We start from the raw sequence: 210,706 nt of genomic DNA on the forward strand, positions 1-210,706 counted from the left end.
AAAAACAAGGACTGAACTTGGTGCTTGGGGTCAATGGGGTCATGGCTACAAATAATAACTTCCTGCATCCAGTGCATGGTTAGGGAAAGTGCTTGCCAACAGATTAATGGGCAATGACAATTGCTTTCATCTCCTCCCTCTGCAAACAGCAGCGCCACAGACACCTTGAACAAGGTTCTTCACTGTCTGCTTCTGAGGGAACTCATTGCCTGTCCAGTGGGGAATTGGTATCATCACATGTGGGATGCTTAAGACACCATTTATTTCCCTCAGAAACACTTATTAAACCAGAAACACTTACAGCTGACCTCTTTTTCCAGCCACAGGGCCCTTCTTATGCCTCGAGGTTTCTTTTCCGGGTCGCTACAGTCCTTTGTTATCTTTTTTTCAGTAATTTTGCATTTATTATCTCCCCCTCCTGGATGATTCTCATGAGATTGCCATAGGCTGATCTCCTCTCTGGAGGGAAACAGGAAAAGTCTGGCATTATATACCATCAGGAAATAATAATTAAATATTTTTCTCAAGGTAGTGTTTATGATGTGAGGAAATAACATATCTCCAGCATTCAAAGCACCTCTTACATTGGGAGAATATTGAACCTCCTCCTAGTGTGCCAGGGGCAATATGAGTGAACGCCATGGGGAATGTGACCATCACTAGCACAGGCTGTATAGTGAAAAGCAACACAATTTTCCATGTTTCATGGTAGGGGGATTGCTTAACCCTTTATGAGACAGATTGACTCAGTAAAAGAAGCCCTGGCCTTCAGTTTGCAAGACCTAAGTAAGGCAGTCAATGATAGGACATTTTGTTAAAGTTTTTATTGGGTGAGTATAAATTGCAATTACACGTTTTTCATTAATACCCTTATTTCTAATACCCCCCACCATTTCCCTCCCCCCTTTATCTAGGACTTCCAACAGTTTTCCAACCCTCTGTTAAATTCTATTACCTACTTCTCTATTCTTTTATTACATATCCTAATATATTATTATACTGGATAATATGTTAATAATTTCGATATACCTTAGCCTCAATGTAATAATAACAATTATAGTATATCTTTCTTCTTCTCTAGTAAAGATCTATATCTCTTCCAATCTACAAAATTAATAATTTTCTAACAACCATAATTTCCCCTTTACGTCCCACTTTTTCTCTAAATACTGTTTTAGTCTCCCCCAGTCATTAAAAAATTCTTCTGGATTCTGATCTCTCAACCTTCTCGTCATTTTGTCCATTTCTGCCATGTGCAGCAATTTTTGTATCCAATTTTCAATCGATGGTACTTCTTGTGTTTTCCACTTCTGTGCATATAAAATTCTTGCCGCTGTTGTCATATAAAATAGTAATGTTCTGTATTGCCTAGGGATTTCTTCCATGTTCAAGTTCAGCAGCAACAGTTCTGGGCTTTTTTATTGAAAATTGTAAAATTTCATTAATAACTTCTATATCTCCCCAGAACTGTTTAGCTACCTCACAGGTCCACCACATATGATACAATGATCCTTCATGGTTATTACACTTCCAACATTTATCTGACATTTTGGAATTCCCATATGCTATTTTCTTCGGCGTTAAGTACCACCTATATATCATCTTATATACATTCTCTCTAATATTGGTACATGTTGAAATCTTCAATGTATTTTTCCACAAGTATTCCCACGATTCCATCATTATATCTCTGTTGCAATTGATGGCCCACTTCACCATCTGAACTTTAACAATTTCATCTTCTGTATACCACTTTAGCAATATCTTATAAACTTTAGATATCATTTTCTTGCCTTCTTGAAGTATATTTTCTTCCAATTCTGAATTTTTCCATTTACGCCCCCATTTTAGACGGTCCGAGTCATATAAATCTTTAATCTGTCTGTATTGGAACCATCCATAGTGAGAAGATAGTTGTTCTTCTGTTTTAATCTTTGTCATATTTTGCTCCATTTTCAGTATCTCTTTATATGGCAAACACTGTTCTTTATTATATATAGTTCTCTGATCAATAACTTCAAATGGTACCACCCACATGGGGATACCCTCGCCCAAATACTTTTTATATTTTTTCCAGATTGTGAAGAGGCTTCGTCTGATGTAATGATGCAGAAACATAGAATCTGCTTTTAACTTGTCATGCCATAAATACGCATGCCAACCAAATAGTTTCTTGTATCCTTCAAGAGTTAGGAGCTTACAATTTTCCAACAACATCCAATCTCTTAACCACACCAAACATACTGCTTCATGGTATAATCTGATGTTTGGTAATTGCAGTCCTCCTCTATCTTTTGCATCACATAGAACTTTCATCTTCACTCGAGGTTTCTTGCCTGCCTATACAAAGTCCGAAATTTTCCTTTGCCATTTTTCAAATTGTTTATTATCTCTTATTATCGGTATTGTTTGCAACAAAAACATAATCCGTGGTAACACATTCATCTTGATTGCAGCTATTCTTCCCAGCCATGACAAATTTAATTTGTTCCATTTAATTAAGTCTCTGTCTATTTGCTGCCATAGCTTTTCATAGTTGTTCTTAAATAAATCAATATTTTTTGCGGTAAGTTCTATTCCTAGAAACTTTACTTTATGTGTTACTTCACAGTTGGTAATTTCCATTAATTCTTGTTGTCTTTGTTTCACCATGTTCTTGCATAGTATCTTTGATTTTCTTTTGTTAACAAAGAATCCGGCTAAATCACCGAATTCTTTTATCTTGTCCAACAATCTTGCCATATTTTGAATTGGGTCTTCTACAATAACCATTACATCATCTGCAAAAGCGCTAACTTTATAAGTAAATTTCTTGATTTTTATACCTTTTATGGCATCATCTTCTCGTATCTGCATCAATAGAATTTCCAGAATCATAATAAATAACAGTGGAGACATGGGCAGCCTTGTCTTGTACCTTTCCTTATTGCTAATTTTTTAGTTAGTTCATCATTTACTACAATTGCTGCACATTGGTCTTTATATATCGCTCTCACCGCTTGAATGAATTCTTTTCCCATCTGTAACTTTTCCATTGTGGCGAACATAAAATTCCAGTTTAAATTGTAGAAAGCCTTCTCTGCGTCAACAAAAAAGAAGCCAACTTCTTTCTCACAATGTCTATCATAATACTCTATTGCGTTTATTACAGTCCTTAAGTTATCCTTCATCTGTCTATTTGGCAAAAATCCTGCTTGCTCTTCTGCAATGAATTCAACCAGCCATTCTTTCAGCCTCTCCGCCAATATTTTCGCAAATATCTTATAATCATTATTTAACAACGAAATAGGTTGATAATTTTTGACATTACATAAATCCTGATCTTCTTTTGGAATCAATGATATATTTGCCTCATTCCAAGTTTCAGGAATTTTTTGCCCTTTTAAAATCTCATTCATCACTACTTTCAGGAAAGGCACCACTTCCTTTGCCATTGTTTTATAAAATTTTGCCGTTATTCCATCCGGACCTGGCGCCTTCCCTAATTTAGTCGAATGTATTGCCTCTTTTATCTCCATCTCTGTTACTTCAGCTTTCAATCTTTCCTTCCATTTCTCTGATAACTTGGGTAAATTAATTTTGCTCAAGTATTGGTCAATGATGTCTGAATTTACCTCTTTACTTTGATACAATTTAGCATAAAATTTATAAAATGCTCTGCTTATGGCTGGTTGGTCCATTATCATTTTTTCTTCTTCTTGAATTTTAGTTATCACCCTTTTTTCTCTTTTCTTTTTCAGTTGCCATGCTAAATACTTCCCGGGTTTGTTAGCGCCTTCAAATGTTTTTTGGTTTAGTTTCTTCAGTTCCCATTCCAGTTCTTTATTCTCCATTGCTTTTAGTTGCTCTTGCAAGATCTTTATCTCTTGATACAATTTCTTTTTCCCTGGTCTTTTTTCCAATTGTATCTCCTTGATTTTTATTTTTTCCTGAATTTCTTTCCTCTTTTCTTCTTTTTTTTTCTTGTCTCTTGCATTTAGATCCATTAGAACTCCTCTAATAACAGATTTATATGTATCCCACACTTTATATGTTGGAACAGTTTTGTTTAAATTATACTGTATAAAAAATCTGGTCTCTTTCTGTAACAGCTCTATATTACCATCTTGTTGCAGCAGGTCTTCATTTATTCTCCATCTTTGTTTTTTAATACGCTTTCCAAATTTCCACATAACTGGATTATGATCTGATCCTATTTTAATACAACAGAACCAGAGGCAGCTCCTTAGACACAATAAACGACAAACCAACAATAAGGAGACACAATGAAATATATAACAAAGTACAAATCAATTTAGTCATGTATACTATGTACAATAATAAAGTATGTTCATACAAAAATGACAGTATAATCAAACATTCTTAACAATGTGACTAATTGCTTCACAATAGACCATAAACCCTCAATGAGTTCCACCAGTGAACAACACTTGTAAATGATTTTTCATGCAGTACATTCCAGGTACATTCCCCTAGTTCACTGGAGTATCTAGCCACAGATGGCAAAGCATTGAGGGTCCCTAAGCAATTAGTCACATTGTTAAGAATGTTTGATTATACTGTCATTTTTGTATGAACATACTTTATTATTGTACATAGTATACACGACTAAATTGATTTGTACTTTGTTATATATTTCATTGTGGCTCCTTATTGTTGGTTTGTCGTTTACTGATCCTATTTTAGGCACTATTTCTACGTCCTTAGACCATATGGCCAAATCCTTAGAGGCCCAGATCATATCAATTCTTGACAACGATGAATGTCTCGCTGAATAATAGGTATATTGCTTAACTTTAGGGTTACTTCTTCTCCAAACATCTTCCAAATTTTCCTGGTTTTGTATTTCAAAAAAAGATTTTGGCAATAGTCCTCTTTTTTTTCTTAGTACCCTTCATTTTTTTATCATCCTGTATGTTCACCATTAAAATCACCTGCCAAGTTTATTTGTGAGTAAGTTACTCCGTCTAATTGTTTCTGTAACTCTTTGAAAAAATTGTCTTTAGCTCCATTTGGTGCATAAATTCCTATCATTAGTATTTTTTGGGAATTCCAAATAATTTCCACCGCAACATATCTAGCTTCTGAGTCACTAAATATCATTTTAGGTTGCAGCTCCTCCTTAACATACAAAACAACTCCCCTTTTTTTCTGTTTCGATGCAGCAACAAATTCTTTTCCAAATTTAATATTTTTTAAGTATATATATCTTGTTTCTTAACATGAGTCTCTTGTAAACAAATTATGTTGCAATGCTGCTTAGACAGCCAATGAAAAATAGTTTTGCGTTTAGAGGGTGAATTTAGTCCGTTTACATTCCAAGATATCACTTTGCACTCCATGATCAAATTCTAGGTCTTTTAGGTAAGTCTTTTTCATTGTCCAGCAGAAACATCTCCATCTCATGTTGCGATCTAATAGTTTTCCTGACTGTTTGAAATTCAAAACTCAGACCCTCTGGGATCTCCCATCTGTATCTTATATTTAATTCCTTCAAAATTTGCACCAATTCTCTATATTTCTTTCTCTCCAACAAAATTCTTCTGGGTAGCTCTTTCATTATTCTCACACTTTTTTGCCAATTACCAGTGGATTTTGGAATTGCCTGCTAACGATGTCTTCTTTCATTCTTCTTGTAGTAAACTGCACAATCATATCTCTTGGTAGATTCTTTTGGGCTGCGTACCTTGAATTTATTCTGTACGCCACATCCAAGTAACATGTATTCTCTTCCACCGTTCTATTCAAAAATCCCGCAAGTATTTCCGATATCTGTTCTTGGGCTGACTTCCCCTCCTCCTCCAGGACGCCTCGAAATCTAAGTTGTCTCTCTTTTTTTAAAAAAAAATTTTTATTGGTGAGTACATAAATTTTACATAAATTCCCCATATTACCTAAATTCTAACAACCCCCACCCTTTCCCCCCTCTCCTTATTGACTTCCAACAGCTTTCCAACCCTTACCCCATCTTATTGTTTAAGTTATTTTTAACTATATTCTTCTAAATCTTATATATATTGTATCCCTTATTCTAAGCATGTTCAAATTATTCTATATCTCAGATTCTCTAATATATCCATTCTATTCCTAACTGTTTAACCTATCTATTTTTAATACAATCTTCTTAATAATAGCGTTAGCTTAGATTAATTAATAACTAAATTTCCCCATTAATGGTAAAGTTACTTCTCTCTCCCCTTTATAAAATCACAAACTAATAATTCTCAAACTGCCGTAGTCCTCCTTTCACATCCCATTTTTTTTCTAAATATTGTTTCAGTTTCCCCCAGTCTGCAAAATATTCTCCTGGATCCAGATCTTTCAGTTTTCTTGTCATTTTGTCCATTTCTGCCATGTACAACAATTTGTAAATCCAATCTTCTATAGTTGGTATTTCTTGCACTTTCCATTTCTGCGCATACAAAAGTCTTGCTGCCGTAGTCATGTAAAATAGCAATGTTCTATACTGCATTGGAACATCTTCCATTCCCAAGTTCAGTAGCAGCAGTTCTGGGTTCTTATTTATTTGGGTTTGCAAAACCTCATTAATTATTTCTATTATATCTCCCCAATATTGCTTAGCTACCTCACAAGTCCACCACATATGATACAATGATCCTTCATGCTTTTTACATTTCCAGCATTTGTCTGACATATTTGTATTTCCAAGCTCAATCTTCTTAGGCATTAAATACCACCTATACATCATTTTGTATACATTCTCTTTAATATTGGGACAAGTTGAAATCTTCAAAGTGTTTTTCCACAAGTGTTCCCATGATTCCATCGTTATTTCTTTATGAAAGTTTATTGCCCATTTCACCATCTGGACTTTGACTGTCTCGTCTTCCGTATACCATTTTAAAAGTATTTTGTATATTTTAAAAATGTCTTTTTTACCTTCTTGTAAAATCACTTCTTCTAACTCCGAGTTTTTCAGTCTTATTCCTCCCTTTAAACAGTCCGAGTTGTAAAGATCCCTGATTTGCCTATATTGAAACCATCCATAGTGAGGAGATAACTCTTCTTGTGTCTTTATTTTTAATATGCTATGTTCCATCAACATTATCTCTTTATAAGTTAAACATTGTTGTTCATTATAGACAGCTCTCGGATCTATTACTTCATATGGTACCACCCATGAGGGGATGCCACTTTCCATGTAATTCTTATATTTCTTCCAGATTGTGAAAAGGCTTCTTCTAATATAGTGATGCAAAAACATAGAGTCCACTTTAACTTTATCATACCACAAATAGGCATGCCATCCAAACAATTTTTTGTGTCCCTCCAAGGCCAGCAGTTTACAGTCCTTTAGCGTTATCCAGTCTTTTAACCAAGTCAGACAAATTGCTTCGTAATATAATCTTATGTTTGGCAGTTGCAGTTCTTTCGAATCTTGTAATACTTTCATTTTCACCCGGGGTTTCCTGCCTGCCCACACGAAGTCTGAAATTTTTCTTTGCCATTTGTCAAATTGTTTGAAGTCTTGGATAATTGGAATAGTTTGCAGCAAAAACATCACACGTGGTAACACATTCATCTTCACTGCTGCTATTCTTCCCAACCATGACAAATTTAATTTATTCCATTTTATCAAATCTCTTTCTATTTGTTGCCACAGTTTCTCGTAATTATTTTTGAATAAATCTATGTTTTTCGCAGTCAGCTCAATTAATAAATATTTCACTTTGTTAGTTACCTCGCAGTCTGTTATCTCCATTAATTCTTGCTGTTTTTGCTTCGTCATATTCTTACACAATATCTTCGACTTCTTTTTGTTCAAATAAAATCCAGCCAAGTCTCCAAATTCCTTTATTTTATCTATTATTTTTGGCATGTTATATATTGGATCTTCCACTATCAACATTACATCATCCGCAAATGCTCTGACTTTGTAGGAAAATTCCTTTATTTTTATGCCACGAATTGTATCGTCCTCTCGTATTTGGATCAACAAAATTTCCAAGATCAAAATAAACAACAATGGAGACAATGGGCAACCTTGTCTTTTACCTTTGCTTATTTTCAATTTTTTAGTCAAATCATCATTAACTACAATCGCTGCATACTGGTCTTTATAAATTCCTTTAACTGCTTGTATGAACTTTTCTCCCATTTGCAGCTTTTCCATAGTTGCAAACATAAAGTCCCAGTTCAAATTGTCAAATGCTTTTTCCGCGTCCACAAAAAAGAAACCAACTTCCCTATCACAGTGCTTGTCGTAATATTCAATAGCGTTTATTACTGTCCTTAAATTATCCTTAATTTGTCTATTAGGTAGGAATCCAGCCTGTTCTTCTGCAATGAAATCCGACATCCATCCCTTTAACCTTTCCACCATAATTTTCGCAAATATTTTATAATCATTATTCAGCAACAAAATCGGCCGATAATTCTTAACATTAGTCAAATCTTGTCCATCTTTCGGAATCAGTGATATATTAGCTTCATTCCATGAGTCAGGAATCTTTTGGCCTTGCAAAATTCCATTCATTACCTCTCTTAGAAACGGTGTCAGGTCATTGTCCATCATTCTATAAAACTTTGCTGTTATTCCATCCGGTCCAGGCGCTTTCCCTAATTTTGTTGACTGTATGGCTTCTTTTATTTCTTCCTCTGTCACTTCCCTATTTAACTTCTCTTTCCATTTCTCTGAAATTGTTGGAAGCTTCATTTTCTCCAAATATTCCGCTATTGAATCTCTATTCACCTCCTTTTTTTGGTACAGTTTTGCATAAAATTTGAAAAAGGCTCTACTAATGGCAGATTGATCCATCAATATATTATCCTCTTCTCTAATCTTAGTTATGGTTTTCTTCTCCTTTTTTTTCTTTAACTGCCACGCTAAGTATTTCCCAGGTTTATTTGCACCCTCAAACGACTTCTGCTTCATTTTTTTAAAATTCCACTCCAATTCTTTGTTATTCATTGCCGTCAATTGTTCCTGCAGGATTTTCATATCCTGATATATTTTCTTTTTCCCTGGTCTTTTCTTAAGCTGTATCTCTTTGGCTTTAATTTTTTCCATAATTTCAAATCTCTTTTCATCCTTTCTCTTCCTATCTCTTGCATTCAGATCCATTAGTATTCCTCTAATCACAGCTTTATATGTGTCCCATACCTTATAAGTTGATACATCCTTATTCAAATTGTACTGTATAAAGAATTTGGTTTCTCTTCGTAACAACGCAATGATTTCTTCCGTCTGCAACAAGTCTTCATTTATCCTCCATCCTCTTCTTTTAGTATTTTTCCCGAATCTCCACATAATTGGATTATGATCTGAGCCTACCTTGGGCATTATCTCCACATCTCTAGTCCATACCACCAGTTCTTTGGAGGCCCAGATCATATCAATTCTTGATAGTGTGAAATGTCTTGCAGAGTAAAATGTATATTGTCTATTTTTAGGATTTTGTCTCCTCCATACATCTTCCAGACTTTCTTGTTCCTTGATCGCAAAAAACGATTTTGGCAAAAGTCCTCTTTTTTTCTGTGCACTTTTAGATTTCTTGTCTTCTTCCAAGTTTGTAACTCTATTGAAGTCACCTGCCAAAATTATTTGATCATAGGTCAGTTCATCTAACTGTTTCTGTAAATCCTTGAAAAAATTTTCTTTTGCCCCATTAGGCGCATAAATTCCAATCACCAAAGTCTTCTTTGAATTCCAAATTATTTCCACTGCTATATATCTGGCTTCTGTATCACTTAAAACTAATTTTGACTGCAGCTCTTCCTTAATATACAATACAACTCCTCTCTTCTTCTTTTTGGAAGCTGCTGCAAATTCATTTCCAAGTTTTGCAAGTTTCAAATATTTTACATCCTGCTTTTTGATATGTGTCTCTTGCAAACACACTATATTACATTTTTGTTTTAAAAGCAAGTGGAAAATAGTCTTACGTTTAAAAGGTGAATTTAGTCCATTTACATTCCAAGATAATTTTACACTCCATGATCAAATTTTAGCTCCTTTTGGTAAGTCTTTTTCATTGTCTTTAATAAACGTTTCCATCTCCTGGCCAGATCTAATGTTTCTCCTAGCTCCACCAAATTCGAAAGCCAGTCCTTCAGGTATTTCCCATCTGTATCTGATTTTCAAATCTTTTTCCTCTCCAACAACACCGATCTGGGCAGTTCTTTCATGATTCTCACCACTTTCCCATCGACTTCTAATGGATCCTGGAATTGTTTACTCACAATTGACTCTCTTGTATTCCTAGTTGTAAATTGCACAATCATATCTCTTGGTAACTTCTTTTGAGCTGCAAACTTTGAATTAATTCTGTAAGCCACGTCCAGAAGTGCTGCTATTTCCCCTTCTTCTTTACCCAGGTAACCCGCCAAGATTTCTGTAATCTGCTCTTGGGGTGATTTTTCCAAAATTTCCAGAATTCCATGAAATCTAAGTTGTTTTTCCATTTGTTTACATTCAGCTACGACCATTCTTCCCTTCACTCCTCTCATCTCCATTCTCTGCACATCTGCCAAGGTGTCAGCCGCATTTTCTACTGTGTTAACTCTCTGCTGTGTGACTTGCAAGTCTTTTTGAACTTGATCCATGTTCTTAACTAGTTCTGCCATCTCCGATTTAAGTGCCTCTTTAAAATCTTTCAAATTTTTCACCATCTCTTGCATCATATCTTTAAGTTCTTTATTTCCTTCCGAATCTTTTTTATCTAAATTTTCCAGCGCCGCTTGCCATTCCTTTTTCGACATTGTGGGGCTAGCTTTACTTCGCTCCCACGAGTCTGCTCTTTTCCTTAACTCCATGGCGCTACTTTATTATTTTCTTTTGTTTTTAAAACTCCAAATTTAGGTTTTTTTTTTAAAAGCTAATATTTACGCAATCCAAAATGTCGGGCGTCTTTTCTCTATGGTTTTATTTTGAGGCAACCGCCCTTACCCTTGTCAAAGATGGCCTACTTCCGTTTTCCTTGAAGTCGCAGCTTTGCCCTTCTTCAAAATGGCGATATTCCACTTCTGTTGTTTACAAGCCGCTTCTCGCCAATCTCTTTATGGTTCTGACGCACTTCCTGTTCCTCTCCGTTTCACAGCAGTTCTCGCGATGTTAAAACTTTCTCACAGTCCGCTATCTCTTCCTAGCCGCAGGTATGTAAACAATAATCGTTTTTCCACGCAAACTTCTCTTTAAAATGTCACTTTAGTAATTTATTTGCCGGAGTTTTCTCAATTATATATCAAGTCTCTCACAGTTTCCTAATTCTCTTTGTCACTTTGTTTCTTATTGTAATCTGTCCCGTATTGAGAGATAGCAATCTTTACCTTCTTAGATGTTTCTCTTGGGTTGTAGTCACTGCTTCGATTATCCAATCGATTCAGGTTCCCTTCTTGGCTTGCTGAAGCTTGGGCATGCAGGTCTTATGCCAAAAATTGACTCCAGAGCCGCTGCAGAGATCTTGGCTACTTTTCTTCGGGTGGGACCTCAAGGGCGGATGGGGGCTCGTTGCGTAGAACCCCCCTCACACCCGAGATCAACGCACCCTCGAGGTCTTGAGCATACTTGCCTGTTCTCCGCCTGAGAACAGGGGGCTATGGGCAGTTTGCGCCCCTCCAGCCCCTACAAACAGCGGCACGGACAGCTCAGCTCCCTGAGCTGCGTTAGACCTTCATGAATCCCAAACCGGAAGTCCATGAATCCCAAACCACAAGTCGAAATCTAAGTTGTCTCTCCATGTATTTACATTCCATCACCGCCACTCTTTCCTTTAAGACTGTGGTTTCTGTCTTAAATGAGGTGGTTAATTTATCTGTCTTATCTTCCACTTCATTAACTTTCTGCTGTGTCGTCTGTAGCTCCTTCTTGACCTCATCAATACTTTTAGTTAGCTCCGCCACTTCGGATTTAATTGTCTCTTTGAGATCTTTCACCATCTCTTGTATAACGTCCTTAATTTCCTTTTTGCCTTCCACCACTTTTTTGTCAAGGCTGTCAAGCGCCGACTGCCAATCTTTTTTTGACATCATGGGGCTCTCTTCCGCAACTCTGTGGCTTAGGTATTTTATTTCTAACGTTTAAACGCTTACTTTCCAAGTTTTCTTCACAATTTTACACTTTAACTGTTCAAAATGGTGGGCGTCTTTTCTCTATGGTTTTTAGTTCGTAATTTTGTCCTTACCCTTTTCAGAGATGGCACACTTCCGCTTGCGATGAGGCCGTGCCCTTACCCTCTTCCAAGATGGTGCACTTCCTTTTCCGCCTCGTCTTTCAGGGCCGCTTTAAGCCCACAGCTCTATCGTTTTTAACGCACTTCCTGCTTCCACTTCTCAACACAGCTATTCTCTCGCGATGTTTCTCGTTTCCCACAGTTCACTATCTCTTTAGACCGCAGGTATGTAAACAATAATCTTTTTCCCGATCTAGTTCTTTTATAAAAACATCTTTTCTGACACTTCTTTTGCCAGAATGCAGTTAATTAATCTTTAAAAACTTTCCGCTTTTGTTTTCCACTTAAATTTAACTCTTCTGCTCAATTTTTAATTTCATAAGAGAGATATCAATCTTTACCTTGCCAAGTCTTTTTATGGGTTGTAATCACTGTTTCGATTGTTCAAATTAGTCAAATTTAGTTGCCAAAGCTTGGGTACAGTGATCCTATGCCAAATCAATGACTCCAAAGCCGCTGCAGAGATTTCTGCCACCCTTCTTAGAGCGGGACCTCAAGGCTGGGAGGGAGTTTGTTGCATAGAACCCCCCCTCAGCTGAGATCTACGCACTCTCGGGGTCTCGAGTGTTCTAGCCTGCTCTCTGCCTGAGAGCAGGGGGCCGTGGGCGATCTTGCACCCCACCAGCCCAAACAAACAGCAGCTTGGACAGCTCAGCTCCCTGAGCTGCGTCAGACCACCATGATCCCAAACCGGAAGTCAATGATAGGACATTTTGGAGGTCATTAATTCATAGGGTTGTCGTAAGTCAGAAGCAATTTGATGGCACCTGATATACATAGAATACTGTTCCACTCAAACCTAACAACATCCTTTAGGCCTTTATATTTTTTTAATGGTAACATGGGGAGGGACCATATTTTACTGGTAAAGCATTTGCTTTGCATGAAGAAGATTCCAGTTTAAATCTTCAGCATCTCCCGTTAAAAGAATAAGGTAGTAGGTGATGTGAAGGGCCTCTGCCTGAGACCCTGGAAAGCTACTACCAGGCTGAGTAAGCAATGCTGAGTCCTTGAGGAACCAATGGGACCAATGAGGGACCTTGAGGGACCAATTATTTGACTCAGTATAAGGCAGCACATATATATGTGTTCAACATCAATACAGCTGTTGCCTTTGCCTGTGATAATCCTCTGCCATTTCATGGACATTTTTTCTTTCTTTCCTTTTTTGAATTGGCCTGTGGTGAGGGAAAGGTAAATTAAATTGGGCCACTACTTGCCAGATAATTGATTTCTTTTTTAATTCATGGGATTTCTGGAAATGAATTTCCATACATCTTGTCTGGTTTGGCCCACAGATGAAGGGATGATGTTTAGCACCACTGGACATTGTGGGAAACACGAGTAAAGAAACTTGGGGAAAGAAACTGGAGATTAGCATTGCTACTGCACAGGGCCCAGTCCCTTGTTGGGTCTTGTTATGCCAGGGAGTGCAAGGTTGCTGTTCCAGAGACTTTGCCAGGGAAGGGGCAGGTGGAAGGGCAAGGCCAGAAGTTACATTTGCTGACAGTAGTTCATTTGTTTTCTGTAGATGGGATTTCTCCATTTAGACATATTATCTGGTATTCAAATAATGTTTTTTTAAATAACTCCAGGTGGGTAATTGTGTTAATCTGCAGCAACAAAATATAACAGGAGCCCCATGACTTCTTAAAAACTAAAAAAAAATTTATTCAAGCATAGGTTTCCATGAGTCCAAGACCACTTCATTTAAGATGCATTTAAGTGTCTAATGAATATAATGTCAGATCAGTAGCATGTTGGACTGCAGTAGAAGTGCAAGATTTGGGTCCAGTGGCACCTTAAAGACCAAGTAGATCTCCAGGGTATGAGCTTTTCAGAGTCAGAGTCCTTTTATCAGATGTGTGTCTAATGAATGAACACTTCATGCATCCAAGGAAGTGAGCTCTGACTAACGAAAGCTTTTGCTGAAATAAATTTGTTCATCTTTAATGTGCCATGGGAGTCCTATTTTATACTGAATTTTGAAGGGGTTTCTTCCTTTTGACCAGACCCTTCTTCTATATCACAAACTGCTTTAGAATGTCCCATCCATTTCAAAGGGGCTTGTTATATATAGTGAGTGCAAGGTTGCTGTTCCAGAGACTAAATGGATAAAGCTCCCTTCAGTGTAGGAGATTAACTTGGGTGATTATTTGGATCCTGTCCATTATTAAGGAAAATAAATAATCCAAGAGGTAAATTGTTTGAGCTTAGCTGAGTCCTGCATCTCTTTAAAGGTGCTATAAAGTTCACCATCACTGAAGTTTCTCACTGTGAAGAAACCGATTTAAAACCCGATCAAGTGCATCTTGCTTTCTTGCCAAAAAACATGATCAAAGAGGTGAAAATTATCTCTACCCATGATGAAACACCATCCTGAGCAGCTTTAACTCAAGTTTGGGTAGAAGAGAAAGCACTTACAAGTAGAGAGGAAACACTGTTACATGAGCATTTTAAGTTAATAAGTGGACAACTTTCTGTGTTTGGAAGATGAACCCGGAAATGGCATACTGCTTTCATGAAAGTTATTGGGAATAGTAACGAAACCATGCCCTCTACTGGACGCAATTAAAATTCAACCATGCTTTCTGGGTACTGATCCTTGTGCTCATTTTAAAAATCAAGTTGTCAATATAATTGCTGAAAATTGGTATAGCTTTATGGAAGTCTCCAGTTCACTTTAGTCATGAACTTACATGTGACCTTAGCCCCTCAGCCTTTCATGAGCAACACGAAAACAATAAAACTCTTATTTTATAGAATTGTTGTACAGATTGCAACAAAATAATGTATGTGAAGCTCTTTCAACACCCAAGTGTTATATGAATATGATATACAAACAGGGGACAGAAATCCCCCCATGCTAACTTAGGGCCTATCTATGCAAATATTAACAAGTTTTAAATTCATTTCAGAGAACCATGGGAACTGTAGTTTTGAGCAGGTAACAAGACTCATAGTCGTCTTAAAACCACAATTCCCAGAATTCCTTTAAGCTTGTAGCAGTTAAGCAGATCTGAATCTTCTTAAACGTACAGTGTTAACATGCCTTCATACAGAGCTTGAAAGTATAACTGAATTTTGTGATCAGCTATGGAGTTTCCAGGAAGAACAGAGCTCCAATATCTAAATGCCAGCTAAAGAGCTCCAAAATAAGGCACATGTTGTACAACCCTGTGAAAGAGGGTAGACTGAGAATGTGTGACTGGCCCACATGACAGAATGAGGATTTGAACCTGGGTCCCCCAAATCCTAGTCTGACATTCTAACCACTACATCACAACTCTATCCTTGTAATGTTCATTATCCCTACAGTACTGTTACATTATACTGTTTTTTGCAAGTTATGATGAATCTCTTATTTCCCACAAAATAAAAAACAGATGGCAAACCTACTAACATCTCTTTTTTTAGAAATTAAGCATTGACTTTATATATGGTAGCTTTTTAAAATGTGTGAATATTTGAATGTGCTTAGCACAAAAGCTGGGCTTACATGGGATTTTAGAAAAGGGAATAGCTAATCATACCCTAAGGTTCCTATTGGGAGGCAGGTATCATTCCCATAAGGGATATGTACCTGGAAAAAATATATTTTCAGTTTATGGGAATGGGTTCCATATCAATATTCCAGAGCAGCTGGGTCCCCTTCATACCATTTCATATTTCTGATTCAGTTTTTCCCCCCAGAGTTCTGGATTTTTTCTTTTTTGGGGGGAGGGGTGTTTTAAAATTTTTATTTCTATATTCATTATAGGCTGACATAGCAACCTGACAGGTTGAAACATGGGGCTAGAGATTTAAAAATACACAAGACACACCACAGTTTCAGTTCAGTATAAACTCAAACTTTCCAGCACACTATCTAATAGTCTCTCTGGCATTCAGATAAGGAACTATGATATTTTTCACATTCCTTATGAGGAAACTCTTGGGAGGCTGGCGGCTGGAGTTTTCAAGCAAATGCCACCAAAATTGCAGTAAACTTAGCCCTGCCTTTCTACTAAAAACCTCCAAAGTTTCAAGATAGTGAGCTTTCAGGAGTCAGAGTTCCCTTCATATATTTCAGGTATCTGAAAAAGGAAGCTGTGTCTTTCTAAAGCTCATACCTTGAAAATCCTGAAAGTTTCAAGAGAATTGGATCAAGCATCCCTGCCCCGCTGTCCTACTTTTCTCAATTGTTTGCTATGGTGGGCGGGGGGGGGGGGGAGTCCATGCTTTCTATTGGCAAAGACACCAATAACCAAACACACAAAAGCAACTACTGGACAAAAGCCTCCAAATGCAAACAGAAACAACATCAAAACAGAGAATCTGAGCACAGCCATGTGCCAATGTGGCTAGTCCAATACAACCAGTGTCAAAGAATCCAAGCCAAACCAACCTGGCAAGCTGGAACCAAGGCAGCCAGCCAGACTTGACAAGATGCTCACTTGCACACACTATCGTCATTTTCCCCAAGGAAAGCCTCAGAATGCAAGGGGAGGGGTTTGGGGGCACGCACGTTCTCTTCTCTCTGTATTCTGCAGCCTATATTGTCACTTGCTTATAGAAAGAGCCTTGGGAGTGCAGCTGCCCTTCCTCACTGGCACACCACTGCCCTTCATCCTGTTCCTTCCTACCCCTGTAAAGAAGAAACACAACACCAATAAAGTGTGCATGAGTTTCATTTTAGGTGCTTCTATGGGTTCTGCTTGTTTTAATTCACATAATCATCTACTTTCCTAACATTTCTTGTTCCAATGATACATGTGGTAACATTTTTGACACCATACATATTTTCTGTGCAGAATTGTGCTAAGTGGTGCTGAGCCCTACCAACACTCTGCTCCCCGCTTCCCTGGTGCCACTCAGAGTGTAGAACACAATTTGGCATGTTGATTTTATGTGGCACATAGTTTTAGGAGGAGCATTTTTCCTTGAGTTCTCAACACAGAGTGAGAAGATGCAGGCACAAGGACATGCTAACTTCACTCACTGTTAAAGTCCAGGGATGGGTAGTAGAAGAGGAGCAAGTTGACCTTCAGGAAGGCCAATTGCTCAACCATCCAGGGGAGCCAGAGTGAGTGGCACGAGCTGACAATGTTGCCTGTAAGAGGAAAAAACACTCATTTTGCACAATCATTGAAGGGCACAAAAGCCTCTCAGCCACAGGAGAAAGGTCCAGCCGGACAGTCTCTTTCCTGGCCAGTTGCTCAGTGATGGCACATCACTCATAGGGCTCAGATAGGTAGTTCCTCATCATTGAGTCTACCAAAGCCTGGCTCATGTGTCTCACATTCCCACTGGTGCCAACTGCCTCCCTGATGGCCTTATCACTATCGCCAACCTGGGAGTGGCCATGCGGGGACCCTACCCATAAGGGTAGGGGGCGGGGGCGGGCAGCAATGCTGCATTTCCCCTCCATAGCTCTACTTGTCAAGACAGCTCCACTCTCCAGCAAATGAATTTGGCTGGCACATTGGGTGAGGCTGCCCTTGATATGCAGGTCACATATGGGCACCAACACGTGGGCCTTCTGCTTGTTGAGAGGTTCCAGGCAGGATGTGATGCCCCCTTGTAGCCTCTGTACTAGCCCATGCACTGCTGGAACGATGTCTGCACCTGAGGGTAGAGAGGCAGCCATCTTCCCCTGAATTGTTTGGATCAAGGAATTAAAAAGACCCAGGCTAATCACGTCAGATGAGAGTGCCTTGGTAAACTCCTTAAAGGACTTAAAGACTGCATAAAACAACCCAAGGGAAACTATTCTTTAAAAGAACCAGAAAGAGAACAAATCCCCCTTAAAAAACAGCCTCCCAGATAGGTTTGCCAACCTCCAGGTGGTGGCTGGAGGCCACAGAGATCAGTTCCCCTGGATTCTATGGCATTATTCCATGTTGAAGTCCCTCCCCCAAACCCCATCCTCTCTATGCTCCCCCCCCCAAAAAAAATCTAATGTAAAACTGGCACCCTATTCCTAGGCTCAAACAACAAAACCATAAAAACTTGATATAACATTTTAAACAAGATTTGTTTTAAAAAGGGCAAACCAGTCCTGACACTTAATAAGAAGAACATCTTTCCAGGCAGGCAGCAGCAGGCATGAGAATTAATCCAAGGTACAGATAGGCCAGCACTCAAAAAACCCTTGCCCTGAAATGGAGTTAAGTTGTAGCCAGGCCTGTTTTTTATCTTCTTTGTCCATGCTCAGAGAGCCATGAAAAACTCTGAGAGAATTGTCATGATAGGGCAGACAATTCTGGTGCTCTACCTAATGTCTGATCTCATTGCCTGGGAGAGCTGCGCCTCCCCTTCCCATTGTCCAGAAAACATGTTAAATGGAAAAAAATCAGGTCTGGAAGCTGTGGCAGAAAGGTTAAATTCTGCCTCTCCCAAGAACAATTAGCCAATGAGAGCTAACGGAATGCTGGAGCTGGTGGGCAGTCAAGATCAGTTAGGACAGTTAGAGAGGGAGAAGGGTTTGAGGTTACTGAAGGCAAGCAGTTGAGATAAAGCTGTTTTCTGACACCTGTTACAGTATATTGTCATGTAACGAACCACTGTTACGAGTGTGTGGGGTAACTTACGAGTTCACATCTTAATAACAATGTATCCAAGTGTTTGAATCACTCACTCCTGTGCTGTTCCTCTTGTAAATAAAAGTTATTGTATTGGCTGGAAGTTGTTGGCTGATGGGAAATAACACACACACACACACACACACACACACACACACACGTAAGTAATTCTGGTCATGACCAATGGGCTGAATTAAGTAAATGGTGGCAATGTATAAGAGGAATTTCTTCCTCTTATACTCAGTTTCCTAACTCCATCAGCCCTGTCCATTCAGCTGAGTGACAGGTAGTGAAGTGATGGAACTGGCTGAAGCGTTTGGTCGCTGCAAACAAGATGAAGGGGTGAGATGGGAATAGGTTAGAGAAGTGTGAGTTTACAGATTAATTGTTTGCCCTTGAAAAAGCACACATGTGTGAAACAGATGTGGTCAGGGCCGGCTCCAGCATTACCAGCACCTGAGGCAGCTTAATGGCTGCCTCTGTGCGCACGTGTGCTCAGTCTCCAGACTCCTGATCATTCTCATTGCTCTCTTCTACACCCTCTCAATTTTGTCCACATCCTTTTTGAAGCGAGGCCTCCAGAACTGCACACAATACTCCAGGTGCGGCCTGACCAAGGCAGTATAGAGAGGGACTATGACCTCCTGCGATTTCGATGCAATGGCCCTTTTGATACAACCCAAGACTGAGTTTGCCTTTTTTGCCACCGCATCACACTGACTGCTCATATTTAGTTTACAGTCCACTCTTACTCCAAGATCTCTTTTGCATACACTACTACCCAGAAGTGTATCCCCTATCCTGTATTTGTGCTTCACATTTTTGTCGCTCAGATGTAATACTGTGCACTTATCTATGTTGAATTATATCCTGTTCACAACCTCCCACTTCTCCAGAGTATTCAGGTCTTGTTGAATTTTAACTATCTTCTTGGGTGTTTGCCACTCCTCCCAATTTGGTATCATCAGAAAATTGAATGAGTAGCCAATTTACCCCTTCATCCAAATCATTGATAAAAATATTGAAAAGTACTTGGCCTAAAACCAAGCCCTGCAGCATCCCACTGGACACCTCCCTCCAATTTGATGAAACACCATTGACCACCACTCTTTGGGTGCACTCCTCTAACCAGTTCCCTATCCACCGAACTGTCCTATAGTCCAGTCCACAGTTTTCCAGTTTACCCATTAGAATGTCATGGGGAACCTTATCAAAAGTTTTACTGAAATCCAGGTAAATCACGTCGACAGAGTTCCCACGATCCAATAAGCTTGTCACTTGATCAAAGAAGAAAACCAGGTTGGTCTGACAAGATCTGTTGGGAACAAAACCATGTTGACTTCCCGGGATCACTAAGCAGTCCTTCAGATGCTTAGGGATCAATCCCTTTAAAATCTGCTCTAATATCTTCCCAGCAACAGAAGTCAGACTGACTGGCCTGTAGTTTCCTGGGTCATCCTTCTTCCCTTTCTTAAAGATTGAGATAACATTTGCTCTTCTCATATCTTGTGGCACATGCCCAGTCCTCCAGGAGGCCTTGAAGATGATGGACAGTGGCTCTGCAAGCTCTGCAATATTGACCAGATACCCAAATATACCTCAAAATACTTTATCAGTATTTTTTGGATATATATGCAGGCCACAAATATCCAAATGCACATCCCTAGTTTCCATACAATAGTACAAAATATTGCCAATAGGTTCAGGCCACCCAAGGGCTCTGTATCTTCATTACCAGCCCTCCCTTTTGCCTACCCACCTGCAAGTGCTTAGCGTCACTCAGTGAGCTTCACTGGCAGAATAGCGATTTGAACTTGGGTATCCCAGATCATAGCCCAACACTCTAACCACTACCCCACACTGGCTCTCTGATTCTTTAAGGTGATTGTTCTTCATCTTCACAAGAGCAAATACAGAGCAGAAAGCAAACTGTGGCTGCTAGGAGTGGGATCTTTTATTTGCAGAGACAGAGAAACAGTTTTGCTTCTAGGCTCAAGAAAGCGGCATTCAAAGTACAAACTGTGTTGCAAAAGAAGACCCAGGAGAGCAGAAACCTAAACAAAAAACGTCAAAAACTCCTCATACTGTTAACCTGCTGTGAGGCACTAAGGGGACTGAAAGCAGCAGAATACCAGGGCTGCACTTATCTGTAATTGTTGTTCATCGATGTCTTCTGTGGAGGTGCAGGCCAGCCAGCCATGGAGAGAACTTACTAGTTTCTAAAAGGCTCCTAGGGCACCCCTCCTCCCAGCATGAAAGACATGGTTTCCCGCCGAAACATTCAGGTGCCATAAGGGAGAGGTGCTTCCTTCCCTCAGTTCTTCTGAGGTACCTAAACATACAGGATCAATAAAAGAAAGCTCACTGTGGGGCAGGAGAGAATGTGTGCCTGAACAGAAGACATCAGTTGGCAATAGTTACAGGTAAGCGCAACCCTGTTTTCATCATCCATCTTCTGTGCTATACACATTGGGAGTATAGCAAGCTACTCACCCAGGAGGTGGGAGTGAGTCTCTTGTCAAATAGAGAATGAAGAACAGCCTGTCCTACTTACGTCTCTTGTCTTGCATTCACATCTACAGAGTACTGCTGGATGAAGGTGTCAGCAGGGGATCAAGTGGCAGCTGTGCCACGAGGCCATAGCTTGAGCAGAAGTGTCTGCAGTATGCTTTGCCACTGCCATCATCTGTTTGAATAACTTCAGAGCCTCCATTTAGAGAACTTGGCCAAAGAACGATGATCCTCAGGTAAGGATTCCATGTAGGTGGTCATCTTATCCCACAAGAAGAGGTTATAAGAACCCATAATCACCTGATAGTTGGTGATTCAAAAAATTAGAGCAGCAGAGGAGTAAAACTTGCAAACCAGAGAGTCCAACTTTCTATCCTCTCAGTCCTGGGGTGCAGAATATGCTCCAGATCTGTAGCAGGACAGGACCACTTCAGCAATCATAGAAGATGGGGGAGGGTGAGTGAAAAGACACAAGCACTTGCTTGACCGTGTAAGGATTTTCCACTTTCCATGAGGTGGCTGGAACCGAAGAAGGCTTATCCCACACTGCATTGGCCAAGTCAATGAAATCCTCCAGAATTGGGAAGGTGATAGCTGCAGGAGCATCAGAGTACAGAGGTTGTAGAATTATTCTCTTAGGCTTTCAGTTAGCAGAAGAGACATCCAAGAAAAGGGCCTTGGCCATTCTTCATATCTGTTCTGAGAATATCCTATAATCTTCTATGGGGGCGGGGAGGAAGAAGAAGAACCCTCCATGGTTTCATCTGGAAAGGGTTCAGAAGACATTTTGGAATCCTGGTCAGAGCTGGATGCTACCGCCTCCTCCTCCTCTTCTTCTTTTTAATTTTTGCAATATTTTGTTATTAGTTGCCAAGAGCTGGGGCAGGGGTGGGGGGTGGGGATTACATGCAGAAGGTTCCTTGTACAGTTTATGCCACACAGTTCATTTGTTCCTGGGCCACTGAAAAAAGACAGTAGCATTGAACTACCCTAAATGCTTCTTTTATTTTTAATTGTTGTCTTTCCCTGTCTGGGGAAGCCAGAGGGATGCAGCACAGATTGGGTTTGTAGGATGTTGGTGAGGTTCTGCTCCTTTCTATTTTCAATTGACTTTTTGTATCTGAGGGCCATCTCCACCCATCCATTAGAATAGTGAGGACTATGATGGCCTATACTGAGGGGTTTTCAGCAGACACTCCCATTTCATGGAAAGATCTCCCCAAAGTGGTGCAGAAAGAAACTGCTCTTCAGGGATTCTGGAAATTAGGTAAAACCAGGGCTCATTTCGAGGGGAAACGCGCAGGAATGCAGTTCCAGCAGTTCCCCAAAGAGATCACATGTCAGGTGGCCCCGCCCATCTGACTCTCGGCCATTTTGGGCCCATTTCAGCCTGGATTGGGGCTGAAAAGGCCCGGATTGGGCCTCTGACGGGTGGTAGATCACTCTCCCACTCAGCAGCGGCCCGATCCTGACCATTTTGGGCCCAATTTCGGCCCTGAATGGCCAGGATTGGGTCCAAAACAACCATGATAGGTGATGTCAGGTGGTGTGGCATATGCAAATCAGTTATGCTAATGACACACTTCCAGTGATGGCAAAGGGCGTGGTATATGCTAATGAGTTATGCTAATGAGTTCCTCCAGCTCCTTTTCTATGAAATGACCCCTGGGTAAAACCAAGCTGCTTAAAGATGCTCTTGGGCAGATCTTTTTCAGCTCCAGTGCCAGGGCTCCCTTTTTTGTCTTGGAGATGTCAGTGACTGAACTTCACAGCTGCATACAAAGCATGTGCTGTACCATGGAAGTACATGTAGGAAGCCAACGTGATGTGGCTGTTGGGGGCAATGGTAGAAACTGAACACTAGCTGAAGGCTGTGGATAAAGCTGCTCCTCTGGAGTTTATTCCAAGTTGCCAAGGACAATGTCCTCCTTCTTCTCTACCACTTGGTATACCTTCTTCACTCCCATGTGAAGAATTCTGCAAAAAGCAGGTCCATGGCTTCTGCTTCAGTGGAGACACTAAACCACTAGTGGGCACTCCTTTCTGCATATGATGTTTGGTGCTAGCGCAGTATGAGACCATTCCTGTTCCACTCTAGCTGATAAGACAGTGGACTGGGATTGGATCCTGACCTTTTTGCCTCACTAGAATGCTCCATCACGCACAGACCCATGATATCTCCTATTGCAGCAAACCACTCCCCGCACTTAATGAATGGAGATCCCTCCATTCATTTGTGTGCAGCGAACCCAGCACCACCACGGCGTAAAAACCTGGCAGGGTTATCGATTAAGTGGGGATTTGATGCCATCTCTTCTTCATCGAAGTCTGAATCAAGCGAGCATTCCTGCTGAACAGGGGGCATCAGAACCAAAGATAAAGTCAGAACGGAAAAGGCTGGAACCGACAAAGGCATTCCAGGAACTAATGTAGATTGCATGACTTCGAGCAATGACCTGCATGCAGCCAAAGCTGGTGGAATGGCTGGCAATGGAGTCCATGGAACCAACTGTGGAACTGAGGGAACAACCAGTGGGTGAAAGGAGTGAAGAGTGGAATTAGAAGCTGACTGAGATGGCAGAGTCAGCCAAATAATTGTGGGTTGTGAAGAGACTGTTGGAACTGAAGGTGCGAGTGGGAAGTGTTCCAGAACCAAGGCAACAACTGTTGGTTGATCCGGACCCAAACTCTCATCTGCTAAGTGGAACTCCTAAACGTGAGAAGGAGATGGGATACATGGTAGAATCAGGCCCACCTCTTCCTCTGCTCTGGCAGGTGTTGAGTGAGCTGACGACTTAGATGATTTTTGGTGCTATGTCAGAACTGAAGAAGACCTGTTCTGATCCAAAGAAGACCATTTATGCTTGGACTTAGATCTCAACTTCTTAGAAGGTGCTTCTGAAGATAGCAACAGAGCCAGCAAGGGAAACCAGTGGCCAGATGATTTGGAAGCCAGAACTGATGACATGGAACCAGGCCATTTAATTTGCTCCCTCAAAAAAGATAACTTCACTGCGGGGGTATTGAACCCTAACAAAGACCTTTCCCAGAAGGCTGCCTTCAGTATCGAAGCCTGATCACTGCAGGCCTTAGGAGTAAACAGCTGGCACTAATGGCAAGCACCCACATTATGAGACTCACTGAGACGAAGGAGGCACAGCTCATGTTGATTGGTCTGAGTCATCTTCGTGGAACAACAGGCACGTTTTTTAAACAAGTCTTCTGAGCCATCAAGAATTCTCCTTTGTACAGAAAAACAGACAAAGTACAGCAATCAAAGAAGAAAAAGCCAGTCTGAGGTAAGATGAATAGAAGCCAAATGCTAAAGGTGTTCTAACCGTGGCAAAAGGAGAACTGAGGGAAGGAGGCGCCTCTCCCTCACATCGCATGACTTTCAATGGGCAACCACATCTCTTCCTGCTGGGGGGGGGAGGGGAACCCTACAAGCTTTTTAGAAGCTTGAAGTTTCTCTCTGTGGCTAGCCTGAGCCTGCAGACTCCCAATGTGGGTGTGCACAGAAGAGTGATGATGAACCTGTAGTTCATGTTCCAATTTCTAAAGAAAAGTTTAAAAAGAGGAGCTGCAACAAAATCCAGGATATGTCATTTCGCTTGCTACTAGCTAAGACCAGAATGTCATTCCATTTTATCTTTTGTGAGCAATGGTTTCTGAACTGAATCATAATGTTAACTGAATCCCAAGGAAATATATTGGAAGCAAAACAAAATATAAGTAGTATATTGGGGCTGTCACCTTTCTGCTGGCAGGGCTCCCAGGCCTTGAAGAGATGCAGAACAGGCAAGAGTGTAATGGCTGCAGCTTTTTGCCAGGATAGAGAGGCAGTGATTTCTGCCAGTTGTGCAACTTTTAAAGGCAAAGTGGCACTGTCATGAACATATGGTTGCCCCCTCTGGGTTGGGAAAATTCTGGCAATTTTGAGGGTATAGCCTGGAGAGTGCAGGGAGAGATATCATGCCATAGAATCTTCCCTCCAAAGCTGCCAGAGGAACTGATCTCTGTTGTCAGGAGATCAGCTGTAATTCTGGGAGATCTCCAGCTACTACCTGGAGGCTGGCAATGCTAAATGGCAACCAGGATGCTCTTGACTGCAGACACATTTATTTAGTCATTTTTATTCCATTTTCTAAGTTCAAGGCAGTTTATAGAATAATCAAAACAAATAATAAAAGATGAACAACAAAACCCAATAACATAGACTCTTAATATACAATAAGAACAAAAGCATTAGCTCAGTAGAAATGAACACCTCAGCAAAAGACAATTTTAGAAATATTTTTTTCATTTCCTGCAAAACTGTAAAAGGGGAGTTTTCTTGACTTCTTCTGAAAGAGATTTCCAGAAGGTCAGAGCTGCAAGTGAAAAAGCTCTCATTGTGACCAGCTTCAACCGTACTTGACAAAGAGGAGGTACCACCAACAGTGCTTGTTAGCTGGGGCTTAATTGGCAAGCTGGCTCCTACGAGGACAGTGCACATACGTGGGTTTTTCTGCCCTTATTTAAAGTTAAATGCTGCAAAGTTTCCCTGCTGATTTAAGTTCTCTTATTTAAAATCAGCACATGTACTTTAGGATCAGTAAGTAAGGGAGTTTGCATAGTCAAGATTCAGGATACTTTCTAATCTTACAAATGCACACAGTTTATGGGGAACAAACAAACATGCAATTTGCCTGCATTTGGACATCATGAAAAATTGGAGTAACTGAAAGACTTCTAAAAGCAGGTAATCTTCAATTATGCTTTATGCACCAAGGAGGGAAGCAGCTCCTGACCACAACAAAAGCCCACATCTAAATGTGATGGTTAGCAGATGCAGCCATTTGTAATGGATTAAAGTAAAAATGACAAGGCCTAGGCCTTTATGCTTGTATTTAAGCACATAAAGTGTAGTTTTAAAAGCCAGAGCCATGGAGATTGCTCCTCAGAGGGTTTGATAATTTCATCTTTGCCTCCCTGAAGGCTGTCAATTTTACCTCTCCAGTCTAAAACTGTGTGGGATCCCAACCAGAGGCAGCTAGGAATGGAAATGGACTGGAACTGCCTTCCAGAGCATGGCTCCCACCTGGAGAGGTTATAATGGGCTGAAATTTCCCTTCTGGTATTTTACAGCCCCTTCACACTGCTCCAGTGTATAGCAAAGCCCTTTGCCCTGCTGCCAGCTCAGTCTTTTAAAATTACCCTTCCCAGCTAACACTGCATCGCTCGACACGTGTTCTTCAAGTGTCAGATGTCTCCTGTAGAGACACTGTAAGAATAATCTAGCTATCAGAAAAGCCAAGCCTCTGGCAGGACTCGAGTCTCTGAATGATGTTTTTCTTCACATTGTGTGTAAATATCACTATTGGCCTACATCTTCGAGTGACCTATTGATAGATCACCCAAAAATTATTATTATTTTTGAACTGAATAGAAAAATATCCTGTTGGAACCAGTTTCTTTGCTCCAGTGTACTGGACATAATTTTGGTAGTGGAGAGAGAAGAGTCGGGGTGGCAGGGCAAAATTACATACCATAGCTACTTAAGTTTGGCAGTAGAGGAATTATTGTGGAGAATAGTAAAGGTTGCACCAAAGCAGGAAGAGAGACACCCATTCCTGGAGGGACATACATCTGTATGTAAGATCTCACAAAGTTCCATACTTATTTAGATCCTAAAGTCATACAATTCCTGAAAACTCGGAGAAGCTTGGGGTATGCTTCGAAAAGATTCAGAGTATCGAAACTGTGCTGGTGCCTGTGTAAATTGGTTTCTTTACAAATATGCAGGACTAAACAACAGCCCTGGGCAGAAACAACCCCACAGCAAAATCAGTTCAAGCTCTCCCTAGCAGTTCTCAGAACAGGAAAATTCAAACTCTTTCTCGTACATGTCCTCTTTTAGCATCTCTTGTGTCAGGCCCTTCATTTCCATCCCTTGATGCATTTCTCCTTGGGAGAGGGAGGGACTGCAGCTAATTGCCCATTAATGTTCCTTTTAACCCCCTCAGCTAGCAGGAGAAAGAAAAGGAAATGTTTCTACTCTACATTATTACAATCCAAGTTAATAACAGAAATGATATGCTGAACAGTAAGCAATCTCTCTTTTTAAAAATTGAGTTTGACACATATGTAAGCCCATTACTGTAATATGGTTTATTTATGTCATTTAAAATCAGTTTCAACAATATTAAAAATTTAACTCAAGTGTATATGTTAGCTTATATTTTTCCTATAGGCAACTAAGAGCCCTTTAGGTTATTGGAACTTTGAGCTCCATAGTCTTCATATAAGTTTCATTTATTAACTGCTTTTACAGAAGTTACAGTTACCACCTTTTTTAAAAAGTGGTGTGCAATTTTGATCCTATGCATTTTACTTTTTGCCAAGTTGCTTTGTTAATTAGGAAGCCCCATCTCAAATGTTTGACATACATGGATCTTCCTGTAGTTTAAACTCTTGCACAATACATTTTTCTATCACTACATTTTATTTTGTTTCTTTCGGACCATCTCTCTACTTTGAGATGATACTGAATTTCAACTTATTTACCCAGCCAAAAGTGTGCAATGTTCTCCATTTTTTTTAATCCTCAAATGTAATACTTCAATTCACACAATTATTCTGAGTCATTAATTAAAATATTTAAAAATACTGATACTGATACTTAGAATGCCAGTGGATACTTTTGTCCAGTTTGAAGCCAGTTTAGTCTGAGGTTAGACTTATTGAAGTAGACTAAGATTACAATCCTATACATGCCTACTGGAAGAAAGTCATGCTGAAGGCTAACTAATAAGTAAATATGGATAGAATTGGTCTGCATGGAAATGAGCTGTGAACCAAGTGGCCCCAAGATCTGTCATGAATTCAGTAGATAGCCTTTGGCAAAAGATCATCTCTCATTCCTTCCCCACATCTGCAATATGGGAATGAAAGTACTGAGCTATAGGCTTTATATTAAAAGTAGGATTGCCAACTGCCTGGAGGGGAAAATCCTGTCCCTTTAATAGAGATGTTATTTAGCATGTGATGTTATTTACCTCCATTTCATGAAAAGCTTAAACTGCACATTTCCAAGCATTAGGGACAGGATGCTTTTCTCCTGGCCTGTTGGCAACCCTAAAAGTGGTATTATTTATTATCAAGAGCACTTTGTGCATGCCCCTGGAGGCAGGTATCCAGTATGGGAGAGAAGGGAACTGGTACATTTTCTGGAGGCCTGGAAATCCAGGAAGGCTGTGCTGAAATGGAAGCCCATTACTGTAATATTGTTTGTTTATTATGTCATTTAAAACCATAATTACAAAACAGACGTTTTTCTTTCCTGATTCATAAGATTGTATGGGAGGAATTGGAGCAAGTATGTTGTGGTGGGGATACAAATTGTAAGCCTGTAATGGACCCATTGCTGCTTGGGGTCTGCCTGCCAGCCACTGTTTCTGCCTGTCCCTACCCCAATCTCCCACACTTTTAAAGTGTGATCACACTTGCATAACAACACCAGGAAGCCACTAGTACTACTATGCAGAAGAATAGTGAATGTGAAAGCACAATACTACAAACAGTAGTGGGAAGAATAGCTGCTGTTCCCCAGGCATATCTCTGAAGACACAATGATTTTTTAAACAAATTGCATGCACTTCTATGCAAATTCCTTTTCTAATTCTAATGTCTTAAGTGGACTTTATATGGGCCAAAGTGAAAAGACGTCTACTAAACCATTCACCTGTTTAGATAAACTAGATTTGATATAATTAATTCTTAATAAAGGTATGTTTGCTGTTGCCCGTAGGTAATCCATTTCCTCTAGATGTTTATAAACTAATTGTTTTCTCATTGTGTCTATTGTCTTTCCAAATAGAAAAGACAAGCTAACCACTCTTCATTTCCCCAGATTTTTACTTTTCCAGAGCTTAGCATATTATTTATACTATCCGTTATCTTTTGGAATCATGCCAGCTTTCTTGTATATACGGTTATTGAGTTATTTGGACGTCCAGCTAATTTTCAAGAGTAAATGTCACCATCTCTGCTGATAAAGACAGTTAAAATTTATTTTTGAAAATATAGATCATGTCACAGGAAAAAATTATAATCAATATCACAAAATTATTTCTAGTATTTTAATATGCTCTTTGTTCTGACATTGTTGATGTTTTCTCTATTTATTTAATTAATTAATTCTATTTGTATTCCACCCTCCCCGCATTAGCAGGCTCTGGGCGGATTCCAATATACAAAATATAAAATACAAATACCTTTAAAACCAATAAAACATCTTAAATATTTAAAAAAGAACTTACACAACAAGCAATACAGCAGCAGATTTTAAAAGACATATGGCAGCAAATTCCACCAACAACCACCACCCAACCACCTCTAGAAATATATGGCAAAGGCTGGTGGTGAATACCCTTTGTAGGGGCACAGCTATCTCTAGGTGGTCAGCGGGGAGGCCCAGAGCGTCAACCATATGCCTGGCGGAACAGCTCCGTCTTACAGGCCTGGCGGAAGGATAGCAAATCCGGCCAGGCCCTGATCTCTTTATATAGAGCGTTCCACCAGGTTGGAGCCAGGACTGAAAAGGCCCTGGCTCTGGTCAACACTAAACGGGCCTCCTTGGGGCCAAGGACCAGTAGCAGCTGTTTATCGCTGGATCAGAGCGTCCTCTGGGGCTCATACAGGGAGAAACGGTCCTGTAGATACGCCGGTCCCAGTCTGCATAGGGCTTTATAGGTTAGTACCAAAACCTTGAATCTGATCCGGTACACCACCAGTAACCAATGCAGCTGGCACAATTCTGGTGTTATATGTGCAGTGCAAGGCACTCTGGTGATGACCTGCACCACTGCATTTTGGACCAGTTGTAACTGCCGGATCTGGTTCAGGGGAAGCCCTGCACAGAGCGCGTTAAAGTGGTCTAGCCTAGAGGTGACCATTGCCTGGACTACTGTAGTCGTGAGTCGAGAGACAGGGGGCGAGTTGCCTGATCTGTCGGAGATGGAAAAACGATGACCTGGCAACCACCATGATCTGGGCCTCCATTTTCAAGGAGGCATCCAGAATCACCCCCAGGCTCCTAACTCTTAGGGCCGGTGTAAGCACTGCTCCATCAAGTACAGGGAGCCTGAGTCCGGAATCCACGTTCCCGCGACTCAAGTACAGGATCTCTGTCTTTGAAGGGTTTAACTTCAGCCGACTCTGCCGCGGCCATCCAGCCACGGCTTCAAATGCATGCTCTTGTTGTCTGTGCCATCATTTGAATATAATGTAGGTCTAATGAGGCATTACACACAGAAGCATTACCCCACTTACATCTTTTGAAACAAGAAGAACCAAGGGTGTTTTGGAGAAGTGGGGAGAATATGTGTAAGCTCCTTTCTCCTGCTCACTCAAAAATGTGCCTTGGGGAAATTGTAGGTGAGAAAAGGATTAATCACTTCTTTCCTCTTGTCACTTCTCCAGTCTTAATCACCCCAGATGGTGCATGTTTTCTGTTGTGGGGCAAGTTTTTATTTTCCTCACCTGCACCACTAAACTTAAGTGTACAGCAACTGAGGACCAGATAGAATACATACTTCAAGTCAGGAAAGGTACTACCAAGTCTAAAGGTTGTCTGTTTGATTAATAATGCAAATCAAGCAAGCCTTAAAAGGCAAAATGGCTTCTTTTTAAAAGTAGAGCAGAAGGAGCATAGGTTCTAGCAAAACAAATGTAAATTGACAATAAGGCAAGCAAAAAAAAATGTAAGGAGCTGATGGCCACAAACATTGAGACAAACAATGAGCATTTCTTCAACCAGTTAGGGAGGTGGCTGGACTTTTGGAAGACAAAGGAATAAAAGGATTGCTTAAGGAAGATGGGAAGATGGTGGAGATATTGAATGAATTTTTTGCATCTGTTTTCATTGTGGAAAATGTGGGGCACATACCCATGCTGGAGCTGCTGTTTTGCGTGAGGGTTTCTGAAGATCTGGGTCACGTTAAGGTGGTGACCACTAGGCAATCTGAAAACTAATAAACTCTGCACCTCTAGATGTCATACATGCAAGGGTTCTTGAAGAACTCAAATGTGAAATTCTTGATCTACGAACTAGTTCATGTAAATTGTCGCTGAAATCTCCCTCTATGCCAGAAGTTTTGAAAATAGCAAATGTCACCCCAATTCTTTAAAAAGGATCTAGAAGGGATCCAGGAAATCACAGGCCAGTTAGCCTACCATCTGTTTCAGGTTAATTAGTAGAAACTGTTCTTAGAGATAGAATTATTAAGCACGTCGAGAAACAAAGTCTGCTGGAGGGGAATCAGCATGGCTTCTGCAAAGGGAAGTCCTGCCTCACCAACCTCTTCTTCCCTGAGCAGGTTAACAAATATGTAGATAAGGGCTATCCAGTATACTTCAAAGAAGCTTTGGACAAGGTACTTCACCAAAAATTCCTGAGTAAGCTTAGCAATCATGAGATAAGAGGATGGGTCTTCTTATGGATCAAAAGCAGAGAATAGGAATTAATGGATAGTTTTCACAGTGGAGGGAAGTAGGCAGTGGGGTCTCACTGTTATGCACAAACTTTGTGCTTCTGTGGTATCTTTCTCTCTCTTAGCCAATCACAATGACAAAAATTAGTCCCGGAGTCCTGTTGAATTGAAGCAAATGGATTGTTTAATTAAACAATGGATGAGCTCCCCTTTACACAAAAGTAAAGGGATTCCCTCGTGCTCAGTGCTCATCAAAGCTACAATAGAAGTGCAAAGCAATTAATACCCTCAGGTTAATTATAATAATATTACAATATTCTAATATTTGTTATCTTATTGGCTCATAGTCTTTGACACAGGTGTCTAGGGTCAGTCTGAGAGCCAAGCTACAAGTGACGCCTTACACAGGTTGGACACTTGTCAGCTTCCCTCAAGTTTTGATGGGAAATGTAGGCATCCTGGTTTTACAGCTTGGCTCTCCATTACAGCTGCAAGACCAGGATGCCTACATTTCCCATCAAAACTTGAGGGAAGCCGACAAGTGTCCAACCTGTGTCAGGCATCACTTGTAGCTTGGCTCTGATTGGAAGACGCAATTTCTGGGTCGGCTACCTACTTGGGGGAATTCCAAATTTTGCAGCCCCTTATCTTGTCCTTGCGCTTGTTCTCCTTGGAAGGACATCTTCCCCTTTTGCTACTGTTACCTTCAATGGCGCCATGGAGTCTCAATTTGGCAACCTTGGGGCCTTCAGATAACTGGGGTCCGTGGGCAGAAAGGAATGTTCCCCCACTTCTGCCCTTTCTCCCATTTTTGCAGCCTTGAGGGAGATAATGCCACAGGTGGCCGACCCAGCTTGCTGCATAATCAGTTTCTACAAAAGGCTCTCTTGTATTGAATCCTATTGGAATCCTATAGGTTAATATAACATATGTGTAATATTTCTACAAGTGCATCTCCTACAAGCAATATATTTAGTCCTCAGTTCTTACAGAGTTTCAGCTTACATTCTTCTTTGGTCTTCTTGTTTCAAGTGTCATATTCTTACAGGTTGCATTACAAATACTACATTGGCTCCTGAGCATAGAAAAAGTGCAAGGCGTGTAATACTGAAAGGCACAGAATACTGAAAGGCACAGAAGTGGTATATAAAAGCCCTTTCTTCAAATCCATATTCCTCATCACAAGAATTGGAAATGGAGCTAGTGCTTTAATTTGGACATAAATGATTTGGAACTGAGGGGTGAGTAGTGTAGTAGTCAGGTTTGCAGATTATACCAAATTATTCATGATGGTGAAAACCAAGGTGGATTGCGAAGAGCTACAGGACAATTTATCCAAACTGGGTGAGTGGCCAACAGTGTAGCAAATGAAGTTCAACATGGGTACGTGCAAGGTGATGCATACTGGAACAAAAAACATTTCTAATTTTAAATATAAGATAATGGGATCTGAACTGGCTGAGATTGAGATTGAAAGAGATTTTAGGGTTGTAGTATAAAGATTGATGAAAATGTCAACCGAGTGTGTGGCAGAAGTGAATAAGGCAAACTTTGTGCTAGGAATTATTAGGAAAGGGATTGAAAATAAAACAATCAATATTGTAACACCCTTGTATAAACGTACGACTTCATTTGGAATATTGTGTGCAGTTCTGGCTTCCATATCTTAAAAAAAGACATTGCAGAGTTGGAAAAAGTACAAAAGTGGGCAGCCAAGATTATTAGGGGGTTGGGGCACCTTTCCTATGAGGAAAAGCTGGCAAGCCTGGAACTTAAAATCTAGGAAAAAAGATGGGTTGGGGGAACATAATAGAGGTTCATAAAGTTGTGCATAGGGTAGATAGAGGGAGCTTTTTTCTCCCATCATGTAGGACTAGAACCTGGAGGCACTCAATGAAACTCTTGGGAAATAGGACAAAAGAAAGTACTATTTACTCAAAAAGTAATTAAACTGTGGAATTCTGCCAATGAAGGTAGTGATGACTGCAAGTATAGATTTAAAAAGGGGTAAGACAGATTCATGGTAAAGAGGTCCACTAGCCATGGTAACTGAAGGGAGCCTTGCTTCAGAGGCAGCAAACTTCTGAATAGCAGTGCAGGGGCAGGGGCCAGCAGCAGGGGAGGGCCTTGGACTCCACGCAATCTTGTTGACTCTTCCAAGACAACTGGGTGACCATGGTGTGAAACAGAACGCTGGACTAGACTGACTGGAGATCTCTTACAGCAGGCTATACTTATGCCCTTATTTCCACCCAACCTTTCACATTCTTCTGGCATTTTGGCCTGTGAACCAGATGCCAGACAGTTCCCAGTTGTCCAGGGATATCCTTGCTGCAATTTTTAATTTTTTTTAACCGTATTTATAGTCCACCTTTCTCACTGAGTCTCAAGGCAGATTGTACAGTGGAAGTCAATATGATCAATAGCTGGGACATTCAATCTATATATATAAAGACAAATGTCCTGGCAGACTCTCCAATGCCCAGCCCAAACCCCTGGACCTAGACGCGTGAAATTTGGGCAGGACGTTCCTTTTGTGATGTAGGGGCTCACTAAGAAGGGATTTTAAGAAATTCGCCCCCTAAGGGGGTAAAAAGGGGTAAAATATGTTTTCCCATAGGGATACAGCTTCCCTGTGTGGCTGGCAGGCTGTCCCCACCCCAACTGCCAACTCAGCCACTCTTCAAGCTTTCAGGCTAGAAATTTGGCCAGGTCTACATGGCCTGCATCAAGCTAGAAATTTGAAAACAAGCAGAAATCCAAAGAATGCTGAAACTAACATAAGCAAATTGACATGTCATATTACACATTGTGGAATTCTCCGGTAGTGGCAAACTTACAGCAACAGACAGTATGAAGTAGTATAGTCTACAGCCCCTGTCCATTTACCAAAGCATTTCTCTGATCGCAGACTTGTGTAAAAAATTTTTGCTTTGCTTCGGCACCAATTTAAGCATTCACACAATAAATCACATTGAAGAATTTTACACTAAAGCAGTTTAAAATCTTCACAAGGAGAGGCTGCATTCACAGAGGTCTCTTTAACAAGAGCAACTGTTTAAATTACTGTGCAAGATCCCACTCGGGCACTATTTTGTTAATGTTGATGTTTGTTCACAAGTAGTCAGAAACAACAGGAATTTTCTTTCTTGCCTTTTGTTCCTTCGTATTTTTAAATTTAAACTATGTTTCTGAAATCTTTTTTGAGGAGAGTCTGTTTCTGAATACACTTTAAAATATTATTATACACATATCCTGCTTTCCCTTTAGTAGGCATAAACACATTACTGAAAAATAGTTGGTGTTGGATTTTTAAATAACTTTATTAAATTTCATAGTGCATACGGTGAATTTATTTTATGTGCTCTTCATGTTGCCATATATTGTGTATTGCTCTTTTTTCACATATTCCATACTAATCCTGTTCACATTACAGTAAATTCACATACAATCTGCATATATGTGTGTACACCTGTTTGTAAGAAAGAGGCAACATGTGTTCACTCTACAAATTTAACAGGGGACCAGAATCTGAATTTTAAATCACACAATTGTATATGTGTTGAATGTAACATGAGAATTATTGAACATATGTATAAAGAAAAATCAAGTTACATTGTGCTTAGACTGTACATGCATTCACTGTAACTTGTGAACAATGTTATTGTGTTTCTCTGTTGCAATGGCCTATGGTCAGGGCAACTAATAGATAAATCTGAACTTGAGTTAAGGTCCTAAATGCTACAAGAAATAAGCATTCAAAGTTATGTGCTTTTCTACAACCATGTTCCTCCAGACAACGATTGCAGTTATTTCTGATGTCGCAGATCCTCTACATTTGTGTACACTTGTGACAATTCATGTCAGTGCGCCTGATTCAAACCCCGTTATATCATTAATCATTGCAGCTGCTCAATGAAGAGAAACCAGTGGCTTTAAAAAAAAACAGTTATCACCCACCACCATATTTTAAGTGAAATAATCACAGACTGAAGTATAATATGTGAACAAGAATTATGGGGCATAAATGCCAGTTTGTTTCAGGTTCTGTTGTTTGTCGTTTGAGAGAAATAGCGGAAAGCAAGAATATGTAAGGAACCACTTTAAGCTGGAGCACAAAACATGAATATGTTTGGTCAGTCTTTTAGCAATTATATGGCTCTGTGATGGTAGGGTTTAGGAAGAGGAAGAACCTCAGTGGGGTATAATGCTATTAGAGTCTGCCCTCCAGAGCAGGCATTTTCTTCAGAAGAACTCATCTCTGTAGTCTGGAGATCAGTTGTAATTCCTGGAAATCTCCAGGTTACACCTGGATGTTGGAAACCTTAGGTGTGATGAATGTCACAGATTTGAATATGTAATGGAATGGGGTTGACATGCTATTGAAGATGACATTTTCAGTAGCGTTTTTGTGACATCAGAAACTCTTGCGATTTTTCAGCTGATATAAAGGGGAAATTATCAGTGATTGGTTCTGTTGGGTTCTTCCTCTTTTTGTATCTGAAGACTCCATTTCCAAGGGGATGGAAGTGCCTAGCACATGCTAACTTTGTTAGTTGATAGGAGGGTGATCATATTTTGTCAGAGTCATGTTTAGTGCACTGAGTCCATAGATTACTTGCTGATGGTGGCCATGTGCTGGTGAGGAAGCGTGTTATTTGAAAAAAAATTGCATGTATTGGTTGGGATATGGATGTAATACACTGTTGTTTCACAGTTTACCTACAGGCATGGATGGCTCCTGAAAATAACTGATGATGTGTCACATAATTTAAAAGCAGCTCAAAATGTGAATGGTTGTTCACAAAAGATGCAATTGGCTCACACTACGTCATGAAATCAAATTTTTTTGTAGTGCCCTGATGACTTGGAAATCAGAGAGGCCTTGTAATAGTGATTTAATGGGCAAGCTACAGATAATGCTCAAAGGATGACAGCTGTCTCCTAGTATTACTTTTGTTCTCTGACCTTTTAATTGATGCTGCATATCCTATTCATTGTTGTTTATGATTGTATTTTACTCAAATCTGATAAAGTCTCAGCCACAGCACTATCTGTTGAATAGGAGGCTATCATTACCAATCTCTGTAAGTAATTTGTGACCTCCATACCTTTGAGATCAGCACATTAAGCTGCCCACTCAGGGATGATACCTATGTGATCTGCCCACATTTAAATATATACAGATCTTTTTCACCCACCTGTGACTATGAAAGAATTCACATACACTTCAGACTTTTAAGGTTCTGATTTATTCCAATACTCCTCTATGACAATGACAAGAGATATGAACATGCCAATGCAAAGACTTAAACCAGATGGCCCCATTTTACCAGGTCCTTGATCTCTGATCTGTCTGATAATACATGTTCCCATCTTCACAGCAATATCTTTTTCAAGGGTTGCTGCTTAGTTCAGCTACGAGAGATTGCACTTTTCTTTAATGTAACTCAGCAACTACTGTAACTGAAGTTATCAGTTTAGCGAATTTATGAAGGACTTATTATGGAGAAAAAAGGCAAGCATCTAGGCCTCCTCGTCTTGTGTCCTTTTGTAAAAATATTTAAAGAATAAGCACCTGAGAACATCTCATAGGTTCCTCGCTTTGTAAAGAAGAAATTTAAAACAGGTAGGATTTAATTTGAGCTAGGATTCACAAGTTCAGTTCTGAACCTGTTTTTGTTGTCAAGGCTGAAACTCTGAGCTCAAGAAGAGGGATAAATATTTTCATTAGCAGCAATGTCAGTGTAATGGTAAAAGTACCCTTAGTTTTCACCTTCAACCAATATTAAACTTAAACATATATGAAGCTTATTCACCACCTGCTGACCTTGTCTTTCTCTTCCTTCTTTCAATCTAGTACGTCCCCTGTGCCAAGCTTAGATTGTTAACACTTCAGGGCAAAGTCTGTTGTTGTTGTTGTTTTGCTGTTACTCTGTGAATTGTCATATGCTTTAGTTGTGATAGGTATGTTTAAACTGAAACCTCACAGCATCCATCTGGGCTATGGTAGATTGCCAACCAACTCAAAAGGGTAAGGGTGCTTATGCTCATAAGGAATCAGATTAAAACACATATCAGTTTGCAAAAATAAATTGTTTGCCAATTTGTACCAAAAAAGATACATTTTAAAAAATCCCAATCTTGTGATAAATACAGGCTGTATTGTTTGAAACCTATATAGCAATGGTTCTAAGGTATTTGTGTAAAAGCTGGTTAGCATTCTTTGGTAAGACAAATGCCAGTTAAAAGCAACCTGACCTGTGGTATAGTTTTCAGGTGGGGAGCCATATTAGCCTGTACTGGAAGAGCAAGATATGGGTCCAATAGCACCTTAAAGACCCTTAAAGGGGCAATTGAAGTCACAGTGAGTGGAACTACTCCAGAACAGTTACTGCAAATCATTACTTGAAGATAATGGGTTTGGTTGAATTGTTAGAATACTATGAGATGGATAAGCTTCGATGACTGCAAGGAGTCATCGAAGGGGATAAACCATTTTGAAATCCCCCCCTCAGTTCACAGAGGCTTGGCCAAGCTTACTTTTCCTCCTTAATTTAACTGACTAGTTGCTTATATTCCATACTAGCTGGAAGAGACTGAGTTCTCATCAGGCCATTTTGGGTTCCCCCCACACTTTCTGAATAATTTACAAAGCCAAACTTTTCTGCAAACTTGGGAAATCCCCCAAGATGTAGATACTTCTCAGCTATCTGTGGGTGGCTCTATTGCACTGCTTTCATGATTGGCATCCTAAGCCAAGCTACCCATTTAGTAGACGTAGTGACAAATAGGGAGCCTGCAAAGAATCATGGGAGCAGTGAACAATTTGGAAATCCTCCAAACTTGTCAAAATCTCCCCATCCAGAATTCAATTGATGCTCTGCTGCTGTCAACGTTCCATCCCTTCTGAAGCCTATTTAGTGCTCATCAGGCCTGCCCTCCCTTTTAGTTAACTTACAAAGTCAACATTTTCTGCATACCTCAGGAGTCCTCAAGGTGTGGGTAGCTCTGCTGTGCAACTTTCACCATCTGCACAAGAGCCAGCCTACTTAGTTTATAGTGTTGCTCTCAAGCATTGTAATTCACTCAACAGTGCAATCCTGTGCAGAGATACTCCAATCTAAGTGGATTTAGGTTGGAGTAACTCTACATGGGATAGCATTAGTAGAGCAATGGTTAATGATGGTTTTGGGGATGGAAGTGAAAGGTTATTTTGTAAGAATCTGACAGGGCCTAAAGATACGAGGAGCTATGCATCTTGTCCAGGTTAGGGGAGAGATAATATAGGGATGAAGTAGCTGCATGTTGATTACCCCGGGAAACTAAGGGTTAGAATGCCCAGGAATTAGGGAATAAGTGGCAGGCTGGTTGAAGAAAGGGAGGGGGTAAGTAGATATTAATTGAAAAGCAATAACCAGAAAGGAAGATGGATGTTGAAGGGAAAAGGGGTGAAGCAGGAAGACAGCAGGTCAAGGAAAGGAGAGGCCAATTAAAGGAAAGGTGATAGTTGTAAAAACAATTAGCACAGGGTTGAAGGGAAAATCAAATAGACCAGGAGGTCCAAGGAGGCTAGAGAAGATGCTGAATATTAAGCCACAGTAATATCCCCTTTGCACAAGAGGAAGAGAGGGAACATAATCCTGCGCTCATGAAAATTAAGTGCATAACTGGGTGTGGATCCCATACTGGGAAGAAGCCCTATCAAGCTCTCATTGCCAAAGGGGGCTGGGGAGGGCCTATTCATTTATTGGAAACCACAGGGTGATAGAGGACAACATGTTCCACTAGCTTGATCATACCCACTGATTAGCGATAACTATCCTCATCTTTTGTTACGTGTCTTGGCTAAGTACTGAACTGCTTAATAATTGAGTTGGACAGAGTGGGTCTGTTTTACAGCAAAGGTTCTCACAAATATGATATAGCCTAATGAGAGGGTGTGAACAGTCACTGAAGAGGTACAAATGTTTCTCCTTTTCATGCAACAGAGAAAGCACTGTAAGTATGCTAAATGTGATTATCATCATCATCCAATGTGTCATGAATTTTTCACACAAAATTCTCCTCCCCCCCCCCCAATTGTGTCAATTATCCCCCCAGGGGCCCATGAACCACATTTTCATTTTTTTGCAAAAAAAATTTCAGTGGGAGGGATTGTAAAAGCTATGCAGTTCCACTTTGTCCATTCCCACCACTTTGTCCAATCCCACCATCTTGAGATCAATTTGCACCCCCAGTCCAAGGGATTAATTTAGCCAAGCACATCATTATCCTGGTTCATGCCATGGGGGACTAATGCAGCTGTTTTCCTAATTTTGGGAAACTTGGTGGCTAAAATAATTGTCTCAGAGTTGGGCACAGCAGATTGCATCCCTGACTTTAACTTCACAGAGTAAGTGGTTTCAGTTTAAGTGACTTTGCCTAGGCTTGCTCAAGATTTCTGTGTAACAGAAAGTCTGCAGATGCAGTCAATGCTCGCTTCTCCAAACTAGTTTACCAGACCTTGCTATGTAATAGGTTGGCTAATCTACATGTACCCCCCCCCCCTCCACACACACACACCTTTGCCTGTCTGTCCTTGGATGGGGAGCCCAGGACTGTTTTCTATCTGGGAAACATTTAACGCATTAGAAATGCTACCCCAAACAAACGAGGATACTATAGCCCCTGGACGGCCTTGGGCCCCCGAGCCATTCCTCTCTGCCTTACTAGCTTTAGCATATGAATGCACACACGGAACGACGGAGGAGTTTTGCTGAAGCTGAGGACATTAAAAAAAAATAAACTGGCGATCCCGGTTCTCTGAGCAGGCTCCTTGCGATGGATCACTGGCGAGGATTTCAAGGTAGAAGGAACGAACCTATCAACCACACCCATCTTCAAGTCCCTCTGGAGGGGGGCTCGGCTGCTGCACGGACAGGTTGCCCCGGGAAGATTTAGCTTGGCTGGCGGCTCTAATGGCCGCTTTGCCTTGCAAGGCAGGTTGCCGGGGGAGGGGGCGGCGAGCAGAGGCTGCATTCTGTTAATAAGCGAAGCAAGAGCTGCAGCAGAAAGAGAAGGAAGCACCGCGCGGCAAAGGCCCGCCGCTCCTGGCCGATGTCAAGGCGCTGCTGAGGCTTCTACTGGGGAGTTCGAAATGGGGCGCAAGGGGAAGCCCGCGTAGTCGCTCGGGCTCCGTCGCTGGTCCCCCGAGAACTGGAGGCTCGGCTGCTGCGGCTAAGCAGTGGTTGCTTGGAGCCCAGTAAGGCTCTCGGCTGCCCCTGTCACACACAAGACGGCGAAGCGCCCAGGGCAGCGCTGCTCTAGGGAACTAAGAAAGGCAACGTCCGGACTGGCCCTAGAGACCAGATACGGAAAATGACTGGGGTCGAGTTGGAAGGTAGTCGGCCGGCCCCACTGCAGCTCCCGGCACAGTGAAGAGGGCGGGCAAATCCTAGCCTTTCGCTGGGACGAGAAAAGCGTCTCCTAATCTAGAAAGAAGCAGAAAAGCTCCAGCCGAGTAATAAGAGATTCTTTTTCAGCTCCGTTGCTAGCTAGTCATCGGCTAAGGATTGGATCCCTCCCGCCCGCCCCTCCTTTAGAGGCTGGGGAGCGGCCTGCTTTTCGTGTGCTTAAGCGCAAATCCGTCTGCCCAGTTGTGTCTGGTGCGCGCACTGTTCGGCCGTACCGCGCAAGAGGGCAGAATTGGGCTCCGTTGGGGAGCCCTTGGGGCCCCAGCGCAACCAGGTCTCCTCCAGCCATTTATCTGAGGGTGGTTCTGCTCCCCTCCCCTTCGTCGGCGCGGAAGGGTGAACGAAGGAGAGCGCGGACGAAGACTGTCTTGATTCGCCACCCCCATTGTTGGCTGGAGATTAGGGAGCAGGCTGACCTGCCTAGTCTCCTTCATTGTTTGGGCGGGAATATGGGGATGGCCTGGCTTCTTTCTGCTCCCAATTTAGTAGCGGCGAGAATCCCCAGCTTTCCTCTCCCCCTCTGAAGTGGGAGGAATTAGCGAGGCCGCCTGGACTCTTTGACCACCACCACCATGCATGAGGTGAAAATCAGCTCAAACCCAGAAACAGCACCACGAGCCCTGGAGAGAACCCCGAGGCGGCACTAAAGCCGGTTGGCTGGTGGTCACGGGGGTCTACGGGACTTCCCCTCCCCCGGGCTGGCAAGGAGAGCGGCGACTGCCCAGCGGGCGGGTGGGCGAGCTCAACAGGCACCATCTTGATTCGCTCCGGCTCTCAGTTGCAGCGCTTGGCTGGGGAACTGGCAAAGGCCTGGCCTCGCAGGCGGCGCCCTGCTGGGGTGGCTGGGTACGAGGTGACTGGTTTAGGTTGCGGGGAAGGACGGTGCTGGGCGCTGGTGGCGAGAAAGGCAGGGCTTGTCCAGCGCGGGTAGAGAAAAGAGCTGCGTCGCCATGTGCCGAAGGAAGGGAGGGAGGGGAGGCCGAGGCCAGGCCGAACTGCAAGCCGACACCACAGGGCGTGCAACTCATGGGAACGGGTTAAGGAGCTAGTCCAAGGAGCAAGAGGTGGGGCAGGGAGGGGCTGCAGCAGTGAGCGCTAGGGGGCAGCGTCAAGCGCAGGGGCCGTGTGCTGCCCAGCGGGAGTCCGTGTACGGGGACGAGCAGGAGCGCGCGCTGATTGGCCAGCGCAGCTTTTGCTGCTGCTGAACCCCAAGAGTCAGTAAGGGGGCGCGCAAGAGCGCGCACGGGGGACAGCAGCGTGGACGCGCCTACAGGAGCGGCGCGCGGGGACGCGCGAGCGGGGAAAGGAGCGAGCGGGCGAAAGAGGCTGGCTGGCAGGCAGCTGTGGTGGAGACGGAGCTGGTAGGGCCCGGGGGAGCCAAATCGGCTCTTCGCTTGGGCCCTGTGCGGTGTTTGGGGCGGGGGGAAGCCGGGCAAGGAAGAGGCAGGTAAATTGGAAAGTCTTTTCTTGTCCCCCAAAGGGGTTGGAACAGATCTTTCCGGTCAGATTGCAAGGACGCTGCAACGTAATCCTGGTGGGGCCTTTGGCAGTGGGACTGGGGGCATCCCCGCGAGCCGGTGTCGGGCCTAGCGCAGAAGCCGGGCGAATGAAGGAGTCAGTGTTGAGCAGCTGCAGCTTTCGGGGAGGGGGGAGGGCAGGAGGCAGCTGAAGGGGAGCGCGGCGAGGCCTGGCCTGGCCTGCTGCGCTCCCTGCAAGCAAGAGCAGGATGGATGCTGCGCTATTGTGAAGGCAGCGTCTTAGTCTGCGCCCGGGAGGTGCCGAGCAGGAGGCAACGTTGCCTAGAAAGGGGAGGGGGAAGGCATGCACCGGGCTTGCTGTAGGCTCGCTGCGGCCTCCGAGCCGGGAGCAGGAGGCGTCTGCTGGGCCTCTGCCGCCGCCGCCGCCGTAGAGGAGGAGGAGGAGCAGCAGCAGCAGTAGTGGCTGCCATTTTGGAGAACAAGGCCCCGGAGGGTTTGCCTGACCCCATTGTTACTGCTTGCTTCACAGGTTGATGCCCGCCGCACAGGATGGATCAAGCCTGCGAAGTGAGCAGGAGGAGCTGCCTGTCCCCTTTCGTCAGCTCCTTAGCGTTAGATGCACCGGAGAATGGGGACAGCCCTTATGGGGGGGAGGGCCAGAGCCGTAGCCCAGAGCCACCTAATGGGTGCACCATGCAGTTACCCGCAGCAGCGTCCAAGGGTGCTGCCTATGGCCAAGATCCTTCTTCCTGCTACATCCCACTGCGCAGACTGCAGGATTTGGCCTCCATGATCAATGCCGAATATCTCAATGGCTCAAAAGATGGCTCTGACTGTTTGCAGGACCTGGAAAGGAGCGACGCCTCCAGCCTGGAGCCCCCGGAGCTCTGCGGCTCTTCAGTGTTAACAGACCCAGAAGACTTGGACATCCAGCAGGACACTGCAAGGCTCCTGGATTTTGAGACGCTGTCTCCTTGTTTGGAGGAGGACAAGGATGTGGATTCTGAAACATCATTTCTAACGGCAGAAGAAAACCCAGAGGAAGGAATTAAGTTTGTTATGAAAAATACAACCACAGCTTCCTGTACTAAGGAAGCAGACTTTGGGAATGTGACAGAACTGATTCAAGAGAATCAGCAAAGCACCTCCATAGAAGTTAGGTATAATGAGGCTATTTGTGCCCTGTTATCACCCCCCATTCCTCTAGAGCAATTACAAAGTAATATTTGCAAAGTGTCTGGAGCAGGAAGTAGAACTGAGAAAGTAGATCTACCTCCAGTTTCTTATTTGCCTGGAGATACAAAGTTGAAACAAGAAAAAGAATTCAGCATTACAAAGGTATCTGAAAAAGAAGATCCAGGTCAGAGTCCCATCACTTTAGGAAACTTGATAGAAAGACTTGAAACGGCAATTACTACAAAACCTTCAACAGCAGGATTACCATCTGTAAGCAGCCTTGGGGTATCAGTTAAACACTCTGCAAATTTATTTATGGGGAAATAAGTTTACTGTAATGTTCCTTGGGTCTGTTACTGTTGCAGAGAAATATATGAGTGGGAGATGGATGGAGTTAACAGATTGTCAGGTTGCCATGTGTCCCTTTCAGTTGCAAAGTGAAGTGGATTTGACTTAAATAAGGTAATAGTATGAGAGCTTTAAAATAAATCTGTAGCCATTTTGCATAGTGTACAATCCAGGAAGGTGGCACAGTGGAGAGTTTTTAGTGTGTCTTACCAGAGCTGAACTTGATTTTTTACAGGAATCCATATTTCATTTTGCAGATTGTTAACAGTCATCTTGTCATAATTATGATTTGATAATTTTGTAAATGGCTTGAAAACATGCATTGCTCACAGTCCCGCTCCCTGTGCATACTAGTTAGCTTTCACTAGTAACTAAAATTAAAACTTGTGTTATTGCAGCAAAGTGGAGATCTGGAGATCTACTGTTCTAAGCCAGTTCTGAGTATGACTTTAAAAAATAGTTGTAGATTCTAGGTGTTTTTCATTTTGATTTACAAGGTTGGTAGGCTGCTTCTCACATAGTGTTTACTTGGATAGTGGAAAGTGTAGACAGTTACATGGGGAAATTATACAGTTTTCTTTTGCTACATCTACATACGGAAATTTACTTATAACTTCCCAGTGCTTTGACATTCAGTAAAACCCATGCATGAGCTACACAGGTGTACATGTTTATTCTTCCGCATCAAGGTATATGTTGTAAGTATCATGCTGTGTGAAATGGCCCTAATTAGAAAAGACATTTTTTAAAACTAATGAGAAGATTTCTCTGATAATTCAGTTCTTTTTTTTTTCCTTTAAGGAATGAAGCTGTGCATGCATTATGCTTTGCCTGCAGTATTAAACCATTGTAACACAATTTGTTTTGAATGGTGGAAACAGTTTAGTGATGCTTGTTAAATCAAAAGGTTTGTTTTGCAGGTATTATTTTTCCTAATAGTGCTTAAATTTATTTCTGTAGAGTTGGAAGTAGTCTGCTAAATTATTTTGTGTGATGACAAAATTGTTTTATATGGTACAACTGTTATTGGGCAGTTGTATTGGAATTCTCTTTATATTGGTTTTTCAGTTACTGTGCTAGGAGACTGCTCTTTATCCAAAATAATATTATTACCAAAGACCTGCAAAAAACAAAGAATAACTGATAGCTTAAAGACTATTTTTTTAACAAGGTGAGGCCAAAAAAATCAAGCAAAACCATTAGATAATAGCATGTGTGGCATGGTATTATGCAGAACCAGGGCTTTTTTTCTGGGAAAAGAGGTGGTGGAACTCAGTGGGTTGGCCTTGGAGAAAATGGTCACATGGCTGGTGGCCCCGCCCCCTGATCTCCAGTCAGAGGGGGGGTTAGATTGCCCTCCGCGCTGCTGAGCGGCGCAGAGGGCAATCTCAACCCCTCTGTCTGGAGATCAGGGGGGCGGGGCCACCAGCCATGTGACCATTTTCAAGAGGTTCCGGAACTCCATTTCCCTGCGTTCCCCCTGATAAAAAGCCCTGTGCAGAACTATACTCGTAATAGACTAATTTTAAGTGCCAATTAGGATTCAGTATTTGGTTCTCCTGGGCCTTTCTTTTATGCCCAGGGTAGTTGCTTGCTACTTTGGGGTCAGGAAAGAATTTTCCTCCAGGCCAGAAGGAGGGTTTTTGACTTCCTCTGCACATTGAGCAGACGTCACTGAGGGGGGCGGAATTAGTTGGGAATTTCCTGCATTTTGCATGGGGTTGGCCTAGATGACCCTTGGGTTCCTTCCAGCTCTGTGAAGGATTATTAGTATATTTTTGAGTTATAGTTGCAATAGACCATCAGTACAGTGGTATGTTGTTGTCTCATAATAATGGTCTTGCAGTTTTCTCTGATCAGGGGTTCTATCTAGGTTTCAGAATATAGCCAATGATTTCTGTTACGGCGATACATAGGCAAGAACAAATCTCTTGGACTTTAGAAGACTTCTGTTACTAACTGCCGTTGATTATTTTTTGCCATTTTGTGAAATAGAGCAGCAGCTGAATGGAACTATGCAGCTATGGCAGAGCTTTGAACTTATCAATAATGAAATTGAGAGGGTGCACTCCTAGAAGTATGTATCCAGATATTCAAAACATAAATATTGTATAACAGACATTACAGAAATTGAAAATGAAAAAACAATGTGACCCTATGCTTTACCTTCCATTCAATCTGATTATTGCAGTACTTTCATGAAGAAGATACATTTCCAAATAATTTCAGTATATTATCAATGTAGTTCACCTACGAACAACTTTTTTGAGTTCTTCGATCAAGTTCTTTTGATCAAGTAGAACTTGATTAACTCAAGTTCAGTTGATCAAGTAGAACTTGATATGGCTAAAAAAGTGACTATTTCTTGTGTTTTATTTACGTATGCCCCCCAAACATCCTGTTTTGTTAGATATGAAGTCTTGACTACAAGCTCATATGCATAGTCTTCATAAAGAAGAGATATTGAACATAAAGCAATCCTAAGCAGCCCTAGTCAGAATACAACTTAGGTCTATTCAATGGAGCTTACTCCTGGGAAACTCACACTCTGTAATCCACTTTGAGTCTTAGCAAGAGAAGTGGACTATAAATAATAGTGTTTTTAGGATGGCATTGAGAGTATTTTTATTAAGTTGTTCTTGTTATTGCCATGGTTTCCTCAATGCAGCAGGTCATTGCATTAACTTAAAAATTTAATGTGTCTTTTGGAGGTAATTGCCATGTTGATGAGGAATGAAAATATAGGGAGACTAGTTTGATAAAATGGTTTCAGGTGGGTAGCCATGTTAGTCAGCATTAGAAGAGCTAGATTGGGTCCAGTAGCAACTTAAGGATCAACTGGATTTCCAGGGTATGAGCTTTCGAGAGCCAGATAACTGATGAAGGGAGCTCTGATTCTTGAAAGCTCATACCCTATTGAAATCTAGTTGGTCTTTAAGGTGCTACTGGACCTGAATCTTGCTTTTCTATAAAATAGTTTTATTAGGAAGGAGGAAAAACCTGTTGGACACAATTAACTGGCCAAAGAAAATATGGTGGAATATTCTAGTTTTCAAATATGCAGGAGGACAGATTGAGTGGGAATGGCTGTTGATTCAGAAGCAGTAACGTGTGGATGAGAAGTACTAGGTTACAGTAAAGTAGATTTCACTTGAATATCAGGAAGCATTTCCAAACTATTAGGCAGTGAAACAAGTGACAAAAAGTCATATAGACTACTTCTTAAGACATTTTTACAAGGGGGTTAGATGTATGTATAATAGAAATGACTTGATTTGATTGTTTTATCCAGAAGCAAAATGCTGATTGGTTGCTGTTAGATATTGCATACTGCTAAAACTGATACTCTTATTTATCCCCTCTTCCCTTTGGATGCTTATTTAATGCAGTAGCATAATCACTCATTTACCTCCCATCTGGGGGGTGAGTGATTATGTTAAGGTGTATTTCTTGATGACCATTGCTTGCACATGCATTATTTGATTAAGAGGTTCTGTTTGGCATAGCCAGTATGTGTGTGATGAACATTTCAGGCAACTTTGTTGTATGATACTTGCAGTTAGCACATGGAAAAAGCAGAGAGCATGACTTTGATTTTGAGATGGAAAGTAGTTGTATTGTAAGGCCTTGCAGGACTGATACAATGTTATATTTCTTAACATACTCCAATGGCTATGTTAAAACAACCTTTAATGTACATTAACATAAAGATATGTCTGAATGTAGATGGAAGAATGGAGGAGCCATATTTCTGAGGTCAAGACAGCAAGGCCAAGAGACGAATGGAATGGAATATCCTATCTGTATACTGTTTTGATTTCCATAGTTTATATATTACTACCATTTGGTATAGTGAGGTTAGTGGGAGAAAAGGCCATTGATTTTGGAATAATGCACAGATCTGTAGTGGCCAGGATCTTTAGAGAGTGATGAAAAGTACTGCACATAAATACTTCTCCCATGGCAATTCTGCTATGCTTGTCTGGTTTCTTAGAGGTTTGTTAATATGTAATATATATAACATTCTTGATAGAAATAATTTTAATTGAGACATCATATGACTTCTCTGTTACATTCATTTTGTAGCAGAAAGGTTCTAATTAGGTATATTGTCGATACATTGTCGATACATTGTTCTAATTAGGGTTGCCACCTAAGGCTACAGGCTGCAATAATATGCAGAGGCTATTTAAATCCTCATTGATTTAAATGGGTTTAGGCAGTGTAACTAGGTAGGATTGCAGTTCTATGGAGTAGTGTTTCCCAACCAGGGTTCTGCAGGACATTATTGGGGGTTCTATGAGAAATCGTGAAATAAATAAATAAAACTTCTGAAGTACTATGAAAAATTCCATGTATCCCTTGAAATATCATGTTTATTAAGGTTATTAAGCTTATACACATGTGCAGATAAATTTTCTTGACAGTATTTTAGCAGTAATTGAATTGCATTCCCCACCATCAACTTTCTTTGGCCTATAAATGTTTTCATGGGTAGGGGTTCTTCCATGGAAAAAAGACTGAGAAACACTGGTTGATAAGATTGCAGTTCTATAGTTGGTAAGAGACAAAGATTTGAAGGCAAATCGTAATCAGTGGAAGGGTTTCTATAAGGGTACAATTTGTTTTTTGAGATTGTTTTGGTTCTAATGTAGTATTGCAATAGGGAATTTAAAAGATTACTTTTATTTCTAATAATGTGAGGAATAACTTTGTAACTGTATAAGTCATCTTGCATTTATTAATAAGGTTTTGTTAATAAGCAAATCAGTTGACTAATCAAAGTACAGAAGTTCAGTCAATGGACTGTGCAGGCTGAAACAGAGTTACTGACTTCAAGGGATTTAGTAGGGTATAATGTTGCTTAGGGGTGTGCTGCAAAGTTCTTTCAGGTGGCCCTAGTTCTGATTCTTCAGCATAGGGATCAGCAAGTGGTAACCCCAGAGCTAAATCCAGACCCATTTAGTTTTGGCATCTGTTGAAAAAGATTTACAGCGCAGTCCTAAAAAGAGTCACACCAAGAGTTACACCACTAAAAAGAGCTGAAATCAGTGGGCTTAGACTGGAATAACTCTGCTTAGGATTGCACTGTTAGTTAATTAAGCAGCCAAATATTTTTAAATCTTATTAGAACAGCAAAGGTATCAAGTTGATAGTTATGTTAATTACAAACAAGTGTTTCTATGAAACAATTAAATTAACTTTAAAAAATGACTTTGGGAATTATAATGTATATATCAACAATTTGTTAGAAGCCATTTTTAAAGAAAGAACACAAAACATAACTAAAGCAAAGCAATGACCATTAAACGTTTTAAAGGGTGCTTATAATAAGTAGGCAGCAAGTCAATTTTCAAGCACTCTCATTCTCTCCAAGGCACACAGCTAGATCCTGTGGAAGGGAAACTCACTAGTTCTTGTAGAAAGTGTGGAATTAAGGACAATCATAGACAGTGACCATTGCCACTGATGACTGCTTGCATTCATTGTTCCGTTTGGAGATGACTGCAGTTATAGCATGTGGTCAGGAAGATAAGATTTACTGTGCTGCTAGGTGCTTTTACGTAAGTTATTTCTTGGCTCCACTCTCAGCCAAAGGCCCTTGAGGGGGCTTACAAAAACAGTTAGTTTTTTCTTGATTGATTTAGGGCTGTCGCACAAGTAGCTTTCATTGTTGCCCTTGCTGACAAATGGTATTGTGATGAAATAATAGAAGTTAGATGCCATTTATACAGTGGCACTCTGGCTTTACGATATATTGGCCAATATTTGGTTACTGATAAATACTCAGTTGACAATGTTTGACCAGTCACTTTGCTGGTATGCCAACCCCTGCTATGATTTCCAACTGGGAGCAAGAAGGATGTATGGAAAGTGGCCATGGCCATGGCTGGGTCCCTTCTCTGTCAGCCTTCATTACCACTTCAAACTGGTCCTGCAATAAAACTGGTTCCTAAGATTTTAGGACACATTTCCTTGGAGATATTATTTGTAACCCTGGGGGTGTAGATAAGTACCATGTGAGACAGCAGTCTTATATAATTGTGAACTGACAAATAATAAGTGAACAAATCATGTAGCCCTGGCTAAGGAGGGTATTTTCAGGGAGGCATTTAAAAATTATTAGAATAAATAAAATGAAATAAATACTGAATTTTGACATGAAGACGGCAATCCCATAAGTATTGTGTGGTTTTTGGAGAGAGACTGCTTCTTGAAAAATAGAAACTCTCATACCTGATTGAGATGAATACCTCTAGGGATGATGTTTAAAAGCAAACTTTTTTCTTCATGAATGGCAATTATACAATACAAGCAATATAAGCAATCACATCTATCTTATACTTAGTTCCTGGTGGAGTAGTCACATTAGTATCCTGTTGCAATAGATTCTTATAGCATTACCATGTGTTGTTTAGTGTCTTTCAGGCTGTAGCTATCTGGTAGTTGTGCAGTTGTTTCAGATTGGTTCCAGAATGGCTGTAAATTTGCTTGGCGTAGAAAATAATTTGATTGATTTTAGCACCAGTGTGTTTAGATAGGGAAAAGAAACAGACAAAAATTCAGAGGGATAGTCTGTTACAGCAAACCAAAAAAAAGTCATAGCTCCTTAGACCAACAGATTTATTATGTACGCTTTCACTGGCTAGAGCCCACTTCATCAGATGTATGAAGTTTTCCTTTGTTGGCAATAGTTTAACAGTGTTGCACACCTCAGACAATACTTGAGGAAATGGCTGAAGTTATAATTTACAGAAGAGTGGTGTCACTCCTGTCAGCACCTGTCTTACTTTGGTCTTTTTAGATTGGGGTGGGATGCAGATGTTTCTGAAGAAGGGAGCTTTGACTCTTGAAAGTGATACCCTGAAAAACTTTTTGGTGTTTAAGGTGCCACTGGACTCAAATCCTGCTGTTCTACTGTAGACCAACATGGATACCTACCTGAAAATATTTTAAAAGAATAATAAATGTATCGACAAGTTCACATCTAAATTTAAGATTTCTTCATTTTAATGTTTTTAGAAGAAAAATAAGGCATTTTTTTCTGTTGTAAATTCTGAGCAAGTGTTTCTCAATCTATAGCTTGTGGCCCCAAAATTGGCTAATCAGAATGTTTTAAAGGGTCATCTACCAACTTGGCTGTATGTCCTGCTGGCTACATTTATGTTTAACAGGGGATTGATGTAGATTTAGAGTTCTTGTTTCTATCTCTTGTTTGTGTAGCAGTTTCAAAGGAAACAGTAGAGTGAAAGTATTGTTAAACGTATCATTTTAAAGGCTGTTGTTATACATATTATTTTAAAGGCTACTAAACGATGGAATGATAAACAAGTCAGCTTGTATTTTTAATATCATGGAATAAAGATGATTGATGTGATAATAGATTTGTCAAGGCTCTTCCTAAAAGGAGAAGCCAATTCTCTGGGCTGAATACTTCAGCTCTGCAGATGCAACATTTTGTCTTTGTTTTTTGAAGTCCAAAACCTTGAGGGTAATATCTCTTGTGGAATGATCCTATGCAGAGTTGCTTTGGTATAAGCCCTCTGAAAATGATAGGCTTAAACTGGAGTAACTCTGTATAGGATTGCATTGCCTGTTACTTGTGTTAATTTTAGCCATAGTTGTTACTTTTTAAAAAACACAAATTGCATACATTTTATCCAGAAGGCTGTCTAAATTGATAACTAATTGCAACAATAAACTATATTGGATGGGAGATCAGAATGTTTGAATTACTTTGCAGATACAAACATTTGAATGGAACTAAAAAGATTACTTGTTGAATTCCTCTTTCCCTTTATAAATTTAAATAATGCAGAAGAAATCTATGGGTTAAATGCAGCATGATATACAGTCTAACATTTAGGATCAGTTGAATACCATACCATGTTTGTTTTTATGAGAAAGGTGATGCTGGATGATGCTTGTCTGTTGGTATAGTGCAACCTTTTTTTCTATGGAGGAACCCCTAAATTAATTTTTCAAATCTTGAGAATCCCTTACTTATGGAAACATTTACTGGTCAGAAAATGTTGAAGGTGGGGAGCACAATTCAGTTATTGCTAAAATATCGTCAAGAAAAATGTATTTGTAAAGAGCTGCTACGAAAAAAAGTGAAGCATTTTTCCTGCCTTTCTTGTTTTATCTAACCTTTTTAAATATCAAAATATCATTTCAAAATAAAGTTTTTATCCAAAGCCAATATAAGGTTTACTTTTCAGTGTTATATTTGAGCTTGTTTACATTTGAACAAAGATTGAATTGTTAGCCAAATTTGGATATTTCAAATAGTAAGTTTGATCAAGGGCATTTAAAAGTTATTTAAAAGTTAACTGAATAGCATTTTAAGGATTAGTTGGGCCAATGAAAGGCTATGGCATGGGTCCTATTTAGCATGAGTTGAGTGGTTGTCAGTTTACAGATGTAAACTTCTGCCCTTCTCCTCTCCTGTTTCAGCCTGTCATTTCCCCTTAATTCATGTCTCCAGCAGTCATTGAACATAATTGAGATACAGGGAAATCTGCAGGATTTACTTGTATTTGCAGGGATTGATAAAAATTGCCCACCCCCTTTCTGCTGAAAGCATAGTTAGGATCCAGGCCTTTATGTCTCTTGTTTGGTTTCTAACAATTTTGTAAGATCAATACAGCAGTTAATAATTTTGATTTTTCCCTGATAGTGTATTGTTGATTAGTACTAATATTTGTAGGAGAAATGCAGATCCTTCTAGTATAGCAGGAAGTGGACAGAACAAAGACTTGAAAACACTTCTGAGTATTTACTTGGAAGCTTGAGGAAACATCTGCTGTACTTCCTATCTGTATTTGTAGAGTGTTGCATGAAAAGATGAACAGATTCTCTGCAGATCAAATCCAGGTTTCTGCTGGACAAAACTCAACCTAGATCAATATTTTTAATACAATACCACCTTGATCTGTACTATGTTAAGATGAGATGGAGTTTGATAGGTTCCAATACAAAGATCCTCTGTGCTGGTATAAGGTGACAATTTGTCCTGGGAACAAGTCCTTATGCTATTGGTGTGCCACTCACACTTCCCAAGCCAATTGCCTATTTAACTGGATAGCTATAGTTAACAGAAATGAACTATGTATTGGAGGTGTCTAGCTAGGCACAGCTGGATTGGCTAGCTGGGCACAGCTGGATGAGTTTTCCTGATTTTGCTGCTGATGGATATTTTAGTTGCAGTGCAACTTTGATTCTGCCACAACAGATTAAACAGCACCATAAGATTTGGCTGCTTAATTTGTATTTTGATGACATCTGAATTTGTATTTTGATGACATCTGAAACCAAGTTTTAAATTTCAACAGGTTTATTAAAAGTTTAAGTTGATTTGAGGAAAAGGGACTCTAAACCTGAGAGAGGCAATTAAAATTGTCGCAACTACATTGCATGTTTATAAATATAATATATGCATGTTTTATATGGATTACTCAGTGCAAGTAGAGCATCTCATATGAAGATAATAGTAAAAAAAATTAGTGAATATCAAATTCTGCATTTTGGAGCATATCTCTATTTTTCCATAATTTTAAATATTTTTGCCAAAGAAGATTAGATGTGTTTCAGGATTGAGAAACAGTAGTACATGACTGACAGACAAAATAATTCAGTGAGATTGCCCTGTTAAAAATATAGCAAGTATATGGTACTGGCTGCATAATTTTTAAGAAGCATAAAAATAAAGATACCAGATTTTGAAATACTTGGTATAATTTCATTAGTTTTCCAAATATATCAGCAATTTAAATTATATTTTTGTTTGTTGATGAATTAAGGGCAGTGATGGGTGGAAATTTTTCCAGAAATTTTTTTGATGTAATATTGTTGAAGGCTTTCACAGCGATGGTTGTTGTGGATTTTCTGGGCTGTATTGCCGTGGTCTTGGCATTGTAGTTCCTGATATTTCACCAGCAGCTGTGACTGGCATCTTCAGAGGCGTAGCACTGAAAGACAGAGATCTCTCAGTGTCCAAGACCACGGCAATACAGCTCAGAAAATCCACAACAACATTTTTGATGTAATGTTTTTCTGTTGAATTTTTTTGCCATGCCTGTGTTAATATAGTCTATTTATAGTTGTTAGGGTAGTTGTGCTGCAACTCAATTATGTTAGATGGGCTGAATATGGGATATGAAGCATGGACAAACCCCAGTGCTTGTACATGTGCCAGGGCTGTATGTGGTGCATTTGCCTAATTTTGTTAACACATTTAAATTATTTATTTAAATTTGAATCAGAATATTTTCCGGAAAAATTTCCCAGGAAGCCCACATCACTGGTAATGGGAAGGTATCCCTATGATTATCACTTTCTAGTTTTCTAAGTTTTGTGGCTGATTAGAATATATTTGCATGTAGCCCAGTCACTGCCATGCAGGACACAATACAGAATAAAATATCATCTGTGTTGTTTATTGAAATTCTGTACCAAGACAGTTAAAATATTTGGCATACTTCTTTTAAAGACAGTGCTGAACTCTGCATAACTTGTGCAAATGTACATACTTTCTTTTTAAAAAATCATTTGTTTATTTTGCATCTTCCTGGTTTTGTTAGTCCTGGCAAAGGACAAGGAGTTATTATATAGGGTGCTGTAACCCCAAACTCTGGAAATTATTTCAGCTGCTACATTAGCTTCTGAAACTGTACAGAAATGTCATGCATGAAAATCTAGAAAGTTGATTCTTTAAAATGGGAAGGTGAATTCTTCCTCTGAGGTGGAGGACATCTTTGGGTGTTTCCCACCATCCAGTCAGGGAGGCAGGAAGTAGAATTCTTCCTCTTTCCTTGGGCACATGGGACTACCCCTTTCCGGTTTTGTTCCTTCCTCGAGGAAGAGCAGTTATTCATCAGACTAGCTCTTCTGCTTCCTTTTCTAATTTCACACTTACAACCTCAGCTCTTCCTTTCAATCTCTCTCAATCTCTTTTTCAACCTTCCTTCCTCCAAACGTACCTCCCTTCCTTCTATACAGAAGAAGAAAGAAGAGGATGACAAGGGGAATTTCTATCAGAGGAGGAGGAGGAGGTCACAATCCCAGAACAGTCCAACAGGCTGTTCCATTCAGAGGATTACCAATATCTATTGTCAAAAACCTGGTCAGCTCTTGAGTTACAAGAGGTTTGCCCAGGGGAGGAGGAGAATCAAAAGAGAATGGGATCTAAAGCCAGACCCAAAGGAAACAGAGAGTTTTTTCCCAGATCAGAGGATAAGGCCAAATTTTTCCCCTTCCCTGAGTACTTTGAATGCCAATTAAGGGCAGAGTGGGCCATGCCAGTGGCATGCAAACAATTTCTTAACTCACATAAAAAACTATACACTCTGCCTAGCTCTGCAAATGAGTTATTGCAGGTACTGGCCATTGACACCCCATTGGCCGCCCTAGAATCCCAAGACTTACTCTCTGAAGATGGCAAGGGGAATATAAGAGAGAGCCTGGATAAAAAAGGTGAAATTGCCCTGAAAAGAGCCCACAAGGTGACGGCCATGGCAATCAAAGCATCAGCCATAGCATCAATCATATCCAGAGCTTCGATAATGTGGATCAGAAGACTAACAAAGCTCCTACTAGGAAACAACAGACGACTCCTGGAGGGGGCTAACAGAATTCTGAAGGCAAGGGCATTCACAGTGGATGCCACCCTAGATGCTCTAGCATTCTCATCCAGAGCCATGGCCTCTGCAGCAGTTGCCAGACGACAGCTGTGGCCCAGGGCTTGACTGGCAGACATGCAAGCCAAGACCTACTGATGTCTTACCCTCTCCAGAGTGACAAACTTTTTGGTGAGCCGCTAGAGAAAATACTAGTGGAGACCAAGGACAGGAAAAAAGCCCTTCCAAAGTCACTGAAGACAACAGAGAGACATACATTTGGATTCCAGTCTTTTCACTCACATCACACCCTACCAAGGGCCTGCCAAGACCAAAAGCACAACTGGACCTATTCAAGGAACCAGCCTTGCAGGGGATCCTTCTAGAACAGATTCCACAATCGCTAGATGAGCTGTAGTGAACCCGATAACAAGGGTCAGAAGCCTTAACTCACAGGACACTCTGGTAGGGGGAAGACTGCTTTTTTCAACAAGCCTGGTTTGACTCCAAGGCGGACGCCTTGACAAGAGAAGTAATATCCAAGGGTTCTTTGATAGAATTTGCCTCCTTTCTGTTAGAATGCTTCCTAATCTCACCCTTCAGAAAGGATTGACACAGTCTCTCAGTAACACGCCAAGCTGTCCACTACCTCTTAGACGTCAGAGCAGTGAATCCAGTACCAGCTCAAGAAAAGGGCAGAGGCATTTACTCAATTTTCTTCATGGTGCCCAGGAAGAATGGTGATTGGAGGTCCATACTGGATCTAAAATATGGAAACAGGCACATGAAACCTAGTCACTTTCTCATGGAGACACTCTGCTGCGTAAGGGAGGTGTTACGACAGGGAGAATTCCTCACATCCATCGACTTGACAGAAGAATACCTCCGTGTCCCAATCGCCCCAGTCCATCGAAAGTTCTTGAGATTCTGTGTGGACAATCAGCATCTTCAGGTCAGAGCAATGCCCTTCGGGCTATCCTCGGCACTGAGGGTATTCTCCAAGCTGTTAATAGTGGTGGTGGTCAAACTCAGAGAGAAGGGGTTACATCTCCATCCTATCTGGACGATGTATTAATACGATCAAGCTCGAGAGATTCATCCATCAAAGACACCGATTACACGATTCAGTTCCTCAGGAGTCACAGCTTTCTAGTATACCTAGCCAAGTGCTCCCTACACCCATCACAGTGTCTGAAACACCTAGGACTAATACTCAACACACAAGTGGGAAAGGTAGATTTACCCAGATAAAAGAAAAACAAAACCAAACATCTAGTTAAATCAGCGATTCAAAGCCCAAGTTCCCAACTCATGGAATTGACCAAACTATTGGGCCTGATGGTAGCTGACTCAGAGGCTATATACTGGGGACGATTCCATCTGCGAACCCTACAAGCCCTCCTGAGACCTCTGCAGCACCAGATTGCGCAGAAGAAGGCCACGAACATACAGGCCCCCCAGAAAGTCAAACAGAGCTTACAAGGGTGGACCCAAGACCAAAACCTGCAACAAAGAAGAGACGTCTCTACCTATCAGCATCCTAGAGATGAGGGCTATACACCTGGCACTCCTGCATTTCAGCAACCTAATACACCACCAACACGTACTAGTCCACACAGACAACATAGTGGCCAAAATGTATGTCAGCAAGCAGAGGGGCTCCAGGTCCTCTTGTCTGCAACAAGAAGCACAGAAGATCATCACATGGGCAGAGACCCATCTTCTGTCGATCCAAGCAGAACACATCCAGGGTACGATCAATACCCAGGCAGACTGGTTGAGCTGGGAGTCCTTCCACCCAGAAGAGGGGACACTCAACAGGGAGATATTCCAACAGATATCCACCCAATTCAGAACTCCATCATTGGATCTCTTTGCCTCACACAACATCCACAAAGTACTGAGGTTCTTCTCAAGGTATTTCCATCCGAAAGTGGAGGGCATGGATGCCCCAACTTCTCAGCGGCCCAGAGGTCTGCTATACGCATTTCCACCGTTACAAGTTATACCCAAACTGTTGAAGAAAGTAGTGGAACAAGAAGCGAATATAATTCTAGTAGCTCCATGGTGGCTGCAGAGACTCTGGTTTTCCAGAATACAACAGATGTCCAGGAGTCTGCCACTACAGCTACCTTAGCAACTGGACGTACTACACCAAGGACTTGTATGGCACCCAAATCTAGAGCGGCTGTCACTAACCGCATGGAGATTGAGCAGGAAGCCTTTCAAAAGACAGGATGCACACCAGAAATTATTGACACCCTTCTAGCCTCCAGGAAAAAGTCCACAATAAAGATATATAACTCATCCTGGAAGGCCTACATATGCTGGACCAGATGTAAGAATTTGGATCCTCTAAATCCTTCCATGCATACTATTCTAGGATTCTTACAGGAGGCCTTCACAGAGGCCTCAAACCAACAACCTTATGAAAACAGATTGTGGCACTGAATAAAGTAATCCAACCTAAGGATGGAATACCTCTATCAAACCATCCTCATGTAAAGAGATTCCTTCAAGGAGCAACCTTGACTAATCTACCTACGGTGCATCAGTTTCCGACATGGAGATTACACACGGTACTATCGGCCCTCACCAAAGAACCATTTGAGATGATAAGTCTATATTTTGTTGGTGTTTGTATGGCTTATGGCTTCGGCCAAATAGCAATAAAGAATTGAAATTGGAGATGATAATGGACATTTCATTGAGATGGCTTAGGTTAAAGACCATCTTCTTAACAGCCATAACATCAGCGCAACGACTATCAGAGCTAAGTGCATTATCTATCAGACCAGACCTCTGTACTGAAGACACCCAGCGTTTATGCCAAAAGCATACTCTAATTTTCACAGAGCTCAAGAAATCAACCTCCCATCCTTTTGCCCGAAGCCAAAGCATCTGAGGGGAAAAGAATGGCATAATTTGGATGTGAGGAGAGCCTTGATAGCATACCTAATTAGAGCAGAGCAGGTAAGACGCACGGACTCCTTATTCATCAACATAGCTCCCCCAAAGTGGGACAAAAGTGTCATCAGCTGCAATAGGGAACAGCATTAAAACAAGCATTAAAGAAGCCTACAGAACACAGACGCCTACAGAACACAGAAACTGGAGTCACAATACACTCAGTCAGGAGTGCAGCAACCAGTGCGGCCTTACAAAAGAATGCATCAGTAGGAGACAACTGCAAGATCCTCACTGTCAATGTTTATTAAACACTATCAACTACACACATACACTTCAGCAGATGCGGCATTCAGCAGGAGAGTATTACAACACGTGGTCCAAGATGAAGATCTCAACCCACCCAGAACATAAATGACGGCTTCGGGAGCACCCAAAGATGTCCTCCACCTCAGAGGGAGAATGGACCTTTGGACACTTAATGTGAAGGGGTCCTTCTCCTCTGAGGAATGGAGGACATCTTGCTCTCCCAGGATCTTCGTCCATGGAATGTCCTAACAAGGACCCTCGCAGTCTCCCTGTCTCTCCTGCCTTTCCTATTTATTCTGGTTTCCTTTCAGATCATTAGAACACTATACTTAGGACCAGCATACACTGCTGCATGGGGTCATCTGAACTGGAAAAGGGTGATCCCACGCACCCAAGGAAAGAGGAAGACTTCTACTTTCTGCCTCCCTGAATGGACGGTGGGAAACACCCAAAGATGTCCTCCATTCCTCAGAGGAAAGGACCCTTCATGGTAAGTGTCCAAAGGTCCATTCTGCACCCAATCCAGTCCCAAATTTAATTCAAATGTAATATTCCCAGTCCATATTGAATGCAATAAATTTTTAAAGATTTGCTATGAAAGCGGAAGTCAGAATGACGGAGCTTTCAGCATGCTCCCATGATTTGGGGTGGGGAAAACGCCAGCACATTTACATTCAAATCAGGCCATTCTGTGCTTTTTTTGGTACTCCCATGGATTTGCAGCAACATAAATTCTGCCAGTTTGGTGTAGTGGTTAAGAACAATGGGATTCTAATCTGGAGAACTGGTTTTGATTCTCCACTCCTCCATTTGAAACCAGTTGGGTGACCTTGGGTCAGTTACAGCTTCTAGGAGCTCTCTCAGCCCCACCCACCTCACAGGGTGATTGTTGTGGGGATAATAATAGCATACTTTGTAAACTGCTCTGAGTGGGTATTAAGTTGTCCTGAAGGACAGTATATAAATCGAATGTTGTTGTTATTGTTATTCTGAGGAAATACTGTACTTGCTGGTTTCTGTGACTGTTTGAACTTGTAACCTATCATGGGATGGATCCAATACTAAGAGTCTCTCTACATAAGACATCTGACACATGAAGAACACGCATTAGGAGATGCAATGTTATCTGGGAAGGGTAGTTTAAAAAGACAGAGCTGGTGGTAGGGCAAAGGCTTTGCTATATACTGGAGCTGTGTAAAGTGGTTTTGAAATATGAGAAGGAAAACTTCAGCCCATTGTAGCCTCTCCAGGTCCAAGCCCAGCTCTGGAAGGCAGCTTCAGCCCATTTCCATTCCTAGCTGTCCTCTGGGTGCAATCCCACACAGTTTTAGACCAGAGAGGTGAAATTGACAGAGCCTTCAGGGAGGGGAAGATGAAATTAATAAACCCTCTGAGGAAGATCTCTGCCAGCTCTGTCTTTTTAAACTGTGCCTCCTAGCTAACATTGCATTACCCTACACTTGATGAACACACGCTGAGGCATCTTGTGTATCTAAGTGATATTGTAATTTAAGGAGAAAACTTCTTGCTTCCAGAGAACATTAGGCTATAGTGAGGTGTGCTCTTTTGCTCCCTCTATTTATAAAAGGGCATTTCCTAACTCCTGTGTTGGTGCAATGAAGCTTTGTATGCATTTCAACAAGTTGCATTTCTATATTAACATCAACAATCTCATAACTACGTGAAAAATGTTAAGACTTGATTGTTAACTAATTGCATGTGATCATTCATTCTAAAAAGCAGTAAAAGGTACACTATTTCAAAGATTCTTTTCCTAATGATCAAGATTCTGTGTCTGGTGAACAAAATATTGTAACTGAACTTAAATATTGAGAATATTGCAGCTTGAAAGAATTGGGTTGTATACACCATTATGCTGGAAGCTTGGCTGTGTACTTTCCCAGTTCATTTCATGTAGAATTATCATGGCCAAAGAATGAAAAATTATTTTTCGGGTTGGTGAGTTAACCGAGTCTGATCTTAGCTGTTTTCCGGTTGAGTCTTACTTGCTAACTTTTCAAGTCAGGGATATACTGTTACAATAAATCTTAACAGCTGTGAGACAATTAATAATTTCTTCATGTTTTTGAAATTGAGACACTAGTGTCAGGGCTTGTTGCTGCCGCTGCTGGGCGGGGCGCCGGCTGGGCCTGCCCTGACGTCAGAGGGGCACCAGGGATGCTGCAGGACCCTGCTCTATGGAAGGAGGGGCGGTATACATCACCCAGACTCCCTCTCAGTCCACTCACTGGCCTGCTCAACCTGGCCTGCTCAACCTGACAATAATCTTTGTGTAGATACAAGTGTAATATTGTGAATGGATGCTGTCTTGATAACATTTCCCCACTCTTGGATCAGAGTGGTAGTCTCGAATTGTTAGCTGTGTTCCCAAAGAAATATTTACTTGTATGTTTATAAGCATACACTGTATGCTTATAATTGCGGACCACATGTAATATCCAGGTTAGCAAGATGTTGTCTGCTCTTCTCAGAATAAGAATAGAAGTGTACTTAGGTTGCTTTAGAGGACATTTTTCATTATTTCACTGCCACTGCCCCCAAAACCAAATATTAAGGAGCAACATAATTTGCACCTGGAGAAGTGTACAGGCAGTGTACATGGTTTTTCATTTCATATCTATTAATTCCCCCCCCCACCTTGTTGAGCTACTCAGATGTCAAGCAGAAATTTGCTTGTTGCTCCTTGTTTCCCTAATGCCAAAAGGGGCAACCATGAAATTAACTAGATATAACAAGCATGTAACTGTTTAAGAAGCTGTTTTTGCACTGTGAAGAGGTATAGTGCATCATATTTGAAAGACAAGATTTTTAGAATTCTGGTTTCCATGTAGTTTAACAATTCAATTGAGCCCTATCAAGTATACAGTACATCTCATTTACATCAGAGGGGTTCTTCTTAGGTACAGAAAATGCCAGCATTTTACACAGTAAAATGAGCCAGATATAGCAGTATTCTGTTAGAATCAGCAAAACACGCATGTTGATTTAGAATAACAGATATAAAATTGCAGACTGGTTTCAGAGTTCCTGTTAAAATAATATGTGCTGCTATCCAATCCATATTTCTGATTATATAACACTTTCGTTTGCTATATTTTACACTACTTGTTATCTGCTGGTCTTTGCTAATTTTTTTTAAATAGCTTAACTTGATTGTATTGCTGAATTCATATTCTTGCTGCAAGCTGCTTGGGACATAAATATAGGAAGAAAGAGCAAATAACATGTCAAATATTAAACCATATGAATACAGCAGACATCAAAAACAACTCCTCATGAACTGAATGAAATAGATTGATACAGGAAGCGTGGATAAATGAAAAGCTGCACTTTTCTGTATTTTGAAGTGGTGCAACTAGATTGATTTCCCTGAAGGAGTTGCTCATAGAAAAATACTATAACTGATTTAATATGAAAGATCTGTGAGCATGACAATAGATGCTTGGTATCAGTGCTTCTTGTGATCTACTCCAAATACTTTGGAAAATCTTTGATACTCATGGCTTTCCTTTGGAGCCCACTCTAGATTCTTGCTTGGCTTTTCAGTCACTTGCCCCATGGCTACTCTTTTGCCTTTAGACATCAGTGTTGTAGTTGCTGTCTCTCAACTGTAACTTTGACAGGCCTATCTTAAAGGTAGTTAGGATTGTTATGATTATTGAAATAATGTGAATTTAAATAATTTGTATGAAGCGCTTGAACACTTAAAATATTACATTGAACCTAGAGTAGCTCTGTATCCAGACTGTAGCATTGATTTGAAATGTTCTCATTGCCAGCAAAAAAGATGTGTGGGGCCACTTACAGTTAGTCTCAGAATTTGTAGGAAACTAGAGCTTTCATAATGAGCAAGGAAAGCTCATTATGAGGGAGTGAAAGGTGCAGAAATGATATTCCCTGTAGGCAGTACTACAAAGTGTTAATTTATGCAAACATTTGTTTTGCTGCTTTCAAAGTGTCCAGTGGAGCTGAAAACCAGTTTAAATTTGCATTATGAATAGTTAATAAATAAGTGAAATAAAGATAATTATTAATAGTCTTGTTATTTCAGAAGGAAGCTTTTGATTGATATCTGTCTGCCATGACTGTGTGCTTATGTTTTTTTTTAAATATAATAGTGGTGTGCGTGCATGTAATATATACAGAACAGTGAGAACTAGAAAATTAAATGGCATACAGTGTGTTGCAGGATGTAGGATTTTGGTGAAGTGTATTTTTGCTCATCTAATTTGAAGATAGTGGATTGTAAATGGAATAGGGAGTGAGTCTGGGTGGGCCATTCCTTACCACAAAACAGTTGGAATATGTTTAAGAGCATTTCTAAATGATACGTTTTTCATTCAGTAAAGTGCACAGGTGCTATGTGTCATCAGGTATGCAGGAGTCTTTATCCAAGTTAGTGCTGCTTTAAAAAAAAATTGTTCAGATAAAATAGTTAACAATACTTATAACCTAATATGTTAGTTAAGCATTAGCAGGAAAAGGCACAGTGCAGTCCTAAAGAGAGTTACAACCTTCTGAGCTCATTGACTTCAGTTGATTCAGAAAAGTGTAACAGTGTTTGGGACTGGAGCATTAATATTTAAGAAAAACTCATAACCTAACAGAATTTCTGTTGTCTGCTGCCTTTGAGTACTTTTGTTAACTTTCTTTCCCCCATTCTCCTTTACTTTATTATTATTATTTATTATATTTATATTCCGCCCTCCCCGCAAGCGGCCTTGCATATACCAATTTTGCCATCACAGTATAATTTCAGTTTATTCACCCATTCATTCATTATCAGGACCCTTTTGTTTCCAATGCAGGTATCTGCAATGAAATGCACTGTATAAGTGGTAAGTAAAATCTTTAATACCTTCAAAATAGTTAAAATATCCTGTGCGGTATTTTATTTCATTGCAGACACCTGGTTAGATCCAGTATAAAGATTGTGGATCTTCTCTGCTTCCCCCTTCCAACAGCAGCCTTCTTTGTCTTCTGTACAGCTAACAGAAAATGCAGGAAGGGAGATTCCCGCCCCCCCCCCCCTCGCAGTGCTGCTTTTGACTCATATGTGTGTTTGTTCATGTGAGTCCAGTGACTATGGGAACAAACTTCCTTGGGGTCAGACATGGCTGCTGGAGGTAAGGGAAAGTGAGGAAGAGCCATGAACATAAAGCCATCTGTGCTCATGGCCTTTACTATGTCTACTGGCAATAAGTTCCACAATTTAATTACTTGCTGAGTAAATACTCCCTTGTTCTGAATGTATTGCCCATCAATTTCATTGGGTGCTCCATAGTTCTAGTATTAGATGCTGCGAAAGGTGCTCAGTGCAGATGAAGTAGCCAAATCTCTCTCTGACTTTGTTACATTCATTCAATACTTTTTAGTAAGTGGACAACCTGCTATAAAATATTTGATTCTCATGGGTTGTAAGAATTTGCCTAATGTTCAGGTTGGGATGGGCTTTAAATATTAATCAGCTATATCTCTTGTAATATTGAGTTGGTTTAAAATGGTAACAATATTTTAAACATATTAAAATTTGAATTTTTATCCTGTTACCTCCTCCCTTCTGCAGCTTCAGTGCTCTTAAAAAGCCATTTCTGAGGGTGCGGGGAACCAACAGAAGATGGTTCAGTCTGGTACAGGGGTCTGTGACTGGGAGGAGTTGATGGAAATTGGGACACATCCCCCTTTCCCTTGCATGAGTAGAAGTGACTTCCATTCATGCTGTGGCATTGTTAGCTCTGAATCTATGATCATTACTTTGACAGAAGAGTTAGAAAAAAATAGACGTTTTCTAAAGATTTTTACTTCTCATGTTTTTATCCAGTGTTAACTTTGCAGATGCTTCCTAACTATAAGTATGTTTTCTACTCTCTTTTTCATTTTGAAACTTATAACTTCTCATTTCAGAAGGATTATAAATTGCAAGTGAACTAGATTTCAGAGACAGATGCAAGTTTAAAGACCTGGGTTGCTGCCAAAAAGTTGAAATACTGATGAGGGGAGGGTTTATTTTAATTTTTATTCATTTTTATTTACTTTATTTATAGTTCACCTTTCTCACTAAGACTCAGGAACAAGTGTAAATCAATGCAGTCTATAGGACAAGACATCTAATAAGCAATATAATAGGACTAAGATTACAGAAATCTGAAATAAAGCATAAAGTGTTAGATATGTTAAACAATGCAGGAGAGGTATAAAACAATGCAAGGAGAATACATACAGCAAACAGATAATATGTATTATATGCAGTGTTATGGTTCAGAGGGGAGTATTGCTGGAAGGTTGCCTCTAACATGCTAAAATTCTTCTCTTTAGTTGGAACTCGGTATAATTTCTTTGACACTTTCCTTCATTTGGTTATTAAGCTATGTATTGCAAGGTTTAATTTAACAAGGCTGTTTTGTAAAAGGCATGCCTTGATTGTGGTTTTCTGCACAGGTGGTCAAATCCTGTGAGGAGGCTTTTTCTTTAGAAAATATATATTTATTTACATCCCACTTTTTCTCCCCAGTGGAGATCCAAAGCAGCTTACATCATTCTCATCTCCACCATTTTAGCCTCACAACAAACCTGTCATGTAGGTTAGGCTGTGAGAATGTGACTGGTCGAAGGTCACCCAGCAAGCTTCCAGAGCAGAGTGGGAATTTGAACCTGGGCCTCCCAGATCTTAGTCTGACACTCTTAGCCTTCCAACTCAGACTTAGCACAGAAAAAAGTAATGGTGAAAACTCTGTAAGCTAACTTCTAGCAAACTATGTAGCACCCAGGCAATCTGGCAGGTAGGGAAGAGATTTTTTAAAAATATCCCAGAAACATGTATTGTGCTAAGGAAGCCAAAAAAATGTCTTTACAGAAAGGTTTATTATAGAAAAGAAGTGGAAATGGTGGGTGATTTCAAAAAGGGGTAGGAAAGGGACAAAATACAAAATAGAAAAGCACACTATCACACAGCACACAGTCTCTCAGATAAAAGCAATACAGTTGGTCTAACTCAACTATGTACATTTTACCTAGATTGTAGCAGGTTCCTCAGAGCATGCACAGAGTTCCTTGAAGTACCAAGATAGTGGAGGAGTACTTAACCCCTGGCCCACTGGTCTTAGGTTCTCCAGATGTTATTCTGTTCTAAAGGGGCCAGCTGCCCAGAGATCTGTGTGAAGCAGCTCAAAAAGGTTTTTTTTACACCTATGTAAAGTTAGGTTGCTTCAGACAGTTATGCCAAACTGCTTTATAATCTCAACATTGGCTTAAGCTTCTAAACATACAGTCAAACTATGTCTTAGAACTTTGTGTATGCTTTTGTTTTCTTACGCTAAGGCTTTTTGTTTTTCCAATGCTGTAGTATAAGTCTTTTAGCACTATAAGGGCAGGGAGGGTTCATTTCTGTTGACAATTGGTTAGACTACAGGACACAGGCAAATAGCTTAAAAGTACATAAACATCCTCAAAAATAAATGAGCATTCTAGTAATAATGACTTCCTCCCCAAAGGACCAAATAAGTGGACATGTCCAAAGCATATGTTGTCTTGTAAGTAGCAATACCAGCAATTGGACACTGTAATGAATCTTTAACTGAAAAGGCACTGTTGTGTCCAATATACCCTAAACGTAATTTTTTCCCTGAATAAGTCACAGCTTAAGCTCCATAGAAGGCTTAAAACCATGTTCCATTGCTTTGGCAGAATTGGACGAACTAGCTCATTATTCCATGTGAGAATGGGTCAAATTGATATTTTTGTGAAACTCTGGCATTCTTCTCTAAACTGCAGAAATTGCAGTACAGGATACATTTTAGTATAAGCAGACCCTAATGCATTCCAATTAAAGAGTGGCTCTAAACAGGCAGCCTCCAGGAAAGCCCAAAATGGATAATCCAACTGAGAGGAGCAATCCCAATAGTTTGTACAAGTTACCAGATATGCCTGATGATTGAGATCAGGAAAGCCAAATCCTCCTTCATTAATTGGAAGTTGCATCCTCTTTAGAGAAATCCAAGGCAGTAATGAACCCCACATAAATTTCCAAAACAAAGTATTAATTTTATGAATATATCTGGAAGATATATGATACACATGAAAAGGAATTGCATGCAAAACACATATAATTCAGGGTATATTATTTATTTTGAGTGTGTTTACCCCATAAAGACAAGTTTGGAGTTGCCCATCTCTCCAAATCCAAAATTTAGCATCATTATATACTTAATATCTTGAGGAATTAATATTCTACGATAAGTAATGACATCTGAGCACCCTAGAAAATGTCCTTCATCAAATACATTCCATGATACGGTGTCTCCCAGTGGCTTCAACTCGTGATTTTGTCCCATTAATTGAATAGCCAGACAAATCACCAAATTATTAATCAAGCTAATTAATACTGGAATGGACAACTGAGATTCTGAAATAAATAATAAAAGATCATCTGGCTATTAAATAATTTTAAATTCCAAGGAATAATGTACAAAGACATGAATAATATTTTCTCTAATAGCACAAGCTAGAGGTTCTAAACATAAGTAAAAAATAAGAGGAGAAAGAGGACAACCTTGTCTAGTACACATCACCAAAAAAAAAAAAAAAGCTCAGAAAAGATGTCATTGGTCTGTGCCCTAGCTCTGGAGGATGAATAAAGAATTCTAGTCAATTTCAGAAATTCATGAGGCAAGCCAAATCTGGTCAGTGTGGCAGAAATACATTTCCAGTATATTTTGTCAGAAACTTTTTCAGCATAGAGTGAAAGAATTTATATTTAATGCAGTCACATCAGCAACCAAGCTAAGATTATCAGAACCTTGCCTACATCATATAAATCCTACCTGATCTACATGCACAAAAGTTCTAATAACCTTTTGAAGCCTGTTAGCAAGAACGGCAGTTAAAAGCTTAGCATCCATATTCAACAAAGAAATTGGTTGAAAATTTGCACATTGAGAATGGTTTTTGCCAGGTTTTGGCACCTCAATAATATAAATATCCTGTAGCAATGTTGGCAATATACCAGTTTCAAAAATCCCATTGTACAATTGATATAACTTGGGACAATAGCATGACTCTAATAGTTTTCCATCTGCTTAATTTTTCTGTTTCTGTAGTGCTGATTAAAAAATGAAACGAGTGTTTCGTGTTTCGTCGCATTCCACGAATTATGAACTTTCACGAAATTGTCCCATTTTGTGAAACGATTCATTAGTTCTCCCTCTGAGGCGGAGAACATCTTGATGGGTGATTCCCACCCTCTAGTCAGGGAGGCAGGAACAAGTTTTCTACTTCCTGTCTTCCTAGTGCGAGCCACCCTTTCTTTCAGTTTCATTCCTTCACTCATTTTCTCTCCCCCCCCCCGTCACCAATGAAAGTAAAGGAGCAGAGCAGAATGAATGCAAGCAGCTTGCATTCCTTTGGAGCTCAGCACCACTCGCCTTGCACTCATTCATTTCCACACACCCCCGTCACCAATGAAAGTAAAGGAGCAGAGCAGAATGAATGCAAGCAGCTTGCGTTCCTTTGGAGCTCAGCACCACTCGCCTTGCACTCATTCATTTCCACACACCCCCGTCACCAATGAAAGTAAAGGAGCAGAGCAGAATGAATGCAAGCAGCTTGCGTTCCTTTGGAGCTCAGCACCACTCGCCTTGCACTCATTCATTTCCACACACCCCTGTCACCAATGAAAGTAAAGGAGCAGAGCAGAATGAATGCAAGCAGCTTGCGTTCCTTTGGAGCTCAGCACCACTCGCCTTGCACTCATTCATTTCCACACACCCCCGTCACCAATGAAAGTAAAGGAGCAGAGCAGAATGAATGCAAGCAGCTTGCGTTCCTTTGGAGCTCAGCACCACTCACTTTGCACTCATTCATTTCCACACACACACACCCCGTCACCAGTGAAAGTAAAGGAGCAGAGCAGAATGAATGCAAGCAGCTTGCATTCCTTTGGAGCTCAGCACCACTTGCCTTGCACTCATTCATTTTCTCTCCCCACCCCCCGTCATGAATGAAAGTAAAGGAGCAGAGCAGAATGAATGCAAGCAGCTTGCGTTCCTTTGGAGCTCAGCACCACTTGCCTTGCACTCATTCATTTTCTCTCCCCACCCCCCGTCACGAATGAAAGTAAAGGAGCAGAGCAGAATGAATGCAAGCAGCTTGCATTCCTTTGGAGCTCAGCACCACTCGCCTTGCACTCATTCACTCATTCACTCTCTCTCTCTCTCCCCCCACCCCCCCCCCACAAATGAAAGTAAAGGAGCTGAGCAGAATGAATGCAAGCAGCTTGTGTTCCTTTGGAGCTCAGCACCACTCGGCTTGCACTCATTCATTTTCTCTCCCCCCCCCCCCAGACACAAATGAAAGTAAAGGAGCAGAGCCGAAGGAATCCAAGCAGCTTACTGTTCCTTTGAAGCCCAGCACCACTCGGCTTGTGCTGGGAGGAAAAGGAATCACGTGGGCGGGGCCAAAACCCACGTGACCTCTCTTCAGCTCTACTGGAACGCCGTTCCTGTGCGTTCCGGCTCCAAATGAGCCCTGGGAAAAGGAATCACATGGGCGGGGCCAAAACCCACGCCTCCAAATGAGCCCTGGTTCGTGTGCCCACAGAGAGGGCTCTGCATGCCGGCTGTGGCATGCATGCCATAGGTTTGCCATCGCTGCTCTAGGCCTTCCACCCCCCCACCCCCCAAACTGTGGGAGAGACCATTTCTTACAAAGGGAATTCTAGCAGGCCCTCTGAGGCAGCTAGAAAGGAAACCTATACCAGAAAAAGAAAGGGAAATTGAAACTTATGCAGATAGTGAAGGGTTTTTTTTTTCTCCCTGTTGGTTCCATATATGCCTACACACCCTTTTTTTTCCTCCAGGGAATGGGGCCTGCTCTCCCCAGGGTTCTCAATCTCTTTTAATCAGCAGCACAGACTAACTTTATTCTGTAGAAACAAAGGAAAGAGCACAAGGCCTAGCAGACCTTCAGCCAGCTCATGTAGATATGAGTAAACTCTGGACTGGAGTGGAACTGCTCCAGTTTTTAGTTTCCTGGAACCAACATAAAACATGAAACAGACTCCACAGCCTTACAATTGCCTGTGCTGAGAGAGTTCTTGGTGCAATTGTGTTCATCCTATCTCTGGAATCTTTCCTGTATGACACCATTTTTAACAAGAAACAGTTTGGCATTATGGCTGGAGTGTTGGGCTGGGATCTAGCAGATCCAGATCCTCATGCCATTCTCCTTGGGATACCTGCCTGTGGCCTTGGGCCTGTTGCATTCTCTAGGCCTGGCTTACCTTTGGGTTTGTTGTGTGGCTAGAAAGATATGAAATGTTGTATACACCTTGGAGTCCCCACTGGGGCTGAAAGCTGCGGTTTAGATAAACACAACCATCTTTATACTCAGAAAGGTGCCCCGGGGCAAGAAGTCCTTGATGAACAAACTTTCATTGAATTGGCTACTGGCAGGGCCTCTGCTGTAACCCTTAGCAAATATATTCTTAGTTCCAGTGGTCATTATTGTTGTTGTTGAGGATCTACAGATTAAATTGCACCACATCTCTATTTCACTCTCTGTAGACAGCAAATGCTATAAACTGTTAGTCTATGTGAAAACCAAAATTCTCTGTTGCAATGCTTCCTTTAAGCTACCGATGAACAGGTCATTATGATGTCTCTGCCATCCCCATGAAGAGGGCATGAAATGTGTTTAACCTTATCCTAGGGCATAAAGGGTATGTACCAAAGTGCTTTGAATTGAGGCAATTGATCATCTCTAATAGCAGATTGCATCCTTGTAGGAAAAGATAAAAGCCCAGTGGTTCCCTAAGAACTAACCTTTATTTGCTATGTGTTTTTGTGAGTTCAGTTTACTTTTTCAGATTTCTCTGTGTTTCATAGTGACTGTTGCTGTGACTTTACAGAGACTCTGAATTCTTTGGTCCAAATAGACAGCACTCTTGTTCCAGATAAGTGCATCCCTCCTTTCTCATGCCTCCACTCCCCCAGGACAAGGGGAAAAGGAGTGCACACCATATTCTTCACAGCGCCAAAAAGATCAGAGGTTGGAGGGTGATACTAGACTTAAAATATTCAACAAGTTCATAAAACTTAACATCTCAGTTTGGAGACAATGAGATCCATCACAGAATCCTTACTAATGGAGGGCCTTACTAATGGAGGGCCTTACTAATGCAAGGCAGATCACCTGCCTTGCATACAGAAGGACCCAGGTTCAGACCCTGGAGTCAGTTGTTCATGGATCTCAGGGCCAACCTACACCAAAGGAGTACCTTATTGTACTAGATCTAATGGAAGCATATCTCCACATTCCGATCTTGTCCAGGCACCGAAGACTCCTCCATTTCTGCGCAACAGAGCTCCATCTACAGTTCAGAGTACTTCCATTTGGCCTCTCTAGGGCACTGAGAGTCTGCACAACGAATTTGATCAACCCAGTGTAAAGCTAAGGGAGGAAAAGCATTAATTTACACACTTGCCTGGATGATTTGCTGATCAGGTTAAGCTCTGCATGCCTACAAGCTTACAGTTCCTAATCAACTTACAGAGAAGTTCTTTATAATCCAAACAGTAACTAGAACATCTGGAAGCCCTATTAGAATAACATACAATTGTTTGTTCCTAATTGAAGGAGTGGCAAAGAAGAGAAAGATGTCACAAGGGACCATCAAGGCCAGGTATTTATTGATGACATTTGCAAAACTGATGGGTCTAATGATTTCAAATATCAGTGCCATCCAGTGAGGTCGACTATGTATAAGACCCTTACAGACTTCTGAGACCCTTCCAACTACAAATTATGAACAAGAAAGGTCTTTTCATTCAGTTCCCCCTCATAGTAAAAATAAAGAAAATAATAATAATAATTTAACAAAAAAGCCTTGTATGGTGGACAACTATGAGCAGCCTTCTGCAAGGAAAGCAACATTACATCCCAGTAATGGAACAGGTTCCACAGACACCAGTCTGTCCGGATGGGGACCTGCACTAGACGATCCACCAGTGCAAGATCGATAGTCCAGCAGTGAGAAGAGACCCTCTGTCAACCTACTGGAGCTTTGGGCAAATTATCTAGCTCTACTACACTTCAGACCACAAATACTAGACGAACATATTCTAGTCAGAACAGACAGCATGTCGACCAATTTCACCAGGTGCTTCCATCCTGAGGCCAAAGTAACCAATGCGTTGACATCACAGTGGCCAAGCATTCTGCTGTTTGCCTTCCAACCGCTCCGATTCTCCTGAAGCCAATCAGGAAGATAAGAGAACAAAAACAAACAAACAAAAGCAGAAATCATATTGATGGTTGTTGTGGGTTTTCCGGGCTGTATTGCCGTGGTCTTGGCATTGTAGTTCCTGACGTTTCGCCAGCAGCTGTGGCTGGCATCTTCAGAGGTGTAGCACCAAAAGACAGAGATCTCTCAGTGTCACAGTGTGGAAAAGATGTAGGTCATTTGTATCTACTCAGGAGGGGTGGGGTTGAGTTGAGTCATCCTGTAAGAGTTTCCCAGGGTGTGGAATGCTAATGGCGGGAGGCCTCACTGTATCCTGAGGAGGTTCTTTTGCATATGGATTGGTACTTGATGTGCTAATCTTCTCTGCAGGGCTATTGTCGGGGATAGAATGTTTTGTTAGCCTGGTGTTTTTCAGAACTGGAAACCATGCTCTGTTCATTCTTAAGGTTTCTTCTTTCCTGTTGAAGTTTTGCTTATGCTTGTGAATTTCAATGGCTTCCCTGTGCAGTCTGACAAAGTAGTTGGAAGTGTTGTCCAGTATTTTGGTGTCCTGGAATAAGATACTGTGCCCTGTTTTAGTTAGGCTATGTTGAGCCACTGCTGATTTTTCAGGTTGTCCAAGTCTGCAGTGTCTTTCATGTTCTTTTATTCTTGTCTGGATGGTACGCTTTGTGGTCCCGATGTAAACTTGTCCACAGCTGCAGGGTATACGGTATACTCCTGCAGAGGTGAGGGGGTCTCTACTGTCTTTTGCTGATCGTAGCATCTGTTGTATTTTTCGGGTGGGTCTGAATACTGCTTGAAGGTTATGCTTTTTCATAAGCTTTCCCATCTGATCAGTAATTCCTTTGATATATGGCAAAGGAATTACATATATCAAAGGAATTACTGATCAGATGGGAAAGCTTATGAAGAAGCATAACCTTCAAGCAGTATTCAGACCCACCCGAAAAATACAACAGATGCTACGATCAGCAAAAGACAGTAGAGATCCCCTCACCTCTGCAGGAGTATACCGTATACCCTGCAGCTGTGGACAAGTTTACATCGGGACCACAAAGCGTAGCATCCAGACAAGAATAAAAGAACATGAAAGACACTGCAGACTTGGACAACCTGAAAAATCAGCAGTGGCTGAACATAGCCTAACTCAAACAGGGCACAGTATCTTATTCCAGGACACCAAAATACTGGACAACACTTCCAACTACTTTGTCAGATTGCACAGGGAAGCCATTGAAATTCACAAGCATAAGCAAAACTTCAACAGGAAAGAAGAAACCTTAAGAATGAACAGAGCATGGTTTCCAGTTCTGAAAAACACCAGGCTAACAAAACATTCTATCCCCGACAATAGCCCTGCAGAGAAGATTAGCACATCAAGTACCAATCCATAAGCAAAAGAACCTCCTCAGGATACAGTGAAGCCTCCCACCATTAGCATTCCACACCCTGGGAAACTCTTACAGGATGACTCAACTCAACCCCACCCCTCCTGAGTAGATACAAATGACCTACATCTTTTCCACACTGTGACACTGAGAGATCTCTGTCTTTTGGTGCTACACCTCTGAAGATGCCAGCCACAGCTGCTGGCGAAACGTCAGGAACTACAATGCCAAGACCACGGCAATACAGCCCGGAAAACCCACAACAACCATCGTTCTCCGGCCGTGAAAGCCTTCGACAATACATAGAAATCATATTGGTAGCACCCTACTGCCCTCAGCTCCCACAGCTCTCTGCTCTTCAACAGCTGTCAACACTTCCACCACTGACTTCTCCAATATCTCTGGATATGCTCCAGCGATGCCAAGTTCTGCAATCAACACCTGGGATAACAACATTTAATTGCATGGAGAGTGAGCGAAACTCTCTCGGCTAGGTTATTCTCAAGAAGTAACCAACATGCAACTGGCCTCTAGGAGACAGTCCACTAACAGGATATATAATGCATCATAAAAAGCCTTCACAGGAGATGCAAAAGAAAAAGGGGTTAATGTCATGAAACCCAAAACCAGATCCATTCTATACTTCCTACGGATTGGTCATGCAAGCGGTCTCAGAGCCTCGATCTTAAGATGTCAGGTCACAGTCTTAACAACAGTACTGCCACGATACTATAGTCTGAGTCTGTCGAGACACCTCACGTATGTAGCTCCCTCTAGTGTGATACTCTGAAGGATCCGCCACAGGTTCACTAATTTCTGACTTGGAAAATGCATACAGTTCTGTATGCTGTTACCGGACACCCCTTTGAGAGCCTGTCAAGGAAATTCCTCTTATGTGCTTGTGAACTTTGTTCCTATCCGCAGTTACATCTGTAAGAAGGGTATTGGAACCGGATACCCTGTTAATTAGCTTGAGCTACGTATCTTACACAAGGACAAAGTGGTCCTGAGAACAGATCCTACCTTCATACCAAAAGTGATCTCTCCCACAGATCACTGGAATTATGTCTACTATCAGTTGACCAAATACTTTTCATCCCAAAGAAGAAATGTGGCATAATCTGGACATAAGACTTATTCTAAAAACATTTATTTATAGAACAGAGCAAATCTGGAAAACAGCTTCCTTATTTATCTCTATATCCTCACCAAATAAAGGAATGAGGATGTCTAAATCTGCCATTAGCAGTAACTTGAAGGCATGCATCATCGAAGCACACAAAATTCAAAAAGTAGACATACCAGCTAGATTTACTACTCACTCAATATAAAGTGCTGCACCAGTGCAGCATTTGCCAGACATGCTGCAGTTAAGAGATTTGCAAGGCAGCTACTTGGTCGTCTGCATCTACCTTCGTTAGACATTATAAGCTGAACACTTATGACTCAGCTGATGCAGCATTTGGCAGAAGGGTATTACAACATATTTTATGACTAGATGACAATGACCCACCCAGAAAATAGGGACACTGCTCTGGGAGGTCCCATCAAGATGTCCAGAAGGAGAATGGACCATTGGATACTCACCGTGAAGAGTCTTTCTCCTCTGAGGAAAGGAGGACATCTTGCTCCTCCTGAAGTCTTTTCAGTGTTTTCACTCTCTTCTGCCTGACAAATTTACTTCCTGTCCTGATGTTTCCCCTTAACGTGTTTGTTCTCACCTTTCTCCTTGTTATTCAATTCTATAGTGTTGTATTCCTAATTATGACGCTATAACTGCTTTCGGAGTTGCCAAAACTGAAAGAAAGGGTGACTCCCATTAGGAAGACAGGAAGTAGAAAACTTGTTCCTGCCTCCCTGACTAGAGGGTGGGGATCACCCATCAAGATGTTCTCCTTTCCTCACCTCCTTCACGGTGAGTATCCAATGGTCCGTTTTGTGATTTGTCAGAACCCAGGGCACTTCAGTGGCCCCCTTCATACCCAGAGATGCCAAACTCACAGGGAGACTTCACAGGCTCTCCTTCACCCACCCTCACCCAACAAGCCAGAAAGAACAAATGCTCTAAATAAGAATATAAGCAAAGAAAATTAAAGGAAAAAAAGGTAGGCCTCAGTCAACCTAGGCCCCAGAGCCAAGCAATGCCCTTAGACTGGGGCTGGGTGGGGTAGAGGAAAGAAGGCACCCTCACCCAACGACCTTCCCAGCAAGGCCAAGAGCTAAAAATAAGAAAGAGGCTTTTCAGTCTCTTAAAGCAGCAGCAAATCCAGCCAAAATCTCCTAATTCCACTCTCTCACTCCAAATCCCAGCAACAGATCCTACCTCTCCCTCTGTCTACTGGAACTGAAAAGCACGAGGCAGAGAGCTGTGCCTTATATAAGAAATGCTCACATAGAGCAGAACAGGAGGTCTCTGGTTGGCAGACAGACCTGCCTAACAGAGTTTGGAGGGATGAGATTGGTGTTTCCATGGCTTCAGAAGGCCCATCTCCTCAGTAGCCTAGGGCAGGGGTCCCCAACCTTTTGGGACATGGGGGTCACATTAGAGTGCCCAATGCCTAAAGAGGGCCACAGCTTAAATCAAAATGTAACAAAATCATTAATCTGCCTCAACAGTAAACATTCAGAGATCAATGAAGAAATGTTAACTTGAATGCAGTCCATTTGGGAACAATATTTTACTGTCGAATCCTTTTATCTAGCTACACATGCTTACCTAGGAGTCAGTGTAATTTTTGTGGCTGTTTTCTGATAGTCACGGCATTAATGTCCAAGTCAAGGTTTGTGGCAAGCACCCTTAAAATGTCATGTAAATGTTCATCTGTAAGTCTTGAGCTACACTTGGATTTCACAATTTTCATCTTGGAAAAAGTTTGTTCACAGATGTATGGGGTGCCAAAGAGAAACATGCCTTCAGCAAATATCTTTAGGTTGATAAATCTAATTGAACAGACTATTTTTTTTGTAACTTTTTCTGAGAAAGTTGGCAAATCAATTAGTTCCGTTTGAAAAAATTACTTGCATCTTCTGGTGGTACTTCAAATGGATTATGAAACATTCTTATTTCTTTTCTGTGTTTATGGTAATCTGTGAATTGGAATTCCATCTACAATAGGTTCAGTGCTTTGACATGTCCTTCAACATGGAATTGTAAATTCACATCTTTCTCAGATTTTAGTTCATTGCAGCATGAGAAATTTAAAAAGTTACTTTCACTAACTTGCTTCACAAAAATATTTAGTTTCGCTTCAAAAGCTTTCAGTTCAGGGATACACATTACACACAAGCTTTCCTTTTCCCTGCAACCTTAGATTCAATGTGTTCAGATGGTCTGTGGTCTCAGATAAGAAAGCCAAATCAAAAATCCATCCAGCGTCAGAAAATACTTATTGATCTGCTTTCTCTTTGAGAAAGATGTCAACTTCATGGCGAAGACTGAAAAAAAGTTTGAGGACTTTGCCTCTGCTAAACCACGTGACTTCTGCATGGTACAATATGTCTCCATATTCTGCATCTGTCTCTGAGAAAAAAAATTGAAACTGATGATGAGTAAGGCCTGATGTAATTAATGCTAGATACAACAAAACATGTCATACTTTCCTACTGAAGAATCTTACTACACAAGGCTTGCTGATGGATCATGCAGTGAAATTGCATGGGAAGTGTACCATTTAATTTCAATATCTCTTCATTGATTCTTGCATCTATACCAGTTTTACTTCCCACCATATTTCGTGCACCATCACTTGTGATGCTTTTCAATTTATCCCAACTCAGACCATGATTTTCTACTGATTTACACACCTTCAAGAATATGTTTTCTGCAGTTGTAGTGCCTTTCAAACTCTGCAGTAATTCTGAAGCTGAAATCTATCCCCCTGATAAATATTAGTAGTTGAGCAGTGTCATTGCTCTCATCTAATGCCAAAGAAAAAAAATTGGAACTTTTTGCCTTGGCAATCAGTGACATATGCAGCTCTTTTCTTAGTTTTTCAACATGCCTGGTGATTGTAGATGCCAGTAAACTGACACAACTAACACAAGATACCTTATCAGGGCACATTTCCTCCATTACTTTAACCATGCACTTTTTAACAAATTCACCACCAGTGAATGGCCTACCACTCTCAGCAATACATTTAGCAACATGGAAGCTGGCCCTCACAGTAGATAGGTTCTCCTTACCGTGCTTTCTAAAACTGTTTTGCTGCAAAAACGTTGATTTTTAAAGAGAATTTATCTTGTTCACTCACACCTCTCCTTAATATATTGAGTATATATTATTATATAGCTCTTGTGACAGGATTCAGAGTGCCTTCTAACAGTGTACTCCTTTAATACTGAGAGAGTTTCAAGACATATCAGGCAAACTGCTTTATCTTTGTTTAAAACAAAGACATACTCAGTAGTCCATTTGTCATTAAAGACAGTGCTCATTTGCAATCTTTCATTTCTTTGAAACAGCACTTTCTAATAGAGACTTAAATTCTTCCGTGACGGTGGGAAATAGGGAGGATATTGAGAAGGGGAGTATATAATTGCAACCGTTTATATTTTGCCTGAGATGTTGACTTTGATATGATGATGTTTGTAGGTGGCTTCAAATTCTACTAGCCTATTCTAGATAAAAGTTAATTTTAGGATTCTTACAGCAGTCCTGTCATACTCAACTGTGGAGAAACTTGGCTAGGATCCAAATACGCCTGCGCTGGAAGGTTCTCCAAATTCTGTGGGAGGCTTTTCAGGGACTGCAGGTGTACAGATAGGGTATCCCTTTAAATTCTGTCCTTGTCTTGAGAAAAATGAAACTAAGAGTAAAGCAGTGATATATATTTACTAGCTTGATACCTGTGCTTTGTTACGGTATTTAACTACTTCCAGTTATAATACTTTTGGTTATGTTACATTTTTTGGTTTGTGGGGGGTTTTTTCCAGTTGGTTTTGTAGTACAATAGCATAGTAACCGAGCTTCATAAAGGTGTCTGAATAAAGCGAAGTGTGTTGATGCTGAAACAGATGAAGTGAATTTCGAAATGTAACATTTATCGAAGAGATTTTAAAAAGAAAAGATTGTAATGCAATAAGTAAAGTGAAAAATATGTACAACCTTTTTTTTCCTACTGAAGGACCTCTTTGTAGACGCCATTGGTGGTTTTTCCCTCAGGTGCTAGGATCACCAGGCTGCTGGGGGAGCTCACTCTGGAGAAGGCCACGTAGAACTGCCCATGTGAGAAGCAGTCCTCCCTCAAGTCAATTCTTGCCACCTTCAGTGTTTGCTCCTGGGACTTCATCATCATAGCAAAGCAGGCCTTGAGGGGGAACTGCAGTGTCTTGAATTTGAAGGCGTTCTCTGATGGTATGAGTGGTATGCGTGGTATGAACACCGACCCCCCCCCAGCACTGCCGGTGAACAACGTGGCCTCGATGATGTCCCTGTGGAGGGCTTTCACTCATAGTCTGGTGCCATTGCAGAGTTCAAGTGGGCTGAGGTTCTGGAGCAGCATCACTGGAGCCCCCACTTTGAGGAGAAGCTTGTGGGCTGGGAAGCCAGGAGGGTTGAGCATACTGAGGAACTCTACAGGATAGTGGGCCACATCATCCATTTGAACTACTGAGTCCACAGATCTGTACTCCATTTTGAGTGAGTTAAGTTGTGTTTCATTAATGATGGCAGCCTTGTTGATCTGGGGGGGTCAGAATGGCACGCTTGCACAGCCCATCCATGGACATCTTCGTGATAGTGACAATATCAGGATATATTGTGGCTGTTAGGTTGGCTAGGGTCGTCACTAGGCCTGCAGGGATGGTCACCTTTCCTTTGGACTCCGGATACGCTCCGTCCCCTATTTTTAGTAGGAGTTCAGAGAATTCCCCAGCAGACACCTCACCACTCAAGTGGACCCTCATGTTCTTTCTTAGTGAGAGTTTCCTGATGAGGGGTCACAGATATGACACCTTGACACACACGGTAATCTCATCAGCTTGAGATCCCCTTGGGACTACTGGCAGAGTCTCCCAGAAGTCTCCAGCCAGAAGCACTGTGACTCCCCCCATCGCTCTCTCGTTGCCCCTGACATCTTTGCGGATTATGCTCAGTGCCTCAAAACACCCCTTAAGTGCTATGGTGCTCTCATTCCAAACAATGGGCTTACAGTTCCACAGCACTTGGGCCATGTTGCTTTGTTTTGAGATGCTGAACAGGGGTGTTTCTGCATGGATGAGGTTAAGAGGCAGCTTGAAGCTAGCGAAGGATCATTGGCCATGCCTGAATGAACCTTGACTTTCCATGGAAGTGATCGCCTCTCTACTCGTCTTCCAGGATTGCTTTGCTCATAGAGAGACTCTGCCACTCTGTGCACTTTGGGGTGATCTTGCTGATACTTGGCCACTGCTGCTTGGTGCACCGCAGGAGCAGGATGTGCATATTTCCTTGCCACATCTCTAAGTTGCTTACTCTTTTTAGTGTCAGTGTATCTTGCACGACTTTTGCCAGAAGGCTTCTTGGTGGCAGTAAGAGGTGATGGCTGCAAGAGGTGTGAGGTGAAGTTGAACTGAGGGAGGGGCAGTGTGGTGGGCATTTTGGCTGGTTCATGTGAGAGGTTCGCATTGAAATGGCCCCTAGAAAGGTTGTGTACCATCTCCCCATGAACATTTAATAACTCAGCTGCTATACTGACTTTTATATAAAATCCCTATTCAGGCGTCTTTACTGTCTTTCTTCAACTGTCTGCAGTTTCCTTTCCCTGATTTTTACCTCAGAACACAGAGTTCCACAGCTGACACATCAGCCTGCCAGCTACACAATGACTGGGAGTCATTGAAAATGTCCTGAGGTACTGCATGTGTCCTGTGTACTGTATCCCTATGGGAAAACACATTTTACCCCTTTTTACCCCCTTAGGAGGGCGAATTTCTTAAAATCCCTTCTTAGTGAGCCTCTACATCACAAAAGGAACGTCCTCCCCAAATTTCACACTTCTAGGTCCAGGGGTTTGGGCTGGGCATTGATGAGTCAGTCAGGACACTTGTCTTTATATATATAAGATAGATTTAAATATTAACATTAGCTCAAATCCTTTTTCATAAAGACTTGTGAGAATGGCATATATTTAAATATTAACAATAGCTCAAATCCTTCTCATAATTACTTGTGAGCAGGGCTTTTTTCTGGAAAAGGGGTGGTGGAACTCTGGGTTGCCAGTACAGGGGGCTTTTGGCAGGAGGTGGTGCCACGTGTGCACGTGCAAAGTTCGTGCATGCTCCCAGGGCCAATGACGTCACTTTGGGTCAGCTGGAACAAGGGGGGAGTTTTTAAAAGTTTAAATCGCCCTTGGTGAAAATGGTCACATGGCTGGTGGCCCTGCTCCTTGATCTCCAGACAGAGGGGAGTTTAGATTGCCCTCCACGCCTCTCCAGCGGCGTGGAGGGCAATCTAAACTCGCCACTGTCTGGAGATCAAGGAGCAGGGCCACCAGCCATGTGTCCATTTTCAAGAGGTTCCGGAACTCTGTTCCACCGTGTTCCAGCTGAAAAAAAACCCTGCTTGTGAGAATGGCATGATTTTGTACAGCATTCATAATCAGCTCACCTTTGAAGGTTGGCAGTGGTGAGTCAAATTGCAGCCTGTGCTCATATTGAATTAAAGATTTAGGCATTAACTGTGAATGCGTTTGTGTTTGGGAAGTGGGAGAAAACACCTTTCCGCAGGCAAACTGGTAAAAGTTAATAAAACTTTAGTGGATACATGTAAAATTACATTACATTCTGTAAAATTAGAATTGGGAGTAAGGACAGGAATCTGTGGTGTAGTCAGACAAGCTCCTCTTATTGGTCCTGCCCCCTACAAGTGAGTGGTTGAAGGCCTAGAAGAGTTGGATGAAGCCAGATGCTTAGGAGTAAACTTGCAAGCAAGATGGAAGGGTAGTTGTATAGAGAAATTGCAGAAACAGAGCCACAAAGTGACCTATTGGTCTGACAAGAATTAGAGGGTAAGCTGGAAGTATTTTACAGCTAGGCAGGGTCAGCAGAAGCCAATAAGTGAGGATGCACAAAGGAAGGCAATTAAAAGGGCAGTCTCTGGATGTTGAGGAACACTGTGTGGTATTGTTGACCTGTTTTTTTGTCCCTGAATTTTTAGATGGGGTTTAAGGTAATGGAACTCAATGAGTTTGTCTTCTGAGTTTAGGGTAGTAGTAGAATGGTAGAAGTTTTCTAGGTTAAAATGAATTCCATGCTTTATAGCAACACTTAAAATTCCCCCACTTCTGAACAGGATTTGCCAGGTTCTGGTATAAGATTTAGAGAAATTAGGCATTTTCTTTGACTGAAAAGAAAACAGCAGCTGTTGCAATAAAATAAGGGCACAAAAATTCCCTTTAAAAAGGTGATTATTGTGTTAGACTGGTTGGGATATTTTTCCCTTGGCTCTTTGATATGCTGGATGTGAAAAAGAGATAAAGACGCCCTTGAGGGCTGAAAATGGGAGGATTATATGGCTGGTAATTGATTATAAGATTTTAACTAATCAGTCATTTGTCTTTTAACCAATTAATTGATGCAGTTTTATTTAAAACATCAGATTTTGTTTACAGGTTAACAAATAAGAGCAAGCCTCTCATTTTTAAAATGAAAGGCAATGTATAATTTCTTTTTCAAAGCCTATTTAGAGTAACTCACCAGAAATAAACAATTTCCAAAATATGAATATTTAATTTTCTGCCTCACCAATTAATCGATTGAAATAAACTGATTAAAATTGACTATCCTAGTAATTCATGACGCTTGTGTATAGGAGATGGAAGAAATCTTTGAGTTGTTAATAAATATGCATGTGAACTCCCAATTGAGATTCACAGCCTTTTCCCCCCCACTCTCCAAAGGGTCGTACCAAGAAGAAACCTACTCCCGTGAAGTATGAAGCTGGAGATCTTGTATGGGCAAAGTTCAATAGACGTCCATGGTGGCCGTGTAAAATTTGTCATGATCCTGTATTACATACTCATTCAAAAATGAAAGGTAATGTATTATATAGAAATTATAGAACGCCACATGGTTGATGCTTCTCTGGTCTGCATTATTAATTACACCTTCTGCCTTACTGACTATGCTTTGCATTTTGTTTATAATCTTAATGAGCATCTTTCAATAGTTTTTGTTCTCTTTTTAGAAAAACTTCAGAAATTTATCAAAGTCAGTGGTTCTCAACCTTTTTGTCATGGTGACCCACAAGTCCAAATTTATTTGGTATGATGACCTATCCAGGGCTGACCCAAGGTTTTTTGTGCACTCTAGGCAGTCTATGACTTTGGTGCCCATCTAGTCCAGCATTCTATTTTCTTCACTAGCCAACCAGATGCTTTTAAAAAACAACATTGTGGAAAAGTTGCAGCTGTTCCGAAGTAAGTGGCATTCTGAAGTACACTACCTTAGCACTTGAACAGCTCCTGCCAGCTCTCCAGTCTTTTTTCCCCTCTGTCCAACTACTACCATAAAGCTACTAGCTCCCTGACAGATTTCCCCTCTCATTAGTTTTCCAAAGAGAGGTAGAAGGTGAGAATCAAAGAAGGAAGATGAGGAGAAAAAGAGTGGTGCAAAAGGTAGCAGTGGCCATTAGGGAAGGTTGGCCTGTGACCCACTTTCAGAGGCTTTATGTCCCGCTTTTGGATCCTGACCCACAGGTTAGGAAACACTGATCTAATTGTTACCAAGCAGCCGACCCCTCCTGCCTGAGGCCAGCCACGAACTGTGTCTGAGTTCTACACTAAAAGATTGCCCTGCATGTTTGCCTCTAATACACGTGTCAGTTTCATATCTGATGCTGCAACAGACTGTCAGTTTCCTGGACAATTGCTTTCAGGACCCTTGCGTGGCACTGCCCTGCTCAAGCTTATACCTGGACTCCCCTGTGGGATGTTGCCCTGTAACCAATCATGGACTGTGTCTTAAACGCTGCTCCATCGCCTGCCATGAGAGCTTGCCTCACCCTGGGACCCAGCCACGCTGCCAGCAGACAGATGCCAGCCAGGGAGACCTTCAGCGAGCTGACCAGGCGACCCCTGGCCAACTCCTGCCGGGAGCCTCCCGCGGGCTGGTTACCAAGTGTGCCCTCACTGCCAGGCAGTCTGCTGGTAAGCCCTAGCCGTGCCCAGACGAAAGCCATGTTCTCAGGCAGCCAGGAAACCGCAGGGAACTGTCTGCTTTGGGAGGCCATTTCGAAGAAGCGAGCTTACCATGTACACAGCAAGAGAATTCCGCTCTCCTCTACATATCTTAACACCTCCCCAGAATGAAGATTGAGCGCCAGTCAGCCAGAGCAATCAACAAGCGCACATCAAAGCAGCCCCCGCAAGCCGGACTTGATGGCACCAGGAAGAGCGCTGGGAAAGTGCAAACTGCCCAGATCCCCTTCCTTCCCACATCCCCTCTCCAAAAAGGTGTCATGATATATCAATCAGACTTCAAACATTGTCCAATCAAGGCTGTTCCGATGGCCCCAAATCCTTTGATTTAAGTCGTGAGAACCACTGAATGGGGCGCCAGGCACTGGGTACCTTGAAGGTATATAAGCTAGCCCCTCGAACCTGAGGGCGCGCACCATTCCTATCTTGCTGCATTTCTACCCGAGGTCCTAGTGCTGGCACTAGACCCCTTCGCTGCTAAGATCTCTGCTCCGCTTCAGGACGGTAAGTATGCCCTTGTCATCGTGGGGCTCCCGCTCATGCAGCCGTCTCTAATTTTCCTACTCTGTATTTCCTAGCTCTTGTATGTAATCTTGTATGTGTGTGTAAGTTCAGGCATATGCCACACTATTAGAAAATACACGTTATTGATTGAATAATTGTAGTCTGCCTCTTTTTCACGTGAATTTCCGAAAAACAGGACCTTGGTATACGTTGGTTAGATCCGTGCTAAATTTAGTTCTGGACTGCTAAGCTAATTCCCCATTCAAATAAAGAGCAGTTCCAGTAACATAAGTAACAACAGTCTTTTGTTAACAGCTTCCCTTTCTGGCAAATTTAAAGTCTGTTCATCCTCATGTATCTCTTTGTACAAAAGTGCAGTTAGCATCACTGATTCATATTTTAAAAGATATGTACCTGTAAAAGAAAAAGATGTGTTTATGTGTTCATACTGTCACTTACACTGCACAACACAATCCCAGTGGCTGAGTGGATATATCGGCAGCCAAACGTTTAATCAAATCTTTCCAAAACTGAATTGCATTTTTTCCAAATGATTTTAAAGCTTGTTTTTTGTTTCAGTGTGTCCCTTAAAAGCTAAATTGTTTTGCCACCCAAGTTTGGATTTATGCATGCATCTGACAAAGAGAGCTGTGGCTCTCGAAAGCTTATGCTATAAAAAGTTGGTTAGTCTTAAAGGTGCTGCTGGACTCTTTACTACATAAATGTTTATCAGCTTTGGCCAATCTGAAAAGCCATGATTCATGCAAGTGAGCATGAGACAGAGTTCCTGAATGAAGTAACCTTGATTTACTCCAGTTGATTTGAGTTGCCAAATAAGTTGCCTAAGTCTAGTGAACCACAACAATTCAGGGATAGATGATACAAGGTTAGATGGAATTGGTATCATACTATCTTTGTAGAACATTATTTTTATTTTCTTCTTCTAGCTTGACAATTTAAATTGCATCATTAGCTGTGATTACACATGCTAATGGCTCCAAAGCAAGGCCTTGCATTAAATAGAATTGACTAGGATGACCATGGAAGATGAAAGGGCGATAATAGTAATGACAAGACCCACATCTAAGCAGAGTTACTTGAAAGTACTAATTTCACTTGGACGTGCTTATTGGGAAGTATGCTAAGCAGAGTTACGCTCTTCTAAAGACATTGAGGCCAATGGGTTTAGAAGGATGCAACTGTATTAGGACTACACTTTTGGGATTGCAGATTTACAGTGCAATCCTATGGTGAGGTACTCCAGTCTAAGCCCATTGGAGTCAATGGACTCTCGAAAGCTTATGCTATAAAAAGTTGGTTAGTCTTAAAGGTGCTGCTGGACTCTTTACTACATAAATGTTTATCAGCTTTGGCCAATCTGAAAAGCCATGATTCATGCAAGTGAGCATGAGACAGAGTTCCTGAACGAAGTAACCTATGGAGAGTAACTCTCCATAGGATTGCAGAGTTAAAGTATTAAACCACGGCAGCTGGAGAGCAAGTGAGTTCTTTTAAGGGAAAGAGGCAGGCTCTGGTAGAAAGAGAGTTCAGACTCATGAGTTTAATAAAGGAGATTAAATCACATTAATTATGTGGTGAAAGAACAGTGAAAGGTCCCATTAGTTGACAGCACAAAACAGAGAAGCAATAAGAGGGTGCCAAATGCAAAGCATCAGCAGTTGAGTATATTATAGAGAGTCAGGTCAGGTTCTGGGGGCAAGGGGAACGGTAGCAGAAGCTTTTGTTTTCAGTTTGGAAAGGACTAAATTGCTATAGTGAATTTACTGTCTTTTGTTATTTAAACATTATTTTCAAGATTTTTAAAAATTGACTTTCCAGACACTAGTATCCCTCAGAGCTATTCTTAGCTTCACTCCTATTCTTAGCTTCAAATGTTCACTCCTACCTAGTGAACATTTCAAAGTGCAAAATGTCTTTCTGAAAGGAACGTTAAAGTTAAATGTGAGAAAAGCACAGCAAAATATTGTACCTGTTCATACAGTGTTCCAGCATAATCTGAGAGGGGCCTGGAATTGAAGAAAAAATATACATGTGTGATTGTATATTTATTCACACAGTGTTTGCTCAGGATCTGTTTTCACAATTGCTTACCTATCCTATGACAACCACTCTTGAGCTCACTCTTTAGCCTTTGATTTGTTCAAGAGGTGAAATGCAGGCATCAGTGAGGTTGGACATCCAGCAATCCCTGCCAAAATCTGAGGCTTTGGGATTTGTTAAATAAACAAAATGTTTGCTCTACAACAGCCATAGCTTCTAAGGCAGTTGTCTCCTGGATTTCAACAGAGAAGCAAATTTCAGGTTTGGGAGACTTTTCTCTCAAGTGTAGTAGTAGTAGTAGTAGTAGTAGTAGTAGTAGTAGTAGTAGTAGTAGTAGTAGTAGTAGTAGTAGTAGTAGTAGTAGTAGTAGTAGTAGTAGTAACAGTGTGCTTATATACTGCCCTTCTGGATAGATTAGTGCCACACTCAGAGCGGTGAACAAAGTCAGTGTTGTTAGCCTCACAATACAGCTGGGGAGCTGGGGCTGAGAGGAGCGGCTTACCCAAGGTCACCTGCAAAGTTCATGGCAGTAGTGGGATCAAATCAGCAGAGTACTGACTCAGAGACCAGCCACTTAACCACCATGCTACGGCAGCACTTGTTCCATTCCTGTACCTTGATGCAAATTGCTAATGTTGTTAATTTTATTTCAATAGTTTCCAGTCGTAGACCATATCGGGAGTATTACGTGGAAGCCTTAGAAGAACCATCTGAAAGAGCCTGGGTTGTTGGAAAAGCTATTGTAGTTTTTGAAGGAAGACATCAATTTGAAGAATTGCCTGTCCTTCGGAGAAGAGGGAAACAAAAAGAGAAGGGCTACAAACACAAGGTAAAGCTCTTACTCTTCTGTATTTTGTGCTTGGGGGGTCCCTGCCTAAGTACAGAGCATGATCCACCCAAAGTACCACAGTTTTTAAGCCCAACTGATTTCAGCTACAGAGATTTCAGCATATGCCTTACTGTTCTTCTTGAAATAAATGGGAGGCTAAAATACTTAAATTGGTCGGTATCAGGCTTATTACTTCTCAAAGCGACCCTGTGAGAGTTTATAATGTGATCAGGCCTGTGAGGCAGCTGACTTAAGAAAAGGTCTTGTGCATTGACTCCATCTGTGTTGGCTTGCCTGGGAATAGTTAGGAGAGCAAATGGCTAGGGTATTAAAATGAATAGAACTGGTAACTTGTGAAAACATTTCCCAGTGTTAGTGATGGAGAAAAATTTTCACCTTGTGGGGCATATATGGGGTAAGACAGGCAGGACTGGAGAAATGTTACAAAATCTCAGGCAACTATTTGAATTCATTTAGGAGACCGCATCACATTTTAGATGTCACTGTTGCATTAATATTTCTCCTTCAATGGGAGAAGACATCCAAACTGGTTAGGTCATGCCTCCTTTTGCTCCAGGCAGGGCTATGTAAATCTGTGTGTGCCTTCCAGGGACAGAGCGAGTGGGTCCATCCAGTTAGTTTGTTTTTTACAAGAATTTTTTATTTTATTAATAGAATTAAAAGCCCAGTAAAAAGGGCAAAGAAATAAAGAAAAGAGCATAATAGAAATAACAGAAAACAATAATACATGTTTCATTTTCCATTTTTCTCTACAACACCTATCATATTTTAACAAACATCATATTTAAATTTTAATCTCTCCAAAAATTATATTTTCCGATACTGCCCCCCTTCTATTTATTTTTCCCCAAATTTGTCATCGTAAAAATCAAAACCACAAATCATCAAATCATTTCCCCTTGTTTCATGCAGAAAGTCAATGGGTTTCCAATTAACCATAAAAGTAGACAGTGTTTTATCTCTAATCAAAGCTGTAAGTTTAGCCATCTCTGCTAACTCCATCATTTTCATAATCCAGTCCTTGATTGTAGGCAATTCTGTACTTTTCCATTTTTGCGCATATAAAAGCCTAGCTGCCATAGTCATATATAAAAATAAAATACTATGCTGATTTTCCAACTGTTTGTCCATTAATCCCAACAAAAAGGCTTCTGGTTTAAAATGTATAGTAAACTTCAACATTTTTTGTATTATCATATGAATTTGAGACAAAAAATTTTTAGCTTTATGGCAAGTCCACCAAAATGATAAAATGTTTCTTCTTGTTGCTCACATTTCCAACATTTATTTGACATACCTTTACTCATTTTTGCTCATTTGTCAGCAGACATATACCACCGATACATCATTTTATAAAATTCTTCTTTAAGTGTGGAACTCTAAAGTAAATTTGAATCCCTTTACCCACATATTTTCCTTTGATCCATCTGTATGCTATACCCAAAAATTTTAGCCCATTTTACAGTCTTTCACAGATTCTTCTTCCGTTTCAAATTTCAATAACATCTTAAACATTTTGGAAATAATATGTTCATCATTTTTTAAAATAATTTTTTTAAATTAATTTTTCAAAAAATACAACAACCTTCAGCAATTCACAGAATGCAATATTGCTATTACTATTAAAGTTTCACAACAAAAAAGGTAATATTAATATATATCAGACGTTATTATGTATTTATACATTCAAAACAATTCTGACTGTTGATTGCCCTAACTATAAAATACTTAAATATACAGATTCAAATTTCTGGATTAATGATCGCATAATAAGGTAATCTTGTAATTAAAAGATCATTTCTAGTAAGAAAGTCCAAAAAAGGGTACCATTTCTCATTAAAAATTGTTGATTTAAGCAGATCTACTTATAATTACATCCTTTACGAATTTTTTTCCATGATAAGTTGTTCCCAAACCTTTAAATAGCATATGTCAAGATTTGGAGGGAAATGCGATTTCCACCTTGAAGTTACAGCGTTTTTGGCAGCTGTTAAAAGCAATGATATTAATTATTTGCGAATACATGGTATATTTTGATTTTTCCATATATCAAGAAAGATCAGTTCTGGTCTTAAAGGTATATTATACGATGTAATTTAAAAAAATTGACGTAGAACTGTTTGTCAAAAATTTTCCACATATTTGCATTTCCACCAACAGTGTGGGTATGATCCCTGCTCACCAGAGTTTTTCCAACGTAAGGGGGTCCTATTTGGATAAATCTTCGCTAACTTCTGAAGTGTAAGGTATCATCTTTGAACAATCTTAAAAGACTGAAGCCTTTTATTGATTACAGGAGAGTTAATCATTTTGGATGACCAAACTTGTTCCCAATCCTTATCTGTTAGGTCAATTTCACAGTCCTGTTGCCATTTACTCTGTATTTTTGTGTACTGCGTATCTTTAGTACACATAAGAATATTATAAATCCTTGACATGTTCATCATTTGAACAAAGCTCCAAAGCCCCATTTGAATCAAAGCCCCATCGTTTTTTTTATCTACTTTGAACCTTTCTAGAAGTTGAGCATAGAAAAACCATTGACATTTATAACCTTTAGCTATTAAATCCTCCCTTGTCTTTAGTTTGCAGTCTCCTTGTGAGAATTCTAGTAAGTCTCCGTAAGTCAACCATCCCTATTTGGACATCATCTCCCTTCTGTAAAACGCCTCCTTTGTTGAAATCCAAAGTAGTGTCTTCTGTGATAATCTGAGTTTGTATTTATTCCAAATTCTCAGAATGGCTCTCATGATTTTTAATGTCTACATTGATCTTTACTTTATCATACCACAAATAAGCATGCCATCCAAACCTTTCAATGTCAAGAGCCTCTCATTTGTCAGAAGCATCCATTCCTTCATCAACATTAGACATGAGGCGGCATAGTATGCTTTCAAGTCCAATAAGCCAAGACCACCTCTCTCCTTCACATCCTATAGAATTTTATATTTAACAGGTTTTTTCCTTTGCCATATAAACAACAACAACAACATTCGATTTATATATCGCCCTTCAGGACAACTTAATGCCCACTCAGAGCAGTTTACAAAGTATCCTCACAACAAAACACCCTGTGAGGTGGGTGGGGCTGAGAGAGCTCCAGAGAACTGTGACTAGCCCAAGGTCACCCAGCTCACTTCAAGTGGAGGAGTGGGGAATCAAACCCGGCTCTCCAGATTAGAGTCCTGCACTCTTAACCACTACACCAAACTGGCTCTCAAATGTTGAAATGTCCTTCTGCCACTGTCTAAATGGTACATCTGAAGTTAACACAAATATTGTCTGGAAGAGGAATAGCATTCTAGGTAAAATGTTCATCTTAATAACTGATACTCTCCCCAACAAGGACAACTGTATTCCATCCCATCTTAAAATCTTTTTTGATTTCTTTCCATGTCTTAACATAATTATTTTGAAATAGGATACAGTTCATCCTCATCAATGTGATACCTAAATATTTTACCTTTTTTTAAACCTTGAAACCTGTTATTTTCATCAATTCTTCCTGATTTTTAATATCCATATTTTTGTTAACATTTTTGTTTTCATTTACTGTGAAACCTGCCAGAGTACCAAACTCTCTCAACTTCTCCATCAGTATTTCAATTCTGTCTAATGGGTCTTCCAGGATCAAAACTAAGGCCCTTAATTTGTGTGACTCTTTTTTAATTTTTATTCCTCTAATCCTTTCCTCTTGTCTAATGTCTTTGTTCAAAACCTCAAGCACCAAAATAAAAAGGAGCAGTGACAGTGAACATCCTTGACACCTTTCTGAATCTCACATGATTTGATTAGTTCTCATTGCTTCAACCTATGCAGATTTTCACCAGTCAAGCAAAATTACTTTCTCACCAGACAGATAATTGTGTCATAGAGATAATTAATTCTTGAAGTTAGTAGATTAACACTTGAGGGTAGCTTGCCTTTAGATTCCAAATGTAGCTGTGACTCGGTGTTTTCTCCGCATCTCCAAACAGCCCCAAATTTCCAGCCACCACCCAGAGCAAATTTGGGCAGTAAGACCTTCAGCAGAGCTGTTAAACAGAATCCAAGTGGATAAACTCACGATCCCTCTTTATCCAGAGTGATTTATCAGCTGGAGTTGCATCTCCAGCCATTAATCAACGCTGCATTGTCTCTCCCAGCTGGGAAAGACAGTGCTCTCAGGTCACGTGATCGGGTCCCTCCAGTTTGAATAGCCCTGCTGCTCCAGCTCTACCTGTTCAAAGATAAAGAACATGGAAGAAGAATTTTCCTTAAAGAATTAACTTATTTGCCAGTCCAAATTGGGCAGCAATGGAAAATATTCCCCCTCCCAACGATCCAGGGCCCTGGGTCTATGGTAAGAGAGATCGTGTGAAGAACAGAGCCTCCCCATCCAAGGCCTCAGGCAAAGGGCAGATGAGAGCCTTATGCACCACAACACTACAAAGCGAATGGTCAGGAGTTTTCAGGCCCTGCCTGGAGCAAGAAGAGGCATGACCTAACCAGTTTGGGTCCCTTTGCCCCACTGAAGAGAAAAAACCTTCCGGTAAATCCAATGTTTCTTTCCAATTCCCAGGTGCTACCACAAAATGCTTAGGGGCTCAGGCAGCTAGTTTTGTAGGATTGTCCCAGGCTGTGACTGGAGACATCCATATTCAGCTATATTCTAATGTGAGAATTTGGATATTTTATGAATCCTGCTTGGAATCAAGAATTGCAGTTACCTTTATTAACATTCTGTGAAGGAAACTAATGTTCACCTTACTCTCTGTATGTTGTTGTTCTTTTGTATGGTATATTTGTTTTCTGTGTCTCTCTTTTTCTTTAAGGTTCCTAAGAGATTTATGGCTAAGTGGGAGATCAGTGTTGGACTTGCAAATGAATGTCTTAAGCAGAATGGTACTCAGAATTGCAGCCAGACTTCTAGCCATCCAGACAATGAGAAGAACATGCATTTAATGGAATCTTGTTTAAAGGGCTCCTTAAGCGAACAGTGCAAGCAGCTGAATGGATGTTTTAAGTCATTGGCATTGGACTCTAAACATTCCACTGATGAGAAGTCAAAGACATCCAAATCTCGAGTAAAGAAAAGTTCTGATACAAGGAGGAGAACTAGAATAAGAAAAAGTAGTGCCAAATTGGAGGCATCCAAGAGAGACAGTGGGGGGAAAGCACCAGTGAACAAAATTAAAAGTATGATCACTACAGACCTGCCAGATAAACAGGCGTCTCATGAACTATGCAGGATAGCAAAGAGCCTAATGGGATCCAAAGGCACTGTGGAAAACTACTTGCTCTCATCTTTTGGGGAAAGACAATTTGAAAAGAAATCTTTGAAAACAGAATACAAGATCTCTGATAGAGAGAGCCAGCAGGAGACACCCAAAGTAGACTTGAAGAAAAAGAAAAACTCAACAGGCTTTATGTGCAGTTCAAAACTACAGCACCACTATTCTGCAGCTGATGCTGGAACAGAGAAACAAACTGAATCTGATTCATCAGATAATGGTACCTGTGATCTAGACTCTCTTGACCAAAGTATAACAGCAGCCGCCTATAGTGTCATGAAAAATGGTGATTCTGTAAATAAAGGAGGAAAGGAGCTATCTTCAGGGCAAAGAAATATTAAACATTCTGCTTATGTCTCAAAAAACAGCAACAGAAGTCGCAAACCTCTGGAAGGCTCTCTAGATAGGAGTGCCAATGTTGAAACAGGAGGTGAGGAATTCCATGAGCTGCCCCTTGCAGCTGAGGTGGCTTCAGTTCACAGAAATGACAATCTAACCCTTGTAGATAAGCACACTACACTCCAGAGTAAGGGGTTTACAAGTCAAATGGACACAAAACAGTCTCAGTTCAGAAGTATAAAATGCAAACATAAAGGAACTGCTGCTGGGACAGACTGCCCTCTTACGGAAGATAAACGTAGCCCCAGCTGCTGTTTTTCTGCTACCAAAGGTTTTCCTGGGTCTCAGTTAGATACACCTGTCAAAAGTGGGAAGGTTGATGGCCCAAAACTACCGAACAGCACAAATGAGAAATCCTGTGATTCTGCTGAAATAGAAACAGCAGTTGTGAAGCATGTACTTTCAGAACTGAAGGAGCTTTCTTATAGGCCCATGAATGCTGAAGCTAAAGACTGTGGGCCAGCTAAGACCACAGTGCCCTTGCTCTTTTCCTCTGTCTCTGGGCAGAATCACTTGCCTATTGAGCCTGATTATAAATTCAGCACCTTATTAATGATGATCAAAGATATGCATGATAGTAAGACAAAAGAGAAACAGATAATGACTACTCAGAACATAGTCTCTTACAGGAATTCTAACAGCGGTGATAGTTCTGGAAGTAATACTTCAAGTGATTTGACATCTTTGCCTACAATGGGATCCACTCATAAATTAGAAAAAAATCAAGATAGTGCTCAAGAACCAGAGTGTCAGAAACCCAAAGAAGGTCAGTCCTCTTTTTCACATGGTATCGCAACCCAAGTTGATCGATCCCGGTGCTAACAAAAGGGAACTCACAAATGCTACTGTTTCTGGTACAAACTGCACCGCAAGGTGCAGCTGTCCAAAATCTAAGCATCTATTCAAACTAGTAGCTAATGCAACTTCAGAAAGCAAGTCACTAATCCGTTTATTCAGTACTACTGAGAATGTGCCCCATCAGCATAGAGCTACCCAAGGATCAGTTGCTAGCCCTCTAGATAATGACAAGGAAGATACTGCAAGGAAGATATCTCAGGAGTTGATGGGGTATCCCCCTTATGAAAATTCTGCAAATTTCTCTGATGGCATTTTAGTTTGTGTAAAAATGAAGTCAGAATCTGATAAAAAGAGAGAGAGCTGTGGCTCCCTTGAGAATGGGGAGTGCCTACCGCTGGGTTCAGGACTGAGTAGCGAAGGCTGTTTGAATGATGAGCCTAAAGACGTAAGCCATGTAGCACCCAAAAAGCAATGGCAGCATTTTAAGCTAAAGCTGAAGCTGGTAAAGCACATTGGTAGATTTAGGGAAGTAGAACAGTTACGTGCCATTGGCCTCCGCTAAACAGAAAGGCCTGCAGGCCTGCAGGGCAGCAAAGATCAAGGAAGACCTAACAGGCAAGAACTATGAGGATTAGTTGGGCAGCCTTTCACTGTTATGTGATAAACGGAGAAAGAGTAAAGATTCAGAATTGGAGCTTACAGTTTGACTCCCTGGTCTCAGTTCTCTGTGTAAAGTAAGGGAATAAAACATGCACCTTGACCCTGTACATTTCCATTTAACATTCTAACAGTGCAATCGTACGTAAAGTTATTTCAGCCTAAGCCCCTTGAAGCCTATGGACTTGGAATGGAGTAACTCTGCATAGGGTTGTAACATTAAAAAAAATACTATTGTCTGGGGGTTAAGCATCAATGCCATCTAAACAACTTGAGAAATACAGTCAATTGAATTGTTGTCTAACATACAAAGGAGAGAAGGTAGTTGGGCAGTCTCTGCTTTATTACTCAATATTTCAATACTGAAATATCTTTCATTTTGAGTCTTGGCAAATGTTTTAACAAATAAGTAAGGAAAGACCTTATTTTTCCCTAAAGTTTTGTAAGCCTGGCTTTCTTTCTATAGCATTTTCGTGTTTCCCCCCCCCCACTGACAGCACTGTACAATTACAATGTGTTTGCTCTAATGCTAATTTGGAACTCCTCTTCCAGAAAAGACTGATGGAAATGTTTATTCCGGCAAAGTTTTCTGTTGTTAGCCATACTTTACCTTGAACTCTGTGCATAAATTGAAGTTTCTATGTTTTGAACAGATTGATGAATTAGGCTAAAATATCTGGCAACCAAGGGCTGCAGAAAATCCATCCAATGTGCACTAAATGAGATTTTTTTTTAAAAAAGCGCTTTGCTAAAACTAGGAGTTCTTACAAAAGTAATACTGGGGAATGTATTTACTGTGGGAAGTACCCCTGCTCTTCCCATAATCTTGTGGAAATCATCACCTTTCCATTTTTCACAATTGTTTTGTGATTTCCAGTTCTTCAGAGTCTTGCAGGAGCCAGAGAAGGCTGCATCTTGATGCTTTTCTATAGTGGCAGTATGCACCATCTTCTCTCTAGGGCATAGAAGCTGCTTTTAGGTCCTCACAGACAGTACACCTATTTCAGGCCTCACTGCTTTAGACTGTAGAAGGGTGCTTGCATCATTTTATGTCTCTTCATAAAAAAACCAATTCCTACGCATACAAAATAGCATGTCTGGTGGGAGGTTTGAGTCTTGAAAAGTTCTTATGTGCAGCATCTAGCTTCCTCTGTGACCTGGTGGGTCCTTGTGGCTGCCGCTTTCCTGGCAGCCTGTGACTTGGGACCATCCCTGGGGGGCCTAAGTCAAGCATGGGCAGCGGAACAGGCGGAGACTGAGTAGGTATTCTCCATAGACTTTATTGAGCTGGCAAGGGACAGGAGGATGCCTGGCTGCGTGTTGCCAACCCCACTCAGCCAGAACAGGAGCTGCACCTGTTCGTGTTGCGGTCAGAGCCAAGAGAGCTATTCCTCATGCTGCCTTCTTGGGAGCAGGATTGAGTCACAGACTACTTGGGGAACAGTTCTATGGGCTGGGCTTGGATGGTGTCTGGGAGAGATCACTGGAGAGCTAGAATAGCCATGTTTCTTTGCAGGTCACCCATCTTCTGAGTCTCGGGGAGGGCCAAGGGCTCACCGACAGGTAAGAAGACAGGAGGAGGCTGCCCCGGCTCACTTGGTCACACCAGCCTCCCCTTTCCTTTTACTGGGGCCTACCTAAATTCTGTCCTCTGTGGTAGAGCTGGCGTGGTCCATGCCACAGGAGCAGAACAGCCAGGCGCAGACAATAAGCACCTTCCTGCTGGAGGGGTGGCCATCATCTAGTTGCCAGGAACACCTGTGACGATGTAGTTGCCGCCATCCCCGGGCATAAACATCCTCCCAGGGCATGGCAGACCTGGCTCCTCACCATACATGTGTCTGTTTCTCTTTCAGGCAGGTCATGATCTGTCAGGGAGACCACGGAATTCGGGTGGTGGTAGTTAGTTGGACACTGGCTGTGACTCCTCCCACATAGAATCATAGGGTTGGAAGGGAACTCCATGTGAGTGCGAGGGACACTCCAGATTTTGCAAAGTCCCCCAGTACACTCTTGCCCTGCCACCACAAGCCCCCTTTCCCACCTCACGCTCTAAGTCCCCATGACACAGTCCTTGGGCGGAGCCTCCAGCCGCCTCCCTACTTAACTGGGGTCATGGGTACCATGGGCAAAGGTTATGTAGGAGAGCTGAATGGGCATGGGGGAGCTTGGTCCCCACGATAGTTGGAATCTTATGCTCTGCTGGGCTGCTTAGATAGGGCTGGCAGCGGGGGGGGGCATCAACTTTTCACGTGCAATGGGTGCTTATGGGCAATGCTGTCATTTTTTTGTGGTGTAACTGAGTCATTGCTGGGGACATTCCTGAGTCCGAAATGGCTTAGGGAGCTGACTAACTTGCTCCTCAGCCCCACCCCCCATGCTGGTGCCCTCACCTGGCTGCCATGGCCAGGCGCCAGTGTAGGGGGAGTTACGCCAGCATAAATCTGGGATACACTGACGTAACTCCTGGTTAGCTCCCAGAGCGCTTTCTGTCCCCCCCCCCCCCCCAGGATTGCGCTGTTAGTTCAGTATTGCCTATTCTAACTTTCGGACATCTGTTCATTCAACAAGAGACCTGGGCTTTAGCTGTTCCCCTAAATTCAGTGTGCACCTATGATCAGTAGGTGGGGAGGTCCTTTTTCATGACCTCTCACTTCACCTGTTTGGGAAGGGTAGGCCAGAGTCAGGAGGCTAAGTACTTTGAATTGCATGATCAGGCTCTTCTGTGCCTGTTAAACCAATTAGACTATACAATTGAAATGCGATGTTTTATGCTCATTCTTGTGTACATTTTATATAATGTAAAGAAAACGGTAGCTCCAGCTTTCATATAGGAAGGGATTGATAGAGATCTCTGAACTCTAAAAGTACTTTATCACAAGCAAGATGGTTGTGTGTTGCTGGTTTCCCCTCCTTTCAGCAGCAGGCATTTCTCTTTCATCAGTTTTCATCTCTCTTTGACAGCTACTTACCTCTTGTTGTTTGATTGCAGTTTCTCATGGGAGGGAGGTCAGTGATAGTTTTGAATGTCTCATACCTAGTGCGAGTTCCTTGGGAGTTTTTTTGACTGGGCTAAACTAGAAAGCAAGAAATGTAATTAGGAGGATGTTTAACTATATATGACATTTTATAGTACTTACTGTTCAGAGTGCCCACTCACTCCTCCCACATTTGCAGTGTACCTTACAACGGGGTCAGCAACCTTTTTTGTCCTAAGTGCTAAAGAACATGCAGTGTCTGCTTTTGAAAATGTTGGTGTGATGGCATACAAAATGGTTTTGTGAGACAAGGGTTGTGGTCAATGACATGCTTGGCGTAAGCTGAGCCCCAATAGAACTGCCAGCATCTCAGGGTTTTGGCTTAGGCTTGGCTAGTGGCTGTGCAGATCTGAGGGGCTAAGGTGGGCATAAACCATGCCTGTTGCCTTCTTCTGCACCTCTGGCCTAGCAGCACTGCCAGTGTCCATTGCTTGAGTAGAGATCTGGCTGTGGGTGCTGAGCAAATTGATGTGTGTCATTATTAGTATGTGTGCCAGGGTTGCTTGTCCTTGCTGTATACCAATTCTGATTCAAATCCAGGTGCATTCAAAACCAATAAAATTTTCCAGGTTATAAGCTTTTGAGTCGAAGCTTACTTTGAATCATAGAATCATATACTCTGGAAAGTTTGTGATGGTCTTTAAGGTACTACTGGATTTGCATCTTGTTCTACTACTACAGACTAACACAGCTATCCACCTGAAATTTACACCAGCCCTTTAACACAGGTCAATATTATCATCTTCATTCTTCATATTCAAGGGTGAGACTGCAAAAATAGCTGTTGCTTAAAGCTATATATAGTGAATTCATAACAGAGAAAGTATTTGAACTGGAGTTTTCCTGGCTCAAGTACAATGCTTTTAGAAAAGATTGGAACATATTTTCAGAGGAAATATTTTCTGCAAACAAATTTCAATTTAATGTTAGCCTATTATATAATACCCCAAATTATGAATAAGTTTGGATGCCTTCAAGAGTTGAACAGAAGCTGTCAACAGTCCATCTGGCTGAAGATTGTCTTTAACTATGGCAGTGGCTGTAGATCTCAGGCAGAGAGGCATTTCTCAACATCAGCAGTCCCAAATCCTTTACCTGGAGATATCAAGGGTTGAACCCAGGTGCTTCTGCAAACAAAGCAGTGTTCTTTAGAAGTCAATTTTGTGTTCCACATTCAGACATCAGGAAGGACTATTCTGTGAATGGAAAAAAGTTTTCATAAAGAGTCAAGTAGAAGCAAATCCAATTAAGTAAGTTCCAGAATATAATGGATTTCAGGATTGCAGCACTAGCATGACGTAACTGCTTCTATGTGCTTTTTTATTACCATTATTTATCAGTAATTTGTATTTATCACCTATCACATGCTGGGTATTTCATAGTTTTGTTGTAACAACATCTTTTATGTTTGGTTCAAGGTTATTTGTCTCAGCCACAAGCCATAACACATTTTCAGTTATAGAAAAGGAAAATGAAGCAGGCACAATGGGTTATATCCTACCACTCTTCTGCTGATTGAAGGGGTGTGTGATCTCACCCCTGTTCCTCTCCTTGCTATAGTTTCTTGATTTGTGTAGTTTTGTGTCTTCCTCCAGCAATGTGGGAGGGGGAGCAGGGAGTGCCACAGGAGGCTGCTGTGAGAAAGGGAAGGCAGAGAATGGTCTACTTCCACTGGCAAAATGTCCATGGGATTCAAAACAATAATTCTGTCAGGGAGTAATTTCAAAATGCAGAAACAAAATGGCAGAAACAAAAAATGTACCTTAAAACACCCTGTTTACAAGTGATCATACATTTTTTTAAAAAATAAAATTTTATTAAAACTGTAAAACACAACTATAAACTGTTAAACAATAAGCACACAAAATTTAAAAACATGCATAAAGTCAAAGCAAGTAATAAGTAACAATTAAATATACAAAGATTTATAACTCACAAGAAGATTATGTTAATAATGAGCAGTAATTATACTAAGTGATGCTTATTACAATATAAGGAATTATAGTTGATCTAGTAAAGAGAGGAAATTCTTTCAAAGTACACCAGATATTCTGTGAACATTGTATTGCTAAAGTGATACAGAGGAAGAAGTGCTCTTGACTTCCTCTTCTGGACAGCTTCAGTAAACACAGAAGTGACTCCTCACCCTCCTTCCCTGTATTTTAAGCCTCTTAGCTCTTATGCGTGCTCAGAGTAGAGGCCAGCCCAAAGGAGAGAAAGGAAGCAGAGACTCTATCCCTTGCATCATCTTCCCTTGAACACCAAGCCTGGTAGGAACAGCCAAGATCTAGTATAGTGATGATGCTGATGCTGCCCATGGACTACCCTGTTAACCATCTTGAGCTTCATTATTCTCAGTTTCTAGATAAATTGCTAAAATTAACTTGCCAGATGTTCCACAGTGTACATGGCTGAGCAGGGAAACGTTGCTTTCTAAGTTCAAGATAAAGACTAGGTTGCAGTGGTACTTTGATGATGTATTGTAACACCTTAGACTATACTGTTGTGATCCAAACAGGCTCAGCTCGCATATTATTCAAAACCATGGCTTGGCTCCAAAGGCATGAGGTTTGTGCTCATGTATTCTCTTGCCTTTCTCCCTTCACATTTTTGGAGCCAATCAGTAACTTCCAATTTAACATAACTCATAGTTTGCTATTCATCTGAACCCAAACTACAGTTTATGCTTTCTCTCCAAATCACATTTTGAAACTGATTTGCAATCCTTGTTTAGAACAGAAGAGCAAACATAGTTTACTGGTTCAAATGCTGTTCAAACTTGGATTTGTGCCAAATTCGAACTAAATAAATAAATGGTGATTTACAAGAAGAGGGAGCATGCTGGTATAAGGATTCATTCCTTTAGATGGTTGGTTTGTTAATGTCAGTGCACCCATATTCTACTTACCATTTTGCTAAATATAAAAAGAGAATCTCTAAGCTTTTAAACTAGGTATGAACTTTATTTTAAATCTGTTTTCATGCTGTCATCTGTGATGCCACCACCTTCTCTTTATTTATAGTATGTATTTTTTTTTTGTAAAAATTTTTATTGGATTAGAAACATTCCATATCATTTACAATCACATTCCCTGAAATTTTCCACTTCTAACCCCCTCCCTTTCCCCCCCTTTTTATTGACTTCCAACAGTTTTCCAACCCCTCATTCTATTTTCCCTTTACTCATATCAACTTTAATACATTTATTAAAATATACTTTCAAGTTCTTCTAAGCTTATCTATCATAATTGTGCTATTTCTATGCTCTATCTTATTCTTTCTAGTCTCTTCAGTACGGGACAAACAATTTGCCCCTCGTTTTACATATCTTCTAGTACTTCTATAAACATTGCATACATTCATGATAATCAATTTCACTTATATTCTATATGTTGCTCTTTACTTCCTTTTACATATCCTATCTGTCTTAATTATCTTGTAAAGCTATCTAACAAAAATATTCAATATATATCCATTTAACATAAGTCAGTCTACTAAATCCACATTCCGTATGCTAGTCTATATTCATACTCCCTTATACAATTATTATTTGCTTTCAGAGAAAATATTTAATGTAATTTCTATCCTTATATTTCTTATAGTAATAGCACTACTAATACTCTCTATAATAATTAAATATGATATTTGCTTAGAATTATTCTGTTAACTCTCCACCCCGGTATAGTCACTTCCCTCTTCTTATATTATATTTCAGTAATTTTCAAACTGCCACAGTTCTCCTCCCACCTCCCATTTTTTCACCAGATATTGTTTCAGCTTCTCCCAGTCCTTGTTAAACTGCCCTGGGTCAAGGTCTCTCAGTTTTCTTGTCATTTTATCCATCTCCGCCATGTACAGCAATTTGTAAGTCCAATCCTCGATAGTTGGCACTTCTTGTACTTTCCACTTCTGCGCATACAAAAGTCTAGCTGCTGCTGTCATGTAAAATAACAATGTCCTATATTGTGCTGGAATGTCCTCCATTCCCAAGTTCAGTAGCAGGAGTTCTGGGTTCTTATTAACTTGAAATTGTAAAATCTCACTCATTACTTTTATTATTTCCCCCCAGTACTGCCTAGCTACCTCACACGTCCACCACATATGATACAAAGATCCCTCATGCTTTCTACACTTCCAGCATTTATTAGACATATTCAGATTCCCTAGCGCAATTTTCTTTGGTGTCAGATACCAACGGTAGATCATTTTGTAGACATTCTCTTTAATATTAGTACATGTCGTAATCTTCAAGGTATTTTTCCACAAGTATTCCCATGCCTCCATTGTTATTTCTTTGTTAAAGTTTATAGCCCACTTCACCATTTGCACTTTAACTACCTCATCTTCAGTATACCATTTTAACAGTACTTTATAAACCTTTGAGATTTCCTTTTTATCTTCTTGTAAAATTACTTTCTCTAATTCTGAATTCTCCATTCTTATTCCTCCCTTTGCACAGTCCGAGTAATAAAGATCTCTAATTTGTCTATATTGAAACCAATTATAGTTTGGGGACAACTCTTGTTGTGTCTTTATTCTTATTTTAGAAAATTCTATTTGAGTTATCTCCTTATACGTTAAACACTGTTGTTCATTTTCAACCGTTCTTGGATCAATTACTTCATATGGAACCACCCAGGAGGGAGTTCCTTCCTGTAGGTAATCTTTATATTTCTTCCAAACTGTGAAGAGGCTTCTCCGAATATAATGGTGCAAAAACATAGAGTCTGCTTTCACTTTGTCATACCATAAATATCCATGCCAACCGAACAGCTTTTTATATCCCTCTAAGGCCAGTAATTTGCGATTTTTCAGCGTTATCCACTCTTTCAGCCATACCAGACATATTGCGTCATAATAAAGTCTCAAGTTGGGCAGTTGCATTCCACCCCTTTCTTTTGAATCCTGCAGCACTTTCATTTTCACCCTAGGCTTTCTGCCTGCCCACACAAAGTCCGATATTTTCCTCTGCCGTTTTTCAAATTGTTTAGAGTCCCGGATAATTGGTATTGTCTGTAACAAAAACATCACTCTTGGCAAAACATTCATCTTAACTGCTGCAATTCTTCCCAGCCATGACAAATTCAGTCTATTCCACTTAATCAAATCCTGCTCTATTTGAGTCCATAATTTCTCATAATTGTTCTTGAATAGATCTATATTTTTTGCAGTCAGTTCAATTCCCAAATATTTTACCTTACTTGTTACTTCACAATCAGTTATTTCCATTAATAATTGTTGCTTTTGTTTAGTCATATTTTTACATAATATCTTTGATTTTTTTTTATTTACATAAAAACCCGCCAATTCTCCAAACTCTTTAATTTTATCCATTACCGTAGGCATGTTTTCGATTGGATCTTCCACAATTAACATTACGTCATCTGCAAATGCTCTGACCTTATAAGAAAAGTCCTTTATCTTTATTCCACGGATTGCATTATCTTCTCGAATCTGTATCATTAAAATTTCCAATACCAAAATAAACAACAGCGGAGACAACGGGCAACCTTGTCTTGTACCTTTACCTATAGTCATTTTCTTAGTCGCCTCATCATTCACCACAATTGCTGCACTTTGGTCTCTATAAATTTCTTTAACTGCTCTTATGAATCTTTCTCCCATTTGTAGCTGTTCCATAGTGGCAAACATAAAGTCCCAGTTCAAATTGTCAAATGCTTTTTCCGCGTCTACAAAGAAGAAACCAACCTCCTTATCACAACGCCTATCGTAGTATTCAATAGCATTTATCACTGTCCTTAAGTTATCTCTGATCTGTCTGTTTGGTAAGAAGCCTGCTTGTTCTTCCCCGATAATCTCGGCTAACCATCCCTTTAGTCTCTCTGCCAAGATCTTCGCGAAGATCTTGTAGTCATTGTTAAGTAAGGAAATAGGTCTATAGTTTTTAACGTTAGTCAAGTCTTGCCCCTCTTTGGGGATCAATGATATATTAGCTTCACTCCAGGTATCTGGAATTCTTTGATCTCTCAAAACACCATTGATCACCTCTTTTAAAAGTGGCGCCAGCTCATTGGCCATTACCTTATAAAATTTAGCTGTAAGTCCGTCAGGCCCTGGCGCTTTTCCCAAATTTGTTGACTGTATTGCTTTCCTTATCTCTTCGTCTGTTATTTCACAATTTAATTTAGCTCTCCAATCTTCCGAAATTACTGGGAGTTTTACTTTTCCCAAGTATTTCTCTATTGAGTCTTTGTTCACTTCTTTTTTCCCATACAGTTTGGCATAGAATTTATAAAAGGCTCTACTAATAGCAGTCTGTTCCCGATACACTTTGTTGTCCTCACATATTTTATTTATTATCTTTTTTTCTTTTCTCTTCTTCAATTGCCATGCCAAATATTTCCCAGGTTTATTTGCACCTTCAAACGACTGTTGGTTCATTCTTTTCAAGTTCCATTCCAATTCTCTATTATTCATTGCCGTCAACTGCTCTTGTAGTATTTTAATATCCTGATAAATTTTCTTTTTCCCTGGTCTTTTCTTTAATTGTATTTCTTTGGCTTTTATTTTCTCCATAATCTCCTGTCTCTTCTCCTCTCTTTTCTTTCGATCTCTTCCATTTAAGTCCATTAGTATGCCTCTAATTACTGCTTTGTATGCGTCCCAAACCTTGTTGGTTGGTACTTCTCGATTCATGTTGTATTGTATGAAGAACTTAGTTTCCCTTCTCAACATCTCCATATTTTCTCCCTCCTGTAACAAGTCCTCATTTATTCTCCATCCTTTCCTCTTGGTTCTTTTCCCAAACTTCCACATGATTGGATTATGATCTGAGGCCACCATAGGCATTATTTCAACGTCCTTAGTCCAAAGCACTAAGTCCTTTGAGGCCCAGATCATATCAATACGTGATAGAGTAGAATGTCTTGCAGAGAAAAATGTGTACTGTCTGCTTGTGGGATTCCACGTTCTCCACACATCTTCCAAAGTTTCCTGTTGCACTAATGTAAAAAACATCTTTGGTAAAAGTCCTTTTTTCTTTTGTGCAGTTACTGATTTTTTGTCCTGTTCCAAATTTGTAATTCCATTGAAGTCTCCTGCAAGGATTATCTGGTCATATGAAAGTTCATCTAATTGCTTCCTTAAATCCTCAAAGAAGCTCTCTTTAGCACCATTTGGTGCATAGATTCCAATTACCAACACTTTTTTAAATTCCATGTACATTCCACTGCTATAAATCTGGCTTCCACATCTCTAATCATTAATTTCGGCTGTAGCTCCTCTTTTATATATAATACCACTCCCTTTTTTTTCTTTTTTGAGGCCGCTACAAAATCCGTGCCCAACTTACTCATTTTAAGATATTTAACATCCTGATTTCTGATATGGGTCTCTTGCAAACATACAATATCACATTTTTGTTTTAGTAGCCAGTGGAAAGTACTTTTTCTCTTTTTGGGTGAATTAAGTCCGTTTACATTCCAAGATAAAACTTTACACTCCATATTCATAGCCTTGTTGTTGGTAAGTCCTTTTCATTGTCCCTCATAAACTTTTCCATCTCAAATTCAGATCTAATGCGCTTTTTCATTCCTCCAAATTCAAAAGATATCCCTTCCGGTAATTCCCATCTGTATCTTATTTTCATGTCCTTCAAATTCTGGACAAGCACTTTGTATTTTTTCCGATCAAGCAACACCGATCTGGGTAACTCCTTCATGATGATAATCGTCTTGCCATCGACTACCAATGGATCTTGAAACTGTTTACTCACTATCGTTTCTCTTATATTCCTTGTCGTAAATTGCACAATCACATCCCTTGGTAACTTCCTCTGGGTCTCAAATCTGGAATTTATTCGGTACACCACGTCTAGGATAGCCACAACTTCCTCCTCCTCCTTTCCCAGGTATTCAGCTAACACTTCAGTCACCTGTTCTTGTGCTGTCTTTGCCTCTACTTCCGGCAAACCTCGAAATCTCAGCTGTTTCTCCATATATTTACTCTCCGCAACTGCCATTCTTCCCCTCATCACTCTCATGTCCGTTCGTTGCGTCTCAGTAAGATTCTCCATCGCTTTCTCCACAACATTAACTTTCTGCTGTGCTGCCTGTAGGTCGGTTTGTATTGTTTCCATTCCCTTCTTCACCTCCGCCAGTTCGTTTTTTACTGTCTCTTTAACATCTTTGACTTCTCTCACCAACTCCTGTTTTGTTTCCTTCAGTTCCTTTAACATTTCCAAAAATTTTTTATCCAAGTTCTCAATAGCTGTTTGCCACTCTTTCTTCGACATCGTGGGGCTTGATTTACCTCGCTCCCACGAGTCTGCACGTTTCCTTAACTCCGTGGCGTCTAGATTAATGTCCCTTTAAAGTAATTTAAATATCCCAGTTTTTAAAATAAGCAGGAGACGTTTGCAAAGTCCAAAATGTCGGGCGTCTTTTCTCTATGGTTTTTCTATGGTCTTTTTGTAATCCAAAATGTCCTACTTCCGCTCCTGTTGAAGTCAATGCCCTTCCCTTTTCAAAAATGGCGGTTCCCTTCTTCCTGTCCTCCGATAAGGACTATCTCTCTCGAACAGCTCTATCACTATTACGCACTTCCTGTTTGCCGACTCTCCACTGCAGCTCTCGCGATGATAGAAATTTTCTCACAGCCTGCTATCACTTTATAACCACAGGTATGGTAAACAATTGTCTATTTTCTTCAATAACTTCATTTAACTTAGTCCTTTTTCTGATCTAATTCTTGCCGGATCTTTTCCTCAATATAATCCATCTGTTGCAGTTTAAAAGTTCACTTTAAAGCCTCGTTACTTTAAGCAATCTGTCCCGGTTTGAGAGATAGTGATCTTTACCTTTTCAAGCGTCTTTCTGGGTTGTAATCACTGCTTTGATTTCAAATTCTCTTCCAAAATTACTTTCCCCTGCTGAAGCTTGGGCATGAAGATCTTATGCCAGCCGCACTGGCCCTGGATCTGCCGCAGAGATTTATGCCGACCTGTTATAGGGTGGGACCTCAAGGGACGAGAGAGAATCCTTAGCGTAGAACCCCCTTTTGCCCGAGATCGACGCGCCCTGAGGTACTTGAGCGTTCTTTGCCTGTTCCCCGCCTGGGAGCAGGTGGCCGCGGGCTAGGTTTGCCCCGCCGGCCGCTGAAACGGCAGCCCGGTCAGCTCCACGATTAGAGCTGCGTTAGACCTCCATGGATCCCAAACCGGAAGTCCTATTTATAGTATGTATTGATGCTTTCTGTTTTGTATGTGCGGTCCCAGTTGGAGAGTAGGTAAATAATAGCTGGTTTAAAATGGTCAAGATAAAATACTGGAGATGCCTGCTTCCCCTTCTGCCCTGGGGTCTGAGAGGGCTCCCTCTACTAAGTGTAAAGATAATTGCACAGATGTAAGGCAGGAATTCAATTACAAACTTTTACACCATCTTTTTTGTGTCTGCTTGATTCACATATTCAGGCCAGATTGATATGAGTCACTGTGCATACATGTTGCATTCAAACTTCGGGCAGCCAGACTAGTGGGAGTTGTTGACATCAGAAAGATGCTGATGGCAAATCATTTGTAGCTCTCCAGAGTTTGATAACTATGAAGGATGACTTCCAGAGGTGGAGTTTGCGGGTAACACTGTCCTGTTCAAGACATTTAGGAATGATGGTGTACTTGAATATCCAGAGGGATATGTTACTTCTGAATATCAAGAGAGGATTGACTTTTTTCTTTTTTTAAAGAAATAACCCTGAATATGGTAATTACGTCAAGGAGAATCAAATGCCAGAACTGCTCCTCAGAATCTTATAGTGGTCTCTTGTTACAGGCACTTGAAAACAGGGCATCAGTAAAACCAGTTCATAACGGAGAATTCCCTCCCAGGCCTTTTGCTTTTCTCAGAAGACTAATCCTGAAGCTCTCTTTCCTTTTTCTCAGTAGCACATTCAGAAAAGAAACGCCTTAGAAAGCCAAGTAAAAGGCTTCTAGAATATGCAGAAGAATATGATCATATATTTGCACCTAAGAAAAAAAAGAGGAACCGGGAGTCATTTCGGAAGGTGGGTATATCTGCTATGTGATTGTAATGCAGTAAAAATTTTAAATAATTGGGGAAATATCTAAATAGGGTTTTTGAAGAATTCTCATGGATATTCTAAAAACTAGGGCTGGGATCTGGCTAGGCCTATGTATGCATGCACAAAGAGGCATGGGGAAGTTCTGCTGGTTGTAGCACTTTGTGCCACATTGAGTGCTACTGGTGGTTGTCTCAGCTATTAGGAGTAGCTTTTCAGAGAGCACAAGCAATTGCAGTAAAGAAAGATCCTGAAAAACTGTGGAGCATGCACACCACATGGGTCTCTTTGGAGTGTGGGCATTTATGAAGATAGCTTTTTTTTGTTATTTAAGCAAATAAGTATAAGCGCCAATCAACAACACCCATCGTTTCGCCAGTCAACCAAGATTGGCTGATTTTACTTCCATTTGATTTTTACCTGTTGCAGAAATGAACAGGTTGCACTCCTCCTCCTGTTCAAGGTTGCACCTTGAACAGGTTGCACTCCTCCTTAGCATCCTTTGCCTACATAGGCTGAACCAGTATCTGAAGTGTTTTCTCTTTGTATATATGACTGCTATTAGGCAAGTTCTGTAGAGAAGCCTGAAAGCAAACAGAATTGCAGCAGTGGTAACCAAGGTCAGAATAAACATCTAAAAAAGAAGCCCATGGATTCAGTTTCACCTGCTTCCTCATCTAAAGAGTCTCCTCCAGTCCTTGAAGCGGAACATTGTCTGTCAGATGACCCTGGGTCCCATTCCATGGAACCAAGATCTGAAATGCCTGTTTTGACATTGTCATCACCAAATGTATTGGAAGCTGCTGCTGCTTCTCCTTCACAGGGAGAGGAACAGTTGCTGAAATCAGGTAAGTTATGTATAGCTTGTATTAAAATTGTGTATATTCTGTGTGGGTTTTCTCATATAGAACTGCCATGTATCCAGTTTTGATCTAATGCCACATGAGTTTCTTTTTGCTGTGTCTTTACTCAAGAATATCCCCATTCCTTTTGTCATGTTCCCTTGTCCTTAAACAACAGAAATGGCACTGGAGGCAATTTTAAAATTCAAAAATAACTATATTTATTTTAGAGGGGGAAAGTCAGGTGAAATCAGGGGTTGAAATTTCTGAGGTAATTCAACATATTTATCTCTCTGAGGTAAAATCGGAATATTCAGACTTCAGTTCTTATAATAATATTTGATTTATATACCTCCCTTCAGGACAACTTAACACCCACTCAGAGCAGTTTACAAAGTATGTTACTATTATCCCCACAACAATCACCCTGTGAGGTGGGTGGGGCTGAGAGAGCTCTGGAAGAGCTGTGACTGACCCAAGGTCACCAAGTTGGCTTCAAGCGGAGAAACAGGGAATGAAACCCAGTTCTCCAGATTAGAGTCCTGCCGCTTTTAAGCACTACACCAAACTGGCTCTTCACAGATACTTAAAGGCTTATGTTTTGAGGCTTTGAGTCCCTTGCTTTTACCTAAGCACTCTAGTATACTTTCTTTTAGTATTCTCTTTCTCTTCTGGAGTTGGGAATGCTGGTGCCCACTTTCTAGTACCAGAATCTTCTCTTCACACACCAGTGCTTTCCTTCAGTTAACTGAATCTGAAGGTCTCCACAGGCAATTTCCAACCACACCTGACCAGGGATCTCTTTACTCTCCAGAGCTACTTCCCTGTTTGGGTAGGGAAAATCTCTTCTCTTTAGAAGATCTGTTCCCTTTCTTTGGTCCATTTGGGAGCCTGCACCTACTTCCCACTTCCCCCAGTTCTCCTGCTGGTGTTAAAACTGCCCTCCATTAGGACTCAGTTTCCCAACTCTTCACAGTCCGTTCCTCTCTGCTAGGACTGAAAACAGACCCTCCTCTTTCCAGATCCTGCTACCCAATCAGATGCCTTGGAGTAGCCTGTCACTCAAAGCTCTTTATGTCTGGGAAGGATTAACCCGTAATAGTTCTGTAGCTGTGTACACGTCACTTCTAGGCTTTTTAAAACATGCAGTCCATCACAGCATCCCTCATGTCTCCAGAATGATTTCTCTTCCTGGATATTCCAGCTATTATTAGTATTGTTTGTAGATGTTATTCTCAGGAATTCAGTACTTGAGGGAGCAGTTCAATCATTTGCTATGAATATACATACAAGTGGGTTTCAAACATTGTGCCAGCTACCACTTTATGCAGTAGTAAAATATAGCGCACACTAAAACTGGCACATCATTTTTATGTGGTGTTTACAAATACAAAATAAAATAGAAAGTAAAATACTCATTCCTGGTATTGCAAGAGGCTCTTCCTCTGGCCCTGTGTGAGATAGGCTGGAACAAGAGAATGACTGTTAGCCCAAGGTTACAGCACAATGCTATGTAGAGTTGCTCCACCAGTCCAAGTCCAGCCAATGCTTAGTCTGCTATACTGTAAAACATGAACTGATTTGTTGGGACTGCAAGTGGGCTACACTTTGATGTAAGATGTGTCACACCAGTAGCATCATCTGCTTTAGAATTACTTTTGTTAGTAGAAACAAAACAAGAGAAATACCCACTGCAAAAGAGGAGGACAGAGTTCTTTAATGGTTATGCAGAAGAAAGGGGATTGTGATAGCTTGTTTCACTGGGGAGAAAAACTGAACCTTCAAAAATTCTCTCTTCTACACAATTGTTAAAGGTACAGAAACTCATCAGCTTAGAAAGAGGGCAGTGATTGAATAAGGGTTCAAACAGATCTGGAAAAGTTGAAACTTCTTGAAACCACAGTGTATTTGATCTGTAATCTGTGTTCTAAATTTGCTTTTGTACTGGTTGTGTTTATCTCAGCATTCAAACATGCACACGCTTTTGGGCCATGATATAAAGGAGGTGGGAACGGAGTGGAAAGAACAGAATGGGGAAGCTATATTTAAAAAAATTATTTGGGCAGAACTGTTGGAACAGGCTGTGGAGAATATATTTGAGACCTTGTAGGAAGGAGCTTAGCATAGATAGTAGCTACATTTTAAATAATTAGTTTTCACATTCAATTTACCTAAAATATATGGGTATTCTAAATTCTGAGGGCTTTTAAAATTACTCTGCACCTGTTTCGGGTGTTACAAAATAATATGTGGTATACAGCTTAATTTTTAAGATTTGCAATCCATTGAATCCTTCACTGTGGATTAAACTGTATTAGACCAATCTAAATGGTTGTGATTTGAGATGTTGCTAGCTAGCTATATACAAAAGATTTAAAGATATTTAAAGATCTTTAAAGTAATAAAAAACTGCTAAGTTATGTGTGAATACAATATTATGGCATACCCAGTGTGACAGGCTTTTTCTTCCAGTGGAGGGAACCCCACACAGCCCCCTATCATTTTGGGGAACTAGGATGGTTTTGAAATGTATGCCTTTTCTTCAGTTGTTAGATTGTTCTTATGGTAGCAAGTGTAAAGGCTTTGGGTTTACTGTTGTTTACTGTTGGGTTTAATGTTGTATTGTGCCTGAAAAATACGGAGATCACTGAAGCAGGAGGTTCAACAAAATGGCAAAGATTTATTTATGTTCTTTTTTTTTTTTATAAATTTTTTTATTTTTCATAACTACAAAACACTACACCAGACTATCACAAGGAAAGGGGAGAGGGAAAGGACAAAGGGGGGTGGAAAAAGAAAAAGGGGGGGGAATGAACTACAAACACTAAACACTACACTTCAATGTTTCCCTTCATACTGTCATAATACAAAAATAGCTCCATAGAATAATGATGGAGTGGTTAATCATACAGAAAATAAACATTTCAAATTCTGATTAAACTTTCCTCCCCCTTCTAGGTCCCGGACGCAATTCTCTCTGTGCAACTGCTGTTGCGATGCTCTCCTCCTCCCCCCCCCCCCCTCCGGCTCCTCCTTTTCTTCGTTCTTGGTGCAGCAGAGTTCTGGGTTTTTATTCTCAAAATCCTTTAGTTGATCTTCTGATAATATCTTATAGGCCTGATCTTTATATCTGAACCATATTCCTTCCGGGAATAACCATTTGTACTTTATTCCATGGTCCCTCAGAAGAGCTGCAAACTTTTTATATTTAAAACGCCGTTTCCGGACTAGAAATGGAACGTCCTTCAAAATCTTGACTTTCAAACCCATAAAGTCCAAATCCGCATTGTATGAGTTATATAGGATGGTGTCCCGAATCTTTTTAGTTGAAAAGTCAATAATGATCTCACGAGGCAACTGTCGCTTTGTTGCATATTTTGAAGAAGCCCGACGGACCTCCAAAATGGCGCTTTTAACCTCTTCTTTAGTCGTCCTCGCGGGTGTCGCCAGTAGTTCCGAGACCAAATCCCACAGATCCTCATTTTCCTCCTCTTTCACGTTTTGGAGACGCAAAATTGTCTGCGTTCGTTCCACCTGTAGCCCGATCAGTTGGTTCTCCACCAACTTCAGCTCCTTTTTTGTAGCCTTCACAAGTGACGCACTTTCCAGAGCAGACTTTTCTGCCCCCCCCCGCTGCTGCCTTAATGGTTTTCACCTCGCTTTCAATTAAGCCCACCCTTTGATCAGTTTCGTTCAGCTTGTCAACAAAGGGTTTTATGGCTTCCACCACCGCCCTGCGCACCAACTCTTCGAGCGACTCCCCTTTCTGCAAGGTGGCCGAGATTGACTTACCGAGAGCGGGACTTTGCTTCTTTGCTGCCATTTGGGGGGGGGGGGCGCCAACAAAATTCTGGAACTCCACGAAGGGGAAGAGCGAGTCTTCTTCAGATCAACCTCTCCTTCACAAACGCTTGTAGAACAGAAGGGATTCGCTTGTTTACAGGCTTCCGCCTGTTTCTTTTACTTGCCGTTTCTCGTTGCCCGGCGGCACTCGAGGCGCCGCGCACATCTGCCGGCCTCCATAGGGACAAACGGGCAATTCCCCCCCCCGCATTGATTTCGGGGAGTTCTTCCCGCCGCGTCCCGGACCCTGGCTCCCTCCCTGGGAGTCCTGGGGGCTAATCCTTACGGATCAGCCGCCCGGTCAGGGTGCCCGGTCGTTTCCTCCCGGACCAGCCGAGAGGAGCGTCCGGCATGGCTGAGAAAACGAAACCGAATCTCGATTTATTTATGTTCTTAAAGAACAGAATAGCAGCCCAGGTCTCCAGAAAGTCACAGGAGAAGCCTGGCTGAGACACTAAGAGCGGAACTACAAGTGACAAAAGGCACAGATTGGACACTTGTCAGCTTCCCTCAAGTTTTGATGGGAAATGTAGGCAGCTTGGTGGAATGTTGGACAAGTGACAGTTGAAAAGTCCATTAGACAGCCGTCAGAGAGCCAAGCTTCAAGACTAGGATGCCTACATTTCCCATCAAAACTTGAGGGAAGCTAACAAGTGTCCAATCTGTGCCTTTTGTTACTTGTAGTTCTGCTCTAAGTTAGTTATGGCTTCAGGTTGTGATTTAAGTTGCTTTTAGTGCTTGTGGTTCCAAACAGGCTTTCATTGCCCAACCACCAGATTGGATCCTCTTACACATAGGATTCCACCCACTCCATCCTACCCTTTCCCAAGAGTCAGATTCAGAGCCAAGCTACAAGAGAGGAATTACATGAAGAGGAGCACATGACGGGAGTCTCGATGTTAGCAGGGAAGCTGAGTTTTTAAAAAGCTTTGTCAATTTCCCCCTCTCTTCCGAGCCAGGGAGATCTCTGCTCAGAAGGTTTGTTTATTTCCTCTTTGCCTCTGGAAGGCTCTGTCAGTTTCTCCTCTCCTTCTAAGAGGCAAAGAGGAAATAAACCTTCTGAGCAGCAATCTCCCTGGCTCTGTAGAGAAGGGGAGATTGACAAATCCTTCTGATCTCTTTTAAAACTCAGCTTCCCAGCTAACATTGCGACTCCCTTCATGTGCTCCTCCTCGTGTAATTCGTCTCTTGAAGCTTGGCTCTAAATGGTACCCGAGACAGGCCTCACAACTGGATACTCTTATCTTATCCTAGAGGTAGAATTAAACCCCTCTGCCACATTACCAGCCCGAGCCACCCTTGATACCAACTGTTTTTTTGCTGAGGCGATACCCACTAACTGCTGCTGTGTTTCCCTCCAACATTCCATCCCCTCTCTAGATTGGATGCTCGGGCAGCACTCCCATAGGCTCAAGAATGAAACAGCTGAGTTGCTGTTTTGCTTTACTAGGGCAGGACAGCCTCCTGTCTGTCATATTCAGACATTGAGGGCTTGAATGAAATTGCACACACAGAGAACACAGGCTTTTCAAAAGACAAACCTACAACATACAAACCACAAAAGAATTAAGGTATTCTGCAATGGTTAATTGGTCCCTTGTAGTTACCACACTGAACCTTATTCAAGTGAGCATGTGTAAATATTGAGCATGCTCATGGTTTTAGAGTTTCTTATCAAGGAAGGAGCAGAATGCGAAAGCTGGAAGAGTGAGGTGTGAGTTGTTAATTTGGCTATTAGCTGTGAGGCTTTTGGGAGCTATTTTGTGGGTAAAGTCCTGTCCCTCTGCTGTGACCTGCTGGCCACAATTGACACAGTAAAGAAACTGGAAACCCCTTGGCTGTCTTCTGGGCCTGTTTTAGATCACTTCAGTCAACTTGCCCAGGATGAGGTTGACAGGGTCCTATGGGTGGTGAGGCCTACCACTTGCCATTTACACCTTTGTCCATCATGGCTGGTGAAGGCTAGTGCTGATGGACTTCAGGTTTCCTTGGAGGCCATTGTCAGCCTGTCTTTGAGCACTGGGGTTTTGCCTTGAAGGAGGCAGTGGTGAGGCCTCTTCGAAGAAACCATCTTTGAACCCTACTGACCCTTCCAACTACCACTCAGTATTGAACCTTCCATTCCTGGGTAAGATGATTGAGTGGGTGATGGCAGAACAACTGCAGATATTCCTAAAAGATGCCTCTATCCTGGATCCATTCCCATCCGGCTTCCAGCCAGGCCATAGGACAGAGTCAGCACTGGTCGCCCTGACAGATGAGCTCCATAGGCACTTGGATCGGGGTGGGTCGGCTCTCCTGTTGATGTTAGATGTCACAGCAGTGTTTCACACAGTCAACTATGAGTTGTTGACCCACTACCTTGCCGACATGGGGAAAAGTAGTGGCATAGACCCTCACCACAGCTTCAGTTAGGATGCATATAAGACCTATTCAGTGTCAGCTGCACTGGCTTCCAGTGGAGTTCTGAATCAAGTTCAGGGTACTGGTTATGACATTTAAACCCCTTAGCAGACTGGGACCAACACACTTGCAGAACCAGCCGGTGCCACTAGCCCTGGCACCAGCTGGTGGAACTCCCTCTCCCATCTAAACTAGGTCCCTGTGGGACTTGTTACAGTTCCACAGGGTTTGTAAGACAGAGATGTTCTGCCAGGCCTATGGTTGTGACTGAGGCCTGGCGAACTGTCCAACTGCCCCCCACCCCCCGCTGTGATCTGTGATACACCTGCTGTTAACATCATGTATAATCTGCCTCTCTACCCCATAATATCTTGTGTGATGGAGTGTATTGTGAACACTGATAGCCATCTTAAATAACCTGTTTTAACTTGATAATGTGACTCTTCTTACTTTTATGTATTGTATTTTAAATTGTTTTATTGTTACTATAGTGTTGTAACCAGTCTTGAGCCCACTTGTGGGGAGGGCAGGTAAATATCAACTAAATTAAATTCAGTGGTGGAAGGGAATCCCTTAAAGTAACTGTTGGAGGGAACAGTATTCTACATGTACAACGTCAAGCACCCAACACCATAGTTGATTGAAAGGAGGAGTGCAAACAGAATACAAGGCCAGAGTTAAACAGATGTCAGTAGAAGAGACTGATGCAATTTCAGAACAAAGTAAGGGGCTTGGGGGGGTTGAAGACATCCAATAAGTTGGTTTCTTCACATTACCTGAATTCAGACCCAGCTGGAGAGCTTTGGTTCTTTATTTCCCTGTTTAATAATCCAATGACCTAGGTGTCTTGGAAGGAGAGCTTTGGAGATGTCCAGAAAATCTAAGAAGTAATACTCCATGTACCAGTTAACTTTATGAATTTTCATGGAAGTTACACTGTCTCCACAGGTACCAGAAGGCACTGGATAAGTTCCAACAAGTTTTGAAAGGATTGTTGGTGGGCCATTTACCATCCATGTTGTGTTCCTTTAACCATCCATCCCCAAAACATTCTCTCTAGTTGTTTGTGGTTTTCAACTTTTTTTGGCAGAAAAAGCCTCTGCTGTTCACATTTAACTTCCCAGGACTTTATAATACCCATGCATTTCAGCATTATTTGCAGTTTGAAAACATTTTTGTCTTAGATGTTTGTCAATATTAGATTAGTTCATATGTGTGATTTTATCAGTTTGAATGAATCAAAGAACATTAATTGGTTCTGCTGGATTACAGAGAGAGGGCAGTGGCTGGCAAAATGTAGTGTATTAAAACCAAAGATGATTAGGTTAATGGAATATGCATGACATATTTCACTTATGGTGCCACCTAAGTAGATTTATACTCTTCTAAGTCCATTGAAGTAAATGGTCTTAGAAGGGCATAACTGTTTAGGACTGCACTGCAGATATTGTTGCTTTTTTGTTCCTGGGAAGAGGAGGTTATAGCATAAAGGATGTCATGGTGGGTTTGATTATTACAATTTTAGTTTGTAGGAAGAATAACTGACTTACATGTTTGTCATAGGGAGCTTTGAGAGCAAACGTCAGAGGAAGCCAACTAAAAAGCTCTTGGAATCCAATGATTTAGATACCACATTTATACCAAAGAGAGAGTGGACGTCCATAAAGAAGGTACAATGCTTCACTGAACTTCAAAATGTTAATTAGAATATTAAGATCTGCTGTGCCCTTGAGTGTAAAATAATTGAGTCTACAAAATAAAGTTCTCATTGTAGGTGTTCCTGTTTTTAAAAAGCTGTCAACTAGGTTTGCATTAGTCCCGGAGGCTCTTGTATCTCTCTATCTTTTATAATGCCCCAAGTTACAACCCTCTAATCATTATTTATATGCACAACTTCCATTCATCTCAGTTGAATATAAGATCATTTCTTAGTTGTCTGTGTTCTCCAACTTTCTCGGCTAATTGGTCAGTATCTTGGCTTTTATGAGGAGTGCAGTCACTGATATAAGACATCTCCTAGTTTTTCTTTGCATTTGTGGGTATAAATAAAATCACATGCTAGACAACAAAAGCAGAGTTGTTCTCTGTGAATTTACTCTGTACCAGAATATCATCTCTTCTTACATGACATTTACACCATGGCCGTTTCCACACATCCCGGCATAGCACTAAACTCATGGACCGAGAGCGTCTTCCTGGCGTGATTTCTGATGTCATCGTGCCACGAGAGCGGTTTTGTAGCGCAGTGACGTCAGAAATTGTGCCAGGAAGATGCTCTCGGTCTGTGAGTTTAGCCCTATGCCGGGACATGTGGAAATGGCCTATGATAGAAAAACCATAGACTGCTTTACTGAGATGTCCCTAAATAGGGTGCAAGTCCCATAACTGTTCAGGTTTCTTGGAGAAAGCAGAAGTATCTCATTTTGGTCCTCTATGTAGCATAAGTATCTGAGTTGTCCGTCCAGTTTTGTAATTCCAGTCCTGTAATATGGAACAAACACATCTGCCAAGTGTATATATTGATTGATATCTATTAAAATATGAGAATAAGATAATGTATTGTATTCAGCTTAGGCCCTGTACATGTTTTGTATGTTTATGATATTTCTAGTCCTTCAGAGTACAAAAAGTCTGTTAAGAGTGCAGCTATTTGATATTTAATCAAATATGATTCTTCCCTTTTGTTGCCGTTCAGAGTTCTCTCTCGGTGGTCATCTCCCCATCCTTCTAGTTATAGGAATTTGAGAAGTTTTTTGTAATATTGATCATAAATATGCTGAAGTTGAATTGCAGTTTTGATGAGCTCAGAGAAACACATCTCCTTGCAGGAATGTGAATTTGCTTGGTAAACTGTCCATGTTACTTATCCACAGTGTTCTGAGGCTGGTCCTTTGGATACTGAAATGTCTGAATTGTATTCCACACCTCAATTTTTGGACACTGGAGAAGGTAGGCATTGCTTGAGTTCTGTAGAATGAAGGAAGCAGTTAGTTTTTTATTCAGTGAGCAAACTAAGTAAGATTCTTCAGTCACAATAAAAAGTCAGCTAAGATTTAACCTTTTCTGCAAAAGCTAAAGAATAGTGCAGTAAAAAAATAATGCTGAATAAAACAATATGTGTAATGACATGGCTAGGAAGTGTGTCTGAGCGGAAAAGGGTTCCTCCAACTATTACAAGTTTTATGATTGTAAATTCATCTTGTACGGTATATGCACCTCATGTTAAGTCAGTTCCTGCTGATATTTTTGATGAGATGGTCACTAATAACTTCAGTTTTCTAAGTTCTTTGTTGTCATCCCCGCTCTGATATCTCAGAGCAGATTTATAGTCTACCTTTCTCATTAAGACTCAAAGTGGATTACACCGTGTAAATCAATACAGCCGGGATATTAAAAAAAACAGTACAATAGGGCATGAATTGCAGAAATTTGAAAACAAGCAGAGATCCAAATATAAATATGAAAAATTGTAGAAACCAAGCTTAAATAATTTTACATATTAAATGTCATGGAAACTGCTAATAGGAGCATATCTACACCAACACATAGTGCCTGGTAATAATAATATTCAAATAATAACATTCAATTTATATACCGCCCTTCAGGACAACTTAATGCCCACTCAGAGCGGTTTACAAAGTATGTCATCCTTATCCCCACAACAAAAACCCCTGTGAGGTGGGTGGGGCTGAGAGAGCTCCAGAGAACAGTGACTAGCCCAAGGTCACCCAGCTGGCTTCAAATGGAGGAGTGAGGAATCAAACCCGGCTCTCCAGATTAGAGTCCTGCACTCTTAACCACTACACAAAACTGTCTCTCGACAGTCCATGTCCATTTACCAAGATATCTGTCTGAGCGTTTCTTATGGGACTGACTAATTACCTGTTACAAGCCTTTCTAAATAATTCATTTTGGCATAGTTTGCGTAAAGCCAAGAGAGTGGAAGCTTTCTTGACCTTTTCAGGCAGTCTGTTCCATAGGACAGGGGCCACCAAAGAGAATGTGTGTGTACAGGCAGCTGCTGATTGTGCCCATTTGCAAGGTGGTATCTTCAGAAGGTCATAGCAAAGCATAGGGAGAGATGACAGCACTTCAAAGATTCACTTTCATGCATATAGTGAAGTAAGTTATGGCCCACAAAAGTATATGCCAGAATAAGTAAGTTGTCTTTAAATTGTCACATGATGCTGTGTTCAAAAATGAGTGTCCAGCTATTGAAAACTGACTAAAATGCAGTGCCTATAAATTCCGCCCAAATGTGGAAATCTTAGCAATGACTGATTATGGACAAACTGAGGAAGGGTATTGACCAGAAGACTGCATAGAAGGATCAAGCTACTGTGTGTGGCATTCTGAATCTCAGCTGCCACCAACCATACTTTTCCTAATGATCACAAGGATGAGAAACATGTTTAGTTCTCCAGTATATGACCTTCTTAGGTACCAGCTGTTTTCCCAGAGGAACACATTGAATTTATCTTCTTTATAAACATATTGGTAATATCTTTCAATTTGATGGTGTTCAAGTAATAAAGCAAATAATGTGTTTTGATGCTATGGTGTTTGCCATGGTGTTTTTTTTCTCCATTTCTGCTGCTCTGAGATAGGTTTGCATGCATTGATTTTGAGTGGAATGGAAAGTTAGGTTGGCTATAGTGGGCTTCATTGTCATTATACAAGATGGTGAATACTAGATTCTGGTATATTTAAATCTGAGAAGCAGCAATATCAGAATTGTCTCAAGATTCAGCTGTTTCTGCCATGGCCTTAAATCATGCACTGTCCCTTGCTCCAGCTCCTGAAAAAGCTCCAGCAAAACAGAGAAAGCGGAAGCGGCAGCGACGCAATATGTCTGCAGCTCCATATAAAAAAGAGAAGGGTGAAGATGTGCTGGGAGGAACTCCAAATTCCGAGGTACTGCTAAGCTGTGGGTTCTCCTAACTGTGTGAAGCCATACACTTAACTATGGTTGTTGTGGGTTTTCCGGGCTGTATTGCTGTGGTCTTGGCATTGTAGTTCCTGACATTTCGCCAGCAGCTGTGGCTGGCATCTTCAGAGGTGTGGCACCAAACCACGGCAATACAGCCCGGAAAACCCACAACAACTATCGTTCTCCGGCCGTGAAAGCCTTCGACAATACATCATACACTTAACTCCTTTTTTTTTTTTTTAAGTAGCACAAAAATACAGACAAACTTTGGAACACTTGACTGTGTTGGAAAAGAAAGTATAAAAAGAACTCTCACCATACTTGAAGAAGTTTTGCCTTATTGTGTGCCTCTGAGCTAGTAGTTTACTTTTAAAGCTTAGATTTCCTTTCTAGGAAAGCTGAACAATTGTAAATTCTGATACAGGGAATTTCACTGGATGATTTACATTTGCATTTTAAAAGGTATCTTCAGCTTGCAAAAGCAGGGAAGTGATTTTTTTTTGCCAGTCCCCACTTCCAGTTGCAAGGATCCTATGACATACCTCAGGCCTCTTGATCCTCAGGAAAAGTTTATTGGTTGTGTAGTAGGTTACAATGGAAAAGAAGGCAAGAAAGAGCTGTTTTGCAAGTCATATGGAGCTGTCAGCTCTTCACATACAATCCATAATCTCTTTATTTCCTGCCTTAGGCTTATGCAGAAATGAGAGATATAGACATGAAATTGTTTCTCTGTTTTGAGGTATTCCGTAGAACGGGGATATGTGTACCATTGTTGTTTTTTCCTCTGCAGTCTATCACTAGGGCAAAGCAGTCAATAGTTGTTGAGAATGAGGAGTGCAACCTTTTCCTTGTAAGGGATAGCATAAACACAAAGATACCTGTACATCCAGGTTTCATATATTTATTGGGTGGAGCTGAGAAATTAAACAAGCAGAGAAATTGAACACTTTTTTAAAATGCTCATTTGCAGTTTCATGATGTATGCCAGATACAGAGGTGGTTTGGAAAGGGTGATGGAAATCTCCGTTGTGGCCAGTCAGTAAGGCTACTGAAATAGGACAGCAAAACCGTTTTATTTAATGTGTTGTATTAAAGTTCAGAATGTTTCTTTCCCCCAGTGAAACCTAAAAGTGGAACAGTGTGAGGAGAGTTAGCGTCACAGCATGAGGCACCTTCTGCAGGCAGAATGATTAGGGCTAAGAGGCGTTGCATGCAGCTCAGCAAGCAGGTTGGCGGAACATCCATATGTTTTGTAGCCAAACTAACAGCAGCCCAGAAGAGGTGTGGGCTAAGGAAAGAATGTGACTGTTTAAAACCTTGGCTTTCTTGTTAAAAGGGAGATAGAACTACTCATGGGACAGTAGGAAGTCCAAAGGAGGCTACTGAAGAAGGGTCTGAAAATGACCATGGAGTGCCTTCATCCAAAAAGATGCAGGGGGAACGTGGAGGAGGAGCGGCCCTCAAGGAGAACGTGTGCCAGGTAGAAATCTGAAGACACTTGGCTTTCAAGATGTTAACTGAAGATGGCATGGGCCATACTTGGGAATAGATGATGTTCACAGGAACTAATATTCTCTGATTCTTGTTTTTTGCAGGGCTGGGTTGGTTAGTTTCAGGGGTTTTTTACCCTGAAATTTTTGCAAAAAAGCACTAATTTTCTGTTCACTCTGACATGAATGTGTTTTATCTGTTAGAAAATGACTTGAATGAGAATTCTGATAAATCACTGGGATATCTTTCAGATCTGACAAGATACACAAAAGAGATAATTGTGGAAACATTTTTGAAAAGGGTTCAGCTGGAGAACATACCAATAGTATATTTTGTATTTACAGGATTTTTTTATTGCTCTGCAATAATATGTTGTTTCACTTCCTCACAGATTTGTGAAAAACCGGGTGAGTTGTTGCTGTGTGAGGCTCAGTGTTGTGGTGCTTTCCACCTGCAATGCCTTGGGCTTTCAGAAATGCCCAAGGGCAAGTTCATCTGCACTGAGTGTTCCACAGGTACAGTACTTGGAGAGTGGACTAAGCCCACTGCTAATTTACTCTGCTTTTGTGCTTCTTTTATGTGTGAACCTGTTGTGAAAACAAATTGCTTAGCTGTATGGAGAAACCAAATGGCTATACTGTAAAGCAGAATCCACTCTTGAGACAAGTTGCAGTCAGCTAGATGATTGGCCTATACATTTCTACTTTGTTGCTTCTCAGAATTCTGCTTCCTTATATACTTTGATTACAGTTCTCTTCCATTTTACTGTCCTGTCTTTCAGGGGTCCACACATGCTTTGTATGCAAGAGCAGTGGAGAAAATGTGAAGCGTTGCTTGCTTCCTTTGTGTGGGAAGTACTATCATGAAGACTGTATACAGAAGTATCCTCCTACTGTCATGCAGAACAAGGGCTTTCGATGTTCATTGCATATCTGTATGACTTGCCATGCAGCCAATCCTGCAAATGTGTCTGCATCTAAAGGTACAGTAACTTTTTTGTATCCATAACTGAAGTCTCTCTAAAGTCAGTTCCTTTGTAGCCATTATTTTGGATTTTTGCTTTTGCTGAAAATTTTAAACATGGGATTGAAATTTTTAAGGTTGAATCTTAATGATTTTTATATTATTATTTTTTTTAAACCCTATAATTCCAATGTGTTTTACTGCTAGGTCGCTTGATGCGTTGTGTTCGATGTCCTGTTGCATACCATTCAAATGATTTCTGCCTTGCTGCTGGGACAGTGATCCTTGCTTCCAATAGCATGATCTGCCCTAATCATTTTACCCCTCGAAGAGGCTGCAGAAACCACGAGCATGTAAATGTCAGCTGGTGCTTTGTGTGTTCTGAAGGTAAGTAGCCTATGCTGGACCCTAGTATTACCATATTCTGAGTGACTCCTTCATTTAAAGGGCATTATTGAAGAAGATAGTTTGGTGTGTATGCAGAAAAAAATAATAGAAAAAGTTCCGGTTCCGGTTCCGGTTCCGGTTTGTGGATGATACATTCATCATTTGGAGCCATGGGGAGGAAGAATTGATGGAGTTTTTGAATCATCTCAACAACATCCACCTGAACATACAATTCACAATGGAGAAAGAAAGTGAGGGAAAACTCTCATTCCTGGATACCTTGGTCATCCGCAAAGCAAACTTTCAGTTAGGTCACAAGGTCTACAGGAAACCAACTCACACTGATCGGTACTTACACAAAAACTCCAATCACCACCCCCGACAGAAAAGAGGCATAATGAAAACATTAGTGGATCGTGCAAGACGGATATGTGAGCCGCGCTTTCTCAATGAGGAAATTAATCATCTAAACCACGCACTTCAGGCAAATGGCTACTCCAGAAATGAAATCCGAAGAGCAATCAAACCCAGGATGAATCAAACAACCAAAGAAAAACAGTCTCCCACAGGAAAAGTGTTTTTGCCATATATCAAAGGAATTACTGATCAGATGGGAAAGCTTATGAAAAAGCATAACCTTCAAGCAGTATTCAGACCCACCCGAAAAATACAACAGATGCTACGATCAGCAAAAGACAGCAGAGACCCCCTCACCTCTGCAGGAGTATACCGTATACCCTGCAGCTGTGGACAAGTTTACATCGGGACCACAAAGCGTAGCATCCAGACAAGAATAAAAGAACATGAAAGACACTGCAGACTTGGACAGCCTGAAAAATCAGCAGTGGCTGAACATAGCCTAACTCAAACAGGGCACAGTATCTTATTCCAGGACACCAAAATACTGGACAACACCTCCAACTACTTTGTCAGACTGCACAGGGAAGCCATTGAAATTCACAAGCATAAGCAAAACTTCAACAGGAAAGAAGAAACCTTAAGAATGAACAGAGCATGGGCTCCAGTTCTGAAAAACACCAGGCCAACAAAACACTCCACACCCGACAATAGCCCTGCAGAGAAGATTAGCACATCAAGCACCAATCCATATGCAAAAGAACCGCCTCAGGATACAGTGAAGCCTCCCGCCATTAGCATTCCACACCCTGGGAAACTCTTACAGAATGACTCAGCTCAACCCCACCCCTCCTGAGTAGATACAAATGACCTACATCTTGTCCACACTGTGACACTGAGAGATCTCTGTCTTTTGGTGCTACACCTCTGAAGATGCCAGCCACAGCTGCTGGCGAAACGTCAGGAACTACAATGCCAAGACCACGGCAATACAGCCCGGAAAACCCCCAACAACCATCGTTCTCCGGCCGTGAAAGCCTTCGACAATACAAATAGAAAAAGTCTTTAGAATACTCTCCACACTCAAGCCTGCTCAAAGTAAACTTTAATGTCCAGTATATCGATATATAAACATCAAGAAAACAAAAGTAATTATTACTGAGGAATTACACGCTTTTAAGGTTGACAATGAAGAAATTGAAATTGTAAAAGATTTTCTGTTCCTTGGCTCAATCATCAGCCAAAAAGGAGACTGCAACCAAGAAATCAGAAGGAGACTGAGACTTGGAAGGGCAGCTGTAGTGTGCCTGCCTGTTCACTCCCCCACTGTGAGGTAGATACTCCCTCAAAAACTGATGAGGTTGTTTGCTGGGGCTGAGAAGCCTCTTGTAGTGTGTATCTGGGTGTAACCTAGAGTTCCTTTTGTCCCACACTTTAAAAACATATATATACCTAGCCTGTATCCCAGCCCCAAATTAAGTAGGGGAAAAGTAGATGCTCACGTCTTCTTTAAAATGAAATGGCACTAGAGGCTAAGTAAAGTTCAAAAAGATAACATCAGCTTTAGTCAACATGCAGGATTGGTATGTAGATAGACAGGAAAAGGAAAACTGAGGTAAACAGAATACTTCAGCATTAGGCACAAAAGTCTTCTTAAAACTCATTTCTAGTAAGAGACTGTAGAAGTGAGAGATTGGTAGTTTCAGACTTGTCACTTAAACAAGATTCCTTCATAGATTTCACTTCACAGCTTAGGTGTTCAGACTTCAACACAGCACTTTTCCCTTTTACGCCTGACCCAGGGTACTCCACAGAGCAGAAAATGCCTTTCCAGACACTGGGCAGCAATTATTCTTCTACTAAAGACATAACCCTGATCTTTTGGCTGAAGGGGAGTCTCTTTACTACTCACTTCCTCTGTCAACCACACACTCCCAGTTCTATCTTGTCTGAGTAAAATGAGTGCTGGCTTTCCCACTTAAGTTCATCTACTAAAAGCTTTTTGTCCACCGTAACCTGTCCCTGTTAGGACAAACTTTTCCTAACACAGAGGATTCTCTGACCCTCCCTGGTCAGATTCCAAGCTTCAACACTCTCCTGACAATCCTATCAGGTCCAATTGGTTACCTTCTCACTGGCCAGTCACAGAAGTGGGGGGGAACAGTATGTCAATCATCCTTCCTTCAGGCAGTTGTTTTAACCCGTTACCTTCCACTCTCTGGATGCAGCATTTGGTAATCCTTGCATTTAAGACTCATTCCGTCACAGCAGCCATGAAAAAAAAGGTCTCCAGATATCTAAAAATATACTAAAAAGAGATGACTCCACTCAAGAAATCACAGGACTCAGATTTGATGGCACGATGGTGCCCAGACCAGTATAACCTAAACAGAAAAATACACTAAAGATTATAACATGAAACATTTGCTGGCTGGTTCTGAGGTATGGATCTTGAGAAAGACCTTTTTCAAAGAAATTATGACATCATTATAAACCAGGAAACTTGGACAACCAAAGACCTTGAGATTGATGGATATCAATCATATAAAATGGAGGCAATTCCTGGCCTGGGACCCGGGTGGCTAAAGGGTGGGAGAGGTATTTTGATATCTACCTCCCTGGCAGTAAACTGCTCCCCATTAGCCATATTGAAAGACCAAGCAATGGCAGTCCATCTACAATTCAGAAGGAAGCACTATTAGTGATTAATATTTATCTCCTCCCCTCAAAAAGAAGGACAATATTGAGGGACCATGGAAGGAACTAGGATGTTACCTAGAAGAGCTTCTATTGAAATATCTAGTAGGAGAAGATCTCAATGCAAGATTAGACCCTGACGACAATCTTCTTTGTTCCAATTATAACATGCTCGCCTTGGAAGAGTATAGGATGAGTGCATATTATTCATGTTACTTGAAGGATGAAAGGGCAAATTTTGTCAGCTTTTGTTTGGCAAGAATGGCAGATAGGCTAAACCTTTCCATCTTGAATAGCTGTATGTCCGGGGATCACCCAGGAGAGTATATATATATGGTAGGACCAAAAGCAAACACTATAGATTATATACTAGCTAACGAGAACTTAACTTTGCATATTAAAAAACTTCAGGCGTTGCCCTATCTGCATGGTGACCACTTAACCTCTTGAATTACAAGTAACTCTACTGAGTAGTAAAGTGTATCTGAACTCTCGGGTGACTACCTCTGTTGCCCCAATGGGTAGTTGTAGATGCCATGCTAACTGGATGGAATGATGACTTGTACTGGCCTGTGAGTTCCCAGTACTGGAGATGGAGGGCAGACTGGGCCCCGATTCACAGTCCAAGGCTGGGACTCCAGAGGCTAGGTGTGGTGTAATGGTTCAGTCCAAGGTTGGGGTTCCAGCAATCAGGTTAGGCAAAGTCTGCCAGTGCGAGGTCAGGGTTCTGGAAGTCAGGCTAGGCAAGCTCAGGCAGTCTGAGGTCAGGCTTTCAGGAAACAGCCAAGGCAGGACAGAGTGAGTGGCTTCACAGCGATTGTGCACGTTGCATCCACGTCCGGCAGCCTCTTTTGGCTGGTTTTATAGCCCTAGGGTTAAGGGCCATCCGGGTAGCCCATTGCTCGGGAAAGGATCCTGCAACCACTACTTCCCATCATCAGGGAGCATCTGGTGCTGGCCCAGGAGGTGTGCACTTTGCCTCCTTGCCTGTAGTTCGGTTCTCAGCTTCTGTCTATGGCACTCTTAAGAGTGGAGGTAAAGCTGGAGGGCTGGGGGCAGCTGACTGGGTTTCACCTGCTGGATCAGAGCTAGAGGGTGTTGGCTCTGCCCCAGCTGTTGGTTGTGCCTGCTGATCAGCCAGCATCCCCTGCTGGTCAGCTTCCATTAGCTCCCCTTCTCCTGGGAAGTCCTTGGCTTCTGAGAGTTCAAGGCTGGCTGCACGGGACTCCTCTTCCCCTGAGGAATCCTCACTGTCACTGAGCCCTGGCTGACTCATGATGGGACCTGAAAATTAAGTCGTCCTTCAAGGAAGAAAACTGTAGACTGATTAGCCTGTTCATTTCCATCAATAAACTCTGCCAACTATCTGTTGGAGAAATTTAAGAACTGGATGGATCAGGAGAGTATAATTGCAAAAGAGCAGGCAGTTTGGGGGCAGGAAGAACAACATCAGGCCACTACTAAATTATACAGCATTTAATTAAAAAATATACCTCAAACAACACAGTGTCATTATATGCCACCTTTATAGACTTGAAAACAGCTTTCGATTCCATTTCCAGGGTCAAATTATGGGAAAAGCATGAGGCAACATCCATTGATCAAAGGCTTATTTCTTTAATTTGAGCCCTATATACTAACACCTCTCTCAAGGTTCAATGTAACAGGAACAGGCATTTATCAAACTCTGTTAAAACATCAAAGGGAGTGAAACAGGGCTGCCTATTGGCCCCATTACTATTTATTTTTTATATCAGTGGTATAGTAATCCAAATGAGCAGCCTTGACTGCATCCCCCTAAACTATTAGATTGCAAGATCTCAATACTGCTATATGCAGACAATACAGTAATTATTTCTAGAACTCCTGTGGGCTTAAGAAGGGTCCTAAAAGCTTTTAGCCATTTTTGCAGTGATTTAACATTTGAAAATAAACTATAAAAAAACAAAATAATGGCATTTGAGAACAAACCCAAACTTAGGGGATGGTCAAAATATTGAACAAATAAGTTAGTTTTAACTACTTGGGCACAGTAATGCAAGCAAACAGATGAAGGCCCAATGTGAGCACAGAGTTGAAATAGGGCAAAAATCTGCCTAAGCCATCATTAAATTTCTACACATGAAGGGAGGGCAATATATACATGCAGCCCTTAACCTTTTTCAAGCCAAAACACTAGCTCAACTTTTATATAGAACAGTACTTGGACCTCCACCTTCCTATTTTGTCCTGCTAGAGAGAGTACAATCCGAATGTATAAGAACAGCCCTTCAAATGCTGAAGTGGGTCTCAAATGCAAACTTTGGAGACTAGCATGATTAAAGTATCGGCGCGGGTGGCCCTCGCCTCCATCACTCAATGGTTAAAATTAAATTATGATCCAAAGGGACTAGACCTCAGCTGAGAAAATGTCAAGAATTCATCTATTGATCCAGAGTAAAAAATTTTCCATCTGTCCAAAGCTTCCATAAACAAGATTTCCTCCCAATTTTTAAATCTGGATTGGTCCATAATGTTAGTTTAGCATGTGAGAATGGGTCAGAGTCATATTCTTGTGATATTATGTGCCATTCTTCTCTAACTACTGAAATTGCAAGGAGGAACAGAATCCATTTTAACATATGTAGCTCTTAATTTAATTTATTAGATTTATATTCTGCCCTCCCCACACCAGGAGGCTCAGGGCGGATTCCATTTAATGCATTCCATTTAAAAAGTAGCTCTAAACATGAAGCCTCCAAGAGAGCCCAAGATGGATAATCCAACTGAGAGGAACAATCCCAATAATTTATACAAGTTAATGAATATGCCTGATGATATAAGCTAAGATCAGGAAAGCCAAGTCCTTTTTCATTAATTGAAAGTTGCATCCTCTTTAGAGAAATCCAAGGTGGTAATGAACTCCACATAAATTTCTGAACCATAGTATTAATTTTATGAATATATCTGCAAGATAAATGGAAAAGAATTATGCAAAATATATATAATTTGAGGTACAATATTCATTTTAAATGTATTTACTTTATCCCATCGTGATAGGTTTAAAGTTGTCCATCTGTCCAAATCCAAAGATACAGCAGCAATCAATTTGTTTAAATTCAGTGTAATTATATACTTAATATATCTTAGAATCAGTATTCTGGAAAATATCAAAAATGTCCATCAGCAAATATATTCCATGATATGTTGTCTCTCAGTGGCATTTGTCCAATTGATTGAATGACCAGACCAATCACCAAAATTACTAATCAGTCTCATTAATACAGAACTGGAAGACTGATGTTCTGAAATAAATAATAAAAGATCATCTGCATCTAAAATAATTTTAAATTCTAAAGAATTATATATAAAGCCACCCTGACTTGAATAGCCCAGACAAGCCTGATCTCATCTGATCTCAGAAACTAAACAGAGTTGGTCTAATGAAGACCAGGGGTGCAGAGGCAGGCAATGGCAAACCACCTCTGTTAGTCTCTTGCCATGAAAACTCCACCAGGGATCACCATAAGTCAGCTCTGACTTGACAGCACTCCCCACCACCATGTATAAAGCCATGTATTACATTATTTTTTTATTAGTGCAAGCCAGAGATTCCAAACATAGATCAAAAATGAGATGAGAAAGAGGACAACCTTGTCTAGTACACCTCTCAAGAACAAAAGATGCAGAAAATATGCCATTGGTCTGTACCCTAGATCTGGGGGAGGAATAAAAAATTCTAAACAATATAAGTGGGGGACCAACAAGAACTTGGGGAGGGGGCATATAATTTCCCCCTCCCCACCATGTTCTCTTTCCCTTCCGTATCCCTTTCCTCCTTTTCCAGCTTCCTTCTCTCCTTCCCACACACCTTTTATCTGCCCCCTCCCCTGACTTCACCTTTCTCCCTTCTACCCCCTGGCAGCCCAGTTGCATGGTGGAGAATCTGCAGTGACTTGTGGAATGTACTTCACTTTTCTCTGTATCCCCTTCCCCACACTATTTCCTCTTTCCCCTCTTCTAGCAGCCTCCATATGCTCACCTTTCCCTACGTCCTTCTCTCCTTCAAATCTACTAAACAACTTATCTTTTACCTGTCCCCCATCTTCATCTATATTTATTAATTTGCTTCATTTTACATACTGCCTTTCTCCAGAACTCCAAAGCAGTTTACATCATTCTCCTTGCCTTCATCTTCTTTCACAATATCCCTGAGAGGTAGGCTGAGTGTGTGTGACTGGATCAAAGTCACTCAGTTAGCTTGCACCGCAGAGTGGTGATTCCAACCTGGGTCTCCACATCCTACTCTGGAACTCTAATCACTACACTGGTTTTTGGGGTGGGGGTGCTGTTGGACAGTAGGAAGCAGCTAGGTCTGGGTGAGTCATGCAAGTCTTGTCGTATCAAGTTGCTTGGTGGTTGCTTCTGGGCCTGGTCCCCATGAGTCCTCCCTCAAAGGCCAAAACAGCCCAGGAAAGAGCCCTTCCCCCTGCCTTTTGCTCACAGAAACCAAGCCTGGAATACTTGCTAATGGTCACCTTGCAATAGCCATGAGAGCATCTAGTTAAAGCTACAGGCACTCCTTTTATCATTTTGGGTTTTTTAAAACCCCAATGAATTTTTTAGATTGCAGATTTTTTTTTTGCAAACCTGGGGCATTTTCCAGGTGTGTAGGAAGCTCTGTCTTGTCCATTCATGGCTCCCATCTCCAGATTAAAGTATCCTCAGATCAGGGCCACTTGGCTTGTCAATATATAAGATAATACAACATGTACCAGCACTTGGGTATCTCTGCTGGTTCCTTCAGCAGCCACAAATCCTCTCTCTCTAACTTTTTAAACGGATCTCAACTGCCACCAGTCCCAACATTCTGTTAGCTCTCATTGACTGTTTGTTCTTGGGAAAGGTAGAATTTAACTTGTCCATCACATCACCATTCACTTCAGGGGCTGTTCTTGAGTCTTTCAAGGGATGATGTTGGGAGGGAAATAGAACCTACTACATTAGAAAAACATTGCACCTGCTCCTGTTTACTGGTATGTACATATCCCAGTATAATTTTAATATGCCTACGCTATAAGGGAGCTGGAAAAACAGGATTAAAATGACCAAAGCAGGGGTGTTTTTTTTAATGTAGGTGTTGAAATAATGAAAAATTGTAAGAAACCAAAATTGCTCATTTAGACAGAAGAAGATTTTCTCATCTACAGGTGTAGTTCTATGCAAACAAATGTGGAAGCATTGAGTGTTGATGTATTGTAGTGGGTTAAATACCCTTGATGCCTCTGAAATAAAATTGATAACTGTGAATGACAGTTACCATGCATAGAACATCAGTGTAATACTGTTCTGAGCAGTTTTCTATCCTGAGAAGCGTGGTAGGGTTTGAGATCTAAAGAGCCATTAGTGATGGGAAAAATACTACTGACACTTCCTCTGAATTTTGTATGGCTGATGCTTCTATTTCTTGCATGGGAATGAAGAAACTGTATCTGGTAGTTTTGAATACAGCTGGGTCTCCTTTTCTCCATCAAAGCTGCCTTCTGTTCCTTACAGGTGGGAGCCTTCTGTGCTGTGAGTCTTGCCCTGCTGCCTTCCACCGGGAGTGTCTGAACATTGACATGCCTGAAGGGAGCTGGTATTGTAACGACTGCAAGGCTGGCAAGAAGCCACACTATAAGGAGGTGGTCTGGGTGAAAGTTGGGCGTTACAGGTGGGTGAAAGAAAAGTATTTTTTTAATCATTAGAAGTTTGAGCTAACTTTCTTCTGGTTATTGTAATGCCTGTTGGTTTAACTAAATGGCGAGCAATATAGTGATTAATCATACTGATTAGATATGCTTCTACATGCTATCATTCCTGTTGTTTCTGCAGTTGCTCCCATATTGATAATAGATTGTACAAAGTTGTCTTCATATATGAGTTGCAGCTTTGTCGTGGTTAGCAACCATGCAGGTGAGGCACCACCAGAAGGATTAATGTAGGGAACAGAAATTCTGAAATGCGTGTGGGCTAACCCATTCTTCATGGCTTTTTAAAATTACCAGGTGGTGGCCAGCTGAGATTTGCCATCCTAGGACCATCCCTATCAACATCCAAAAAATGAAACACGTCATTGGTGAATTTCCTGTGCTGTTTTTTGGATCAAATGATTACCTTTGGACACATCAGGCTCGAGTGTTCCCATATATGGAAGGAGATGTGAGCAGCAAGGACAAGATGGCAAAAGGAGTGGATGGCATTTACAAGAAAGGTAAGGTGCTTTCTTGTATTCTTAAGAAAGTATGTGGTGACTTGGCTACAGAAACCAACCATAGGAGCCATTTATGTTTGTAGTCCCAGAGAGCTATGATACTGCTTTTAGCTTTTTTTTTTTTTTTTAAGCGATATGATACACTTCAGGAATAGCCCTTGCTGGAAGAGTGATTTTGCCTTCTCCTTCCTCCTCCTCTCTGCAGCCCACCAACCTGCATTACTGTTACTCCATGCAACTCCTGCAACCAGGGAATAAACTTTCTAGGGAATGTTAATGAACTGCTGAGGAGGTGGGGAAGGGGAAAGACGTGCAGTCCTTGCACGAGCAGATAGCTGGATCTATTCTTTAGTCTGAACCGTCTGAATGTTTTCACTTGTCTTAGCTTAGCCAAGATAATTTTAATAAGCCTTATCAAGTCTGTTCCTGATTCTGTACGCATGCATACACCCAGCATGAAAAGTGAATGGTGACAAAAGCCTATTAGAAAGTGGCTTAGTTCAGAAATCGTGTTGAATCAAAAGCAATAAACCTACTAGAAACAAATGGCTGTGTATGCATTCAAATCTTATGCGAAACTGTTCTTAATGTAGCTCTTCAGGAAGCAGCTGTGAGATTTGAAGAGCTAAAAGCTCAGAAGGAACTGAGGCAGCTACAGGAAGACAAAAAGAATGATAAGAAGCCACCTCCTTACAAACATATCAAGGTGAGAATGCAGACTGTCATAGCAGACAGTGTGGTCTGTGTGGACGTGATAATCCTAGTCTCTCAAATCTGGTTAAAGGAACAAGTTGTAGGATCATGAACTTTCCCTATCATCCATAACCATAGCTAAGAGTTTGTGTTGGCACCAAACATAATGGTTAATGCTAACCAGAGTGCACTCTTCAGATGTGCTCTGCTTGTTCATCTGTAATCCATATCTCACACTTTCACTGCATCTCTGTACATAGACACTATACAGTCTGTCCACTGTGATATTTGTCCCTTTCTAAAATGGGGCTTGATGACCTATAAAACTAGTATCCAGTGGAGCCACAGATTCCCAGACTGCATATTGTAGTGTAGGTTAGCTATATTAAATTGAACCCTGAAACACACATTCTTATGCTATATGTCCGGAGACTTGAGATTAGCACACTGATGGCTGGTCTGGCTATGCTTGATTTTCAAAATGTAGCACAGCCAGACTTTGACTGTTCACTTGATGTGATATGTTTGTATTTAAAGATAAACCGGCCTGTAGGCAAAGTGCAGATCTTCACTGCAGACCTATCTGAGATACCACGCTGCAACTGCAAGCAAACTGATGAAAACCCCTGTGGCCTAGACTCTGAGTGCATTAATCGCATGCTGTTATATGAGTGTCATCCTGCAGTGTGTCCAGCTGGGGAGCGCTGCCAAAACCAGTGTTTCACCAAGAGACAGTACCCGGAAGTAGAAATCTTTCGCACACTAGCCCGGGGCTGGGGCTTGCAAGCCAAAAGAGACATTAAAAAGGTATGCTTTGTTTTGCTGTCTTATCTTCTATATATAAATTTAACAGACAACATCCCACACTTTTCATAACTAAATATGCTCTCATTAGAACACCAGATTTATTAAGATTTATACTATTTGTCTATCTATCTATATGGTAGGAACTTGGCTGCTCTTGGCTTTGTGTTCAAAGTTCTTTTTTGTTTCACTTTCCCCTGCTTTCAGGGTGAGTTTGTGAATGAATATGTTGGAGAATTGATAGATGAGGAAGAATGCCGGGCCAGAATCCGTTATGCTCAAGAGCATGATATCACCAATTTTTACATGCTAACCTTGGACAAGGTATGTGAAAACTTTCTTGTTATCTGTACATCAAGTGAAATTTGACTCTTTGTTTGCTTATATCTATTATCAGCTGTCCTTGATAGAAATGCTTGAAATGTGAACATTCTGTTTTGCATTGGCCACAACTAGAATATCAGATCTTCTGATATGTTAGTTCTGTTAGCATGTTTTAGAATATAGAATGTGTTGATTGTGGGGAGGGGTGAGTATGTGCACCCACGTTTTCCTGCAAAGTCAATGAATCTTCAAGGCACAGTGTATCTGTACTGAGCTGATTGTAGTTGAGAAAAGGTTCTAGTTCTGTGTTCAAAGTCAGAGCTGTTTCCTGTGACTTTAGGATCGGATCATCGATGCTGGACCAAAGGGCAATTATGCTCGATTTATGAACCATTGCTGTCAGCCAAACTGTGAAACTCAGAAGTGGTCAGTGAATGGGGATACCCGCGTTGGCCTTTTTGCCCTTACAAACATCAAAGCAGGTAAGTAGTTTTAGTTTTATTTCTTGTTTGATTTAAAGTACCTGTACACTGTCTCTCCGCCACAGAGCTTGAGGCAGTTCACAGTTTTGTTTCTAAATGTTTTGGGGGTGTCTAGGACTGTGTAGCCTAAAAGTTGTGCTCTTATTTTATTGGTGACAAACACCAATAGAAAAGGATTTGTGCTTGGGATGGATGAAACATTCAAACCTGTAATGTAAATAGTGCAGAGCAACTCTTGCCCAGAAGCCCAGAGTCTATTTAATGCCAAGAAAGATTGCTGCAGAGTCTATTTATTTTGAATATCATATTTTGTACTCAGACATTCTTTGTGTATAAAAAATTGAGTTAACCCTTTGTGTGATTCATGATATGTAGTAAACACAAGTTTTCACCATGAGTACATGAACCAAAAGGCCATAATTGACTGCAACTTTCTTCCATGTGTGTGCACAGCAACATAGATACATGTGTTAGCAATACTTGATGAACTGCATGTTGGATTTACAAAATTTTCTATATGAAAGTGTAATGTCCTTCATAGGCAAAGTAATGAAAACGTACTGTTTTTTTTGACATATTGGTGTTAGCATGTGCATACATACCTAACATCAGGAGCAGTGTAAGAAGCAAATTTTTCTCAACAATTTCAGGTATGTTTTGTTAGGCTTAATCTTTTATGCCATTGCTAGGACATGAATGTTATGTTTCAAACACCATGACAATCTAGATGGATCTTTGATTTACCAGGGACTGAGCTGACTTTCAACTACAACCTGGAGTGTTTGGGAAATGGGAAGACAGTTTGCAAATGTGGTGCTCCAAATTGCAGTGGCTTCCTTGGAGTGCGACCAAAGGTATACCAGCCAGTTTCTGGATTTTTTCCCTCAGCTACTCCTTGAATTTTGTTGCCCTCACGTCTTCCTTAAATCACATGACTACTGTTCACTGCAGGATGCTGTTTAGATTCATTGGTGCTAAAAGTAACACCTCTGTAAAGCTGCTGTTCTGCTGGCATCCTTGAAACCAGTTGACAGAGTAAATATTGGGGGAGGGGGGTGGAAACTGTAAGAGAGTTCTATGCTAAATACTTTTATTATGCAAGCCCAGATCCTTGTAGAAAAAATCAGGGCCAGTATGTGATGTGATGTGTCTAATACAAAATAAATCTAAATTTGTTAAATCAACAGTAGAAGCAGTTCCATAGCATAGAATGCCACTATTTGGGGGTTTTGATTTAGAATGTTTATTTAAAATATTTATATACATACCTTTCTTCTGAGCAAACATAACCAGAAGTTTGAGGGGAAGAAGATTGAGGACAGGGAATGTATTCCCTTTGGAAAACTGTCACTGCAATTGTTTTGCCTCTAGAACCAGCCACCTGCCACCGAAGAGAAGTCTAAGCGGTTCAAGAGACGGCATGGGAAGCGCAAATCACAGGCAGAAATTATGAAGGAACGAGAGGACGAATGTTTCAGCTGTGGGGATGGAGGACAGATGGTTTCCTGTAAGAGGCCAGGCTGTCCCAAGGTGTACCACGCAGACTGTCTCAACCTGACTAGGCGTCCTGCAGGTCAGTAAAATGCTGTCACAACTATTCGTAGGGATAAAAGTTAACAGTTGGACCGTTGGCACTGCTGTTGAGAGAGATAAAATGTTGCCCTAGCTGCAAAGCTGGTGTCACCTCATGGCGTGCGTATCAGGTGAAGACAGAGAATTAAGTAAATAGATGCTTGTCTAGTTGTTTTTGTTTATACATCCCTTCAGATATGCCTCTCTTTGTTGTCTTCAGTACTTTCTAAATATTTTATTCTTATTGCTCATGACTGAAAGCTTTGCTTCAAAAAGTAGTCCCTCTCTTCATAAAAATACTGAAAAAGGGGAAAAGGATGAAAATAGGTCCACTCCATGTTTCACAGGATGTTGTTTGCTATATGTCAAGCTCAATCTCTTTCTAACTTTCGTCTTCATTCTGCTTTATAGGGTAGTATTGATTGCAGTCAAAAATGTATATTTGAAAATCAGTTAGTAGTATTATGTTGGGTGGTTAGCTTGAAGCAAAATTAAGTTGAAAAAGAGTGATCAGAACTGAATGAAACCACAGTCAATGCAAAATCACATTTCTGGCCTTTTGTATAAATATTGTGCAATTTTACATTAGCAGCCAGGTGCCTGGTAAACTGGAGTTCAGTTAGCTGATATTCCTTGCACAGACGCCACTTCTGCTTCTTGGATTCAGTGATGTGCTTTTGTGACAAATGTGCTGTCCTCCCTTCAGTTGTGCCTGTTCTTCCCCTAATGCAGGGAAATGGGAGTGTCCTTGGCATCAGTGTGATGTGTGTAGCAAAGAAGCAGCTTCTTTCTGTGAGATGTGCCCCAAATCCTTCTGCAAGCAGCATCGAGAAGGCATGCTGTTCATTTCCAAACTGGATGGACGCCTATCATGTACAGAACATGATCCTTGTGGCCCTAACCCTCTAGAGCCAGGAGAGATTCGTGAGTATGCGCCCTCCACAGAATCAGCAGCTGGCTGCAAAAACACTGAGTCATCAGACCAGCAGCCTTCTGCTCCAGACCCAAAATCTCAGCTATCAGAGAAGCTACCTCTGACCGTGGCCCTCAGGCTGCAGCCCTCAGATAAATCACCTTCCTCTGCATTGGCTCTGAGATTAAAGTCCTCAGAAAAGCCACCACCCTCGGTTGCACTGAAGCTACAGCCCTCAGATAAATCAACCTCCACAGTGGCACTAAGGCTACAACCATCAGACAAACTATCTTCCACCCTAGCCTTGAGTTTAAAACCTTCAGACAAATTGCCCTCTACCCTGTCTCTGAGGTTAAAGCCTTCAGACAAATTATCCTCAGCCCTTGCCCTTAGGTTGCAGTCATCTGACAAGCCACTCTCTGCTGTGGCTCTTAGGCTACATCCCTCAGAAATATCACCCTCTGCTGTGGCACTGAGGCTACAGCCCACTGAAAAACTAGCCTCCGTTATTACCCAGAAGTTGCAACCCTCAGAAAAGCTATCCTCCACTGTAATTCATGAGTTACAGCCTTCAGACAAGCTGCCCACCACAGAGGCATCAGGACCTCAGGAGAAGAAACCTGTTGTAGAGTCATCGGGATCCAAGACGTCAGACAGAATTCCCACTACAGAGACACCAGCGCCTGAGCTGTCAGATAGGTCACCTTCTACAGACACTCCTGGGACCCTGATGTTAGACAAGCCATCTGCCACAGACACACCAAAGCTCCAGGCATTGGACAAGCTTTCAGAACCCGAATCTCTGAAACCTCAGCTGCTGGAAAGGGCTGCTTCTGTTGGCCCATTGCCTCAGCCATCAGGAAAGCCTATTGCTCCTGTGAGCCTGAGATCTCAGCCAGTGGCTAGGCCAGTGGCTCCTGTAGCCCTGAGGTCTAAACCATCAGAAAAGCCAGTCCCTCCTATGGGATCATGGGCTCAGGCTCCCAACAGGCTTTCCACCCCAGGGGACAAGCCTTCTACCACCACAGGCCCAAGACCTCAGCTGTCAGATAGGGTTCCCATCCCACTAAGTCCAAGGCCTTTGCTGTCAGACAAAGCGCTGAGGCCTGTTGACCAGAATGCTCAGCCAAAAGAAAGAGGCTCTGTGGCTGTGGAGCAGAATCCTCAACAGAAAGAATGGACATCTTTATCTAATGAGCAGTCCTGTAGGCCTACAGGGAAACATTCAACATACACAGGACAAACAACCTGCCCCTTAGAAAACTTACAAATACGTGAACAGGCCTCTTGGCTCAGTGCAAAAGGACTGTCATCTTCAGAGCAATCACTTTGGACAGCTGATAAATTGCAGGCCCAAGAGCCCAGTCTTTGTCAAGGCCAAGAAGTGGCATCTTCTGCCCCTACAGAGCAGACATTTTGGTCAACAGAAAGATTGTGTACATTTCAGCAACCTCCTTGGCCTGCAAAAGAAGCTACACTTCCTTCTGGGCAAACTTCATGGCTGACCAGAAACATTCAGACATTTGAGCAGATCTCTTGGCTCTCTGGGAAAGCACAAACTCCTGTGGGGCAGGACGTTTTGCCTTTGTCTGAACAAAATTCGGTGCTAGTACTGAACCAGGACTCTCCTGGCCATGAACCTACTGAGTCTAAACCTAAGTGAAGCCAGTTTATGAGGCCAGACGGGTCACCATTATTGGGTTGTTGTTTTTTTAATTGTATAGGGAAGGGTATTTTGGTTTTGGTTTTGTTTTTTAATTTTACATCCCCAGACCCTTAACTTCCAACACATCCCATCCCCCCTGTTAAGATCTATACCGGTACACTTTCCTAAGTATGAATGATGCCCAGCCAAGGAGCAAGAATGTAGATGGTCTGTTCCTTCTTCATTTTGCAAACAATAAAGCTGAAATAATGGAATCCACTGTGGATAGAATTTCTAATGCTATTGAAATAATCAAATTATTAGTCCTGCTTGTCTGAATGACAGCCCTGCACTGAAGGTATGTTTCCTAAATATTCCTATATAGTTCCAAAGAAGTGATTTCCTTCCATATATTCTTGCTACATGCAAGTTCACACTTTAGCACTGGCATTGCACATTTCCCAAATAATTAAGTGGTAACCCCAATTGTAGGAACAGAAGAAGGGAAGGGACTTTACACTTTCCCTCCCTAATTTTCTTTCTTCCCAGTTAAAGTTTTAGGAGCGTTTGCTTAAAGATATGCTGCCAGTGCAAAACCTGTCAAAGTGTAGGTGCTTTTTTTTTTTAAAGAAACTTTGTTACTTGAAGTTACTTGAGAAGCAGGCAGGATAGCACACTGTACTGTGACTGCCTGGTCCTGCAAACAGAAGTGGGAATAGAAGGAATTCAAAGTTGTCATTATTCAGTATTCTTATTCTTAAACCTTTAGTGCAATGCAGTCAGAGCTACCACTTCTACAGAAACTGGACCACAGTAACAGCATGCTGCAGAAATTAGCAAGTCCCCTCTTCTGGATTTTGTAGTGTGTTGTTGCTGTTCTCTCGGAGATTTTTTTCTCCCCAGGTCCATTCTGTTTGCATCCGCAATTGTCAGTTAACTGTGGATAAATTAAATTAATCATCTTGCCCTTTTCCATTGCAAACATGTACTTAGGAGTTATGTTTGCATTCTTTGCTATAGTCCTAGCAGTTTTGGTGTATTGCTGTTGCTAAAGAATAACCTAATTCAAAAGATAGGACAAAACTGGTTGCCCATTTGAGAAAGAACATGTCCAAGATGATTAGTCTTTGGCTTAATGCAGTTCTCATGTTACAAAAATACTGAAAGAAGACTTGAATTAACTGGGCCACACTGAAGAGTCTCTGTATGTCAGAAACAGAGATCCTCCTAAGACTATAGTTTTCACACTGGAATACAAGGGCTCCAGCATCTGGCTGAGATCTCTGTTCTTTTTTTCCTCTTTGTTTTCTAATCAGGGCAGCCTTTTATGCCTGGTGAATTGCCAGGCTGGTATTCTGTGTAAATCTGGTGGGAATATTTGTGTTACCCAACCAGACAGCTATGTTATCTGCAGATAGAAAAGCAGCTTGCTATGGTATTGATCAGGTGTTACTGTAGACTTATACCTGGAGGATCAGAGAAATTACTACTTGGTGCTGAATATGACTGTTTCTGCTGTTCTTAGATGTAGGAGAGCAGACAGGCCTATTATGCAGGTACTTTCCATATTGATTTCAGCTCAATCCTAACCAGGTAAAAGTTTTAACCTAACTTAACTATTGTCACTCTATTTGCTGGGCAGCTGGAGTCCTACCATCTGTCATGCTCCAACTTCAGATAGCAAACTTGGCCCTCTCCCATTTGACCTCCTTAGTTTTCCAAGTTTTTGCTCAGAGTAAAAGTCCCACGTCTATCCTAACCCAGATCTTCTCATATGGGAACAGATAAAGCAGGGTAATTCAGGTCCGATAGGCTTTTGCCAGTATTACAGTTTATGCTTTCCACAGTGATGGTATCTGCTGGGCAATGGAAAACATTCCCTACGCTGTTGTGCATCTCGTCCTCTCCTCTGAATCATTTTGCCTTCTCTGAGTACAACTGGCATATTTGCAAGGCATTATAGTTCATGGAATCTTAGTGCTTCAAGTTGGTTCTCTGTGAAGAACTGCAGGCCAAGCACGGCTCATAGCTGAAACTGAGGAAGTGCAAATGCCTTTGTTTCCACATGACTCCTGTACAAAGGGAAACGGGACAACTCTTCAGAATGAATGAGACAGAAACAAGAAGCCAAGGGCATTTTGCTAAAACTTTTTTTAAACAATGAAAAGATCACCTTCTTAAAACAAACTAGCAAGCCAACTGAATCATGAGGCTCAGTATATTTAATATTTCTCTTGTGTGGAAAAAATAAAGCTCTAAAATTTTACATATCTAGGCCTTCCCATGAGCTGGACTGTCATGTAGACTGTGTGTTTAGGGCTTCCTTTGTGCCAGCCCCTCCCCCCCAGCCAGCTGTACCTGTAACAAGAAAATATCCGCACTGCTTTGTCCAACTCTGTTCTTGCAATGTCATGTGTTTTAATCTAGCTTATTTGTTCCATGGAAAAAAATAAACTGTGAATATTTTTGGTGGAGGTTATTTTAAAACTTTAAAACAGCAAATTTCACTATGAATGAATTCTTGTAAGTGCAGGTTCCAGTGATCAATAGCAAAGTTGGCTCATACAGCAGCAACACATACTGAATTCTTGGAATTCCCGTTTTATTTAGCTTGGATTTTTTTGGCACACTATTTCAAACCTATTGCTTGACATCTCCCTTCATCCTTCCCTCCTCCCTAGAGAGCTTCTCTGTACAGTTTTACAGGCTACTTCTTCCCTGATCACATTTCTTGGAAACAAGAAGCCATCAAATTAAGCACCTGCAATAGAAACTGTCATAGTAATGTACATAGGAGAGTGTGTACGTGCATGCCTACGGAACTGCTTTATCCACTAGAGTGAGCACCTTTCCAAGTACAGTGTCTAATTTGTTAAGATAAATGAAGAAATTACACAGCACAGGTTAGAGATGCATTTCTACATCAGAATTAACATCCACTCCCTGAACATAAGGCAGAAATAGCTATTTCCTCTCTGGAAGTGGCTTATTCAAATAAGGCAGGATAATCTGCCAACCAAACAAACAGCAACCAGGCAGAGACACTGTAGCATTCTAAGAAATCCTGAAAGTGAAGGACTGTCCAAAAGGACACAGGCTGAAAGAATTATGGGACTATCCGTATAGATGCCATGCTTGGTATGACATGGAACATATCCCTATCATTTGCCCTTTTCCGCCCTGAATTAGCTACCATTGCCATGAGCTGGGGTGCTAGCTATCTTGCTGTTGCTTGTGCAGAACTTTACTAGACCACAGTAACGAGCATCTGGTGTTTGAGTTATCAATCTTGCATTGTTCTAGCTTGATTGCTCCTGTATTTCATGCAGAAAATTCAGTCCTCCACTGCTGAGATCGAGTTAAACACAGAGCTTAACACATTTTCCAGCCTTTGTCAAGGCAGGCCAAATTCTTTGGTTCAGTGATCATGCAAATAAACAGAATTGCAAATACTTATTTCATACTTCAGACTAAGGAGAGGATCAAAAAACTTAGTGCCCCATCCACTCCCCTACCAGGCCTTGCCTGAAGTTCATCTACTGATATTCAAGCCTTTTTTGTATCCTTAAGGACTGTAACAAAAAAAGTTGAAAGTTGAGATACTCGCGATGCCAAATGCAGTATTTGGTGCAAGACTACACTTGTGCAGCATGTGCACAGAGTTGCATAATAGACAGAATGCAGCCAGGCAGTTGTACTTGCTGCCTTGGTTGATTGGAGCAATTGTTTATAATGGAGCTGCCCCCCCTTTATAAAAACATGTACCAGTAATTTAAATGACTTCATGTGAAAAGTAGTATTACAAGTATGTTAATTACTGCATCTATATGAGAAAAAGAACAAGCCAGGATCTGTATAAAACTGGCTTTGAAAGTGAAAACTGGTCTTTCCGGACTTAGATTCTTCCAGGCCTACAGTAGATCTACACCAGAAGTCACAATTCCTCTGCCGGGCCCCAAGCCGCATCTTTGTATACTGTCTTCGGATAGACAAACACGCATGCCAGTCATTGAACATAGCTGCAGATTCCTCTGAAGGGCAGAAGTTGTTCCTTTGTTTTTTGTAGAGGTTTGTGTTCTTTCGGGGAAAGGACTGTGATTTGAAAGTATTGTAGCTTATCTTGAACTTGGGGTATTTGTGACACCACTGGGTGAAACTGGCACTCACCAAAATAAAGCTAAAATTCAGTTCTCTCATCACTCCCTATGACATCAACTTTAATGTTGCAGAGTTCCTTCCCTTCTGCAGTGCTGTTCTGTGTGTTACTGGAAACCAGGCAGGCTACATATGTATGAAAATGCAGTTTGGCTTTCTGTAGCGGCCTGTGCTTGTCTAAAGCATTACCGTTTTCATTATTCTATGAATGCTAAGCTTGCTGCAGCATATTTACTTTAGGATGTATAGTTTGTAGCGGAGGAACTGTTGAAAGTGGAAATATGGAATAGGTGTTTAAACATTCTGCACATTCCCATGTTTCTGTGCTGAAACAGACTTTCTTGTATAGCTGCTTTCAGGCATACTTGCTACCACAAGTTTGTCACTAATCTGTCGCGTGTGACATTTTGCAGTGTTGTTCCCTAGCTGTGAGAAGCAGAGGGTCAGTGACGCTGGAAGCACATCCTAGTATTTTAACAAGGATTGCATTTATAGGTGACTAGGATAGCTTCATTCTGAGAGCCTGAGATTTCAGAGTATAGTTTGAAAATAGTAATGAAACAGAAAAATAATCATGGCCACATTTTTGCCTCCTGACTTCTAACTTCCCCTCTTACAATTTTCAGGAAAGCAGGATCAATGTGTATATGACACCTAGCTTCCACTGTCCTGATGCTCACTACTGCTGCAATAGTTTTTTGAAAGAGTGCTCTTGCTTGCTTGTGCACATATATAGGCAAACATTCCTTTACAACTTTATGTAACAAAAATTTACATGATAAAACATCTACGTAGCTCTCTCCTTTATATTCCCTCTATGGTGGGTGCTGTGCAGTAGGTGAGGCAAGGAGAGAAAGGGGCTTGTGCATCCCTGGTACCGCTTGGTCCAAGAACAATGTCTGCTGTAAACAGATAGAGGGTCCCTGAGAGAGCTAGAAATGGATGACCCTACTGTCACATTTGAATATAGCATACATGTTGCTTTTGAATTTGTCAAGGTCTGCAATGTGCTGGAGATAAGCGCTTCTTTGAAAGCTGGAGTTTATCCCAGAGTTTGTTCACAATGGCTTGGAAATGGGCTAAAATTAAGTAATAATATGCAATGAAAGAAAACAGAGGCCAGGCTGGGAAATGAGCATTAAGCACTGTTGTTGTTAACATGAATTAGTGGGGAAAGATTGTTTCTCCAAGCGGTTTTGTATTGCTTCATCCTTCTCAGGCATGCTTGTTGCTGATTCTGGAAAGCACCTCAGTGGGAGTTGTGGCTGAGCAGTGCTGTTGCAAGAGGACTGAACTCCTATTCTGCAGTGACTCTCCAGAGTTTAATCCTTATGTTTCTGCATGGATAATGAAAGGGAAGTCAACAGAGCATATGCTGGTGTTAGTGACAGCCAAACTTAATGTACGTATACAAAACTACCCGATTTTCATCTGTGTAATCTACAAGAGGATTAAAGAGCTGGCAAGAGAAATGTTTACAGTGTCTGTATTTTAAGAAGAGAAGTATTGGATCATTACTTTCTTTTTGGTCTCCTTAGCCAATTGACTGTATGTGAAACTTACTATAATGGAAAAAGTGCCCTACCCAGGTGTTCCCGGATTATGTACTGTAATTCTTTGTATATAAAAGAAAGCAATTACTGTAAAGTAAAGTTTAACTTTACTCTTGATGGTTGTATGTTGTCTCATTGAGATTAAGCAGGTAGATTCTGATCAGCTTTGTAATTTCACAAAGTGAGAAACTCAGCTGGTTGATGGATGGTGCCAAAAAAGGAGTGGGCCTTGAATTCAACATTATCTCACAAGTCACAGCAGGGGGGGGGGGGTAGATGTTCCATTTTATTTTCTTTGCATCAAGGCACTACCAGAGTCAGATATTCTCAAACAGTTTAGAATAGCATTGGTTTCAACCACACCTTCAGACTTGTACTCATCTTCTTAGCAGCTGTTTCTGAAAACTGGCGTCAGTAAAGCCTTTATGGTTTCAGTAAACAAGATCTGTAAGTAAATTCTAATTGTAAATGTTTCTGATAACTCTCGGAAAGCTTTTGGGTCTTCCTTGTTTGCCTTAAGTCCTTTAAGTTTAACAAAACCCTAGCCATTAAGTTGTAAAAGCTAATTTGGAATCTCACACCTCATTTCTTGTTTTCCTCTGATTGTCTGATCAAGCTGCACAGAGCAGAAAACTTTATAAACACAAGCTTAGGTTTAAACTATCCATCGTAGTAGTAGCCATCTTTGTTTAAACTTGTGTTTTTCTGCCCTAATCACAAATGAAACAATGGGCAAGGGGCCCAGTTGTGAAAGCAAAGCAGCTGTGGCACAACAATGGAAGTGAACCTTTTGTGTACCTAAGCCTCTCCCCCCAACGTTGCCCATGGTGCTTTTCTCCCAGTGGTGTTCAGGTTTGGTATCAGAGCTCAGTTGGGAGAAACTGATAAAAGGAAAGAAATGGGCAGAGAGGGGTAACGCCTCCTATGCTATATAGTCTTGTTCAGAATTGGGTCCCCATCTTTCACTTTACATGCAGTTGTTTAAGATAGATATACCATTAGAATTGTTTTTTCAGGTACAATATTTCATTTAAATAGGTGCCAGTGTACAGTCCATTTTGAGATTTGGGGTGTATCTATCTATACTACATACTTAAAACAGTTTAACAATCATTTTCTCGGGGGACCTTGAAGCTGTAGTTCTGTGATGGGATCCTTCACCAAATAGCAATTGCTGTGATAAATGGCGCCCAAGCCTATTTGGAGCTTTGCTGTATTGTTCTCATGTTCCTAGAAGTAATATGTCTGGATCTAACTGGGAAATATTGATGGTTGCTACACTGAAGTTTAAATCTGGCTAATGGACTGGTATCACTGACTGCGTTTGTTTCATTAATTCATCAGTGTTATCAAATCAAAGATGCAAAGTATCTGTTAATGCTGTGGAATAATGACTTGCCCCAAGGACTTAAGGTGACTTTTATTGTTTGCTGTAAGGGCAGTAGCAGCTTATGTGGAAATGCAGGTGTATAGCAGATATTTAAAACGGTTTCATAAAATGTCAACTTATTTGATCTCTTGGGGATTATCCAGTGACTTGATCCACAAAACTTCCTGAGACTTATCAGGCTAGCTTTGCGCATGAGAGATTAGAGTAACTGGCTTCTTTTAGGCTTGGAAGTAGGCAAAAGAACAACTATCTTTGCTTCTCTGTGAAGCCGACCAGTCCACTTGCCATTTCTGAGAAATGGTCAGGAAGAAGAGCCCCAGTCTGTCTTTTCAAATATAGGCCAAATAAGCTGTGCCTCAGCTGCTGTTCAGGCTGCATGGAGAAACTGTCGGGCTCTCATTAACATTTCCTATGGAAAGAAGGTGGAGTCTGTAGTGCTGTGCCATTAGGAAATTCACCCAATGCCCTTTAGGCAGCCATAATACCTTTCTGAGTACAATAGCAACAGAATCCCTGGAAGGGACATGGAAGTGTGCTGAGGGAAGGGTGACCAAATTTCTGATTCACATGGTTACTTCCTTTGTGTATGTTTTGGGCTTTTACATAAAGAATATACAAAATGGCTGAAGTGAGGAGGTTTGGGGGGACCAACTTTTGATTTTATTGTAAGCCAGTTGATGTGCACTGTTGAAGAGGTGGGAATTTGGAATTACAGAGCCTTCAGTTGAGTAAATGAGAGAAAGCACTGCATTCTCACGTACCTATTAGTAACAAAAATTACACAATTGCATATACAAACTGCTAGGCCCCATCAAAAGATACTTTCAGTTTTGAACCAGTTGGGTTAGCCACCACAGTCCAATAAAATGTCTCAACATATTCCTGAGAGGATTGCTTAGGCCCAAACTTCTGTTTCTTCCCTGAAACAACTTTTTTTCTGTTGATTTGATCATCCTAAAGAGTTGTCCCATGCTGGAAGTTGACAGTGTTTTGTAGAAACCTCAGCAGGGCATATCTTTACTACTTATTCAAAGTATTCCCTCTCCAGCTGTGCCTGTACATAAAGGTCAACCCCATCTTTACCATGTGCTTCCTTATTAGTCTAAAAACCAGCCTTGTCCCACCAAGAACATAAACCTGGCTATCTTCATCAATACAGGACCACCGTGCGTTTTTAATTTACATTTATATAACTTATTAGAAGCCATTTTAAATAATAAAGCAAAGAAATCAGGCAATACCTTCCAAAGGGGCAGAATCCCCTGCAGTCAGCATAGGCTGTCTTCTGCAAGGAAGCCTATTGTGAAAAACAATTCCTGGCACGCATTGATAATTTAGATAGCCTCTCAAGGGGAGGAGGGCACAATGCAATCCCAGTCTCTAGTCAACAAAGGCAGCAAGTCCTGCAGTACATGCAACAATAACCTGTGTCTACTGCACTCTCTCTTCCCTCTGTCCCAAGAAGAGGTGCCAGCAAGTGATGCTCTGCATGTCCAAAGGAGCAAGACATTCCATGTAGCAGGTAAAAGATGTGAACAGTCTCAACAGCATGAACTGCAAACTGCTTTTGACAAACTAAGAATTCAATGATGGCAGCAGCTGTAGAAGTAGGTGGGAGTGTTCTTCTGGCTCAGATCTACTCCTTTCTCCTCTGAAAGCAGAGCAAAGTATGAGAAACAAGTGGCACAGATAGCAGCTGGATGATTATGCCTACATAAAAAGGATCTTGCATGCTCTTTCTAGAAAATAATCATGCCTCATCCAGATATATTCTATAGTCTAAAGGACTGACACATTTCTTCTTATGCCAGCCCCAATCCTGCATGTATGAAGGACATTTTGAAGTGATATTCATGGAATTTGTGTCGCATAACACCCCCCCCACACACACACACATGAACAAGTATTCATCTCGCACAGTATCCATGTGCTAAGCATGCCCTAATCCAGTAATATATTTGCACCAGATCATATACAAGGAGGAGGATAAATATTTTCATGAGGGCATGTAGGTGTACAAACAGTAACTCACCTGTCATCTCTTGAAATGAAGTAAATTGCACATAATCCTCAGCTACCTTCTTGAAGAGTTCGTCTAAACATAAAAACAAAATCATTGCTTACCCCAGCTGTCTCCTGTAGGAACAAATTGAACAATAATCCTGAACAAATTGAAGCTCAGGATTATAAAGCCCAAATATAAACACCCCACTTCTCCCCTGGTAAACTTTCAATGTAGCCAGATCAAGCAATCTCATGGATGTAACTTGCAATTTGACTACCCATCCCTGTTGCAGACTGAGGTTATATGCCAGACTGTGGTAAGACTTCCTTATGAACAAAACATTCTTAGGATTGGGCTGCAGTTTTCTTTGAACAGGGAGTAGATCCCATTATTTCCTATCATCCTACCTCTTCAGAAGGTACATACATACACTGCATCCTCAGTAGCCAAGGATTGTTAAACCAGGGAAAACAATTAGCAGATCTAAGGCAAAGGCACACCATTATTTCTTCTGGGCTGAGGCTTTCCAAGTACACAAACCATGTCATAAAGGTTTATTCGGCACACTGAAAAGGATGCTCACCTACATTTTGTCCAGTCTTACTGGAAGTTTCAAACAGCTCAGCTTTGATATCTGTAATAACAATTCAAAATGTTTTATTGCACAGTATATTTTCCCCAAGACAGACTAATCTGTCACTGGAAAGTGCTGGGAGTTCCAGATCTTCCCAGCTTTCCCTTCATTAGCTTTCAAATCTGCAAACATACATTGCTTCTTACAGTTTCAGCTTTGCTCTCACTGTCCCAACCTTGAGCCAGATAATGTATAAATGAATGGCTTTATCCTCAGACTAAATCTCAGAAACTTATTTTATCTTTTAAACAACCTCTCCAGTCAGAGGACTGATTACCTGTCAAAAACTGATTATTAGAGAGAACAAGCAGAGGGCCCTGCAAAAATTGCAGGGAGATGCCCCCTTCTGTCCCTCCTTCCCACTCAAATAGTCTTCCCCAAGGTCCCCTGCCAAATACTATTAACCTTTGCCCCCACAAACCCCCTGCACCTCCCCCTTTCCCAAAAGCATTTCCCTGTGCCCTCCCTAACAAAGAGCATTCTGCACCCCACAGTATTCCTTAATTTGGGTGTTCCCAACCTTTTTGGACCTGCAGGCACATTTGGAATTCTGACACTGTGTGATGGGCGCAGCAACAAAAGGGCTGCTGCAGGAGATGAAGCCAGCCACGAAATGGCTCCTATAGCTTACCTTCAGTCACACAGTCAAGATTCTTGAGCTGTGGAAGCAGCTTCTGCCAAAGCAATGTTTTTAAAAATCTGCACAGCCAATCAAATCTTCAATGGCCGATCAGAAGCCATGCTGGGCAAAAGCCCCATCTGGCCCCACACACCTTCTAAAAACACTCGGCAGGCAGAAGGAAAGGTGTCTGGCCCCACACACCTTCTAAAAACACTCGGCAGGCAGAAGGAAAGGTGTCTGGCCCCACACACCTTCTAAAAACACTCGGCAGGCAGAAAGAAAGGTGTCAGTGGGCAGAACTGTGCCCACAGGCACCAAGTTGGGAACCCCGCCTTAACTATTTTGCAAGGCTGGTCTGGAACACGGTAACCAGGTCTGGACTGGGCCACCGATCACCACGCAGGCTGAGGCCAGCCTTGATGCCCATGAAGCTGGCCAACAGAGGTCAGTGCATTTTCTGCTCATGCATACAAACAGCTTTTGTTTCTGTGTTTGGTTTGAGGTATTTTGACCCCCTGTACATTTTTTTACTTTTGAGATTTTTCTGGAAGCCGGAGGGGGGCGGGGGGGGGGGGGTTGCCCCAAGTTTGCAGAAACATCTGGTTGGTTCAGTAGTGATCACAATTCTCAGATTTAAGGATCTGCATGTGTTTGGGCCATTTTGCTATTAGATATATGATAGTCATCTCAATACAGCCTTGTGGGTTAATGGTTGATGCATTGCTTCGGAAAGACAAAGAGTTTCCATGTGCCTATTTTAAAAGTAATGTTCCCTCACAAGTGGGATAAAACCATAACACCCTCCCCACAGCAGTCCTTCCCAATTCCCCCAAAGATTATTCCCATTGTTGTGGAACCCACGTGGACTAATATCCACACAAGTCAGAAGACTGCAGTGGGGAGGGGTAAGGGGATAAAATTGCCTTTCCTGTCAGCAGAGTTTGCTGATGGAAGAGGAAGAGACTGATTCCCAAAATCACAGAAGATAAGGGCTTTCTGTGGCCAGTGACTGAACTCCCCTGTTATGGATATTACAAGCATCTTTCCCCCATGGACTGAGGGCTTTTTTAAAAAACCTATCCCACATACAAGCCCCTCATTACAGCATTCCAGAAAAGGTACTTGCAAAGTTATCTTCCTCAGCTCTCCAACCCCAGCTTCAGACCCTTCCACACTCACACTTCACAAAGAATTTATAGCCTGTAGGAAAACGCTGCCTTGTTTCTAAGGACAGAGTCAGTCCAACATCCCAAGAAAAGCTGCCAGAGACCCCAGCAACACAAAGTTCCTTGGGGCACCCTCTTGCTTTCTCTCAACAAGTGAAGGAAAACACACACCGTCAGCATAGTCCTGCACATCATGGAAGTCAATTCCCCGCTTTCTCCTGTCATCATCCAACAAGTCACTCTTGGTGCCACACAAATAGATCCTGCAGTTCTGCCGAGAAAGAGAATGAGGCAAGTACTGCCATACAAGTTCAGTAAAGCAAGCAGATATGTCCTCACCTGGTCTCAAGGACACGCATAGTAAAAACAAGCCTGCTCCTACAAATAAACCATTTCTTTTTTAAAAAAAAAACCGTGACGCCCAAAATGCAATCACAGGCACAACTGACACAGCTCAAGAAGTAATCAGAAGCTGTCACATGGTAAAAGCCAAGTGGCCCTCAGACCAATCAAAACCTAGATGGAAGCCCCATGTAAGCAGCCCTAAGTTTACATGCAACCCTCTTCTGTCCCCCCTTGCCAGCATCACATCAGAAACCATCTTAAGCATCTCTCATACTGGGCTATGACCTGCGCAAAATGAACTTTTCTGTTCCTCTCCCAGAATGTCAGCAATATCTCTTCCTGCCAAGAAAGGGAAATCTACTCACCTCCTCAAAGTTCTGCAGTTCATTCACCCAGAATTTTGCTCTCTGGAAACTGCTGCTATCAGTAAGATCTGTGGAAGTGGGGAGGTGTCAAGACTAGATCCTACTCAATATGCAAAAAGTAGATTCACTTACCCCTATACAAGCAGAGCATATTTGGAGACTAGAACAAAGAACTAGTTGATTGGTTAGGAAAGCACTGCTTTCTCCCTAGTTCATCATAATAGAACCACTGGTGCAATCTCTGAGCTCTTTTGGCTTTTGTGTGTGTGTGTATTACACAAACATCCCTAACCCAAAAGACTTATAGGCAGAACTAATAATAACTGCCCATTTTCTGTCACTCAGCCATTAAAAGGTTTGACTATCATTCCACTAATCACAGCTGAGCAGAGAAGCTTACCGTGGTTAGAGTGTCAAAGTAGGGGGTCTCTTTAGATATGCAGGTTTTTAAAGAGTTGGGTCTAGTACATCTTCTCCTGGCTGGCAGTCCAGAGCTGTACATGTAACTGCATCCACATGCAAATCAAAACTTACCATAACATACAATGGCAGCTTTTGCCCCACGATAGTATATCCGGCTCATGGCCTCATACCTTTCTGAGCCAGCTGTATCCTAGAAAACAGCAACATGAAAGCAGGAAACTCATATACCAATCACGAAAAACATGTTTACAATAATGAAATGTCCTTCCCCTTTCCCCTCTGCAACCAAAGTAACTAAACTTCTCTTCTACTGTATAACTTATTACAGATAGGTTTGTATCCTGATGCAAATGTCCACTAATGGAAAGCGTTCCATCTGTAGAACATGACTTCCTTGCATTTCTCCTCCTCCTGCAGCTCAAAATGCCCTCTGAAATGCTGCTCCTGGGGGACAAGGGACTCCCCCCCGCCCCGCCCAAACAAGAACAGCATAAAGGGAAAGTTAGAAGTCTGCAGCAAGACATGGAAATAGATAAAAATTGTCCCACTTTTTTGTCAGCAGATTCTGCAGGATCCAAGCCATGGCTTACCTAGTTTCCATCTCAACAAATGTTGGGATGGACTGGATTTGGGTGAATAAACAAACTCAATCCAGATAACATGGAATGTTGCAAGTTAGTAATCAGGCTGATTTAGGAACAGGTGTACAATCTTGTGTAGATGAGGTTCTACTCTGCCCAAAGGAACAGATACACAGTTTGCAAATGTTCCTGGCAGCCTTGCTGGGAGATGGCAGATGATGTTAGGAGTGCTTTTTTCCAGCTTATAATGGCTCACCAACTACCACTATTTCTGCTCATAGCCAATCTTGCCACAGTCAAACATACGTTGGTAACATCCAGAACAGACTATTGTAATGTGTCCCACATGGGGTTTCCCTTGAAGATGGTTCAGAAACTTCAGCTAATGCAAAATATGGATCCTGTCAAACAGAACAGCTGACCTACACTGGCTTCCAGTTTGCTTCTGGGCTTGATATAAAGTGTTGTTTTGACCTTTAAATTCCTAAATGGTTTGGGCAGAAAGTGTCAAAAGGACCACTTTCTATATCAACCTGTCTGGGCAGGTGGATACTTTCCTGTGGAAACCTCTTTTAGCAGAGGTGAGGCTAGGGTGGACTTGTGGGAGAGCCTTTTCAATTGCCATCTGCTGGTTTCTGGAATTCCTTTCCTTGAGAGGTGGTTGGTGCTGTCTTTACCAGTCTTCTGAAAAACTATGAAGGCTGTTTGTTTGTTTGTTTGTTTGTTTGAGGGGGACAAAGTGGTGGACTGATGGAACTCTCTCTTTTAAAAAGTTCTCTAATAGCTTCAAACATTTTATATGTTTTTATATTAGTACTGTAAACTGCCTCAGGGATCTGTTTGGTGCTGAAAGGCAGCAATAAAAATCCACCAAATAAATCAATCTCTCAACTCACCCAAATTCCCAACGTCACTGTCCGGCCTCCCACGGGCATGACTTTGGCCACAAATGCAGCACCTATTGTCTAAAAGAAAGAGGCTAAATTTAGAAACAGTTACATGACTCTAGCAGTCCCTCTTCTTGCTGACAGTCACTCACATGCGACAAATTAGCATCACCTCCAGGAAACAAAACAGGGAAGTTCTTGCAAATACCAAAAACAGATTTCCAGGTCAACGGTGTGTCACAAATGACAAACGTGGATATAAGTTGGGAAGAAAATATTTTTATGCATTAGTAATGTCTATGAATTTATTTGCAAAACCCATCTTAAATTGGGAACAGATAGACAGTTTCTCTACTTCCTCAAACTCTTCTAGTGAAATAGTTTCATTTTCCTTTGCTATTCAAAGCATCTATGAACTTACAGACCTATCACTAGGCACAGTGTACAGAGAGGAAAAAAGAGAACTTTAAGAGGAAAAAAGCCAAGCATTATTTAGAGTTGGAAGTGGAACAGAAGCCAGTTCAACTCAATGGTCTCCATCTCTGCCATGAAAGGGACATACATTCTGGTAGGGCCCCACAAGGAAGCGGTTGTGAACGTATCTTTCCACCAAGCTGGTCTTGCCCACGTATTCTTTGCCCAGCATCACAACTTTGGCATCCACACGCTGCCCGCTCATTCTCTTGCTGTTACAGCAAAGAGTTGCCCTCCAGAGGCTTTAGTCTCAGGGCTTTAGGTGGAGTAGACAAAACGGTGCAGCTCAGGTAGAGAGGCTCACCTGCAGGAGAGAAACCAACAAACTGAATCAGTACCATGGGCAGCAGCATAAAAAACACCACCACTCCTCAGTCAATCTTTGTCCTGCAAAGGGCACAGCATCAGCTACGGCCATCAAGAGTACCCACAGTGCATCAGAAGGCTCAGGCAGATTTTTGCATACAATGCAGGATTTGGCAGGGGGAGGGGAAACTTAGTGAGGGGGCAACAAACAAACACATGAATTTAAAAAATGCAGAAAACTCATTTACTCCTTGCGACACAAACTGCATCCAGTGAAGTGGGCTCTAGTTTCGAAAAGCTGCTGCCACTAAAAGACCCGCCAATCTTTCAGAGGCCACAAGACAAGCAGGAAAACCGCTCTGTTATCAGTTCCAGTTATCTGCTGTAGTGGTGTCAATAGGGACCCTCCGGAGGAGCACGCGGGCTTTCCCTCGCCTCCGTTAACTAGCCTGTGTCGATTCGAGCACAGCTTGACCTCAGCGAGACGGGACCTGGCATCGGGACCTGGCCCGGGGCTTGCGCAACCTTGGGGAAGCCCACATCGTGGCAAGGCGGATCCCAGCGGGCCGAGTGGCACCTCCGTGCGAAAAGCACAGCCCGCTCAGCGGCACTCACCTGGGCCTCATGGCGCTGAAGCGGAGGGAGGAGCTCGGTGAAGGGGGACCCCAGCCGGATCGTTCCTGGGCAAGCGAGCGCAGCCGAGCAGCCTCCCCGGGATCCACCGGGGACGGAGGCGGTGCTTAGTGCCGAGAACGGAAGCGCGTGTTGGGGTGGCGCTTGAGGGAGGCGCCAGAGGGAGGTGGCGGAAGAGTCCGGTCGCGCCGTCGGAAGTTGTTGCCTCGCCCGCGTCCCCGCATGGCGGCTGCTGGGCGCCTCCTGCCGCCGCGATCCTTCGGGCTGCCCGTGTGGCGCGTGAGGGGCCCCTGCAGGCAAAGGGCTCGAGCCGCCTAGGCCGGCGCTCCTGCCGACGCGCCCTTCCTTCCTCCTTCTCCGTATCCCGCAGGATCGGTGACGGCGGAGCTGATGGGGAAGTACTTCCTGACCCTGAGCGTCCTCAAGGGCCCCTGGGACCAAGTCTTCGCCGCCTTCTGGCAGCGCTACCCCAACCCTTACAGGTGAGCCGGGCCGGGTCCAGTCTCTCTGCCGCCCGACGGAGCTGGGGAGTGGGGGGGGGGGGGGGAGGGAGATTCTCTGTCTCTTGGGTAACGATTTGGAAAAGCAGTTTTAAGCATATCTATTCAATCCAATGGGACTTGCTCCCAGGAGTAAACACGGAGGTGGGTTACTAAGGCTCCTGACTGTCACGAATGTACATTTCCATGGAAGTGTTTACGGAGTGCAGTTTTACGACCCCTCCTTATGTGTGTTTGCTCCGAAGCGCGTCCTCCTCTCTTCACTGGAGCTTACGCCTAACTCAGGCCGGTCGCGTTAATCTGATGCATTGAGACCGGAGACGCTGCGGGTGTCGTACTAGGAGGGCCTAGTCAACCGGTTGGCGCCCTCTGGCTCGTCCACCCCGTTAGTTACGGCCCCTTCACCCACCGGACCGAGCGCTACTGAGCCATCTTCCGCGGAGCGAAGCAACACTTATGGCTTTCTTTGTTGGCGCGCTGACTGGGGCCTTTTAAAAAACCTGCATCAACTTGAAATAAGACCGGAAAGTTTTGTTTAACTCGTATCAGCTCCAAAGCTAAAATGGGCGGATGTGCAAGGAGGTAAAGCCCTGATGTGTGTGCGAAAAATAGGCCTGAATGCCGGTATTGTAGGAAACAGGAAGGGGCCCTTTATTATTATATATGCTGACTTTGAGATGAGGACAGTTTTGCATCTTGATAGAGAAAAGGAACATGCACACAGGCATTTGTGACAGTTAAATAGCTTCTGAGCAGGGTTCCTGCTTGGAAATTTCTGGAGATTCAGGGGTGGTGCCCAGGGAGGCCAGGGTTTGGAGAGGGGAAGACCTCAGCAGAGTATAATGCCATAAACGCTGCCATTTTCTCTTGGGGGAACTGATCTCTGTTGCCAGATCAGTTGTAATTCCAGGAGATCTCCAGCCACCACCTACAGGATGGCAACTCTGGAGCGGAGTCAAAGTTAGCTCACCCTAAGGCACTGGAGAGAAGGCATGAAGTCTTTTATACAATTAAGATAAATATTGGTTTGTCTGAGCTCCACAGTAGGTGCCCTTGCTGGCTGTATATCCAAGCAGTGGGTGTTGGATGCCATGTTAAGAACTATGGTGCTCTGGATCACCAGCTAGAACTTGTGTCCCAAAGCTAGAATGCAGAAGAGAAGAGATAGCATCTTTTAGTAAAATGCTTGAGAATCCCCACTTTTGACTGGCTACTGAAAGCAATATGGCCAAAGGTGAAACGATTGGCTTTGTGCCAGTTGAAGATAACGGGTGACATGGACACCCTGTTAGGCTAAAATTGTTCCATGTGAGTGAGCTGCTTCCCTTGTATAAGTTTTCACTACTATATTTGGCAGTAGCCCTTTTAATAGGCTTCACAGTTAAAGAGAAAAAAGCCATTTCACAGTCTATGGGTACAAAAGCAAACTTGGTCCAGTTAGAAACTGCATTTTCCTTATCTCTGCTGGGTTCTGCCTTCACACTCGCCATGGATTTTTCTGCTACTTTCTTGTTGACTGAATGAAGCTCATTCAGGTCTGTTTAGAGCACGTCAAAAATGCTTTGTCTCTGCTCCTCAGTAAACATGTCCTAACAGAAGATATCTTACATCGGGAGGTGACAGAAGACCAGAAGCTGCTTTCCAGGCGGCTCCTAACTAAGACCAACAGGATGCCCCGCTGGGCAGAGCGCTTCTTTCCAGCCAATGTTTCTCACTCTGTCTACATCCTGGAAGATTCCATTGTGGACCCACAGAACCGCACTATGACCACATTCACCTGGAACATCAACCATGCACGTCTTATGGTACATAGTTGCTCTGTACAGGATTAGTGCTGTAAAGTTCTGGAGCCAGTGGTGGCTGTCAAGGTTGATGGTCATTTTGGTCTGCCATCTCTCATGCAGGTGGTGGAGGAACGTTGTGTTTACAAAGAGAACCCAGAGAACAGTAACTGGACAGAAGTCAAGCGGGAAGCTTGGGTCTCCTCCAGCCTCTTTGGTGTCTCACGTGCTGTCCAGGTAAGTGTAGCACAGATAGCGCTTTGTGTGTTTCACTTGTCTACAGTGGTCAAGTCCCTGTGTTCAAACTGTGCAAACAAGTAGCCACGAGGAAACCCTTAAACATGGCCTTTCTTAGTTTCAGTTCACACTTGCTGGATTTTTGTTTCAGGAGTTTGGCTTGGCCAGGTTTAAAAGCAACGTGACCAAGAGCACCAAAGGATTTGAGTATGTATTGGCCAAAATGCAAGGTAAATATCTGCAGTGGCGACTGGTTAAAGGGGGTTGTAGGGGCCAAGGATACCACCACTAATACACATAGGGATGGAGTATGCAGGTGATGTTTGGCTTGCAAACTGTAGATAGCGTGTAGCTCTGTATGAAAAAGATTAATAGGCACTGCTACAGTGCTGGATTAGTAGCCTCCTGTTATTTCCCTACAATTATTTTAGGAGTTACATAGCTCAGGGTTTGCAAAGCACTAATGCTTTCTTTGATTAATTCTGCTGATTAAAGCAAGCAATTCTAGGCTTCTTCATATGATCTTATTGCACTGTTGTTGAAGGTAGCATCAGCCCTGACTGTAGGCTGTTTTCTGTTCTCTTGGAAGTCACAAGAGAAATGTTTGTGTTTTGCTTAAGTAATCACAATCAACAGTAGTTTTAGTAATCCAAAAAGGAAGTAGTACTTAAGGCTCTTACACATATTGTAGATACACTTGGCCAAGATCCACTACTTTCCTGTAGTTGTTACGGAGCAAAAGACTAGTGAGACTGAGGAGCCGTGACAACTATCTAAGAGGCACGTAAAACTCCTCCATGTCATGGAGAAAATGAGGATGTGAAACTAAAGGGGGAAGTGTTCTGTGTCTGGCTCTTTTTCTCATTTTTGCATACCAGTGCCATTCTGGTATCACTCCATAATCTGTAAACAGTTTCTTAACTTTTCTTCATGAACATAAGGGCTAAATTACTTTCCACAGTAAAGCTATGAACAGTTTACAACCATTTGGCATGAAATCCCTGCCATTAAGTCCCATACAACAACATTTAAACATCGTGGTTTTGCATAGCGTGACTACCGAAACTTTTTTGTCAGTATTTGAGTTCATATAAGCATTTGCTTGACTTATTTATTTAAATCATAGGTGAAGCACCATCTAAAACCTTGGTGGAAACGGCAAAAGAAGCAACGGAGAAAGCCAAGGAGACTGCCTTGGCTGCTACAGAGAAGGCAAAGGACTTGGCTAGCAAGGCAGCTACTAAAAAGAAGCCACAGCAACAATATGTATGAAAAAGCAGCTTTCCTACAGTGGGGACCGGAGTGCCATCAGTGCAGGCACTATAGTAGTACTGTGGAGCTCACCTGTAATTGGGCTTTACTGCCCTTGGGAGATGGAGCTGACCAGACAGTCTTCTAGATTTTATGTTTTTTAATTGAAACTATACAAATCTGACAATCATCTTCTTTCTAAAGGTGTAATTATCATTAAAAGAACAGACTTCCAATTCAGTCCACTGCCAAGACCTATTGTGCTGGTAGGAACTGATCTTCAAAACTGTGATTAACTGGATGAGTCTTCCTGTTTACATTTACCTCCTTGAGGCTTCCATCTTGTATATCTGTAGCACAGACCAATTCAGCAGGGTGGCACCTGCTTGTTAGAAAAGCCAGGCTGCCTACTCTAAAAGCTTAACTTATGCTTTTGATCTGTTAGGTGTTCTCCTAATGGCTCAGGTACATATCATTAAAGAAATATTTAATAAAATGCTGCTGAGTACATATGGGCATGGGGTATAAAGGGAGGGCAGCTGTACTGTAGGGGAATCAGAGTTACTTTGTCTACAACTGCCTGGATTTTGTCATCTTGTGGGACAGCTTCACAACTTGTGAGCACAGCTATTAACTACATCCTCCATCCAGCTGATCCCATTTTATAGATTCCTCCTATGCATGGGGAAGAGCTGAACATAATGCTAGGCAAGTGGGACAATAAGAAGCTAGTGGAAAAGCTAGTGTATTGAGTTTTATAAGAGAAGTACACTTGAAAGCTATCAATTGTGATTCTTATTGGGAATATTTTTCCTTAACAGTAAAGCCTTTGTTTAATCAGCCCATCTTTTAACTTTTGCCCAGGAGAAAATAGGAGCTTTCATTTTGTGGGATAGGAAGGATTCTCCACCATATGTTGAGCAACAGCTACTACATAGAGTGCTCCACACCCTCCCCCTTGTTTCGTTCGTTCGTTCTCACTCACTCCATAATAGTACAAGGGAAGGTCTGTTACCTTCATAGCGGAGCCTTTAGGAGCAACAGCGACTGATTTGGTAAGGGAAGTCTGAGGCCAAAAGCACCTCTCTTCCTCTTTTACCGAGAGTCTCTGGAGACAGGTCCCATTCATAGCAGTATGAATCACTGGCTGGGAAGATGGAATTATTTGTCTTGCTGCAGAGCTACACATCAAAGCAGAGTTCTGTTCATCATAACCAGAAGTTGCTGGCATTAGAGTAGCTATGCTCATGCCCAGTGCTGAAGGAAGCCACCATAGCATCTTCAATGCCACTGAATTCCAGGCCCTCAACGTCCACTTCTGCATCCTCTATAGCAGGAAAAAGAAACACCATTATAGTCCTCTGACATACGTATGGTATTTTACAGGGCCTTGGGCTAGAGCCTCTCTTTTAGGAAGAAAATATGGGCCTCGACTAATAGTTTTCTGTTAAAGAAGCCATATCCCAATAGTAAATAAACACCCCTCCAAGGCTTTGCAGAAGGTAGCTGATGTAAAATGGAAAACATCAGCCATAGAAACAGATCGGCATTGCAGCAGGGACAGTCTGGTTGTTGGGTGGCACTCACCTTGTTCAGAGTCAGAGCGTTCAGAGGAGAGCTGAGAAGAGTCCAGGCTGTTGACCTGCAGCCTTTGCACACTAGAATAACCAAGCAACACCTGTAACCTCTGGTACAAGCTCTGCTGCTCACACTGTAGCCTCTTCTTCAGCTGCTGAGCTTTCTGTTCTTGCTTTTCTAGCTTCTGCAAAAGGCAAGATGAGGATAAGAACATTAACAGTTATTAAACCCAATGATTTTGCTCCCTAGAAATTAAACTGGATTATGATAGGTGATACTCTAGAGCAGGGATCCCCAACCTTTTGGCACATGGGGGCCGCATTAGAGTGCCCAGTGCCTAAAGAGGGCCACAGCTTAATTCAAAATGCAACAAAATTGCAGGGTGATAGCAGCAAATATGCAGGTTGGAGGGCTGCACAGAAAGAGCTTGGGGGCCGCATGTGGCCCGCGGGCCGCAGGTTGGGGACCCCTGCTCTAGAGCAAGGATCCCCAACATGGTACTTGCCAAGTGTTTTAGAAAGTAGATGGGACCTGGTGGGGCTTTTGCCCAGCAGGGCTTCTGATTGGCTACTGGACATCTTATTGACTGTAGATTTTTTTAAAAGTTGCTTTGGCAGCAGTTGCCCCCACAGCACAAGATCACTACATTACTGCAGGTAAGCTGTGTGTATGGAAGAACAATATGTTAATTTTAAAATATATCCTATTAAACAAAGCTACTGCCTGAAACATTAGAAGATTTAGTATTAGAGTTATGCACAACCTCACTCCTGACATTTTGTGGTTGGCTCCGCCTCTTGTGGAGGGCATTTTGTAGTTGCCCCTGCCACCATATGCCAGAATTCCAAAGGTGCCTTCAGGCAGGAAAAGTTTGGGGAATAACAAAGTTGTCTACTAGGATCTTCAGTGCCCAGCTTGTGAGTTTTCTGGAAATAGCCAATAGTCAGACAAGATGGACCCAGCAAGGCAATTTTAATATTCTTAAGCAGTCTGTAACACCAAAAAGTTGTTGTCTCTTCGAAAGTGACAGAGCCACTTAACTGCAATCAAATACTCTTCCTCTGTGTTCATTTGCTACACTCTTGTGTCACTTCCCTTGAAGGTGGGGAGTTTTTTAAGCTATTCCCAACTTTACTCAATACAACTACTGGATCCTACCCAAATATGTCTTGATTCAGGTTTAAAATACAAGACCTACTATTGCAATTCACAAAAGAAATGATAGACTAAAGCTGGCTATGATGGGTAGCATTTAGTTGCTGCCCTTCTCATACATGTAAGGAGTGATGCACGCAATGTACCTTAATATGCAGTCTGGCTTGGTGCAAGAGACTGAGGGTTGTAGACCGAGAGTGCTCTGAGTTCAGGGGGACGTGTTGCTTCAGTTGCTCCAAACAGTGCCGTAATTGTGCCCTCCTGCCAGGGAAAGAACAGAGAGTCATGTTTCAATTGAGGTTGTAACTAACTTCTGGACCATTTTAAGATGGCAACTTGTTTTCCAACAGTTTTGTCTGGTGAAAAAAACCCTACAAACCTACATGCTTCATTTTTTTACCTTAATGAATAATTCTTTGTGCAAATGCAGAATCTGAACCACACCTTACTGTCTGCCTCTGCTATGCCTGTCTTGATAACCACAAGTAAACGAATATGGACAGATTACTAAAGCTGCAGAGGTGCATAACACCAAGATAGAACATGCAGTGCTAGAGATATTGCATTGCTTTCTTTCCCACTTTCCTTACTGTAGAAGACTCTTCCTAGGTTAAGCCACCATCACCCATAGCTGTTCCCACAAGATACTCCTGAAGGGTGTTTGAAAGCCCTACCATAAGAACCTAGGAGAGAGATATGCTGAGATTAAGGACTACATTGTGTAATCCACCTTGAGTCTCAGTAAGAAAGGTGGACTATAAACAAATTAATGAATAAAAATAAATAATTGTGTAGCCAGCAATGAACTTCAGTCCAACTGCATGTGGACAGTTACTTGAATCAAACCAGCAACACCAACTCAAAAAACAGGCTGTTAGAAGACATAATATACACAGATTGACAATTTAACAAGATTGATCAACCAAGAGTGGCATGTGTTAAGAGCAACACCTTCCTCTGAAGAGGTAGCATATAATTCCATGATCACAGAGCTCTCACTTGTGGCCTTGATCTGTCACTCTTCATTTCCTTAGTTGTGGCACCACCAGCTTTTCTTTGTCCTCTCTTGGGATCTGTTTACTTGCCACTTTTTGATTTAAAAATACGCATGTCTCATACCATCCCAACTGCATTTTCTCATTTACATTCCCCTGTATGCTTCTCCAGCAGGCCACGAGTGCAAAAGAATATCTTGCAGTGTGCTCGTGTAGAATTATACTGCAACACTACTAGTCACCAGAACACTTGGTGATTATACAAGGGCTCTTTTCACATCTCCCAAGCTTGGTAAAAGAGACAGAATGGGCCTGGTGCACTCCTCGTGCTTGTTCAGCTGAAAAATGATTTTGCTGGTACATTAATTCAGTCCCTCCCCTTGCACACAAAGCATAAACAGCAACTGGTACATTCAGTGCTATTAATTTCCACTTCCTGCAAAAGGGGAGGGGAGAAATGAGAGAGTCCTTTCCCTCTATAACAGTTTACCTGTGTTTCTCCAGCTCGTTGTGCAGAGACCTGAAAGCAAACAGAAAAGGAAAATAGGGCTGTGGACTATGTTTAGATTTCCAGAAATGGACAGCTGCTTGTTTGAGTGAGGCAGAGACATGCAAAGTCCACATCCAATCTAAGCAAACCCCATTCCTGTCTCAGCTTTTGGTATCAGAAGTATGTGGGGGTGGGGAGGGACTTGCTTCATCAGGAGCAGTTCAAGGAGAACCCCATTGATTCAAATGGTACTCCTGGCTTCACCTACAGCATCACAAACCCTCACAATAGTGACCATATCCAGGCACTCAGGAAATGCAAAATGTGAGAGAAACCAATAAGGTTAGGCTGATGGAGCACGAGGAATGCAAGACCCTGCAGCACTGCATGTACATCACCAATAACAAAAGAGACAGACTTCGCAGGAAGAAAGCAAACTGTAAGCAATACTCATAAGTTACTTCCTCACCTCTACAAAAAGAAAGCAGGGCTCATGCTTCTGCCCACTTGAAAAAAACAAACCTAGCTTCCAAGAACTAACAGGAACAGTCATAGCTCCTACCCTAGATATTCAAGATATATGGTCTTGTGCCATTCACAGTCTGAACAGGAGATACCAATTTGTTGCATGTTTTCTGCAATTACGGGTTTCTTCTACAGAATACATAAACCTCAAGACCATGGTACTGAAATACATACCATTCTTAAAAAGGAAAATGGTCAAAAAAACGTATTTAATTTATAAATGCAAAATCGCTGTGGGAAGGTGGGCGTATGCTAAAGCTTTCTTATATCACAAATCAGTTCTTCATACTGTATTGAAATGTAGTTAATACTGATTGTACTAATCTCATACTGTGTAATCCGCCTTGAGTTTCAGTGAGAAAGGTGGACTATAAATGACATAAATAAATAGGTTAAAAAATTGAAGAACCCCATCAACCATCACTGCACCACATACCATTTTTAATAGCCCTTTCATCTTATGGAGGCACTGTTTTCACCAGTGCCTAGCAATGATTCCTGCTAACCGGACAGAAGTTCACATCCACCTCATTCTGAGTATATATTATCCTGCCAGAGAAGCTTTGCTCGCTATATTCTTATTTTAGTCCTCAGCATGTAAATACTCTTCCACACTGGGACAAAACCCAGGAATCTATAGTCAGATAAAGCCTTTCCTAGCCAGGTCCCTACACAATTTTTATCTGCGAATACAACCTCCCTTTTATGCAAGTCTATGAGAGAGACAAATACTACCCTCGAACCTCAGAGGAGAACTCTTACCTGACACTTTTCAAGGCCTTTCGAGGCTTTGGCCTCTTTTGAGACTGTATTGTATCTTCTCCAGAGTAAGGCACAAGAGAGGCGTAGCCATGTTCAGCTTCTAAACGGCAAAATGACAAGCCGTAAACTACTTCATCTTCCCTCCCATCATAGTCCCTTCTTTTCTTTACGCCTCCACAAATTCACGCACCTACATATGATGCAACTATGTCACCTGACAAGCCTCATCAAGAAAACGATTTCCCCATTTTCAGCAACCCGGACACACTCACCCAGCCGCCCCTTTAGACAGGTACCTCTCTCCTTGCGCTCCAAGAACTCAGCCGCCTGCAGCAGTACCTGGATGTTGCTAGCCATAAGCTCCATGACAACCAGGACCTAGTAGGAACTTTGCTACAGTGTAACCGACCCACCGCCTGCAGCAGCCAACCCGGGGCCGGGGCCGCCTCTTCGAACGCTCGGTGGTTCAGAGCCCGCCCCTTCGAACCCGTCTGGTCCCCTTGTAGATTTCACTTAAGCGTTAAGGCAAAGAGCCCTCTTCTGACACCCTGGAACTTGGGCACTAGTTTGCCCGCCGCTCTTGCCACTCTCGATCTCAAGATGCTTCGCTGCACTGTTTTGAATCTCAAACTGCGGTGGGCGGGGCTAGGAGAACCGGCGCTCCTATTGGCCGAAGAATGGAACCAGGCATCCAGACGTCAGTACACGTTCAAAACAAATTCAGGCGGGAAAAGCCAAGGTTTCAAATTTGAACTGGAGGCAGGACTAGCTGTCTCTAATCTCTCCTCTGGATCTAATTGGACTGTATTGCTTTCCTCTGGATCGTGTCATTTGAGCACGCTTTCAGCGATCTAAATCGACTCGCAGCCTTTCAAGGCACACGCTGGAAATTAAACAACTACGCCGCGTTAATTAACTCGGAATCGTTGATTCGATTCCAAGTGTTAAAATATTCACTCCGCATACCCTATACCTGGAAAAGTGGAAGGGGAGGTGAGAAAACACCTGCTTGTCGCTCCAATAAACGTGATCTTGAACCTATATCTTGTTTATTTATTTTTATACTGCTTCTTTTCCATTAAGATCTCTGCCGATATAAAGGTAAATAGATGACCACGCTTCACCTAACAAGGAAGTTGAAGAGCTGAGAAACACAAATCCAGCCTCACTGCTGAAGTGACAAAAATAATTCTTCAACAATGAGGCAATCCAACACAAAATGAAGGGAAAGTACATCAGATTATTCCATCTACTACAGATTATGAGCCAAAAGTAATTTAAGGTTTAAAACTATACTGTCCCAGAGAGACGAGCCAGCATAGTATAGTGATAGAGTAGGTTCAAATACCCCCTGGAAGCTTGCTGACCAGTAGCATAGACTAACCTGCTCCACGGAGCTGCTGTGAGGAGAAAATGGAGGAGAGAATAATAATGTAAACTACTATGGACCCGTATTGGGGATAAAGATACCGTTAAATTAGAGTAATAGATTAGAAATACATACCTGGGAGATCTGCAATTATAGTACCTTTTGCTGCTCTACTTCAATTGCTGTTTAAAAGGAATTTTTACTGAAGGGATGTCCTCAAAAGGGTGCTAGGTGTATGCTAAGGTTACTATTATTTGTTTTTTATATTCAAATAAATTTAGTATTTATAGTTATTTATAATTTCCCAGCTTTCAAAAGAAAACTGCTTCCATTTTCTTTTGTTAATTCTTATGCACTGTGCTGGTCAGTTTTTGGTATGTCTTCTAGTAAAGATTCCGATTTGTGCTAAGGGAGGGGATTATCATTTTAATCAAATGTTCTGTTTTATGAGGCCTAGTATTCTACAATTTGTTTTTTCAAGTAACTTTAGCAGTAGCTATAATTGTCAACATAAATAAAATCCATCAAGCTGCCACATGATATTTTGATTTTCTTTCTACATTTCTTTGTGCACTGAGTGTGAGCAATATCTAGATTTCCCTTTCTCTAAGGACAGCCATAAAGCAGTTGGCACTCTAACTTACTGTCTCATCCAGCACACTGAGTTCTGGAGAACTCAAAAGCTTAGAGTTTTGTTTTAGTAGGTTAGGTTTCATAAAAGGTATAACATGGTGTTTGAATTGGTCTTTGGACTAAGGAGACTACTCTGCTCCCAGTAATTAGGGCTGCTTGTCCTGTATATCAGAGGTGAACTAGGACGTCAGGTTATTTTCAGGGCATAAAACTTGAAGGGAGCAGGGATAAAAGAGAGGTAGTTATAAGCACTTCCCTGTTGTACAAAGCCTAGCTAACCAGAACCAAAAAAGGCAGACTTTATACAATGCAAAATAAATTCTAAGCAGAATTACTCCAGTCTAAACCCATTGAGCTTAGACTAGAGTGACTCTGCTTAGGATTTCACTATAAAATTCCTACTTCCTAATTATTGGATTCATTGTTGCAGCACAAAGGGACAGTTGGACAGATGCCCAAACAGCCTTTTTGAGGAAGCTGCTGGAAGAAGCAAGTCAAAATGAGCCAGACAGAAATGAAATTCTAGGGATAATTGAGAAATTAAAAGTCAACAATGCATCTGGTCAGATGGGATGACATACTCCTAAGAGTTTTTAAAGAACTCAAATGTGGAGAAAATGCTGATCTAACAAAAATGTACAGCCTTTTCCCCAGATGATCAGAGATTACATAATTTGAAAGAGCCAGTGGAGTGTGCAGGAGGGAAAGAACCAAGAAGTTACAGGCCACCAGCTGAATCTCTGCTGTTTATAAATATTTATTCTTCATGTCCTCATGGGTCTGCCAATTGAAGACCCAGCTCATGCATCTGACAAAGTAGATTCTAGGCCACCAAAGTTTATGCTATAATAAATATATGTCAGTCTTTAATGTGCCATAAGATTCCTGTTTAGTTTTTGTTACAACAGACTGGCATAACTTTCCCTCCAAAGCTCTTATTTATTGTTCAACAAGGCAGAGCAGACCCACCAAATTCACCACTAGGACCTGGTGAGATACAGATTTGGGTGCTAGAGTAGGTAACTACTGCTTTTGCCCATTTCTTGTTTTAAGAAAAGAAGGGTCTTGAAATTCCAAGCGGACAGGTAATGCACCAAAGTAGACGACCATCTTAGCAGATGGTAGAAATTACCACATGGTTGACTGACCGTGTTTTAATTCAAACAAAAATGTAACAACAGGTACACCATTAAAAACTGAGGGAGCCATCTTACATTCACACACAAGTTACACTTATGTAAGGTGATAACAAGCACTTATTTCTTGAAAATTCCATTGAAGGAGATCTAATCAACTCCTTTTCGAACGTATTGTCGAAGGCTTTCACGGCCGGAGAACGATGGTTGTTGGGGGTTTTCCGGGCTGTATTGCCGTGGTCTTGGCATTGTAGTTCCTGACGTTTCGCCAGCAGCTGTGGCTGGCCACAGCTGCTGGCGAAACGTCAGGAACTACAATGCCAAGACCACGGCAATACAGCCCGGAAAACCCCCAACAACCATCCTCCTTTTCGAACCTTCCCGAAACTGACCAACTAGAGATAACAAGAAGACCGGAATGGCTACGATTAAAGCTCCTGGGCCAAAAGGAAGCTCAACCTATCCAACAGCAACCCAGCTCAATGGGCGACAGCTTTCACACAACTGAGCCAATAAATCCAGCTCCCCGGGCTGTCATTTCACCTTCTATCGTCATAACAGATTACTCTATACATCCAGACGAACCACCCATCAACTTTTCACCAGCCTGCCCCATGGAACTACACTGTACTCCAACAGCCCCTGCAGCTCTCCCCAGAAACGGCTGTATTTTCCATGACTCCAAGAGAGAGCTGGACAAAATACTTAATGATTGACAACTAAAGCTCCTGGAATGGAACCTGGGGGGCTGGCATAATAAGTTCTTTGACTCATAATAAGTTCTCTGTATTTTTATGCAACTTTGACATGCTTTTTTTGCAGGAAACCTGGGCCCAGGAGCCCAGGAGCCTGCTTCTCTAGCTCTCCAGGGTTATAGGGTATTCGCTACACCAGCTACAAAGACCTGCTCCAAGGGGCGGGGCAGTGGGGGCTTAGCTGTTCTGATCTCAGTGGATCTAAATTTAAATATTCAAATTATTATTACTTTATGTCCTAGTTATTTACAGGTATTACTGATTAAGAGCAAACATTCGAGTACTTTTTTGTGTTTTAATGTATACTTACCCCCTAAAAGCTCCAAATCTCAAGATATAGGGAAATTATGGGACCAATTATTTATCTTTTGAAAACTTAACCTCTCAATATCCGAATTCTGAAATCATTGTATGTGGCGATTTTAATGCCAGGATTGGTCCTGGCAACATAGGTACCCGAAGGAACACTAATATCTTGGTGGCCAAGCAAGCATTCCTACTGGATCGTAATTCAATGGACCCAATAATTAATAAGCCTGGCTTAAAAATTTTAGAGTTGCTCTCTTCATTTAATTTGTGTAACTTTCATGGGTCAAAATTTGACAAATCTGGTGGAGCTTATACTTATTTATCTACACTCTATGCGAGCACTATAGATTACATAGCGGTTTCTTCTGCCCTATTAGCGCAAGTCAGCTCTTTTGACGTTGGAGATTGTTCTGCAAGCAACCACTGCCCTCTAAGGCTTGTAATTAATTGCAATAACCAAGTTCACTTGTCCCCTTCTCCCAAGTCCTCAGTGGATGTTTTCCTCAGGTTTCAGGAGACTTAGGTGGACCGAGCAGTTGCACAATACCATTGCATCAGCCTTGAATAATGTCACTCTTATAACCACCCGACAATTGTTACTACAACCAGCTGGAAATGCGATTGAAAATTATGAAAAGATAATTCAAACTCTCAAACACCTTCTTGTGAATAATAAAATCCCTAAACAGCATTCTTACCCTAATAATGGCTGGTTTGATCAAGAGTATAGAGACTTTAAAAGGAATCTAACTAAGCAGGCAAGACTAACCTGTCGCTACAAGGATGCTCCTAGAGTCCAACAACTAATAAAGCTTAGAACTCAGTACAAATGCTTGGTTAAAAATAAGAAAGCTACACATGCCAGGCTTTCATGGGGAGAATTGGCTCAAGCTGTTTCAGAGAGGAAGGAAGCTCGCTTTTGGGAATTTGGTATCTCCAAGCCTAGGCAAATCTTCTCAACTTGAGGCTCAAATTTCAGGGGAAACTTGGCATGCACACTTTTCTAAAATGTACAAATCCATTCCAGCTACTCACAAGATGTCAGATGATAAGAAGCTGGTGGATGAGTTTAAGAATTCTGCCTCAGTCTCTTTACCATCACCCGAGTGGCCCCCTGTGATGGAAGACGAGGTAGACTCTTTAGTTTCATCTCTGGCCTCTGGTAAAGCTCCAGGTGAGGATTTGATTCCCATTGATCTAATAAAGGCATTTCCCAGTTGGTGGAATCCGATTTTAGCCAAATTATCCTCTCAAATTAACAGCTCAGGCAAATGTCCCATAGGTTGGAAAACCAGCATAGTGATCCCCATCCACAAAAAAGGAGACAAAACCAATCCGCATAATTATCGTCCCATAAGTCTCCTTGATACCACATCAAAGCTTTACTTATTTTATTATATTGGATTTTTAGTCTGCCCTCCCCACCAGGCGGGCTCAGGGCAGAGTACAACATTTCAAATTACATAAATACAGTTAAAAACAGATAAAACAGTATACAAATAACATTAAAACAACTTTATACAGTACAGCTTATGGAAGGTGTTTGCTTCAAAAATTAGAAGACTGGGCTAATGATAACCATATTTTATATCCCCACCAAGCTGGATTTAGAAGAGGCCAAAGTACAGTGGATCACTGTCAAACACTTTACCAGTTAGCCCATTCCAGCATGAATGGCGCAACTAAAGCCTTGTATGCGATTTTTGTTGATTTAGCTTCGGCCTTCGATTCCATTGATAGGACCTGTTTATGGGAGAAGCTTGAGAAGACTAATATTGACAAGAGATTATTGTTCTTGATTCAGGAGTTATACACAGACACATTTGCTAAAATCAAAGTGAGCACCGGGCTCACTAACGTGGGATATTCCTGTCAGCAAGGGAGTGAAGCAAGGGTGCATTTTAGCCCCCGTACTTTTTAATTTATATATTAATAACATTGTTCAGAGACTGTAAGGCCCTGAATTTATTGCTCCCTCCTTATATCAGCAAAAAATATCAATTTTACTACATGCAGATGATATGGTTTTGATCTCTTTAACCAGAATGGGACTGAAGAGGCTTTTGCACAGTCTAGGTGAATATTGTAAGGAAGAAAAACTTATAATTAATTACTCGAAAATCAGTTATGGTTTTTCAGAAACAGCCAAAAGTGTTTAAATGGAGCATACAAGGTACTCCGATAGAACAATGTAAATCATATAAATACCTAGGTTTAACTTTTAGCGAAACCCTCAAGTGGGATGTTCACCTAGAATCAGCTAAAGCATTAGCCCTTAAGACAATGGGAGTTGTAATGAGATTTTATTACACCAGGGGAGGTCTCCTCATAGACCCAGTGTTAAAACTTTTTGTTAGTAAAATTATCTCCCAATAGCTGTATGGTACTAAGATCTGGGGGTAGAAAGATCAATTACTTTTAAAGTTAAAAGAATCCAAAACCTCTTTATGAGGCGAATTCTGGCACTCCCTAAAGGGACACCAGCTGCCCATTTATGAGCTAAGTTGGGACTCCCTTCAGTGAGGGCTCAAGCCCACCTGATGATTATAAAATTTGGGGGGGGGGAAACCAGCTAAGAACTCCTGACTCATACAGTAAACTGAGTTTCCATCTACTGAATAACAAAGATAATGCCCGCCTTCAATTTATTAACTACATCGTTGCCAGATATACTATCCCTGATGATTTATTGCAGCCCTCAGGGAATAGCTTTGATTTTCACAATTGGGTCTTTAGAGAAGATACCCTAATTGATGCTTCTCTGATTTCTCAATCAAGGTTTGCCCCCTGGTTTAATATGATTTAAAAAGATCATTGTAAGGCCTCCTACTTAACCAACATAACTGCGTATAATCTTAGGAGGACCTTTACTTCATTGCGCTTTCAAACAATGCCTACAGAGATGCTAGTGGGTCGATATAAAAAGATGCCAGTTCACCAATGCATCTGTATATGTGATCATTCAGTGGAGGAACTCCCTCATTATATTCTGGCTTGCCATCTATATGCAGAACCTAGGAATAAATTCCTGGCTAAGATCTTGTTTGCTCTACATCCCCTGTCTGACTCTGATAAGATAGTTATGATGCTCTCCGACAAGGATTCTTTTATTTCACTAAGATTGGCGCTTTATGCTTTAGCTGCTAGGAAGATCAGAGCAAAGGAATCAGCCATTGATTCACTGTGATTGCTTTTAGAAGGTTTTATTAATTTTAAAGTTTTTTTAGTAGGGCGTTTTATGTGGTTTTGAAGTGTTTGATTACCTGATTATTTTGATAATGTATTATACTGATATTTGAGAGTGTTTTGACATTGTGAAGGCAAATGGCCATATACAATAAAACGAATCTGAATCTGAGTAAAAACAGTATTTTTCCTTGAAGGTATTCAGTGTCTAGTGATACATATAGAAAGATTTAAATTGCTTTCATGACGTACTACTTGGTTTTAATTTTCTTTTTCCCTTTTAAAAAAACATTTTATTTTATAACAAAAAGGAGAATACAGAAAAAAGAAGGTAAACGAAGAAGACAAGAAAAACATATATAAAACTGTGTGCTACAAGGATTATTAAAGTACAGAGTACAAAATCATAACCTTTAAAGGCATTAGAATAATTAAAACTGTTTAGTGTATATATTTTCAAATAAACAACATGTGTAGAATTCAAACTTATTTCTACTCATCTTAAAAAAAATAGAAAACTCATTCCATTATTACCCCTATATTTTCTTAACAATAACAATGCTTGGTATCATAACCTTTAAGAGCATTAAAATAATATTGGAAATTCAAACCTATTTCTACTCATCTTAGAAAATAAAAAGTCTTCATTTCCCCTATTTTGTCATTACCTTTTACTAAATAATAACAACATTCGATGTATATACTGCCCTTCAGGGCAACTTAATGCCCACTCAGAGCGGTTTACAAAGTATGTCCTTATTATCCCCATAACAAAACACCCTGTGAGGTGGGTGGGGCTGAGAGAGCTCCAGAGAACTGTGACTAGCCCAAGATCACCCAGCTGGCTTCAAGTGGAAGAGTGGGGAATCAAACCCGGCTCTCCAGATTAGGGTCCCGCGCTCTTAACCACTACACCAAACTGGCTCATATACTTACTTATATAGTTCTTAACAATAATAATGTTAACTTTTTATCAGTATTTCAATATTATCTATCATACATTCTATTTTACTAATTATTTTTATTTACCCAATTCTCTTAGTCAAATTATGAAACATACAGTGTGATCATATTCATATTTAAACATCTTAATGAATTTTTTTATCAATTGTAAGCAAAATAGTTTCCCCATTTCTTTTCAAATTCTTTAATTGGCTATTTATATAGCTCATCAGTTTTGCCATCACCGCATATTCTGACATTTTGTCTTTCCAAATTTCCCTGGGTGGACATCCTTCTTCTTTCCATTTGTTTGCCATTACTATTCTTGCCGCCATCAGCGAATATCTAAATAGTCCATGTAGTGTTCTGTCAATATTACCTGGTGTTATTCCCAACAACAGAGTCTGGGATTTCATGGCAAAATCAGTTTTTAAAATCTTCTGAATCTCAGCATGCATATCTTTCCCAAATTTTTTTTTACATGTCCACCACATATGAAAAAGGAGCCACTTGCTTCTTTACATTTATAACATGGCCTTACATATTTCTTATCAATTTTCTTATCCAATATCTTTTGGTGTGATGTACCATCTAAAAAACATACCAATTTTCTCTCAGTGTTTGGCTTGCTGTAAATTTTATGCCCTTAGTCCATACATTTTCCTACTGTTGAAATGTTATTTCTTCTCCCAAATTTTGCATACAGGTTTTAACTTGTTCTGTTTCTGTATCATATTGAAATAAAAGTTTGTAAGTTTGGCCCAAGATTTGATTCTTTTTCTGCATTATCTTCTCAAAATCGGTCAGATCCCTCAGTTGGCCTCTGTGATCCTTAAGAGCTCCCTTTAATCTGGAGACCGCCTGAAGATATATCAGCCATTGTATTTCCTTTCCTTCATCACAAATTTTTTGCTATAATTTTCATTATGTATCAGTATTTGAGGGCCCTTTAAAAGAAATAATATCCTGAGGTCATTTATTTGTGTGTTGTGGAATGAAGTTAAGTAGAATCTACGTATATACATTTAGGCTTATTTTTCACACAAAGTCAAGAATTTCAAGGGGGCTCCCCACTATTTTTTCATTTTGTGGAAATGATATGCATGTATACACAACAGAAAAACAAAAATAAGTTTCTGTAAAGAATGTTCACAATGGGGAACAAGAACTTACCTTACTGATGGTGCGTGGGTCCAGAGTTCTATTTAAAATAGAGTACTTTACGTACAACATTGACATGGCAGCGCAATACACACTTGGGCATCTAACATTGCACGCTTAGCAACATCACTCTAACACATTCTTTTCAATTGTCAGCATCATGTTTATACGGGCTGAAGTCAATAACTAGGGGTGAAGCAACAGCAGCTAAAGATTACCAAACTAGTCACTGATGCAGAGGAGTTAGCCGTGTTAGTCTGTGGTAGCAAAATCAAAAAGAGTCCAGTAGCACCTTTAAGACTAACCAATTTTATTGTAGCATAAGCTTTCGAGAATCAAGTTCTCTTCGTCAGATGCCTGATACAGATACTGGATACAAACTAGTCACTGATACTGCAGCACACATTTTAGAAGTTAGCATACTTCCCCACATGGGAATCTGATCAGTTACAAGACAGACTGATCTCACTCAAGGAAACTTGAGTCACTGCTTTAAAGCAACCAGAAAAAAGGCTAATTTAAGTTGATTTAAACCAAAAGTTTAATTGGATTGGATACCATCACTCTGCTCAGCTACATAGAAAGCCTGCTTCCAGTACAAGGAGTCAAGAATTTTCTTCTATCTGAGGAACCCACCACACTTAGTAGAGCAGAGTGGTAGATCCAACCCATTATTATTTAGATAGTTCCTAAATAAAACACACATAATAATTCATGGATTTAGCCATAAAAACACTAATTTAAAACTGAATACTCTTTATATAAGCAATGTTTTTATAAATCTGCACAGCCAATCAATAGTCCAATGGCCAATGAGAAGCCATGCTTTGCAAAGGCCCTACCTAGCCCCACCCACTTTCTAAAAATACTTGGTAGGCATCAGAAAAGGCATTGGTGGCCACAATTGTGCCCACGGACACCACGTTGGGGACCCATTTTACAGAGACCATGGAGAGCCTGCCTATTACATACATGTATCTTTTCACAGTTTTTCTTGCTCAGTAACATAGAGTGCTATCAGAAGGATTAAGCCAAGGTTCACTACTGGAAAAAATCAGGCATGGAAATATAATCCAGAGTACGCCACAACCTCTTGTATGTCTGACATGAAAATGGAGGTACTACAACACCGCTATTCTCTTCAAATATCACTGTGTGATCACTTAACCACTCCCTCACCAAATATACACTATTGAAGGCAATTCTAAGCCAGGCTGTGCACAATATTAATTTATTTGGCAAAAGCTTATTTTTGCACCGGCTGCTGAAACTGATATGTTAGTTAACTAACCAGAATAGTCCCCTTTTTAAAAGTTTAGCCATCAGTAGATGTTTGTATTCATTATGTAGTAAGTACAACTCAAATTTGCATCTGAATAGGTGTTTGGGATATAGAGGAAGTGTGAAATGGCAGCTAGAAACCAGCTTCACCATACACTAGTCTAGTCATATGATTTAAACACAGAATGGTGGGTATTCTTTTGCTTAAAGATATACTAACAGAACATAGTTGTCCTAAAATATGTTATCACTGCAAACCTTATACACTGCAATGTGCAAAGCACCAGGTTAAATGCTATGTAGTATTTTAATATTCATGCATGAGTATTTACATGTTTCCTTGCTAAGAGATATGCATCCTTTACCACCAACCCATTAAGAGATTCTAAAGAACTGTCATAACTGAGTTTTCAGGCATCACTGGTGTTCATCAATGAGGGGGTCTCATTCGATGGAGGCGGGATGTCGCACGAAGATGGCAGATGCCTGAAAGCCTCGTCCCAAGCCCTGAATCCCTGCTGCGGCCAATTCTAAGCACCCAAATAGCAGTAAGCCGGAAAAAAAAATGGGAAAAGTCAGCGGGGGCAAGGCTAAGTTTACTGGTCCGTCAAACTCCACCTTTTTTAGAACCTGTGGAAGCAAAACTAGCTCCAGCCAAAAACAGGCAAAGACGACTAAAATGGCTGCCATGAGGGGCATAGATGAGTCTGAGGAAATTCATGCATTTGAAAAAGAATTGAAAAATGCGATGGAAAAATTGGAGGAAAAAATCATTTCTAGAATTGAAGGCCTCCTTAAAAATCAACTTCGTGAAATCAGAGAAACAATACAACAGGTAACCCAGATGGCAGGAAATGCCATGAAAATGGGAACCACTAATGGGAACCACTAATCAGGAGATCCAGGAATTACAGGCTAAAAACAGGTTACTTGAAATAATCGACCTGGATAACAAATTAAGATATAATAACATGAGGATGAGAGGTTTTTATGAGAAAGATGAAGAAAACACAGATCTTATTGCCTTTATTGCTGAATGGCTAAGAAAGGAACTGAGACTGGAGGAGGGAGTTACTCCCATGATAATTCTGTAATGCATACAGAATTGGTTCAGTGAACAACCTAAGAGCCAGGCAACAGAGAGGCACTGTAGCAAGCTTCTTGGACAGCAGGACGAAGGAAAAGATAATGAGAGAGGCAAGAGCCAGAGGGTATTTAACTTTCCAGAATAAAAAAATATTATACATACCAAGATCTCTCTAATGAGACATTAGCTAAAAGAGTTTAAACCCATCATTAATAAATTCAATGAAGCAGGCATTAGATATCAGTGGATAACATCGACAAAGTTGCTAGTAGACAGACAAGGAAAAACTTTTCAAGCTAATGATGTGGAAAGTGGAATTAGATTGCTAAAGGATCTCTAACTAGAGGCACCATCAGACTCTCCAAACAAGATCAAAGCTGACAAAGCCAGATCCAATAACTATCTGGGATTTTTCTGACAGCAAACTGCTCCCGCTTATATTGCGTAAACTTCCCTCCTCACTACTAAACAAGTACAGCCATAGATGGTTGTTGGGGGTTTTCCGGGCTGTATTGCCGTGGTCTTGGCATTGTAGTTCCTGACGTTTCGCCAGCAGCTGTGGCTGGCATCTTCAGAGATGCCAGCCACAGCTGCTGGCGAAACGTCAGGAACTACAATGCCAAGACCACGGCAATACAGCCCGGAAAACCCCCAACAACCATCGTTCTCCGGCCGTGAAAGCCTTTGACAATACATCAAGTACAGCCATACTCTGAAAATAAGGCCAGCGGGAACTCAACCCAAGGAGTTGAACGCCAATATGAAGTATGAGAGCAAAACACAAATGCTATGTGCTGCGATGTGGTATTTGCCAAATAAAGGAGTTTGCTTTCTACTTACCTTTTTTTAAAACTACCAGTTCAGAACTACATGAAACTCTCTTTAGAACTACAGGAATCTGATCTAGAACTGTGTATTTTGTACAGAACTGCATGTTAGGACATATCCGGAGGTAATATAAAGTAGGGACAGTCCCTGAGAAATGAGAACAGGGGAAAAGCTTGGTAGATGTAGTTGGGGAAGGGGAAAAGGAAGAAATGAACTACTTAAACTTTGGCCTAAATAACATAAGAATCAAGCTGATTCAGCAATGCAGCATCATTCACTAATGTGCTGCGCTACTCAGTCTACATACACTTTGTTCAAGGATGGATATCTCAAGGTGCACCTTCCCCCAACTAGCAGGTCATTTACATTTTATTTGACTCTATCACTATGGCGTGAGTATACAGGAGTTGTATAGGAGTGGGTTTATGGGACAAAAAGCAGGGCACCTGTATGAGGTTGGGAGGCCAGAAGTCACAGCCTATTGAACTTGAAAAGCTTATGCCAGCACCTACACATGTGCTACAGACTGGATAGAGGGAAACTAAATCTCATGCTCATTGCAACACACAACTCCTGTACCAAATGGAATGCTACTAAACAAGCCTCAGCAGGCATCATTGAGGGTGGGAAGAAAGGGGAGAAAGACAACTAATAAACAGCAACATCATCTGAAAGTTTTTATTTGCATCTTCTTGTGGTGAGAATTTATTTTGAACCCAGAGAAGCTGGCAAAGTAACAGACAGCATTTATTCAAGTATTCAGGAGGGTTACCAGCTCACACTCGTCTCAAAGGGAGGAGCTGTAAGTCTCCCAGAGAGGTCTCCAAAGCATTTTCCACACGCTTGTGTGGCAAGAAAATTTTACAGAAAGTAACATACAAGGTTTGTTGCAGCCTTTTTCTAAACAATTCTTCTTAGCCCTTCCTACATGTCAGATGCTGGTGGGTAAAAAGTAATGGCTTTCCTCCACATGCTTTGTGATGGTGCTGCTGGACTCAAGATCCTGCTTTCAGTTTCAATGAAAAGCACCATGAAGCCCTTATTGCACTGCAGTCCACGTCAGGCAATGCACCTCTACAGACTTGTCAAAAATGAACCTGTAGGACAGAAAAGTTAGCCTTGGACTCCCTCCCCCACTCGCTTTCCTAAATGCAGAAATCCTGGAAGCCAGGCTACCAGCACCGGGCAATCCTTACATGGATTACAGTCCACTCCATCTGAGAAAGGACCAATGGAGGGGAAAGAGGCTATTAACAGCATTCAGAAGTGTTTGCCCAAGTGCTATCTACAACTAAATCTAGCTCCAGGCAAAATGGGTCACAAATGTTCTTCAAATATTAATACAAAAATCACATGCTCTGACATTCTAAAACTTCCTCTTCCTGTTCCACCCCGCCCCCCTCCCATGAAAAACTCTCTGGAGCACTCACAAGAGCATCCTAATAAGACACAAGTGGTTGCCCCACAGTCTTTTGCATGTGGCAGGCTGCTTTCCAGTCTTTAGTGTTTCTGTAGGCACACAAGGTATGTGATAAAGCTCAAGTCCATAGGCTGATGCTCACAAGCAACTGGCATCTTTGTGGGTGGAAGGTATGTGGGTAGTATAGCAGTGAGTACAGATGCGGACTGGCTTCAACTGCCTGAAGTGGGGTAGAGGTGCCAAGTGCGATGAGCAGTGAGAGCAGAAGATCTGTAAGAAAAAAAACCTGGGCATCAAATAAAGCCTTCCATTCTGCAAGCCCCACTTATTTGTTGCATTTATACACCACTATTATCTCCAACAGAGACCCAAAGTAGTTTACAGCATTCTCTCTTTCTCTATTTTATCATCACATCAACCCTATAAGATAGGTTAGGCTGACAGAGTGTGACTGGCCCAAGGTCACCCAGCAAGCTTCCATGGCAGAGTTGGGAGTCACAGCTGGGTCTCCCAGATCCTAGTCTGACACTCTACTACACCTCACTGGCTCTTCACATGGTGGGATGGAGCAGAGATGCTGTCTTAAGAAGGCATGAGCCATGTGTCAAGATTCAAATCATAAGCAACCATTAGCTAATATCAGTCCCATGTCAACATGGACTTTCATAGTTGGCAAGATTTATTTTAAGTCTTTTCCTTGCACCCAATATTACTGCTCAGAATTTCATCCCTGCTCCATCCTCCCTTCAGAGCTGCCTGCTGATTCAGCAGATATCATCTGCAATTATCGGTTCTCTCCGTTTATCTCACCTGGCTATGATACATTTGAATACTTCAACTAAGCAACCACTAAGGGATTCATTTACAGCATGATGCCACTGAAAAGGGTCTTTACAAAAGAATTATCCAATCCCTTTGAACCTATATATAAAAAGCATTCACATTTACTGCTCGCCCAACCTTGTTTTTTCATCCCCAATCAGTCTCTTACTTTCCCACAACTCCGACAGTGATGTCGTCGACGAAGAAAAGTGAAAGGTGCTCGGCAAGCCATGCAATGGCTGCAAGTGCTGTCTGGTACCCAGTCTGGGGGTTCCAATGCATCTGAAAAAGGGCAGAAGAGCATCAACCAATCTACTGAGGGTAAGTACTTGTGGCCCATGTATATCCCCCCCCCCCACACACACACACCGACAGTCCTCTTTTCCATATTCTCTCTATTCTCTTTCTTGGTCTTCTCCTCAGACCTCATAGTTTGTAGCCTTTCCATGTTTCCTTCTGTGCCTACAACCCTTCTCTCCCCCTTATGCTCCATTTGTCTTTCCTCTCCTCCCTCAACTCCAGCATCATTCCCACTGCTTCCTTGTCTTTCCTATGTACTCAGTTCTCCTTTTCTTCCACCCGACTCACCTCAGGTTTTAAAATGAAATGCACCAGGGCTTTTGGATTACCTAGGCAACCATAAGACAACACAGATGGCGGTGTCAGTAATGGCCTAGCCAATCCACAATGGCTGCTGAGATCTCATGAGGTAATTTTGCAAGACACTGGCATTTTAAAAATTAACATTTCATTTAATCTTCTACTCTTTTTTGAAGTTATTTTTTTCCTGCAAACCCAGGGTATCCCCCAACAAACATGCTGAAGCGAAAGCTCGTAGAACACAGTATCACATTCTGGACTCTCACCTTCTCTCCCATGGCCTTGCCTACCACTGGAGCACAGAGCACAGTCTGCCAGATGAGGAACTGCTGGTGCCACACAGACCCCCATCTCTGAAAGGGGAAAAAGAAAAGAATTAGCAGGAAAGCGGCTAATGTCTGCCTACAGCACAGTACCAGAGCCCAGAAACAACTGGTGAAACTACATGTGCAGCTTGTTCTCTACGAATGCTGCAGCCATTTTCTGCTAAATTAAGGCATCTGGAAAGGGGGAAAGAAAGCACAGCCTCCCGGCACTGGGAAACCACCAGCAGGCCAATCCAGAAGCTCCAAGTGCCAACTATTTGTTACACAGATTTCCCCCCACCTCATGTATCTGTTAAGAACCAGATAGCGCTTCATGTTCCACACTTCAACGTGCCCTCCACTGCCCACTGATGGGCATCACTGCTAAGGCACATCTGAAAGGTAAAGGAGCACAGCAATTACTAGGAAAGCGAGAGTTTTAATGACACCCTTGCTCAGAGCCTAATAAAGCAGAGACTCTGCAACTCCCTCTCAAGGGTTTCATCATGCTTGTCTATATGCAGTCACGGGGGAAGGAGAGCACTGAACTTTTCATCATATTCTTGTTCTACTGGTATTGCTATTGGCCAAAAGTATCCAGATGCCAGTACCCTTTCAAATGGCATCACAATTGCTGGAATTCAAATGTGGCAGGTCCATTTGTGCTTACAACCCCATCGAACCACCTTTGTTCTTAACATCACTGCTTGGCATTTATAGCACAATAGCACTGTGCATCTGCGCTATATCTGGCTACCTGCCTCATATGCTGGTCTGAATACAGAGAACAGAGTAAGGTATCATGCACAAGTCAAGAGGAGTCACTCACGGCCAGTGTCTGTCACTTCCAGTTCCTCTGTTCGAGATGTCGCAATTTCAAATACTGTCTTCAGGATGGTGCGCAGGTCACTGGCAAAATTGGTTTGGAGCTGATCTGCCACTCCTGCCCACACACAGCACAACAGTTAGAGTACATCATCCCATGCAATTATAAAGATTCTGGTGCATGTGCAACCACACCAGACACATACCTTTTGCCCCTACTATATCCACTTTTTCCACCTGATTAAATCAAGGCTATCTTCATTGATCTTTCCTTCTATAGGTGCATTCAGCCTGCAGAAATGAGGCATGGGATATACTAATTCCACTCTGGGCACTAACTTTTTAGTAGAGGTAGTCAGACAGCTAATGTAGTGCTGTGGCTGAGGTATTAATCAGAAGTCCCCAGTTCTAAGCCAGCCTCACTCCCATATCTGCAATAGGGAGCTAATGCTGAACTGCCTTCCTGGGTTGAGCAAAGATTACTAAGATAATGTATATGAAACACTTCGAACACCTGAAATGCATCATGCAAATACAAACTATCATAAGCCTCCCTACTATTTTTGCAGTCTCATCTATTACAAAATAATCCCTCCAAGGGTGAGAGACAACATGGTGGTTTTGGCCAACTTGGTTTCATCTATGTTATGCTCCATTTCTTCTTTTAGAAAACTACAAATGAGAGATAACATGCTAACATGCTTACTACACCCCCCTCACATAAGCTGATAGCTGCCATTATCTGAGCTCCAGAGAACTGTAATAGGACAGAGCCCGAGGCATACCTGGTTCTAACATACAGAACTGGTTATCTTCACCCACAAGCACAGGATAGTAATACTTAGTAGATGATCGTAACAATAATTGTACCCCATGGCAATCAATTTCATTCCAAGAAAACTTCAAAATAGTCAACTTGCCACTATCTTCTTCTAAAATCCATTCCCCAAGAGGACAGCAAAAAGTTTACCATCTTGCTTTAGGTATTATGATTTTCAGTCTCAATAATAATAACAACAACAACATTCGGTTTATATATTTTATTTATGTCATTTATAGTCCACCTTTCTCACTGAGACCCAAGGCAGATTACACAGTGTGAAATGAGTACAGTTAATTTCAAGGACATGTCCATAAACAATGTCATAGGGTAAATAAAGCACAATTTTACAAAGACATAGCATTAGTAAGCATCCAATACAGAGTTAAAGAAATGCTGAAACAGAACATAAGCAATTCTAAGGCTGACATTGGACCACATGAAACACAAGTAGCTCATAGGAGCACATATTTAAGACAACAGGTAGTATGTAAGGCAACATAGTGGTGAAATCTATGGTGCTTAACTCATTAGTGAAGCATCTGAGATCCTCTCCCTACAATACAAAAGCCTTTTTGAATAATTCGGTTTTGCAGCTGTGGAAAGCTAGGAGAGTCTCCTGGTCTCCATGGGCAGGCCGTTCCACAGGGTAGGGGCTCCCACAGAGAAAGCCTGTGTATGGGCTACTGTTGATTTCGCCCATGTGCAGGGTAGCACCTGCAGGAGACCTTGTTCAGATGATCAAAGCTGCTGTGGAGAAGCATAGGGAGAGAGGTGGTCCCATAGGTATGACAGGCCAAGGCCGTGAAGAGCTTTGTATGTGATAACCAATACCTTGAATTGAGCACAGTAAATAATAGGTAGCCAATGGAGTGACTGCAGAATGGGGGTGATGTTCATGTTCCTGCTCGCTCCTGATAGTGGTCACGCTGCAGTGTTTTGCACCAATTGGAGTCTCCTAGTTACTTTGGATGGGAGACCTATGTATAGTGCATTACAATAGTCAAGTCTTGATGTTACCATAGCATGTATGCAGGTGGCCAGATCAGCCATGCTGAGATAAGAAGCCATATACTAGCCTTTAGGACAACTTAACACCCACTCAGAGAGGTTTACAAAGTGTGTTGTTATTATCCTCACAACAATCACCCTGCGAGGTGGGTGGGGCTGAGAGAGCTCTGAAAGAGGTGTGACTGACCCAAGGCTTCAAGCGGAGGAGTGGGGAATCAAACTCGGTTCTCCAGATTGGAGTCCTGCTGCTCTTAACCTCTACACCAAACTGGTTCTCGCCTTTCCACTCTTAATAACTGCAGAGTCTCTAGAGCCATCTCTTGTTGCTTGGCATGTCTTGCAGTGGTTCTGGTCCTACCTGGAGGATATATTTTAGAAGGGGGGCTGCTATTCAGCCCCTTGACTGTTGACTTGTGGGCTCCCACAAGGCTCCGTCTTATCCCTTAAGCTTTTGATCATCTGGAGTTTTGGGCTGGTTGTCACCAGTATGTGGATGACACTCTATTCTGTGCCTTGGCCAATCTCAGGAGACTCTAGAAACCTGAACCAGTCTTAATCCCAAAAAAGATGGAGTGTTACAGATTAGAGGAAGGTCTGACCCTGGGTTTAAGGTGTCACCTATTCTGGATGAAGAAGGGAGCTCTGGCTCTCAAAAGCTTACACCCTGAAAATCTTGTTAGTCTGTGAGGTAAACTGAACTAAAATCCCTGCTGTTCTACTGCAGACCATTACGGCTACCCACCTAAACCTATTCAAGGTGGGTTGTACTCCCCTTGAAGGAACAGACCCGTAGTTTGGGGGTGCTCTTAGACCCAGGCCTACTGCTGGATAAGCAGGTGGCATAAGTGGCCAGGAGTGCCTTTTACCAGCTGCAGTCTTTCCTGGACAGAAAAGATCTGGTCACTGTGGTGCATACCCTGGTAACATCTAGATTAGATTACGTAATGTGCTCTACATGAGGCTGCCCTTGAGAAGTGTTCGAAAATGTCAGTTGGTGCAGAATGCTGCAGCTGAATGTTGACTGGAGTGGGTCAAAGGGATCAGAAAAGATACAAAATTTGTGAATGAATGAATGATCCTACCACAAATAGCACCTGAACTTTTCCCAGTTAGTCCAAGCCAGAGGATCATAAACTTGTTTTTTAAGCTCTCTCTTATCCAAAAACTCTTTTGTGCCACCAACCACACACCCAAGAGCAATTTGCTCTATCGAGTTGAAAGATGTGGGGTGAGAGAGACCTTCATAGAGAAACCTGGGCACTTACCAGAGATACAGACAAATAATGTGTGGATCATGTCCTCGGTGTTGCTATAATGGGCACGCAATTCCAACCACCGGGAGTGCTGTGAAACATCAGCAATGGCTCCTATCTGGGTGTTCTTAGACTCCTGCCCAGGATGCCTGTTAAGAGAAGCTGTTAGAACAAAGATGAAAGGACACTACTTTCGTCCATCTTTACCCCCTTGTTTTGTCCAAGGTGGAAGAAGTTTCCATGAAAGCATCTGTCTAAATGCCCATCAAGAAAATGCCAAGGAAAAGGGAATCTCCACAGTCAGATGTTTACATCAATTTTAGCCAGAATCATGCAATTTCTCTTTCAACTCCCAAAAAGCCTATGAATCCTTAAATTTGACACAGGCATGACTGTGACTCAAATAGGCCTCCTGTCTGTAACCTTTTGCCACCTGGCTGCTAACTGCTTTTATTGCCTTCATGTCTAGCTGTGGATCTGTGATGCTACCATGGCAGACAACTTCATTGCTAAAGACACTGAGACCAACATTCCTCTCATTTGGGAGTCTAAGAGAAAGTCATGTGACTTGAGAAAACTCTCAGTTGTCAGAAGCCCTCTGCTGAGAACGTTCAATGGGTAAAGCAGCAAGCAATTGTGTGTGTGTGTGGGGGGGGGGGCTTTTGTTCCCTACCTTGCAACAGATAGGCAAGCATGTCGCACCACAGAGTTCCCAAAGTCAGCAGAGTCCACTTCACAGGAAGCCTGCGAGTCTGTAGCACTTTCATTCAGGACACGTTTCTCCAACATGTAAAGCTCTTCTTTGGACAGCACAAGCAGCAGGTCTCTGTAAGAGAAAAGTTTTTTTAAAAGAAAACATACAAGAGACATAGCATGCCTGAGCAGTCCTCAAGGTCTGAACTCACACAATTGAAAGGAGGGGCATGTATTATTTATGCTTTTAATGGTGATGTGTTTAGTTGTGTGGTGTATTTTAAGTCTGTTGTAATCCGCCCTGAGCCCACTTGTGTGGGGAAGGCGGATTATAAATTGAAGAAATTAAATTAAATTAAATTTCAATAATTCATCTTACCCTAACATGCATACAAACACTTGCCCCCCTCAAATATCCCATTCTCACCTATGTGAATTGTATCTTTGCCTGTAAGAGAAACCACTGACATCTCTACAATGCTCCCCTTAACAGCCAGTTAACTGGGGTTGTACTTTCAAAACAATCATGTGGTGAATTCCAGGGATTTCAGACTGCAGAAACTGCGGCTTTGAGTGCTCTGCCAATCTATTAAATCAGCTCATCAGGGAAAAGGATTAGGCTACCACCTCTCTATGAGGTGCTTGTTGACTACACACAGGGAGACATTTAGTATGGTTGGGGGCATCAAATGAGATCTCCTCCACCTGCAATCTGAAGCAATTCAGCCTAGGAAAGAAGTCTCCACATGATTCTGTTGAACACATAGGTTGGTGATTAGCTCGCTCCCTTCCTCAAAGGGCCTATCCCCACTGGATCCTTGCAACATTTCAATGAGCGCAGAAAAGCTGTATCTCATTAATTCGCATACCTGATTTTTCTAAGCAAGACATAAAAAGGGCTGAAGACTCGAGATATGTCCTCGGGCTTTCGTTCCAAGTTGAGGGGCCCATCGGGGTAGATCAGAAGCCCACTGCACACAACGTAAAAAGGTAGAGGTAGAAAAGATGGCCCAGAAGTAGGAAGGTCCTGCTCCCTGCTCCATAAAGTTTGCAGATGGTTGGATATAGTCTAATACTAAAGAGAGTGCTGCAAACTGCTGTACCCTATGCTATCTTAGTATATCTGAGAGGTAAGAAAATGAAAATAGAAAATAAATGTTATAGCAAACAAAACCCCCAATGAAGTGTAATATTTTGACTGTAAGTTTCATACAGTCAAAATAAGACAAGCAGTATATTTGGATTTAAACAAATTTTGTAATACTGAACTATTCAGTACCGTTTTATCATCAAACACATTGCATTTTATGAACTATGACATTTAAACAGTAAAATCTAACATAAAAAATTTCATACTACACATTCTGAATAAGTAAAACTTTGCCTTAAAAAAGCATTTTGCCCATTCCAACAAATAAAATATTTCATGGTGGTTGGTTTTTTCCCCAGTGCTTCTCAAACTGGGGGTGGGAGGGGAATCATCTCTTACAGCTGCTCATCCTCCAATCTGATATATGCCCTCATGTGCCAACAATGTCCTTCTGCTCTGTACATTGGACAAACCAGCCAACCTCTACGCAAAAGAATAAATGGACACAAATCTGACATTAGAAATGGAAACGTCCAAAAACCAGTGGGAGAACACTTCAATCTACCAGGACATTCCACCAAAGACTTAAAGGTCGCTGTGGTTCAACAGAAACCTTTCAAAAACAAAATCCAACGGGAGGCTGCTGAATTGGAATTCATATGCAAATTTGACTCTGTCAAGCTGGGACTGAATAGAGACTATGAATGGTTATCACATTACCATAGGTAACAGATTCTCTTTACAGAGGCGTGATCTGGGGGAGCCCAGTGACGCCTGGTGTGGGCTTTCGGGGACCACAGTTCTCTTTGTCAGATGCAACAGGCAGGGAGAGCTGTGGTTACCGAAGGCTTATACTACATAGGAATTGGATACCTTCACTGCTACAAACTGACTGCACACCAAAAGGAGATGTTTACATTTCCAAGCAAAGGAATGTTTTGATTGCCTCTATGCTAATTGCATTTTGTCTTCTTGTGATTTATGCCCCCTTCTCTCTCCTTCCCCCTCCTCTTCTGTATCTGCCCAGTTTTGATCAGGCATCTGATGAAGAGAACTTGATTCTCGAAAGCTTATGCTATAATAAAATTGGTTAGTCTTAAAGGTGCTACTGGACTCTTTTTGATTTTGCTACTACAGACTAACACGGCTAACTCCTCTTAATTTTGTCTGTTATTTCTCTCGCAAGAGATGCCTGTTCCTCTGGGAACAGGGTTGGGCATGTTCCTATTGATCAAGTTTGTTACTATACCTAAAAAGAAGGTGGAATAAAGATCATAAGACCAAACTGAATGACTAACTATCTCCAATCCTACAGCCTCAGTTTACGCACTGTGAATTGTCCAGATTTATTTTGTTTTCGATACAGGCCAGTTTGCCAGCATCAAGAACCAGAAATGCCAGGACAAACATTTCAAAAATCTTGGCCTGTTAAGCTCTGCAATACCTGAAGAATTCTGTTCTCAACCACACGCTGACTAATAAAACCGCATACCTAATAATGGCCAGGCGAGGAATTGTGAACATCAGCTGCGGCTCATAGCCATCAATCATCTCCTGCGTCAAGTAGCCAAGCTTTAGAGCTCTAGATGAGCGAGGGAGAGAAGGGCAGAGAATGAGAAAAGAAAGGTGTGGACCACATGACTAGCAGCTGTCAAAACCTCAATCTAAGCAGCTAATTATCTCAGAAACAGCTTGAGCCAAACTTCCCATCTCAAACAGAGCTTTAGCAGGTTTGCTTCACATGGCTTGGTTTCCTTCCAACACAGAAGTAGATGGTGCTTGTTCAAGCATTTTCCAAGCCACAAATGAGAGGCCCCAAAAAAGAGGCAAAATCCTCACCTGGCCACAGTTTCGCAGAAGAGCACAACAATCTCCTGTTGCCTATAGATTTCTTCAGGTGACTTCACCGAAACCAACGAAGACACGTAGCTGGAAAACAGACAGGCAGTGAAACCCCTGTCAGCCATGACCTATAAGCTGTTTTGCATTTAGACTCCTTCAGATTTCCTATCCCAGCTACCACTTGGTGGTATGAATCTCCAAAGACAGCACTGTTCCTGCTTAAAGGTTATGACAGTATCTTTGACTAAGCATCCAGCCAGAATCCTCTTTAGCACAAGTTTGCATTCTTCAATGATCAGCAGTAAGCAGGGCTTTTTTCCAGCTGGAACATGGTGGAATGGAGTTCCGGCACCTCTCGAAAACGGTCACATGGCCCGTGGCAGGCAATCTAAACTCCCCTCTGTCTGGAGATCAGGGTGCGGAACCACCAGCCATGTGACCATTTTTGTCGAGGGTGATTTAAACTTTTAAAAACTCCCCCCTTATTCCAGCTGACCCAAAGTGACATCATTGTGCGGTCCTGGGAGCATGCATGCACTCTGCGCACACGCATGTGGTACCAGGGTCACCACCTCCCGCCAGGAGTTTTCCCCTGTGCTGGCAACCCACTGAGTTCCACCACCTCTTTTCCCAGAAAAAAAGCCCTGGCAGCTAGAATTTTCCCCTTCATACCTCCACATATCCACTTGTGCTCTGAGGCTCAATTTAAAACATTTTCTAAAAGGATGCCAACCCATAGTCTTGCCTGCTTCTCACTCTGGAATATTAACCAACACTAAAGGAGCTTGCTACGTACCTCAGCTCAAAGTCTGCAAAGAGTATATCAAAGCGAATCAGTGCCCTACGGACAGGCTCTGAATAAGGACCATGTTGGCTCAGGCTTTGTTCCCGGAGTACTGTCCGCACCAGTTCTAAGCTGCACAGCAGATCCTTGGCCAGAGGTCGCAGCCGTATTCCATCAGCCTCATCTACATCAATATAGGTGCGTGCCATCAAGCACTGAAGGGAGAGTACAGGGACTGGTTAGGAAAACATCCTGTCTTTTGGCTGCCCCTCCCTCCCTTCTTTTCTTTACAATCTATTTCAGGGTTAGGATGAGCCCTTCAGCAATCATAATAATACAGTACTCCAAAAACAGCTTTGGACTATATCTCAGTAAAGAAACAAGCAAGCAATGTTGCATCAGGCTTAGGCAATCATCTGTCCAGGAGGATCCAGGGATGGTACAACAAACAAAGCCATAGTAGAAGAACATAGTGGGCACCAGTTAATCAACATATCTAGTTATCCACTACTTGAGTACCATTCCATTTATGATATGTGATGGAACGTAAGTTGCCATCTCTTCTAGTTTACCACAACACTACCATTAGGACAAGAAAGCACCTAGCTATCACTCCTCATGGCTCACCTCAGCAGCAAACAGCATGTGATTTCGGAGATTGTCCACTAGAAGGTCCTCGGGAAATTTGACAACATAGTCACGGCCATGACGATTCTTAGGGATACACTCATCCATTATCTGCTCTATGATGGCCAAAAGTTCAGCCTGGCAGAATGGGAAGAAGGGTAGGTTCAGATTTCAGCCTCCAATTCTGATCACAGCTCTACTGCCATCATTTCTAACTGCCCTTTGACCAGTCTTCATTGGCTCTAAGAACCAGCCAAATATTTAGGAGTCAGACTCATTTTTCAGCATTCAGGGGTTTGTATTTTAATGACCATATTTTCTAGTTATCGCTACTACAAAACCTAATCCTAAACTCTTCAGTTTAGAAAAAAGTGTTGTAATATATAAATAAATATGGGATCAACTCAGTTATCATCACTGCAACAAAAAGCTCACCTTTAATCATAACCTAATTTCTCCCCAATTTCTCACGATTCCACTATTTCTTTTAAAAGCTCTATTTAATTGAATATTGGAGCCAGTATAGAAAGCAACTTTTTTAGAAATAAATTCATCTACCACTATTCTATGTTAACTTTATACCATTCAGAGAAGCGGTGATGAGCTTCATGCACATGTATTTTTATATCATACATCAAAAGGAATTCAGAAGTGGAATTACATAAACTTTATATGTGTACTGAGGATCAACAAGAGACACTACAATAAAATCACTGCTGAAAATATTAGGCACCACAATGAATTTTCTAGACACTGTGGCAACTTGGCATTTGTCAAGTCCTGAAACAACCCATCTTACCTGACTATGGTGCAGCTGATTTAGCAGCACCAGATATTGCTGAGGATCTGTTTCCACATCCAGGCAATTAATCTCTGTTACTACTCGAGTCACTCTCTCATCGGCATAGAAGAATTGTGACAGCAGCCGGGGATCAGAACGCTGAACAGAGAAAAAAAAAAGAGGGCAGGTTAAGTCACTGCTGTAACTCGTGAGGCTGGTTAAGACCAGGACTCAATCCTAGCCTTCAAGGAAAATGAGTCCGTTTCTAGACCATATTACTTTACTGCAAAGATTTAATATTCAGCCATAAGAAAAACTCCAAGCATATAGAAAGTGAGGTGTTCAGCTAGAGTAGTCTAGCCTAGCCTGACACCTCAGCATACAACCATATGAGCCCCAACCAGCTATCTGAATTAACACAATCCAGAAAAAGACTGAACAACCTTTTTGCTATTTGTAAGAACTGGGCCTTAGAACAGATCAGAACTTCCAAGTTAGTCCTTAAAACAGGTTGTGCAAGTGAAGCAGAGATTTGGTAGAAGGCATTATAGACACCATTTGCTAAAATAGTTAGATCAGAAAAAGATGGACTAGAGAGCTATTCTAGTTTGTAGGCATCACCATAACTCCTTTTACACAGACGTCTTGCCTGAGCCCCGCTCCCCCTTTAAAAGCAGCATTTCTTATTTCATCTTCTGTACAACATTGTGAAGGTCCTTTCTGAGTCCACTGTGGGTTTCCCCAAACCTGCTATGGGTACAATGTTTCCAGGAAGAGTGTGCCCAGTGCAGGATTTGGGAGAAGTATGGATGGGGAGATGTGGATTCTGCACTTCCCCCCACACATACAGTACAATGCTGAGCACAGTTTTCCCTTGTGCTGGGTTCCAGTCCTTACGTCTACATCCGCATGTGCAACAATTAGATAAAATCTTTTACAGAAATCTACTGCAAAAGGTATTCAGATAAAGCCTGAACAGTCTCATCACAGGCAAGTAGTGAGTATTTATGTAAAGGATAAGCCACTTAAGGCCCACATTCACTGTGCATGCTCACATTCTCTCTCACTTGTGAACTCCAGAAGAAATCCTATGAATGAGTTCTGGGCATGCTAGACAGTCGCTGCTGTGAGAGGTGTTTCCTCAGTAAGGGTCTACTGAAAACCCTCTTCTTGTACAAAGAGAAGTTTCAGAGGAAGAGGAAACTTGCTCTGTGGCAGAGACTAGAGCGTTCAGAACTTGTTCATAGGATCCAAGCCAAAGGTTTCAGACCCCTGCCTTAGAGGACAGAAAAATCAAGATCTAAAATTTCAGAAGTTAAATTTCAGAAGTCTTTGCAAAAAGAGCACAGCTTCTACCCACTGGGCAAGGGTGCAATGAGAATAAACATGGCAAGCATAGGAAGAGGAATGGTGACACTATTCTCCACCAGCCCCACTGCATAGAAGATGCTGCGCATGGAACGGATTGCCAAAGTGCATTGGGATCTTCAGATCTCAACAGAATAGAGCAAAACTATTCTGGTCCCCAATTCAGGGATCCAAGGAACCATGTGCTTTGTAATTTTGAAAACGTAGCTTCACTCCAGCACTATAAATACAAACGGGTTTTAAAATGGATTAACATTGTTCTATGGGGTCCTAAATCTTCTTAAAATTAGCTAATCCTCTAACAGAACAACAATTCACAGGATCTGGAGGGCGGAGAGATTAGTTCAAATATGTAGAACAGACATTTAGATAGCCAACTGTCTGGTTGTCTACAAAAAGGTACGAAGTTGCCCCAGGCAGGGAAACTTTACAAAAAGTGTTCCTTATTTTCTTTCATGCCAATGACAAAATAGGCTTGTAGAAAGCAAGCTAGTAGAAATATACAATAACTTGTTTAGTTTTCTGGACCTATCTGCAAGATTGTTCTTTGTTTCAGTGCCATGTGGCTGCATGCAGTTAGAAATTGCCAAGAGAAACATGAACAAGATTGGCACTGCTCAAGCCAGCAGAGTCAGCACATTTGGGTGAATTAGCCAGCAGGGCAGCACGCCAGAAATCAGCAGATATTGTTCTGAAGTTGTTAGACAGCTCTTGCTTAATTCGCTTAGCACATATGCCCCTGCATTTGTCCTCTCTTTTTAGCAGATTTTGAGGGAGAGAAACAGAATCAGCTGCTCAAGAAATTTCATTCATCTGTAGCTCCACTGACTAGACGGATTACAAACCATCTTAAAATCACAGGTTGGCAATTCCCCTTTTTTGCCACATTAAGATCTTGACAGAGCTAGAAAACATGTCTAAGGCTGCTTCCACATGGAAGAGCCTCTGCATTACTTTCAGCACTGCAGTAAATGCACCGAGATACGCATTAGCAAAGGAGCTTCCACACGTGAGATTTTTTTGCATATTTTCCTCTGACTTTTTCTGACTTTAGCCAACCCTGCACGTGTCAATTTCGCTGGTTCAGTTCCCATATTGCAGCGTTTTTTCCGTGACCATCTGCATCAGATTTGCTACCATGAGTAGTCACTCTGGCCACTATGTGGCTTTTCTGCAGCTTTCCTGGGAGTGCTTATACCCCAACTTTTTAAAAAAAATCCACTTGGGGGTAGGCTGATTCCCTGTGTATACTCTTTATTCCCTTTTGGGTATTCCATCTTCTTCCCCTCTGCTCCCACTCCCAGCCAGCCCACTGCATTGTGATTGGCTACTCCCATCTAGCCAGCCACTCCCCCTTTCCATTCTTCCCCCCTCCCCTCTTATAATTTTTTTTTAAATCCAGTTGAGGATCGATGAATTGCTGGTTTGAAAACAGGCAGGGGAAAGTTCCCTTTTTATTCTTTTTGCTTTGGCATGGGTGGGAATATTGTATAAGGGGCTAAATATCTGGGTATCAAATATCAGATAACGGAGCTTTGCCAGTGATTCATCGCTATTTCGATGAGATGTGCAAACAGCCATATACAAACTGATTCCATGCCTTTTGGCTTGACTTCAGGGAAAGTGAGGAGAAGGGGGTTCCCTCCTTCCACATATCCTTTTTTTTCTTTTCTCCAATATATTTTTATTGGTTTTCATTCCAATTTAAAACTAATAACAGATTCCTCAAGATTACACAGATTACACATCCTTTATGTAACTCAGCAGTAGAAACTCACCCGCCCTTTGTTTTTTGTTCTTTTCTTCACACACAAAATTTCAAACAGATAAGCAGCAATACATGGCTATGGCAATTGCCATTAAAAATCTATGCAAAAAGCTCTCCTGGGGTGTGGCAGGGAAAAATGCTGTGGAAATGGCTCCACAAATCACCAATAACAGGAAAATGGTGCTACTGTTAGGATGGGGGGAGCGCTTTGCAGGGCAAGAAAATGTACACCATGCAATCCAGGCAGCATTCTAACATGGTTGGACCGTGTTCTTTTCAAAAATATTGTGTGAAGCATGTTTGGGAAAGAATGTATAGAGGACAGGGAAGACCTGTCACAACTCTGCGTACAAACTCAAAGGAAAAACAGTCCTGTTTTTAAAATCAAGGTGCAAACAAAACCTCCATGAGGAAGCAACTCAAGAGTACTTGACTTCCAAAGACCTACCAGTAAGTAGCAAGCAACTTGCAGCTACTTCAGACACAACAAAAGTGGCTCTTGCCCAAGCAACCTCATGCCATATTAACCAAATTAAAATTTGGTTAACTGAAATTTTGCTACTGGCAACCAATACACTATTCTCTAGAGTTACTGCTGCCCTCAATGCAGTCACACATATACTAGCATTTTAATCCCCACCCTCCAAGCACAGTTAACGGCGTCTTCAGACTGCCAAGGGACAGGTGCCATGCTGAACAGCCATTTAAAAATGGCTTCTTGGCAGACTCAGAAAAATGTGCAAATAAATACATGGTAGAAAATTCTAGAAACACCACACATGCATATATGGAGCTAGGTGTCCAGGGTCTGAGTCCCAGCCCCCAGACTTGCCAGGAAGGAGCAGTGGGAGGCAACCGGTAGGCAATGGCCCTACCACCCCAGCCAGCAACTAGGTCCAGAACCTGCCCACTCTAGGAAGAAGGGGCGAAAGGCCAAAGCCTCAGAGGGCTGTTGGGAGCAGGGAGAGACCAGCCAGTCCCACCCTCCAGGGGGAAGAGAGGGGGCTAAGCAGGACAGAGGCAAAGGGCCAAGGCAGGGGGAACAGGGACCCAGCAACAGCCCAAACAGAGCCCTTACCAGCCAAGGAGGAGAAGCAGCCACTACAGCCCAGAGCCACACCCCAGCTAGAGGACAGCAACCTGGCTCAGGAGTTGCTAGGAGCCAAGCCCCTCCAGGTGGAGCTGCCACAGGCATTCTGGGGGAGGAGATGGGTAGCCCCGCCCAGCATCAATGAGCAGGCAGCCCAGAGGCTGGCCAGGGCAATTCCTCGCGAGCAAGGCCAGGCAAGCTCAGCAGCGCAGAAGCCAGCTGGGGCAGCTCCTCGTGAGCAAGGCCAAGGAGACCTCAGCTGGGGATGGCTCGCATTCAACCCCACCCTGCCAGCAAGGCAAGGAAGCCAAGAAGGGATAAGTGGTAGGGGGGAAACACCTGAGGGAAGGCACAGCTGGGCCAAGTCAGGAGAGGGAACAAGCCTAGAAGGAGGGCGGGGTGGGGAAAGGAAACCCTATATAAGGTGGCTAGGAAGAGCTCTGAGGTGGTGGGTGTGAGTAAGGAGTGATTGTGTGGAGTGAGAGCAGAGCAGTGCAAGAATGGAGGCTTGGAGGAGAGTTCTGGGAGGAGGAGATGATGGAGGATGCAGGGGGTAAGCAGGCCAGGTTGAGCAGGCCAGCGAGTGGACTGAGAGGGAGTCTGGGTGATGTATACTGCCCCTCCTTCCACAGAGCAGGGTCCTGCAGCATCCCTGGTGCCCCTCTGACGTCAGGGCCGGCCCAACCGGTGCCCCGCCCAGCGGCGGGGCACCAGAATTGATTATGGAATTCTCCATAATCAATTACATTTCTGTGTATTGTCGAAGGCTTTCACGGCCGGAGAACGATGGCTGTTGTGGGTTTTCCGGGCTGTATTGCCGTGGTCTTGGCATTGTAGTTCCTGACGTTTCGCCAGCAGCTGTGGCTGGCATCTTCAGAGGTGTAGCACCAAAAGACACTGAGAGATCTCTGTCTTTTGGTGCTACACCTCTGAAGATGCCAGCCACAGCTGCTGGCGAAACGTCAGGAACTACAATGCCAAGACCACGGCAATACAGCCCGGAAAACCCACAACAGCCAATTACATTTCTGGTTGCAATAAACAGTGCTGTCAGGATACCAAACTATAGACAGCCAAAGGATTACAGGAATCTTGAAGAATCCCTAAATAATGGGCAGCAATTCCCAATCAAGGCAAGCACACCACCATAACCAGGTTACCATAACAAACAAGCTATCAGCCAAATTGCCTGCACACAAAAAAAGCTGTTGGTGTTAGTAGATATATCAACAATAGCTTTTTAAAAAAACAAACCTGTAGCTTCAAAAAGGAATGAAACTATTCCCTTCCATTATACTCAGGAGCACTTAAGTAAATCTCTAGTTACCTTGTTGGCTATGTATCACTTTCCTCTTGCCCCTCCACAAAATCTGTACTGGGGTGCTCAGCCAGGTCTGTTCCTCAAAACATTTCTAACATAGCTATTTCCCATCTATCGCTGCAAGTCTGTCCTTCATGTAGAATCCTGCAGAGAGCCAGTGTAGTGTAGTGGTTAGAGTGTTGGACTAGGATCTGAAGGAACGAGTTACAAATCCCCACTCTGCCATGGAAGCTTGCTGGGTGACCTTGGCCAGTCACAGACTCTCAGCCTAACCTACCTCACATGGTTGTTGTGGGGATAAATTGGAGGAAAGGAAAATTATGTATGCTGCCTTGGGTCACCGTTGGGGAGAAATGTAGAGTATAAAGTAAAACAAAATAAACTGGAACGGGATTATTTCTGTTTTATGTATAGTGATCTAGTCTAGATTAAAATCCCAGGTACCTTTACAAAATGATGTTATGGCTTGGAAAGGCGTTCAGAGGCTACTTTTCACCCTTCAGTTTAAGTCATAGCAGCCAAATAAAAAGGGCCACAGGAAAGTAACTTCAGCCTCATCCCAAATAAACAAGAAGAAATAAAATAATTTCTCTTTTTTTTTAATCTGTAATTTCTAGACAAGTAATTTTTAGACAAGTAATCATTTTCACATAGCTAGTTGTAAAGCGTTAGTGTCTTTGTGCAGAAGATGAAATCATACAACCATCTCAGGATGTTCAGAGCATGATGAGGTCATACACACACCCCTCTCAGGTATGCTGGCAGGACAGGAAGCTCTTTTGCAGAGAAGGATAATCTTTGGAGCACAAACATCACTGTCGTTCATTGCACGTCCACCAACCAGACAGACAGCTGCTCCACCCAAGTCATGCCATTATGAGCTAATGATTCAGCAGAGGGCATGTGGTAGTTAAGTCTGAGACCTCAGAAATGGCACTGAAGGACAAAACTCAGCCCCAAACCTAACATTCACAAGGCTTTGTTTTATGATTCTCACCCAGATTTTGACCTGTGATCCTACTGAAGGGTCACCTTGTTCCTCAGTTTCTCAAAAATAACAGAATGCCAAAGATTTTGTAATCTGAAAACCTACTCCAGAAAACCTTCTTAGTACTAGAAGCCACAGAAATGCCTACAAGAAAATTACCTCACTACTACCGTTAATTTCTAGGCCTTTTAGGGCCAGACTAGACATTGGAAGATCTGAGAATGGAGATATTATTTATTTATTTATTTATTTATTTATGTAATTTATAGTCTACCTTTCTCACTGAGACTCAAGGTGGATTACACAGTATGAGGTTAGTACAATCAGTATCAAATACATTTCAATACAGTATCAACGACATTTCCACAAACAAAGCCATAAGGTAAACAGACAAGTTTAAAAGACATAGCATTAGCAAGAATCCAATATAAAGTAGAAAAAATACTGAAACAGAACATAATCAATTCTAGGACTGACATCAGATAACATGGAGCATGGGTGGTACATAGGAGTACATATTTAAAGCAACAGATAATATGTAAGGCAATATAGTGATGAAGTCTATAGCTCCTAACTCATTAGTGAAGCATCTGAGACCTCATTCCTACAATACAGCCCTCCCATTTGAGTAAAAAAAACGGAATAGTTCAGTTTTGCGTCGTTTGCAGAAAGCAAGGAGAGTAAGGGCTCTCCTGACCTCCTCAGGCAGGTCATTCCACAGGATAGAGGCCACCACAGAGAAAGCTGGATCCAGTATAACCCCTCAGTTCTTAACTGAGTCTGTAAGGGTCAGACAAACTCCATTGAAAGTGGAGAGTACAATGTCCTTCAAGATCTCTGGCTTCCCAACAAGCATCATTTCAGTCTTGTCTGGGTTTAGTTTCAATTTGTTGTTTTTCAACCATTTCACTACGGCTGTCAGGCAGCGATCTAAGACTTCTACTGCATCCTGTGGGGACCTGGATAATGAGCTATAGTGTTGGGTGTCATCTGCATATTGATGACATCAAACTCCATAGCTGTGAATGAGTTCTCCTAAAGGCTTTACATACAGGTTGAATAACATGGGAGATAAGATTGTGCCCTATGGAACCTCGCAAGGTAATTCCCATTCTGGAGATAGCTGATCTTCAACAGCAACCCTTTGAGTCCACTCCATGAGAAACGATTTAAATCAAGGTCCTGGGGGTTCCCAAAACCTGGAGCTAGTTCTCCCCTCTGGGAGGGAGGGAAAGAAATACATACAGATACTGGTATGTTTCACCCCATAAGGCAAATAGCTACTGGAGGCCAAAGTTTGGGAGAGTGGTGGATGGGGGAAGAATTAAACACCTCAACACCTTATGCCTCAGTCTTAATCCAAATCACACATGACCATTTATACCTGAAAACAACATATCCCTCCATATCACTTCTAGCTTGGTCCCCAGTGCCTACCCCTCCAAATTCAAAGCCTATCATAACAAAACACAAAAACAAAAGGCAGCAGAATGTATCCAGAGACAGACTGGATGTTTGTGCCTGCTGTTTATACTTTTTTTTTTGCTTCTGACCATCAGTCCAATTAGTGATGATCACAACCACAGCATCTACATGCCCATAACCAGTTTCATCAGGTATTGGCCTGTACAGCCAAAAGCATCAATTATAGTCAATGTAACCTCTTCTCAATCACATACATAATATCTTCTTCCTGTATACACTGAATGACACATCCATTCCCATGTCTGGAGCAGGAAGTAAGACATGGCAGGTGGAGTATTTGGTCTTCGAAGGATGATGGCTATAGAAGCATCAGCACCCTTGACTGCTTCTTCTTCTCTTCCCATGAACTTCCCCATCCCATCGTGGAACTAAACACCTTAGGCAGTACTGACCTTTTGCCCATTGCCCACTATAAGGTAGACTATAAATCGAGTAAGTAAATAGTTTGTAGAAAATTAATGAAGGAAGATAACACCATCAGAGAAAGAAAGCAGGTCTTATATGAACGATGAGTGGTGCAACGTACCCATTAGTAGACTAACTTCATTGGGTGTTTATGGAACAGCAACTTTTAATCCACATTATGTCAGCAAACACAAAATATGTTAATAGTCAGAAATATATGAGTCTCTCTACACGAGACGCTTCAATGTGTGTTCCTCAAGTGTAGGGAGATGCAATGTTAGCCGGGAAATGTAGTTTAAAAAGACAGAGCAGCAGAGAGCGCTCCTCAGAGGGTTTGTTAATTTCATCTTTGCCTCCCAAAGACTCTATCAATTTCACCTCTCCTGTCTAAAACTGTGTGGTATCCCAACCAGTGGGCAGTGAGGAATGGAAAAGGACTGGAGCTGCCTTCCAGAGCTGGGCTTGGATCTGGAGAGGTTATAATGGGCTGCAGTTTCCCTTCTCACATTTCACAGCCCCTTCACACAGCTCCAGTGTATAGCAAAGCCTTTGCCCTGCCGCCAGTTCTGTCTTTTTAAACTACCCTTCTTGGCTACCACTGCATCTCCCAACACATGTTCGTCACGTGTCAGATGTCTTGTGTAGAGAGACTCATAGTGAAATGCTTAAAAACAGCACAAAGAAAATTATGCTGAAACGTGCTTCTTCCCAAAGAGCCTACCTTTCTTTCTTGATGATTTTTTACCGGGCATAAACCAGGGTCACAATCTTGAACACAATTTGTATCTGAGCCTTCTACTTTAACCAAGTACTAAGGGCTACAGATAATTACTTGCAAATTCTGAAATACTGAAGAGGATCTAAAAGACATGAAAACATCCAGACACCATATATGTTAAGTATTTAGACCAATGCCAATCTAACAGAAAAGCACTGAAGTAGTCTAGACATTTATAAGTGCAGAAAAGCACCGCCAATATTTTTACAAGAAAGGCATTGCAAGTAAAACACTGCCCTGTTAAATATATTTTAATTCAACTTCTGAAAGATACTGGGAGGGTTCAACTATGTGTTGGCACTTTATGAACAAGCCTGATACTTACTTATTCCCTTCTCAGCTTGCATGTTCAAAGTCAATTAGCAATCTACAATTTGGCACAAACTAGAGTCCACTATTACATCCCAACTGACAAACTATTTGTGCAGCCCCTCACCCCTTCCTGCAAACAACGGCTTGAAGTTCAGTTGCAATCTCAGGGAGGAGACAGCACAGAAGAAGAGAATTACACAGACCATTAAAATTCTGCATGAAGAAAACGAGAATCCTGTGACTGGAATTATTAAATTATATCCTGACTGGTATTATTAAATTATATCTTGCCTGTCTAACCAAAGAGGCTCTCAAGATGGCTTATAGAATAATACAATAAATCATACTGAGATAAAAACAAAATAATCGAAGCAAATACAATGGTTAAGATCCACAGACTCCCTTACATTAAGGTAAATTCATCTACTCAGGAAGACAGGTTCAGAGGAATATTTTGCAAGATTAATCCAACCCACTTTCCTTAACAGTAAGCAGTACAGCACTAACATTAAAATAACAGAGTCAGTAGAAGCTACAAGGAAAATAAATTAACCATCACAGAAAGTTAGGGGACTAGAACAACAGCCCTTCACCACTGGAACTGCAAATCAACCAATATAACCATCACCTACTAACTAATACAACTTGCAAGAATATTCAACACTCTTATATGCAAAATTACAAAATTTACTCATACAACATTGAATCATAAATGTACAGTCAAAACAACTCTAATAGAATAGCCGTGTTAGGGCGTGTATCACACTCCAAATGAAAACAACAAGGGGAGGGGAGAAAATTTTCAAACCGATCCCCTGTATTTTTTTGCAGAAACACAATCACTTTGAATAGGGCTAGAAAAAGCCTCTACGCAATTTTATGCAGATTTCAATACATACAAAGCACATACATGTTGCTCAAGTCAATATTTCAACAAAAAGTAAATTGTGAAAATGAAATCGACATTTTTTCAAATTGTAACTGAACGGGTCAGCCAGCAAGAGGTCCCGTTTCCGGTATCCCCTTCTTCAGAGCAGTTACAACTGTGAAAGATATATGAAAAATACAAATCAATATAAATTAAACAAACATCCAATAGCCGTTCATTCATTAGTTCTGCAAATGCATACTCACATATAACGATTCAAATGGTGCATCTATCTCATTTGCGGCTCGCTCACTGGCGTATGCAAAGTAACAGATCATGTCTACTCCTTAAAAAGTCATTATTTAATTATACTCATATACCACTCAGAATTGTTTAAAGGAACAGAGTCCCAAGATAGTCCTCACAGGTAAGACGTCAAATCGCAAGCAATATTCAGTCCATGTGGCTCCTCTGTATGTAATTTGTAAATCCACCACGCCTCTTTCCTTAATAAATCTTGTTGTGCCAAAGTGTCCTCTTTAAATTTGCTCACATGTAAGACTGTGTATACAAAGTCATTCTCCCGATGTTTCATAGCCGAGAAATGGGACACCAACGGCGCTTCCTCCACTCCCCGACGGATTCTTGACCGATGTTCCTGTATACGTGTTTTGATTGTTCTAGTGGTGCAACCTACATACATCTTATTGCAAATACATACAATGAGATATACCACGTTCTTGGTATTACAATTTGAAAAATCCTTCCAATAAAGTCCCATTGCTTTAAAGCTATGCACAGGCATTACCAAGTCACAGCTGTTACAACTTCCACACCTATAGTGTCCTTCGGGAAGCATCCTGAGGTGTTTATTATGTACCAAGTCCGTATGGATGAGTTGATCTCTAAAATTCCTAGTTCTCCAATGAGCTACTAAAGGTTTATCTTTACAACCTGGGAGATCCTCAATTAAATGCCAGTGCTTGAATATTATCTGTTTAATCTGCTTCGCTAAGGGTGTATAATCAAGGGCGAAGCAAATCCTCATCTCCCTCTCTACCCTACGTTCCCTAAGAATTTCCTGTCTGTTTCTTCGAAGTGCTCGCTCCCTGCCACTCATAATCACTTGCTCCGGGTACCCCTTAGCTGTAAACTGGTCCCCCATTTGTTCTGCATTGATTAGAAAATCTTCCACCGTGGTTGAATTTTGGCGGAGGCGTAGGAACTGGCTGAAAGGTAGGTTGCATCGTAGGTGGGGGGGATGGAAAGACTGGTAATGTAAAAAAGCGTTCCTGTCTGTTGGCTTCCTGTAGGGGCGCACATGGACCACATCCCCCTCCGCTCTAAACACTGACACGTCCAGGTAGTTAATTTCATTACTATCGGCTATCCACGTGAACTTGATGTTACTATGTATCGTGTTCATCCAATTACAGAGCTCCTCCGTGTAAGACTTATTGGACAAAATTAAAAATAAATCATCAATGAAACAACAATAAAACAAAATATTTGTGAAAAAAGGGTTATGATCCAAATTCTGAAAGTAATTTTCCTCCAAACGTGACATAAATAAATTTGCTATACTCGGTGCCGCGGAGCAGCCCATGGCCACCCCGCACGTCTGTAAATAAAAAGTGTCCTGAAAACGAAAATAATTCTTTGTGAGCACTATGTCCAAAAGATCTAACAAAAATTGTGTAGGTGGGTCCCGGCTGCCTCGATCCAGAAATAATTGAATCGTCTGCAGGGCCTCCTCATGTGGTATATTCATATATAAGGAGGTTACATCTCGGGGCAAAACTAAGCCCTCTACAGCATTAATAAAGTCCCGGGTATCCTGGATGTACCCACTTTCCTTAACAGTAAGCAGTACAGCACTAACATTAAAATAACAGAGTCAGTAGAAGCTACAAGGAAAATAAATTAACCATCACAGAAAGTTAGGGGACTAGAACAACAGCCCTTCACCAGTGGAAACCTTGTTTAGTCCTACTCTGGCATCTGTGATTTTACCAAATATTGCCTATCATCACAGGCTGAAGGCTAGAAATTATACATTTGCAGCATGGCCAAAAGAAGATCTTCACATGGTGTGATTGCTCACCACCCTGTTGATCACTTGGTTTAAAAGTTAGGATTATAATTAATACAGAAATAAATCCCACCACATTTAATCAACAATGAGACATGTGTCATCTTTAAAATGAACATATGTATTTCTGAATATGTTCTGTCAAGCCAGAGCCCCTCTACTCCTAGTTTCCAGCTCTAGGTTTGGAAATTCCTGGAGATTTGGAGGGGTGGAGGATGGGGAGGGGTGGGACCAGCAAGGTATAATGTCATAGCATCTACCCTCCAAAACAACCATTTTCTTCAGGAAACTGATCTCTGTAGCCAGGAGATTAGTTGCCATTCTGGGAGCTCTCTAACCACCACCTAGAGGTTGACAACCCTACCCACTCCTGAAGATATGTGTTGGAATTTCTTTAAATTGCTACAAGATGCAACTGTTTTGACTTCTTCAGACTACAGCTACCCATTTGGGATATAGTTTAATGGTACCTTACTCCCAGGCAAGCATACAAAGGATTGCTGTCATTGCAAATGATGACAATTGTAGGGCTGTTTCACAGCGTGAGGGGGACCCACAGGCCTTCACACCAAAAAACTGAAGTTCTGTTATTTAAGAATACTAACCCACACTACAAAATAAGACATTGTCTCTGCATTCTAAATTAACTGGCTACATCTGCTCCTACTATTGATAGCACTTTTAAGTCATGCGTTTCTTTTGGGACTCCTGCACTAGTAATACATCTTCAATTTGCATGTGATGGGTTATCATTCGGCAAGTGGTCCAGCTCCAGAGATGTTGGAAGATAATTTCACTTTCCTTAACACCCAATATTTTGGCTTCCCTTTGCATTCTGGGTGCTATTCCCTCCCAAAACAATAGTTCTGTAGTTGTGTAAGAAACAACTTTGTACATTCTACTATTGCTAATCAAGCTGACTACTTGGCCTACTGGGGCATGTCTGTAGACAATCATCCAGAACATACAAGCTTCACCTTTTGAACCAGGAGAGTTAAGAAAATAGGCTCTGCCCATGAGCAACAGCTGTGATGTCCCAAGCAGATATCCGGCCTGTTGTTTCCACCTACAGGAGAGTGCAGAGCCCTAGTGGTGTGTCAGTGTTCTCCTTTGGGCTGCCCCAAGGAACCATTGGGGTGGTTTGGGAAGAAAACTGGCCATGCCCAAATACGGTTTACTGCTGACAAATATTAAATAGGGAGACTGTCTGTTCTATGCTGCAGCAAAGATATCTTTTACCCTTGCTCTTGCTCTCTTCTCTTCTTCATACCAATGGCATTCCTTTTCTTCTTTTAAGTTATATGTTACTCACTGGCTATTGAAAAAAGCAGACAGCAGTGGATGTGGTGTTTTGTGGCAGTTTATAGTTAAAAATGAAAATAAAAAATTAATAATAAATAGTCAGCTGTGGTTATGTAATATAGGATGAGAAAGAAGAAATAATTTTAGACTTTTGGTTCATGACTAAATATTTCTAGTAGCAAGCAGCTATGACCATGTTGACCATTTAAACACTGAAGAGCTATTTTTGCTGCTTCTAGTGAAAAACACCCAGTCACAAGAACTGGATTTTCAAGAGTTTTTAACTGCTAGAAAGATACAGCAACCTGCTGGCAGTAGAAATGTTTTTCATAAGTGCCATTTCCATAACATCAGCTGTATTTTCCAATATTTGGTCACAGAAGTGCTCTTTGACGTAACTAGCTATGGTTTAAGTATCAGGCCTGTGGCACTTCAGACTGCAGGCGGAGGTTCACGTGACTGAATGCTCTAGTTTAGAAAGAATTCTACATACAGAAAACAAGCACATGAGGGAAAAGGCTAGGCTGGTATTCCCCTACATCTCTTCTACAGGCAGAGGTTTTTTGTGTACAGAGGAATATTCAGGCATATGAACCCCCACCTACATTCTGAACTGATAAAGGCAGCTATGCTTAGGACCTTATTGAAATTTAAGTCTACTTTTCAACTGCATGAGCAGCCCAATTTATAAACAAGTTATGTTAGCTTACTGAAATTTCAGCTAACTTGCTATCCTAGAGACAGACCAAGACCAACCAGATCAAATAATACCTTCACAACTAGTTTGTTCATCCCCATATGACACTAGCCAATGACACTATATCAGCATAATCATTGTAAAAAGCAGCAAAAAGCTTCAAGGTTTCTCCCTGTTCCTTTAGTTTTAAAAAAAATAGTGAACAGCCTCATTACTACCCAGCTCTGAATGGTTCCCACAATTTTTCAGAATGAATGTGAGACCACTAACAAGACAAAAGTCTTAAAACGTTCCACTTGTTTGCTTTAATCACAAAAGGGGGAAAAGGACATACATTGATTACATTGCATATAGCTCATAATGAAAATGTTATGCAGAAAGAAGCATTAGAAAGGAAATAGCATATTAAAAATGAAAAGGCTAAAAGCAATAGCTGAAGCTGGAATTACAATAAGGAATAGGATACAAACATTTAACCACACAGACAAGTATGAACAGTGATTCTGCCATCAATAACACTGTTAAGGTCTAAATAGTAACACTGTTGAGGTCTAAATAGACTGTTCATCATATTAAAAAAAAAGGTAATTCACCATCTGGTTTTTAGTCTATCAATTATATTTAAATAAGGTTGCACATTCACAGCATTTCAACATAGGTGCATTTTTGAGGCGACTGAATGACTGTTAATTTATACATATAGTACACAAAAAGCTGGTGCTTATTGTTATAAAGAAAGGCCATATTTAATACTTCATTTTTATAATAACAACAACATTCGATTTATATACTGCCTTTCAGGACAACTTAATGCCCACTCAGAGCAGTTTACAAAGTACGTCATTATTATCCCCACAACAAAACACGCTGTGAGGTGGGTGGGGCTGAGAGAACTCCAGAGAGCCATGACTAGCCCAAGGTCACCCAGCTGGCTTCAAGTGGAGGAGAATCAAACCCAGCTCTCCAGATTAGAGTCCCGCGCTCTTAACCATTACACCAAACTGGCTTTCCTATTACAATATCCCATTAGAGCCAAAATGGCTGTTAAAAAATGTCCTTCAATCTCAGAGCCAATGACTGATTGGTAAGAGCAAGTTTTAATCAAGTTCAATTACGAATATCAGAGGGAATTAAATAGCCAGTACTAAACAAGAGCAAATCTAGTTATTTCTGTAGTCCCTAAGCTTAAGAACTAGAAGTTTTTTCTTCCTAACCTTAGATTTAGTTCTTTGTGCCTTGTACCCATTTGCACATCATCACAATTGCTACAAACTTGTTCATAAAGCACAGGAGCTGATAGACCAGACTCTCTACTTAAGAGCAAGATCCGGGTTCAACAGCATCTTAAAGACCAACTAGATTTCCAAGGTATGAGCTTTTGAGTTAAAGTTCCCTTGGTCTGACTATTAAACCCGTATCTTGCTCTTTGACTGCAAAAAGGTTTTAAGCCCCATCCCCAAGTCTGCTGGCATTAATTATTCCAGCTCAAAATAATTTCTTCTTCTATCTGTCTAAATCAATTTTGAAATACTGCTAAATTCCTGGCTTTGGATGCATTCCACTTTACCAGCAATTTATAGGTTGTTAAACTAGATCGCTTTCTTTATCCCCAACTCATAATCCACTTTAACTGCATGATTGTTTGCCTCATAGATAATTCTTTAGATTATAATTGATTTTCCAAACCAGCCCTTACTTTATTGATGGAGAAAGAATATCCCTCTCCTTCCTATAACAAAAGCAGTGTTGGGGAATGAGGTTCTTTCAGAGCAATGGCAAAAAAAAAAAAAAAAAGATGTCACACCGGTGATTTCAGATGAGCTTTTATTCTGGCACACAATGCTGATCTAGCTCTATTCCCTAGACCAGTACAAGCAATCATAACTTTATTTACAGACATACCATATGCTACTATCTCTGAATTGCACCTTAGTACATCTGGCTCAATAGAAGGTGAGTCATAAACAAGTCAGCAGGAAGTCAAACCCCTGCCAGCAAATGAACAACTATGATGCCTACAGAGGCAGTTGCATCCACCCACACCTTCACCCTTCCAGGGCAGTGATAGCATAACACCAGTTCACAAAGGCCTTTGAACTCTCAGCTTCATCCAAAATTGGCCTCCAACCAGCACAAGGCTAATGCCCTTTGTCAAAGGGGCAAAGCATACAAAAAACTGATTTGCCAAACATTTCTTTGATTCAGCAACCTACAGAAGTACAAGACATCCATTCCACTGTGGTAGCCATGGTCTCAAACCAATGCCATGGCACATTCCTAACCACAACGGAGACACTTGCAAAATAAAATAAACTTTTGCAGCATTTCTACCAATGCAAGGTGACAGACAGGCCACAGTCAGGACAACAAAACCCACATTTAGCTTGAACCTGCCAAAGAGCCTGCCATCCATAGCCGTATCCTCCACCACCTAGTAAACAGAACAAGACACAACCCACAACAGTTCCTGACAGCCACAGAACAGCCACTGGAGGCAGCACACATATCATTGTAATTACACATCTGCTTAGATCGTTTTACTATCACTGAGGAGAAATGCGTAAGGGGAGACAGGAGAGAAAAGTGTGAAGATTTACAGCCACATACTCAAGACCACGCCTTTGGAAACATACATTAATTCATTCACAACTGCTACTCCCTGATGCTATATAATCACAAAGTCACGAAGAGAGTGGGAAAAACTTTTCTTTCCCCTTCTTTAGTCACTGCGTTTATAAAGAGGATATTCGAAATGCCCAAAGACTGAGAGATCAGCATTAAGCAAGACTGACTTGGCATCTTTAGCGGTGTAACTTCCCAAGAGTAGAAGTTCGACCCGAGCGGCTTTAAGGAAGTCAAGCAGCAGAGCGGAGAGTTCCTTTCAAAGGTTTGACGGAGGGAAAGGAGGGGAGTCGAGGACTACGCGGAGGCAACTCAAGGCGCTCCGCAAACAAGAAAGGCAACCCACCCGAGCAGCTTTCTAAACGTGGGTCCCCGGCAGGCCTAACCCCAGAGACTCGAGGAGCGGGCAGCCCCCGGGGCTGGAGTGGCGCCCCCTGAAGCTCGAAAAGCACCTCGCCTTACCTTCGGTCTGTGCAGCCACCTCCGGATAGCAGCAGGCAGCATGGCTCAAGCAGCGGCCGAGGACAGCGCACTTACCCCCACCGCTCCGCCGACTCACCTGCGCTCGCCGCCTTTGCCAGGCGCCAGCGCCGGGCCACGCCTGTGGGGCGGAGCTTCTGCCGCCGGAGTGGGCCAGACTCCTCCCACTGGTGCTCGCTCGAATGCGCGGGTTGCTACCCTTCTGCCGGAGAGGAATCTCCGGTCGGTTTGGCGGCAGCGCCGCCTGCTCGACGTGCCGAGGAGGGAGCTGACACGCACGTCGCGCAGGATCGAGCTCGGAAGTAGCGAGGCTGCCTCTCCTGACCGCCTTCTGCCGACTGTTCTGACGGGATTCCCCTCCACGGGAGCGCCGACGGAGCGTTGGTGCTTCTACTGTGGTTTGTCCTAGTGACTAGCCACTACCACCCCATCCCCATTTTTCTTGGTGAACGTCTACGATAGTTGCATTAGAAGTACAAGTGACACTGGCACAGATTTTCCGGTTCAGGGGCGCTATTTCGGAGAGGTGCGGGATAAAATTCAGCAAGATGCAAGCCCCACCTTCAAAATGATGGGTATTTTAAAGAGTATCCATTGTTATTTCCCATCTATCTTCCTATTCCCCCTCCTCTATCAGAAACGTTATTAACGCAGGATTTTAAAAGGACAGGCAGATGCATCTTATTTATAATGAAAGGATGTGGGTCTTTGGCGCAGGCTCATTTAATTTTTAATAGTCACTTATCTCGAACCTGTGAATTGGCAAGATCATGTGCGATCTGAAAAAGAAATATCCTCACTGCCCTTCCTAAGTAATAATAATAATAATTTTATTCCTGCTATGCTAATGTACAAGCTGTACTTCTTGGATTTCTACCTGTCTTGCAGAAACCCAACAGGAAACTGGAAACAAGAATGACTGAGTTCTACCTTGTCTATTTTTATCTATCATCCAGCCTTTCCTCAAAGGAGTTGAGGGTGCCAACCATGATTCTCCCTTTTTTCCCCGTCACAACAATTCCTGTGAAGCAGAATGACTGGTCCAGGAGTACCCATTACCTAGTGAACTTCATAGCTGAGTAAGAATCTGAACGCTGGTCCCACAACCTCACATTACATTGCCCTGTGTTTTTTTTAAGGCAGGGTAGTTTGTTGGGCCCTTGCTCACCCACACAACAGCATCAGAGAGAAAGAGGGGGAAGTCTATGGGGGACAGAATAACAATATGTAGACTCTGAACTAAATTGTCTTTCGTGTTAGTTTCTTTAAACAGGGTGCCAGAGCTCATTTCCTCTGGTGGACCTGTCCCCCAATTCCAAATATGAAGATAGTATTGAAAAAAAGGCATTGTCTACATTGCTGTGAAGCATTTTATTATTCATTTGCTGTGCCCTGACTTCAGGACAAATTCAGATCCTAAGGCCTAGCAACTCAAATGCAACCCTATAGGGACATAATTATTAGTATGAGCAAGAGTTGTTTGCTGCTTCACCTGCAAGAATTGGGGGTGGGTCTCTTTCCTTAAAACCAGCAGGATGAGGAGCAATCTCTCTCTATTAACATACCCATCCTATCATCTCCAGAAGGTTCCACTCCCCCCATTTCACTACTTTTTAATTTGTAACTAAGCACTTTCTTCCAGCAACTAATCCTTGAGTGTGGATTAATATGTATAAAGATTGATACATGAAAGTATCGAGCCTGTTCTGAGGGATCAGCTATAAAATGAATTAAACAGTGTAGCCATGCTAGAGGAATATGTCATTTACAACTACCTTCTTATATTGAATGGAAAAATTGACTGCCCCCTCCCCATAATTAGCTATACACAGAATAATATTTCCTGAAGCATTTGTTACGATTGCTGCTTTGGGGTTTCCTTGACAAATTGTAATTGTACTAGATGTTTACAAGGGAATCTTCCTGTCTAGTTTGCCATTGGCTCTGCCCTTAGGTGTCCCACACTCAATGACCATAGGTTGAATATACACAGTGCTGATAATACAGCCCCAGTAATAAGGCTGCTGGTACCCTTAATAAGCTGCTTCTTGCTCACCAAGGACTCTGGGGTTTTCCAAGTTAAGAAAGGCTTCTGTGGTTCCCCAGCTGCAACTGCCAATACAGGGCAAAAGACTTTCATATAACAGGATTTCTTGCACTTTCCCTGCCCTAGTCCCCTCCTATGCTCTCCCCTGGCACTGGGAGATTTTTAAAAACTATTTTTTTAAAAAAATCAGCAGTTAACATATTGTAATAAACATCCGTGTATCAGATTCTTTGAATTCTCAGGTTATTTTTTCTTAAAATAAATCACTAGCTCTTATGGGAGAGAGAAACTGGTGTCAAAGTGGGCAGGATAAGAAAGATCTGGACTTTCTCTTCCACACTGGTCACACCCCAGCCTCACAGTAGTGCAGGTTTGGGAAAGCCCAAGAGGTGCCGAGAAGCATCATGATGCTGTGGCAAAGCAGGGAGAAACCCACTTCCCAACAGCGTTCAAGCCAGGCAAACAACCCATGTATAAGTGACCTCTGAGGTGACTATCTTAACCTTAATATGACTTATGTTTGAGTAAACATCCATAGATGTGCACAGTAAAGTACCAAGAGAAAATCCCAGTTAATTGGGCAGCAGCTGGAGAAAGGATCCCCAGGAGATAAAGCTGGCTGTAAATATGTACCTTTTCTCTATATCTTGCTATTGATCTACAGTATTAATTAGAACTGAAAAAACAGAGCTCAGAATAAAGTCAAAATTAAGCTTTATTCCTTTGCCAGATGTCCTCACTGTTCCTTATACGAAGTTCATCATTATTTCAAACAGTTTAATGAATTATTTCCTCAATGATTATTAATACATTATTTCCTCAATATAATCAACAACTTCATAGCAAAATAGTCCCTTTCCAGCTTTGTGGAATAGTCCCTGGGCTGTTGTAACATAGGGGTTTAGTGACTGGAATGTGAATTACCACTCTGCTGGTTCAAATCTCACTACGGCAGCCTTGGGTGAGCCACTCCTCTAACAGCCAAGCTATAAGTGACGCCTGACACAGGTTGGACCCTTGTCAGCTTCCCTCAAGTTTTGATGGGAAATGTAGGCAGCTTGGCGGAATGTTGGACAAGTGACAGTTGAAAAGTTCATTGGACAGTAGTTGGAGAGCCAAGCTGCAAGACCAGGATGCCTACATTTCCCATCAAAACTTGAGGGAAGCGGACAAGTGTCCAACCTGTGTCAGGCATCACTTGTAGCTTGGCTCTCAGCCCCAACTCCCCTACTGTATTATGGGGACAATGATAATACTGACTTTGTTCACCAGTCTGAGTGGGGCACTAATTTGTCTAGAAGAGTGGTATATAAGTGCGCTATTATTGTTAAAAACTGGTAATCAAATTATTTGAATTTCACTTTCCTTAAGGATTCTTTTTATCACTTCTTTTCTTTCAGCAAAGGCTTCTGCTCCAGTAGTCAAGATGCTAAGAGAACACTGCCATTATAAATGATGTAAAGAAGTCTAGAGTGGATTTTTTAACAGAACACTTTTGCTATCATATCACAAAAACAAATAGATGTTTAACTTAATGTAGGGTGGTTACTTTTGTCAACAAATATACGTCAAAGATTGTTCTTGCATTCTATATATAGAAGGAATAAGCTTGATGGCTAACATGAAAAGATGTCAGGATAGAAGCGTGATCATACTACAGCTTTCAGCTGTGCTTTTCAAAATAGTTTTTAACTCATCCCATCCCCAAACCCTTGTTTAGGCTTTAAAATATACAGTAGCTGGAGAAACAATGTAAAAAATGTGGCCTAACCTATGGGTTGACTTTGAAGTCCATTCCTGGGAGAAGGAACATCTGGGGAGCTTTTAGGTAGGCCCTGGCTAGCCCAGTCTGGTCAGAGATTAGAAGCTAAACACAGCCAGCATTGGTTAGTAAATGGATGGGAGAACACCAAGGAAGACCAGGGTAACTACGCAGAGGCAGGCGATGGCAAATCACCTCTGAATGTTTTCTGTCTTGAAAATCCTATTGGGTCGCCATAAGTTGGCTGCAATTTGACGGCAAAACCCTCCGCTTAGATCACAATGTAAATATGTATTAATATATCTTTGAACTATTTTTCCCATTCTTCCTTATATATAGCAAGCCCCAATATTAATTCCTTCCCCATAACCACTAAAGGAATACTATTACAAGACTTAACAATATCAGCAGCCCATTAGGGAACCATTTGGTTACTCATCCTCCAATGTGGTAAGCCATCACCTGCCAGAAATGCCCTTTTGCTGCCTACATAAGATAAACAAGTAAAAAAACCCCAAAGTTTTATATAAAAATATAAACAGAACAAATCTTACATCAAAAATACCAGTATTCAGAAACCAAGTAGGAAAACACTTCATTCTCCCAGGATATTCTGCTGCTGACCTCAGTCACCATTATACAACAACTTTAAAGTTGTTTGAATTACATAAAGTTTTTGAATTACAATTTATCACAAGTTTGATTATATTATTTTAGGCCTCAGTCAAGGAAGAATATTTGCTAATTACATTAATGCTGTTCCAAATTATCACTGTTTATCATATACACATTTAAAAACTGAGCAGAAACTGCTACCTTTTGCATTTCATAACCCTTTGACCTCATATATACCCAGTAGCTTAGTATTTCATGTATCTGATGAATTGGGTCTAGTCCACA

General features: G+C 41.6%; 5 protein-coding genes across 10 annotated transcripts; 2 read left to right on the forward strand and 3 right to left on the reverse strand.

Moving 5' to 3' along the window:
* The first annotated feature begins 42,400 nt into the window (after positions 1-42,400).
* Positions 42,401-143,871, forward strand: NSD1 (nuclear receptor binding SET domain protein 1). Of its 4 annotated transcripts, XM_054976391.1 has the most exons (24): positions 42,401-42,553; positions 43,200-44,116; positions 82,557-82,692; positions 87,077-87,249; positions 92,085-93,708; positions 107,334-107,455; positions 108,036-108,318; positions 116,122-116,228; positions 117,432-117,507; positions 119,354-119,472; positions 120,825-120,968; positions 121,371-121,494; positions 121,761-121,961; positions 122,150-122,329; positions 130,919-131,075; positions 131,410-131,615; positions 132,209-132,321; positions 132,846-133,115; positions 133,320-133,436; positions 133,777-133,918; positions 134,666-134,772; positions 135,290-135,491; positions 136,223-136,414; positions 143,423-143,871. In XM_054976391.1, the coding sequence occupies exons 2-24, from the start codon at positions 43,220-43,222 to the stop codon at positions 143,470-143,472; spliced, it is 5,742 nt and encodes a 1,913-aa protein (XP_054832366.1). In that variant the 5' UTR covers positions 42,401-42,553; positions 43,200-43,219; the 3' UTR covers positions 143,473-143,871. The 4 variants fall into 4 exon arrangements, with proteins under 4 accessions (XP_054832366.1, XP_054832363.1, XP_054832364.1 ...); XM_054976388.1 differs by having other exon boundaries at positions 136,223-143,871; XM_054976389.1 differs by having other exon boundaries at positions 107,337-107,455; positions 136,223-143,871.
* On the reverse strand, positions 143,449-153,683 carry RAB24 (RAB24, member RAS oncogene family). 2 transcript variants are annotated; one of them, XR_008596844.1, is made up of 10 exons: positions 153,570-153,683; positions 152,737-152,952; positions 152,184-152,252; positions 150,818-150,896; positions 150,284-150,351; positions 149,745-149,844; positions 147,735-147,785; positions 147,179-147,241; positions 146,388-146,797; positions 143,449-143,540 (listed from the first exon to the last, which is right to left on the reverse strand). XR_008596844.1 is itself a non-coding variant. In XM_054976395.1 (9 exons), the coding sequence occupies exons 2-9, from the start codon at positions 152,851-152,853 to the stop codon at positions 146,730-146,732; spliced, it is 615 nt and encodes a 204-aa protein (XP_054832370.1). In that variant the 5' UTR covers positions 152,854-152,952; positions 153,570-153,683; the 3' UTR covers positions 144,878-146,729. The 2 variants fall into 2 exon arrangements, 1 of the variants encoding a protein (XP_054832370.1); XM_054976395.1 differs by lacking the exon at positions 143,449-143,540 and having other exon boundaries at positions 144,878-146,797.
* A 70-nt stretch (positions 153,684-153,753) lies between these two features.
* Positions 153,754-157,596, forward strand: PRELID1 (PRELI domain containing 1). Its single transcript, XM_054976392.1, has 5 exons — positions 153,754-154,069; positions 155,667-155,892; positions 155,992-156,105; positions 156,257-156,335; positions 157,232-157,596. The coding sequence occupies exons 1-5, from the start codon at positions 153,978-153,980 to the stop codon at positions 157,375-157,377; spliced, it is 657 nt and encodes a 218-aa protein (XP_054832367.1). The 5' UTR covers positions 153,754-153,977; the 3' UTR covers positions 157,378-157,596.
* A 351-nt stretch (positions 157,597-157,947) lies between these two features.
* Positions 157,948-163,433, reverse strand: MXD3 (MAX dimerization protein 3). Of its 2 annotated transcripts, none has more exons than XM_054976394.1 (6): positions 163,158-163,433; positions 162,862-162,961; positions 161,575-161,604; positions 160,236-160,350; positions 158,944-159,118; positions 157,948-158,683 (listed from the first exon to the last, which is right to left on the reverse strand). In XM_054976394.1, exons 1-6 carry the CDS (start codon positions 163,225-163,227, stop codon positions 158,565-158,567), a joined length of 609 nt encoding a protein of 202 aa, XP_054832369.1. In that variant the 5' UTR covers positions 163,228-163,433; the 3' UTR covers positions 157,948-158,564. The 2 variants fall into 2 exon arrangements, with proteins under 2 accessions (XP_054832369.1, XP_054832368.1); XM_054976393.1 differs by having other exon boundaries at positions 163,134-163,433.
* A 12,793-nt stretch (positions 163,434-176,226) lies between these two features.
* LOC129326966 (lateral signaling target protein 2 homolog) lies at positions 176,227-199,230 on the reverse strand. The gene is made up of 13 exons (XM_054975311.1): positions 199,071-199,230; positions 188,440-188,580; positions 187,641-187,778; positions 187,026-187,228; positions 186,227-186,316; positions 185,880-185,969; positions 184,167-184,268; positions 183,278-183,430; positions 182,617-182,753; positions 179,525-179,638; positions 178,657-178,743; positions 177,960-178,072; positions 176,227-177,238 (listed from the first exon to the last, which is right to left on the reverse strand). Exons 1-13 carry the CDS (start codon positions 199,140-199,142, stop codon positions 177,107-177,109), a joined length of 1,572 nt encoding a protein of 523 aa, XP_054831286.1. The 5' UTR covers positions 199,143-199,230; the 3' UTR covers positions 176,227-177,106.
* Between the last annotated feature and the right edge of the window lie 11,476 nt (positions 199,231-210,706).

The sequence above is a fragment of the Eublepharis macularius genome, chromosome 4, assembly GCF_028583425.1.
Source record: "Eublepharis macularius isolate TG4126 chromosome 4, MPM_Emac_v1.0, whole genome shotgun sequence".
Taxonomy (NCBI): Eukaryota; Metazoa; Chordata; class Lepidosauria; order Squamata; family Eublepharidae; genus Eublepharis; species Eublepharis macularius.

Coding starts and splice junctions, on each gene's coding strand:
- NSD1 (XM_054976388.1), top strand. CDS start 43,220: ATGGATCAAGCCTGCGAAGTGAGCAGGAGGAGCTGCCTGTCCCCTTTC. Junction 82,693..87,076: donor TACTCATTCAAAAATGAAAG/GTAATGTATTAT, acceptor TTATTTCAATAG/TTTCCAGTCGTAGACCATAT. Junction 108,319..116,121: donor GGAACAGTTGCTGAAATCAG/GTAAGTTATGTA, acceptor TGTTTGTCATAG/GGAGCTTTGAGAGCAAACGT.
- RAB24 (XM_054976395.1), bottom strand. CDS start 152,853: ATGAGCGGGCAGCGTGTGGATGCCAAAGTTGTGATGCTGGGCAAAGAA. Junction 149,845..150,283: donor AACTGCAGAACTTTGAGGAG/GTGAGTAGATTT, acceptor CTTTCTCGGCAG/AACTGCAGGATCTATTTGTG. Junction 147,242..147,734: donor TAAGACTGGACAAAATGTAG/GTGAGCATCCTT, acceptor TTTTATGTTTAG/ACGAACTCTTCAAGAAGGTA.
- LOC129326966 (XM_054975311.1), bottom strand. CDS start 199,142: ATGATCTGTTACTTTGCATACGCCAGTGAGCGAGCCGCAAATGAGATA. Junction 185,970..186,226: donor TTCTGCGAAACTGTGGCCAG/GTGAGGATTTTG, acceptor TCGCTCATCTAG/AGCTCTAAAGCTTGGCTACT. Junction 178,744..179,524: donor GGAAGTGACAGACACTGGCC/GTGAGTGACTCC, acceptor TTCCCCTTTCAG/AGATGGGGGTCTGTGTGGCA.
- MXD3 (XM_054976393.1), bottom strand. CDS start 163,227: ATGGAGCTTATGGCTAGCAACATCCAGGTACTGCTGCAGGCGGCTGAG. Junction 162,962..163,133: donor CTGTCTAAAGGGGCGGCTGG/GTGAGTGTGTCC, acceptor TTTGCCGTTTAG/AAGCTGAACATGGCTACGCC. Junction 160,351..161,574: donor AACGAGCTGGAGAAACACAG/GTAAACTGTTAT, acceptor TTTCCCTGGCAG/GAGGGCACAATTACGGCACT.
- PRELID1 (XM_054976392.1), top strand. CDS start 153,978: ATGGGGAAGTACTTCCTGACCCTGAGCGTCCTCAAGGGCCCCTGGGAC. Junction 154,070..155,666: donor CGCTACCCCAACCCTTACAG/GTGAGCCGGGCC, acceptor TCTGCTCCTCAG/TAAACATGTCCTAACAGAAG. Junction 156,336..157,231: donor TGTATTGGCCAAAATGCAAG/GTAAATATCTGC, acceptor TTTAAATCATAG/GTGAAGCACCATCTAAAACC.